Genomic DNA, 288,358 nt, shown 5'->3' on the forward strand with positions numbered 1-288,358 from the left:
ATATTTAGATAAATTTAGTTTACCTACAGCTTTTTAAAAGAATAAACACAACCCAAATCTTTAAGAATTTTTTTTTTCTAAAGTTATCAAGACTGTAATGTTGTCTCAGAAAGATGCAGAACCAGTTTTGGACTAATTGGATGTATTTCCCCAGAAACAAAATTTGAAGTTGTGTGACTAAACAGGTCCATTGAAATGGGCAGGCAGCTGCTAACAGCCCCAGAGTGTATAATTCCTCAAGGGCCCAGAGAAGTACCCATGGGGTCTAGCCTTCCCATCTACTGACAGCTGCCCTGGGCAGGCCCTACCATTTTCCATCGGTTAACTGCAGTGTGGGTCTCACCAGACTCTTGTCCCTTGAACTTCTCATTGGCTTTCACATCGGGTCCTAAGATGATGCAATACAGTGTTGCCAAGTGACCGTGACATCATAGAATGGCCAACAGTGTGGTCTCAAGATGTTTCACTCACACCTAAACAATTTGAATGAGGAAGATTTGGAGGACACGTACTGCAGTATTGAAATCCAAGCAGCCTTTATTCTCTCCTCCTGCGTGACTTTCTTCGGGGGACTCATCATCTTAGTCTTTTTCAGAATCATCTTGAAAATCGCAAAAAAATGGCAAAGCATCAAGCATTCAGGAGCCGTCTTGGTCAGTTCCCTTGCTTGGGACATCTGTGTGTGAAGACTGGGGCTAAGTTTGGCACATGTCTATGTTTAGCAAGCAGTTCAGGCCTTCCTTGATTTTTCAGGCTAATGAGCCTGATGCGTCATAAAGGGCAGGAAGCAGGGCCCAAGGCCACCAGTGCAAAACTTGGTGAGCATGGATGACGATGGACGCACCAGAGTCTCTGTTCTGAGAAAACTTCCGTAAACATTGCCAGTTAAGGCCAAATGTGGTACTTTGTGGGTTAGTCACTTGAGGCAGGAAGATTGCTGTGTGTTTGAGAGAGAGAGAGAGAGAGAGAGAGAGAGAGAAAAAAAAAAAAAAAAAAAGAGAGAGAGAGAGAGAGAGAGAGAGAGAATATATATAAATTTTAAAGAAGAACATAAAGGTCTACATAGCGAGTTCCAGGCCAGCCAAAGCTACGAAGACTATGTCCGATGTAGGCTTGAGATCAGCCTAGGCTCCATGAGACCTGTTTCAGAGAGTTTTGTTAACTACTGAAGGGAGTCACAGAGGCACAGTCAGCAACTCACTCTTTCTTTTGAATAGTCTTCGCGCATGATTCCTATGTGTCTGTATGTATATGTGCTTTATGTGTTTTTATGTGTTACCTACACCAGCCACAAATGCCTGGGCATTTACTGGAGCTTAACTCACTTTGCAAAGGTTGATGCGATTTAACTGCTGGCAAATGATGACAACAGGAACAAATGATGACAATAGGAACCAATGATTGGAACAAATGATAACAATAGGAACCAATGATTGGAACAAATGATGACAATAGGAACAAATGATGACAATAGGAACAAATGATGACAATGGGAACAAATGATGACAATAGGAACCAATGATTGGAACAAATGATGACAGTGGGAACAAATGATGACAATAGGAACAAATGATGACAATAGGAACCAATGATTGGAACAAATGATGACAACAGGAACAAATGATGACAATAAGAACCAATGATTGGAACAAATGATGACAATAGGAACCAATGATTGGAACAAATGATGACAGCGGGAACAAATGATGACAATAGGAACCAATGATGACAATGGGAACAAATGATGACAATAGGAACAAATGATGACAATGGGAACAAATGATGCTCTATGAAGATGACATTGTTTGAAATTCCTCTCTTCCTTTTTTATTTATTTTTTTTTTTTTTGGTTGACCTGGAACTAACTCTGTATGTAGATCAGGCTGGCCTCGAACTCACAGCGATCCGCCGGCCTCTGCCTCCTGAGTGCTGGGATTAAAGGCGTGCGCCACCACAATCAGCTTAATGGAAGAATTGCATCAAGCCCTCTGTAGTTTGTTATCATTTTCACTTCTTAAACTTTTGTTTCTTCCTGGAAGAGATTATAGTAGATTTTTTGTAATGGAATACATTTTTATATATATTATGTATATATATATTAGTGTATCATAATTAATATTGCAAATTTTGCTTAAATATATCTCAGTGTTAAGGTGGTATAAAGTAGCATAGTTTGAAATAAGAATAAAAAGTTAAGGTTATTAGTAGTACGGATTTTATATTTTTATATTTGAGAATATCTAGTATTGAAGTTCATAGATTTTATTGATAAGACAGTTTACTCTGCAGTTGTTTCTACTTTAAAGACTTTAAACAGGGCTGGAGGGATGGCTCAGGGTTAAGAGCACTGGGTGCTCTTCCAGAGGTCCTGAGTTCAATTCCCAGCACCTACGCGGAGACTCACAACTGTCTATACTTCTAGTTCCAAAGGATCTGATGCCCTCTTCTGGCTACCCTGGGCACCAGGCATATGCTTGGTGGACAGAAATTACATTCAGGCAAAACACCCAGATACATAAATAAAAATAAAGAAAACCTTTGAAGACAGGACTTTAAACAATGTTATAAAATTATTGGGGAAAGAATTCTGATACTCTGCAGATTAATGTGTATGGTGAACATATGCTGTGTGTGTGTGTGTGTGTGTGTGTGTGTGTATGTGTGTGTGTGTGTGGTGTGTTTGTGTAGTTTGTAGCATTTAGAAATCTCTTTAGTTGACTGCTCTAGGAAATGTTTAGTGGTCACAATGTTCGTTTCCTGGGTTGGGGAAGGTAGAATTATTTCTGACTAATACCATGACAAGACCCTCCCCAGTCTAAAGAGGGATCCTTCCTCTCGAGCTGCAGCTCACTGGCCATTCCTTTTTCTCGCTCACAGAAACTGTTCTCATCAGGGAGAAGTGGCCTTAACCCTTTAAGAAGATTTTACTTTTATAGAGTATTTCATGACCGCATAGAATTGTTGCTTTCTGCACAGACCTTCGTGGGGCAAGTGTTGGTGAGTTTCCCTTACACTGTTCTCATGCCAATGAACCGTAGCCTTGGACCCGATCATAGTCCCCTCTGGACTTTGGTCGCACAGGTAGGCGTCTTCTTTCCTGTGGTGGTTTTAGCTGTGTTTAAGCACTGTGTGTAGGGCGTTCTGGTCATCAATCTGCTTTATTTTTCTCTAAGTGAGCAAAATTACTTAGATTTTATGCTTATTGTTTGCCCCTCTGCAAGTTTCATTAGTAAAGTCGTGTGCACTTTGTGCTTTTCATAGAGATGTGTCTAGAACATAAATACTAGAAAAACATCTGTTTGGAAAGTGTTGTATGCTTTGACTTTCCTGTAGAGGCGAAGGGGCTTAGATTAGGTGGCTAATTTTTCTAGTTTCTAAGAAGGAAAGTGTAGCATGAATTCTGATTGGTCTTAATAATAAAAACCTGGAGTCAGATACCAAGGATGAAAGCTGAAAGATCAGAGAAGCAGAGCAGCCAGCCACCAGACTTCTTACCTCTGCTAAATCCTCAGACCACAAGGGGGTCAAGATCCTGTCTCCACCCTGCCCTATCACTTCCTCTCTCTCTGCCCAGCCATATCATGTCCTGTTTCTTCCTCCCAAGTACTAGGATTAAAGGTGTTTGCCTCCCAAGTACTGGGATCAAAGGCATGAGATCCCAAGTGCTGGGATTAAAGGTGTGTGCCACCACTGCCTGGCCTCTATTGGCTAGCTCAGCACTCTTTTTTTTTTTTTTTTTTAAGATTTATTTATTATGTACACAGTATATATGACTGCAGGCCAGAAGAGGGCATCAAATTTCGTTACAGATGGTTGTGAGCCACCATGTGGGTGCTGGGAATTGAACTCAGGACCTCTGGAAGAACAGCCAGTGCTCTTAACCTCTGAGCCATCTCTCCAGTCCCTAGCTCAGCACTCTTATCTCCAGGCAAGCTTTATTTGTTTGCGCACAAACAAAATATCACCACAAGAAAGTTATGATCCAAGGATGACTGTTTTTAACCACTGCTATTTTGTAGAATATATGAGAAATGCTTCATTGCCTAGTACACAATCAACATCTTCTACCATTTAATGGATTGTGAAAGAATATGTATTGTCTGATATTCATGCAGTACTTTTCAGTGTCCCTAATTATTTGCTGAATGATTGAAAGGGGCATGTCAAAGCCTTCATTTTTTTTTATTGGATGTCTTCCATTTCCAGCAGAATTTGAATGGTATAGTCATACTTGCCAAGAGTCACCTATTAAACCGTCTTGTTAGTGTTCTTAGCCAATGGGGAATATCTGCTTTCTTCTGGCATATCTTACAATACAGTATCAGCATAATATAAATTCTACGTTTGTTCCCTTTCAACCCTCTCGTCCTATTTCCTCTGACCTGTGTCTCTTGCAGGTGTCAGAGAGCTGGATTTTTGTTCTTGCCTTTTTTAGACAACGTACTTTGTTTTTAGTTCACCAGGGGGATTTTTCAGTGGATGCTCACAGGCCCAGTGGACACCCAGGAGGGCCACAGGCCACTCTTGGTCAATCCATGGCAGCTAACTGCAGCCATTTCTTGTTCCTTGGTGCGCACAGTCTTCTCAGCTGCCCTCGGTGCCACTGCTTGTGGGAGCTGGTCTGCTCCAGGCTCTTTTGGGCTAAACCTGGCCTGGCAGATGAGTGTTCTCAGGCTTTGGAGGGGGACAGGGCTGGGGAGCCAGCTTGAGCCAGAAAATGTCAGCTCAGCACTGGTCACAGACAGGCAGGGGTTTTCCTGCTCTGGCCTTGAGGACGGCAGTCTGGCCTTGGGGGCCACTCTTCACATTCAGCTTACTGCTTGCTGACTTTTTATAAACTGATTTTTTTTTTCTTTTTAAAGATTTTTTTTTTTAACTTGTTATGTATACAGCATTCTGCCTGCATGTATGCCTACAGGCCAGAAGAGGGCACCAGATCTCATTACAGATGGTTGTGAGCCACCACGTGGTTGCTGGGAATTGAACTCAGGACACCTGGAAAAGCAGCCAGTGCTTTTAACCGCTGAGCTATCTCTCCAGCCCTTATAAACTGATTTTTATAAATTGGATTTCAGCTATATACAATGACTGTAAAGGAGATTTATAAGGCCTTCTTGGAGCATTATAGAGAATTAGATAATAATATGTGTAAACCACTTAGGGCATATTAAATATTAGCTGATATTTGCATTTTAATTATTATCTTTTTGGTACCTTCTATTATGGATAATTCTATTCTAACATAAATATATATAGCTGGATTTTTGTTTTGTTTTGTTTTGTTTTTGTTTTTTGAGACAGGGTTTCTCTGTCGGTTTGGAGCCTGTCCTGGACTGGCTCTGTAGACCAGGCTGGCCTCAAACTCACAGAGATCCACCTGCCTCTGCCTCCCGACTGCTGGGAATACAGGTGTGGGCCATCACCGCCCGGCTTATAGCTGGATTTTTATTCTTGTATTTATTTGAGAATATGCTTAGTCTGTGGGCATTTTCTTTTTCTTGTTTATTTTTAAGACTTTATTTTAATTACAGAATTCCTCCCTTCCCTTTCTTACCTCTGAGCCCTCCCATCTACCCCTCCCTGCTTTCCTTCAAATCCGCGGCCTCTCTTTTCATCAGTCATTAGCATTTTCCTGATTAGTGATTGATGTGAGAGTACCCGGCCCACTATGGGTGATACCACCCTGCACAGATAGTCCTGGGTGTGTAAGAAAGAGAGCTGATTTGGGGGGACAATTTAATGCATGTATACAATGTATTATAAACACACTCACCCCCATTACCCTCTTTGATGTACCCCTTCCTGCTGGGGGCTTGGCATAGGCAGCTTCCTGGCTCCGTTCCACCGGATGTGTGTGCCTCATATACCAGACTAACTGGCATGGTAAAAACATTCACTTTCTTCTCACATAACGTCTTCCCGAGGAGGGGAGTGTCCACAAGGACACATCACGGCAGTTCAAGTCCAAGACTGTTATTTATTAGCCCTCATTTCTGTCATGAAATGAAGCACGTGACACATGCCAAGCACCCAGGAAGCATTCACTGAACTCAAGTGTGTGAGAGTTAAAGTTAAGTAAAATGGGTACATGTTGAGTTAGTGTAAAGCTTCATCCACTTTTCTTCAGTGAACGGATGAATGAATGAATGAATGAATGAATGAATACTGGCATAAATGAATGTTGAACATAGTGCTACACACACATAGGTGAGGTCAGGGAAAACCAGTTTCCTCCTTCCCTGCACATAGTGATAAAAATACACTACAATATTTACTTCATTTAAAATAGAAAACACAATTTCATGGGCTTATTTAGTCCATGTCAATAAAAGAGCATCTTGTCCCTGTCCTTTTCTGTTTTTAGGTGATCCTTGTCTTTGTACTAAGCATCGGCTCTCTTATAATCTATTTCATCAATTCAACAGAGTGAGTAAAAACCCCGATTATTTTTGTTTGCTTTATCAGTAATTTAATTGCTTTAGAATCTCTCTTCCGGGATGTCAAATAGAGTTTTGCTTGCATGTGTGCAACCCCCACCCCCACCCCAGCCTGCCTCTCACCCCTCACAGAAGCGAAATCAAAATGGTAAAGCATGTAGCTACCCCTCGTGAGCACTGACTCCAGTTCTGTGGTAAGCGCCTGCGTCGGCCCTGCATTTTGCCCCCCCCCCCATTGCTAGTGTTGGGGTGGGCTGTACAGCAGTACTTCAGAGCTTCTGGGACTGGAAACTTCCAGCTGTCAGCTCCCTCACATGGGGCCGCTTTGAATTCCATACAAGTTGAAAAAGAAGTCCTGGGGTATCTCAGAGCCTCTGTTAGGCTTCAGAGACCTTTGTGTGGTTTGGAAATTGATTCAACCTTGGATCAATTCTTTGAAGTCCTCCCCTTCTTATTTATCTTAAGGCTAGGGCAATATTTTTAAAACACTAAACTTAGTCTAATTTAAACTTCATGCCAAACCTCTGAAAATTATATTAAATCCCAGCTGGGGTAAAATTAAGAATTGCAGCCACAAAAGCCACACTACTTGAGAAAACCCAGGGAAATGGTAGTCTTTGCTTTGTACATTCCTGACACATCTTTTAGGAGCTGCCTTTGAATTTGTTTCAGATCCAGTCATTTGGTCTAAAGTAGCCTTGTCTCAAAGGGTTAGAGAAGCTGAAAAATCCTGACTAGATAGATGGTTTCTCAACCGCAAAGGACCATAAAATTCTGGATCCGCGCTTAGGAAGTTGAAGTGGAACCCATAAGCTCTGTGATGGAGTCGTGGGCCATTCCCCCACTGTCCTAAGCTCCAGGGATGGTCTTGTGCCTTCACTTATTCATAGTTCCACTCCTCAAAGGAGGATAATTCCATTCAGATGTGAGCATGAGTCTTTCTTGAATGGAGCACTCATGGTGAATATGCGCATTGCCTGTCCCGCCCTTATGGCTCCACTGTAGACATAGGTTTTTAAATCTTCATCTTTGCGAAACGGTCCCGTTTCTTTCCAGCCTCACTGGAATGTGTTCTACATCTGAAGACAGAACCCTCACTGTTGATTTGAGTTTCAATGCTTTCTTCAGTTTCTATTTTGGGTTGAGGGTAAGTACCTAGGTAAAATGATAACAACTACACCCCCCCCCCCAGAAGCAATGTAAAGAGACCAGTTAGTTCCCCAGTTCTCCAGTCTCCCTTGGTTCTCGGGCTCTAAAGGTAGATCTGTACCCTAAGCTGTTAAATATTTAGTGAGACCTAAAACCCTCATCTGCTGTGCTTGAAAGTGTAAGCCAGGTCCAGAATTCCAGCACAACTGGAACAACCCCACTATTAAACTCCGTGTCCGCAGTCCTCACTGGCTTCTGGCCTTCCACTGGCGAAGTCTGACTGACAATCAGAAGCTTGCAAAACTTGAATGTCATTGCTATACTAATGGCGTGTGTGCCATCTTATATTTGTATCTTTGATTTGTTTTTCAAGTGTTTTTAAGTTCTACTTATTTTGTTTTAGGTGTATGGGTGTTATGTCTTCATGTATGTCTGGGCACCACTTGCCTGTGGTGCCCACAGAGGCCAGAAGAGGGCATGGAATTCCATGGAATTGGTCACAGATGGTTCTGAGTCACCATGTGGGTACTGGGACCTGAACCTGGGTCCTCTGCAAGAGCAGCAAGTGCTTTTAACCACTGAGCCATCTCTGCAGATCAAAACTTAGTGTTCTAAATCTAATTCAGAAGCTCAGAAAACACAATGGCCAGGCAAGCTTGCTGAAAGCTGTAGCTTCTTCATTGGACACTGTCCTAAATCATATGTCATCACTGATCCCAAATAATAAGCTCTATGTATATGACATACACATGCAGATCTATAAAATGAAATACGTACATATATAGAATTATATCCTCTATTAATGTACATAGTGTCTATATAGATATATCAGAAAGTTCTAGGGACAGTAGAAAGCTCACAGTGTTTAAATGTGAGAGTTAGGTAAAAGGACTATATGCTCATTAATAGAACACTCAGTAAAAGTGTGATTTCTCTCTTCCTCTCACTTTTCTTTTGTTCTGGTTGGTTGGTTTTTGAGACAAGTCACACTATATAGCCCTGGCTGTCCCGGAACTCTCTTTGTAGACCAGGGTGGCCTCAGACTCACAGAAACCCACCTGCCTCTGCCTCCCAAGTGCTGGGATTAAAGTTGTGTATCACCACACTCAGCCCAAGGTACAATCTCTTTATGTAATATATATGCATTTGCGTGTTTGCATAAATGTATTTGTATCTGTGTTAAATAGCATGAGATTAAAACTTCAGTTAATGAATGAAATATAGCTGAATAATAACTATCCTTCACAGTCCCTTTAAAATTCTCGATGGTAGGAAGGTAATGGAGAAATAGCTTTTCAGTTAAGAGCATCTGATGCTTTGTAGAGGACCTGCATTCAGTTCCCTGTTCCTACATGGCAGTTTACAACTGTCTGTAATTTCAGTTCCAAAGGTTCTGACGCCCTCTTCTGGCCTCTGTGGGCACCAGGCTTGCACATGGTGCACATACTAACATGCAGGCTTACATACATACAAACATACTTATGTACATAGAATAATTTTAAAATCTTAAAAAAAAAATCCCCAAGGTAATCTAATTGGGTGTGTTGTTTCCATTTCAGTTTTGGGCAGCTGATGACAAGATCAAGTTCTGGTTGGAGATGAATTCAATTGTAGACATTTTTACCGTACCACCAACCTTCATTTCTTATTATTTGAAGAGTAATTGGCTAGGTAAGTGTGCTGTGGCAATCACTAATTAGTATCAATGTTGTTTTAGCCCCAAACCACTCAACATTCATTTAGAATATTTATCTTTCTTTTTAAATACCTCACTGCCTTTTCAAAGAACCTCCTCTTGACTGTAGAGTTTTGTACTACATTTGCAGAAACAGTTTTTGTTTTGTTTTGTTGTTTTCTTTTGAGATAGGATCTCCCTCTGTAGCTCAGGCTGGCCTTGGACTCCCAGAGATCCACCTGCTTCTGCCTCACGGATGCTGGGCCGTGTCATCATCAGAATGATCAGAAATCATTTCTTGATCTCAGCATGTAGCAGTACACCTGGCACACAGCAAGTGCCCAGTAGTTTTTGATGGGATAATGGTGTCTACATCCGGAGGGGCAGGGCTCCAGCACCCATGGACCCTTATGTTGAGATCTCATTTGGACTCCAAGAATGACCTCCCCTGCCTTCTCAAGGTCAATTATCATAGTCAGATATGCTGTAACATGTCTTTAGTTGTTGTTGTTTTGTCTTTAAGGTGGGTATATTGATGATGCATGGGCTTTTAACAGTCGTTTTTTATAAAATTTTATGTTTTATTTATTGTTTATAAAATACACACCAATTAGGCCAGGCAGTAGTGGCGCACGCCTTTAATCCCAGCACTCGGGAGGCAGAGACAGGCGGATTTCTGTGAGTTCGAGGCCAGCCTGGGCTACCAAGTGAGTTCCAGGAAAGGCGCAAAGCTACACAGAGAAACCCTGTCTCAAAAAAAAAAAAAAAAAAAAAAAAAGAGTTTCAGGGAAGGAGAGTGCATGGAGTGCATGCACATCCCAATCACGGTATATTTCAGGCTGCTCTCTTCCGGTTGCTTTGTAGGTTTCAGATTTCTAAGAGCTCTGCGGCTGCTCGAACTCCCGAAAATCTTACAGATCCTCCATGTCATCAAGTCCAGGTAAGTGCAGCCCAGCCTGGCGAGCCAGCTCGGCAGTTTGGGTTGGGAAATGAAAACATGTACTGGTCCGCAAGCTCCCCGTGTCCCAGCAGAATTCCAGTGTGAAAACTGGGACGTCCCTCAGCATCTGTGTGCTCCCTCCCCCACTCACTGCCTCCACGTAGCATGGAGCACCCTGGCTGGAAACTTGGCAGTCCTTGTAAAGAGATGGCCCGTTCCTTGTTTTGCAAAATTACCAGAAGTCGATCTGCTTTGATTTTCATTCCAGGTCTCTCTCCCCAAAACAAAAATAGTCAGCCAACACAGAGGTTTGGGTCTCATGCATGTGTTATTAAGAATAACCTCTCAGCATCGTGAGGAAGTCAAGGCTGGAGAGACTGTTTTTACATGACAGATGGCCAGGCCTGGAACTGCAGCTGTTTCAGCTGAACTCTAGGCTCTCCGTGACAGACTTAAGCCTCTCGGGTACTTTTTCCTCAACGCTCCTGGTCTGAGTCCAGCGTGTGTCCCTACATTCCTGTAATCTAGATTACAGGTCCATGCCTGGACTGCGGCCGTTTTTGTTCCTGTAACCTTATACATTTGCTGAGTACTGATCCCATGTGTGCCTTTAAAACACCAGACTGATGGACGGAAACAGTAAAATCTATAACGTTTGAAGAAATGCATAACACTGGATGTGTTTCCAACAGTGTTTCTTAGACTCTTTTTTTTTTTTTAAGATTTATTTTATTTATTATGTAAAGAGTGTTCTTTCTGCAAGTTTGCCATATGCCAGAAGGGGGCACCAGATCTCATTACTGATGGTTGTGAGCCACCATGTGATTGCTGGGAATTGAACTTAGGACCTCTGGAAGAGCAGACAGTGCTCTTAACCGCTGAGCCATCTCTCCAGCCCAGTCTCTTAGACTCTTAATACATACATGAATGATACAGAGACCCTGTGACCGTGCAGACTGACAGGTGAGGGCAGAGCCCCAGGTGCTGCTGTACCTTCCAGTCTGTGGGCCACGCTGTGAGCAGAAAGCTGGGCTTTTGAAGAACAATGTGTTGGTGCTGATTGAGAACCTGCCTGCAGAGACCTAACAGTTCTTTGTCTTTGTCCTTTTAGTAATTCAGTGAAGCTTTCCAAACTCATGTCAATAGTTCTCAGTACCTGGTTCACAGCTGCAGGATTCCTTCACCTGGTAAGCAGATCACCGCAGTCCCCAATGGCATCTGCCAGTGTGAGCATCCTTGTAGTCCTCAATGGCATCCGCCAGTGTGAGCATCCTTGCAGTCCCCAATGACATCCACCGGTGTGGGCATCCTTGCAGTCCCCAATGGCATCCGCCGGTGTGGGCATCCTTGCAGTCCCCAATGGCATCCGCCGGTGTGGGCATCCTTGTAGTCCTCAATGGCATCCGCCGGTGTGGGCATCCTTGCAGTCCCCAATGGCATCCGCCGGTGTGGCATCCTTGCAGTCCCCTCCGCCGTGTGGCATCCTTGCAGTCCCCAATGGCATCCGCCAGTGTGGGCATCCTTGCAGTCCCCAATGGCATCCACCAGTGTGGGCATCCTTGCAGTCCCCAATGGCATCCGCCAGTGTGAGCATCCTTGCAGTCCCCAATGGCATCCGCCAGTGTGGGCATCCTTGTAGTCCCCAATGGCATCCGCCAGTGTGAGCATTTTTTCTTTGAAACTGGAGAAGGACTAGACCAGAGGTTTATCTTTTTACTTTCACCTTTTTGGTTTTACTTTTTATTTCCCATCATTATTTATCATAATTTTCGCATCTCCCACCATCAAGATAGCTTTGTTTCCTCTTCCGATATTTCAAAATCTGGTCTTAGTAAAAAAAAATCTCATTAGGGCTAAAGTTATAACACATAGGTAAGTGTTAATCCTGAGATTCATGAAAGAAAAACCAGTTCCACAATTCTGAGCCAAATTTGAAGTAAGCTTTCATTAAGTACTGACTAGAAAAATGGACTCTGATCAGGTTCACCCCTGGGTTCCCAGTGAGTGTCAACAAGACGTGTGTCGTAGGGGCTTTCTAAGGACAAAATCACACAGTCACCATTATTTCTCATGCGGCTTTGTCATTTTCTAAGAACTACAACTCCCAGCATTCCAGGAAGTTACCTGGTCTTTGGGCAGGTGGGGCTCACAGGTTGACTTTGGCTTTTACATAAGGTTTATTGATAAATCTTCATGAAGTTTGGGGTTCTTAAATTTTAAATAAATAGGTAAAAGTGAAGGAATGAAGCTAGGGCTAGGGTTTATTTTAGTTCAGTAGTAGAGCACTTTCCGTACAAGGCCCTAGGTTTTATTGGGAAAAAAGACAATGAAAGAATTCCAGTATTATTAAAACTGGGTAGCTGTTGTGAGGGGTTGAGTTTCCTGTTGCAAAAGAGAGCTTTGTGACAACCCTGTAGGGATATTTCTGTTCTTCTGGAACTATCCACAGGGTAGAAAGGCTTGTTTCTGCCCTGCAGAATGAGACACTGTAGGTTTCCTCACTAGAAAAGGTTCCTGACTTCAGTGCTCCAGGACAGGTGAGTTATGAGAGGATGGGAAAATTGAAATGCAGTGCCAAAAGTCTTCAGAATGTTTTCTGAACAGCAAAAATAAAACAGCGGAAGTCTTTTTGACTTGAGGCGCTCTCTTGAAATTAATTTAAACAATGACTATAAAAAGATCCACAGCATAGCTTCTTAAGAAAAGAGTCAGACATTAAGCGCAGTCTCTGACAGAACCTTGGGATCTGAAACTAGGCACAGCACTCCTCAGTGGTCAGCCGGGAGGGAGGTGTTTTTGAAGAGTCAGAGCAGAAAGGGTAGATTTTCTTCACAGTGATAGTGTTGGACCAAGAGTTACATTCTTTCCAGGGCAGAAGCAACTATTGTTGTCCCAGAATTCTACAGGAGACGCCACTCAGACATCCTGTGCCTTTGCTTCCAGTGAGATGGTCTCAGGCTCAATGTGGCCTAAAAGGCATGTTTTATTTGACTAATTCTTTCATTAATTTTTGTCTTTGTTTTTCTTTTTTTCCCCTTTCTTTTCTTTTCTTTTCTTTCCTTTCCTTTTCTTTTCTTTTCTATTCCCTTCCTTCCTTCCTTCCTTCCTTCCTTCCTTCCTTCCTTCCTTCCTTTCTTTTTTGTGGTTAGTTGCTAACTCTTATGGAGCATTCATGTGAATGTGGATTTCTGGATTCCTTGGCGTATACAGGAGTCTGGACACCCTGTTCTCTCAAGGTCACCAGAGGTCATGGCAGAAAAGCTGCTGCCTGGACCGGACATGGCTGTGAGTCTTTGAAGTCTCTGCTTCAGCCCTCTAAGCATGGGAGCATGCTGGACATGCAGGGCCTCGAGGCGAGGACGTCTCCAGCAGGGGATCATTCAGAAAAAAAGGAAAAGCCATCAGAGGATTGGGGAACAAGAGGGTTCCATTTTGAACCACACTGATTTTGAGAATGTAAGCAACAACAAAAGAAAAGTTAAAAAAAAAAAAACAAAAAACAAAAAAAAAAAAACAAACCTAAACTAAAAGAGCACAATCCAAGAGCACAGAAAATAGATTTTGTGGAGAGGATGTTAGAGATGACAGCCCTAAATCAAAGTTATGATTGTCCCACTGCCTTGCCATCCTGTACTGACACTATCCTTCAGCTAAAAAGTGATTACCACTCCATTTTCTTTAGGGTTCAAGACAGTAGACCGGGCTGGCCTTGAACTCAGAGATCCACCTACCTCTGCCTCCCAAGAACTGGGATGAAAAGCATGCACCCCTCCATTCCCCCCACCCCCCCCCACCCCACCCCCACCCCCACCCCCGCTGATACCATTCAAATTTGAGTATTAACTAGATAGAAATTTGTATGATGCCTAAGCTTAAATTTCACAAAAATAATAAAAGGTAGTTACAGAATACAATGGTTATAAGCTACTTAATGTGATTTGCCAAGTGGAACAATAGAAAAATTAAGAAAAATACCTCCTTGTTTGAACAAGTGCAGATGAGCCTATAAAAGTCTAACTTGATCATTTACACAAGGGCATGAACTCTTTTGACTATCAGTGCAATCGCCAGGGGTAACTTGCCCATGGCAGTAAATACCTCCTCACTCTCCTTCATGAAAGCAACCCTGATTGAACTCAGAGAGTCATACCCAAAACCTCCCAGACAACACTAACAACAACATAAAGTCACAAAAGCAGGAGCAGATCTTGTTGGACAGAGAAAGGATTCAGTGGGAGAAATCATAATGGGGGCAGATGAAAACCACCAATGTACATGTATATATATGTATGAAATTGTCAAAAAATAAAACACTTCCTAAAAACCTTGACTGAAAAATATGTGACTAACGGATTACTAAACAATAGAATTGAAGAGTAGACTCAAAGAGGTCAGAAGAATAGACTGTCCTATGGAACAGAAGCCATGTGCAAAAAAAGAGGGAACCAGATGCAAAAGAAAAAAACGTGACAGAACAGATTGAGAGGCCAGGACAGCACTGTGGGGAACACACAGGCATGAGAACAGACAGATCCACCTGAGGAGAAAAACTTAAATCCGTGAAGCAGAACCATCAAAGAGACTTAACGCACTAGACACATCCCGAGTGTTCCCAAAGGAATGCTTGAAATGAAGTCTGGCATCTGTAGATGAAAAGCCATACTGCGCACTAGGGGAAATGACTCTCAGTTAATAAAGTTATTAGAACAAACAAAGCATGCCTGTGCGTTGCATTGAGCCTGAGAATTTCTCATTGGCATTCAGGAAAGATCCCTGATGACGCGTCTGGTAGCATTCGGGCACAGTAATGGTTGCTTCTTCCCTGGTAGGCACATGATTCTCAGTCCAGTTCTGTCAAATGCAGGGATGGATCTACCCTCTCTGCTGTGTGTGGAGCAGTTCCTGATCTTTAAGGATAAGAAGAGAGGACAAGCTGAAGAAGGAAAGACTGTTAGAAGGAAGCAAAAGAAAGTAGCATCAGATTGCTTGGTAGCATTGATCAATGTCAGATGATGATATGAGGCCTGTATGAAAGTAAACATATCTTGGCATCATAAGTTTGCAGAGGAAGGCAACACCCCTTTCAGAAATGTGTGCTGATTAAAAAAATCAAACCACAGAGGGAGTGAATTAAACTAAGAAGTTGGGAATGGAGAGTCATGGTGAAAATGTAGTGATTAATGAATTTAAAGACAAATGTCATAGCCAGGGAAATGATAGTGGCGTGCTGGTATGTGCACCTACTGTCTTAGAAAGGGTTTGTTTGGCTTGCACTTCCATATCATGTTCATTGTTGTGCCCAGATCGTAACCCCCAGAGAGACCACCAAGGACAAGCATACCAGAATGCAAAAGCAAGGTTTATCTGTTACAAGTCATGACAGGGAACTCATCTCAAGCCATCTCAAGTGAGGCAGAGAAGAGTTACTCTTTCTTGGGGAAGTTAGTTTTTATAGGCAAAACCCATAAAATTTCTTAGAGGGGAGGGGGTTAGTACGGGTCCATCCTTGATTGGTCCAGTTTTTCCAGGCCTGGACTTTATCTTATTCTAGCTTATCTGTTTGTCCTGGCAGGAGTTTTACAACTCCTCTCCAGGGTCTGGTCATGTTATCTCCGAGAGGGGCATCTCGTGGTTAATTGGTTACCATCAGACATCCTGACTCTGTTCTTTTGAGTTCCTGGGGCTGGCGCCATCATTTCTGGGGACTTGAAACTGGCCTGGGTGTATCTATATTGAGATATCTTTGTCTAAGGTCCCCTTTTTGAGACAATAGAGTGAGGATCTTGTGCCTAGATCGCGTCCCCAAAGCTGCCACTGGAGACTTTAGGTACAGAATGCAAAAGTAAGGTGTTTTCTAAGTTTACAAGTCTCCAGGGAGGCTCTTCTAAATCTCTCACTCACAGCAGGGAGGTTGGAAGGAGCACTCCCCTTTCTTTGTGAGGCTAGTTCTTAAAGGCACAGACCATATAATTTATTTTAACCCGCCTCCCTTTTTAGTGTTTTGGACGAATATCCTGACTCTGTGTTTTCCAAAGTCCCTGTAGCAAATACAGCCACCTGGGGAAAAGGGGTCTACACTTTCTTATCTACACTTAGGAATCCTGGTTTAAGCTTTTCTTTGTCTGTAGGGGATAGAGTGGGGGGTTTTACTGAGGTATCACATTCATCATCGAAGGAAGTCAGGACAGGAACTCAAGCAGAGCAGGAACCTGGAGGCAGGAGCTGATGCAGAGGCCATAGAGGGGCGCTTCCTACTGCCTTGCTCTCACAGTTGCTCAGCCTGCTTTCTTGTAGAACCCAGGACCACCAGCCCAGGGGTGGCACCACCCACAATGGGCTGGGCCCTTCCCCATTGTTAAGAAAATGCCCCACAGGCTTGTCTACAACCCAGTCTTATAGAGGCATTTTCTCAATTGAGGTTCCCTTCTCTCAGATAACTCTAGCTTGTTAGTTGACATAAAGTAGCCAATACAACTGATCCCTTGTCAACTTGACACACAAACATACCACTCTTCAATTAGAAGTTTTCCTTTCCCCAAGATGGCATGTTAATGTTGATATCATAATACAAAACATAAATAACTTTAAAAGTACTACAGTCCTCACAAATTCAAACACATTAAAACTTAAGTCTCCTTAAAATATCCAGTCTCTAAAAATCCAAAATCTCTTTTTAAAGATCGAAGTCTTTCAGCTGTAGACTCCTATAAAATTCAAAATTAAGGGCTGGAGAGATGGCTCAGAGGTTAAGAGCACTGCTGCTTCAGAGGTCCTGAGTTCAATTCCCAGCACCACATGGTGGCTCACAACCATCTGTAATGAGATCTGGTGCCCTCTTCTGTGTACATAATAAATAAATAAATCTTTAAAAAAAAAATCAAAATTAAATGCCTCCTCACTTCAAGAGGGAAGAACCAGGGCCCAGTCACAATCTGAACGAAGCAAAACCAAATTCCAACAGTGTAAATAGCTAGCATCCAATTATCTGGGATTCACTCACCATCTTCTGGACTCTTCCAAAGGACTTGGGTCGCTTCTCCAACTTGCCCTCTGCAATACACACAGTTGTCTTCTAAGCTAGGGCAGGCTCCACTCCACCTCTGCTGCTGTTCTTGGTGGTCATCCCATGGTCCTGGCATCTCCAAAGTGCTGGGTCTTCTGCTGGAACTGGGCTGCATTTTCACCAACAGCCTCTCCTAGGCTCTCTTCATCATGCCAAACCTAAGCTGTTCTCCACGACCCCTTCATGCTTTCAAAACCAGTGACTCTTACACTACCAAGTTCAGCTGCCAGGCAGAGAGGTCCAACCTTGGCTATCTCTGGAACACAGTTTCTGTGTGCTCACTCTCAAAAAACACTTCCCAGAAGGTTTCACCTCAATGATGTTGGTCTGTTGATCACTGCTAACTTCCCAGCATCCACTGTCCCAGTATAGCAAAGGTTTTGCTTTAGTGGTCCTGGTCTCTTGTTAATCACTGCTGATTCTTCAGCCCCGGCTGACCAGAACCACAGATTCGGCACACAAAGGGCCTGGTAGAGTCTGCTTCCCTCTGAAAAGTCACAAGCCAGGTCTCCATTGTCTGCACTGCTCTCAACATTCTTATCTCCTAAGCTTTGACAGAACAGTGAGCTCTCAACACTCAATGGGTTTCTAGCCCACAGGTCCAAAGCCCTTCCATAATCCTCCCCCAAAACAACATGGTCAGGTCTGTCACAGCTGTCCTGGTACCAACTTGTCTTAGGGTTTCCATTGCTGTGATGAAACACCATGACCAAAAGCAAATTGGTGCCACCTCATTCCAATCAACCTGGGAACGTTTGCCTCTCCTTAGACGTTAAGGCCATGTGCTTAATTAAGCTCACTGAAACCCAGGCTCAGCTTCCTTACCGATTTTCCCCATCATCTTCAAAAACGGGAATGAATGGTGACTGCCAGAGACCCCTGGCTCCAGGATGCTCCGGGCCTCAAGGGAAGCAGGCAGCCAGCCCTGTGGGGTGTTCCGGATCTGAGTGCGTGCCCCACGCCCCCGCCGGATATCAGTGGAAGCAAGGCCTCCTGATCAGCACCCACAGTTAGGAGGGCCCTCAGCAGCTGCAGTCTGCCGTTTGCTCTTGTCTCTGGCCTGAATCAGGGAAACTGATGGAGTGTTTGCCTTTTCCCTCCCGTCTCTTCTATTCACAGACCTTTCCTTTGCCATCTCTCTTTGGACAGGTGGAAAATTCTGGTGATCCCTGGCTCAAGGGTAGAAATTCACAGTCTATGTCCTACTTCGAGTCCATTTATCTGGTGACGGCAACCATGTCAACTGTTGGCTTTGGGGATGTGGTGGCCAAGACCTCCCTAGGACGGACTTTCATCGTTTTCTTCACCCTCGGAAGTTTGGTGAGGAGTATTTTTTATTATCTCTTGACTATACAAATAAAAGCATTCGGTTAATGGGGAGGAGACAATATAGATTTGAAAGTGAATGTTGCTTTTTTCAGTGTATGTGAAAATGAAAAGATACACAGATTCCACCTTTTCCAAACCGTGTACCCTGGAACCTGGAGTGCAGCTCCTTGGTTTCCGGGGGTGAAAGGAAGTAGAGTCTACATTGAATCAAGCAAGTCCATTTTCTTCCATTTTTCCCCCATCAAAACTAAAATCTTCTCCTGAAGAGGAAGATCTCTCTCAAGTGACAACCGCTTACTACACCAGTAATTAGTTCCAGGGAATGTCCAGATACACTAGTATTTATGCTTGGTTCAAGGGAGTGGTGAGGGCCTAAGAAGCCTCATTTCTTACTTCTTATTTCGGTCTCTTAAAAAACCATAACCGTGTGCTTCGCTCCACCATTTTTATATTGCCATGACCAGGGCCACCTTCCGATGCTTCAGTCATCGTCTCTGGTCCCTCCAGTGTCATATATGAAGTTTTGGGGTCTTTTTAGATTTATTTACTTATGTACGCTATGTTCTGCCTGCATGTATGCCTGCAAGCCAGAAGAGGGCGCCAGATCTCATTACAGATGGTTGTGGGTGCTGGGAATTAAACTCGGGGCCCTTGGAAGATCAACCCCTTCTCTTAACTGCTGAGCCAGCTCTCCAGTCCTTGTTTTGTTTTGTTTTTAACAGTCCAGTGTGAAATCAGAATAAGAATGAAGCTAGAAACCATCAAGGGACAAATTTGTAGAGAAGTTGTCTAATATTTGTGTTTATCATTTTGAAACAATATCAATTTGTTAATTTTAATCAAAATCCTAATTCTCAAAAAACTGGGGGAAATATAATCTCTCTTTTAAATTCAGCTCACTGTTATAGCCTTCTGCTAAATCAGTGGTTCTCAACCTGTGGGTTATGACCCCTTTGACAAATCTCTAGCTCCAAAAATACTTAGGTACATTACCATTCATCACAGTGACAAAAATGACAGTTAGGAAGTCGCAGGGAAAATAATCTTACGGTTGGGGTCACCACAACATGAACTGTATTAAAGGGTTAGCAGTGTTAGGAAGGTTGAGATCCACTGTGCTAGACGAAAGCCATTCATGTGTTCTGGTCTTTTTCTTTATAGCCTTGTAATTTGGGAATGTCTGTCCAAGTAAGGAGCCCTGAGGAACTTTTCTTCTTACTTGTTATTTTAGATACTATTTGCCAACTACATCCCGGAAATGGTGGAGCTCTTTACCAACAGGAGGAAATACACCAAGCCCTATGAAGCCATTAAAGGAAAGAAGTAATTAGCTCTTCCTACAGTTCCTACAGTCTACGGTGTCCCGTTTGCAACGTGTATTGTTCTAGACGCACACTGCCTGTCAAGGCTACAGACCCGAGGGCCCGCCCTGCCAAAGGTTTTCATTCACCGAAGAGAGTCGTGTTAGAACGAATGCCATATAAACAGGATGTTCACTACATTGTTACAAATTGCTGAGAGATCTATTCATAAGAGTGTTTAATCAACTTCTGTCAATCTGGATAAGAGAGAGAGGGGAGAGAGACAGACAGACAGAGAGTCCCCCAAAATAATGACACTTGTGAATAGCAGAGTTTTGCAAGTATAGGAGGTAGTAAGTCTATTTTGTGATAAATAATTGTGACAATTATAACCATAATGGTAGCTTTCCCAGAAATCTTTGTATAATGCAGCTGTTTGGAGACATGCACTTTTTTTTTTGTTGTTGTTGTTTGTTTGTTTGTTTGTTTTTTGTTCGTTTTGGTTTTTGGTTTTTTTTGAGACAGGGTTTCTCTGTGTTGTTTTGGTGCCTGTCCTGGATCTCGCTCTGTAGACCAGGCTGGCCCTGAACTCACAGAGATCCACCTCCCGAGTGCTGGGATTAAAGGTGTGGGTCACCACCGCCTGGAATACATGCATGTTTTGAGTTGAGGCAAAAGCCCATAGAACTGGAGGCTTCCAGTGCTTTGAACTCCTTCGTGTTTATGTTGCTAAATTCTAAAGGATTCATAGACAAAACTTACTGAAAACAATTTAAGCTAATTGCCCTTCTATCATCTTGACAGGAAGATACAGTCAGATCTATCAGATTCTGGGGGTTCAATCAGCCTCAGATAGACAATATTTAAAAACAATTTGCATCAGTACTGAACTTGCATTGATTGCTTTCCTTTTCATTACTCCATGAACAACACACCGTGACAACTATTCATATAACATTTACATTGCATTTGATTTTACAAGTAACCTAGAGATGACTTCAGGTAGGCCAGGGGACGTGTGTAGGTCACACGCACGTTTATTCATTTTAAATGAGGACATGGAGCATCTATAGATTTCGACCATTTGTGTGTGGGTGGGGGGCGCGGTTCTTGGAGTCCATTCCCTCAGATACCATGGGAGAGCGGTCCTTCTGTTCTTCAGATGCTCCTCTTCCCCTTTCTTGTTGCTTAGGTTCATCGTGGTCTGCGGAAACATCACGATTGACAGTGTGACTGCCTTTCTGAGGAATTTCCTCCGCCATAGGTCGGGAGAAATCAACACTGAGATTGTGTTCCTTGGAGAGTAAGTGCATCAGCGTGGCTCAGTCTGTTCTAAATGAATAGTTGGAATGTGTCTACATTTGTTGTTGCTGTTGTTTGTTTTTTGCTTTTCAAGACAGGGTTTCTGTGTGCAGCTTTGGAGCCTGTCCTGGAACTCGCTCTGTAGACCAAGCTGGCCTCGAACTCACAGAGATCCACCTGCCTCTGCCTCCCGAGTGCTGGGATTAAAGATGTGTGCCACGACTGCCCAGCTATGTGTGTGTGTCTGTGTTTGTAATGGAAGGAAATTACACTTGTAACATTTATAGAAATTTTAGGAAGCAATAGTAAACAAAAATAGAAAAAATAATTACTTCTCAGCCTTTCTGGAAAGATGAAGTGTAGAAAAAGAAAAGTAACTTCATGTCTAGACCTAACCAGTGCAAAAATTTTGGAGTCTATCTTTCCAGATGTTTTTCTGAAATCTGGTCTTCCCTAAGAGCAGTCAGTGCCTTTAACCACTGTGCCATCTTTCCAGCTCTGAAATGCTGTATCCCTCTGAGTAATTGAATTGTTTGCATTATTTGATTCATGGTCTCTCTATTGTTTCGGTTTTGTGCTCTAGGGTTGCTCAGGCCTCATCTACAGACACATTTGTGGACTGGGTTAGTTGTGCCAACGTCCTCTAGCTATATGGATGTATAATGGAATACAGATGGCTTCTGATGGAATTAGGGATTTAGTAAATGTACTAAGTCAGATAACCACCAAGCAGAGCCACGCTCTGGGTTTATCTTTGCCACTCAACTCTTTCATCTAGGGAGCCTCCGTCCTTGGAACTGGAGACCTTACTCAAGTGCAATTTGTCCTTCACGACATTCGTATGTGGCTCCGCACTGAAGTTCGAGGATCTGAAGCGAGTTTCAGTAAGATCTAACTCTCTCTGTTTGTCCCTTCCGTAAGCCGGGAATGAGAGCCATGGGCTGGGCTGCTGCTTCAGAAGCTAGCAGTCCAAGTCTTTTGACGGGAGGAAAGCACAGCGTCCACGGTTTTGAACATTGATCAGAAAAGAACACAACTGACTTCCAAATCCTCCTTGACTCACAGCAAGTGGACCTCAGTGTTGATCTATACCACTTTTAAATTCTTCTTCCATCACACTCGCTATGAGATTTTATTCTGTTACTTAAGGGGTCTGGGAAAAGTTGTAGATAATAAGAGTGTGTGTTCTCTTATGTCTTTTGTTTTTAAAAATATTTAAATCAGGTCTGGAGAGATGGCTCAGAGGTTAAGAGCATTGGCTGCTCTTCCAGAGGTCCTGAGTTCAATTCCCAGCAACCACATAATGGCTCACAGCCATCCGTAATGAGATCTGGCGCCCTCTTGAGACCTGCAGGCATACATGCAGACAGAAAACTGTATACATAATAAATAAATAAATCTTTAAAAAAATCTTTAAATCAGAAACATTTATTTGCACAGTGTATGATGTCCTCTTCCCACGCCCTTTATTTTTATTTACTCCTGGAGAATTTTGTATATACATACTACTTGTTTTACCTATATCTGCTTCTCTTCCCATCTAGCTCCTTCTGGATTCCCACCCAACTTAACATTCTCTCTCTCTCTCTCTCTCTCTCTCTCTCTCTCTCTCTCTCTCTCTCTCTCTCTCTTGCTTTATTGTTTATAACTCACTGAGTCCAGTTAGTGCTGCCCATATACACATGGGTGTGAGACTCTTTACTGGAGTGTGGTCAGCCTCCCAGGAACCACACTCCTAAGAAAAACCAATTCCCTCCTCCACTAGTAGCCGTGAACTGTCCACAGCTCCTCAGCTGGTGGCTGTACCCATCCCCAGTCCCTGCGGGGATGTTGACTGGCTTGATCTTGTTCAGGTCTCACACAGGCAAACACAGCTACTGTGCATTCATAGGTACAGCAGGCCTGGCACGGCCAGAATACACTGCTTTCTCCCCAGACTTCTCAGCCTTTGGCTCTACAGATCTTTCCACCACACAATTTGACTATGTTCTCAGAACCTTGGAGGGGAGGGCGTGGCACAGATGTCCACTTTGTGGCTGATCACTTAACAGACACTTAACCTCTGCACTTTGACCAGTTGTTCGGCTCTGTTTTGACTGCTGTCCACTATGTAAAGAAGCTTCTCTAGTGAGAAGCTATACTTACCTATGGGTTTAGAGATAATGTATGTAGAAGGTGGTTTGATAGTATGCCCATTTATCAAAGTAATATTAGTAGGTTCTCTCCTAGAGTCTATGAACTTCTCAGGCCCGAGTTTCTTTCTACTCCCAGGCCCTAAAGCTCATCAGAGTTGGTTACTCCTGTAGCATTCATACCACTACTACATACGTGGCCATAGCTTGCTAGGCCAGTTATTATTGTAGCTTGCAAGGTTCACAGCTGGGTGAGATTTCTGCTGATGACTTTTCTTCCTCAGCAGGCTGCATAGCCAAATATGGTCTTCATTGGTTCTCATCAACTTCCCTTCTTAGATATTAGTATATTGACCTTTGATAAGATACACATTAAGAAAAATAGTGGAAATTCCAGCAAGGCCAAGGCTAAAAATAATGAACAGTGGCCAAGTGAATACTAAAGTTTGGTGTTGGATCAAAACTGGCTTCCTGGTATCTAAGTAACAAACCTGAATAATTCAGTTCAAAGCAAAAGTCTATAGCAGTGGTTCTCAGCCTGTGGGTCATGACCCCTTTGGGGGTCAAATAACCCTTTCTTTTTTTTTTAATTAAGAGATTTTCTATTCATTTTACATACCAACCACAGATTCCCCTCTCCTCCCTCCTCCCGCCCCTCAGTCTTCCCCCTCACCCTCCCACCCATTCCTACCTCCTCCAAGGCAAGGTCTCCCATGGGGAGTCAGCAGAGCCTGGTACATTCAGTTAAAGCAGGTCCAAGCCCCTCCTCCCTGCACCAAGGCTAAGCAAAGTGTCCCACCATAGGCACTAGGCTCCAAAAAGCCGGCTCGTGCACCAGGGACAGGTCCCTGTCCCACTGCCTGGGGGACCCCTAAGCAATTCAAGCTAAACAACTGTCTTGCTTATCCAGAGGGCCTAGTCCAGTACCAGATATTTACATTGTGACTCATAACATTAGCAAAATTACAGTTATGAAATAGCAATGAAAATAATTTTATTGTTGGAGGTCACCACACCATGAGGAACTGTATTAAAGGGTCGCAGCATTAGGAAAGTTGAGAACCACTGGTCTATAGAGCTAATGCAAAGACTCCCAAGCAGAAAATGACAGACTCAGCATAATCTTTTTGTCTTATAATTTGTTACTGTAGGAGTAATTTCAATAATTTTCTGGCACTTTAAAATTTAGATCCCAAATGTTGAGTGACTCTTCATTGTGAACAATTCTGCCATTGTTTGGTGTCCTTAAGGTGGATAAATGTGCGGGCAGTTGCTGGAAAAGGTCTTTTTTTTTTTTTCTTTTTAAATTTATTTATTTATTATGTATACAGTGTTCTGCCTGCACATCACCCTGCAGGCCAGAAGAGGGCACCAGATCTCATTACAGATGGTTGTGAGCCACCATGTGGTTGCTGGGAATTGAACTCAGGACCTTTGAAAGAACAAGCAGTGCTCTTAACCTCTGAGCCATCTCTCCAGCCCTGGAAAAGGTCTTATTGCTCGTCAGCAGACATGAATAATGGTGATATATAGTATAGGAAAGTACAGCTTGAAACCATACCCATCGTAAAGCAATTTTCAATTTCTGTAAGGGACCCTGTGCCCTCGTCCATCAGCTGCAGCCCTCAGGGCCTCGGCAGCATTTGCAGGACAGTGGTCTTGATATGAAGACATGTGGTTCACGACTCCTTCCTACATGTGCTCTTTGTGTTGGCAGTAGTTTGAGGAAACCGTAAAACAGTTTCAAAGAGGGGATAATAGAGTATTGCCCTTGTCGTTAAGCTGACGGCCGCTGTTTGATCTGAAGAACAGGTGGAGTCTGCAGAAGCCTGCCTGATTCTAGCCAACTCTCTGTGCAGCGACTTGCATGCCGAAGACATTTCAAACATCATGAGGTGAGAAGCGGGCGTGCCTCTGTTTTGTTCTTGTGTGCTCCGAGGACGGTATTCTTCTCTATACACTAAAACCAAGCCTATCACACAGGACTGAATGAGGGGAGATGGCATCTCTAATTCACTAGGTTCACCATATGCCAGGTTCCTGCCTGCTTTTTGTCCCACATGCACCCCAAAACACTGAATGCGAAGGGAAGTGGAAGTAGAACATCCTAATGGGTATGACCTTCTCCATCATGTCCCCCGATGTTTCCTATGGATAAGAAAACATTTTAAAAGCAAGCATACCAACACCCTCTCCCCCTTTTTATGGTGGTAAGGATCAAACCCAGGACATCATGTGCTAACTCTACCAACTGAGCTACATGCCCAGCTGTAACTCCAGATTAGTATTTAGATAGTGCCATTCTGAGTAAGATCCTCCTCAGTTCAAAAACAAAGATGCCGTTTGTGAATCCTTGTAGTCACACAGAAACATTAATTATAAATGCGCTGCCAATAACTCAGGCTTGTTGCTAGCTAACTCTTACATTTTAAATTAACCCATATTCCTTATCTACGCTCTACCTGATGGCTTGGTACCATTTCTCAGTACAGCAAGTTTCTCTCCTCCTCTCCGCATCTCTTCGCAGTTCTCTGACCCCTCTCCTTATTCTTCTCGCTCTCTTTTTGTCTGTAAGTCCCGCCTAACCTCTCCTGTCCAGCTATTGGCCAGTCAGCTTCTTTATTAACCCACTCACAGTGACACATATTCACACGGTATAAAGAAATATTCCACAAATCCTAGTTGTAGTCTTTATTTATTGGAATTTCTCTTCGGTAGCTCTAGGAAAAGAGGACACATGGCTGAGTGTGATGCATTTGTGCACACTGGCAAGGGTTCTCAAGGTGAAGGGAGTTAGTATTCCCGACTTCAACTGTCGAGTATCTGTGAGCAGGAACTTGCCTTGTGACAGAAACTCAAAATAGGATTTTGGTGGCTCTGTTCCTAGAGCAAAATAAATATGTGTGGTTGAAGATGACTCTACACAGAGCAAGAAATAGTTGAGAAATGACATCATGTATGTTACATTGAACAGAAGATAAATTTTAGGCTCTTAACCTATAAAATGAAACATTCTATTGGCCACTTCAAGCCATCAGGTGCAAGGCTAAGGTAGGTGAAACTGTTCATTTCTTCCTGTCAATGGAGTCCAGTTTTCGAATACTAAATCCTGACCTTCCCATGGATTTGGTTACTTGGACTCCTAAGCAGTGTTGCCCTTCTGGTCACATCATTGTCAATACGTTTCAGAAAACAGTATGGTGGGTCACTGCTCTTTCACAGGACTCAGGTTCAGTTCCTGCACCTCCCATTCCAGGGATTCAGACACCTTCTTCTGGCCCTGTGGCACACGTACATACGTTTGAGTGGAACACTCATATACATAAAATGAAAATATGTATATGAAAAATAACTATTGACATAGGACGTAGAAACAAGCTAACAATTTTTAATGTACTGAGTCCCTCCCGAACTTATTCACAGGAAATTTAACTCTGAATTGGATTATATTACAAAGCCAATATGACCTGTGACTGTTGAGCGTATTGCTGTTTTTTCAGGGTACTTTCTATCAAGAACTACAATTCACAGACCAGAGTCATCATTCAGATCCTGCAGTCCCACAACAAGGTATCGTGGCCCTTGAGTGAGCACACTTGGTTTTCTCATCTTTAGGTATCCTCATGGATCTACAGGTTTAAACAAAATGTCAGCAATAGATGAGATTTGGACTCTCTTTCAAATGGCGGCTCACTTAGGGACAGAATTAGTGAGTTTGGCCTTTTGACCCGACCTTTACAACTTCAGCTTGTTTGTTTGTTTGTTTGTTTGGAAAGTAGCAGCACTGGAGGCAGACAGACACTTTCAGAGCAGATTGTGGTCTGTTGTGTCCATGGACCTTGGTGCTACCTTTATTCTCAAGAGTGAAGAGAAAACTACTTAAAGAAAGCATGCGCCCAGGAGAGGTTTCTTGTGGTGTCTGCATTCTTAACACCCGGCTTCCTTTCTCCCGTGAAACAGGCTTTCCTGTCAAAAATCCCCACCTGGAACTGCAGTGCCGGAGACAATATCATCTGCTTCGCAGAACTCAAGCTTGGATTTATCGCCCAAGGCTGCTTGGTGCCAGGCCTGTGCACCTTTCTTACGACTCTGTTTATTGAACAGAACCAAAAGGTAACTTTACAAAGTGATAGTCAGTCTTGGCTCTTTCTCCACATCCCACACAGTAGGATCCGAAGTCGAGAAAATTAAAAAAATTGAAGAATGCAAGAAGTCTCCAAGAAATGGGATTTGCCTCTTGGGAAGGGAAGGATCGAAAGATCTGGATTCAAGTTCCAGATATTTCCCTGACCTTGAAGAAGTCATTGTTAAAACATTTACAGCATCGAGCTGCAAAACAGAGACTATTAGTCTGCTTCCTACCTACATCCCAGGATGCTGTAAATGTAAATATTTTCATAAATTCAGAAGTACTTTCAGTTATTGAGAGTCAAAATGTAAACAGCTTTAGTCTTAACAGAGAAATAATATTTAAATGTAAATAAAATACAAAATGATTAGTATAATAATTATTATAGTAACCAAATAGAAATGATGTGAGTAATAACTAAAATCTAAATAATTTCTAGATTACTTCAGGGCAGATCCACCCAGTAACAGGAATAGTGATCATAAATCAAATAGTGGTCACCCGCTGCCTCTCAGTGGTGTTTTCAGGAAGTAACCAGGATGTGGAAGAGCTAAGGAACCAGGTTGTACGGAGAGTCAGCCGGTGATCAGCACACCAGGAGTCAGAGCCGTCTGGTTCAGTCTTCCCGGCTCTGACGTTGGGTATCCACCCACCACTTCCCACCTTAGACCGTAGATCCTTCGTGTGGGACAAAATAAGGGACAAAAGGGGACTGCTGTTTTGTACCCACTGGTGGCCGTCCAGTGGCTTCCCTGAGATGTCCCTGGGGTTCCGGGGCAGGCGCTGTGGTCCTTTCCCAAATATCTTGCAAAGAACGGCCTCACTGCCCATCTCATTCTCACCCCACGTTTACTGCTTCACGTGCTGATGCTCCTCTTGGCCTCTCAGGACTGCATTTGCTTCTTCTGCATCTTTTCTTCCGCGGTGTTATTAAGGAAAAGCAAGAGTGTAGAGAGATGCTCAGATTTCCAGAACGCTAACTCCAGCAGAAACACAGTTCTTCAGTAATTCTTTCTGAGAATAAGAAGATGTGAGCCTGGGTATGACCAGGATCGTATTACCGTCACTTGGCGGTGACCGTGTATGGCTTGGATGACTTGTGTCGTGTGTAGAGAAAGGGACAGGCTTTCAGTGTCTTCTTTGATTGTTGTGACTTCAACATCCATGACTGGAGAACATAAGTGACATGAAATCCTCTACAGACTTTGTTCCTTTATGGGGGCCTAGTACAGATGTGAGACCAACCCTACCTGGGATAGTACAGATGTGAGACCAACCCTACCTGGACGTTTCTTTGCTGTTTGGCAGGGACTTGTTAATCCCCAATAAACATGATCTCATGTCAGTGTGCACCACAAAGTGACTTTGAGAATGTAAGAGATATTTGTGGTTTCCATATTTTAAAAGCATGAAATCTGAAACCACCTCTGAGGAACCCTAAACTGGGCAGAATCAGGGCAGGCCTTGTCGGTCCTGTGTGTGCTGCATTTTGTTTTATAGAAGATTTTGGTTCACATACTCGCATAGAGGCCAGCGTGCAGAGCTGTAGGCCTCTAATTAGTTGCTTGCTTTCCCTGATCCCATTTCCTCATCGGTAAACTGAAAGTCATTAACCTCACAACCAGATTTCTCCAGGTATTGCATGACTATGTGTAAAACACCTGAGTGCTCATCCCAGAGGGTCTTGAATCAGTGCCACTTGGTTTAGTTATATTAATTGTATTGTGAGACGTTGTAGCCGGAAGAATATTTCCTGTCGCCTCTAGGCCTAGAGGGTTGGTTACCTTATGCTTCAATCTTGATTAAATTCACCCATCTGGATCGTGTGAGTCCCCAGATTGTTCTGGCCTAAATGCATTTTGTCCTCTTACTGTCTTTTCTGAGCTCTAAGGAACGCATCTCCATCAACAGGTGTATCATTTTAAAACCTAAAAAATTCAGGCTGGAAACACTTGGTCAGTTTCTTTAGTAGTTGAGGCATCGATGGCTGTATGCCCTCCTTGTGACAGTCTGAGACTGAGAACGAACAAGAGATTCATTTGATCTCAGTATGGGGGAAAGGACTAGGAAAGGGTGCCAAATTATCAGGAATAGGTAACCAGTTTTAGCGGGGCACTTTTCAAACCACAAAATGGTTTGAGGAGAATATCTGAGGTCACCGTTTATCTCCATAGCAAGAGTTGTTCTAGAGACTAGAAATTTCCATCTTCATCCATGGTTCTGGCATATGTTCTCCTTTGTGGAGGAGGTACTGTAAGGTTCACTGTAGGAATGAACTATAGGAATGAAGGAGATGAGGAGCTGCCTTATACAAAATCCCAAGAGAAGTTTCCAGTGACCTCCCCTAGGTGGCATTCAGCCTTGTTAGAATATTTATTCTAGAGCTGGGATGTATCTTAGGGGCAGGATGTTGCGTGTGCAAGGTCCTGGGTTCCATTGTAACACCAGAGAAAAGCCATCTTTCATCTGTCTTATTTCTCTAGAGACCTTCTGCTGGCCTTAGGCTTTGCATTATTATCAATCCTGATCAACATCATCTTGGATTTCTATGAACCTGTGAAGGGTTCTCATTTTCAATAGAAGCCACAGATATTCTTTTCTTTGCGGTATGCGATTTTTCAGTCAAAAGTAAGATTAATCAGGACTGGAGAGATGGCTCAGAAGTTAAGAGCACTGGCTGTTCTTCCAAAGGTCCTGAGTTCAATTCCCAAGCAACCACATGGTGGCTCACAACCATCTGTAATGAGATCTGGCGCCCTCTTTTGGCCTGAAGGGATACAGGCAAGCAGAACACTGTACACATAAATAAATAAATAAATCTTTTTTAAAAAAGTAAGATTAATCAAAGTCGGTCCTAAGACATCAATCATATCCAGAGAATGACAGCTTAGATTCCACATTGTCCCTCCCGTGTTACTGTTAGTGTCTCAAAAAACAGTAAGGCTGCTCTGCTAAAGTTCGCAGTGAGCCAGAGAAAATGATTCCAATCCTGACAAGGAAACTTGATTCTGTTTTAACTTAAAAAATGTAGCCCTTACCTCAAAGGGAACAAGCTAGCTTATTCTGGAGCCAAATTTGAGTAACTATGGATTAGGAACACAGATTTATTTTACCTCAAATCTCATGTTCCCATGTGGAAGTGGTTTTATGGAGTTTTCATAGTAATAGAACAAAGAAAGTCATAAATCAAGACATTTTAAAAACACTTCAGTAGACACACCTGAAGGCGGTTACAGCCAGGCAGAGAAATCTCAGCTACAGCACTCAGCTTCTGACTGCGTTCTGAGTCCTTTGATTGGTGGAGAATTTATTAAGGAGGGCTTTATTAAGTTAATATATTCCAAAGGTTCTTATTTATTTATCAGGAAGTTAGATCTGACAGAGGTAGGTAAGGCATAGCTCTTTAGGAGGCGTGTGAAAAATTGTAAGTAGGCTCTGGACCTGCATCCTTCCAAACTCTGCACGGGCACTGAAGTTTGAATTAGTCAAGCCAGCCTTTGCAGACACAGCTTCTTTCCCGGAAGGAACTGATGTTGAGGGCCCACATCATCTTGGACTCCACTGGAAACAGATGAGTCTCAGCTCCTGCTTTAACATTGTTCCACCTGAACACACTAGGCTGCGGCTCCTCTCTCTGTGATGTACATGCAGCGGAGACTGATTGGGTACTCAGCGGTCCATGCAGCCTGTTAGAGCATCAGTTTCCCTTATTAATATACTGTACATGTTAATGCATGAATATGTATGTGTCTGTATGTAACTCTCTATATGGTATGATTGTATTTTCTAGGTTTTCCTAAACATTCCTGGCAAAAATATTTCTTGAATAGCTTGAAGAACAAAATTCTGACCCAACGCCTCTCGGATGCCTTCACCGGGATGACATTTCCTGAGGTCTGCCGGTATGTTCCGCGAAGCCCCTCCCCGATTCTCCTGCGGGCCCTCATCCCACACTGTGGATGGAGGAAGGCTCCGGCACAGACTCAGGAGACGTCAGAGCCCCTAGATCAGCGGTCCTCACCCTTCCTAACACTGCGTGCGGCCCTTTAACACAGTTCCTCATGTGTGCTCACCCGCAGCCATAAAATTGTTTTCATTGCTGCTTCATAACTGTCATTTTGCTACTGCTATGACTCATAATATAGATATCTGATATACAGGATATCTGATATTTGACTCCTAAAGGGGTCGTGACCCACAGAGTGAGAACTGCGGCTTTACAGTGCACGTGGGACAGGCTCACCTCCAGCCCCGTGGGCATCTTGCTAAAGTTTATGGTGGGTGGATTCAGTTTTACGCGTTGACCTATAGTTGGGCGTTTCTTTCTCTGTTGAGTGGCGTTCATCTTCTCAGCACAGAGCATAAAGGATCGGTTCTGTGCATGCAGACCAGCCTCCTGCTTGTCTCTCCTCCTGACTCCATCGCTTTCTTCCCCAGGCTTTGCTTTGTGAAGCTGCATCTCATGCTGATAGCCATCCAGCACAAGTCCGGCTTCCACAATTGTCGGTACTGATACAGTTTTTCACGGACCCCAGGGTGTTGGTGGGTGTTGTTGAGGAGTTAGACTGGTGTGGATAGAGTAGATGAAGGAGAGGGGGGATCTGATCAGGTCACTGGCATTTCTCAAGAGCTTGTAAGTTATCAGTTTATAACTAGATATGGTAGCATTGACTTGTAACCTCAACACCCGAGAGGTTGAGGCAGGAGGATCACTGATAGTTTGAGGTCAGGCCGGGCTACATAGCAAGATTCCACCCCAAATTAAAAAGAAAAAAGAAAAAGCAACAAGACAAAATAAGTTTATAAGTTCTTACAAGTACAATCAGGTGTATTATTGTTATTATTGTGCCTCTTCTCAATTTTTCAGACCAAGTACCTATATATTTTGTGACAGTATCTCGAGACAGGGTTTCTCTGTGTAGCTTTGCGCCTTTCCTGGACTCATTGTAAGCTGAACTAGAGATCGTTCTTTATAAAACTAAATTGAAGTATCTATAACTAGATATTTACACTTGACCTTTGCCAAAAGATCAAGAAGAGATAAGTAGATGTTTCACATGAACTCAGAGATCCTCTCTTCCTCACAAAAGGAGCTGTTCAACAATCTGTACATGCGTTAGACATGTGCTTGTTAATGATGATATTTAGGGGCCACAAATCCATATTATTTGAGAGTCAAAACTAATCACACCCCTCATTACTATTCTCAGTTAAATATTCACCAAATGCCCTACATTGTCTACCAAAACAGTGTGCTTTTGTTTAGAAGCCCATGTCTATTCATAAGGATTCTCTCACACTCCCAATGTACTCTATCTTAACAACAGAGTAAGCCAGAATCAGGACTTCACTTCATCCCAAAGTTAACAAAAGAAAAGTAAATTTGTTTATGTATTTATTTCTTTTCATTGTTTGAAGTAAACCCCTACTTGCCTGGTCTGGAATTTGCTTTGTAGACCCCTTGAGCTCAGAGAGATCCACCTGCCTCTGCCTCCCAAGTGCCAGGATTAAAGGCGTGTGCCACCATGCCTGGCCAAAAGTAACTTTTAGAGAAGGAAAGGAGGACAGTATCAGAAATGAAAGAACTGAGGGGCATTAGGAGGTCAAGGGCTTCATCATCCTGGATGTACGCATCAAAGAAACTAAAGACAGGACATTCTGATAACAGGAGCAGTGAGGGAAACTGAGGACCAGGGTAACCTGTGGCACAGTGCTGCATCAAGGAAGACCTGGGTAAATTTCATGACAGTTTTTGAGCACATAAGCCACTGGAAAAGAAAAGGAACATTGGAATCCACCTCGATAACTCGTTACACTGCTGTGACAGTTTAATTTTTTTTTTTACTTTGGTTTTTGTTTGATCGTGGCCCCAGAGACCCAGCTGCTCCATTGCCACCAGAGAATGTTCATCTAGAATATTTTTATTTTCTGAAGACCCAACCCTGGGCCTAGTGTGTGCGGGGGGGCAATGCTACTCCACTGAGCTACATCCCAGACCTAATCAGATGTAGTTTCATTTTCTTAGGGGTCCAGAGATGAGCACCACCAGCATTTCCATAAGGCTGCCCACTGTGTGGCCATGCCTCCTTTGTCAGGGTTGCCTCAGGCCGCGAGGCAGCAAGCGTGTGGAGTAGCCAGTCCATCTCAGAGTCATGATCGTTCCACGGGAGGAGCGTCCTCTCTGCTCGGTCGTCAAGCGCTTCTCTGCCTCCCTTAGTAGCAATCCCACAACAGATTAAATGTAGGCAAATTCACTTCCCCCACTGTGTTTAGCAGTAACTAAAATAGACTTAATTCTTTTTTTTTTTTTTTTTTTTTTTTTTTTTTTTTTTTTTGTTTTTCGAGACAGGGTTTCTCTGTGTAGCTTTGCGCCTTTTCCTGGAACTCACTTGGTAGACCAGGCTGGCTCGAACTCACAGAGATCCTCCTGCTCTGCTCCGAGTGCTGGATTAAAGCGTGCGCACCACGCCGCGACTTAATTCTTTAATACGTCAACTTAGAGAATCCCTTGTTAAGGACAGCATGAAATATCAAATATCAAATATTGCTACAGATAATAGCGGAAAACTTACGACCTTTCTTCTTCCATTTCCAGTAGTCTTATACTAAATCCCCCGGCACAGGTGAAGCTGGATAAGGACACCCTTGGGTTCTTTATTGCCGAATCCTCACAAGCTGTCAAAAGGTACTTCACTTTGCAATTCATTACGAAGAGGACACAGTAAAGCAAACAGAACCCAGCGGGAGACAGACTTAGTTGTCTCTTAAATCATTCTCCATTTATTCTCCTTGTCCAGGGCCTTCTTTTACTGTTCCCACTGTCACAAAGATGTTCACAATCCTGAGCTAATTGAAAAATGTGACTGCAAAACCGGGAGCCGGGAAGAACTCACAGGTAATCACATATTATCTCTGTCCTCAGCCCATTTGCCGGGGGTCAGGTCAAGGAGAGGAAAGAGGCTTCCATCACTGAGAAGATGAGGACCATTTGAGCTTGGCCAAGCTAAGGCATCCAAGGCCGGATAAGTGGTCTTTTAAAGCTGAAAAACAACCATACCTTTGTGGTTGCCCAGCTCGACTCCCTTTACAGGCCAGGAGAATGAACTCCGAAGAGATCTGGTAATGGGTCACACGGCCACTAAGTAGCGCCCTCAAACTCCACCTCGGCCACGCTGACTCGCAGCCACTGCTCTTTCCCCACAGCACCCCGCTTTTCCCAACCTGGGCCTGAAAATCCAGCCCGTGTTTGCCGGCTAGATTGTCCATGAAGTTACTGCCTTCTGACCGGCCTTGGAGCAAAGTTTTCCCCTTGTAAACAGTGGGGAATTTATTCTGACGCGGTGATGTGGGAAAGTCACTCTTGGAAGATGAAGATTTTTTTTTTTCAAAGTCTAAATTAAAGGCCTTCCTCAAAGGGAAGATCAAATGTAAACTAGTGACGACCCCTGATAACACTGAAGTGACACCTGCCCAGCATGTGCAGGAAGGCCGGGGTTTGTGTAGCTGGACTTGCCAGGTCCTCAGGGAACTCCAGCCTCTGCCCCTCGGAAGACATAAGAAGGTGCAGAAGTGACTCAGAGATAGATATTGCCAGGGGGATTTGCCGCCTGTGCACTCTGAGTCTACAGGGCGGTGGTCCTCAGTCTGTGGGTTGCGACCCCTTGGGTTGCATGTCAGATATCCTGCAAATCAGATATTTATGATTCATGACAGCAGCAAAATCACAGTTACAAAGTAGCAGCAAGAATAATTTTATGGTTGGGGGGGTCACCACAACGTGAGGAACTGTGTTAAAGGGTTGCAGGTTGAGAACCACTGGCATAAATGGAAACCAAAGACTTTTCTCTAACCATCTTTTCAGACTAGCAATAGCTAAGGGGCTCCAGATTCTTCCTAGGCAGGTGCCTGGAAGTGACTCAGTCAGTGGAAATGGTTAAAAAGACCCTGGTAAGGAGGTGAGAGATGACATGCTACTCACTGAGGTTTCTGTGTACGTGCAGGGCCAGCCATGGTAGTGGTGAAGAGCAGCACCTCCTGCCTTTCAGAATGTCAGGATTCGGCAAGAGAACAGGAGAGCTCGCTCTCCATCGCAAGCCTTAAGAACCGGTAAGAGCCACAGAATGGCGACATCTTAGGTCACTCAGCATTAAAAATTCGACTTAAGCCGGGGTGGTGGCGCACGCCTTTAATCCCAGCACTTGGGGCAGAGCCAGGCGGATCTCTGTGAGTTCGAGGCCAGCCTGGGCTACAGAGCGAGTTCTAGGACAGGCTCCCAAAACTACACAGAGAAACCCTGTCTTGGAAAAACAACAACTACAAAATAATTGACTTCGATTAAAACACTTGCTTTATTGGAACCTCTGTAGAACAATGGAATCGCTGTTTACAAAATATATTTATCCCTACTTTGGCCCCTCATCACATACTTTTTCCTACCACTGCTCAGATCTCTGTGCCACTAATAATTTTGTGCACCCCATTTTCTTTCAGGTCATCTTTCAGGTACTCTATAAGTGAAAGAGCTAATTTTTAGCTAGCCCCAAGTATCTTTTTAGTTATTAATCTACCCTCATACTTGTAACAAATTGATAATGAGATTGCCTAAGGTTTTTTGTTTTGTTTTGTTTGTTGTTGTTTGTTTTGTTTTTTTGAGACGAGGTCTCACTATGTAGCTCTGGTTGTCCTGGAACTCACTATGTAGACCAGGCTGGCCTTGAACTCTAGAGATCTGCCTGCCTCTGCCTCTCCAGTGCTGTGGTTAAGGTGTGTGCCACTATGCCCAGCTGAAATTGCTTAAGTTTTTAAATCTGCAAAATGGGACCAAAGACTTCTTCTCCTTCTGCAGCTCTTTCCTCTCCAGTTCTTAAAATGACTACCTGGGGATGAAGACATGGCCGAGTTGGTAGATTGCTCTAGCATACACAAAACCCTGGGTTTGTGACACCACATAAAACTGGACATGTCAGCAGATTCTTGTCCAGTGACTGGGGAAGATTGGGAGGTCAAGGTCATCCTTGCCTATACAGTGAGTGTGAGGCCATCCTGACTACGTGAGGAGACCCTGTCTCAAGAACAAAGAAAAAAATGTACCAACCAGAAAGCAAGGTGGAGAAAGATTTGTTTAGTTGATTCTAAAAAAACAAGTCATGCGGCAGTGTGCGCACGCCTAATCCAGCATCGGAGCAGAGCAGCAGATCTCTGTGAGTTCGAGCCAGCCTGCTACAAGTGAGTCCAGAAAGGCAAAGCTACAAGAGAAACTGTCTCGAAAAAAAAAAAAAAAAAAAAAAAAAAAAAAAAAAAAAAAAACAAGTCAACCTAAAATATTTGTCATTCCTAATTTTAATGAAAACAGCTCTGTAATGTGTAGGCAACATTTCAATTTAGTAAGAATAATAATCTAGGAGGATCCTAGATTGAGAATTGTGATTACCTAAAGGTAAATATATTATCAATGGGACATAAGCTATTATGATGACATTATATAATATGACCAACATGGCAGATTTTTAAATGATTGAATGACATTAACTGTACAGGTTCTTTGCTAGTATAACCTTTGTAGAAAATAGTATGAAAGTTTCTCAAAAAAATAAAATAAAATATACAAGTGTCTTAGTTAGGGTTTTTTTGTTTTTTGTTTTTGTTTTTCTTTATTGCTGTGAAGAGACACCATGACCATGGTAACTCTTACAAAGAAAACATTTAACTGAGGCAGTGGCTTTAGAGTTTCAGAAGTTCAGTCCCTTGTCATCATGATGGGGAGCATGGCAGCATGCAGCAGATGTGTTGCCGGCTACATCTTGACCAGAAGGCAGCAGGAAGTCAGCTGACTGTCACACTGAGTGAAGCTTGAGAAAAGAGACCTCAAAGCCCGCCCCCACCGTGACGCACTTCCTCCACCAGGGCCACGCCTCCTCATAGGGCCACTCCCTTTGGGGGCCATTTTCTTTCAAACCGCCACATGTGATCCAATAATCCAGTTTCTGAATATTTAGCCAAAGGGAATGAAATTAGTATCTCAAAAAGATTCCAAAACTGGCCCTGTGGTTGCAGGGCCTTCACAGTAGGCAAGCTGAGGGGCCCATGACAAAAGAAGGAAGGGTCAAGAAAATGTGACGTGTCTGTGTATATCCACACGGGAACAGAGTCACTCTTTCCTGTGGTTTTTTTGGTTTGGTTGGTTTTGGTTTTGGTTTTTCTGAGACGGTCTCACTGAATAGCTTTGACTCTTCTGGAAATCAGTTTGTAGACCAGAGTGGCCCTAAACTCATAGAGCTCTGCCCGCCTCTGCCTCCCAAGTGCTACAATTAAAGGTGTGCGTCACCACACCCAGGGAGATTCCACGTTTGATAAAGAAGGCAGTCCTGCCCTCTGGGAGAAAATGGATTTACCTCAAGGATGTGTGGATGGAAGGAAGTCAAGGACAGGGCAATGCATTGCTCTCACACACACATCAAATCTAAAGCAGATATCCCGGAAAACGGGAAGGTGTTTGCCAGCCATGGGGCTGTGGCAGGGTAGGGGGGTGGTATCAAGGTGTATAATAATAACAAGAAAACAACACACAAGTATACGTCTCACTAAATATTCCTTAGTGTTGTGTATGTGATGATTTTTGTGTCAACTTGACACAAGCTAGAGTCATCAGAGGAAGGAGCCTCGGCTGAGGAAATGCCTCCTTGGGATCCAGCTGTAAGGCATTTTTCTCATTCAATAATCAATAAGCAGAGGGCCCAGCCCATGATGGGTGGTTCTATCCCTAGGCCAGTGGTCCTGGTTCTATAAGAAAGCAGGCTGAACAAGCCATGAGGAGCAAGTCAGTAAGCAACATCCTCCATAGCTTCCCCATCAGCTCCTGCCTGCAGGTTCCCGCCCTGCCTGAGTTCCTGTCCTGACTTCCTTCAGTGATGAACAGCAATGTGGAAGCGTAAGCCAAACAAACCCTTTCCTCCCCACCTTGCTTTTTGGTCACGGGGTTTCATTGCAGCAATAGAAACCCCGACGAAGACATGTTGTAATACATTTTCTCCTTCGTGGCATCGGGGATAGAACCCAGGGTCTTGCATATGATAGACTAACGCTCTACCACTTAGCTCTATTCCTGGCCCCTTTAAAGGAATGTTTTCTTTGAGACAGCGTCTTACTAAATTCCCCCAGCTGGCCTTGGAATGGCAGTCCTACGCCTTAGCCTTCCAAGGAGCGGGATTACTGGCTGGTGTCCAGGCCTGGGGTAGTAATCACTTACACACTCGGGAAAATAAATGAAATGAGTCTGAATGGATAATATGGTGGGGCAGGTTTCCTATGTCTCAGATGCCAGAAGATGCCATCTCTAAGAGACATGCAAGGCCATGGGAACTTTCTTGCCTCCTAATCTAGGATTTTTCTGAAACTAGATGAGATCATCAGTGAGGAAGGTCCAAGGCTTAGATGAAGGAAAGGTACTGGGACGTGGCAGACATTCGGGTCTGTCTCACTATTTCCAACCACCCAACAGCTACAGAATACCACTGGGCTGTGGGTGTTTCACTCTTTAAAAACAGCTGGCAGACAGGTGTTTGCAGAGAGCGTCTGTGCCGCCCAGGCATTGTGCCTGATGCTTCCCTGGCTGTACACGACACACTGTCAGCAACCCCACTGGATAAACAGGATGTAGGATTACATCCAAGGCCAAGCGAGGAAGCATCTCCTCGGGTCCTACAGTGAAGGGTCCAGCAGAAAGTCACAGGAAGAGGTGATGCCGCAGGGACTTTTCCAGAAAGCCTCACGTGAGAGGAGGAGTTTGAAGGGCTGGGGAGAAGGCGATGTGGACAGGCCAAGGGGGAATGTGGTGCCTCTGTGCATCAGAGAGCCATCCCAGCCCGAGTGCTGTGAGGAACGACATCCCCGATCTCTCAAGAACACATGCTTGGCTTTTGGTATTATGCAGGCAAGGGCGTGAGTGTGTACACCATGGTTACACACCCGCTAGAAAGTTGCTAGAAGGCGTGATTTACACTGGAGAGCTGCGGTTACAGAGACAACCTGTGTGATCTGCATAATTAGAAGCAGCCATGACTGGGCCTTCATGGACTCTTTCCCAGGCCCTCTCTATGGTAAAGGGTTGTCTTGCTATGGGCAAAGCCAGAGCCACAAAAAAATCCCTAAGTGTGGTTTTAGACATTTTATTTCACTGGCTTTCCCCATTCTTTAATATGGCTGTGAAAACAAGTAACTCAGTGGTCGTTCTTCTGTTGTCCTTAATTTGTCTATTCTGTGTGAGGAACAAGGAAATGGTCCAAGGCACTGTAAGAGGAGGGTCTAGGTGTTCTTATCCATCCATCCTGTATCACACCGGGGTTTCCTGAATTTATCTCACTTGCTCAGATTTTTTTTTTGAACATTCTCTGACATCTAGCTGCCTACGCTGTAGACCAGGCTGGCCTTGAACTCACAGAGATCTGCCTGCTTCTGCCTCCCAAATGCTGGGATTAAAGGTGTGCACCACTATACCTGGCAGAGGACAGACGTCCTGAAAGTTGATACTTAGTTCATCTTTGTTTGTAAATTTTAAAGCAAGATATGTTCATATGAGGCCCAGAGCGTAAGAATACCAACCAGGTGTAGCTCTCCGGGCGTAGAAATGCCACTTCTGCTACCCCGCCGCAGGCTGCTGCGTCCCATGTGCCCCCATGCTCCTCCCTTGCTCCTGACTCCTCGTTCACCCTGCAGGTGGTGGGGTCAGGGAGGTAGTGAGCATTTCTGACCTCACAGCGTCAAGCGCCTGTACCCCTTTTCTGGTGTTGCTCCCCTTCGCCTTGCCTGTCACACTGAGTTCAGCCTCTGCCACAGTCAGCCTCCTCCGAGTCCTTCCTGTCCCTCTGCTTGGCTGGCAGTGGTGGAGGAGGGAAGGTGAGCGGCACAGTCGGTCTCTCCGGGTCAAGGTCCTGTACCCTTTTCGGTTCTAACGTCCGCAGCTTGCCGAGCACATTCTTCCCCCTGCCTCCTGAGTCGTCTCCGTGACTGTATCCAGTTCACTGTCGCGCTGTTCCCATGATCCTGGCCACTAGAGTAGTGGTGGGATCCGGGAGTGACAGCTTTACTGAGCTGCGGGTCTCAGACGTCCCGCCCAGCCTCCCCCGTGCCCGGGGCTGTATTCATGGCCTGCCCTGCTCTGCTCTCCTCTCCTGGCCCTGAATTCAGCCTTGCGTGTGGTTCCAGCAGTGCAGATTCCCACAGGGGCCTCCCTCTACCTCAGACCTCGTTCCTCACAGATCTGTGGCCCTAACTTGCTGTGTCCACCAGTCCATATATGGGAGGAAAGGAGAGCTGGGTCTTCTGAGTATGAGTGCCCTCAAGTAAGCCGTAGGTACAGGCTTTATAATTGGTTAGCTATTACCTTTCGTCCGTAAAACACAAGACAAAGTTCTTCAGGGTCCCTGGCAGAGATGGAAACGTTGGCTTTTGTACTTGAAGGGTTCTGTTGTTTGGTGGTGAACGTGTATCTCATTGGAAATGCATCAGTACTCCCCAGCTCCCTTCAGTGTTAGCAGGAGCCACGTGACTGACCCTGGCCAATGAGCTCCGGCTCTGCCCTGGTGGTGTTAGACTAGTTCTCTGAACTTTCTCAGGCTAACTCTCCCTTCTGTCTGCTCAGGGGCATCATGGTAAGCGACACACCGGAGGACTCTGACCAGCTGGACAGCAGTGGCATGTTTCACTGGTGCAGGTCAACGCCCTTGGACAAGGTGGTTCTGGTAGGTGACCACACCGCAAAGCTCAGGTAACAGAAATGGTCTGAAGCAGGAAGAAGTTCTTCTGGAAACCATGAGTTTGGAACAAAAGATACATTTTACACACACACACACACACACACACACACACACACACACACACACATGTCGAAGGCCATGAGCCATGTGGCTTGTAACAAAGACTGTGGGCAATGTGCTGGGATTTAAAACTCAGCTGACTTCCCCCATGAGGTCCTTCTTTGAACGGTTTATCTGAAATCATTATTTTCAACAATGCTTTCCTGGAACCCTAACAAATCAAAAGGTGTCAGATAAACATATTTACAAGAACTCTGCATTCTTTTGTTTTAAATTTTTAAAAAATGTCTTTAATTTATTAGTTAAAATTTGACTTTCCTATGCTTATATTTAACACATTAACTAAAAACAGTATCTGTTAACCAAGCCTTGTAGACACTATAGTTCTGTTCCCACCTCTGCTCTCCAGCAACTTCCCCACCTATGACGATTTAATAACTATAAATATTTTCTTGCTTTTCAAAAGCATTTTAGTGCAGATACCATTCATTCCTCCTGAACACCACCTTGTGTTTCAATGCCAGTATCAATGCCTGACAGAATATGTTCCAACCATTTATAAAACACGACCACTCCTGCGATCAGAATCATCCATTTCTCAGCGCTGTCATAGCAACTGGAAGACAGCTCAGCCGTCAAACAACTCTTCCCGCAGTTCTACCCGTGACAAGTAAATGTCACCACTGAGCAGGAGGCCAGATGTGTTTTCAGCTTTTCCAGTGGGAAGCAGGTCTTAAGAGAAGCTGGACCCAGATCCACACACCCAAGAGATGCAGGGAGGGCTGTGGAGAGAGGAGTTCTGTTAGATTATATTTGCTAAGCATGCAAACAAGTCTTTGTACTTCCCTTAAATACTAGTTGTAGAATGTATGTAGCTCAGAGCAAATGCTGAGTCATTTGTTGAGTTTAGTAGGTACTCTGGATTGTTTTTTTTTTTTTTTTTTTTTGTTTGTTTTTTTCAGAGCTGAGGACCGAACCCAGGGCCTTGCGCTTGCTAGGCAAGCGCTCTACCACTGAGCTAAATCCCCAACCCCAGTGCTCTGGTTTTTATCATGTTCAGGGTTTTGATTTTTTTTTGTCCCAGGAATGAAAAGTCCAGATTCCAGAAACTCAGAACCTTTGAACTTGGTTCTGCTTGCAGAGGGGTCAAGTTGACATGCTCCTTTGGGGTGACTTTGAACAAACGGCACCCTGTCAACCACCATCTCTCTCAACTACGAGACAGGTTTTGCCATAGTTGGTTGGAGACAATGGGTTCCCCAGCTGTGTTCATGGATGCAGTCTGCCATAGACATTGTTTCTAACTGTTCAGTTTGTCTCAGGCGAGCAACTACTAGACTTTCACATGTTACATGAGATTGACTCAGGGCCTCATTAGTCCGGTTAAAACTAATTAAACAGACAACCACTCACTAATTTAATTAGCATCCATATCAGTCTCTAGGCAGCTCTGCAGACAAGTAGTTTTCTATCCCCCAGAAGGCAAAACCTACAGAAAGAGAGTCTTCCCGAGTACGTAGTGATTTCATCCAGTAAGTGGATGTGTCAGGTGTTACTTCTTACTATTATGTATGTCCATTTGAAGTACTCTAATTTTTATGTGTGTAGGCTATAGAGATCACGCATGTGAAATTTAAATACATGTAACAGTCTCTACCAACACTCGAGTATCCTCCTTTTCTATTTTCAAAGCTTTGGGTGGGGTGTAGTGGTTACACATCTTTAACCCCAGCACTTAGGAGACAAAGGCAGGTGGGTCTCTGAACTGGAGGCCAGCTTGGTCTATATAATGAGTTCTAGAACAGCCAAGGCTACACCATGAGATCCTATCTCAACACACACACACACACACACACACACACACACACACACACACACACGTACACACACACAGGCTAGGAAAACAGTTCAGCAGTTAAGAACACTGGCTGCTCCTCCAGAGGACCCAAATTTGACTCCTGACACCCATATAATGTCTCATAACTGTCCATAACTCTAGTTCCAGGGGATCCAATACCCTTTTCCTGGCCTCTATGGGCATAAGGCACACATATAGTGCACAGTCATACATGGAGGCAATACACCCCCACACAAAATAATAAAATAAATTTATAATTTTTTAAAATAAGCAAAAAACAAAATTGAGAAATCACTCCCAAACAAACAAACAAAAACACAATCTCGAAGCTCGATACAAATGGAAGTTGATTGGCGATACAAATGGAAGTTGATTGGCACGTGTGGACCCGCACTCTGCTTCAAGGTTAGTCCATTTCCACATGACAGACTGACTGTCTTGTGCATTTAAACATAAAGCAATTGAAGACCCTAGAAGGTAAAACAGTTTGCTGATTTATCCAGCTAAGCTGGAGTCAGAGCACAAAACTGAGTCTCCCGGTGCCTCATCACCAAGTGCTCTGTCGCTCCCACGGCAGTTCTCGGAAGGAAATCACTCTGTGTTTTCAATATCTTTGTTGCTTTTATGTCTCTCTATGAATGTGGCAAAATCCTAATCTAATGTGTCTCTTACGTGCTGTTTAGTTTCCAATGTAGAGAACAGTGAACTTTCCTGATGATAATAGCATGAATATATTAAATGTTTGATATCAAATGGTGCTTTAAAATAAGAGTGTGTGTGTGTGTGTGTGTGTGTGTGTGTGTGTGTGTGTGTGTGTGTGTCCATGGAGGCCAGAAGAGGGCATCAGATGCCCTGGATCTGGATTTACAGGCAGTTGTGAGCCACCCAAAGTGGCTGGGACCCGAACTCTGATTCTCAGAGGAGCAGTGAGTGGTTTTAACTTCACTGTGAATTTCGTCAACTTGATAAAGAATTTGTCAAATCAGTTCAGTTTATTAGATGTAATCATATGAACCTGCCAATAATCAGCCATTCTTGATACATAAAAAGGCAATTTCACTGATTCCAACAACTGTAAGAGAACCCACTGAATACTAGAACATGATGTGCAACCTAATGTAATATTCAGGGCTCTCTTGAAGAGATAAATTTCAGTTTTTTACTTAATCATACCGTATAGTATTGGCAAAGCTAAAAACAATTTAAAAATTTCTTTTTTTTTTTTTTGTTGTTGTTTTGTTTTGTTTTTTTGTTTTTCGAGACAGGGTTTCTCTGTGTAGCTTTGCGCCTTTCCTGGAACTCACTTTGGAGACCAGGCTGGCCTCGAACTCACAGAGATCTGCCTGCCTCTGCCTCCCGAGTGCTGGGATTGAAGGCGTGCGCCACCACCGCCCGGCAATTTAAAAATTTCTATTTGACACATTTTTATATTCTGAATGATGATACCGACCTGAAGTTTAGTTGATTCAGTCCAGACTGAAAGAACATTAAAAAAAAGAAGAGTAAGAAGTACACACACATACAACCTCCACATGTGTGTATGTGTGTGTGTACTTCCTTCATGTATATGTATATATAGAATATATGCCCTAACTGTACCGGTTATATATAAGTTCCATTTTTGTATAAGCAGTTGAAAGATTTTATTGGCCTATAAAAATCCTACTCTGGAGACATCTAGAGAGTCAGGAGGGGAAAGAGGTGGGGCTCACCCCAGAACTCCTTCCTGTTCATGAAATTGACCTGAGTCTGGCACGTGTATCCATAGAAACGAACTGACAAGTCGAAACATGAGTTTCGGGACCACATTGTAGCGTGCGTGTTTGGGGATGCCCACTCAGCCCTGGTGGGGCTTCGGAACTTCGTGATGCCCCTGAGAGCCAGCAACTACACCCGGCAGGAGCTGAAGGACATTGTATTTATCGGGCCTCTGGAATACTTCCACAGGGAATGGCGATTTCTCCGGAACTTTCCCCAGATATACATTATGCCTGTAAGCATTACACAAGGACAATGATGATAATAGTACTAGCATTTGTAATAATAGTAGTGCTATTTATAGTTTGCAGTTATGTGGTACCCACTGTGTGACAGAGACCCAGCTAAACAGCTTGCCTGTGTTACTTCATTTAATCCTCTAAATAATCATCTGGGGTAGGATATAAAAATGCTGAACCTTAGGTGTGGGAACAGTAGGTTTCCAAGTAGACAGCTTGTCCGAGATCACAGAACAGCTGAGTGGAAAGAGTAGGCTTGAAATCCAGACCTTCTGGCTCCTGAGCTTGCATTCAGACCAGCATGTTTCATGGGCTGTGTACAAATGAGAATTTTTTCCATGTTTGCCAGTCTGCTTCTCCCTTTCTGGTTAAACCTAAGCTGGTGCTGGCTGGGCCTTTGGGCTCTGACTTTCTCGTCTTTTCTGGTCACATCTTACATGGAACACACAGCCACACGGGGGCCATCACAGGGAGGATACGGAGAGGAGGCTCCGTCGAAAGGGACCTGTGTTTGGAATGCCACTGTTCCATTGTGACTGTGCTGAGACCTGGGACCTAAAGGAAGTGATCAGGCATGAGGACTCTGCTCCCCTGCATGTGTTAATGCTGTCACCATGAGAACGGGGCTAGCTACTCTGGGGTGGGCTCCTGTGAAAGGGGAAGTTGGCCTCATGCTCTGTCCTGTGTGTGCACTCTTGCCGGGTGGTCCCAGTGCCCCCCACTCATAAGATGTGGGCCTTCACTCTTGGACTTCCTGGACTACGGAATTATGGGACATGAATTTCTTTTCTTCATAAATCACCCAGTCTGTGGCATTCTGTTACAGAAGCAGAAGAATGGGCTAAGACAGAAAACAGTGTGAGTGTGCAGCGTTCTAGTTGACATTCTGTTTGCATTTAACTTTCATAGGTTTCTACTCCAAGCTATACCACCATTTTCCTGGATGAAAAGCATGCACTCTGAAATGCACCAGAGCATTTGAATTTTTATGAAATAATCCTGACAGAGTAGATTTTCCTTTTTTGTGATTTTATTTTTATCTTTTGTTTCTTGTTCTTTGTTTTGTTCTTCGAGACAGGAGCCTTTCCTGGAACTCACTCTGTAGCCCAGGCTGGCCTCGAACTCACAGAGATCTGCCTGCCTCTGCCTCCCAAGTGCTGGGATTAAAGGCGTGCGCCATCACCGCCCAGCTGAGTATTGATTTTGTAAAAAGCAGATTGGATTTGCTGTCTTTTAAAAATCCACCACAAAGTCCCCTGTCCCTCCCCCCCTGCTCACTCTACACAACAGGAGAGAAAATACCTAGAACGCTCCAGCCTTAGCTGGTGTCAGGAGTGATTCATGTTAGGCCCTTTCCTGGGGTACTGCTGGGACAGAGCTGACGGTGTTTTGGCTAGGACTGTGGAAGGACCTTGGAACGTTGGGCTGGAGCAGCCGCCGAGTGTTGAGTTAATGAACTTTTGTTTGACCTTTGAAGATGATGTCGAGAGCGGTGCAGACAGTCGAGGCTCATGGGTTTCAGAAGGAAGTTGGAGAGTCCATCGAAGACTGTCAGTGCTGTTTCAATCTTGAGCTTTAAGAATCTGTGGTTCTGCTCAGCTGGGCTGAAGAATTGGCTGTGGTTAAGAAGGGACCAGAACCACTAAGGTGAAACATTTGCTTTATTACAACAATGGATGCTGATTTGCTGGAGGTGATTAAGAAAAGACCAGCATCATTGAGCATCATAAATCTGGGAGGATTTCCTCAGGCTCAGTCCATGGAAGCTGTGGGTCCTGAGGAGGCCAAGGCTGTACCTTATGCTGGCAGCTGAACTTGGTAATGTGTAAGAGTCCCCTTCCTGGCACTAATTTGGAGGCATCAAGGGGTCATGGAGAGCAGTTGAGACCTGACATTGTGAGAGGCCGGTAGAGGCCGTTGGTCAAGGTGAAGCCTCAGTTGAAAGCAGACGTCTCAGGATTAAAGGAGTCAGAGAAAGTTGAGGCTTCTCACCAAGTAGCAGGGGTGGAGTCCCCGAAGAGAGCCTGCGAGAGGCTGTTGGTGAAGTGGGAATTCCATTACCTGGGATGACTACCACGTACAGCGTCTCTATGGAGTGGAGCTGGCCTGGGACTGTGAGATGAGCTGTGTGTACTGTCGAGCCCTTGGGAGCCTGGGAGGTTGTGATTGAATCTTAGAAGGCCGTAGACTGTTGGACTTTGTTTTACTTTGATCTGATTCTATGTCCTGATTCTTCTTGGAGTAAGAGAATATTTAACTTATTTTTCTATATTATAGGATCCCATGGTTAAGAGACTTGGGATAGTTTAGAAAGACTTTTTTTATTTTGAAGAGGCTTTGAACATTGATAGAAATGATGGATGTTTTTAAAGAGACTGAATTTTTAAAGACTGTGAGACTTTAAAAATTATTTATGTTTTATGTTCTGATATTAATACTAATATGAGATTGTGGGGATGAACAAGAAAGGAAAGGTAATGGCTTACATAAGCCAGAGTCGTTTGGGAAGAGGGAACCTCAATTGAGAAAATGCCCCCACCAGTTTGGCCTGTGGTACATTTTCTTGATTGATAATTGATATGGGAAGGCCCAAGTCACTGTAGGTGGTGCCACTGCTGGGCTGGTGGCCCTGGGGACTGTAAAAAGCAGGTCACACAGCCTTGAGGAGTAAGCTAGTAGGAAACACTCCTCCATGGCCTCTGCTTCAGTTCTGCCTCTGGGTTCCTGCCCTACTTGAGTTCCTACGCTGACTTCCTTCTGTGGTGAACTGTGATGTGGAAGTGTAAGTCAAATAAACCCTTTCCTCCCCAAGTTGCTTTTGGTCCTGGTGTTTTATCACAGCAATAGAAATGCTAACTAAGACAGACCCCAAGCTTCCTAAAGGTGGGGCTCCATTCCTAGCTATTTGGAGAATGCAAGCGGGATGGCCAGCTAGCAAGGGTGAGAGGTATAGAATTGACCTCAGCTCCATGATGCCTCCTCTCTTTGACCTTTTCATCCCTGTGGTCCCCTTTTGCTCTCTTTTCTCTTACTTGGGTTGTCAAAATGGATTTTTTGCTCCCCATCATTCCCCTTTGTCTCATCCAAACTTGTCCTCTGACATCAGTTCATAGAAGATATTAACTATTGATCAGGACAGTGTATCAGACATCTGGAAACTTTAGCTGAAACACTGCATCACCCACAAAGACCCACCACCGTGAACCGTGACCCCCGAGATGCCCATCTGACCACGCCTTCACAACGTGGAATTCTCTCCTTAGGGATCCGCACTCTACACTGGAGATCTGCATGCTGTCAACATAGAGCAGTGCTCCATGTGTGCTGTCTTAGCCGCCCCATCCAAGCCACTGAGCAGCCAGATTCTGGTGGACACCGAGAACATCATGGCCACCCTCAATATCCAATCCCTGCGGGTCAGCGGCCCTACCCAGAGGCCTTCAGAGCCAGGTCAGAACGACTCCCGAGGGGAAGAGCCTAGGGAGGGTGGGGTAAGGAAAGATAATTAAATCCTCCCTGAGCAACTTTTCTATGAAGATGGAGGAGGAGGAGGAGGAGGTAGTTAATTGGGACAGAAGTCACAGATTTTTTTGACTCTGACAATATTATGGTAGGAGTAACCCAGTTATCTCCTCTGGAATTCTAAGTCATATGAAAACCCATATCCATCTTCAAGGTAGAATTCACATGTGCTTGGTTTCCTGTTTTAAGAAAAAAAAACACTAAAATGTAAGAGGCATTATTTTTGCTGTTAATCTAATATTGGAAAGCATAGCAACTAAGGATGTTATTCAGTTATTGTTTTAAAACCTTAACTTTCTTTATAGGATAGAAAGATTTAAAATTTTTTATTCTATTTTTTTTTTTTTTGAGACAGGGTCTCACTGTGTCCTGGAACATACTCTATAGACCAGGCTGGCCTTGAACTCACAGAGCTCTACCTACCTCTGCTTCCTGAGTGCTGAGGTTAAAGGTGTGCCCACCACACTCAGCTAAATGTTTTTTTTTAATAGCTAGTAATTTTCCACCTTTTATTAATTCAGCAAAAAAAGATGCCTATTTTCTGTGATGTATTAGTTTCTATATCAGGGCTGGAGGTTGGCCCATAATGCACCAGTTGATGGTCGACAGCCTCCTTTGGGTTTCGCCAGGTGACAGTTTTGGTTGTCGTAACTGGAGAGCTGCTACCATCTCTTGGTTAGGTCACCCATGCTGTTTGTTAAACTTTCAGTGCACAGGGCAGCCCCACACTAAAGGTCCACAGGACAAGATTGAGGAAGCTTGCGCCTCATGTCTGGTGAGCCTTTTATAGGGTCAGGAAATCTTCGGCATCTTGACATTCTGATAAACTCACATAGGAAGCCAGCCTAACCTTTCTGTAGAGATTCATCCCGGGAGGTTGGGGTTGTGGGGACGGAAGTGAGGACTCTCCAAAGGATCCGTAAGAGCACCAGACTTCCTGGACATGTCTGTGGGAAGCTTGAAGGGTCATGCTCTGATTACTACCCTGCCATATTGCGTGGGGAACAGGTTGACAAATCTAGACAGTGCAGGACTCTGATGGTTACCTCCTCCACATCAAAGACTAGTCTTTACAGAATTCCAAGGCATTCCTGGGAAAGGCAGGGTTCTCGGAGGCGGGTGCCGCTCGGCTCTGAGGAGCGGAAAGGAGACACGGCAGTATCCTCCAGAGGATCTTGAAGCGGCAGATAGTATTAGGGGCCAGAAGCCCATTGTGGGGTCTCCAGAAGCACGCCTGAAGTGACAGTGTCAACTCAGTAGTAGCTTCCTAGAAGTAATATAAGTATATTAATGTGGCTGAGATATTACTCAAACACTAATACCTTACTAGTCAGAGACTTTTGTCACATACACACATATACACATACACACACACACACACACACACACACACACACACACACCATGTACCATCCTTTTCAAAAAGAGTAGAGACTGAATACAGTTGACCCTCTGAACTGTGGGTTCTGCATCTGTGGATTTATCCCCAACCACAGACAGAAGGTATTCCAGGGAAAAGGCATCTATAGTAAACATCTAAACATTTACAGACCTTCCATCGCTATTGTGTAAACATTATTCTAGCCATTTACATTGTAGTAGGGGTTAGCGGCCATCTGAAGTTAGGTAGGGTATTTGAGAGAATGGGCACCAGAGATATGCACATAATTGGCATTTTCCAGGAAAAGGTCTTGAGCTTCCAAGGATTGGCACTTACAGGGACTCCACTCCCTGGAGATACCAAGGGACAATTATAGTCGACTTTTTTCTAAATACAGAGAGAATTTGGGCTTTGGACCAGAAAGTAACTTTGCTGAGCTAAAGCACTGGGTTACGTAGTGATACTGTATATCCAGCCAAGGTTTGCGAGCTGTTCATTTGTTCTTCTCCTCTCTCGGTTGTCTGCAGAAGCCAAGGCTGTACCCACCTTTAGTAAACATGAAGGGAAAAGAAGGTACCAGCAGATCCCCATTCTCACTGAACTGAGTAAGTTGCCTTAGAAGCGGAATATTCAAGGGAGAGATTTTTATGGCGCCTCAAGTTCTTTCTAGAATCCACAGTCAGAGGACCAGGGAACCAGAACGGGGCCCAGAAACCTTTTGGTGCTATCTGGATGCCCACTGGGCTTCTACCCAAATGGAGACATCGTCCACGGAAGTCTGTTCCAAGCAACTGAAGCGGCACCTGTCTACTCGCTTAGACGGCCGCAAACTTAATGCAGATCTTGTTTCTTCTCTTTAACCGTCTCTGACTCCCAGGATATAACAATTAAATATATAAATAGAAGGAATGGTACATTCAAGGGGTGGGGAGGTGATGAGGTATGTTCCACCACTCGGCAGGGACCACAGGCTTTGTTCAGCCAAAGACCTTCTGGAGACAGACACCCACTGCCACTTAACTAACAAGTCACCTGCTCAGTCTTTGCTCTTCTTTGCTGGAAAGGGTCAGGCTGAACTGGGAGCCTCGGTCTGGCTTTGGTAGAGCGTATGCACCCTGTGGGAGAGTCGGGAGGAATTTGGAGGCCTCTGGTTTGAATGACCCAGCAGAATTCAGACAAAGTCTTCTGGTGTGTGTATGGATAGGTTAGAGGACACCATGGGACAGGTGGTCCTCTCCTCTCACCACATGGGTCCCAGGGATCAAACCTGGATCATCAAGGTTGGCAGCAGGTGTCTTTACCCACTGGACCATCTCTCTAGACCCCACTTTGTTTTTTGAGACAGGGTCTCTCGTTGGCCTGGAGCTCACCAAATGAGCTAGTGCACCTGTCCAGAGAGCTCCAGGGGCCCGTCTGCCTCCATACCCCAGCACTGGGGCATAAGCATGGTTCGCCAGGCCCAGCTTCTCCTTGTTTTATTTGTTGTTATTATAGTAATTTATGTGTGTGGGTGTTTTGCCTGCATGTCTGTGTATCACATGCATGCCTGGTGTTCACAGAGGCCAAAAGAGAGTGTGGGATTCCCTGGAACTGGAATTCCAGACAGTTGTGAGCCACCATGTGGGTGCTGGAACATGAACCCGGGTACTCTGGAAGAACAGCCAGTGCTGTTAACCCCTGAGCCATCTCTGCAGCCCCATGGTGCCCTTTAAAAAAAAAAAAAAAAAAACCATAAATTCTAGGCTGAAATGGCTCTTCCCGAGTGTGGGGCAAGCACTGTACTGATTGAGTTACCACAGAACAGCACAAAGTCGCTGAGGCGTGCTCCGCCAGAGAGCTTCGCTGTGCCAGGGAGGATTGAGCTGAGGACGGCAGGCAGCCATCTCTCATCCTCCCGTGTGCGCTGGCCTTGCCTTTGCATCTTGTCTTACAGAGAATCCCTCCAACATCCACTTCATTGAGCAGATCGGAGGACTGGACGGGGCGCTCAAAGGGGCTAGCCTGCATCTCAGCACTTCCTTCTCCACGGGCACTGTCTTCTCAGGCAACTTCTTGGATTCTCTTCTGGCCACGGTAGGTGCAGCTGAGTCAGAGTCCCCTTGAGCAAGCCCCCTCACGGAGAGGCCACTGCTCACAGTTCTAACTTTTTTTTTTTTTCCTTTTTCGAGACAGGGTTTCTCCGTGTAGTTTTGGTGCCTGTCCTGGATCTCACTCTGTAGCCCAGGCTGGCCTCGAACTCACAGAGATCCGCCTGCCTCTGCCTCCCGAGTGCTGGGATTAAAGGCGTGCGCCACTGCCACCTGGCTCTAACCTCTTATTAATTTTCAAAAAGGCAACTTCACAGGCATTATTTCGTCTTTTCAAATTTTCCAGATTACAATCTTGCAGTCTTGCCTGGGGGGGGGTGAGGAGTCCTAGATGACTGGGAGGATGGGTACCAAACATGGATCTTGGAATTCATCTGGGCAGACCAAGTGTTAGAGCTCAGTAGGTCACCCCAAGAGTTCATGTAGAAATCACCATAAGGGGACCCAGGACTTCCAAGGGGAAAGGCTTGGCCTTGGGTAGGAGCATGAGGTTTGCTCAGCTCTAAGCCAAATCTCTCTCTGCATTGCTCTTCTCTTGGGATCCATTTGAAGTGCCCGGTGATGATGGTTCAGTAGTTCTTTAACCGTAAGTAGATCGTTGGCATCCATCACAGGATTCCCTGAAGGAGAATCCATTCTGAAATAGCGAACACCTGTACTGTGCTGGGCACTGTGCACGAGACAACAGAGCCCGACTTGAACATGGATCACAAGGTCAAGGGCTGGGGGAGAGGAAAATACGGGGCTTGGGGGAAGGGGTTCCAATTTATAAAAAACAAACAAACAAACAAACAAAACTAAGAATAAATATTCTAAAGCCCATGGTGAGGTCTATGGGAAAGAGACAAGGCCACAAAAGTGTGTCCTATAGAAGTGTTCAGCACATGAGGTCAAAAGCAACACTGGCCACCGACTAACCCCTAAGATCCCCTAGTACTACATGTTTAACTTAGGACTGTGTCTTGGCTAAATGGATGAGGGCGTGAGCAGTAATGGAGTATCAGTGCAGACAGCATCGTTATGCTAAGGAGCTGAGTTTGGATCTCGAACCACCAGACACCCACCTGGTGCCTTCTCTTCCAGCTGTTCAATCTTTTTTAAAATTTTATTTATTTTCCAGTGTGTGTGTGTGTGTGTGTGTGTGTGTGTGTGTGTGTGTGTGTGTGTATAAGTGCAGTCCCTCAGAAGGCACAAGAGGATGTTGGATCCCTTGGGACTGGAGTAACAGATGGCTGTGAGCCACCATGTGGGTGCTGGCTATTGAACCCGGGTCCTCTGCAAGAGCAGCCATTGTTCTTAACCGCCGCCGAGCCATCTCTCCAGCCCCATGGTGGAATTTTTGGAATACCTTTTGTATACTATCCTGTTATCTGCAAAGAGGGATAATTTGACGGTATTCTCCATTTGTATCCCTTTATTTTCCTTTTTTTTTTTTTTTTTTGTCTTATTACTCTAGCTTCTAGTCCAGGCGTTGTACTGAAAAGGAGTCTGGATACTGAACAGTCCCGTCTTGTTCTTGATTTTAATGGTATTGCTTTGTTTTTCTTCCATTCAGGATAATGTTGCCTGTGTTTGTCATATATATCCTTGATTAAGTTTAGGTAAGTTTCCTCCAATCCCATTCCCCAGGACGCTTTTTGTCATGAAGGCATGTTGAATTTTCTGCATCTATTGAAATTATCATGTGATTTTTGTCTTTCCTTTTTTTTTTTTTTTTTTTTTTTGAGCTGAGGACCGAACCCAGGGTCTTGCACTTGCTAGGCAAGCACTCTACCACTGAGCTAAATCCCCAACCCGTGATTTTTGTCTTTAGGGCCATTTATATGATTTATTATATTGATTGACTTGGGTGTGTTGACCTCCATCTCTGGGACAAAGCCAGCTCAGTGGTGGATGATCTTTCTATGCCTGTATTCAGTTTTTTAAAGTATTTTATTGAGAATTTTTGTATCTCTGTTCATCAGGGATATTGGCCTGTATTTTTCCTTTTTTTTTTTTTTTTTTTTTTTGTTGTTTGTTGTGTCTGTACCTGTTTTGGTATTAGGGTGTTAGGGTGATACTGCCTTCACAGAAGGGATTTAGGGGTGCTTTCTTCCTCTTCTCTTTTTAATAATTTAAGAAGTTGTAGCTCTCCTTTGAAGGTTTGGTAGAATCCTCCTGTGAATCCATCTGATCCTGGGCTTTTTCAGTTGGAAGGCTTTTTATTACTATTTCGGTCTTCTTACTGTTACAGGTTTCAGTCGTTCAACTACTTTCTCTCTTCTCTCTCTCTCTCTCTCTCTCTCTCTCTCTCTCTCTTTCTCTTTGGGCTAATGCTCTGTCAATCTTGTTTACCTTCTAAAAAGGAGCTTTTGCAGCCAGGTGTGATGGCACACACCTTTAATCCCAGCACTCGGGAGGCAGAGCCAGGCAGATCTCTGTGAGTTCGAGGCCAGCCTGGTCTGTCGAGTGATATCCAGGACAGGCACCAAAACTACACAGAGAAACTCTGTCTCCGGGGGAAAACAAAACAAACAAAAAATGTAGCTTTTGGATTAATTGATTCTTTGTATTGTCTATTTCTGTTTCATTAATAGCTGCTCTGGTTTTTATTATTTTTTTTCCTCATCTACTGGATTTGGGTTTGTTTTGTTCTTGTTTTTCCATATTCTTGAGTTGTACCATCAAATGATTTATTTGTACTCATTTTTATTTTTAATTGTACTATAGTAGTGTGAATGTAAGTGGCCCCCATAATCTCACAGGCAGTGGCACTATTAGGAGATAGAGCTTTGTTGGAGTGGATGTGGCCTTGTGAGAGGAAGCATGTCACTGTGGGGTGGGCTTTGAGGTTTCCTATGCTCAGGATACCGCCCAGTGTCTCAGTTGACTTCCTGTTGCCTGCAAGATGTAGGACTCTCAGCTACTTCTCCAGCACCATGTCTGTGTGCCCTGCTCCCCACCATGATGATAATGGACTGAACCTCTGAAACTGTGAGACCCTAAATGTTTTCCTTATGAGTTGCTGTGGCCATGATGTCTCTTCACAGCAATAAAAACCCTAACTCAGACATGTACTTAGAATTATAACTTTCACTCTTAGAACTACTTTTAATGTGTTCCAGAGGTATTGTTGTATTGTTTTCATTTACCAAGAATTTTTAATTTCTTAGTTTCTCCTTTGATCCATTCTTCAGTAGTGAATTGTTTAATCTCCATGAGTTTGTGTAGTTACAAGAGATTTGTTTGCTGTTGATATTAACATTTATTGTATTGTGGTCACATAGGGTATATGGAATTATTTCAGTCTTTATGTATTTATTGAGATTTTTTTGTGTCCCAGTATGTGGTCTATTTTAGAGAGGCTTCCATGGAGTACTGAGCAGATTGTATATTCTTTGGTGTTTTGGTAGAATACTATGTAACTGTTAGGCCCGTTTGATATGTTGTATAATTGAATTCTGATGTTTCCTTTTATTTGTTGTCCAGATGACTTATCTATGGGAGAATGTGGGGTACTGAAATCTACTACTACTAGGGTATTGGCTACTTCTGAGTTGGGATAAATTTGTGTCTTGAAATCCAGTAGTACACTTCTTATGAAATTGGGTATGCCAGAGTTTGGTGCATATATGTTTAAGATTATAATGCCTTCTTCATTGATTTTGTCCCTTGATTGGGATAAAGTGTCCTTTATTTCTTCAGACTGGTTTTGATTTGAATTCTATTTTGTCAGATGTGGGGATAATGATGCTTGCTCATTTTCTGGTCCTGTTGTTGGAAAACGTTTTTTCCATCTTTCCACTCTAAGGTGATGCCTATTCATGAAGATGAGGTTCCTGTAGACAACAAAATGATGGATTTTTTTTTTCTTAATTCATTCAACTAACCCGTGTCTTTTGACTGGGGATTGGGGCCATTAATATTGAAATATGTTTCTATTGTTTGCTGTCATTTTGTTGGTTTGGGGCTGTTAGTGTTCTGAGGGAGACCTGCTCCCTCTTTTTATCCCCAGGGTACTCTTGAGTAGGGAGAAATGAGGAATATGTAGATAGAAATGTAGAGGGAGAGAGGCAGAAACATAGGATAGCCTTGGGAGGGCCTGGGTCAAAACTCACGGCCCCTTCTGTCTCTACTAAAGGGCTTTTAAAGGAATGTCAAGGGGTGGAACAAAAGACCTCCCCCCAGCACAGCCGAGGGCAGACCATCCCAGACACCTGGTGACCAGGCCTGTGGTCAAGCCATCCCCTAATGCAGCCCTGCTGTGTAAAGCAAGCTGAGATCTCACGGAAGCTTTTGTAGGCTCCCACAGTGTTCTTAGGGGGTAGTTTATGTTTTAGTAATTATATCTTCATTTTCTTTCTGTAGCCTCTTGGCTAATGCGGAGTCCTCTCTTGGCTATAAAGTATTACACTAGGAAAGTAGCCCTACAGTTAGGGCTGGAAACAGATCTCACCAACTGAGAGCCCGGGACTTTTCGTAGTTATCAGCATGACGTCAGCAGGTGGATCAAATTCTGAAGCCATGTGCTTGTCCACTGCTGCCGAGCCCAAGAACTCTGAAGCGCCAAGAGCGTAGATGATACAGTACTATCCCTCCAGAAAGAGCCCTTGAAAGTACAGAGGCAGTATCTGCCTGTATCATTACCAGTGGCTGTCAGTGGTCTCCTGTGTCCGCAGCACACTTAGGAGACATGGCCAGCTAAAGCAGCTTGCCCAGATGATAATAAAATCTGGGTCAGGGACGTGAGAAACTGCCCAGCACACAGAATGCAAAGCAGAGTGCGGCCAGCAGAGGCCGCTGATAAGCAAAGGAGGGAAACCAGTCACAGGAAGACAGAGGAGCCGGACAGTAGATATGTAAGCAACACAGACCCAACCACAGCACAGACCCGAAAAGAAGGAAGCCACATGTTCACTGACCTCCCCATGCGTGGGAGTCTCCAGTGTTCAAGGACCCAGAACGTAACGGCCTCAGCACCTCATCTTTTTATCCCTCACACGAGTCCTTTGTTTTCCCACATGGTTAACACGAGTTTTACAGCACTGTTTTCAGTTATTAATTAATTAATTAATTTATATTTATTTATTTTGTGCTTTTTGAGACAGGGTTTCCCTGTGTAGTTTTGGTGCCTGTTCTGGATCTCGCTCTGTAGACCAGGCTGGCCTCGAACTCACAGAGATCTGCCTGACTCTGCCTCCCAAGTGCTGGGATTAAAGGCGTGCGCCACCACCGCCCAGCTCTATTTTTCATTTATTTATATTTTTGCTTTATGTATTCATCTAATCTTGTTTATGCAAGTTTCTATTTGGGGGACATTTATTATTTTCCTGAGTTTCCTTTTGTATTCTGTGACCTCCATATTTCTTCACTATATATATATATATATATATATATATATATATATATATATATATATATTTTTTTTTTTTTTTTCCTTTTTTTCAAGACGGGTTTCTTTGTGAAACAGTCCTGGCTGTTCTGGAACTCACTCTGTAACTCACTCTTTTTTTTTTTTTTTTTTTTTTTTTCTGAGCTGAACCGAACCCAGGCCTGTGCTTGCGAGCAACTCTACCACTGAGCTAAATCCCAAACCCTGTAACTCACTCTTAACAGGCCTGGCTGGCCTCAAACTCACAGAGATGCTGTCTACCACCCGACTCACTAACACTACCACCGCCGCCGCCGCCGCCGCCGCCGCCGCCGCTGCCACCACCGCCTGGCTTTCCTGTCTACATTTAAAAGTATCTTGACATCTTTGTCTTTTAAAGTACTCTGTTTCTAGTTTTTATCTCCTTATATTTATCTAGTTTTGTTTCTGAAACCTTTTTACTATTGAAAATTCTTTTTTTTCTTTTTATTTAGCTTTCTATTTTTCCCCAATCGCGTGTTCTTTCCTTTTTTTCTCCTTCATGCCATTCTCCTCCACTCTCCTTCTTCTTTTCCTTTTGTGTTTTTAATGTGGCTTTTCTTCTGCTTCGTTTACTATTTCTACACTTGCCCTGGATGCTTTCTAACTTCATACCACATTCTACAGCTGTTTTGCTTCTTTCGGGTGTGGTAATACACTAGCACACCATAAATGATCCAAGTGTGTGTCTGTCTTGTGGGAGCTGACGGAGTGCTGCAGGACTGGTCCCTTCCTGCTGCCCGTGCTGAAGCTGAGCTTTCCAGGGCAGGCTGTTCACTGAGAAGATCCACACTAATCGGAAAGGCATCGGAACCAAAAGATGTGCAAACGGCCACTCGACACAGGAGGGCAAAGCAGCATGGAGCCTTTGAAACGTCAGAATTCATCAACTGCTCAAACATTCAAATAGGTAACATCCCAGGTGAGGACCAGGTCAGTGACCCGAAGGAGGACACAAGCAGCAGATGGATCCAACCCCAGGCCCTTGACGGGGAAGAAGTGAGAATGGAGCCAGCAGGCTGGACAAGAGAGTCAGAAAGATGAACAAAGTCAGCCAGGTGAAAGCAAGTGTAGTAAGAAAAGTGACATTTTTGAAGAAAAACCAAAGGGTGGGAAATGAAAAAAAAAAATCAAACGGAAAATACAATGGAGAGCACCACCAACAATTCTAAAATCCTCCGCCATCAGGAAATGAAGATTCAACTGCTTTGGGCTTCTCTCGTCCCAGGCAGAATGGCCATCCAAACAAATGAGGCAAAGGCTGGCCAGGATGCAGGGAATGATGGACCCTACCCACAGCTGGTAGGAAAGTAAACTTTTGCAGACACCCTGGAAATCGGGGTGCAGACTCCCCCCAAATCTAAAACTCTGGCTGGGTAATGACTTGATGGTTTTGAGTACTTGTGCGAGTATATGGGGCCCAGAGCTTAGATTTCAGCATCTGCAGAACAGGCTGAGTGTGGACCCGTGCATGCCCCGTGGGGATGGATCTACAGAACAGGCTGAGTGTGCACCTGTGCACACCTGGTGGTGGTGCACAGAGTTGCTAGGTTTTGCTGGCTGCCAGCCTACCCAAAGTAATGTAAGCTCCAGGGGTGGTGAGAGATCCTGCCTTTAAAGTAGTAAAACCCAGAGTGACAGGAGGCACACACCCAGTTCCTCCCTTTAGCCTCCACGTTCCCACAATGGAGCATGGACCAGCACCCACGTGGGCATGCACTTTTTACACATATGTACACACAGAAAAAATTTAATGAATTTTCATTAAAAAACTTGCAAATGAAAACATCACACACCATTTCCAGACCCAAAGACTATACATCTTAAGGAACTTATATACAATTAGAATTGGCGTTCTTTTTTTTTTTTAATCAATTTTTAAGAAAAAAGTGGTAAATATTTTTTAAAAATTGACCCTCATCTAAAATTGGTATATTTAAGTAAAACAAAAATTAAACTAGAACTATTATGTGATCCAGCTAACTCCTAGGCATATATCCAAAGGGCTCCAAGCCATCGTACTTCAGAAGTTCTTATACATTGATATTTATAGCTGCACCATTCACTACAGTTGAGAATACAACCAACCAGAAATCCATCGACATATGAATGATGAATAAAATGTGGCACATAAGCACAATAGAATTGTTTGCAGCCATAGAAAAAATGAAGCCATGACAGTCACAGGACAAGGTATGCACCCATAAATCACTATGTTAAGCTGGGCGGCGTTGGCGCACGCTTTAATCAGCATCGGAGACAGAGCAGGCGATCTCTGTGAGTTCGAGGCCAGCCTGGACTACAAGTGAGTCCCAGGAAAGGCGCAAAGCTACACAGAGAAACCCTGTCTTGAAAAAAAAAAAAAAAAAAAAAAACACTATGTTAAATGGGATAAGGCAAATGCAGAAAGACAAACTCCATATTTCTTTTGTGTACAGAATCTAAAGTTTTATATACATATATGTGTGTAATATCTCTGTGTGTGTATTTGTGTGTGTACATTTGCATATTTGTGGAGGGGGTGTTTGTGTGTGTGTGTGTGTGTGTGTGTGTGTGTGTTTAGGTCATGAAACGAGGGGGTCATGAGAGGGGAGTGTGATATTAAGGGAGGTGGGAATATACAAGGCAATAGAATATATGTAATAGGAAAGTAAGGATTAACTGGGGGAGTAAAGGAAACCAGCTGGATGGCAGAGGAGCATGGGAGGACTGGGAAGAAAACATAAAGACACATATATACTCAGACGCCATCACGGAAGCCTTTCCTTTGTCATGTCAACCTGAAAAGTAAATAATAAATAAAACTCTTAGAAAAACATATGTTCTGTCAGCTTGAGAAAACCTACTACATAAGAAAGGTCATGGCCATCATTCTAGAGAGGGAGTTTGTGGAGACACCTCAGATTGTCTAGACTCCAGCTTGTTTCTGTGTGAGAACTTGTCGCCATTTCCTCTTTTGGTTTCATCTGGATGCCACCTGTCTGCTGTGACTAAGAATGGCTCTCACAGTCCCAAATGTTGGAATGTTTAGTCACCAGGGGGTGGCACTGTTTGAAAGGATTCAAAGGATTCGTAGGGTGTGGCCTTGTTGGAGGAAGTGTGTCACTTGGGGTGGGCTTTGAGGTTTCAAAAGCCCCTGCCAAGCCCAGAGTCTCTCTCTCTCTGCCTATGGCTCAGGATGTAGAACTCTGAGCAACTTCTCCAGCACCATGCCTGCCCGTGTATCACCATCCTCCCCGCCATGATGATAATGAACGAACCTCTGCAACTGTAAGCCAGCCCCCAATTGAGTGCTTTCTTTTATAAGAGTTGCCTTGGTCATGGGGTCTCATCACAGCAGCAGAACAGCGACTGAGACACCAAAGATTCCAAAACTCTGCTTGTTGATCTGACACCTGTCCTGCTACTGTGGTGAAAAAGAACCATGGGAACCCCATCTGTTTCTGTGTGACATCACTGCATGGCTATAAACAGGCTATTATTCAAAGGAACGTAAGTAAATTCACATCCCCATGATGAGACCTGCTCCCCCATGACCAAGGCAACTCTTAGAAAACTCAAGAATAAATGACAGAAATGTCAGTGTGACCTCAAGGAAAAATCGATCTCATTAATTATATATACATTTTAAAATGTACATTGAAGATCCTTGAGGACTGTGACCTGACACACTACTCTGCTCACTTATGGAGGGAGAGGGCTCTGGAGATCAGCACCGGTATTCACTTTTCAGCGTTGGCGCTGTAGGAACTAGACCCGCCTCACTGATTTTTTTCTCCTTGCTTTGACCAGCCCAGCTCTCTACCCAATCTGCCAACTTGCCCTCGATTTCCACAGTGACAATGAAAAGCCGTGTCCTGCACCATGAGGCCCATCGAATGGTGATGCCTACTAAATCTCCATGTCCCAACACCTCCACCATTCGTGTGCCGGCCCTTCTGATTCCACACCTGGCTTGCCTTTGCTTTTCAGGCCTTCTACAACTATCATGTCCTGGAATTACTTCAGATGCTGGTGACGGGAGGTATCAGCTCTCAGATGGAACAGTATCTGGTTAAAGAGAAGCACTATGGTTTCCATGAAGGCTGTGCCACAATCCTCTCTGGGAGGGCACGGTGTAAGCTGGGGCTTCTCTCTCTAGACAAAACCATTCTCTCAGACATTAAGGTGAGTCTACTTTATTTCCTACTTCCTTAACTCTCTGAGTCTTGATGGTCTAGACTGCTTGAATTCATAAGTCACTTAGCACAGAAATAATAATTAGTAAATGTTGAATACAATACAGTGTTATAGCTACAATGTCTACACACAGTATATTTTTATCGGTTGTGTTTATTCTTTGCAACAATCTCAAGAGGTAGAGGAAGAAATTCTTCTCTCCATTCTCCAACTAAAGCTCCACACACTGTCAGAGAGGCCCAACACTTTGTCCAAACGTGTCCCCTATAGATCCCCTATAGATCCTGTAGATTAGAAATTCAATCCTCAATGCAACAGTGTTGAAGGACGAGCCATTAAAAGATTGATGGGGTGTGATGGGCTAGCTGTCACTAGCGGAAGTGGGGGATCCGTAGAAGGATGGGCTTGGCTCCTCTCTTCTCTCTTACACGTGGCCTCTCTTGCCCATTGACCTTGTCATGAGACGATGCAGCAGCAAGGTTGTCGTCCTCTGGAGACCTCAGCCCCCTTTGACCGCAGCCTTCCCAGAAGCCCTAGATCTCCTCTGTATCTGCCTCCGTCTCTTGTGTTTAATCTGTCCAGGGATGACCTGAGTTGGTAACTAATTTCATTTAACAGATCATTTAAAGACACTGAGGCTTACTGAGGTCACCACAGTTTCAACCATGTCACAGTAGGGGTTCAGCTAAGGAGTGTGGACCAGGTTCTGATTATTGCCTCAATACCCGCAATGCTAAAGACTTCTGGTGAGGCTAGCTGCGGTCAGGCAGAACTCTGTGGCGGAGTCTAAGAATGTCACTGGTTCATAGAATACGCTGGCACTGTCTTGGCTCACGATACAGGCAGACTATAACAAGATAACACTGTGGGCAACTTTGGGGGGTGGCAGCTCTTCATTGAGGAACCAGAGTGCAGCCTGATCACAAACGGTCTACTTCTCAGTGCTATGCTTTTTGTTTTATTTTTGAGTGACGCTGCATCCACCTGTCCAGTGTTATTATCAGAATGCACACGAACATGGAGGCATCTTTTGTAGAGTCAGTGGATATCAGCGGGGCCCCTTCCAAGGAGCATGCTCTTTAGACCTCTGCACTCTCTGCACATGTCCCAGCATATACTGCCCAAATGAGCATGGCCTGCCTGTGCCTGCGAATTCCAGGTGCAAATACCATCTGCATTTATTCTCACCTGCACTTGCCTGGTGAGGGATAGGCCCAGAGGAAGCACAGAGCTGAGCAGTACTTTACCTTGCCGTTCCAGGTGCATCTAACCTGTCTGCCCCTGCCTTTGAACTATGACCTTGCTGAAGAGAGCTTTAGAGCAGGAATGCTTGAGACTCTCAGAAGGTTACCTTAAAACTGAGTTTTTGAACCTGTTGCTCATGATTCATTCTTAACGGCGGCCAAAGCTAGCAACAAGAAAAGAACACTCAAGAGCATGTGCCACACTACACCCACCAGAGGCTTCTGGGAAAGCCAGAGTGATAAAGGGATCACTAATCCCAAACTTCTGTGACTGCCCACTTCACACTGCCGCCACAGGCAGATGAATGGCTATTAGGTCTTCTAGATGTCTGCAGCAGAGAGCAGGTGAACCAAACTCAAAGAAGTTCTTGAAACTGTGTGATTAAAGTGTTCAGCAAACACCTGTTGTTCTGTTCTCTTCCCAGCCAAGAAAAACCTTTGGACAGCTGTTCTGTGGCTCATTAGATAATTATGGGATCCTATGTGTTGGCTTATACCGTGTGATGGATGACGGCGAACACAGCCTCGAAAACAAAAGGGGAGTATGCTGATTGGAAAAGTACTAGCCATCTTTTAAGCATGGGAACCAAGGCTCCTTTGTCTCAGTGAAAGCCAAGTCCAGAGCTCCAGACCAGCCTTTGCATGCCAGGATGCAGGGGCTAGATAATGACGTAAGAATATGGAAGACTGGGTCTAAACAACAGGAAGCATGTGATCCGAATCCTGTGAACCTCGTAAGGAGAGCAGATTCTGTCCCTATTGAAAACTAAAATATAGGCTCTAAATAAAAGTTCTTCTATGACCTACCTCCATCCACGAAGCCACTGTCTACATCAGAGAGATGCCCTCGCTTCCTGCTGGATTCATTGGGAAATGTTTAATGAATGCTTCCTTCTGGTCATGGTGGTTTGTATTATTAAATCGTCAGTGTACTGTCTTCAGACTCCAGTTTTGTTCAAAGGAGATCATTCTGCCAGCTGTGGGAAAGAGAAAACATCTGTCTGGATCAAAGAGGGAAAAGGGAAGAGAAAGGGAGAGGCACGCAGGCAGTCAAGAACAGCAGTTCCAGCCAGGACTGTCTGTCACCAGAGCGAAAGCAGGGAGTAGCCAGGGAGAAATGGAAAAATGAAAGAGTAGAAGTAGGTTGGTGGAACCATTCCAGGCAGAGGACAAGGAAAATTACTCAAAAGAGCGGGCTCAAGTGAGAAGAAGAAAGGGGGAGGAGAGGAAGAAGAGAAGGAAGAACATTATAGTAACAAGGGAAGGGACAAATGAACAACATAAGGGAAGGGTGGTTGTCTGTGGGGGTTCTTAGCATGAAGATTTCTTTGTGCAGACAGAGGAGATGGAGGGAAGGACACAGATTCGAGAAGAGGTAAAATTCAGATTGATTGCTGATTGATGTGAAATCAGGGTTGTCATGGATACGGGGAACGACAGCAGATTGTAGAGTCCAAGGATGAGGACTGGAAATCCTGATGAAGTAGAAATGGGATGTAGTCCGAGTAAGGGAGTAGGAGAGGAAGGATGGCGGGAGGCTGTGGGTGGAGACTCATTCACTGAACCTAAAGATGCCTGACATAGGACATAGTCAGGAAGTACCAGGAAAGTGGTTTGGAGTTGGAGACTCCGGGTAGCAGATGTCAGAGCCGTGAGCCTGGGTGACAGTTGTAGACCGCGTAGACACTGTGGGAATGAACAGTGTTGCTGGGGCGAGAGTTCGGAAGAGAAGGCTGCCCAAGTGCCGAAGACCCAAATAAACATGGCGGTCTGTAGATGGCACAGAAGGATTAGTAGGGAGGGGTAGGTGGCTTTGGCACTCCCCTTTAGGACGGTGGGAAGGAGCAATGCTCTGGATGCAGCAGAAAGTAGAAATGATTCCTATGTAAAATATGTTCCCCAGCCCCACACTCCCTCAGCTCTGAATCCTGCCCCCACAGGTCCGGAAATCTGTAGACTATGGTTTTCGGAAGAAGGCGCAGCTTATGTTTGAGAGGTCCTCAAGGAAGGAGATGGGAAATGATGAGTAGATTATCTGCTGAAGGGAGGTCGAGTCTGCATACTTAAGGAAGGGGGGGCCTTTGGGGAGAGCAGTGAAGGGCAGGTGAAAGTCACACAAGGTCAGCCTGCCTATATGGTGGTCATGAGTCCTGGGTACTAACTCATGCCTGCTGAGGTTGACTCCGAACCTGACATCTTGTTGAGGTGTCTGGCTCTCCTGAAAGTCTTCTCATGGAGGCCCAGGCTGTGGGTGTTCTCTCAGATTTCTTCCGAAAAGAAATTTGGGTTTTCAAATGCACTTATTCTTTGGTCAGGCTGCATTCTGTATAAAATTCGGTGACATCCACATCAGGTTAAGATAGATATAAATCTACATCGAAATATCCGGGACACCGGCATGTTGTAGCAAGCAAACCGTATTGTTTGGTTTCTCTGGTCAAAGGAGCTTTCCCCAGTCAAGTCCTGCACTTGCTTTTGTTTGTGTGTTTGCACTTCCAGGGGTGGAACCCAGAGCATTGTACCTGGGACCAAGTGTTCCCAGTCTTCCCGTCTTATACCCCAGTTTGCCTCAGCGCTCATACTTGTGCTAACGGAAAGTATTAGTGCATGTATACTGAAGGCAGATAAGTCAATAGAGATGGACCCTCCCAAGTACAGTCTTGTTTCTCATTCAAATGATGGGAACAACTGCTCTCAGAGAGCTGAGATCCCATGCCAAAGTGAGGGTGTTGCAGAGAGATGAAGAACGTCAACCTCTAGGACCCCTCCCGTTACGTTACGGTGTGCCAATGAAGGAGAAGGGGAACAATGTCATCTTTTGTTGGGGCACAGCTTGTAGCCACACTGTCCAATCGGCGGTCTCAGAATTTATCTCTGGCTTCCCTTACAGGTTTGTGATCACCAGGCCATCTAATGAGTTTCACCTGCTGCCCTCAGATCTCGTGTTCTGTGCCATCCCGTTTAGCACCACCTGTTACAAAACAGAAGCGATTCCTTACAAACTGGAAAATGTTCCTTCAGCCCAGACTCTCGATGACATTACAAATGTCATGGCCATGGCCCCCGAGAGCCCGGAACAGCTCCCCAAAGTCAGCACAGTGGCAGAGAAGACGTCTCAGCACCTCAGCTCCCGAGTCTACCCTTCATAACCGTTGGCTTCTAGTGGTCAAGAAAAGTTAAGAACGGAAGTATGCTGTTGTTGTGCCCGTGGCTCAGTGGCTGACACGCTGGCAAGCCCACGCTGCTGTGGGAGGGACCTTCTTGTCCCACTGGATCCGATGTGATGAATAAAGATGAACGTGATAGATGGTATTAAAGGATGGTCCATTGCCCCCTTTTCCTTGAACAAGAAATGGGTTCGTTTGAGCTGAATTAAGAAGCCGTCCTCCACATGGACAGATGCTGATTGGAACCGGAACGAATCAGTCTATGAATGAGATCTAGGTACCTGCCTGGGACGGGGCAGATGTTCATTAAAATGAATATTATGAATATTTGGGGATCACGCTGAAGCAGGGAATCGGCAGAATTTGGGCAACCTGGGTAAGTCCTTGCTTCTGGGCATTAGAGCTGTTACAGACTGCTAAGGGCAGGGAGACTATAAAAAGTCCTCTCGATTTTGTGTTGGCCAGCTACTCCTGGGCACGGAGCCTGCCCTGGAGTGCGGTTCATATACCCAGTGCGACTCCATTGGAGGAAACTGATTTTCCCTTGCTGGTGGGTATAAATGAGAGATAGTCTCTTCATTAGGGGTGGGAGCCCGAGGCCCCTCCCCTCTCAGCACTGGGACCCCACCCAGCTTGAACCCGGGCAGGCCTTCTGTGTGCTGCCACGGTCCCTGGGAGCCCACGACACTCAGTCCTGTCGTGTCTGGAAGACCCTTGTTTTGTTTGGGCATATTTTTTGTCTTACTGGATTTTTTTGGTTGTTTTGATTTTCATTTTTGTGTTTTATTTTATTGAAAGAAAGAGAAATAAAATAAATTTGGGTAAGGAGGTGGGAGGATTTGAGAGGGGGGAAACCATGATCAAAATATATTATATGAAAAAAATTTAGTAATAATATTAAAAAGTCCTACCCAGAGTCCAGGTGTACTCTCTCATCGCTGGCCTCTCATTCCCCTTGATGGAAGCCGTTTTTCTCTTCTAACGGCATAACTTTTGTTCTTTTTTTCTCTCTGTGGCTAGTGCATCTAAGTTCCTCCTCAGTCTTTACTTCCTTCCAATGTCAGCTGCCCTGGGCTCTGTGACTGTCATTTCTCTTAGGGATGCTCATGATTCTGCCTCAGTCTATACTTCCTTCCAATGTCAGTTGCCCTGGGCTCTGTGACTGTCCTTTCTCTTAGGGATGCTCATGATTGTGCACCTTTTACTCTCAGCAGCCGCAGCTTTCCTGTCCCCCACCACAGATCTCAAACTGTCTCTCTGTCACGGCTCTTCTCTGTCCTTCGCTCTCCTACGTAAATGGATCTTCTTTCTAGGATGGATAGTTCTTAGTCTGCCCCATAGATTGAGCTCAGCCGCACCCCAGGTGCCCGCCCCTCACTCTACATCCCATAACATCCTGATGAGGTTTCTACTGCTGTGATGAGCATCAGGACCAGAAGCCACTGGGGGAAGAAAAGATTTATTTCAGCTTATGGACTATGTTCATTATGAAGGGAAGTCAGAGCAGGAACTCAAGGCAGGAGGAACCTGGAGGCTGGAGCTGATGCAGGGGCCATGGAAGAGTGCTGCTCACTGGCTGTCTCCCCACAGCTCACTCTGATTGCTTTCTTATACCTCTCAGGACCATCTGGTCAGGAGCGGCATTGCTCATAGTGGGCTGGGCCGTCTCACAACAATCATTGATCAAGAAAATGCCCCATAGACTCACCTGCAGGCCAGTCTGATGGAGGCATCTTCTCAATTGAGGTTCTCTCTTCCCAGATGACTCTAGCTTATATCAAATTAACAAAACAACCCTCCCCTCCCCCGCCCCCACAAACCCTAATCAGGACACAAGGCTTCTGGGTGAAGTCCAGTAGCTTCAAGCAGGCAATGTTTCAACCCCCTAAATTAGAAGTCAAGATCATGAAGTTTTAAAACACGCCCCCCCCAGGACCCTTTGTTCCCTCTCTACCACTCCGGAGGCTCCAGGCCCAGACTTTCCACATCCTCATCTAGGGTCTAGCCTGGTGAGTGCTCCTACCACCCACCGCTTGTTTTCTACCCCCTGCTGGATCTAACCCAGCTCCCTTAGACAGTGCCCTGGCACAGCCTGGCCTCTAACCTCTGACACAGCCTACCTCCGCCACTTCCTCTCTTGAGGTAAACAATATCTAGGCTTCCACCAAGATCTACGCTCCCTGCAGCCACTCACAGGACACTTTGTGTCACCTCCTCCACCCTACTCCGTACCCACTACACATCCCATATCCTCCTCCTGAGTCTAGCCCTGGAGAACCCCTGACCTCTTCATCCAAGCATTTTCCAAAATCTACCACATTTAGCCTGAGTCCTACAATCAGTTCTTCATGCTGGTCTGGCCATTCCTGCCTTCCCTTTAGGGGCGCTCTAGGGTGGGTGTCTTAGTTAGGGTTTCTATTGTTGTGAAGAGGTAACATGACCGTGGCAATTCTTTGTTTGTTTGTTTGGTTTTTTTTTGTTTGTTTGTTTTTGTTTTTTTTGGTTTGGTTTTGGTTTTTCGAGACAGGGTTTCTCTGTGTAGCTTTGCGCCTTTCCTGGGACTCACTTGGTAGCCCAGGCTGTCCTCGAACTCACAGAGATCCGCCTGGCTCTGCCTCCCGAGTGCTGGGATTAAAGGCGTGCACCACCACGCGCGGCCGATCCACTGACTATTAGCTCAGAGCTAACAAAGCACGTCCACAGGCTCAGCGCTCACTGCAGAAATAACAACAACAGGAAAGGCCAAGCCAGCATCCGCTCTCTAAAACCCAGCAGCCATTCCTGCAGAAATGCTTGCCAATGAGAATGACCCGGATGACCTCTAGGACACAGACATTGAAAGAACAATTATAAAAGTCCTCAAAGACTTCAAGGAATCGAAAGAAGACCACAAACAGCTCAGTGAGATGAGAGGAAAGAGCCAAGGGAGAGTAACTTCCTGAGTGATGGCCAAGAACACGCACACAAGGCCGTGAAGATGACAACGAGAACCCAGTGCTCGACAACGGAATTCAACAGGGAAGTAGAAACACTGAAGTGGACTCAGTGTGAAATGAAGACAGAATTGAAAAACCCAATAGTCCAAACACAAAGGGAAGCCCTGCAAGTAGAATAGATGAAACAGAAGACAGAATATTAGGTCTCAGAGATAAAAGTGGAGATCTAGACCAAATAAACATGGAACATGTAAAAAACTCACAAGAAAGAAACACACAGGAGATGTGGGACAGAAAGAAAGAAAGAAAGAAAGAAAGAAAGAAAGAAAGAAAGAAAGAAAGAAAGAAAGAAAAGAAAAGAAAGAAAGAGGAAGGAAGGAAGGGAGAGAGAGAGAGAGGGAGAGAGAGAGGCCTTCAAATTATAGGCACAATGAGAGAGAAGAATCCCAAGTTAATGGCATTAAACATATCTTCTGCAAGATCATAGGAGAAAATGAGAAAGACACACCCATACAGATACAAGAAGCACACAAAATATCATATAGAGAATACCAGAAAAGAAAGTTCCCTTGGCATGTCATAGTTAAGAGACAAAGTATACATAACAAAGAAAGAGTACTGACAGCTACAAGAGAGAAAAATACAACATACATAGCAAAACACATCAGAGTAACAGTGGATTTTTCAGTGGAAACTTTGAAGGCCAGAAGAGCCTGGAACAATACATCCCATGTTCTAAAAGACTTGAAAGCTAACACAGAATAATATACCCAGCAAAACTATCTGACATGTTTGAAGGAGAAAGAAAAAACTTTCTATGATATAAACAGCCTAAAAAATTACATCCAACAAACCAAACCTAAGGAAAACATAGAAGGCATTATTTCTCGGTGAAGAGAGGAGTGAACATAGCAGAGACCATGGGAAGAAATATGGAATTTAATTATTAAAACACAAAGGACCACTGAGAACACACCACCACCAGAAATCAGCAGCATGAGGACCACAACTAACACTTTTCAGTAGTAACTTTAAATATCAGTGGACTCGATTCTCCAGCCAAAAGACACAGATTGGCTGAATGGATCAAGAAACAAAACCCACCTATCTGCTGCGTACAAGAAGCAGATCTTAGTTTTAAAGCTCAGGACTACAATAGAGGGAAAGGATAGACAAAAGTACTCCAATCAAATGGGTCCAAGAAGTAAGCAGATGCCTCTATGCTAATATCCAACCAAACAGACTTCAAAATAAAACCAATAAGAAGAGGTAAAGAGGGACACCATTCTACTCAAGAGAACAGTTAGCCAAGAAGACTATCTTTTTAAAATTGTTATACCTTTAAAAAGTTTTAATTTTAGATTTATTTATTTTATTTTTTATGTATATAAGTGTTTTACCTGCATGTATGTATGTGTACTGTGTATGTGCCTAGTGTCCTCTAAGGTCAGAAGAGGTCTTTAGATTCTCCTGGAACTGGAGTTACAGAGGGTTGTGATCCACCATGTGGGTGCTGGGAACTGAACCGAGGCCCTTTGTAAGAGCAACAAGTGCTCTTAACTGCTAAGCCACCTCTCCAGCCCCAACATTGCTATCTTAAATAAATGTGCACCAAACTTGGGGGCACCCAATTTCACGACAAACCTACTACTGAAATTAAAGACACAGATTAACACCAATCCACTAATAGTAGGTGACTTTTAAATACCCAACTTTCTTCAACAGACAAGTCACCTGGACAACAAATAGAGAAACACCAGAATTAACTGACACCATACATCAAGTGTACATTAGAGATAGCTCCAGAACATTCTATCCAAATGCCAAAGAATACACATTCTACTCCACAGCACTTGGGGGCTTTTCTAAAATAGACCACATCCTGAGACACAAAACAAATCTTTACAAATTCAAAAAGATTGAAATCCCTCCTATCCAATCTAATCACAATGCAATAAAACTTAAAATTTACAACAAACTTCTACTAAATACACATGCTCCTGGAGATGAAACAACTCATTACTAAATGTTGAATGGATCAGAGAAGAAATGAATAAAGAAATGAAAAAAAATTTCCTGGAGTTAGATGAAAATGAAAACACGAAACTTTTGGGGCATATTGAAAGCAGTCCTATGAGGAAAATTTATAGCTCTATGTACTTAGATTAAAAAAAAAATCAGAGCATGAATAAATGGCTTAATAATGCAACTAAAAAGTTGGAAAAACAAGAACAAACCAAATCCAAACCCAGTCAATGCTGAGAAATAATAAAAACCAGAGCAGAAATCAATGAAATGAAAACAAAAAACAATGCAAAGGCTCAACTAGTCTAAGAGCTGGTTCTTTGAGAAGATACTCAAGATTGACAGATTCTTGGCCCAACTAGCCAAAAGAAAGAAAAAGATGGCCCAAATAAACAGAACCAGAAACAGAGAAAGATCGCAACAGACACCAAAGAAACTCAGAATTTTACATGGGGTTATTTTTAAAACCTGTATTCCATGAAGCTGGAAAGTCTAAAAGAAATGGATGGTTTTCTAGTTTCAGTCAAACCACCAAAATTAAACCAAGGAGAGACCAACAACCTAAACAGACCCATAACAAATGAGGAAATTAAAACAATAATAAAAAGCCTTCAACTAAAAAAAAAAATGTTCAGGAACAGATGGAGTCACAGCAGAATTCTACCAAACATTCCAAGAAGATCTACAGCCAAAAGGAAGCAGAAGGAGCACTCCCAGGACCATTTTAATACCCAAGCCTCGTAAAGACACAATCAAAAAAAAAAAAAAAAAAAAAAGAAAGAAAGAAAGAAAAAAAGAAAACTATAGGCCAATATCCTGAAAGAACATAAACTCAAAAATAGTCAATAAAATACTTGCAAACAGAATACAAACAAACATACACCATGACCAAGTTGCAGGGATGGTTTAACTAATTCGTGTATATGGATCACTAAATGTAATAAACCACATAAGTGGATTTACAGACAAAATTGACATGATCATCTTAATAGAAAAAGCCTTTGACAGAATCAGCTCTTCAAAAGTAAATGGGTATTGGGACTCAGGATGAGAGGGATGCAGAAAACAACCTTTATTTTGTCTGTTTGTTTTTTATTTGCTTGACAGAATTGTTTATTATGGCCAGGTGGAGTAGTGCATGCCTCTAATCCCAGCACTCAGGAGGCAGAGGCAAGCGGATCTCTGTAAGTTCAAGGCTAGCCTGGTCTATATAGTGGATTCCAGGACAGCCAGAGCTATATTGAGAGACTGTATCTCAAAAAATATTTTATTATAACTACATTTTCAAATTCCTTAGAACAACCTGTCTGCCAGGAATACAACAGCTTTCTGTGGAGAGTGACAACATTTCTTTGTGCCTTACAACATTTTAATTAGCTTGATTATGGAACAAAACATGCATAATACTACTGAAGGAGTCTCCTGCACAATTGCCTTTTGCAAAGGATCATTTATATTTTCATAATTATCGCAATGCTTTTTTGTCCAGGGAATTCTCCACTCTAGCCAGCGACGCTTAGCAGCATTCCAATTCTCGGCACATTTCGCTAGCGACTCCCCGGTCAGGTTGCATGCTGGCTGTTTAGAAGGACGAATTTGCAGCTTCAATCTGTCAGACTTGAGTTACTTCTGAAGATTAATGGTCCTTTAATGTAGTATTCTGTTCTGAAAGGACAGCTAAGCTATGCTATTTTTTTAATGGAATATAAAATTTATTTATTTAAAACAAATATAAGATGAATCAAAGAACATTAAGTACAAAAGGTAATCAAAATGAATAATTTTTAAAAACAAAATTGGAAAATAAAAGTTATCTATATTAGAATGACCTTTGGAACATAAGAAAATTAGATCATGCACTTGACTGAGTACCTGAGGAAATTATAACAAATTAAGTTGATGTAATGAGTACAGGAACTAAGAACAAGTTAATGGCTCAGACAAAAGGAATAGCAGTGTGAGCTGGTTGTGTTTAAGGAAATAATGCCTGACAACTGAAAAAACAAACAAACAAACAAACCTACCACCAACAAATTTAAGTATGGTGGATTGAATGAGAATGGTCCCCATAGAACCATATATTGGAATGCTTGGTACTATTTGAAAGGATTAGGAGATGTGGCTTTGTTGGAGGAAGTGTGTCACTGGAGGTGGGCTTTGAGGTTTCAATGGCTCATGCCAGGCCTAGGCACTCATGCCCCCCCATCTCTCTCTCCCTCCTCCCTCCCTCCCCCTCCTCATCTCTCCATCAGGATGTAGCTCTTAGTTACTGCTCCAGCACCATGTCTACCTGTACGCCACCATGCTCTCTGCCATGATGATAACAGACTAACCCTCTGAAAACTGTAAATTAAGTGTGCTGGCTAATTCTGTGTCAACTTGACATGGGCTAGAATCATCTAAGAAGAAAAAAATTGAGAAAATGCCTCCATGAGACTGGGGTGTAGACAAGCAAGTCGGTAGAGCATTTTCTTAATTAGTGATTGATGGGGGAGGGCCCCGCCCATTGTGGGTGGTGCCATCCGGGACTGGTGGTCTTGGGTTCCATAAGAAAGCAGGCTGAGCAAGCCATGAGGAGCAAGTCAGTAAGCAGCACCCCTCCAAGGCCTCTGCATCAGCTCCTGCCTCCAGGTTCCTGCCCTGCTTGAGTTCCTGTCCTGACTTCCTTTGATGCTGTGGAAGCATAAGTTGAACAAACCCTTTCCTCCTCAAGTTTGCTGTGGTCAAGGTGTTTCATCATAGCAACAGTAACCCGAACTAAGACAGTAAGCACCAATTCAGTGCTTCCTTTTGTAAGTTGCCTTGGTCCTGGTATCTCTTCACAGCAACAGAACAGTGACTGAGACAGATATTGGTACCAGCAACTCGGGGATTGCCGTGGCAGGCCTGACCATGTTGTTTGTTGAAGGAACATGGAAGACTTTGGGACTGTGGACTAGGAAACCTTTAGAACACTTTAGGTGGGGCTTAATGGGCCATCCTTGTAGAAGCATAGAAGACAGTGATGAGGCCAATCTGAACTTTGGGGGCTCAACTCCAGAAGTTTCAGAGGGGAAGAATGTTAGTAAGTGGACTAGAGACCTTTCTTGTGACATTTTGATAAAGAATGTGGCTGCTTTTTGCCTTCAGTGTGGTGTCCAGGGGACTCTCTTCCTTGCTCGGGTGGTATCAGTGTCCATCATTGGTGATTGTGATGTGGGAATGTGGAAATGTATCACCTGTGATTTGCTTCAGTGGCAATTAAGTTGATGTCATGAGTACAGGAACTACTTCTTCCCCAAGCTCGGCCTGGGCACCAGTGTCACAGCAACCAAGTCACCAGACAAGTACCAAGAAAACACCCAAGTACAGCTGTGAAGGTGTGAACCCAAACATGATAAAATACAAGAACAGCTGGCTGAGAAACACAGGCAAGTGAGAAAAAGAACGCATGTCGGGGCTGGAGAGATGTCTCAGAGGTTAAGAGCACTGACTGCTCTTCCAGAGGTCCTGAGTTCAATTCCCAGCACCCACATGGTGGCTTGCAACCATCTGTAATGAGATCTGGTGCCCTCTTCTGGCCTGCAGTCATCCATGCTGTATACATAATAAATAAATAAATAAATAAATAAAATCATTTGTCCATTAAAAAAAAAAAAAAGAAGAACGCATGCCTATCGGACAGTCTCCAGTTACTAGACAGAAAGACACCAGAACCCTGGCGGTCATGAATTCTGTGGCTCCGTGCTCCACCAGCAGTGAGAAATGTTTACAGCTCACTTTTGGCTTATTTTGTCTTTTGTGCCTTTTGTTTTGTTTAGAGACAGGGTCTCACAATCTGGTCTCCAACTTTACTATGTAGTTGAGGCTGGTCTTTTTGTGATCTTGCCTCTGCCTCACGCGTTGGGACTACAGACATCTGCTAATGCGTCTGGCCTTGACAGTGTTTTGACATGTGCAACTAAAAACGGTTTATGAAGTCGGAGGCATTTTACGGTGTGATGCAAACATCTAGCATTTCCATCGGCCTTGAGTGTAGAAAAGGATGGCAGCTTGATGAATACTGTTTTGGACCTCGTGTCCAAAGGGCCGTAACTAGCAAAAGGAAACGTGGCTCACTAAACTTGGGAGAAAACTACATTATACAAATATATAATGAAAGACGAACATTGGCAATGTGCTTTCCTACCTTGCTTAAAAGTTTAACAAGGCCGGGTGGTGGTGGCTCACACCCTTAATCCCAGCACTCGGGAGGCAGAGGCAGACAGATCTCTGTGACTTCGAGGCCAGCCTGGGCTACCAAGTAAGTTCCAGGAAAGGCACAAAGCTACACAGAGAAACCCTGTCTCGAAAACAAAACAAAACAAAAAACAAAAAAAAAAAAAAAAGTTTAAAAGAAGTGTGTTAAAGACATTGAAGCTGCTGAAATCGTGTCTGATGCTTCGCTATTAATGGGTCATGGTTATGAGTGTACTGTTTAGCATCTGAACAGATCTGCCCCTTGTTTTAAAAACTAGATGAAGATCTCTTCCTGGAAGTCAATTGGTCTTCTCTTTAATTTAAAAAGTAAAATCACAATATGGGGGTGGGGGAATACCCAGTATGTTTAATTTCACTTAAGCCAATACCCTTAGACATGGATTACATACATACGTATTAATGAACATTATTTATAATTATTTATAATGAAACATTCCTTTATTAGTGAACATAAAAAGGTACAATTTATAAAAAAAAATTTTACTCAATTTTTCAGGAATTAGAAGTGCATATGTATGGTGGTATTTTATTTGTACTGAAATGTGATTTTCATTGTATGTTAATAAATAAAGTTGCCCAGGGGTCAGAGCTATTAGAGCCATAGCAAGAGCGTGGTGGTGGCAGCGCGCGCATGCCTTTAATCCCAGCACTTGGTAGAAGAGTTAGGTAGATCTCGGTGTGTTCAGGGATACAGCCAGCATTGGAGACATATGCCTTTAAGACCTGGAGGGCTGTACATTCAGACAGTGACGAGACAGTCACGTGTTTGGGTTTACAACCAATGAGAAGGCAGAACAGAAAGTCTATTTAAAGATAGACACACAGGAAGTAGCTCTCTTTCGGGGAGGTAGGAGCACTGCAGGAGGTAAGATTTTAGCTCTGAGCTCTGACCTCTCGGCTTTCTCTTTTACATTGGTTCTGTGTTTCTTATTTTAATAAGACGATTGGTTACATCTACACACGTTTTGAAAAAAATGGTTTAAATGTCAAACTTTGCCCCGGGAAGATGCAGCGCGGTCTCTAATTACGGTGGCCACCAGCGGTCATGCTATCCACAACCACTTCCCTGTCTGTCAGTCTCTCCAACACACCTTGTCTTCTTCTCTCACAGAAGGTACCCTGTACTCTCAGGTAGTCGTCATCTTGGGCACAACCTGGCCTGGCTTAATCCAAGCTCTCATCATTTTTTATTTTGAAAGAGCCAATCAAGGCATTTCTAGCCAATGGTCCTCAAGGACCAGCTTTTCTGGCTAATAAAATACACAGAGATGTCTCCCCAAGTACTTCGTGTGTGACAGCTGGGATCCTAGAGGCCATCTCTGCTGGCTGAGATGGGGTATAGCGTGCCTCTCCCAGGACTGCCTAGGTGGGTAAGTTTCCTAACAGTTCGGCTCTATCAGGATTCAGTGCTTTTGGCTCTAACCGAGGCACCCTAACCCTGACACACAACCCAGTTTGCCATTCGGTATCTCTGTGAAGCCGCCCAACCCAGGTTCCATGGTAGAGGTCCAGACAACACAGCTGTGACTATATTGGTGCATTAAAGAACAGGGTGGCAACAGGAGCCCTCAGAGTGGCCTGTTGCCATTAACAGCTGCATGAGCATTCCCAAGAGTCCCCCCATCAGACATGCGGATCATAACTAGCGGTCAAACCATTCAAAAGCAGACTGGAGAGATGCCTCGGCACTTTAGAGTGCTCACAGGTCTTGCAGGGGGCCTGGAGTTCCGTTCCCAGCACCCACATTGGGTGACTCACAGCGCCTGTAACTCCAGCCCCAGGGGATCCAGTGTCTTCTTCTAATCCTCTGCGGGCACCACATTCCTGTGCACACACACCCCCATACACATATGATTAAAAATTAAAGTCTTAAATAAAAACACCCAAACCACATTGTTTTGCTTTAATACATGTTTATTTAGCACTTGCTGAGCACAAGGCAGTGTGCATTTGGTGCCACAAAGATGCAGAAGAATGTGTCATTCTTGCCATTAATATCACGATAACACAGAAAAAAACCATCACACAGGCAGAAGCGATTAATGCCACGAGATGAATATCAATATTTGAGAACGCAGAAGAAGATACCAGCTCTGGATGAGGATGGGATCAGAGGTGCTGCTTCCACAATGGGGCATTTTAAATGATAGATCAAATCCAGGTTCGGAGAAACGAAGAGGAAGATGAAAATTGGGAGGGAGGGAGGGAGGACCAGAGGGCCGGTCACTGCTGGGTGACCGCAAGCAGGCTGTGAAGGAGGTGGGAAAACACCGCAGGGTGCTGGGATCAGATGAAGAGGTTGTACCAGGCAGAGATGGCCCAGGCACAGTCTACTGGACAAGCTGGTGTTTTGATCCAACTCCTGCTTTATCGAGTTTAATCTGGAGGCAGTGGACCAGTCACAGAGGAGGCAAGCTTCCAGACCAGACCAGCGGTCGTAACGGGGAGAATGAGGCAGGCAGAAGTGGAAGGGGAGACGGAACTGAGACTTGGCAATGATTAAATATGTATTTTTAAAATGGGAATGTATAATAAGGTGGGGAGACTCAAAAGCCACAAACGAATGAGCAATCCCTGAAATGTCCCCAGGTCACCACAGAAGAGTGGCCTAAAGTACAACCCCATCATGATCCTCCTCAAATATGAATACTCAGGGAAAATCCCCAAGAGGGAATTATATGGACAACACACAAGGGCTGTTTTCACAAATATCACCCTCGCTCCTAGGAAACGGGGATAGCCATTCCCTAAGATTCGCTCTGATGGAATGGTAAAAGGTTTTGCTATTATTCCTTTTCCAGGGTTTTCTGTAAGATTACAGTAGGGATTTCAGAGAAGCTACTGATGGTTCCCCCTTATCACATCTAAGCATGGGAGACCTGACCCCCCCTTATCACATCTAAGCATGGGAGACCTGACCCCCCCTTATCACATCTAAGCATGGGAGACCTGGCCCCCCTTAGCACATCTAAGCATGGGAGACCTGACCCCCCTTATCACATCTAAGCATGGGAGACCTGACCCCCCTTAGCACATCTAAGCATGGGAGACCTGACCCCCCTTATCACATCTAAGCATGGGAGACCTGACCCCCCCTTAGCACATCTAAGCATGGGAGACCTGCCCCCCCTTAGCACATCTAAGCATGGGAGACCTGACCCCCCCACTTATCACATCTAAGCATGGAGACCTGCCCCCCCCTTAGCACATCTAAGCATGGGAGACCTGACCCCCCCCCCAGCACATCTAAGCATGGGAGACCTGTCGGAGTACCCCATCTCTTTCCTTCCACAGATGACAGGCCATGGGACTGGCCCATACCTTCCACAGGAGGCAGTTCATAGGACCCACAGCAGAAGCAGATGCTCTTCCTTCCCTGGCTACATTTATGGGTGCCTGGAGATGCTGGGGTACCATCCGGAGACATGCCAGTACAGACAGACAGACAGCAGGAACTAGTAAGGTGGGTGGACCGGTAGAGCTACAAGAGTAGCTGACAATAATAAATCCATACTTCAGGTTTTTTTCCAGGTGGGGAAAGGAAGCCAGCAGCTTTGGAAAACACATTTTGTGGGCCCATCAAAGCCCTGAACATCGGAAAGAAAAATTACTTTGGCATTCTAGAAACATTAAAGTGCATGCTATAAAAAAAGAAAAGACAGCATTATGACACAGTCCACTAAAAAGCTTTATAGAAGTCTCACAACAGAAAGCGTGGCGTTTGTTGTCGGCACGCATAGACACATGGGAGGCAGGTTTCAGGAAATGAGAATCGGTCCCTCAATTATTTGGGAGTTTTCTTGTGTTCTTGTTGTTTGCTTGTTAGTGGTAGCAAGAACCAAACTGCCCAAGCTAGAAAGACATTCTACCTCTGAGTCAAACCAGCCCACCAACCTTGGCCTCCATTAGAGACAAAATGTCCATAGAAAGTCCCCTCTGGGAAGTCCAAGGAGATTTCTACACATGTTCCAAATGTATCAATTTCATAGAAAATGGAGGGCATAACATTTCAAATATGTAAGTAAAAATATATAGGCAGCTTTCTGATGTCTAAGCAAATCAGCTTGGGCACAGCATCCAGAAGCCCATCCCTTTTGTGAGGGAGGATCCCTTTAATAAAGGATGTTTCCATCTTCCTCTCAGGGCCGCTGGCTCCTCCAGCAACATGTTCCAGTGAGTGAATGCCATCAGATTTTCCAAAATATCTTCTTCTTATAGAGAACGTAGGCGATGAGCACCCAGAGAGCAGTAGCCACTATGTTCTGAATTAGATGTTCTTTGTGTGACTGGTCATCCTGCAGCTTCCACCGGAAAGGGAAGTAGTTCTCAAACACCTCGTGACCAATATACACCAGAATAGAATTCATCCCTTTGAGAGATCAGAACATGGTTTTTCCAGATCAATCATACAATTCTTGAGACGAGTTCAATAAAAAACATAAACACGCCCTGGCATTATCACTTACTGCCCCAAATGAGTGACGCACAGCTTAGACAGTGAAGTGCTCCGTGTATTTCTAAACTCTTAGGAATCAGGAGCATCGAGCCGGCTCAGCAGGGAATGGCATTTGCCGCCAAGCCTGATGACTCCGTTCTATCCTAGGAACCCTCATGGTGGAGAGAACCAACTCCTGCAAGTTGTACTCTGGCACACGTGCACCTGTACACACACACACACACACACACACACACACACACAGGACAATCCTATCTCTTATTAAAATCAGTACGTCCAAGCCGGGCGTTGGTGGCGCACGCCTTTAATCCCAGCACTCGGGAGGCAGAGCCAGGCGGATCTCTGTGAGTTCGAGGCCAGCCTGGGCTACCAAGTGAGTTCCAGGAAAGGCGCAAAGCTACACAGAGAAACCCTGTCTCGAAAAACCAAAAAAAAAAAAAAAAAAAAAAAAAAAAAATCAGTACGTCCTGGGTCGTATCCAGTACTGTGCCATTTTATACTGTCTGAAAATAAGCGGAGTTTATTTACTGACGCTAGAAACCGAATGTGTAAAAATGGGGTGGTGCTTTGGAACAGGCCAGTGACCTCCTGTGAGCTGGGCCAGCACAGCCCCTGCCGGCTTCTTCTTAGCTTGCTTCCTGAAATGTGTCCCCAGGACAGAGCCTTCAGCTCTGAGGCAGCTCAGCGGCTCTCTGAGCCGGTCTGCCTGGTCTCTCCCGCCCCGCTATGAACGGGTCCCAGCCGACTCACCGGGATAGAAGAAGGGGGTTCCCGTCCACAGCCCCTTCACATCCACAGCTGGGTAGAGGACGAGCAGGATGAAGAAGGCAAAGCAGCTCAGCGCGGTGACATAGGAAATGGACCTACAGGGAGATGAGTGAGGGAAGGTCGCCGCACCCCGGAAACACCTGCTTTCAACGTGACAGATACCCGGGACACCATAACCCCCACCCTGCTTACCAGAGATTTTTGTTTATTGGAATAAAGCCTTCATTTGCAGACACTTTTGTCAAGGCAACAGAAATAAGCCCCTGTGAAGAAAAGAGGATGTTAAAGATGTGTACTACAACCTTGAAACAGTCCACTGAAGATTTAAAAAAAAGATGAGTCACTTACCTGCTAGTGAGGACGGAAAATCACACCTTTTACTTTGCTCTTTTAACTGGAAACCTAGTGTAAGATGTGTAACTAAACTATTATGCAAAACCGTTTCTGGTGGTCTCCGAGTCACAGAAGGTAAGTGAGGAATCACACCGACTCTAAGAGAATGTGACTCCGCAAGGCTGGGGAAAGGAACAGCCTGTCGGCAGCGTACATTGTGTTCTTAACTGGGATGCTCCTGCTCTGAAAAACCATCACCTGTGTGCCTGCTTGTTTCCACTTTTATATTCTCTCTCTCTCTCTCTCTCTCTCTCTCTCTCTCTCTCTCTCTCTCTCTCCTCTCTCTCTCTCTCTCCTCTCTCTCTCTCCCGTCTGGTTTTTCAAGACAGGGTTTTTCTGTGTAGCCCTGGCTGTCCTGGATCTTTCTCTGTAGACCAGGCTGGCCTCAAACTCAGAGATCTATCTGGCTCTGCGTCCCGAGTGCTGGGATTAAAGGTGTGCACCACCACCACACAGTTAAATATCCATTTCTCTCTTTTATTTGTTTGTTTATTTATTTATTTATTTATTTATTTATTTATTTACTTACTTACTTATTTTTTACTTTTTATTTTATGTGTATTGGTGTTTTGCCTGCATGTATGTCTGTGTAAGGGTGTTGGACCCCTGGAACTGGAATTACAGATAGTTGTGAGCCGCCATGTAGGTACTGGGAATTGAACCCAGGTCCTCTGGAAGAGCAGCAAGTGCTCTTAACTACTGAACCATCTCTCTATCCCTTTATTTTCTCCTTTGAGACAGGGTCTCACGTATCCCAGACTGGCCTCAAACTCACTACGTAGCCAAGGATGTGATCTTGGGTCCTCTGCTTCCTCATGCTGGATTACAGACATGTGCCACCACACCCGGTCTTAGGGGGTGCTGGGGATGGGACCCAGGGCGTCATGCATGCTGAGCCTACCTTCTACTGAGCTACAACCCCACCCCTTGCCTGGTCTTCCTTCTGAGAAGGCTCCCCATGCAGAGCAGCCCTTACACGTTTCCCCCAGCAGCCTTCACTGGAGCGTGGATGGCGAGCGCTCTTATTTATTTATATGACACAGTTTTCTAAGAGAAGAAGCCTGAGAATTTAGTTGTGAAGACGTCTTCCTCCCTGTGACTAGGAGCATACCTCAGTGGTAGAGTGTGTACTGGGCATGCACTAGGCCCTGGGTTCCACACTCAGGAAAAAAATAAGAATGATTTTTTAAAGATGTTATTCTGTGAATGCTGTAATTCAAGTGAAATGCTCTCCATCATGCTGAGCCAGGGGCTGCTCAGCATTTCATTTCTTCTTAAATAAGTGTCAGTCTTAAGAACACAGTTGGGCCGGGTGGTGGTGGCGCACGCCTTTAATCCCAGCACTCGGGAGGCAGAGGCAGGCGGATCTCTGTGAGTTCGAGGTCAACCTGGTCTCCAAAGCGAGTTCCAGGAAAGGCACAAAGCTACACTGAGAAACCCTGTCTCAAAAAAACCAAAAAAAAAAAAAAAAAAAAAAGAACACAGTTGGCCCAGCACTCTGTGGGGGCCAGAGCCAGAGCCAGGCAGATCTCTGTGAGTTCAAGGCCATCCTGGTGTACAGAGTGAGATCCAGGACAGGCACCAAAGTTACACAGAGAAACCTTGTCTCGAAAAACAAACAAACAAAAAAGAACACAGCTGGAGCGGGAAGATGGGTTACTTACAAGGGTGAAGCACCAGGCGGCGAATCTCAGCAGGATGGCTTTCGTCCGGTCCTTGTAATACAGCAGTATTTTTCCTGCCTGGAGAAGACAACAGCATGACCAAGAGAACCAACCACCTAAGATGAAGTCTTGATTCTTCTTCATGCATCCACTTAACTATCCAGCACACGGAGTTATTTGCTAGGTACAGGTTCTAGACACTGGGGTTATAAGGAGGAATACGATGACCGCTATACCCTGTGGAGGCTGGGGAGGAGCGTGGGACCAACGAGAGAGGCGGACGCATGTGGGGAGTGTCGAGGCTACAAGTCGCAGAGGGTCAGAGCAGGCAGGACGTGCGGATGACGGGGATGGCACACACAGACCCCCACGTCCCAGCAGCTCTGCGTGCCGGGAGGTTGAGAGCGCAGTAACAGGAGCAAGCAGGTGGCCCAGCAGGGCTCACTCAGACCAGGCCTTTCTCCCAGAGGTGATGGGGAGCCCAGCAAAGTCACCCCTTGTCTTAGTTTTTATTGTCAACTTGACCCAACCTAAAACCACCTGGGAACTGACAAACTGGCCCGCAGATAGTCTGTGGGGATCGTCTGCATCGCTATTGACACAGAAGAGCTTGGCCCACTGTGGGCGGCACCACCCCTAGGCAGGTGGGCCTGGGCGCCTATGAAAGCGAGCTGAGCATGAGCCTGAAGTCGACGCAGCGGGCAGCATTCCTCCACGGTTTCTGCTTTAAGTCCCTGCCTGAGTTCCTACCCTGACTTCCCTATGGACTGAGACCTGTACGTGGAACAAACCCTTTCCTCCGTCCGTGGCTTTCTGACAGTGTTTGAGCACTGTAATAGAAAGGAAACTAGAACTAATGCCCACCAAAGTGACAGGAGACCAGCTCAGACTGGTTACGCTGTCTGGTCTGGTGGCACTACCCAAGATGGATAGGAGCAAAAGGGAACTGGATGCAGGGAAAACTGAAAACCTCAGACGGGACACTACGTGAAATCTCTCTGAAACCAGAGTCAAACTTGGAAAGGATCGAAGGATATACTGTTGATAGTTTATAATAATAGCTAAAATGTGCAAGTGCTGCCCGTGTGCCAGTTCTTGGGGTGTTCCTCACAGCACCCCTACGATGTGGGCGCTAGTGACACACCAAGGCGTCACCCAGTAAGTGCGAGTGCTGTGCGATGTTCTGTGTGGCAAATGTGTTGCTCTGATTGGTCAATAAATAAAGCACTCATTGGCCCGTGGCTAGGCAGCAAGTATAGGCGGGACTAACAGAGAGGAGAAAAGAAAGAACAGGAAGGCAGAAGGAGACACTGCCAGCCGCCATCATGACAAGCAGCATGTGAAGATGCCGGTAAGCCATGAGCCTCGTGGCAAGGTATAGATTTATGGAAATGGATTAATTTAAGCTATAAGAACAGTTAGCAAGAAGCCTGCCACAGCCATACAGTTTGTAAGCAATATAATTCTCTGTGTTTACTTGGTTGGGTCTGAGTGGCTGTGGGACAGGCAGGTGACAGAGATTTGTCCTGACTGTGGGCCAGGCAGGAAAACTCTAGCTACATGTGAGGGCCGGGGTCAAACGTAACAAAAGGAGATCAAGAGGATGCAAGTTGGAAAGGAAGAAGTCAAACATTCACTATTCGCAGATGATATGATAGAATACATAAGTGACCCCAAAAATTCTACCAGGGAACTCCTACAGCTGATAAACACCTTCAATAATGTGGTGGGATGCAAGATTGACTCAAAAAAATCAATAGCCCTCCTATATACAAATGATCAATGGGCCAAGAAAGAAATCAGAGAAACAACACCTTTTACCACGGCCACAAATAATATACCTTGGGGTAACTCTAACCAAACAAGTGAGAGGCCTGTATGACAAGAACTTTAAGTCTTTGAAGAAAGAAACTTAAGAAGATATCAGAAAATAGAAAGATCTCCCATGCTCATGGATAGGTAAGATCAACACAATAAAAATGGCAACCTTACCAAAAGCAATCTACAGATTCAATGCAATCCCCATCAAAAGCCCAACACAATTCTTCACAGATCTTGAAAGAATACTACTAAACTTCTCATGGAAAAACAAAAAACCCAGGATAGCTAAAAGAATCCTGTACAATAAAGCCACCTCTGGACTTAAAGTTACTGGTGGTGCACACCTTTGATCCCAGCACTCGAGAGGCAGAGGCAGGCCTATCCCTGAGGAGTTAGGTTAGAGGCCAGCCTGGGCAGCCAGGGCTACACAGAGAAACCAAAACAAACAAACAAACAAACAAACAAACAAACAATAAATAAATAAATAAATAAATAAATAAATAAATAAATAAATGTGGCCATCAGTGGAACTCATTATCCACAAACTCCTGGGCTAAAATACACCCACAACTAGTAAGAATTTAGTCGCCAGAATGTAAGGGTTCAGCCAGTCATCTGAATTGCTGAGGCATCCCACCCTAGTTTACACAATCTTGATCCTAACCAGAACTGACCAGACCCGGAGGGCAGCAGGGGACCTCCTTCAAGTATTACAGTGAGGTGGTTTCTAGTTACGTTAGAAGTCGTCACAAACTCGGAAAAGACAGCCGATGAGAGGAGCAGATACCTGAACTCCTAAAAATGCCATCACAATGGAGTTGATAGTCCCTAGGATTCCTTCTGGGTCATAGGCCACCTCGGTGTGATAGAGGACCTTAACGAAACAGAACACAACTCTCAGACAGAATGCAAACTTGAACACATTTCAATTGTTGGTGCTTTTTACCCCCTCCCTCCCTTCCTCCCTCTCTTCTTCCCTTCCTCCCTCCCTCCCTTTTTGCTTTGTTACAGCAGAAATTCATGGGCAATTTATAGGCATCATAGGCAAAGTAAGCCATGATCCTGCTCAGCCCCATTATCACATCTGGCCAAGCGTGTTGGACCACGTTTAACCAAATACAAATGCCTAACGGGACAGGAATTCCATGTTCATTCCGTTGTAGCCAACCCCACTGTAGCTTCAACAGCTCCTAACCTTCTTTCCAGGCAAATTAACATTTAATAAAACATCTGGGAAGAGGGAGTGGCCCAGTGGAAGAGTGTATGCTTAGCAATCAGAAGGCCCATGTTTTAATCTCTAACACTACAAATAATTAGTCAGTTAAAATAAAACATTTGTATTTTTAACACGAGATTCTAGAACTCTGGAAATGTACAGTGTATCCTCAACCACTGCAAGGCCTGAAAGACTCATCCCCAGCTACTAGAAATATTCATTGTTAAAAGGTCTCAGTCAAGACCCATGTCCAGGGTCCTTGACTAAAGAGAGCTGCAGGGTGAGGTTACAGTTTGCTGGGCCCTGAGTTCGATCCCAGCAACATAAAACAAGAAAAAAAGAAAGCATGGGAATTTGTCTTTCCAAACCGTTCCTGGGCTGCGGACAGTCCACATCCAACAAGGAACATGTGGGACCCGCCCCTCACCCTCAAATGCCACCTCAGCTGCAGAGAGAGTAACGGGAGCCCTGAGGAGACAGACACAGGCGGTTCAATCCCTCAGCTGCTTCCTCCCAGGGACTACCTAACCCAGTGGGGACGCCTCACACACATCCTGCATTCTAGTCCCTGTCTCCGGAGTCTGGGGCTGGAGACCTCAAGAGCTAAATAAAGTGCTACTTGTTTTATATGGTTCATTCTCTCTCCACAATCAAAAATACCCTCCCCACCAACAGAGTGAACATGTGAGGCAGGAAGGCAGCCAGTTTTCTAACAACCACGATTCCCACCACACTGTCCTTAAATGGTGTCAAACTGGCTAGGTCCTCCTACTTTCCTACTTTCCAGCTCCAAGAACAGGCAAGGCTCACTCACAGCAGAGGATGGGTGCTGGTACAGATGACTGTCTCCCAGAAGCAGGCGGTCGATGTAGCCAGCTGCTCCTCCAGTACAATGAGGGTACTTCCCCAAGTCCCCAATACCGCCAGGGCCAAGGTAGCCGCTAAGGAAGTGGAAGACATACTTAATTGAAAGGACTGCAGAAGGGACAGTGCTGAGCAGTGGCGGTCCCCACAGGACAGATCCAAACAGGCCCACGGCAGCCCCTGACCCCTCAACTCCTGTCCGGGATCTCTGACCAGACAGCAGCCGCCATCACTGGAAGGCAGGTCCGCTTTCTACTCAGGGTGATGCTGAGAGACTCAACCCTCTTCTCCATGTGAAGAGAGCCTCAAAGGAGGGGAAAGTGTGAGAGAATTCCTGTGACTAGAGACATTTCAATGCTGTAGAACCTTACTTCTGACTCGGCAGAGAGGGATTTACTGGAAGGAACTACCACAGCCGAGGGACAGCTCAGTCAGAAAAGTGCTTCCCTGTAAGCCTGAGGACCGAATCCCACATAAGGGGGGTGGGGGAAGGGGAGAGAGAGAGAGAGACAGAGACAGAGAGAGACAGAGACAGAGAGAGCGAGCCAGCCAAGCCATGCATTGGGGCTGGAGGGATGGCTCAGTGGTTAAGAACACAAGCTGCTCTTCCAGAGGACCTGGGTTTGATTCCCAGAACCCACATGGAGGTTCCAGTTCTGGGGATCCCATGCCTCCTTCTGGCCTCCTCGGGGCGCTGCATGCACATGGTATGCAGAGATACATGCAGGCAAAACACTCACACACATAAAGTAATTTTTTATTTAAAAAAATGAAAGCCATGCATGGTGGCACACACTTGTAACACCAGCCCTGGAGAGGTGGGGATAGGTGGATCCTTGGGACTCCCTGGCCAGCCTACCTGACAAACCCTGTGTATCAAAATAAAAAAAAAAAAAAAAAAGGAACGGCGACTGAGGAATAATACCCGTCCTCCAGCCTTCAGATGCATATACATGTACCCCCCGCCATATGCACTCACATGCACACACATGCACTCCCACACACAAACAGGAGCACACACACACACAGGGATTACCTGGCAAGGGGTCACTTACGTAGGGCACCCAGGGACAGGTAAAAAGAACGTCAAAGCCAGCCAAATGCTTTCCAGCATCAGAATGACAAGCCACTGGGGCCAGCTGGAAGTGACGTCGCGAAGAGAAAGGCAGCTTCTCTCCTGAGGGGCAAGAGCAGGGCATGTGAAGCAACAGTGGACCTGGGAAATGCCTAGTGATTGGTTTGGGGCCTTTATAGCAGAATGAATAAAAAAAAAAATCATCTGAGGCCGGGTGGTGGTGGCGCACGCCTTTAATCCCAGCACTCGGGAGGCAGAGGCAGGCGGATCTCTGTGAGTTCCAGGACAGGCTCCAAAAGCTACTCAGAGAAACCCTGTCTAGAAAAACAACAACAAAAAATCATCTGGCTTTGAGATTGTAAGGACCCCATCCAAGCCCAGAACAAACACAAAGGGCCGGTGTGTGGCCTGTAACCCTAGTGTAGAGGCCTCGGCTCGCTCGCCAGCAAGCCTAGACTACTCGGTTAGGTCCAGGCCAGTGAGAGACCCAATCTCAAAAAGAGAACACGTGGGCCCCAAGGGTGTTCTCTGGCCTGCACACACAATCTGATCTAACAGTGTGAGGCACAGTGGCTCCTGAGAGGTAGAGGCAGATGGATCAGGAGTTGAAGGTCAACCTTGAGCACCACAGTGAGTGTGAGGCCAGGGTAGACCACACAGGCCCTATCTAACACCAAGCCAAACCCCACCCAACAGGATCTAACATGTGTGATGACGTCTGATGTTCTTGCACTCTGAAATATCACAGTAAAACATTAGTTAGAAATACGTGGGCGGGAGGGTTAGCTCAGTGTAGAACACTTCCCCAGCACATGTGAGGCCCTGGCTTTAATCCCTAGTACTACATCAAGAAAAAAAAAATAGAGAGCATGGTGTTGGTGGCGCACACCTTTGATCCCAGGACTCAGGAGGCAGAGGCAGGAGGATCTCTGTGAGTTCGAAGCCCAGCTTGGTCTACAGAGTGAGATCCTGTCTCACTGTCGTAAAAACCAAACAAACAAAAGGAAACAATTAATGGAAACAGAAAAAGTACTTTCTTAGCAGAAGTTCAGTGGTACACTATGTACTATAAAAATTCAGAAAACTAAATGAGCTGGATTGGGTTGCATGGTGTATAATTCCCAAAGAATCAATTAAAAAAAAAAAAAAAAAGATAAAAGAAAATTCAGGAAACCATACCATGAATTTCCCCCTCATGTAAAGAATAGGATTTCTGGGGATAAGAAGGCAGGTGGGTCAGTAGGGGACCGTGGTTCCATCCCAGGAACCCATGTAAATGAGGATCCCTAGGGTTCACTGGCCAAGCAGCCAAGCCTACCCAAGGAGTTCCAGGCCAATGAAAGACCTGACTCAAAAAGAAGGTGAACAGTACCTGAAAAACGGCCTGCAAGGCTCCCCGCCTCCACCCCACACACAGGTAAGAGTCTCACCAAGGTACAAGTGTCAGGGACAGGCTTTGAGAAGATGAGCTCCAACACAGCAACCACAAAGTACGTCACTCCCAAGCGCTGCAGGACACCAGGGATCCGCACCTTATCCCAAGACACTGCCAAAGACACAAGCCACCGAAGGCTAAGCCAGCACAGGGCATCTTACCCCGAGACAGTACTGTCTCCGGCAGGGGAGCCATATCTATGTTATCTGTAAGTGAATTATCGTAGCTGGTGAATACATGTGCGCTGAGGACATGGCGTCCTCTGTAAACAAGGCGCCAGCCAACCTCACTCAGTAGGGGGATAAAGCAGGGCCGCCCTGGGCCACTGAATCCAGCTCCTAGCCCTTTCCTATTAGGAATATGGATAAACCCTCATGTCACCAGAAACATGCAGACCAAACCCAAGCCCGTGCTCACCCTGTACAACAGGTTACAGGCTGGGTCCGGGGACAGAGCCTACAGCAAACCCTATAATGGTTCCCCTGAGGTTGGGAAGAACACCACTTCATGTGGAATACAGCAAAATGAGCTCTCTCTCTAAGCCAGAGGTTCTCAAACTGGGGGTCGATCAACCCTTTCATAGGGGTCGCCTAAGACCATCGGAAAACACAGATATTTACATTATGATCATAACAGTAGCAAAATGACAGTTACGAAGTAGCAACGAAAATAATCTTATGGTTGGGGGTTACCACCATATGAGGAACTGTATAAAGGGTCCACAGCAAGAGGAAGGTGGAGAACCACTTAGGTTTCTAGGCACTTCCTGCCCGAGGGCTAGACTTGGTGCAAGTATCTGCTCTCCTTTGCCAGAGACGAGGCAAGCCCCCAGGACAGTAACTGCTGCTTTCCCTGTGTATCTGGTACAGAGCAAGGAGCTCGGATCCTCTGTCACTGCCTGGTGTCTCTGAAGAGCACAGAAGCGAGGAGAAGAGTCCCCTTCCCAGCAGCACAGCTGACACACAGACAAGGACAGAGTCTTTTTCCTTTTTTTTGTTTTGTTTTTTTGTTTTTTTTTTTTTGAGACAGGGTTTCTCTGTGTAGCCCTGGCTGTCCTGGAACTCACTTGGTAGCCCAGGCTGGCCTCAAACTCACAGAGATCCGCTGCCTCTGTCTCCCAAGTGCTGGGATTAAAGGCGTGTGCCACCACACCCAGCAAGGACAGATTCTTAAACTAAGAGTCCATGGGTCCAAAAGGGCCAGGAGACAGAGTCGGAGAGCAAAGTGACCTTGGTATTTCCTCCTCTGTCCCTTCATACATGGACATGACCCAGAAACAAGACTTCGACCTCACTCAGCCTGACTTTCCTTTCGCATCACAGGGATTGGAGTAGTTACAGAGGTGCCTCCCATTACTAAATTTCCAAGATAAGTGTAATAATGCCCAACGATATACAAGCAGTACACATACTCTCTAATAATCAGTCCTTTGGGAGGGATCCGGGATGGAAGAATTACGTTAGATTATGACACATGGGGCTCAGTGGCCAAAAGCTTGCCTAGCATGTACAAGGGCCTGGGTTTGATCCCAAACACTGAAAGTGTGTGTAGTGTACACACACACACACACACACACACACACACACACACACACACACGTATATAATATGCATGGACATATGTAAAACAAGTCTTTTCCATAGTCCAGCCTGACTATATATAAACAAAGGGGCAGAGATACTCACATGGACCAAGGCAATAATTGGGGTTGACAACAATAATTCCTATACAGATCAGCAGGAAACTTCTCCAGGCAATTTTCCCCAGCAGTCTGACTTTTGAAGATCCTCGTTGTAGGACAGAGGTCATTGACAAGAAAGTTGAAGTTCCCATAATAAATACAAACCTAAAAAGAAAGGCTATTGGTAGGTAGCCATTTCCAATTTTTATACATGTATCTGTAATATCTTATAGGAGAGAGGTGACATGCTATCCATCCACAGCAGCCAATCACAGAAACAGTGTCATAATATGGGGGGCGTGGGGGTGGGGAACCAGCTGGGAATTTTGACAGAACATCTTCAAGTCCTGCTGTAGAAGGGAAACTGGCTAATAGTGAGTGAGATTTCCATGGACAACCCTGCAAGCTTTATAAGAGAAGAAAGCTATGGACACTGGGATCCAAGGGGCTTGCGTTAACACGTCACCCAAGTCCTTCAGAAACAACACATTCCAATCTTTCCTTCTCCTCAAAGAAAAAAAGTTTGTTTCTCTCTCTCTGTCTCTGTCTCCGTCTCTGTCTCTCGCCATTTGGTAGGAAGGAGTCACGTGTTCAGTCGGTCCCCATTTGGTGGGGTTTTAGGAGATCACGGGTCCTTCTGGACACCAGGCCTACGGGTGGGACTAGAGGACCGGAGCAGCCCTCTTCCTGCCACGAGACCCGGCTTCCTGCTTGGTTCTCAAGTGTGAGAAAGCTGCCTCCTCCCATTTCCACGGCTACACAACCCTGAGCTAAAGGAACTTCTTCCTCTAAGTTGCTTTTGTGAGGTATTTCGTCCCACTGAGGAGAAAAGTAACCAATATAAAACCACAGTATATTCTTCTAGTTCTTGGCTCAGAGCTAGGGAAACGCAGCTTGCCCTGGCTGCCTCCCAGAGTCCCCTGGCTTCCCTTCCAGGGCTTAGCTGTCTCATAGAGCAGCATGCTGAAGTCATTACCAGATCTCAGGCAAACAATACTCCCTATCCAAATCCTCTAGAAAAACAACCCAAATATTTCTCCCACACCTGAGACATTCTCCTGGAACCGTCCCCGATGACAAAGCACCGAAGATGCTCAAAGCCTTGGGGTCAACACAAGTGCTGCACCATACAGGAAATACGCCTTGACAAGACCGGGAGTCCACTAGGGAGAGTGTTTTTCCTCTACTCCTGCACCGGTTGATAAATAATGACGCTTTTTGTCTGTGTCAGGCGGGATCAGCTGACGCCAGCGACTCAATCCCTTGTAGAACTCTACTAAAGATTTCTGTAAAGCATCCCATCCCTTCCCATTGGTGCTGTTCAAGAAACACGGAGTGGAGTCCTCTGTTAGGGGAGACACACAGCACCCACAGACAGAAATGGACAGTCACACAACAGTCAGACAGAGGGAAAGACACAGCCTTCCAGCAGGCACGGGTTCAGACTCCAGCAACAGACACAGGAGATGGCAGCCAACGAGGAGGAGATTTCAAGTCTGGGCTCGCTTGTGGTTAAATGACACCAAGGGGAAGGGGCAGTGCTGTTGTCTCTGTCTGTTATTATCAGTGTCGGCGCCTGGAGTTCATCATTAACACGTCTAACCCTCACAGTATAATGTCAGCTCACCATGGGAAGACGAGGTCGGCCACAGTCAGTCCTGCGAAATGACGCAAGAACAAGCAGTGAGAAAGAGATAAATACTTCCCAATTCCAGAACGTGTATGTTTCCCCGCGTATTTCCACAGAAAGTACAACCCACAGACAGGAGCCACATACAGTCCCTGGGCCTGGGGCCGGGGAGGGCTCCCTGATCATATAAACCATTCAACTAGACGTCTGTGGACGGGTTTGTGACCTCCCAGAAGTACTCGTCAAAACCTATTCCCTCCTTCCACCAGACACCCGTGTCTTCCGGCAGAATGTCCAGCAAGGCTCGTAACGGAAACCACTGAGTCACACAAGAGAGAAGCCGGTGTTTAGGGATGGGTGGGAGACAGGACTCTTGTTTTAAATGCTTGTGTTAACCTTATGTATTTATTTATGGATGGGGAAGCATGTGCAGAGAGAAGTCAGAGGACAACTTATAGGAATGTGGGTCCTGAGGACTGAACTCAAGTTGGCAGCCAGCACCAGAGTCTTGTTTTACACCTGACCTCAGCCAAAAGGCCACGTAATAACTCTTGTTTTCAGTAGATAACTTAAGCACAATCCAGGTTGTACAAGCATCTGGACTCTAGGTCTGAGTACTGATCTGCATCAGCTGCGCACTCCATCATCCATGCATGGAACCTGGGTACCAGTGGTCAATCATAATGAATATCTTTTAGAGGCTTCTTGGACTTTTACAGAACAAAAATATTCTGTAATTATATTGTAGAATTATATTGTAAAAAAACATTTATTTTTACAAAAGAAAATATTCTGTCTGGCCAGAATAAAGACAACTAAAAGTTCTCAAAAGTCCGTGTCTATAATGATCAGGTATTCTATGCCATTTTCCTGGTTCTAAAATACCCACTGTCCAGCAACTACCCACCCAGATTTATAGATATTATCAAGTGCCACTCAGACTCAGTGGCACCCCAAGAAGGACTCTAAGTCTTAGAAGAGGTAGACACCCCTAGAATACGGTAGCTCTGCTATCTACACTGTAACAATGATGATGTAAAACCAAGTCTTATATTTCCCACAGAGACCCGAAGTCTCACAGCAGAAAAATCCAGTCTTTGTGTTATTACAGAGGATCACTCTAGATCCACGGAAGAACAAAACCAAAGGGCTCTGAGTAAGCCCAGGGTGGTTCTACGTGGGCTGGGAGGGCCCTGGTGGGGCGCCCACAGGAATGTTGAGCCATCCTCTGGTCCAGTTCTGGGGGTGGGGGGGTGAGGCTGGGGGACTGGTAGCTTACCATTCCAACTTGAATGTTTGAAGTACCAATATTTTCCTCCTCCATAATTCACGAAGACCATGACAATGAGTGCTATCCTGTAAGGCAAACAAAGGAAGGGCCGTGTGACCACAACAAATCCGTAAGTGCAGACAGACACTTTCAGACAAGGGGCATCACATAACAGTGCGACTCTGCAGAGCAATCTGTGACACAAGCAGAGAATGTAAGATGATTATCTGGTGCTCACTATGAGGGACCACATGATGACGTTCTGTCACCAACATTTCTAACAATATCTCATGAAAAATGTACACTTGGGCTGGAAATATGGCGCAGCTAGTGAAGACCCTCACTACATGCCTAAAGACCACAGCCCCACATAGCAGAAGGGGAGAATTCAGTCTGGTAAGCTGTCTCTCACCTCCACAGATGCGCCATGACCAGGAATCCCCAACTAACACACACACACACACACACACTCTCTCTGTCTCTCTCTCTCTCTCTCTCTCTCTCTCTCTCTTCTCTCTCTCTCTCTTAAAAAAAAAACTTCACTGGGTGATGGTGGCACAGGCCTTTAATCCCAGCACTCGGGAGGCAGAGCCAGGCAGATCTCTGTGAGTTCGAGGCCAGCCTGTTCTACAAAGTGAGTCCCAGGAAAGGTGCAAAGCTACACAGAGAAACCCTGTCTCAAAAACAAAACAAAACAAAACAAAACAAAATTTTTTTTAAAAGATAGAGTTTCTCTGTATAACTGTCCTGTCTATCCTGGAACTCACTTTGTAGATCAGCTGGCCTCAAACTCACAGAGATCCACCTGCCTCGGCCTCCTGGGTGCTGGGATCAAAGGTGTACGCCACAACACCCTACCTATGCTACTGAATTTTATGATCTGAAAACAAAGGGATATGTTTCCAGTAATGCGACTTTTTAAATTATTTCGGTATCTCAGGCTGACTGTCACAGAAGGCAGAGAAGCCTGGGACTCAGAAAACGGAAGGTCCAAAGCTCGAGTCTTGCTTTCTTGTTAGGCACATCCTAGGCACTTAATGCTGGTTTCTGTCCTGCTATGAACCTCTTATCTCCAAGTGTCAATGAAGACAGACGGAAAAAGAGTACACTCAAATGGACTCTGAACAGGCTATCCTTTGTAGCTCTCCTGAGAAGGAACACACAGACATGCTGAGACATCTACCTGCCTGTGTGTGCCTTGTGCAGTGAATGAGAAAGTTATTTAACTCAGTGGTTCTATTTCTCCAGCTGTGAAACACACCTATGTGTGGAGGCCCACAGAGGTTTCCTAGTGAGATCGGAGCTTGCTTTACCCAGCAGGGCTGCATTAGAGGATTGCTTGACCACATGTGTGGTCACCAGGTTGAGTAGGGTCTGCACTTGGCTGTGCTAGGGGAGGTCTTTTGCTCCACCCCTTGGCGTTTCTATAAAAGGCCCTTTAGAAGAGACAGAAGGGGCCGGTGGATATTGGTCTAGGCCCTCCCGAGGCTATCCTGTGTTTCTGTTCCTCTCCCCTCTATATTTCTACCTAATACTCTTATCCCTCTCTCCTCAAGAGTACCCTGGGGAAGGAGTGGGGGTGGGTCCCCCCACACCTATGAAAAGCACGTGCGTCCGTGATGCCACGGGTGGGATGCGCCACACTGTTGTCGCGACAGCTCGGTAAAAATGCAGGTGCTGCCGGTGGTGATGCAGTCTTTGCTGTCCTTGAGTAGAGCCTGCTACGAATCCCAGCATGCCTCACTCTGCCCCAAAAGACACAAACAAACAAACAAACAACCCACAGGCACAGTAAAAGTCCTGTTTAAGGTCGCTTTCAGGCCATGCATGTGGGACACAGGAGAGAAAAGTAAATTTGTGCTTAGACCTGGGTCCCAGTCACAGGATTTCTCAGTGTTAACATTCAAACACTCGGAACTCTGAAACACTTCTGGCTCGAAGGATTCTGGATAGGGGCAGCTTATTCCAACACAGGACCTGGCACCCGTTTATCTAAGGGAGTCCTCGGGACTCGAGTCTGGGAAGGAAATGTGGGGCTACCGGCAGAAGCCAGTCCTTCTCAGATGGAAGAAATTGAAGAGTTGACACTGTGTATCTGGTTTGGGGCTGCAGTTATCTACTTTGTCAGAGTTTGGCCTCTGCCCTTCTACCAGAAGCACAGTGTGACGAGTTACGACATGACTGTGGATCTACCATCAGAGGGCTTGTTATTCAAGGCGCTCTAGTATTCAAGGGTGTGATGCAGCTGTGGGCTGGCATACCTTCCAGCTGCTTCTTCCTAGACACAGTGAGACAGGGTGGCCCGAACACAGCCACTTGCCCAGGCTACGAACCACACTAGGGGAGACTGTTCTGATATGTTCCTCCATTCTTCTCTCTTAACCTCAGGAGGACCTCGTCTTTGGTTTCACTTTTTCTGTTTGCTTTCTGTGGTGCTGGGGAATGACCTCCGAATGACTAAGTAAGTGGTTTGCCTATGCTCCAGCCCCTGATCACGACAAGTCCAAGGAAAGAGGCCGCAGACACGACTTTTCCTTTTTGGTTTTTGATAAAGGGTCTTGTTAGGTGTCCCAGGCTGGCTCTGGATGCTCAGCAATCCTTTGGCCTCAGCCCGAGTGCTGAGTGCAACACTCCGCCAGCTAAGCCGGAGTGCTCCCAGCACTCCGGTGCGGATCTCTGTGACACTACCAAGTGAGCTCCAGGAAAGGCGCAAAGTACACAGAGAAATTAAAAATATGCCAAATACCTTCAGCTAAGAACGGGCTTGTGTGGGACTACAAAATCTGACATGGACCCGTCCCCACCAGGTTGGGAGCCCCACTTACCCCCTAAATGTGTCCACACTTCGGAGACGGTGTGGCAAGCCAGATGTGCGGCGCGTCTCTGGTTGGCAGTCCCCACTGAGAGGGTCTGCTCTGCTGGGGGATCCTAGCTCCTTCCAAACAAAGAGATGGTACTTAATGAGGCTAAGGAACAGATATCATTATTTGACATTTCAGCAAAGAAACTAGAGCGGAAAAGCAAGGGGAACTTTGGGACAACAACTTGGTTTTGTAAGGATCCCATTCAGAGGTTTGATTCTCTGCTTTATTCGCATTTTTATGCCCTTTGCTGAGTTTGCTGGGAGTCACAGTTGCCAGTGAGCACAAAGAAATGGTCCTGGGGCCGAGGGTGGAACTCAGCGGCACAGTGCTTGCCTACCACGCGAGAGATCGCGTGTTCAGCCCCCTGCACCAAAAAAATAAGGTGCGAGCTGGTTCTTCGGTTGTCCAGAACCGACATGGACACAAGCGTCACAGTATATCTAGTCGTCGCAATGGCCCTTGGCATCTACACATTTAATACTGATGTTTCAGCTCATTTCCAACAGGGCTGGCTGCTTAGTGAAAAGTGTACATCTTAAGGCAGCCCAGGCTTCCACCCTCACTGAGAAAGAGACGGGTACAGGACCTCCACAGAAGCTGAGGGCAGGGCTACTCTTTATCAAGGACACATGTCGGGGGCTAGCAAGACGGCCAAGTGGCTGCTGTGCAGACCTCACAACAGAGCCCACCGTGGAAGGAGGAGGAGATCTACTTCCAAAGGTTGTCTTCGGAGCGCTACATGCAGGCATCGCACATGCATGCACACACTCACACCCATGGGTCTCTCTCATACACATGCATTAATAAATAAGTAATAAAATAGAGAATAGACGTGAGGGGGCTGGGACGCCTGGAAAGGTGCTTGCCTAGTATATTTGAGGCCTTGGGTTTGATTCCCCGTACCACATAATCAAACAAGATGACATATGCCTGTAACCTCATCCCTCAGGAGGTGGACAGAAGGAGGATCAGGAGTTCAAGGCTATCCTCAGTTATATACTACATAGAACATTAGAGGTCAGCCTAAGCTATGGGACCCTGTCTCCTCAGGAGAGAGAATGAAAAAGAAAAATGAAGCAGGTAAACAAGTAAGCAGGCACCAATTCTGGCTTACTCTGACAATCCCACACGCGGGGACTGCCAGACAGGAAGAGGAATCCAGGTCCCCATGAGGAATGGTGCTCCATGTGGAGTCTGGGCAGCATGCACAGGCCCGGGGTTAGGAACTCAGCACAGGGAAAACATTCAGGACACACAGTCTGGCTTTCCATGATATAATTAAAGTGTATTCAGCTGGCCGATGATGCTCACTAAAAGGGAAATTATCAATTCAAATCCAGAAAAACCTCCCAGACAACACATGTAAACTCAAATAACTCACAGAATTGATGAGGCGGTCAGTTTCTCGAGAAGTTATTGCCTTAGAAATCCAATTACTGAAGTCATCCAAACTGTATTTAAAAAAAAAAAAAAAAAAAAGCCGCCATTAGTTTTCTTTCTTGAATGGCAATATCTTCAAAGTGACTAGATATTAAAATAAAATTTAAGTTCCATAAACTTTATGCAAGTTTTTTTAGAAATGGCAGAATAGAGATCCAAGTTTGCAGGAGCCTCATGAGGTAATGAGAATAATGATGGAGACTCAAAGAGCTGTGAAAATCTCACCAGACAGTGCTCGCTGCCACCAGGGTGCTCTCTGTCACCAGGCGTTCTGACTGCTATTAAAATCAGAAGTGAAGCACACAGCAACAATTATGACCACGCAACCCAGGAATGACTCCACAGAACACACAAGAGATGGGTGATTACATACAAAAGCAAAAAGCACTGTCTATGTGACTGCAACTACATACAAATGCACACATGCACACTGCGGCTACATACAAATGCACACGTGCACACTGCAGCTACATACAATGCACACGTGCACACTACGACTACATACAAATGCACCCGTGCACACCGAGCAAGCTAGAGCGAGCATTCGCTGGCAATGATCCAATTCTTCTCTTTGCATGGTCAACCTAATTTAAAAATTAAATTCATTTGCACGGTTGGCAAAAGGGTAAATTCACTCATTGATTTTCTTTAAGGTGAGATTTCTACCTGGGCATACATCTTTCTAAAGATCTCAAGACACAAGACAGCTCACCAAGAAAAGAAGTTTACCACCAAATCTGACAACCGAGTTGCATCTCAGGAACCCATATGGTAGGAGAGAACTGACTCCCAAGAGGTGTCCTCTGACCCCCACACATGTGCATGCCCCTGCTACACACACACACATACATACACACACACACTTTTTTTTAAAAAACAGAATATTTGGCAGGGCATGGTATTGCATGCCTTTAGTCCCAGCCCTCAGGAGGCAGAAGAGGGCGCATCTCTGAGTTCAAGGACAGGCTGATCTACAGAGTGAGTTCCAGGACAGCCAGAGATACACAGAGAAACCCTGTCTTGAAAAAAAAAAAAAAAAACAAAAAAAAAAAACCAAAAAATACAACTCAGCTTGCTTTAAGACGAAGCCGCCCATATGTTTTAATAAATACAATGAGTCACTGAGCTTCAAATATCCACACAAGAGCAATTTAACTTCCCCTCCTGATTCACTGCCTTTTAGAATTTTCAGAAAGCCTGGGCATAAAATCACCTCATCCATAAACACTGAGGTATCTGTAAAAGGGAAAAACTGTTTTATTTCTAAACACAGTCATGATGTTACTATACTTTACAGTGATTTTCTTGAGTTTATTTAGTATGTGGGGGAGGTGCGCACATGCCATGGTGTGGGAATCAGAGGACAACTTGCTGGGGTTGGTTCTCTCCTCCATGTGGAACCGGAGTTGGTCAAGTCGCCAGGCTTGGTGGCCAGTGCCATGGAGCAGGCCTTTCTCATCACTGCATGTGAATGACAGCGGCATTCCTTACCACCGTCCCATGGCCGGCTCAGTTCCCTGGCTATAGGTGTTCTTCACACTCAAGTGTGCAGATGAGCCCCACACATCCTCCACATAGCGAACGCTTCCACTTGTGTCTCCCCTTACACAACAGGACCATTTCCGGTCCACACAGCACTGCTCACGTCACCATCACATGAGAACATTAAAATAGACACGGGCAAGGAAGCACCAAAATGGAGAAGTTGAAACACTTAAGACAAACAAACACTTGTCTTGACTGCCTCTTCTCCAAGTGGAAGGGGACATTCTTGAAACGTCCTTGAACTTACACAGGGATACTGGGAAACAATGGGCCAAGGGGTGGCCGTTAGCGTCCCTCCTGCCAGAGCATTCCGTCCACACCCCCACCCCAGGAGAGGCCAAGATTAGTCCAACTACACAGAGGGCAAGACAACACGACACACGTCTCCTCCTTACAAACAGCTCATTCCAGCTGTCTGTCACTATGGAGCGAAGGGGCGGATCCATTCACATGAAAAGCACCAAGAGAAAGCGCACTGCTATATTAAACCAGCAGGTCCATCTTACCAGAAGACTGACAAGCTAATAACTGACTCCAAAGAAATGAAACTGCGAGAAGTCTACTTTCTTCCTGGGAAGCTGCTGAGTCAAATGTTCACATCCAAGCAGCGCGTGATAAGGTCAGGTTTCTTAGACACGGGATGAAATTGATGTGAGTTTCCAACACTCACAGAGCTAGAAAGTTCAGAATACATAAGCTTCCTCAAGGCAGCCAAACTACGGTTATATTTTCATTCTCCCAATCTGAACACTGTTGAGGGGCATTTGTACTCTATGTGAAGATAGTTTCTGTGACTGGTTTAATAAAGAGCTGAACGGCCAATAGCTAGGCAGGAGGAAGAGATGAGATTTCTAGGGAAAGAAAGGAAGAGGAGAAAGAATCGAGGGGCAGGAGACACCAAGAGACACAGAGGGAAACAGGAGGTGCAAGATGGAAGAGAGGTAACGCCACATGATAGAATGTAGCTTAATATAAAGAGGTTAACTTAAGTTATAAGAGTTAGTTAGGGACAAGCCTAAGCTATAGGCCGAGCTTTTATAATAAGTCCTCATGTCATTACTTGGGAGCTTGCTGGCGGGCCAGAGAAAGACTCATTACAGAACACAGCTTACTAATGAAGTCTGTGGTCCTTCAGGAGACCCAAGACCCTAACGGGATGAACACGTGAAATGTAATGTTTCTTTCCTTCCGTCCTCCCTTCCTAAGGCCGAGTTTCACTCTGTAGCCAAGGCTGGCTTTGAACTCAAACTCAAGATCCTCCTTCCTCTACCCTCCAATTGTTGGGGTTACATGTGTGCGTACAATGACCATCCTGCTTGGCAATTAAGAATGTACTCTGTTCTTAAAGAAGACCTGAGTTTGGGTCCCAGCACCTACATTGGGTGGTTCACAACTGCCTTAACTCCAGCTTCAGGAGATCCAATGTCTCTGGCCTCTGTGGACACACACACACACACACACACACACACACACACACACACACACACACGAGTGCGTGAACAGATACACAGACAGACAGACAGGCACAGAGAGACAGACAGACACACAGAAAGACAAGACACACACACACAAACTACTTTTTAAAAATAAATTAATTAAATCTTCAAGTTGATTAAACCAGGATCTGGTTTGCTCCATTTTTCTTGTCTTGTCCATGGTTCACTCCTCAGGATCCCTGTTAACTAGGCAGAGAAGGCCAAATGTCCTCTCCACTCAGATGCTTCTGCCCACAGGAAAGGGAGTCCATGCTGAGGTCCTGAGCTACGTGCTGCCCTGGTGCTGCCCTCTGGCCCCCAGACCCCTGGGCTAATGGGGAGCAGAGAAAGATGGAGTGGAGGGGTCGTCAAGACTCAGAAGCAGAGAAGAGGAGGAGATTCCAGTGTGGCAGCCTTCTCCGAAAGATATTAGAAACCACCTCCACTAACCAAAACTCAATCCCGGAGGTTCTTTAGGAACTAAGTGATTCTCAGACATCTTCCTCTGCAGCCACGTTGGGAGAATGGAAGGCAAAAGCCCATCTGCACCTTCACGAGCATGCCTTACGGTCAGAGACTATAGAGTCTGCTCGGATGCCCAGGACCAGAACAGACCCGGCAGATGCACAAACGCTCATTAAACACAGAATAATGGTCAGCCATGTGTGTTTGCTTCTGGGGACTGGCCTGAGAGGGGAGACGGTGAGTCGAGGGCCAAGTTACCCTTTCTGGGTACATTATTCTGGGTCTATGATTCCTAGTCACGCTCTCCTCAACAACTTACCTCAGCAGGAGCCTCAGGAAAGATATCGCGATGATGAGTGCTAGACCAACAAGGAATGCGATACTTACAGCTATAAAGAAAAAAAAAAAACCTATTATTCTCAAAATGCCATCGTAGGTATCAGAGGCATTACACTACCTGTCAGTGACAGCTGGAACAAATATGAGCAGAAGCTTACATTCTTGTGTTAAAGCTTGAATCCCCAATTAAGAATGGAGCATGCAGGAGCATGTCATGACATACTCCCATCTATCACTCAGCTCCTGGATGATTTATTACTATCATCAAGAGACCGTCTCTCTTGGAGCTGGGGACACAACTCAGTAGTGGAGCACTGACCCTGCATTTTCTTTTTTCTTTTTCTCTTTCTTTTTCTCTTCCTTCTCTCTTCTTCTCTTCTCTTCCTTCCTCTCTCTCTCTCTTTCTTTCTTTCTTTTTTCTCGAGACAGGGCTTCTCTGTGCAGCTTTACACCTTTCCTGGATCTCGCTTTGTAGCCCAGGCTGGCCTCGAACTCACAGAGATCCTGCTGCCTCTGCCTCCAGAGTGCTGGGATTAAAGTTGTGCGCCACCACTGCCCGGCAGCTGACCCTGCATTTAAGGACTTGGGTTCTATCTTCAGAAAGAAAAAAAAAAAAAAAAAATGGTATTGCTAGGTCTCATGTATTAGGTCCCTTCTTCTTGTTTTGCTAACATATTTTGAAGCCCAGACATGATGTCATTTCAGCTTTATGTCCTCACTGTGTTCATAACACATATGGGTCCTGCAGAAGGTCTGGGGACCACAGATGTCTCCTGTCATTCCACACGGAGGAGAATACAACTCTCCTTGGGGAATTTTCTACCCCCTGATGGATAACCTCTACCTCCTCATGAGAAAACAGCCAACGGGGCCAGTCTATCAACAGCCAGTTCTCTTCAAAGCCAAAAGGGACAAGAAGACAAAGGACACTGCAGGGACAGAGCCGTTCTCACAGCTAAGGCAGCGTGGGGTCCTGGGTCAGATCCCGAGAAATGACACCAAGGAAAACGGCTCAGCAGTAAATGTCCTTACCACCACGCCTGACAACCCGAGTTCCGACCCCAGAACCCACGCGGTAGAAGAGAGCAAGAGCCCCAAAGCTGTCCTGTGATTGCACATGTGGACTGTGGCGCCCCAGCACAATCAATAAACAAACGTATGTTAAAAAAAGACAGCTTGGGAAGTCTAAAGGTCTACAGAGCGGTGCTGCATCAATGTTAAGTTTCTGGTCCCGATAATTATATACAGGGAAATTATGGTCTGATTATATAGTTTAAGGAACATACGCAGACCGAGATAAAGGGTATTCAGAAAGTTTTTCACAGACAATGTCATGCAAAGGTACCCATAACTCTTTCACACAGAGGAGACTTCGCCCACAACGGACCACGCGACACACGTACACCCTGAGGCGGCACCTCTTGCAGCTGACCACGTGACACAGGTTGGCTAAGCTGGCAAAGGCCTGTCTATTTGGTGTCACAGCAAACAGTGGGTGCCAGGTTCAGGCTTTGCAATAAGCGCCTTTACCTGCTGAGCCATCTCGCTGGCCCTCACCTGACCATTTTAAATTACTGTCCATATTAAGTGCCCGTTACTCCAAAGGCAACTTAAGCATTGCTTTTATTTTCGTCTTCTTTGTTCCATAGTAACCCTGTGTTTTCATACTTTCTACATGTTATTTTTCCATCAGTGACATTCATATTTATTGACTGTTTGGTATGTATGCATGAGTGCTGTGCTGTGCGTGTGTGGAGGTCGGAGGACAACTTGTAGGAGTCTGGTCTCTCCTACCATGTGAGATTCAGGGGACTGAACTTGGATCCTCAGGCTTTAACCTGCCGGACCCAGCATCTTGCTGGGCCTCATTCTTCTTTTAACTGCTTAAGCTGTCCCACACTGCCTTGGTACAGCTCTACATTTTTTTTTTTTTTTTTTTTTTTTTTTTTTTTCGAGACAGGGTTTCTCTGTGTAGCTTTGCGCTTTCTGAGCTACTTGCACCAGCTGTCCCACAGAGATCTGCCGCTCGAGTGCTGGGATTAAGGCGTGCGACCACGCTCTACATTCTTTTAAAATAACGTCACGCTTAGCTCTCTGTGAACAGAGCTTAATAATGATGCAAAGATTCCTTTCTGTCCCTTATAGAGCATCACACACATTAATAGATGTTCTGCAGTGGAGTTATAAGAAAATTCATTCTTCAGGATGTTCTTTACCGTAAGGGAACCTCAGCTAGCTGAGGTTGTCAAGGAAATCCCCAAACAGAAAGTTAACTGCTTCTTTCTAGCTTCTTTCTACTGTATGGACTCTTGAAAGCGTGTGCTCTGTAAAAATGCATGCGTAGACCTAGCAACATCAAAATAGGGTGCTACATCATCTCATTTTCTTAGTAAAAATTGGAGGTATAGGCCAACGGTAGAGCACATGCTCCAGTATGTCTGAGGTCCTGATTTTAATCCCCAGCACCAAAAAGAAACTACAACTGTACCATAAACAGATGGTAGAGGCAATACATAATCCATGTTTTAAATTAATGAACACATCATGAAGCCTCAGATGCAACAGGGCTGAAAACTTTGAAAACACAAATTAAGAAACTAACGAAGAAACATATACATACGAAGGTTACTGTCGACCGGATTCTCATTAACAACCAGGTCACAGGCAATTTCATTGGCTCCAGTGGAAGCATGCTGTACCAAAAGGGAATAGTTTCCAAATTCCCCAAATTTGTATTCCAGCCTAAAAAGAGCAGGTAAAATGAAGGCACAGGGTTACATTAGGAAGTAAGGAAGGAGCTCGACCGGTGGTTCTCAACCTGTGGGTCATGACCCTCATGGCATTGAATATCAGTTATTCTACATCTCAGATATTTACAGTGCAATTCATAACAGCAGCAAAAGTACAGTTATGAAGTAGCAACGAAATAATTTTATGCGGGGGGGGGGTCACCACTACATGAGGAACTGTATTAGGAAGGCTGGGAACCATGTAAGCTAGACTCCGCTAACACCATCAGTGAGGAGCAATGGGAATTCTTATGTTCAGATCGGGAAGATTAAGAAAACATGTTTGAAAGAGAGGAAGAACAAAAAGCGTGGAGGACTCAAGTTAGACCATGACGAGCAGGCACAGACCTGCAAGCCGCCGTCTCTCCCTTGGTATAATTAACTTGCAGGATGGACCCGTGCTGGGTGCTCACGGAGACGGCTGCCACGCTCGGCTTTGCAGGCTTGCCACTGTGAGAGACGTTCACCAGAGGCTGGAAGGCGCACTGTGGAGACAGGGACAACAGGCACAGTGTCGGGGTGTCCGCAGTGTTTGGCAGTGTTGGGGATCAGAGCCACGCCTTGCGTTGTTAGGTAGTCTTTCCCATTAACTACACCTCTTGTCCTGTTAGGGGTCTCGAAAGTTTCTCAGTGGTTGAGGGACACAATATCCAAGAGAAAAATCCTAACTGTTCTTTGTACTTTAAAAAACTTAAACTATAGTAATTCGGATAAAACTTACCCATTTTATATTAAGATGATGACTGCCAGGATGGAGTTGAACAGTCTTTATTCATAAGTAAACTTTTCACAAGTTAATAAATACTTTAAATCTTGCATCCTATTGTTTCCATGAGTATCATTTAACAATTACATTTACAGGATCCGATGTTACATATTTCTATTTAATACACATATGTCACCAACTATGATAACTGTGGGTACTTATATCTTCAAACCTTTTCTATTGCAGCCTTACATTTTTGTCATATAGATTGTTTTAAAATATCCGCACATGAGGTTCTTGTTCTTTTTAAATTCTTTCCGTAACGTAAATTTCCAAAAATGAAATTACTGGATAAGAATAATTATCTTAGTTGTTGTTGGTGGTGGCACACACCTATAATCCCAGCACTCAGGAGGCAGAGGCAGGTGGATCTCTGAGTTTGAGGCCAGCCTGGTCTACAGAGTGAGTTCCAGGACAGCCAGGGCTACACAGAGAAAAGCCTGTCTCAAAAAACAAGACAAAAATTTTAATTTTAATAAGAATTCCTGTTACATGTGGCCTAGCAGTAAGTACTCAAATAAATAATTTTTTTAAAGAAAGGAGAGGGAGCGATACTAATCACTGCCAACCATTCTCCGTACCTGTAAATCTGAAGGGAACAAGAAAAGGGCTCTGATGTGAGGACATCAGAAGAGTGTATCAAACAAGCCAATGGTGAGGATGCACACAAAACTTACTTGGTAACAGTATTCAGATTTCCAGTATACAGTGAGGCTTGTTCCCAACAGTTCATTGTGGATGAGAAGCAAAGCCTGATCCATCTTCAGCTCCACATTCCTCTTTTCATCTACATCTGATAAGGATCAGAAAGAAAATTTACAAACCCAAAAACCCAAAGCACCCGAGGGTGACAGACACACAGAACCCAGCAGCAGCGCTTCACAGATACCTACAGGCTGGAGCATTGGGGTCTCCAGCACACTGCCCCAAGTGTGCAGATGTACCTGTGTGCAACGCCACACAGATGCCCTTTGACACAGATGGTCAACTACAACCAAGGGTCCGTCAGCATCATTCACAATCAGTGTGTGTGAGGAGGTCACATTCACTGAACTGAGGTGTCTCCACACCATAAAGACATCACGAGCCAGGTTATTTTCTGTTTTGCTGGAGAACAAAGCTCACAGCTTTGCCTGTGCCCACAGCCACAGCCATTCAGTGAAATCACTGATCTGAACCCAGAGTCTATTATTCCCACGTCTAGACTTTACCACATTAGTTATGAGCTCAACCCCAACAGCTTGTTACAAATGCAGACTGCAGCTCTCTCTCTCCAAGGAGGCAACAGGAGACATCAAAGGCTGGAGAGATGGCTCAGCCATTAAGCGCTCGTCCAGAGGACACTAGTTCGACTCCCAGCACCCATACGACAACCTCACAACCACCTGTCACTGCAGTTCCAGGAGATCTGATATCCTCTTCCGGCAGAGACACACATGCAGACAAAACACCCATACACATAAACATCAAATGAGGAGACACCCAGATGCAGATGTATATGAAAACCCTGACAGGCAAGACCATCACCCAGTGACCTCACTGAGAAGGCGTACCAAGGTCAAGATCCAATCAGGGCGCCCAACCTGACCACCAGCACTTGATGCACGGCAACAAGCAGCCGGGGACATGGCCACACTCCTTTGGGCGACACCATCTAGAAACAGTCCTGCCTGAACTGCCTGCTGCACCTACGTGGAGGCGTCATCCAGCTCTCCCAGCATCATAGATGATAGGAGATGATCGGACCCCAAGTGCTACACCCTCCTGCACTTACCAGTTGTCTGCTGAAGCCACTCCAACAGCCTCCAACCCAAGGCTAAGCAAAGCCAAGGGCGGATGCCAGGCCTATAATCTTGGGATCCTAATAACTGCAACAAAATCCCACTTACACTGACTGGCGCAGTAAAAGAAACAAGAAATGCAGCCTGCCTATCTCCCTCCCAACTCACACATACAGGCGGGCAGGACTCCTGGGCCAGTCTGCCTCTTAATATTTTAAGACCTCCTGCGCCTCATCTTTCCGGTGGGGGATTCTGAATCTCCTCCCAGCTTTCCAGCACATTGGGAAGGGGTAAGAAGTCTGTGAGGAAGACTCAAGGGTAGAAAGACTCTCGGCTTCAGCATTCCTTCAAGGGGTCCAGGTCACAGCTGGCTGGCTAGGTGACATCCTGAGGGTAGCACAAAGATGATAATCATTGAGGGACTGGGGGTGTCTTCTCCCCTCACCATGTGGACTTCAGGCACTGAACTCAGCAGTTGGGCTTGACAACACGCTTTTTAGCGCCGAGACATCTTGTCAGCCTTGTATGTTATTTATTTATTTGTTTGTTTGTTTATTTATTTATTTATTTACAAAGGACCTAGAGAATGAACTTTCATGAGTGAAGGTCCCCCACCCAAGTAGTCTTTCATGAGTTTTAATACAACCTCTAAAGTACTGTGAAATTCCAGTCCTATTCAGTGGGGCTGGCAATGACTTTCTAACCATGTGCCACATCCCAAAAGTCTTATACAATATATTAGTGTCCTTTTTTTTTTTTTCTTCCAGCTGGCGTTTCTCTGCATTGCAATGATTGACCTTGAACTGTCGGGTTCAAGGGTTCCTTCTGCCTCAGTCTCCCAAACAGCTGGAGCTCCAGGCAGGCACCACTGTGAGGCCTAGAGAAATCAACCAACCAGTCAGGACCTGCTAGCAGGCAGGTCTAAGGGGAGGCCAGTCAGCTGTAGCAGCTAATGTCTAGCTTACCACACTCCAGAGAGGAACTGTATCTGCTTTGTAGCCTCTGGTTCTCAACTAGCCTTTGGATGTCTCCCTCACTTTGCAGTTGATAAAAAAAAAACCGAATTTGAACATGTCCTCCAAATGTTCCCGAGTGACTATTTTCCTATCCTGAGAGTTGTTGGAATGCTTATTTAATCCCTTTCCTAAACCCAGGTATTCTTAGGGGTTTTTTGTTTGTTTGTTTGTTTGTTTTATCTTTGTTGTAATTTTCTTTTTCATTTCTCCTGTTAATTTTTTTTTAAAGTGTATTTAGGTGCCTTGCCTGCATGCATGTATATATACCACATGAATGCCTGGTCCCCAAAGAGGCCAGAAGACAGCATCAGAACCCCTAGAAGTTGAGTCATATATAGTTGTGAGCTGCCGTATGGGTGCTGGGAATCGAACTCGGGTTGTCTGGAAGAGTAGCCAGTACACTTAACCTGGAGACATCTCTCCAGTCTATCGTGCGTTTCTGACGGTCTTCCTTTTCCAGTTTAGTATAACTCCCTGTGCACCTGTTCATCGTTTCTCTACACTTCAGCATCCCTTCGTGATTCCTTCATTAACTTTAAGGGTGCGTTTCATGCTTTGGTTTCCCTCGTGGGTTCTAGACTTGCAAAACTCTGGCCATTGTTACTATGTTACTCTGGACTATACCGAGTCCTAACTGAACATCAGAAGCTTCAAAAACAACAGCAACCAAAAGTTCAAAGACCCTGACCAGACTCCAAACTCCGCACGATTTTTTAAAACCTCTCCTCCCAACAAGACTCCTAAAGTCCTGAATTCTTACACCTTCCTTTGTACTTTTTTTTTTTTTTTTTTTTTTTTTTTGCATTATTTCAATATTTTTTTTTTAAAGTTTGGAAGGTGGAGGGGTGTGTTTCACACAGACACCGCATCCAAGTTCTGATCCGGAAAAGGGGGTGGATGGTGGGGAAGAGGCAGGCGACACAGCTCGCCGGATGACAGGCCCTATCCAAAACAATGCGCAAAGAGGGTTTGTCCCCTTGCCTCCGTCCTCCAGCCAAACTACCTCGGGGAGTTTGTGAAATGGTGCTGCACGACCCTGGGGTCCTGAGAAGCAGGGGTCGAGAATTCCCATTTCCCCCACCCTTCCCCTGGTGAATTCGGAGACGGACTGAGCACCCACCCCAGGCTCCCGCAACCGAACCTGGGAAGCCAGGCCGGCCCGGGCTGCCGGGATCGCAGCTCCCGCGGCGACGCCGCCGGCACTGCGGGCCACCCCAAGGCGGACCCGGCGCCTCGCTCAGGTCCTGTGCCCCGGGGGTCGTGGGGACGTCCCGGACAGGCCCACGCTCGGTCCCCGCTGCCCCGAGCCCGCGCGCGCGGTCGGTCGGTCGCTCACCTGCCTCCGCCCGGCGGCCGGGGGCCAGCAGCGCGGCGCTCAGCACCGAGCCGGCCAGCAGCAGCGCGGCCAGCACCGGGCCCGCGCCCATGCCGCCTGCCGCCTCCGTCGGGGAGCTGCGCCCCTCGGTTCCCGCGGCCGGGCTGCGCTCCTCGGTCCCCGCGGCCGGGCTGCGCTCCTCCGCCGGGCGCCTGCGCGAGCTCGACCCGCCCTTCATGGCCGCTCCGGTGTCGTCACCGCCGCGGTCCCGCAGGGGAGGGCGTGGCCGAGCCCCGTAGACCCCGCCCCTGTCTTCCCTAGCCCCGCCCCGCTCAGAGGGAGAGTGTGTGCCCAGCTCGTGCCATGCTTAGCGCCACAGAGTGCGTGCTGCCTGGCTGTTTTCTAGCCTTTGCGCAGTGTTTCCGTTCTGTGGGGAGAAACATCCAGAAGAGTGGCCTTTGCTTCCCTTCATTCCCCCTCACCACCTTCCTGAGCAGCATTCTAAATTCTTGCATCCTAGCCTTTCAATGTGCAAATGGGTGTTACAGGTCTCTGTCTACTTTCTAGGAGATTCCTGGGTATCAAACAAGAGCCTCCCCCGCACACGCACAAGCTCTAGGCGTTCACTAACTAGAGGGAAAGATACACCCCCTAAAAGGTCTCCTGTAGCTGACAGCCTGAAGAGGCTGCTGCTAATCTCCTGTGGGAGTTAGAGGTGCCCAGGGATGAGGACTCTGCAGATCCACACGGCTGTCTGTATTCCCAGAGAAACGATCACTTGTGAAAGAGAACAGGCACAATTTGTGATAAAAAAAAAATTGTTTCTAGTTGCAAAATTGCGTGAGCAATCCAAATGGCCATAGATGGGACGGGATCACACTGCTCAGTGCAAATGATCGGACCTTCACACAGCCGCTCCTGATGCTAAAAGAATGCTTACTGCTCTTGCCGAGGACCCACACCAGGGGGCTCACAACCACCTGTAACGCCAGTTCCAGGGGATCCGATGCATGTCACTTATACAGTCATGTGTGTCGTTACTTATTTTTAGGGTTTTTGGCTTCTCCCTTCCATACCCGAATTAATTATAAAAATAGATTTTTTTTTTTTTTTTTTTTTGGTTTTTCGAGACAGGGTTTCTCTGTGTAGCTTTGCGCCTTTCCTGGAGCTCACTTGGTAGCCCAGGCTGGCCTCGAACTCACAGAGATCCGCCTGGCTCTGCCTCCCAAGTGCTGGGATTAAAGGCGTGCGCCACCAACGCCCGGCAAAAAATAGATTTTTTTTTTTTTTTGGGTGGGAATTTAAAAAAAAAATCATGCCAAGACTTTTGGAGCATTTAAAGCCCATCCGCAGAAACATGTAGAGGCACACAGCACACATTTTTCCAGTTATAGCAATGTGGTTATCCCATTTCTCTTCCCTTCTGGTATTTCTTTTTCGAGTCTGTGTCAAGCGTCAGTTCCTCGTTAGGGTGCGGAAAGGTGTCTCTGAAGTAGGACAAGGAATTAGGATTTTGTGTTTTACATCCTCTCTTGTATTCAGTGTCCTCTCTGGACTCTGTACTTCCCGGATCACTCCATGGTAACTACCCCTGAGGTTGACCACAATTGCCCTCATCAAGGGAGAGGCCCAGAAACTTTCAGCCTCCTGGTCAATCTTTTCAGTTTTTCCCTTTGGAGACAACGCCTCGGGGAGTGCTGTAGTGTAAACAAACATCTCCCGTTGTGTGATCTCAGCGCACCGTCATCACTTCCAACAGAAGTCAGAAGTCAGTTCCCCTTCTTCCACCCTGCCCTGCTACCAGCCCTCCACACACACACACACACACACACACACACACACACACACACACACACACACTCATCTTCCTGTTACCATGGTTTTAGACCTGGATGGTCCAGGTAGAATTGTGTAACATGCCATCTTCTATGAGCAGATTCTTCCACGCAGTCTCTTTTCAAGGCTTGCTCACTGCAGCATGCGGAAAAAAAATGTCATTCTTGGCCGGGCAGCAGTGGCGCACGCCTTTAATCCCAGCACTTGGGAGGCAGAGCCAGGCCAATTTCAGTGAGTTTGAGGCCAGCCTGGTCTACAGAGTGAGATCCAGGACAGGCACCAAAACTACACAGAGAAACCCTGTCTCGAAAAACCAAAAAAAAAAAAAAAAAAAGTAATTCTTTAAGGCTGAATAATATTCTACTATATGGAGATATATAAAGTGACTGACGAACATTTGGGTTATTTTCTATTTGTCTACTATCAATAATTGTACCATCAGTGTTCATGGATAATGTAAACATGTTTTCATGATTTCAATCTTCCTGGGTATACATTTGGAAGGATTGCTGGGTCACGTGATAATTCTCTTTAACCATTCTGAGGAACTGCCTGACTTTTCCCCAACATGCCTCTGCACTGTTAAGTCCCCACTAGCAACACAGTGAGGGGTCCAATCACTCCACATCCTGGCCAACACTTGTTAATATCTTGAAGCCAGTGAGCTTTGGTGGAGTTTTTGTAAGACAAGCAATGCTAAGTGAATGGAGAACCCTATGCGCGTCTCAGTGACAGTTCAGATACAAGGGGTACGCTCACCCCCTAGTCAGCCACAGGCTACAGAAGACAGCACAGCATGATCCACCTACTTCCTTTGCCTGTGGTATCCCCTTCTCCAGGGGGAAATGTGTCTCGGATGGTGATCCCCGGAGGAGAAAGGAAATGAAACGTTAGGGCATGGGGAACCAGTCACAAATGAAAAATTCGTTCCGCTCTAGCCCCCGGGAAGCTAGAGACTCCGAGGTGGCCCCCATCTGTGACTCCACGTGACTCTGCTGCCTGCTCAGGTTCAGGGGAAGACAGGGGCACATCATAAGTGACCATGAATACACACCACATCTCTCATGTCTCCCCAAATAAGGATGTCAGCACCATGGGAGAGACCTTTTTTATTTGGGGGGTGGGGTGTTGGTTGTGTGGATGAGCAGGGTCATGGTACAGCCCATGATAGCCCTGAACTCTTAGTTCCTCCACTCCGTCTCCCAGCACTAGAATTACAGGTGTGTACCATCATTCCTGGCTCCAGGTTTTTTTTTGTTTTTTGTTTTGTTTTTTATATTCAGTTGTGCAAACCCAGGGAGATGCAACACCTTCTATTGAAGAGGGACAGTGGATATCAAACGTTCACACAGAAACCCCAGGTCAGCACCAACCAAGGCAGGCAAGAAGGTTCCCTCAACTTGCTGGTCCCAACATTCCTAGCCATTCACAATCTCAAGAGCCTGCTGCCACAGCACACTTGGCAAAGGGAAGGAGACAGCATGGGAGCTTCACAGAAAATCATTCCCCACACTGACAATGACCTCCCTGACAAGCGGTGCACTTCAGACACCCAAAATGGTCTTTGAGTATGTGTACGTGCATGTGACCGGTCAGATCCAGGGCTTTGCACAGAACCAGGCAGGTGCCCGGCCACTGAGCTATATATATCCAGCTTCCGACAGGACTTCTTCAATTAGGAGAAAATGTTCCCTGAAGAACTAGTGTATGTTTTTTCACACATGGTCATTAAAAGATTTCCACTTCCTACCAGTCTTAAACATGGTTACCAGGGTAGGCAATGTGTCTTCATGATTACTGGTCCATCACTCCCTTCAAACACTGTTAGATCCACAGATTCTCTGCATCTTCACCAGGAAGCATGGCAAAGCAAGGTTTTCCCCGCTTGGCAACTTCTATCCAGGTTGCCAGGAGACCAGTATACACTCTGATGTACAGGCAGACGCAGGGGAGAGTCTGCGTGGGCTGAACAACCAAAGTCAACAAGACGCGAAGTTCACGAAAGCGCTTCCATCGAGAGTAGAAGATCTGGGATGCCACTCAGGCGTCGAGTCCGTCACTCAGTGGCCTGTCTTTACAGCATCTCTTTTGACTGAGACGTCACCGTGTCTCTGAGTGAATGTAAAACCTTCCGGTAAGTGTCCAGCACATCCTGAGCCGTGGGTCTTTCTGCGGGGATCTGGCTCTTACATGCCTTGTGGATATCAAATAAATGAAATCGGACCATATCACTCCCTTCCACGTGCCCCAAAAGGAAACTGGAGACATCCGGAATCTTCCAGATGTCAATCTTCTCATCATAGGAGGGCATGAGATCATCTCGGAAGGGCGTGTCTTCTCCGTAAGGCCACAGCTGCTCGGGTGCCACAAAATCCCCACGGAGCTCCCTGTGGCCACACTTCACAAGTGTCCCAGAGTCGTGGTCCACCAGGGGCAGGGCATCCAGGTCGTTGGCCACGATGCTGAAGTTACTCGTGAGAAGATACTGGGACAATGTTTTGGGCAGGTCGTTGGAGTCGCACATGACCCTCGTGCCCAGGGGGCTGTGGTGCAGGTAGTTGATGATGCCCACGTACTCCACGGCCAGCTGGAGCCTATGCTGCCAGGTGTTCACCCCCTGGTACTTTGAAAGGTTTAGCGTTTCCTCCAGGTTGCTCAAGGAACCTAAGGGGTGATATTCAGTAAGAACGGTGCCGTCTTCCTCGCAGTAGCCGACCAGCGTGACCACGCGCTCACTCTGCAGAGACTTCAGCATCTGCAGCCCGTGGAGGAAGTCATCCTTCATCTCCAGCCTGGTGAGCCGCGAGAGGGCAACTTTGTGTTCCTTCCACTCGGACAGAAAGACCTGAAACAGAGCCGCGGAGAACGTCAGACCCGGGCTCGCACCAGAGCAAGCCGAGACACAGACACCTCCTAGGAGGCAGGCGCGGTGCGGGGGACATGGGAATGAGCCGGCTACTGGGTCCGGTCCCTGCCATCCCAGGACCGCGAAGACAGATGCGCACAACTCTCAGAAAGGTGGACCGCTAGCTGAGCCGGGGAAGGGGAAGAGCGGGCTCAGGGGGGAGACCTCAGGCTCTTCCAAAGGCTACACGGAACCCGCGGAGCCTTCATGTTCCACGGTGGGAAAGAGCCTGCTCTCGGCTCAGAGAGGAAGCAGGAGGGCTCAAGACCATTCCCAGGTGTACGGCTCAAGGAACCGGGTGGAAAGTGACGCCATCGACTCAGAGGGGGCACAGCGGGCCTCGGGGAAGACATGAGCAAGCATTCCACGCCGAGCCAGCTGCAGTGACACTTACTTGTAATCCCCAAACTCAAGAAGCTGAGGCAGGAGGATCATGAGTTTGAAGGCTCTATTCAAAAGGAAAAACAAGCCAACAAGAGAGGTCCACACAGGACACGGTGACATTCGGAGACCCTCCAGGGAGAGCTGCCACATAAACAGTTGATTGTACGGCTCTAGGACTCGGGGAGAGATGGGGACTAGAGAGAACCATCTGGGAATTGATTAGACATATAAAAGCAATAGAATTAGACTAGGTCGCCGCGTGGTGGCGCACGCCTTTAATCCCAGCCCTCGGGAGGCAGAGTCAGGCGGATCTCTGTGAGTTCGAGGCCAGCCTGGGCTACAGAGTGAGATCCAGCACAGGCACGAAAACTACACAGAGAAACCCTGTCTCAAAAAACCAAAAAAAAAAAAAAAAAAGAGAGAGAGAGAGAGAGAAATAGACTAGGTCTAAATACTAGATTACATCTAGAGACACAGGGAGATGTCTCCTCAGCCTCAGTACTGCTCCGTTCAGTCCAGACAGCTGTCTACAGAGGGACAGGCCTGTCCTGGGAGGTATAAGATGTTGGGCAGCTTCCCCGGCCTCCACCCCACTGAAGGCCAGAAACAGCTCCTCTCTCCAGCGGTGACAACCACAAGCGTCTGTACACTTTGCCATCTACTTGGGTACTGCTGCCGGCTGAGAAGCAGGCTTCAACCGGGACAAGGACAGAGAAGGCAGTAAAGGGGGGCCGAGGAAGACGAAAAAGCACGCGATTCTGGAAAACCAGAGTCTAAGGACAAGAAGCGACCGAGTCCACGGTTGCTGACGGGACTAAGAGGAAAGCAGTATTTAGTCGAGTTGCAGTTAGCTGGTGACTTAAAAAAAAAAAAAGTGGTTTCCTGGTGTGTGGAAGCCACAGCGGGGAAAGATGAAAGCGATGGAGAGCTCGGGAAGTTGGGGTAGTGAGTGAGTTTTCCCATCACAGAAACGGAGAAAGAGCGGCAGCTTCCGAGGACCGGGCAATCAAGAGAACGGAGCTGCTGCTGTAAAGTGTGCTTGGTTTTTTTACAGGGATGGCAATGCAGGATGGGGTGGGGAAGACTGGTGATCCCCGGGAGCGGGGCCACTCGAGAGGCACCGCTGTGGGAGTCAGGACGGTGCGGGCAGCGAGGTACACGCTTCCCAGAAAGGACGAGGGCGCTGTCTGCGGAGACTGCTCTCTTCCCAGCTCCTAACGTAAGACCGTTAGCCAAGACAAGGGTGGGTATCTGAAGACCCGTGGGTCTCGGAGCAGGCATGGATCACTAAGGCCTGTTGCTCGGTGCGGAGAGCTCAGGCTCCTCCTTAACTCTTGTCTATCATGTTCTTCATATCTTCTTACCTAACTGTGCAATTGAAGACTGTATACTCTACAACTAGGTAACACACTTTCCTTCTTACTTACTATCCTACGACTTTTCTTCCTGATACTAACTGGAGTTCCTATCTACGCCTAATGGCTACACAATTAACCATGCTTCTAAAAATATGTATGTATATATAGGTGTGTATATATAAATATACACTTTGTTTTTTTTGAGACAAGGTCTCATGTAGCACAGGCTGGCCCTGAATTCCCTACACAGCCGAGGATGGCCTTAAAGCAAGCACTCTTCTCACTGAGTAACATCCCCAGCCCCTCTCCCAAAGGTGTCGCCACCGCCCATTTTATAGTACTCTTTAGACACCTGTCTCCTCCGTTCCTCCAGAATTCACTATGATTCACTAATATTCCTCCATGATTTCACTATGTCAGAGTTCCCGATCTGAGACTCCTGGGCTCAAGGTCAGAAACACAGGCTCTTCACGGCTCTTTTCTCTCGTTTGTTTTTAAGCCAGTATTCCGTGATGTTGCCCAGGTTGGCTTCAAAGTCCCTGCCCTAAGCAATCTTCTCTCTCTCTCTCTCTCTCTCTCTCTCTCTCTCTCTCTCTCTCTCTCTCTCTCTCTCTTTTGAGATAGGGTCTCTTAGTGTAGCCCTGGCTGTCCTGGAACTTGCTCTGCAGACCAGGCTGGCCTCGAACTCAAGTGATCTGTCTTCCTCTGCCTCCCACGTGCTGGGATGAGAGGTATGCACCACCATCACCACCACTGCCCAGCTCCAGGCAATCTTCTTGCCTTAGACTCCCAGGTACATATAGCAGGCCCCATGGCAGCTGGTGCCAGACAAATTGCTCCCCCAGGGCTGCCGGTGACGACGGCCCCGGGGACAAGGCGGACACTTACTCTCTTCACGGCCCCTTCCCCCACACGCCTCAGCTGCCTGACGTCTGTCCTCAGCTCCTCACAGGACAACCAGGGCGAGCAGTTTCTCATCCGTCCCATCCGGAAGGAGCCGTGGGGACAGTGCCTGGGGTCCTCCGCGGATCGAGGGGAAACGACAAACTGGTCGAGGCAGAGGTAAAGGAGCACGTTCATGAGGGCCATGGCCAGCAACAGCCCAACGCCCCGGGGGACGTCTCTGTGGGGGAGACCTTTCCTGTTTCCAGGCTGCTGTCCCATGTCAGTTCCTACAACAGAACGGGAGACGGGGGCGGGGGTGGCACCATTGCCCACGTGGATTTCCACGGGGGGGGGGGTGTTCTGAGGCCACTCGTGGGCTCTGTCCGCCTCAGTGTCCCTTGAAGGCGAATACCAACTACCGCGGGAGCTGCTCTGATAAACACCGTTCTCCCTTACAAGCTAAAACGTGGATCCATCTAGCCTGGGTCTGGTCTTTTCCTCCCACAGGAGCTGACGCTACGTGGACGGCCTGGGTGTCCATGGGTGTTGTGGGCCTGGGACTGAAGATGGACAGAGACGCTTAGCTAGCGTAGGAAACAGGCCAGGGGCTCCTGAAGCTGAGAAGTTGGGGTGCTCCTTGGACGGTACCCTGAACGAGCTGGTGACACAGCTCAGGGAGCTTCCAGCATGCGCAAGACCCTGGGCTTGAACCCCAAACACAGCAACAACAAAATAGTTAGGCTTTCTATTTTGTGGCTCGGGGGACTGAACACAGGGCTAGCTGAGCACCCTGGCCCAGAGAAGAAGCCAAGATAACGCGTAGTGGGTGCATAAGGTGGCTCTGGGGTGGGAAGGCTGAGGTGCAGAAATTAGCTAACAGGCCCTGGCGATAATCCGGGACAAGAGTCGACACACTTGTGAGTGAGAATAACTGACAATATTTTCTGGAGGGGATGACTCGGGAGACACAGGCAGTAGGGACCCAAAGAATCCAGGACAGAGGCCACTGCAGGGCCATGGCGGAGGGACCTGGAAGGGGACAGGCCTGGGCTGGACCCTCGAGCAAAGGATGCTTGTCCCTCACAGCGCTGGACAGAGATGTTCCAAGGGGACTGTTAGACTGGGCGGCACGGGGGCCCAGAGTCACTATGGCCAAGGCTACCTTCAGGGGTCTCTTCCTTCTCCCAGCCGGGTCCCCATCCACGTGCCTGGGTCCCTCAGTGTGGCGCTGGGTCCCACATGGCAGCTCCCGACCTCTGTGATTCCATCCCAGGAGATCTTCTGGCCTGTGGAAGTACTGCATTCACACGGTGCACACACATACGTGCAGGCCAAACACCCACAGACACGAAACAAAAAAAGAATTCTATCTCAGCTTCAAGTCTTGTCCCCCAAAGCGATTTCTTGTACACAGTTCTTGTCAGTAAAGAAGGAACCTCCCCTTCCCGTTTCTAAGCCAATGAGGACAGGGCTGAAGTGTTGTCCCAGCAACACGACTACTTCTAATCCCCAAAAGCTAGAACCGACAGTTCAGTCACTTAAGACAACAGAATTCAAGGCTGGCATTGATTTCTGCTGTCACCAGGCCGTGCTCAGTAAACCCTGACTCTGTAGTCACCTTGGTTTCATTCAGAGGCCACCCGGAGGCTATCCTGCGCATTCACCCCACAGTCTCGGGTCAGCCTCAGCAGTATCCGGGTCACTTGTTCCTCTTTCCACAGGGACCCGAGGCCCTCATCTTCATGCCCAGGCCTCTCTCTCAGGCCATCTTCAGAGACTTAACAATAGCGGTGGCAACCGTTTCCACTCAGGCTGGGGCCGTTTCTCTTTCATCATACTTTTTTTTTTTTGGTTTTTTGAGACAGGGTTTCTCTGTGTAGCTTTGCACCTTTCCTGGAACTCACTTGGTAGCCCAGGCTGGCCTCGAACTCACAGAGATCCGCCTGGCTCTGCCTCCCGAGTGCTGGGATTAAAGGCGTGCGCCACCACCGCCCGGTCTCTTTCATCATACTTTTTAAAAAACGTTGTTAATTATTATCGTGTCTACCATGTGTGGGTACGGGTGGGCACACGTCATGGAGTGCAAATGTAGAGGTCAGAGGACAACTTTGTGGAGCTGATTCTCTCTTGTGTCTTTAAGGGGTTCTGGGAATGCAGCAGACTTGCATTGACAAGCACCTCTGCCCAGTGAATCATCTCTCCAGCTCACCTTTCATAATCCTTAGAGGGACCAGGGGTGTCGCAACTTAGACCTTAGGTCAAAGGGTTGCAACTGTTTTTTTTTTTTTTTTTTTTTGTTGTTGTTGTTGTTTTTCTAGGAGTCAGTGTCAAAGTCAAGGGAAAACCTTATCACTGATGTGAGTGGCAGAGAGATGACCTGATGTATCATCTCGTCTGTCACTCAACTCTGTTGCCAGGGTATGTAAGAACAGCCCCTACAGAGTACAAAAATAAGCATTTGGGAGGCAGAGCCAGGTGGATCTCTTGAGTTCGAGGCCAGCCTGGTCTACAGAGCAAGATCCAGGACAGGCACCAAAACTTCACAGAGAAACCCTGTCCCAAAAACAAACAAACAAACAAACAAACAAACAACAACAACAAAACCCCCTGTGCTTTCTCACAAAATATCTCTTACCCAACATTTACAAAGATAAAAGTGGTCAGGAGGGGCTAGGAAGGTGGCTCAATGGTTAAGAGACTGCTCTTCCTGAGTTCAATTCCCAGCACCCACATGGTGGCTCACAACCATCTGTAATGAGATCTGGTGCCCTCTTCTGGCCTGCAGGCATATGTGTAGACAGAACACTGTATATATACTAAATAAATCTTTTTAAAATTTTTGAGAAATAAAAAGATAAGCCAGGTGGCGGCGCATGCCTTTAATCCCAGCACTCAGGAGGCAGAGGCAGGTGGATCTCTGTGAGTTCGAGGCCAGCCTGGGCTACAGAGTGAGTTCCAGGACAGTCAGAGATACAAAGAGAAACCTTGTCTCAAAAAGAAAAGAAAAAGAAAAAAAGAAAAAGTGGCCGGGAATACAACTACCTGGTAAAGCGCTTGCTTAGTTCAGGAGTATTAAAAAAAAAAAAAAAAAAAAAAAAAAAAAAAAAAAATGGCAGTGGATTGTAGCTGGCCAAACCTGGCATTAGATGAGAATCTGTCTTCGAGGGTGTTGAGGCCGAGGTAACCTCCCCTCATGCAGTGCCTCTGGCAACCCTCCAAATGCTTACAATCTCTAAATCTATACAGTGGCCGAAATCTTTCTCCCAACACTCAGTAGGCTCAATGTCTGGGATGTCCACTGCTGACCTTCCTCCCTGGCACGTCCCTTCTCTGGGGCTCCCACTCTATTGTGGGGACACAACCCACTCATCATTCATATCACAAACCGAGGTGACTCAATGCCTCCCTCCCTTGACTCAGAATCAGCCCTACACATTGCCCTTTCCTAACTCCGCCATGGCACATGCCACCGGCACCCCTTACCTGGGCTTCTACATCGGATTCCTGCACGGCTTTTCTTTGTTCCAATCCATTCTCCACACAGCAAATTGGATCTTCCTTCTTCAACAAAATGTTTCAAGGGAAAATAAATAAATAAAATTATGACCATCTATTCATTTTTTTGTCAATTTGTACTTGTCCTGAATATATTTCAATTTAAAAAAATAACATTTTTTTGGGGGGTGGCATATTGGGGATCCAACCCAGGGTCTTGCACAGCATGACCTAGAAGGAGATACTGGGACCTCAGCCTGTGTCTCTCTGCTTCCAGGGTGCCATGAAGTAAGATCTCCTCCTCCACCGCTGCCTTCCCCCATCAGTGTCCCCTCCCACCATCGCCCTCTCCAGCCAGGATGTGCGGAATGACCACAGACCACAAGCAAAAGTCACCATTCATCGGCAAGCCATTAATGCATTTGTTTCACATGGACTGCATTTTATGCCTTTTAGCTAAATCCTCATAATTCTGAATCTCCCTAGAAAAAGGCAACCATCCTTAAACTCAACCCTTCACACGGTATCGCACAATATCAAAGTCAAAACAATTCTGAGGGGTAGATAGAACCGTTGATCTCATTTCCCGGAGAAGGGGACGGACTCAAAGGTGAAGGCACTCCGCCATGATCTACACCGTGTATGTGGAAAGGCTGCCTCAAATTCACCTTCTTCCTCAGTATCTTGCAAAGCCGTGAGAGGGGAGGCAAGCTTGAACCCAGCATGGTCACTGGAGGGGGCGGGCACCGCGGCTGGCTGCCTGGACCTTAAAGGAATATGCTCTGGCACTGTTTAAACACCAAGGCTGCTTGATAATGGTGAAAAAGGACCAACTGCTGTATGCTCACTGCTTTAGACAAAGAAAATAAGGCAACTAAATGAACTGCCAATATGCAGGCTATTTTACACGATTCCGGGTGTGGGCGTTAGCATACAATTCAGACTAAATCTCACTTTCCGGTAATTATTTTAAATATTCTGGATGCTATTTAGTTTATACTGGCAACGGGTGGGGATGTCAAAACTCCTAAACGTCTAAATACTGCTTTTTAACAAAAAAGGGGGGAAGGAGGGTGAGAAGGCGCGAGGGAGGGGGTGAGAAAGCGAGAGCACTTCGGACTGTCTCCGCTCACACAGTTGAGTAGCAGCGTCCGGTGCACAGAAAGACCCGGAAGAGGGTGCACGGAGAGCACCCGGCGGGGTGTGTACGGTAAGCACCCAGAGTGGGGAATGCACGGCGAGCACCCGGAGGTGGGTGCACGGTGAGCACCCGGAGGGGGAGTGCTCGGTGATCACCCGGAGGAGGAATGCACGGTGAGCACCCAGAGTGGGGAATGCACGGCGAGCACCCGGAGGGGGAGTGCTCGGTGATCACCCGGAGGGGGAATGCACGGTGAGCACCCGGAGGTGGGTGCACGGTGATCATCCGGAGGTGGGTGCTCGGTAAGTACCCGGAGGAGGGGTGCACGGTGAGGACCCGGAGGTGGGTGCTCGGTAAGTACCCGGAGGAGGGGTGCACGGTGAGCACCCGGAGGTGGGTGCACGGTAAGTACCCTGAGGAGGGGTGCACGGTGAGCATCTGGAGGAGCCGCAGCCACCACCTGCTTCACGGCAAGGCCCAGCTGAGCCCCGTGAGAGCCGCGTCATCCCACCCTGGGGCTGGGTCGGAGGGTCCAGGTTCGGAAGGGTCCCGCAGAACCCCGGCCTGCTTCACCATCCCCCGGAGCCTACCTGGCGACCACCAGACCCGGCGACCACCAAATCCGGCTCTCGGCCCACGACGCCTGCGCGGCCGGAAGCGGCCCGAGGCGAGCGCGAGGCTGCCCCCTGGTGGCCGCACAATGGACGCCCGCGGCAGCGCAGGCTCTCTCCACCCAGCCTCTGGCTCTGGCTTCCACTCTCCAAATGCATGAATGAATGCCAGGATGCAACAACCAGGTGGAGCCCGGGGCTGAGAACCTCGGAGGGTTGCTTCGTGATCTCCACTCTTTGCAAAGCGGTGGCTGCCAAAGGGTGGTCCTCAGAGCAGCAGCGTGAGCAAATGTCCGAAATGAAATTCTCAGCCCCCTGCAGACCGAGCCCTGCCGTGCTTCTAGATTTGAAAACTGCATGTAAAGATGATTTGGGGGCTTCGACCTGAGACAGAAAGCTAACTTCACAGATTTCAGGTCCAAACCTCAAGCTGGATATTTAAGTGATGTAAAAGGCTAGAAGATCCCAACGTGCCACACTAGTATCTGTACTTGATATGAAACGAGAGGGGTAGGGTTTCGAAACAGAAAATCAGACCTAACACTACCTAATTTGTTGTTTGTTTTGAGGGGGCCAGGCAAATATCATGACAGCCTGTCCTAATAACTCAATTAAGAACGAGACCTCCTCTCCAGGACCCTGTTTAAAATATACGTATTATCTATTTCTGATCTACTTTCCAGGTTTGAAATCAAATACGGCACACGGATTTTAAAAAATCCATCTGTGCTTATTATCCAAACAATGAGTGTTAACTCCAAGCATGCTGAAGGACCTGGGTTCCATAGATCTAGGAAGCACCAGAGGGGTGGAGCAAAACGAAAACACTCTGTAAGCCACTTTTGTCTCCCAGAATGACGTGGGACGGGGTGGGCGCGGGAGGGGGGAAGTATACAAAGGCCAGGGATAATAGCTACCCTTGGAGCTGGAATTAGAAGCAAGCTTGAGCCACCCAATATGCGTGCTAGGAACTAAATTCAGGTTCTCTGCAAGAGCAACTCATGTTCTTTACTGCGGAGCCATCTCTCCAGTACCAAGAATATTTATAGTAGAAAATATACCTGCATGTATAACAGTAAGAGTTTCAGAAGTAAATTATATGCATTATATCTTAAAGCCATTAAAAACACTTCTTAATGAATACAGGGTTTCTGCTGGAGACGATGAAAAAATTCTGGTGATTGGAGGTGATGGTTGCATAATAGTGTGAAATTTGCTGGATGCCACTGAAATATGCACTTGAAAATGACTAAAATAGGGGCTGGAGAGATGGCTCAGTGGTTAAGAGCATTGACTGCTCTTCCGGAGGACCTGGGTTCCCGTCACCCACGTGGCAGCTCCAACCATCTGTAACTCAGTTCCAGAGGATCTGACCTCTGAGGGCATTGCACACATGTGATACAGGCAAGGCGCCCATACACATAAAATTCAACACCTTCTACAAAATGACTAAGATCATAGGGTGTGTTATGTATAGTTTGCTATAATAAAAAAATGATGCTGTAGGGGCCTGTGAGATGGCCAGCAGGTAAGGGTGCTTGCCACCAAGCCTGACAATCTTAAGTTCAATCCCAAGGAGCCACATGATGTAAGGGGAGAAAGGATTCTCACAAGTTGTCCTTTGATCTCCATATGCACATGCATGGATACACACACACACACACACACACACACGTAATATTAAAAGTTGATTTTTATACATATGGGTGTAGTGGTTTTAATGTTAGGTATCTCCCGTAGGCTCCCATGTTTCAGTGGTCCTTTGGGGGTGAGACTGTTTTGGAAGTGGAGCCCCGATGGAGGATGCGAGGCTTTATGAAGAGGCCTCACTTCCTGTTCACTCTCTGCTCCCTGAGTACAGGTGTCTATCTCCTGTGCTCGCCACCATCCTCCCCCTGCCGGCTGCTGTATCGGCTGCTGGATCTTCTTGAAATGATGGCCTGGATCCCACCGGAAGAGTAAGCCAAAATAACACACCTTTCTCCCTTACTTTGTCAGGGTATGTTATCACAGCAACAGGAAAGTAACAAAGTAAACCAAGTTAAGGGTGGGGAAACAATCCCATGCTTTGAAAAATGTATTTAATGTGGTGGTGGAGGAGGGTTGAACCCAGGGCCTCATGTTATTCTTACCAAGTGGAAGCCAATAAACCAGAGATTTCAAGAAGAAAGGACTGGGGAGGGGACTTTCCAGAAAGATGGAGCTGACACTGGCAACTTCTCCTGCAAAGCGCAGCTTCAAGGTCAAAACAGAATCAATGCCACAGCTGTTGGTGGTGGATCAAGGAAGGCCAGAATTTGACACAGCACGAACCTGGTCAGGATATGTCTTTGTTCTGTTTTCTTCTGGCCTGAACTCCATATGGCTCTAAACCTGGAACTCTTCTGGCTAAGCATAGGGCAGAAGGGGGCTGGAGAGATGGCTCAGAGGTTAAGAGCACTGGCTGCTCTTCCAGAGGTCCTGAGTTCAATTTCCAGTAACCACATGAGAGCTGGCACAGCCACCTGTAATGAGATCTGGCGCCCTCTTCTGGCCTGCAGGCATACATGCAGGCAGAGCACTGTATCCATAATAAATTAAAAACAAAACAAAAAAAACTTTAAAAAAAGCATGGAGCAGGAAGGAGAATTCCTAAGTCAGAAGAGGGAGGGAACCCCACATTTGTTCTGTCTTTTCTCTGTTCCCTTACCAGCCACTCGCAGCCCCTCACATCACAGCAGCCAACAGAAAGCTGGAGCCAGAGCCACCAGCTGGAACCTTCCTTTCCACCCAGTGGAACTGGACTTCCAAGAAGCCCAAACCAGCCTCCCCACGCCCCTGCCCACCCTGCTGCATTGCCGTGGCACAACTGTGGAGATGTTCTCATGTTTGCTTTGAAGTGGGGATTTTTCTTTATTCTTGGGGACACATGTATACAGTGAATTAAGATCGCATCCTCCCCCATTTCCCTTCTCCACCCCTCCCACCTTCCCGACATGGCCCCTTCCCAACTCCAGGTCTTTCTCCTTCTCCTCCGTTTTCATAGGCCGCTGGCTTCGCCCTCAGAAAAGATTCTCCCTCCAACACAGCTATCAACTGGCGACTGCTCCTCGGTGAGGGGATGGGCCAAGAAAGCCCCCCGCCCCCAAATCCATGCTGGAATTTTAGTCGGCTTGGTCTTGTGCTGTGAGTTCACGAGGGCAACAGCTCTGGACAGCCTCCCACGGCACTCCCCATCCTCTGCACCCTTACATTCTTCCCGCCTCCTCCTCCTCCTCTGCCAGGGTGCACGTGTGCACAGTAAAGATGCCTCGTTTAGGGGTGAGCACTCAGTCTTCACTCAGCACTTCGTGCTGGGCTGGCTGCACTGACTGCTTCTTGATGGTGAAACTATCTGGGTCTCTGGCCCGAGAGCTGACATGGGTTCTCCGTGAAAACAAGAAGGACTGGGTATGCTGGGGTGGTGGTACTTGCCTTTAACCCCAGCACTCAGAGGCCGACTGACCTGCACATGAGACATCTGATTCCAGGCAGCATAAGCCACTTTGAGAGCTAGGCTAATGATGAGTGTTCTACTCATGTCCCAACTAATGCTGAATGAGGCACTCATGAAACTCTGGAAACAAACATTAAAATTCACATTACCAGTAAAGGGCTGGAAGGATGGCTCAGCAGTTACTGTTCTTGCAGAGGACCTGAGTTTGAGTCCCAACACATTTTCCTGGGTCACAATGCCTAGCTCTAGGGGAATCCCAGGCCTCTGTGGGTACCAGCACTCATGTGTACATACCCACACACATAATTAAAGATAAATCTTTTTAACAAATTCCCAGTAAAGAAAGGCAGGAAGTTGAGAGACAAACACAGATATAATAGCAGAGTGGAGAGGGCAGGAAAGTGATTATGAAGACTGACTAACAGAGGCAGTTCCTCTGCTCATGTGAGGCAGGGTCTGGCTGTCTCTTAGCCTCTGGAATGCTGGAACGACAGGCGTGTATCAAATGCCTGGCTGTTTTTGTCAAGGCAGAATCACACTTGGTTGCCTAGATTGGCAATGGATTTGTCGTAAACCCCTGCATTCAAATACAAAACTAGAGATTTGGGACATCTGCAAGTGACAAATACTGAAATAACATGTTAAAAAATTAAAATGTTAATAACACCGTAATGTATTTTAGGTGGAGAAAACTCTTCACGGTGATCTCATTAGCTGTGGTTGGGTGTTCTAACACTGAAATCCTTTAGTTCGAGCCACTCTAAGGCCTTTCCAGCAGGTGGCGTCAACGGCAGAGACAGAAATCTGAGGAAGTACGTTTTCAGAAGTTCATTTCTCCCTACACTGCACGTTCTCCCCTAAGTGTTAGCTCAGTCTCTGATTTGCTGCCACACAGCAGGTATGCTTCCGAAGAAGGTGGCATGACCTGGAGCCGGCAGCCTGCACTATGATTTCATTCCTCCTACGGCAGTTTCCCAGTTCCAGTTCAGGCAGCAGGAACTGTTGTTATTGTATAGCATGGATCTGGGTATACTTCTAGAAGATGAGGCAATGACGCTGTGAGCTATCTATGTTGAGTAAGTCCACAGTTTAAATTATCTTGAGTAGATTTTGTTGCTTACACTAAAAAATGGACCAAGTCCCATTTTAACAAGTTTACATTTCCCTCACCACGATCACCAATTTTATAGCAATATTTTCTTCCTGATTCTTTTTTTTTTTTTAAAAAAAAAAAAAATAATAAGGCCACACTCTGTTTTCTGAGCTGGCCTGAACCTCTCTATGCAGTCCAGGCTGGCCTCAAACTTGCAGCAATCCTCCTGACTCAGCCTCCCAAGCACGAGGCTCCTTGTTGGTTCTAAACTGCTAGAATGTCCCTTGTACACAGTCAAAACCAAGTGACCAGGGTGCTGTCGTTTATAGACCATGTGTTTTTATTATAAAACCCTTCTTTTGGCATTAGTTGGTTACAGTGATAGCAGGATACCGTGAGCGTGGTACAGCAGCTCTAGTCAACAGTCTCGGTCCCTGTTTATGCACCAGACTGAAGTCCCCGCAAACCAGTGACAGGTACCTTCAGTCACTACCAGCACAAAGCCTTGCACACACACCTTCCGGGAGGAGTTGATTCTACGGGACTGGATTAAATGTTGGGAAGACTACCAAAGCAGCAGTTCCTTTATGGGAAGGCCTTTACCCCCCCTCCAATGACCTTGCTTTACAAGAATTGACTTCTTAGAGCTAGTCTGAAGAGCATCAGCATACAGGAGTACCCTACTTAGTTCTTGTTAAAAACAGCACCTGGGCAACAACTTTAGCGCACAGGCAAGGGATGGTCGCTCAAGTTTGCACTCCTGTGTTAGAGGTCCTTAGAAAGAAAGCGGCGTCCACTTCGTCCGACGCTCGCACTGCTATACATTCGTTGGTATGTCCCTTTCTCTGCTGTGTTTACTCTGGAGAGATCTTCCAATATATCTCCAATATTCCTTTCTTATAGTGTCCTTTTCTTTAGCTAGGATCTCACATAACTGCAAAGGAAAAATAAAAATGCATTCAAGTCAACGTTACAGCTCAACCTCAAGGACCTATGGCGATTTAGCGTAGGTCCCGTGCAAATGAGACTCCGTACAAGGGTTACATTACCAACACAGTGCTGCCCCAAAGCAGAAACAACCCAGAAACTGTGAGGAGTGGGACCAACAGCAGTGCAGCGGCTGAGCCGATCCAGGACGCTGTTCCACACCACGACGACTCACCTCTAGTGCTTTATTAAGAATGTCCTCCTTGTTGTCACATTGGTTCTCTAGCATGTCTTCATAGATATCCACAAGGAAGGCAATTAGGTAGGGGGAACTGTGACTTGGTTGTAAATCAAGCAATTGATTTAACAGATTAGGGTATCTGGAAAGACCTCGGTCCTGCAAAATCCTACAACAAAACAGACTCCACTGTGAGAGAGCACACACGAACAGGAGAAGGAGAAAGAGAGCCGAGCGAGACAAAAGAAAGGGAAGACCTGTGAGGAACAAATCCACTGTAAGCTATGTGGGCTTGTCAAGGGCGATTTAAAGTTGAGCAAAATTAACTAAAAATACAATGAAGCTGGACTGAGGATGCAGATGTAGTTCAGTTGGCAGAGTGCCTGCCTAGCATGCACAAAGCCCTGAGCTCAATCTCCAGCATCACAGAAATGAGGCGTGGTGATGCATGCCTATAATCTCAGCATTTGGCAAGTGGAGGGAAAGAATACAGAGTTCAAGGTCACCTACAGCTTCATAGTTTGAGATCAGCCCGGTAGAAATGAGATCACTTTAAAAAGCTTTAACTATCATTTATAACTTAAACTGCGTGACATACACAAAGCAGAAAAGAACCCTTTTTTTGGGCAATGCTCAGAACTTTAATGAGTTTTACTTATCCAATGAGTGTCAATGATGTGATGGGAAAAACAAAAACAAGAGAACCTTGTTTCAGCCAAAAGGAAAGCGTCCTTGGCCCCAGTACAGAACAAGGTCCGGGCACCACTATGAGGAGAGGTCTCAGGATGCCGTATCTGGTGAAGGGAAGGGCTGAGCCTGGCACAGTGCTGGGAGAGGGGACTGGGCACAGCACCGGCCTCTCTTTGAACTTCCACTCTTGGTGAAGGGGGCAGTCACTGCCAAGCCCCTGACAGTCTGGACAGCAGCCACTAACCGCCATCCTGCAGATGCTGCAGTTTGGCTACCCAGAGCCAAGCGCCACACCATTCCAGCCCTTAATTTTCACCTTCATGGCAGCGGGGCCTGTGACCTCCAGCTAACCATGGGGCGCTCCGACCTTCCGTTGCTTCTGCTCAGGAAGGTATAAAAACAACCGTGCCTTGTCTGGCTCCTCAGAAACCAAGAACTCTTTCTTAAAGTTATAAAGAAAGAAAAGAGCAGGAGAGACGCCCCTACTTCTGTTTGAGACAGATCTTCAAACCTTCAGCTATCTGGGGGATCACAGGTCCTGGCGCATCTCCAGGTATGACTGGGCCCCATGCCATGCTCTGGGCACATCAAGGGCCAGGCCCGGGAAACCTTCTTATTTCAAGAGTAAGACTTGTCACTGGACACTGGCAGTAGAGAGCTTGGCCACCCATTGGAGTAACTTGTCAAGTTTACTCTGTCCCGCTGTACTGAGCTCACAGGAACACACGAGTGTGTATTCCATTCTTTGACATAAAGTCTAGAGGCTTCAGCACTCAGACAGTAAACGGCTAGAGGAGTTATAAAAACTATTAAAATGCATCAGCACTTCCTGCAGACTGCTCTAAACACTGTGTTGATGTGTGCCTAGAGGTGAAAAGGGGGAGGCAGAGGGCACGATGCCTGGGGATCACCACAACCGTGCTCTGCTTCTACTATTAGATGTACCAACACAGGCAATTCCTTAGCATTCTGCTAGAACCCGGCTATGAGCACATTCCGTGATGCGGCTGGCAGCCCCCGGCAGTTGTCTTATGCACAAGCAGTGAAGACAGCCTCTTACCCTTTCAGGTAGTTCCATGCACTTTCATTGTGTGGTACTAACTTGATCATTTCCAGGTATACCTGAGCGGAAAACAAACATTATTTTAGAAGACCAGATCAGAAGTAGATACGGTTTCAGCAACACTGGGATGGAACCGGACATGTGCTTTCCTGTTTCCCTCCTGCCAGGCATTCACTTGGGTCCCCAATGGCTCCTGGACCACTGGAGCTCCGCCGAGGTAAGAGAAGGCCGAGTACGCAGCTGTCAGCCTGTCTCCACATCGCCCTACCCCACAAACAAAGGAATGGGGTTAAGAGAGTGGCTGCTCTTCCAGCTTCCCAGCACCCACAGGGCAGATTGATCACAACCACCTCTAACTCCGGTCCCAGGGTCCACGGCCCTCCTTTGTCGGCTCCAAGCACTGCATGCGTGTGATGCCCAGACATACATGCAGACAAAACATGCACACACACAGAAGAAACAGGGTTTGTTTTGTTTTTCAATTATATGGCAGGGCTGGAGAGATGGCCTGGTGGTTAAGAGTGCTTCCTACTCTTCCTAAGAACCTGAGTTTGGTTCCTAGCACTCATGATGGAAAACTCACAAACATGCTATCACAGCTCCAGGAGACAGGAAGTCATTGGTCTCTGCAGACAGCTGCACACATGTGACACACATACACAAATAAAAACACAAGTCTTCAAAGATTTTACTTTGAAGCCGGGCGGTGGTGGCGCATGCCTTTAATCCCAGCACTCGGGAGGCAGAGGCAGGCGGATCTCTGTGAGTTCAAGGCCAGCCTGGGCTACAGAGTGAGATCCAGGACAGGCACCAAAATGACACAGAGAAACTCTGTCTCAAAAAACCAAAAAAAAAAAAGAAAAGAAAAGCTATGGAATTTACTGATAAAAGTGGTCATGAGTGTATAAGACAAGATTAATAATAAATTACAATGCAATGCAACTATTCCAAAATCTCAAGCAAGACTGGTCCCAAGTAATTTAGGTAAGGTACACTTAACCTATAATAGTAGACCATGCTTGCACAGAAATATGACTATGATATAGCAAATAAAAAACAAAAGAAAACAAGTGTGGTGGCACAGGCCTATAATTCCAGCACTCAGAGGTGGAGGCAGGAGGACTAGAAGCTCAAAAATCCTATCAGTCCATGTATTGAGTCTAAGCCCATCTGTGACAGGTGAAACGTGTCTCATAACTAAAAACAAACACAAGTCGGGCGGTGGTGGCGCACGCCTTTAATCCCAGCACTCCGGAGGCAGAGCCAGGTGGATCTCTGTGAGTTCGAGGCCAGCCTGGGCTACCAAGTGAGTCCCAGGAAAGGCGCAAAGCTACACAGAGAAACCTGCTTGAAAAACGAAAAAAAAAAAAAAAAAAAAAAAAAGGTAAAAACAAACACAAACAAAACCCCTGCATGCACACAAAAAACAATACCTGTAGAAAAATGTTGTGTGTAAATATTTGCAAATGTATTAACAAAGCTTGGAAAGATATACATAATTGTAGCTTATTCTAGAGAAAATTAAAATCTTTTTACAATTTTTCATTTAGTCTTTTTTTTGAGTAAGGTTGTAGACAGCAAAGGATGACCTGCAACTTCTGATGTTTCTGCCACATCCCCTAAGTGCAGAGGGTACAGGTGTGCACCGCCCCACCACACTTGGTCTCTTGCAGTGCGGGGATCAAATCCTCGGCTCTGCAATGCCAGGCAAGCGCTCTTCCAACTAAACTACATCCCACCTCAAGAATAGGAAATCTTATCTTAGCTGACCCGAGTTAGCGGGAGCTCATGGACTCTGGACTGACGGCTGGGGAGCCTGCATGGGACTGAACTAGGCCCTCTGAATGTGGGTGACAGTTGTGTGGCTTGGGCAGTCTGTGGGGTCCCTGTCAGCAGGACCAGGATTTATCCCTAGTGATGAACTGGCTTTTTGGAGCCCATTCCCTATGGAGGGACACCTTGCTCAGCCTTGATGCAGTGGGGAGGGGCTTGATCCTGCTTCAAGCTATGCCAGACTTTGTTGACTCCTCATGGGAGGCCTTACCATCTCTCAGGAATGGATCGGGTGGGAGTGTGGGGGGGGGAACAGGAGGCGTCGAAGGAGGGGGAACTGTGGTTGGTATGTAAAATGAAAAAAAAAAAAAAGCACTTTTAAATAAAAAAGAATCTTGTCCTTAAACTTATTTAACTCAGTATAATTTTCTCCCATAAACATACTACACTACTTTTATAATAAAAGGGGGAAAAGAGTAAAGAAACTATAATCAGATCTACATACTATAAATTCTTGATAAACACATCTATCACTAACATTTTAAATATCATTTTTGCCATCTTTAGGGAATTTGCCTTAATTAGGACAAATTCAGATTCTTGTTTATTTCTCTTTAACAGCAGAAGACCACTAATCCATTCCTAAAGGGCGAGGAGACAAGTATGTACTTTCCACACACTTAATATTCAGTATTTCAGTTCTTTTTTTTTTTTTTTTTTTTTTTTGGTTTTTTTCGAGACAGGGTTTCTCTGCGTAGCTTTGCGCCTTTCCTGGAGCTCACTTGGTAGCCCAGGCTGGCCTCGAACTCACAGAGATACGCCTGGCTCTGCCTCCCGAGTACTGGGATTAAAGGTGTGCGCCACCACTGCCCAGCAGTATTTCAGTTCTTTTAAAAGCTAACCCAAGGATGACATTTTCTCTTCTTACATCCACTATTTATTTGGGTCAAGAACAGACTCTTGAGTGTGGTTGGGCTTCCCTGGAATCCTAGCACTCGAAAGGCTGAGGCAGGAAACTCTCAAGTTCAAGACCAGCCTGCGCCTATTTTAAAAAGGGGTCGGGGAGGGTTGGCTCAGAGGTTAAGAGCAGTTGTTATTCCTGCAGAGGACCAGCGTCCACACTGTGGCTCACAACCTTCCATAACTCCAGTTCCAGGGGATCTGATGCCCTCTTCTGACCTCCATGGGCACCAAGCATACCCATCATAAAGAGACATACATTTGGGCAAAATACTCATACACATACAATAAAATAAATAAATCTAAAAAAAAAATTTTAAAGCCCAAACCAAAGCCAAGAATGCATGCTGAAAGTGTGAAATAGACACTGAAACCAAATGTACAAATAAGGTTATAAGGGTAGAGACTATTAACGTTGATCGACATTTGTGACTTTGCCACAAAAGACATTTGTCAACGTCTGGAGTCCTCCTTGTTTAAGGCCAGGAGTGTCGCTCCACACCTACAGTCAGTCAATGGACAATGCGACTTCACACTTGTCCGGTCAAAAATCTGACATGAGAATAACATGGCATTTGGGAACGACTATCTAAAATTCACAAGATTTAGTGAATATAGATCCAGAACGAAATTTCCTGGCATCATGAAGCTGGATTTCTTCATAATCTCTAGAAGCAACAAGTCAAGGAATTAAGGGACTGCAACACAGAGATGTACCATATCACAAGCAAACTCATCCTTGACATGCTGCTTCCCCAATCTGCCCTGTTTGAGTTCCCTAAGGCAGGACCCAGGGAAGTCTTGACCATGCAGCATCTGAGTGCCTGAGACATGACAGGCAAGCACATTTCTAGTGAAGGAATGAGTGAAGCATGATACTAACTGGACTTCTCTCTCCAACACAGCACGGTCACTGTAGCCAGTGGTATTAGAAATGACGAAGTGTCTTTGGTTCCAGACAGAGTTATTTCTCACATCCTCTTTGAGAAGCTGGTCTACATACTGTAGCTCATTATCCCAAAGTCGAAATTCCTAAAAGTTAAAAAAAAAAAACCTCTAGTTAGAAATGGTCTAGTACTTATAACAACAACAAAAACAACAAACAAAAAATAAGCCAAATGTCCGCAAAGCTAAGGAGGTAGGGCTGAAGACAGGGTTATCACACCTGAAGAGCAGCCTGTGGTCCCAGCACTCAGGGTGTGGAGGCAGAATTAGAAACTCAAGCTCATTCTCAGCTATGTAAGTTCAAGGCCAACCTGAGCTACATAAGACACAGTCTCAAACCCCCCCCCCCAAAAAAAAAATGAACATAGATCCCAAAGACACAAACTAAACAAACACAAGTCATCAAAGAAAATTCAGAGGGGAAACAAACACAACCAGCAATAACCAGATCCACTAGTAAAAGGCTAAGTAACTTTACGAGCACACAAATTAATGTAATTTGGTATTAACATCTAACAAATGAAGAGCAGCACTTCAAAATGTCTATGTAAGAGCACATAGACATTTTGAGCACATACCCATTATCCCAGTATTCAGGAAGCTGAGGCAGGAGGATCAAGAGTTCAGGGCTACCTTGGGCTACAGATTGAAACCTTGTCTCAAAAAGAAAACAAACAAAATACATAAGTAAGTTTTAAAAGTAAATACATGATAAAATTACCTTTAAATACATTTAGAGAAATACTCAAATTGTATTGAAGTTTTACTTTATGGTTAGGGCATTTTGAAAAACCTAATGTATTTTTATTTCTTACTTGACACTACTAAGAGTAAGGACTTCGGTAAGCTGGTTCCTGATTTTAAAAGTCACATTGAAAATAAGAAACTAAGAGACCATTTTGGTGACAAATTCTGTGCTGATGAATAATGGAGAGTGCTATTTTTGTGACCATAAACAGTAAGCACTCCCAAATATTGCTGATTATTCCCATGCACCACTGATTGAGAAACACTGGCTTACATAATTTATTGTTAATCATTTTTTTCTTCATTTTTAATCTTATGTGTACGATGTTTTGCCTGCAAGCACGTCTGTGTACCACATGCATGGAAGCCAGAAGGGGGGATCAGATCTGCTGGGACTGGAGTTACAGACAGCTGTGAGCTGCCATGTGGATGCTGGGAATCAAATTTAGGTCTCCGCAAGAGCAGCAAGTGCTCTTAACCACCGAGCCTTCTCTCCAGCCCCCGTCTTACATGATTTTAAGGATGTGTATGTCTCACTTTCAAACTGAAGACATGATCTTCTTTCTTTTTTTTCATTTTTTGTTTTTTGAGACAGGGTCTTATGTAGCCCAGGCTGGCCTTAAATTCTTGATCCTCCTGCTCCTATTTTCTATGTGCTGGAATTATAGGCATGTGCCACCACACCTGAGAGGACATAGTATTTCTTTCCATTTTATTTAGCATGAAAAATGTACAGATTTTCTTCAGTTCTCAGAATTCACTTATCTCTTACTATAGTTGAAAATAATCTTGCCTTCTAAAAATTGGATTGGAAACATGAAGCCATACATATCCAATGTAAAAGCAGAAGAAATTTTCATTAGAGGAACTTAAAAGCTACAATGTAACTGAAGGGTCTCTTGTACTCCCTTCATTTGGAACCTCTGACAATTCAGTAAAAACCATACTACATAAGTAGTTTTTCAAAGACAATGGTGATACTGTATTTAAGTTGTTATGGTACGTAGACAGACATGTGTGTCTATTTGTGGGTGACACATAGCCTTATGTAATTACAATTTTCTTTTCTATTTGCTTTTGTTTTTGACACAGGGTCACACTATGTCTCCCTGTCTGGCTGGAATTTGCTATGTAGACCAGGGTGGCCTCAAACTCAGAGATCTGCCTGCCTTTGTCTCCTTGAGTGCTAGGATTACAAGTATGAAACTACCATACCCAGCTGATTACAGTATTCAGTATAAAAATAAAAATACTAGGGCTTGGGGTACAGCTAAGCTGCTAGACTGCCTGGCATGCAGAAAGGACTGGGTTCAATCCTCGGTAGCACATAAAACTGAATATAGTGGTACGTTCCTGGAACCCCAGCACTTGGGAGCCAAAAGCAAGAAGGTCAAAAAGTCAAGACACTTTGAGCTACATAACAAGTTCAAGGCCATCCTGATCAACATGAGATTCTGTTTGCCCAAAAATGACTTTTTAAAATTAGAAAAAAAAAAAAAAAGAAAAAGAAAAAAGACACTGAATAGTTTCAGAAAATGTATCCCCCCCTCTAATTAAATATGAAGAAATTTAAATGTTTAAATAAGTTTTTAAAAGCTGTGACGGCATGGGGACACACGCCTTTAATCCTAACACTTAGGAGACAGAGTCAGGTAGATCTCCGAGTTTGAGGCTAACCTGGTCTATAGTGAGTTCCAGGACAGCCAGGGCTACATAATGAGACCCTGTCTGAAAAAAAGATAAAATGTAAATTTAATCTCGACTTTCTTTCAATTTACTATTACTATTCTTTAATATGAAGTTATTCGCTAACCTAGCCATAGAGATGATAAAACATGAAGGATGTCGGGTTTCAGGGATCTTAACAGGCTCTAACTGTACGTGCACAGTTCCCGTGCGAGCCCTGTCCAGATGCACCCTGGGACTTCAGAAGGGCAGTACCTGAATGACCCACTGCCGGTGCTGCCAGGCGTGGTAGTTCTTTGCGTCCTGGTTGAGGATGTCGGCGATGAACTCGAGCTCTTGAGAGGGGTCTCTGAGCCACTCCACCAGCACCCTCCTGTGGTGCCTGTCCAAAGAAGAGGGGGCTTAGGTTCGCTCAGAACCCACACATGGGCTCACTGGCCCCGCTAGGTGGTGCAGAGGGCATTCAAGAGGTACAGTCTCCAGACTGCCAGGAAGGGGTTAACCGGGACAGGGAATCCCAGCACACTGGAGTTGAGAGGTACAGTGACAGATGTACACAAGCAGGGATCTAGGACACAGGGGTGGCTCCTCGAAGGCCAGACTGCAAGTACAGTCATCTTCTCACAGCCTGAACTTTGGTCCAGGAATCCTAAAGCACTGCATACAGATGAATGGGAGATGGGATTCTAGTCCACCCAGGCTAACGATACTCTACTGAAAACCAGTCAGTTATCACAATGTTCACAATGTCACCATACAAGCGACTCTTCATTCTACCAGTGTGTAGCAGGATCACTTCTGCCCTAGAAAACATGTAACTAGGACAAGTTACAGCTCTGCCACAAGACAAATTTCTGTGTTAGAAAAGACTTGTGTTTTATACTGGGTCCCATTTTTAGTTTTCCTTACTCTAAGAAGTTGAACACACCCAAGATTCTAAAATGCACTGTGAGGCTTGGTAGTTAGCGCAACACTAGAGCATTTGCCTGGTAAGTGTGGCTCTGGGTTCCATCCCTACATGACTAGGAAAGAAGAGAATCACTGTGGTAACACATACCCATGAACAGTCTAGAAAGACCCCTGATCTCTACACATGAACTGCATGTGTGTGAAATGTACTGGAATAATACTGACCTTTAAACAAATCCATTATAGTATTTATTACACTAGTGAGCAGGAGTGACATGAAAAAGGGGAATCCAATGCCCGATTAAGAATCTACACCACTTGAGGGGCTGGAGAGATGGCTCAGAGGTTAAGAGCACTGACTGTTCTTCCAGAGGTCCTGAGTTCAATTCCCAGCAACCACATGGTGGCTCACAACCATCTGTAATGAGATCTGGTGCCCTCTTCTGGCCTGAAGTCATACATGCTGTATACATAATAAATAAATCTTTAAAAAAAAAAAAAAAGAATCTACACTACTTGGATGGAAAACTTAAAAATTCATCTCACATACTATGAAGGCAAGATACTATCAGTAAGAAAATCCTAGGAAGAAAGATTTCTAAATTTATTATTCGAACTCCCCAAGTCACTGACTACTACTAACATTTTCTTTCTCAGGTTTCTGTAAGTTTTACCAAACTGACTTCTCAGAACAAAACAATAAAACATTCTCCCGATATTCTGTGATCTAAAGACTAAAGAGAGGAACAGTTCACAGCATAGATTCACGGTGAGAACTTAAGTACTGGGTCATGCCTTAAACAAAGAGCTCTGACATGCGCAGTAGCATCCTGACCCAGAGGAGCCTGAAACTGGACCCCCAAGATGACAACTGCCGACGTAAGAACCAGAGCCAACAGGGAAACACCACGGAGCTGGGAGCAGAGCCCGCCCAAAACTACACACATACATACCTCAGTCCTTTGTTTAATAAACGAGATAGCTTACAACCTCCCAGAGCCTGTGCCGTCTATTCACCCCCTGCCCCCGGGGTCAGAGACAGTGGGATCCCAGCTACAGAGTCAGCAACATAGAAGCATCTTAACAGAGTGTCCTTACAGGAGGGTCTAGAATAGGTATCTTCAACCTCCCATGACAGCTACAAAATGGTGCCAACACATCTGTAATGACCACGTCAAGCTGGAATGTCCAAAGGGTGAACACTAGGTCTAAAATTTCTAGCTAATCTCTTTTCTGGCTTACACAAATTTTTTGAATTGTTCATCTTATTCCTGTTTTGTTTGTTCTTGTTTTGTTTGTTTAGACAGTCTTACTGTACCCAAGGCAGGGCTGGAACTACTTATCCTGCCTCAGCCTCCAGAATACTGGGGTCACAAGCATGTGTCACCATGCCTGGCTTAACCATTATTTTTTAACATAGTTTTCTTAGGAAGGCAACTACCTGGTTTCATGGGGTACAGTGGTAAAGCTGCTTGTCACAGTTTTTCTACAAAAGAAAATGTCTATAGTAACTGCATGATTTAGAAAATCATGCTGCATTATTTACTGTTAGGTCTTTTATGTTCCAATTCTTTGAAGATTTTACATTTATGTCAGTTACATACTAGTTCATGATAAAATTGGATTACAAAAGTCATTACCCAACTGGGCCAGATAGCAGCTCTTGCTTGCTCTTTACCTACATCTGGAATGAAGAGTCTCTCCTCTGGCTAACCTGTGCCCAAGACTCCTCCCCATTCCAATCTCTATCCCAACTGTGGTCCAAGTTCTCAGCTTCTTTCTTTGCACTAATCCATCCCTGGCCACAAACGTGCATGCGCTGGAGACTGAGCACGGGGTACTAGGATGCTAAGCACACACTAGCACACACTCCACCACTGGCTTCTACTGTGGCTCCCATCTATCTCCTGACCTTGACTCGTCGGTACCCTTCTGCCAGTCTGCTCCCCGAGTTCATTCTCCCTGCACACCCTCATCACAGCTGTGATTCCATTCCAGGGAGCAGACGGTGCCCCGTATCTAATCAGCAACTCATGCCGACCCCACAGAGAGCTTCTCAGGCCCCTTTAGACAGTTAGTTTTCCATATCCTGACCAAACCCTCTTGTCCAACACTGACTACGTCCTTCTTCCCAAAGTACAGCTTCTAGAATAACAGCACCGCTGTTCATTCACTCAGCTGTCACGCCAGCATGCAGATGCTCTGCTACTTCCTACGTTAGTCATTTCCTGTTGCTGTGACAGAACACCCACGACCAAGGCAACCTGTAGACAGGAAAGCCGGTGTATGTGGTCTGATGGTCTCAGAGAAGGAGAGACCATCACAGGGGAGGCACAGCACCAGGCGTGGCAGCCAGAGCAGTAAGCTGAGAGCCCCAGCACAAAGCAGACAGCAAACTGGAAATGCCGAGTCTTTAACTCTCCAAGTCCACCCCAGTGACACGCTTCCTCCAACACCACCACATCTAACCATTCCAAACAGTGCCACCTTATGGGGACCAAGTGTCCAAGTACACGAGCCTATGGGGACATTCTCATTCAAGCCACCACACTGCCGTCCCCAAGTCTATCATCCTTTCCCCCTGCAGCTGGACCACATCTGGTGAGCTGCCTCTTCAGCCTCCCCAAGTGCAGCCAGCTGAGCCTCCCAGACTGCAAACCTGTCAGTCCACCCTCCGCTGCCGCCGCCGCCGTCACCATAACCTGTTGGAGTTTGGATCCTGACTGATTGTGGGGAAGGCTCTGCCCCAGCCTGCTGAGCTGCTGGGAGATGGTGGCACCTTTAGGAGGCAGGGTCTGGTGAAAGTTAGGTCACTGGGAGTGTGCCCTCGCAGGGGATGTCTCTCTGTTTCAGCTGCTATAGGAAGCAATTTCCTTCTCCACAGATGCCCACCATAATGTAGGCCTCAAGATCAGCCCAACATCAACGGGCCAGCCAACCATGGTTTGGAGATCATGAGCCAAGTGAAAGCTTTTCTCCTTACAAATGATTACCTAAGTGTTAGCGTGACAAAAAGCTGACTAACACACCTTCTAAGACACAAATCTAATCACATCATCTCCTTAGTTAAAATGCATTACCAGGCGTAGTGGTACATGCCTATCTATAATCCCAGGATCATCACAAGTTCAAGGCCAGCCTGGTCCACATATTCAGTTTCAGGTCAGTCATGACTACACAAGGGCCTGTCTCAACCCCCACAACACCTGTCCCCATAAGGAAATTTCCACTATGGTCAGCCTAAATCCGTACCAATGTTCATGAGGTCTTTTATGATCAGACTCTGAAATGTCTTCTAGTCACATGGAATTACTGCACGTCCCTGAGCACATGGCGCCCTTTCATTCTTCTCTTGTTTTTCCCCACCACTCCCGCACCACCACACACACAGGCAGCGTGGCACGGAGTCTGCTCCTCAGGTCCAGTCTCTGCGAGCAGCACTATCCAAACTCCAGTCCTTTCCTTCCATTATCAGTGTCCCTGATATCAGTCTCCCCGGTGAGAGGAGTCTGGTCAACTTGGAGTGTGCCCTCGCCCGGGATGTCTGGACACGAGTGCCCTTCTCCCCACCATAAAGATCCCTACACTACAAACCATGCTATCTCATGGGATGAACTGCTACGCACGCACCCTATGAAAACCTTTACCATCACGCTTTTCACAATGCTCCTAAAAATAACTGGTTTTGTTACTCACTTTCACCTTAGACTGTTTCTAGTTTCTCTGTATCCACAAGACTAACACACATTTTCAGTCAAAAGAATGAAGCATCAAATAGACAAGTTTTGATACTGACTGGAAAACAATCTTCAGATTTCTCCCACTCCAGCAGTGCTGCTCCTGAGGTCACAACTTACAACCCCAGGAGGCAGGAAACAGTGTGATGTAAAGTACTAAGATGATAACGGAATCTCAGCTCCCAGGGACCAACGCTGTTAGCAGAGGGACAGACGTCCTTCCTGCTTTCCTCTTACCAAACTTGATAGTTTTTGGGCTGCTCCTCAATTATCGCGGTGATGTAGTTCATTTCCTCCTGCAGATCCTTTTGAAGCGACCGTAAGAGAACTCTCCGAAAATGCCTAGAGCAGAACAGCAAGCGTTCTAACTCAGTTACTCCACACAAGCTGCCTAGTAAGCAGACCAAACCAAGCTACAAGACACTAATACAACATACAGACAACAGTCTGGGACTTGTTTTACACAGCCAAAAAGTTAGCAATCTAAGGGCTTATAACTGTCCAAATTCCTGCATCTAGAACTAGAAGAAACAGCATCTCATGTATAAATAGAGAAGCACACGATAAATACAAAACAGAGAAAAAGTAAAGTTTTGAGTTTAAGGAATGGGAAGACTAAATGTGATTTTCAGGTAATATTCTGGACTCTGGCATTCTGTAATAAAAAAAATAAGACACATTCTTTTCTGAGGAATAGTTTGCATATATACACTATATAATAATTAATTAATTACAAACATTTGTGCACAGATTTTGATTGATAATAAATGGTAAAGTAATCTTTTGACAGCCTTTATCATACAACTATCCTGTAACTCCACTTCCAGGGGATCCCACGCCCTCCTCTGACCTCTGAGGGAAACAGGCATGCATGTGGTACACAGATATACATGCGAGCAAAACACTCATACACACTTAAAAAACAAAGGTTTAAAAGAGGAATAGAAATCTCAACAATAGCAGCAAAAAAAAAAAAAAAGGAAATTAATTGCAAAATTCTGAAGGAAAAAGGCTTCCAATGTAGAAATCTGTAAAGTTAAAGGCTTTAAGACAAAAAAATTTTAAATGAATCTCAAACTTAAAAAGATTTTTTTTAAATGTATTTAGGTGTTTTGTCTATACGTATATCCATGTACCGTATGTGTACACAGGCAGAAGAGGCATAAGACTCTCTGGAACTGGAGTTACAGATGGTTGTGAGCTCCCATGGTTGCTGGGAACCAAATCTAGGTCCTATGTGAGAACAACAGCACGTCTTTAATCCCAGCACTTGGGAGGCAGGGGCAGGCAGATCTCTGAGGCCAGCCTGGGCTACAGACAGGGTTCCAGGAAAGCCAGGGCTACATAGAGAAACCCTGTTTTCAAAAACCAAAACCAAAACCAAACAAACAAAAAGCACTCTTAACCACCGAGCCATCTCCCCAGCCCATGTCACACACTTAGATCCACACAATCTTTTCTAAGCTTCTCTCAAGGATGGACTCTATAGAATGAGAAAGTAAATTAAAAAAAAAAAAAATAGTTGAGTGTGGTAGTTTATACCTTTAATCCCAACACTGAGTGTGTGTGTGCAGACACAGGCAGATTTCTGTGTGTTTATGGGCAGCTTGATCTGCTTAGTGACATCTTGAGGGTTTTTTTTTTTTTTAATTAAAAATCAAAAAACAGGGGCTGGAGAGATGGCTCAGAGGTTAAGAGCACTGACTGCTTTTCCAGAGGTCTCGAGTTCAATTCCCAGCACCCACATGGTGGCTCACAACCATCTGTAATGAGATCTGGTGCCCTCTTCTGTATACACAATAAATAAATAAATCTTTAAAAAAAAAAAATCAAAAAACAGTAACAGTCAAAAGATTTAAATGGTAGAACAGATACCACAGTATGACATATTCAATAGTAAAGAAATATTTACATGTCACAGAGTCTGGGAGAGGAATTACTTACTGGCACCTAGGAAACTAAACCAAACAAAAACAGAAATCTCAGCTGGATATGCAGCTCAATAGACAGCATGTTTGCCTAGCATGCATGAAATGGGGCATGGGGGCAGCACATAGCTGAAATTCAGCACCCCAGAGTGGATACAGCAATATCACAAGTCATCCTCGGTGACCTGTGGAGCCAACCTGGGCTATATTAGACCTGTTTTGGAAAACAAAAACAGGGCTGGTGACACCAAGCCTAAAGACCCGAGTTCAATTCCTGAGACGCACTCAGTGGAAAGAACTGACTCCCAAGGGTGCTGTGATGTGTATGTGCATTGTGCACACACACAAGTAAATATAAGTTAAAACAGTAAAACAAAATCCTTCCTTCAGCAATCTATTAAAGAGCACGGATAGCAGGAAGCATAACTCACTTGCTGTACAAAGTGCACTGAACTCTGCAGCTTTCACAGAAAGAATTATGTCGACAATGCAAAACAACCAAACAGTAACACAGTGTTATCTGGTACACAGAAGTTAATTCAAGAAAATGGGAATGGGACTCTGGTGGCACAAAAGAATGGGGCAGAGATTGTTGGTTTTCATTCAACAGACTTGAAGACAAATATGTGAATTATTACTTTGATGAAAATTAAAATTCAGTTAAAAAAGGAGTCACTTGGACTCAAACATGAGCCCTGCTAGCAGTAAATATTAATTTACTGTAATAAACCTATTACTCACCACACTGTATAGTTGGCTGCGTTTAACTCAATAGCATCCCGGGTGAGCTTAAAGGCTCGCTCACTTCTTTCATCGCGCTGCAGGACAGCTCGGAAGTAATCATAAACATCTCTAACTGGAGACAGAGCACACAAGCACGTCAGGATCACTTCTGCTTAACACTAGCACCATAGTTTAAAACCCCACCACACTTACATGTGTGCATTACTTGCATGTGTATCATTTACACCAGGAAGTAAGTACAGCCAAAGAGTTGGCTGGTTGGGCTGTTTTATTACTGCATTAATTTTTTTGAGATAATGTCTCATGTATACCAGGCTGGACTCAAACTTGCTATATATAACCGGGGCTGGTTTAGAATTCCTAATCTTCCTGCTTCCCAAGAGCTAGGGTTACAGCAGAGGCAAATGACCGTGAGTGCCACTCAGACAATACTCAATGTCACAGACACAATGCGTGAGCTATGTAAGTCTAATCATGCTTACCACATGTATTATAGGTTAATGTCAAACTAAATCTCCCAAATACCTTACGTAAAGTTCATGTTATAACATCTAAATCTTCTTAGTGGTTATGTAGTTCATAAGTTTTATTTTTAATCTATTTCTCTCTGAGATATACAGGTGGTTTCCTTGATCTTGCTGTTTCAAAAACGGCTGCATATTTTAACAGCTGATATTCCTGGTGCTGACTATAAGCCAAATGCTGTGCTAGCGTGTGTGTAAGAATTCACTCTCTCTCTAAAACAGTGCCTTCACTGTCCTCATTTACATTTTCTATGGGTGCTGACTACAGAGGGGTTAAATGATGTGGTCATAGATAGAGGTCCAGCAAGATGAACACACCAGAATTTAAACCAGGTGACCAGGCTCTTAACCCTAGGCACACAGCTTTTTAAAAAGGACGGTTTTATTTTCATTTAGTGCGACTGTGTGTGCTCAGGTATCCATGAAGGCCAGAAGAGGGTGCCAGAGCTCTTAGAGCTGGAGTTAGAGGTGGTCATGAGCTGCCTCGGGTGGGTGCTGAGAAATGAACTCAGGTCCTTCCTTTGCTCTTGTCTACGCTCCATCTTTTTGGCACCTCCCTTATACCATATGATAGAGTGAGCCCAGAATGTGTATTAGCAGTAGCACTCGGGCTCAGCAGTTAAGAGCACTTGCTGCTCCCACAGAGGGCCTGGTTTGGTTCCCAGCACCCACATCAGAGCACACTACCCTCTGTAACTCCAGTTCTAGAGGTTTCTACACCATCTTCTGGATGCATGCAATGCACAGACACACATACAGACAAAAACAGTCATCTATATAAAAGTCAATCTTTTTTGTTTTTGTTTTTGTTTTTCTGGACAGGGTTTCTCTGTGTAGCTTTGGAGCCTGTTCTGGAACTCACTCTGTAGCCCAGGTTGGCCTCCAACTCACAGAGATCCACCTGCCTCTGCCTCCCGAGTATTGAGATTAACGGTGTGCGCCACCATCATCCGGCTTTTTTTTTTTTTTTTTTTTTTTTTTTTTTTTTTTTTTTTTTTGTTTTTCGAACTTTCTCTGTGTTTTGCTTTTGACTCTTGTACCATCTCGAATCACAGATCACCTGTCTGTCGATCTGGACTAGCGTGCGCCACCCCGCTATCTTTTTTTTCTTTTTCTTTTGGTTGCATTCAGTTTTAAGAACCGAGTACTTTCTATTTGTATAGCTATATCACACTGCTTTCCAAAAATGCTAGCCATTTAAAAACTACTAAGTGCCGTAATAATAGATAGAGCTTAAGACAATTTCAATTTTAGACATCACTTTATTCATAGGTCAGCATGAGTTTTTTCTTATTTTTCATATCTTTTATCCTTAATAATAACAGATTTCTTATTTAATGGCCAATGAACTTTCATTTTCTGTGGCTTTTCAGTTCATTTTTTTAAATGTGGTCTCCTTATTCTTGTCTAAGAGTTCCTTACCAAATTCTGATTATCAGTCCTGCTTTTTATAACACATCTTTTCCCATAATGTTGTTTGGTTTTTAGCTTACAGTTCTGCTACTGTGTAAGTTTTAAACTTCGGTATATTTGCCCTCCAATTTTTGACAGGTTTAATTTACTGTGCTCGTTACTCTTTTGTCAACTCGACACAGCTAGGGTTATCTAGGAAGTGGGAACTTCAACTAAGAAGATAGATAACCTCTGCCTAGCACTCAGGAGGCAGAGGCAGGGGGATCTCTGCGAATTCAAGGCCAGATCTTCACAGTGAGTTCTAGGCCAGCCAGAGCTAAAGTAAGACTCTGTCTCCCTCCTGCCCCAAGAAACCTTACAAATCTCAAAAAGTTGAGGTTTACATTTCTACCATCACTAGTGAGGTAAACATTTCTGTGTAAATATTTCTATTTCTTCTAAAAATATTATGTGAGATATTTCAGAAAACATTTTCATATAGTTATATACCCTGACATTTTCCTTAATAGAGTACTTTATATCTAATTCATAATGCCTTCATCACAATAAGAACTAAATGTTATTTTCTTTGCTTATCCTGTTTACAGATGGCAATCAAGTACAGGGGCCTAGCACACAGAAGGCAAAGTGCTCTATCAGAACTACATTCCTACCCAAAGATCACTCTCTCATACTTGCATATAGCTTATTTTTGTTTCAGAACACTAATTCATCTTTAACTTACCTTCATGTTCATTAAGATATGAGATAGTGATATAATTATGCTTTTATCTCAATACACAGCCAACAGAATTAAGCCACTGATGAAAACATGAAGCATGCTTTTTAATCACACATTAAGGCCTCATATATACTGATGACTTACCTTCAGTACTTATCCCTTCTTATTTCTACAGCAATCTGACATACTAGCGGTTTGGTACTACATTTTCATACTGATATATGGCAACCCCCATACCACTGTCCTTCATTTTCCAACATTTTTTACCATAACTTAATAATCAGCACATGAATAAATAAATGCTTTTTGCAAAAAGGAATGATCTTAGAAACTAAAGTATTAACTGAGAGAAAAATATATATATATACACATGTGAACATAAAAACACATAAAATTCCAAAAAGAGCATTTCATTTCATCTCTCTACCCTTTCCTAGAAGAACAATCAACATTTGTATGACCTCCCATTTACAAAACAGTTCACATTCATGGTAAGAAAAGGCTACTTTGTCAAAGAAAAGATCAGTACATACATTTCAACTGAGGCTAGCACTACATAGCTAAAGTACGTTTTAAAATGCTGGCACTTGAGCAACTAAAGCTTATTCTAAATAAAACAGTAACTCTTTGTTAAACTTTAAATGCAAATTAAAAGCACAATCATACAATAGCTATTATGTATTATAACGTAACATTCATTTCTTAAAATATCTCCATTCCTTGAACAAAATATTAAGACAATGACAGAGAAAATAACATTCCCTCACCAGAAGTAATTCAGATTCTCATTAAAGAAAAACCTCTCACTTTTCTTGCTATGTGGCTGTCAATTTCAACTTTGTTAGAAGTTTAACATACAGAGATTTTCCTAGTAAACATAAACTTACACTTTTCACTGTAGATGATCTGCACCACTGGATTAGGGCCGTCATTCTGTGGGACTGGGTCTATATCAGCCCATTCTGCCCTGTCCCTGAAAACACACATGTTCCCATAATTATACTCAAACACGTTAGAAGAAAAGCAATTCTAGCGGTAGTGGTGTTGTTTTTTAACGGCAACAATCACTCATTCAAACTAGTAACTTACTGAGATCTTAACGTAATGACTGGATTCTTCCAGGCCAACCTCTACCACTTTGTTTTACATCTTAAACTTTTAAAAATAAAATGAAAGCCATCTTTGAATTAAGAGAAGTAAGGGGCAGGAGAGATGGCTCAGCAGTTAGAAGCTGCTTGTTGCCTTTGCAGAGGGCCAGAGTTTAGTTTGAAGCACCCACACGAAGTTATAAAAGTTATGAAACGATGAAATTTCATAATGAAGTTATGAAATTATAATTCTAGTTCCAAGAATTCTGATGCCCTTTTTTGACCTCCAAAGACTCTTGCAGCTACATAAGCACAGACATACACCCAGGCACACAGGCATATACAAAATAAAATACATATTTTAAAAAAATCAATAAATCAACAATTTCAAATGTATGGTGTGGTAAAATGCAGTCTTCCAGAAAGTATCCAATTTTAACTTAAAAATCAGTCTTATTCATTTAGTAAGGTTCTGGAGTTAGTATTTTAAAAACTTGAATTTTACTAGAAACTAACATTTTAAACTCAAAGTAGGGCTGGGGATATATCTCAAGGGATAGAATGCACGTACAATGTCCTAGGTGTGATGTCCCAACACCAAAAAAATTTTAAAAAACCCAAACTACGTACTACTAGTTATTGTACGCCAGAGGGGGGCTCCAGTGGGCACCGGCAAAGTGAGAGGGCCTGGGGTGTGGGAAGATGCCTGCCTGGCATGCATGGGGTGTGTGTGAGAAGGCTCTGGAATCTGACAACCGCCTAAGTTGCAACATTAGCTTTACAACTTCCGTGTGACATTAAGAAACTTATTTAATCTCTCCAGATGTCCGTCTCTTCATCTATAAAATGAAGGTACTATCACCAGTCAACTTTAGAAGGCTGTTTTGAGGATGGGTAACAGACACTGAGTACTTAAAACACGTATAGCATACTTGGGCATTCAAACAATCCAGGGAGTCGTCTCCAAACACTACTACAATGGAGACAGACACTTAGGTGAGATTTCCACGAACTGCCCAGGGTGACCATCCTTCACTTACACTCTTTTCCTCTTCTCTATACTAAACAGCTACGGACAGCAGAGCTTTGTGGCATACAGCTAACCTTGAAACGGTATCCCTTATGTAAGCATACAGGGGAAAGGATGACCCATATGAAACCTATAACCTGGAGAGGGGCATGGAAAACACCGCCCGTTAGTCCTTCGGAAACCAGACACAGTCATCACCCGAAGAACACAATTCACAAATCAGAAAAGTTCTGAGAGTCAGGGAACCCCACAGCCAATTTGAAGTAACTCAGCTGCAGAAACCGCTGCAATAATGCCTTTCACTCATTCATAAAAGCACGGCAAATGAAGTCACCCGAAGGGTTCAGGTACAACTGCAGAAGACAGCAGTTTTTTTCGACAAGGAGCTAGGGGACAGAGAAAGGAAGGGACAGCAGGGAATGAGCACAGGCGGTGGCCGAGATGAGGCAAAGGCAAGAAAGTTCTCCCCGCTCAGCAGAAGCCACGGAGAGCCCCGGCAGCGTTTCTGCCCAGCCCGTCCGGCCTCCTTTTAACCTGCACGACCCCGCAAGCGAGCTACCCAAAAAGTGCACCTTCCCGACGATGCACGGCGGTGGGATCGGGACGGCACGGCGGGATCACGGAAGTGTCACCGCACCCTCGCTTCCCAAGGAGAGCGCTGCTGCCGCCGCCGCCGCCGCCGCCGGCCCGGCACCCGGGTGTGTGTGTCGGGGGTGGGGGGGCGGCTCAGCGGCCCCGGAGGGCGCCCCGTCCGCCCGGCAGCGGCGTGGCGCGCACCTCGGCCCCGGGGCAGCGCCGCTCGGCCCCGCGGGAGGGCGTTACCTGTACAAGACATAGGTGGGCGAGTCCAGGCTCAGAAACCCGTCGTCCATAGGCGACGCCGCCGCTTCCCCGGCCTCGGCCGCCATCTCTTCTTCCTGCGGCTGCTGCGCTGGCGGCGGCGGCGGCGGCGGCGGGGGCGGCGGCTGCTCCGACGATCCGGCCTCGCCGCCCGGCGCAGACTCCCCGACCCCCTCCGTGGCCGCCATCTCGCCTCCGTCCGCAGCAGAGGAGGTGGTGGCGGTGCTGGCGGAGGCCCCGCCCCCTCCGCGGCCCGCCCGCCCCCGGCGGGGCTTACTTCCGGTTCCTCGGGTTTTTCCTACCATAGAGGCGTGGGGGTAGAGGGCCCGGCCGGGAGGTCTGGCCTGGCCAGTCTAGCTACGGTACTCGCTGCCCGGGTCCCAGGGTCCCGTCCTGACTGCAGGGCTTCACGGAGGCCTTTAGGTGTGTCTTTTGAGAACCGGTGGTGTTGGCTGCTGTTTCCTTCTTCGGGGAACTTTTCTTTCTCTCTGCTTTTGTTTCTTTTTCAAGGCCCGGGACGGGACCCAAAGGCTTGCACATGCTAGGCAGGTGCTCTACCACCCAGCTACCTCTCCAGTCTGCAGCCGCTCCCTTCTTCGGGACTATCTTAGGAGTGTTGGGAACTGCAAAGGGTCCACAGCCAGCCACCTCCCTTTCCCTTCAGGGTTCCACTTTAACCTTGAAAGGGCCTTTATAGTCAGTCTTTTCACGCGTTACATGTTTTTCTATGCTAGGAGTTCATATAAAGCAGAATTTTACTAATCCAGGGGGTTTGGGTCTATAGAAATTAAGTTTGGGTTCTGTGCGAGTTATACTTATGTATGTTATAGGAACGGGAAGCACCTTTGTAAATGTCGTAGAGACTAGGTACATTCAATTAACGAATATTTACTGCCGATTAGGCACCATGTTCACTCACAGCAGTGCAAAAATCAACGTGCCTGGTCACAGCATCTCCTAGGGAGGACTCGTACATCAGGATTGATCGAAACAAAGTGGAAATAAAAGAAAGAGACTGGCGTCGTTAGAAGCAGATTGTCCTTTAATTAGAAAAATGAAGGGTGGCAGGGGGGCGTTTTATAGAACAAAAAAGGGAACTTTGGCGATAGAAGAGTCCATCTGCAGGTCCCGGATCCTAACAGCCCACAAGTGTTATCAGTCAGATCAACTTTCCTGTCCTGAGTTTCGGATTATTAGGCCTTCACTCTAGGCGTTGAATATACATTTAAAGGGTGGGGGGAGGGTGTGTGTCTCTCTCATTGGCTGCTTCCTGTGTGTTCCCAGAATCTAAGGGGTCATAAGTTGGGTTGACTTTATGATACAGGAGAGTTTTAACTTGATCTGCTGTGGTGGATCAGTTGAAAACAGTTGATGAGAAGGGGCTATACTGAAGATTAGGGGACCTAGGCAGGGTAGCCATTGTCCTAACGTGGACCCAGTGATGGCAGTGCCCTGATCCAGGAGGGATTTCTGTAAAACGTTTAAAAACAGGGTAGAAACATAGTGTGAGGATGATAAGAAGAAGCAATCAAGGGGAAGACCCAAAGTGAGGGAACATCCCATCCACAGGAGGAGGCTGATTGAGTTTTTTATCTGGTCTCCATCTCCCTTGTGCTCCATCTCGAATCAGTTTGATATGTTGATTTGTTAGTGTGGAAGCATCACTTTTCCCAGAGGAGGGTGCACATCCCATCCTCAGCAGTAGTCAGGAGATCTAGGCCTCTTTAGTTTTGGCACACTGCAGCAGCCAAAGAATTGAGTTGGTCCTGAAGGATGTTAAGCTGATCTGAAATTCTTAAAGGTTTTCTGACAGCTCATGACATGGGCTAACTGATGCAGAGGCCCTCAGTCTAGCAGTTGAGTACTGAAAAAAAAAAAAAAAAAAATGCCGAGTAGAAAGAAAAATGAGTTGTATGGCCCTTTTCAGAGGTTATCCGACTGCTGTTAGGGACTTGGGGACACAGACCACTTTAACTGCTTCATTACTGGCAAAAGGGATGATGTAGGAAGGGCAGCAATAAGAGTGCCTCAGAGGAGGGTCCGTCTAAGGAGCCATGCTAAAGCTTAACAGATGGCAAATATTCAGAACTTAAGCCATCCATTTGGTGATAACATGTATTCTCGGAGTGTGCTAAATGAGGGAGGGAGGATCTGGAACATAGAATGTGAGACTGTTAACACTACTGTAATCCCTACTGAGAGTGTAGTTAAGAAAATAGAACAGTTCTGCCCTTATTACATGAAGAGAACATGCAAGAAAAACAAAGAATACTTGGCAGGCTTTTTCCATAGATGTCAGAAAGATTGATGATTTTTCCTGCCACCCTTACAAGATGTAAGGTCATTGTGTAGCGGGCTACTGAAATATAGTTATCTTTTTATTTTTACTATTATTATTGGTTTTTTTGAGACAGGGCTTCTTTGTGTAACAGCTCTGGCTATTCTAGAACGCACCCTGTAGACCAGGCTAGCCTCAAACTCAGAGATCCACCTGCCTTTGCCTTCCAAGTTCTGGGATTAAAGGATATGAGTGCTCTGTCTTCATGCACACCAGAAGAAGGAATCTGATCTCATTACAGATGGTTGTGAGTTACCTTGTGGTTGCTGGGAATTGAACTCAGGACCTCTGGAAGAGCAGTCCAATGCTCTTAACTGCTGAGTCATCTCTCCAGCCCCCCACGAAACTATTCTTAAGAAAAAACTGAAATGCTAACATTATCTTGAGGAAAGTGGTCACTAGTCACAGAGACCACTCATAAATTTCTATACAATGGGTCCCTGACCTCAAGGCTCTGAGAACTTAACTGTCATCTTTCCCCTTCTGTAAACAATGCTTGCTTGCTTCCTGCAGATGTTCACAGCTTCCTTTCTTGTACATCACACAATTGCAGGGAGCCGGGACAATCGCCATTATAAGATGGCGCTGACTTCCTTGCATTCTGAAGATTTATTACTTCTAAGACAATGCTTTCGACGAAATACGCGCCTCGGCTTTGCACATGCGCAAGCTATATATTGGTCCCTAACCAATCCTGTGGTGCCTGGTGGCAAGCTAAGTTCAGCCAGCGATTCGCGCCTCTTTTCCCTATATAAAGCAGCCGCTTTTAGTGCTTGCCCCCTTGCTTCCAGCTCTCCCTTAACCAAAGGTGCTCCAATAAAGTGTGATCCGAGAAGAATCCTCATTGGCCGAGGAGCGCGCCGCACACAATTACTGTTTTTGCCTTGAAAAGCTCAAGCAATTTAGAGGTTGGTGCTGCTCCCCACTACTGTAAGTGGGCCAGACCTGCTGGCTGAGAATAAAGGTTCCTCACCATTTTACTTTTTTAGGCCTCTTGAGTGGTGTCTTTGGGTTTGAAGGAAGAGCTTTAGACTTGTGGGGTTTTTTGTTTGTTTGTTTGTTTTTGTTTTTTGCCAGTTTAACTTCAGAGTGAGCCTTTCGGTCTTCTCTGTGATTGAGGTGGTGGTAAATGTGAAATATAAAACAGGTAAGCAGGTTGAGGGGGATATAAATGTTTGTGCCACACCCTCCTCCCCAGGGGGAGTCTTGCTGTGTAGCACCAGTTGGCCTGCAACCAAATCCCCCATGCTAGCCTCCAGTCTCACCTCAAAAGATAGTTAATTCTGAAAGCAAGTATGAGTGCCCCTGGCCCTGGAGCACAAACTTAGGTTACCCTGAATTCCGTGGTCTAATGTGGTAACAGTTTCATGAAGCGTTTATAGTAATAGGACATAAATAGTCATAGGCCCAGGCACTTCTTAAGTACATTAATGGATGGGTTAGATAGATGGCTCAGTGGTTAAGAACATTTGATGCTTTCCCGGCAGACCTGGGTTGAGTGTATGTTGAGTGGCTGACAACCACCTCTAACTTCAGCTCCAAGAAATCCACCTCCTTCTAGACTCTGGTTACCTGCCCTCACATATAATTTAAAAATAATGAAAACGGATTTCTAAAAAAAGTACATTGGTGGAAACATTAATTTGGTAGTTAAGGCACAGTGGGGGACCTTTGCCCTAGACTGCAGAGGCTCTCTGATGTTATTCTTAGCCTTTGGTTGGTGGGAGGTATGTGTCTATTGTACATTCCAAAAGACTTAACCATTGGTCACAAAGATGTTAGGTACAAAGGACAGCAATGGCTATTAAAGAGTATAAAGATGGTCCAAGATGACTTGGCTCTGGACTTGTAGCATTCCAAACTCCACACAACCGCTGACAGTCTAACCAGTTGATTGGCCTTGAGGAAAGTTCTGTGGAAGATGTCAATTCTTTCTGGCAACGTCTAGTCATGCTCTCCATCTGCTTTGTAGGATTATAGGCTGGGTCACCACTTCTAGCTTCTTGGTGTCTTTTTTAGGGTAGAATGGTCAAGAAGGTTTTCTCAGGGGCTGTTTGAGCAAGGTGGAAAAGGGGGGGGGATGCATAGTTAGGATATTCTTGATTCACAGAGAATGCCAATATGGTTGAATCCTGTGAATGGAGGAAAAGAAGTGGCAGGTATCATGGTAAAGATTTGATTGTGTGTGTGTGTGTGTGTGTGTGTGTGTGTGTGTGTGTGTGTGTACCACAATTGAGAAAAATGCCTCCATTAGATCTGCCTGTAGGCAAGTCTGTTGGCAGATTTTTCCTGTCCCACAGCCCCTCTCAAATACTCAAATATCCACTCAGAGGCTTAATATGAATTACAAAGGCTTGGGCAGTAGCTCAGGCTTATTACTAACTCTTAAATTTTAAGTTAACCCATATTGCTTATTTACACTCTGCCATGTGGTGGTGTCTTTATTAACATGGCACATTCATCTCCTGCTCCCTCTGCATCTGACTGGCAACTCCAGACTCCACCCTTCTTCCTCCCAGCATTCTCCTAGTCTGGCTCTTCTTCCTAATCTCATTCTGTTCAGCTATTGGCCAGTCAGCTTTTTTATTAAACCAGTCACAGCAACATATATTCACACAGTGTAAAGGAATATTCCACAGCACAAGTCTATGAGGCATTTTCTTTTAGAAAAAAATATTTTTAAGTAGTTTTATGTTATATGTATGTGTTTTGCCTACATGTATGTATTTGCATCATGTGTGTGCCTGATGTCTACAGAGGTCAGAAGAGAACATTGGATCCTTTGGAGTCACAACCATTGTGAGCCACCATGTGGGTATTGCTAATTGAGTCTGGGTCCTCTGCAAGAACAAGACATGCTCTAAATTGCTGAGCCATCTCTCTAGTTCCTGTGAGGCATTTTCTTGATAATGATTGACATGAGAAAGCCTAGCCCACTGTGGGTGGTCCCATCCCTGGGCAGGTGTTCCTGGGAGGTATAGAAAAAAAAGTAGTTGACTGTGAGTAAGCAGCCTGTCTCCATGGCCTCTATTTCAGTTCCTGCCTCCAGGTTCCTGCCTTATGTTCCTGTCCCGTCTTCTCTTCATAGTGGACTGAAATCTGTAAGCTGAAATAAAACCTTTTCTCTCCAAGTTGCTTTTAGTCATAGTCTTAATTACAACAATTAAAAGCAAGCTGTGATAAAGACTTATGTCTGATGTTTTCTAAGACTTTTATGGTGGATGTGTGTGTGCTCATGCATGCATGCATGTGCATGCATGCATGTTCCAGCTGTGTTCCTCTAGTGAACCTGACTAATGCACATAGGAAGCACTTTATAGGCTGACCTATTTCCCTAACTCAGACTTTTATATTTTTTCTTGTATTTAGGTCTGCTGTATATTTGAAGTTAATTTTTATATATCGTACAACATAGGAGTCCAACTTTGTTTACATATTGGTATTAAATTGTTCCAACATCATTGTTAAAAAAATTCTTTCCTCACTGAATAGGGTTACTATTTTTGTCCAAAAAAGCAACTGATCATCAATGCAAGAGTTATCTCTTGACTTTCACTTCTATTCATTGACAATGTAGAATGAAAAAAACAAACAAACAAAAAACAAAACAGCCACTTTCAAGAACACTGTAGGACTATTCAGGATAAACAGAGAAAAGTCTGAAAAGGGATGAACAGAACATCTGTGATCTGATTAGAACTAGTCTTATAAGTGGAGAGAAACAGAGGCACAGAAAAAAAAATTGAAGCAATAATGGCTACATTGTTCCAAATTAGAAGAAAACTATAAACTTTGAATTTCAATGAACTCAAGGAAATGTAAAGAAAAGGCGTTAAATGGAACTCGATAGCTACAAAGCAGTGATAAAGAGAAACTCTATCAATGAGAATAGAATCATGGCACACCATGGCACAGGACAGATGGAAGATGCGAGCAGGTTTGCTCTCAAAGCTGCGGTAGACAGTCTCAAAGAGAGCTCCCAAGAGTCCTGCCTCTTGGTCTTCATATCCTTATACACTCTCTGTGACTGGAATGTGGGCTGGACTGTGTGACTAGTCAGATACAGCACAAGGCATGGGATGTCACAGCTGAGACCACAAGTCTGTGTTCCATCATGATTTCCCCGCCTGCCCTGACCAGTTATATCTCCTATAGCCTCATTATGACGGAAATAAACTCATTTTGTAAGTTGCGCTATGGAAAGCCTACGCAGCAAGGGCTTGATGTTTCCAGCAATAATAAGGGCCCAAAGCCATGTGAGCAAACCTGGAAGTAGATCTCTAGTCCAGCTCTTAAAGGGAGCCTTGAGAGATGCTCCAACCAGGGACCTGTGAGCTAAGAAGCGTGTTTGTGCTATGTGTGCCTGAGTTTGGTGGTAACTCATCATTCAACAGTAAATAGCCAATATTTTCATCTTGTACTCCTTTGTACACTGAAAACGCCAGAGAAATGAAAGACCAAATAAAGCACACAATACTAAGATATTCTAAAACACTAATTCTCCATAAAAGATTTATAGAATCAATCAATCCCAAACAAAATCCCAGCAGAGTTTTTGTTTAAAAAAATTGATGGGCTGAGAAGGCTCTGTGATTAAAGATCTGCCATGCTCTCAGGAAGTGTGAGGATCAGAGTTCCCATTGTGTTTTCCAGTGTAAATAAAAGTTCTGTTTATCTGAAATGTGATTGAGTCATGTCTCTATCAAAGGAGCTCTCTCCTCTCACCTACACCCTTATGCAACAGTACCCAGGAGGCACACAGGGTTCCAAGGGAAGAGTTGTGTTGTTTTTATATCTGCTACACCTAATCCTATTGTTACCTCAGTTGCTGACTTGAGTCTCTGAAGCTGCTGAAGCCGGGTGGGGGAGGGGTGGGGGAGGGTGGCCCTTCATATCCTACTAGCTCAGAGAGGCAGAGGAAGCAGTCAGCTGACCTTCCTCCTCTGCAGACACCCTGGAAAAAGAGCTTCTCTGCCACTGTCCCAAACCAAAAAGGACCACCCAACTCAAAGTCCCTCCCTATTACTTCCTGTGCATCTCTGTCTTCCTGACCCCTCTTACTTTCTATGGCTACTTCCTGTCAATTAGTTGCTTGCTCTGCCTCTTGACCTAGGGTTGATTTTATTTATTCCTGCTTACAATGAACAGAAAGCTCTTGGATTAAAGGTGTGTACTAGGGCTAGACCACACCACAGCTAGAGGCAGGTTTTTCCAATAAGTAATGCAATCTTGGACTTCACAGTGTGATCAAATATCCTGCAACAGAGTTGCACTTAAGGTCTCAGCAGTGGTGATTTTGAAATCACTAAGGTAACACTATCTTGTTCTGGCTCCATTTTTGTGTTTGCTTAGGCAGTTCTCAGTCATCTACCCTCCTCCCTCCAATGGTTATTTCTGCCTTGGCAACACATTTGAGAATTCCGTGGCCTTTACTATGGTCCAGATGTATTAATCAAAATAGTAAGCTAAAATAACTAGAAAAGATATGTCAAAAATCACTGACTTTATATCTAAAATAATGGCTATGATCTGCCAGGAATAACTGTTTCAAGGTTATTCTGACTCTCATCTAACGTTGATGTGAACTATGATATTTGTGGTTTGGCCTTTAAAAACTCTGCATCCCTGAGCTTGGGTACCAAGGGACTTCTCAGAGGCACAAGCCTGCTCTTGGTTTGGTCATCAATAAAATGGTCTTAAAACTTTAAACTGGCTAATCAGCACAGTAACTATCTTTCACAGGTCCTTACGGTTTGGATGAGAACGGACTCCGTAGGATCTTATGTTTGAATGCTTGGTCCCCGAAGAGGCCTGACTTCACATCAGTGCAGCCATGACAGGCTACAGACTGACCACACTGGGACCGGGCCCCACCGTTACAATAACCAGGAAAAGCCACAAACTGTACCCTGCGGGAGACCGGTCAGAATTAAACAAACAAGTACTAACTGCTCTAGAACATAAAGGATGGCTCACATCACTTATACATAGATTGCCAATTTCCTTGCAGCAATAGCAGGACCAATCACTGCTTGACAAAACTGTAGTTACTTCACTCCTGCCCAATCAGAAGTTCAACCCCCATCTGAATCTGGAATTCCCCTACACCCCCATCCTTTACTCTTTAAAAACCCTGCCATAACTGAGCTCAGTGTTCTCCCTGATCCAAATGCTGTGTCGGGACTGAGAACCCAAGCTTCAGCTTGCAATAAGGCTCTTTGCTTTTGCATACGAACTCGGACTCCTGGTGATCTCTGGGGGACTCATGACACAGACTAACAGTCCCCGGTTGTGGAATATTAGTTTAAGATGTGTTATATTTGTTTATGCTGTGGAAATTTTGTTTAATGATACAAAGATGTCTTGCATTCTTTTCTGTTGCATTTGTTTAACTCTGTGAAGCTGTTACTTTGCCTGCCTAAAACACCTGATTGGTCCAATCAAGAGCTGAATGGCCAATAGCTAAGAAGGAGAGGGATAGGTGGGGCTTCCAGGCAGAGAGAATTAATAGGAGGAGAACTCCAGGCGCAAGAGGAAGTGAGGAGCAATGAGAAAAGGAGGAGAGGGGGACGTCAGGGGCCAGGCACCCAGCTATACAGCCAGTCATGGAGAAAGAAAGAAAGATATATAGAACAAAAAAAGGCAAAAAGACCAGAGGGGAAATGTAGAAGAGAAACAGGATAATTTAAGTTAGAAAAGCTGGCTAGAAACAAGCCAAGCTTAGGCTGGGCATTTATAAATAAGAATAAGTCTCAGTATGTTAATTTGGGAGGTGGGTGTTGAAGCCCCAAAGAGTAAAGAAAAATCAACTACACCCAGTTAGTGAGTGGAGCTGTTTGGGAAGGATAAAGGAGGTCTGGCCTGGTTGGAGTAGGTGTGGCCTTGTTGGAGTTGTGTCACTGGGGATGGGCTTTGAGGTTTCAAAAAACACACATCAGGCCCACTGTGGTGGTTAGAATGACAATGGTCCCCATAGTCTCATAGGGAGGGGCTCTATTAGGAGGTGTGGCCTTGTTGGAGGAAGTGTGTCTCTGGGGTGGGCTTCAAGATTTCAAGTGATCAAGCCAGGTCCAGTGTCTCACTCTCTTCCTGCTGCCTGTGGATCCAGATGTAGAACTCTCAGCTGCTCCCCAGCACCATGTCTGCCATGACAATAATGAGCTGTATATCTGAAGTGTAAGTCAGCCCCAATTAAATGCTTCCCTTTATAGGAGTTGTCATGGTCACAGTGTCTCTTCACAGCAATAGGGCAGTCCAGCACCATGCCTGCCAGCCGCTGTGCTTCCTGCCATAATGGTCCTGGACTCACTCTCTGAAACTATAAGCCAGCCCCAGTTAAATGCTTCCTGTATAAACTGCCTTGGTCATGGTGTTTCCTCACAGCACTGTTGAAGGTAAGACAACATAGTTACCATTTTGGTGGCTCTCAAGGTACATTTCAAAGAGTTGCTAAGGACGATTTTTTTCATCTCTGATAAGTGAAATTAGAGGGCGTAGTAGAATATTATTTTAAGGTGTGTTACTTTTGTTTATGTTGCATTTGTTTAACTCTGTGAAGCTGCGTTACTGTGCCTGTCTAAAACACCTGATGGTCTAATAAAGAACTGGCCAATAGCAAGGCAGGAGACAGGACAGGTAGGGCTGGCAGGCAGAGAGTATATATAGAAGGAGAAATCTGGGAAGAGATTGGAGAGCTAGGAGCCAGAGAAAGAGGACTCGAGCGGCCAGCCACACTAAGAAGCCTTAAAGTAAGGGTTCAGATTTCCACAAGTAAGAGAACAGGAAAAGCCCAGAGGCAAAAGATAGAAGTGTTAATTTAAAGATAAGAAAAGCTGGCTAGAAGCTAAGTCAAGCTAAAGCCAGGCATTCATAAGCAAGAATAAGCCTGTGTGTGTGATTTATTTGAGAATCAGGTGGTGGGCCCCCCAAAAGACTTAAAAAAAAAAAAAAAAACTAAGAGGGTGGCTCCAAAGGTGCCTTTGAGGGGACAATATGCTAAAATCAAGAAAAACTAAATTTGCACAAGGGGGTTAAGACATGTCTTTATACAGTAAATGGGTTTTCTGATTAGATGCCTTGAAATTACAGATTTATGCTGGAAAGGGAGAAAAGTCTTTACATTTAGGTCTTAAGCATGCCTTGTTGCCATTTTAAGATTCTTTTTTTGTTTTGTTTTGTTTTAAAGATTTATTTATTATGTAGAGTCTACATGTATGCCTGCATGCCAGAAGAGGGCACCAGATCTCATTACAGATGGTTGTGAGTCACCATATGGTTGCTGAGAATTGAACTCAGGACCTCTGGGAGAGCAGTCAATGCTCTTAACTGCTGAGCCATCTCTCCAGCCCCATTTTAAGATTCTTATTGGAATCTCTCTACATAAAATGTTTTCTTTTTGGCCGGGCGGTGGTGGTGCATGCCTTTAATCCCAGCACTCGGGAGGCAGAGCCAGGCGGATCTCTGTGAGTTCGAGGCCAGCCTGGGCTACCAAGTGAGGTCCAGGAAAGGCACAAAGCTACACAGAGAAACCCTGTCTCGAAAAAAATAGATAAATAAATTAAAAAAAAAGAGCATCTGGTGCTCTTAACTATGGAGCCATCTCTCAAACCATGTTGGAACTCTTGATTCACAGCTGTCAAGATTTAATTAAACAAGACTTCGGCATGAGGGGCTCTTTCCCCTTCCTATGTCCCCACAATTTTCTCTGTCTCTCAATTCTGCCTCAATGTTAACATCACTCTAAAAAGGAAGAAGCCATGTTTAATTTTTGCTTCAAGAACTCTGGCCAGGGGCTGGATTTATGCCTCAGTGGTTAAAATCATGTACTTGCCTTTGCAGAGGATCTGAGTTTGGTTCCTAGCTCCTACAGGGCAGCTTGTAGTCTGCCACACCAATTCCAGTGTTGTCCGTGTGACATGAACAATTATGCCAATAATAGCGGATGGAAGATACGTGTCCCACGGGACTAAGCTCCCTGGAGGTCCCCGGCAGAGTGCCCGTGTTATGCCTCCTTCTCAAAGGAGATGTGCTTCACAGATCATGAGCTCTCTGGGCTATGGGTTCTGTATAATTGCTTTTCTGATAATGTTCTAATTAATCTATAAAACACAGTCAAAATTAATGAATGCTTGGGTTGTGAACTATGGAGAAAAGGGGAAGCTGGACATGGACCTTATTTAGATATAGCAGAATGAACTATTCCTTAAAGACCTCAAGCCTCAAGCTGCTAGATAATAGAAAGTATAATAGTTCAGGCACTTCTAGGGAATGAACACTCACCCACTAGAAATCCTTTAGGAATCCGAACTAAAGTGATTTATGGCAGAAAACATTATCTCATAGGAGGCAGATGGTGGGCCCCTCTGTTGAGGAAGTTCAGCATGGAAAACTTAAGGACTACAGCAGAACCCCTTCCCCTTACAGGTGTAAAAGTACAAGAGTCCATATTCCAGCAGGTAAAAAGGTTTTATATTAGAAGAGATATATGGTAAAGAACTGAAGAAAGACTTAGGAAGGATCTGCAGCATCCAAATTGGCTAAATGGGCCATGAGAACCAGAAAAGTAGAAGTGCATAATAAACTAGTGAGCGGCTGAGATAAAGATGAAGGACACAGCTGCAAGAAGCCTACACAAGTCTAGGAACTGTACTAAGTTTAAAAAACACAGACTGGGGGGCTGGAGAGATGGCTCAGAGGTTAAGAGCACCGACTGCTCTTCCAGAGGTCCTGAGTTCAATTCCCAGCAACCACATGGTGGCTCACAACCATCTGTAATGAGATCTGGCGCCCTCTTCTGGCCTGCAGGCAGAACACTGTATACATAATAAATAAATAAATCTTTTAAAAAAAAAACACAGACTGCTGTTTGGGTCATAAAGTTCTTGTGAGTGAAGGGATATGTCTACCGCCGATTAATAATTATATGCTTACTGTTTTTAAAGATGATGTAATTGAATTATTGCCAAGCTCTTGTTGTTCCCTGTATGACTTGATAGTTTTCTTTTCTGTATATAAACTACTGATATGCAGAAGTAAAATTGCAGCAGATTCAAACCACTTCTGAGTGTGTTGTCTGTCTGTCATTCGCCGAATCCTTTCCTTCCTGACTACCCAAGCCCTGATTCTCCTATGGTCGTGGTACTCCCGGTGGCCATTCCGTAGCAGTAATTCCTTCTAACTTCAGCTCCGTGGGATCCCGTGCCTTCTTTTGGACTCTGCAGATGTCTTCACACAAACACACACACACACACACACACACACACACACACACACACACCAAAAATTAAAAAATAATGAATCTTAAAAAATACCACATAAATTTAACTATGAATGAACAAGGATCAAGAGAGGACAGGACTCAAAAAGGAACAGGAAGACAGGTCATCCTTCAGGTGAGTGATTTATTAAGGGTTATTAACTGCAGACGGTATGACACCGGTTCAAAGGGAGAGAGGCTCACACACATAGTAACAGCTTAAATCACAAACTCTCACAGTGGGGAAACCGAAAGGATATCGACTTACAGCAAACAACTGGCAGAATTATATAGCTACTTAGACATCAATAGGCTTAACGTTTATTGAGGATGGACCCTCCCGCCCCCCAAAATCAGGCTCCCTCAGTGCCTCGATAAATTTCAAGGAAGGAGGAAAATACCACAATTCCACTCTCCTTAGGACTGGAAATACCATGTGACACAGATGCCCCTCCTTGATTTAAGATGCCAGCCTGCCTTGAGGACTGTTAGAAGGCTGTTTTCCTGGTAAAGCATCCCTGCTTTTACAGAATTTTAACATTTTATCTGCTCTGTTACATGACTTTCTTCTCACGTGTGTGGGACCAAGGACAGCTTTGGTAGGTGCTCCTCAGAAGTCATTTTCTTTTTTGAGAAGGTCTCCCATTGGCTTGGAACGCACTCAGGCTGGAGTGAGCTGTCTCTACCACCCCAGTACTAGCATTATGTCACCACACTGGGCTTTTTAAATTCAAAACTTCATGCTAATGTGGCGAGCATTTTACTGAGGTATTGTCCCAGAACTGTTATATTCTTTTCGGCCAAATGAATAAAATCTTGAGTTCTGTCTCTGGTCCTGGGTTGCGACTCAACAATCTGAACAGCCTAAACAATTAGATAGATCCCTTCCCTTAAGAGTCAGTGTACCTGAGAAGCTGTGAGACTTCTATGTAGGTCTGCACAATTGCCTGCGAGCTCTGCCACTGGCTACTCTCTAAGATGGTTTTTCTCTGCAGTAGTGCCTTTGGCCGTCGCTCGCTCCGATCCCTCTCTAACAAGCTTTGTTTCCTGCACTGTGCTCTGTCTCATCTGCATTTTTTAAAGAAGGTCTTTATTTGTGCATGTGTGTGGGTGCAGGTGCCAGCAGAGGCCCCAGGCATGGGATTCCCCTGCAGCAGCTGGAGGTGTAAGCGGTTATCAGCTGCCTGCCGGGAGTGATGGGACCCAAACTCAGGTCCTCTGCAAGAGCAAGTACTCCGTGCTCCTCACAGCGGGGCGGCCTCCTCAGCTCCCTCCTCCCAGTTCTTTGGACAGACAGCACAAGTTAAGTTTTACTAGGGAATATGTGGTCCCTTTTGCGAGTTCTTAGTTTTGTTGATAAAAGAATTTTTAGACTCAGAAGGTTGGGGTTCATTTTGTAAGTCTGAGAGAAAAACAACAGGGCAGGCCAGTCGTAAATCTCGGCAGCTACTGGGCAGAAGGCGATGGTTAAGAGGAAGGAGGTCCCGCCTTCTGGACTGGCTCCAAAAAGGCAAGCAGGCCCAGCAGTGGACATCTGCAAGCAGATACAGGGCCGGGGAGAAAGGGACAGTGTTTAGTGTCAGGGCAAGGGTAGTGGGGACCTTGGCCAATATCTGGAGAAAGACCAGAGGACAAGGAAAACTTTTGAGTTTGAACAGAATAGGTGGTAGGCCTAGCAGTGAAGATCTGCAGAAACTGTTCTGAGGGACAGTTTTCTGGGGTGAAATTAGAGTAACATTTCATTAAGGAAATGTTAGCCTTTTCATTGCTTTAACATGTTTTCAGGTGTATTATCTTACCTAGGCTAGGTGGTCTCATGGCCAAATAATTGATGAGCCCACTTGGATTAACTCTTTTTGTTTGTTTCTTTGAGACGGGACTCACTATGTAGCTCTGGTTGTCCTGGAATTCACTCTGTAAACCAGGCTGGTCTCAAACTCACAGAGGTCTGCCTGCCTCTGCCTCCCAGGAGGGATCAATGGCCTGCGCCACCACAACTGGCTTGGATTAACCCTTAAGGGATGGGAAATCATCACAATTTTAGACGCAGATCAAAATGCCATGTTTCCACCCAGGGGCAGGGGCAGAACTCAGATCTCATTCTTTTGAGGAAATAATTTTCCCTTAAGCCCAAAACTTTCCTCTTTCCCTCTTTCATTTTAAAATCTTAAGAAAGGTGTTAACTGTGATGCTTTCCTTTTCTTCAGTGTTGACTGGAAATGGGAGGCGGGCTAAGGCTGAATATGAGGGAGGGCCCATCCTCAATGGCTTCCAAGACGATTAACAGTCTACCTACTTAACACCACCACGTGTGAAATCAAGTGTAAATAATCAGACAATTGTCAAATGTCTGTCACAGAAAAGAGCAGAAAAAACAAGATCTAAGCTGGATTTTTATACAAGTCTTTATTTACAACTTGTTTAGCAACTGTACACTTTTTGCAGCCTTGAAAACATTTTTTTGTACTTGAATGGGAAAATATAGTTTGACCAAATCTTGACTTTTTTTCATATACATATATTATATGCATATATAAACACTCATATATAACAAGTTGGCAGTCGTAAAATCAAAATAAACTAAAAGGAAATGTAAGATTAAAAAAAAAAAAACCAAACCCTACCTTATGATGGTTTCTTAGAACTTTGTTGTTGTGACTTTAGTTAAAATTTCTAACTGAAGGAGACATCTCTAACAAGTCATTTACCCCAGCAAAACAGTGGGAAAACTGTCATTTTTAAGACAAAGTACATAACTGGAAAGTTGGTGAACAGAAGGAAAAATTCTTGACCACCATTATGTATATAATGTTGTTAAAAATGAGCTTAAAGTGGACATCATTTTTGGATTATGATGACAAAGAATAAAACTACTGTAAGTTCAATAGTCATCCAGAGTGGGACTATAACTAAAAGTCCCTCTTAGATGGTAGAATACAAGGATGCGGAAAATCACCCGCTACGTCAACAACATAAAGGGCAGTCAGTAATCCTCAAGACTTGAGAACAAGGCTTTACACATGGGGCTGTAGTCAGTACAACACCAACTTCAATATACTTAGGTGTTTTCCAGCTCATCTGAAAAGGTTAAAAAAAAACCCATAGGGAAACAAATGTCTTCCTAGCTTTATATTTTTGTATTTTGACTTTCTTCATCTAAATGAGGCAGATTATTAAGCATGTGTGACTTTTGCCACCCATTACATAATAAAAGACGGGGGTTATAATGGTAGGCGATCTCAGAATGAGAGAACGGTCACACATCTGGAAATTATTTCTCCGAGTACAAAGTGCTATGATTTACAGAATCTATAAATGCCAAAATCAGGGATGACAATATTTTAGTGGATTTCAATTGTAAGTAACTAAAGCCTTTAAAAAACAAAGTAAACTCTTATGAAAATTAAGTGCCAGATCTCTGTGTACAATCATTTCCTACATTTGTACTAAAATGTTACTTACTTAGAGCATACTGAAAATTATCCTTAACCAGTCAATCTTTGTAGAATACATATTCAATTAGGCTCCCATGAAAACAATAAACCAAATGCACACATATCATTTGCTCATCTGTACTTGAATCACAGTAATAATTTCATAACTTGTTTAGAAGTTAACAAGTACCTCATTATCAAAGTTTAAAACAGGAGGAGAGCACTGTGACCTCTTAGCAGGAAAGGTGTCACTAAGTGTTAGTCTGACTCAACAGAATCGCACCTCACATCAGGAGTGGTGGTGCGCACCTTTAACCCTAGCGCTCAGGAGGTGAGGCAGGGGAAACTCTGAAAAGTGAGACCCTGTCTCAAAAAAAAAAAAAAAAAGAAAAGTGTGATTACTGAAGTACTCTGATATGCAAGGCCTTAGGTTGGATCTCTATTACTGCCAACTCCAGAAAACAAAACAACAAAAACAAACCAACGCAGCCACATACATTTAAAAGAAGTCTCATAGTTTGAGTTGAAAAATTCAGATACAGCAACATAATCCTTTAAGTTAGATTAAGTACTTTAGTATAGGGAAGGAGAACAAGTACAGATTTCCCATGTTTTCATCATCTAGTCACAAGCAGGCAAGAGCAGGGAACCAGGGAGAAAACCAAATCATTCGGCCCTAACTGTACCTTTGAAGTGGAAGACAGTCAAACATGAATTTAAAGCGTGTAAGGCAGAAACAAAAGGTAACTTTCATGAAATACTGAGATATAGATTTAAATAATCTAAGGCTATGATGTTTGCTAATTTTGAGAATAAGTTAAACATTTATCAGTTTCTGCTTGATGAAAACTAATATAAGCAATTAAAAAAGTATAAAAGGGAGAAATGCCTCAAGATATTAAGAAATAATTTAATTATATCCATTGATAAAGCACTGACAATTTGTGTTGGGAAGAGCATATTAAAAAACTCAACAATATAGGGCTTTGATTTGTTCCAAGGCCAAAAAGGATGGCACAAAATCTAAGAAAGAAACACTTTTCGACTGTTAAACCCTTTAGCAACTGCTCCTTAGATGACTTGTAAGTTGACCGACTGCCTCTGTTTTCTTTCCTTTTTCTGGCATAGTTTTCCGCATTGGAGGAATGTTCTTCACCTGCGCTGTCCACTGCACATGTGTGAATACTGAACAACTGAAACATTATTAGAGGACTAAGGTTGAGACAGAATCTCACCATGCAGCCATGAATGGTCAGTCCTAACCTTGTGGGCATCCTCTTATCCCAGCCTTTCAAGTGCTAGAATTACAGGTATAAGTTACCTCTGAATTACAACTGCCACACATGGCAGGTGACTTGGTCTTATAATCTACTCTATGTACATTAACAAGAAGCTAGTAGATGTTAGGACACTTAGAAACTTATTCACTAAACACTTACACAGAATATATTCAAAACACTGTATACTGTTTTGTACTGGTGTAATTTTTGTTTTGTTTTGTTTTTTGAGACAGACTGGCTTTGCATTTTCTATGTTGCCTCATCTGATGTCAAACTTGTGATCTTGCTGCCTTAGGCTGGTGCTGGGATTATGGGTGTGTGCCACCATCCTGGCTCTCTGATTTTTTTACTCTGGAAAAGAAGAAAGGTTCCTATTTCCTTGAAGTTGAATGTAGACTTTTCCATTTCAGTGTTGCATTTTTCTAGGTGATTGACTTAAGTAAACTTCATCAATAGAAAGAAACTACAGCAATATGTGTGTCTGTCCATCTGTGACGGAGTGTATGTGTGTGTGTGTGTGAGAGAGAGAGACAGAGACAGACAGACAGACAGACAGAGACAGGCAGGCAGGCAGAATCTGGACTGAAGCCAGGCAGGGTCTTGTGCAGTTTAGCCCCATGTTCTGCTCCTGGAGCTAGGTCCAGTAGCAAACTGTTTACACTATTAAAATATGTGTATCCTTTAAAAAGTCTCTCACAGCACAACTAGTATTTCTGTAGCATCTGGCATTTCTAGTGCTCCCCTTTTTAAAAAAATCACCTTTCCTCCACTTTTTTAAAAGATGTTCTGACTTCCGTTTCTGGTGTGTGTGTGTGTGTGTGTGTGTCTCCGTGTGTCCTTTTGGGTATCTGCAATGGGAAAAATTAGTTAGAAGCAGTCTACAGGTTTTTATTTTAAGAGACGACTGCTCAAAGACAACCCCTCAAAAGGTAAGACGATCTCGTTAAACAGAAAAGTGTTTAGTTTTATTAATGAGAACAGTTTCAGACATGTTTGTACTCGGGAGGACTTGGTTTGCTGGGTGTGAAGTTCAGTGGTAGAGCACTTGCCCTGGAGTGAATAGGGCCCTCGGCTAAATTCCCAGCACAAAAAACCAAAAGCTGGCTTACAGTGTTGTTTTCAAATAGACTTCCTAGTGTGACCAGTGGCCCAAGCCAGACTTTGACTCATGACACTGAGGGGTCAACAGGAAATGTCAAAGTAAGCAGAAGAGGAAAGGCAGAAGATACTTAGTATCAGTCAAGTGCTGGATACTTTGTAGTGAAGTATGAACACTCTAGACTGAGAGGCGGGCAGATAACACTAAGAAGCTGTCTAAGACAACAGACTGTAGAAAGGACATCCGGTGATCACTGGGTACATCAAGAACGTGGGTTCTTCCCTCGGCTTTGACAACACAGCGGCTACACTTACCATCTGTCAGGTCAGCGCTCTCAGGGGAGTCTCAGCAGACAACCTGTCAGTGTGCTCAATGACCTCGGCATGTGTTGGGATTTGGCTTGCACTCACTCGCTTGCGCTTCTCACAATATTTAATTCCTTTAAGTTCCAAGCAGATACAATTCAGCTTTTAAGAGCCCTATAGGGAGAAGTTTTGGGATAACAGGCGCCTACAGTTTTGTCTTCAGTCAGAAACACCGGCCTGTGCCTGTGGTAATGCATCAGATACTTAGAATGTGTTCTTAAAAGCCTGCTTTTGTCTTCAGTCACAGACATTTTGTAGAGAGGTACCATGTATAATTAGGGGGCCATAAAATTAAGACAATGGCTTGTAAACTATATAAGGTAGGATATGGACACCTGTTGGGGAGTTGGTGATAATTTTAGCCATCATAGATTTTTTTTCTCATCTCATCAAAGTTTTCTTAACATCCTAATTCACTGTGTCAGACTTAGTAATAACTTCTTAATAGTTATAAAAAATGTTTTCCCTCCCACTAACATACAAGTTATATGCTTAGTTAATACTCACCAAAAGACAATTAGAAATTAGTTTGGTCTACTCTTTTATCAGATAAATGTGTAATAATGATAGAATATTTTGTTGGCTATACCTTAAGGGACTATCTAATAAGTATCTAATAAGATAGTTTGAGTATGTCTCTTTGCCTAAATATTTGTTAATTAGTCTCCTTTTTATGCCAATATTCACTCTACTCTTTATAATGGATTTGTCTTAATAGCCATCTATTACTTTCTTCAATTTCTATTTTCACTTACATACTACATTCAGACTTAACCTTACAGTATATTAGTAAAACTGTAAGAAAACAGAAAAATAATGTAAAGAGACATGTAAGGAAATGTTGGTATGTCTAGTTTTAAATATGTATGTATATATATATATATATACATATACACACAGAAATATATACATATGTAAGATTTATATACACACATATAAATCATATGCATTTATGGACCCCCAGTTTTCAAACTTCATATACAAGCCATAATTAGGTTCAGGCCTCTCATTTCTCAAACCAATGTCCTTGTTCTATTACTTTACTGTAATTGGAAGAGTCCACAAATATTCATATTTTAAAACATTAAATAAAGAATTTATGGTTTTCTACTCACAATGATAACATAAATAAGACTGATAAAAAGCTGTCTTTTTCTTTTATTTTTATTTATTTATTTATTTATTTTTTTGACGCAGGGTTTCTCTGTGTAACCCTGGCTGTCCTGGAACTCATTCTGTAGACCAGGCTGGCCTCAAACTCAGAAAGCCTCCTGCCTCTGCCTCCTGAGTGCTGGGATTAAGGGCATGCACCACTATATTGGCTTGAAAAGCTGTTTTTAAAATAATCAGAACACACTTGCCATGACATAATTAATGACTTAAAAGCAAGAAATGCCATTACATTTGGGTTGTCTTTCATTTTATAAACATTACACTAAACATAAGATTAATAATTCTAAGTGACAGAAAGTGAAGAAGTTATTCTGTTATTAGCAAGTGAGTTAGTTATTAGCAAAATTATTTTATGTTTTGTAGGCTTCTGAGAGCTGTATAGTATTAAAAAACTTAGAGTATTTTTGTGCTAAAGTTGGACAAATATTCAATGAAAAGCATACATCACTTAAATATTCATTACAAAAAGTAAAAAAACTGTGTGCAATGCATTGAGAGTAGCCTTCCTCCTATCTCCCCCCTCAAAAGAAAAAAAATCAGCATATTCAAATCAGTTTAAAAGAGTAAGTTCTGAAACCCCTTCCTAAATAAAGAAAATAAAATTTGCTATACACACACACACACACACACACACACACACACACAGAGCAAGGCATGATGGTGCACACCTTTAATCTCAGCACTCAGGAGGCAGAGGTGCTCTGTGAGTCCAAGGCTAGCCTGGTCTACAATAGTGAGTTCCAGGACAGCCAGGGCTATGTAGAAAGACCCTGTCTCAAAAAACAAGCAAACAAAAAGTGTTGGATCACTTTTAATTCTGACAGCACTATAGTTACTTTTATCAGATAGAAAACCCCTTTGAGTATGAAAAGAAAAACAGAACATGATAACATAATTTTTTATAGATCTAGATGTCCCACTTTATTTATGCATTTATATATTTAGTTCATTCATTCATCAGTACTAGGGACTGAATATATGGTCTCCAGTACGCTAGGTAACAGGCCTGGCTTCCCATTCTATTTTGTTGGGCACACTTTTTTTTTTTTTTTGAAACAAGGTCTCTTTGTATAGCCCAGGCTAGCTTCCAACTTGCATTTTTTTTTTTTTTCAGCCTCAGGTTCCCAAGTTCTGGGATTACCCTATGTTTCACTGTTAAATACAAAGCTGAATCAGGTTGATGGCAATTTAAAGGAGAAAAAAAAAATCTCTTCACAATATGAGGATAGAAAGTGCAAATATTTGGGGCTGGAAAGATGGCTCAGTGACTAAGAACGCTGGCTGCTCCTGCAGAGGACCGGAGCTCCACACAGGGCAGCTCACAACCACCCATAACTCCAGCTCCAGGACATCTGATGCTCTCTCTGGCCTCCATGGGCACTTGCACAGATCCCCAAATCCTCCCCACCCCAGTTAAAAATATTAAATCTTAAAAAAAAAAAAAAAAAGGTCCAAATATTCTTCCATGGTTTAATGAACAGAAAACCAAAGGCATCTGGTACTAAAGTGATTCTGCCTTAGCAAAACAAGATGCTACATATGTCTCTCTCACTGTGGGGTCCAATTATGTTCTTCACTCAAGTGGATGGAAACCAGGTTTCTATGAGATAAGGACTGTGGATGTTCAGGACCCCATCTCCCAACTGGACATAATTACAACATTTGTGTACCATGAGACCTGAACAAATGAAGAGGAAAGGTGGGGAGTAAAGACGACACTTTCAAATTTGTTTTTGATTAAAGATAACTCAACTGAAATATTTTAAAGCTTAAAATATGATTATTGTTAGAACAACAGATCAGTGCTTTTATGAGATCACGAGATTCTACAAAAGAACTATATACATTTTTTTCTTTTTCTTTTTTGAAGAAAGATAGAATCTCATGTAGCCCCAAGTGGCCTCAGACTCTCTACAGGTATATACACCCTTCTTATATGATGCTAGGGACTGAATCCAGCACTTCAAGTCTATTAAGCAAGTGCTATACCAAGTAAGCTGCACCCTAGTCCCCAAGAACATTCCCCTTTACTTAACAAGACTGGAGAACTGCTACTGAAAAGGTGAACAAAATTGCTCATTGAGTGCATCTTTCTTTTCAGTAAGACCTAACTTTTTTGTTTTTTTTTTAAAGATCTATTTATTTATTATATATACAATGTTCCGCCTGCATGTATGCCTGCAGGCCAGAAGAGGGCACCAGATCTCATTACAGATGGTTGTGAGCCACCATGTGGTTGCTGGGAATTTAACTCAGGACCTCTGGAAGAACAGTCCTGCTCTTAACCTCTGAGCCATCTCTCCAGCCAACCTAACTTATTTTAGACTTAATCCCTAACTTTTTTTTTTTTTTTCTTTCCCTAACTTTTATATATTTGTACAGCATGGGTCTGTAACAATTAATGAAATCAGACTGGTAGTTCTGACTAATTATATTTAGCTTGACTTGCCAGGCAGTGGTGGTGCACGCCTTTAATCCCAGCAATTAGGAGGCAGAGGTATGTGGATCTCTGAGTTCAAGGCCAATCTGGTCTACAGAGTGAGTTCCAGGACAGCCTGGGCTACACAGAGAAACCCTGTCTCAAAAACCGAAAGAACCAATTATCTTGACTGTGCAACTGGGCTCTAAATACATTAACCAAACTTCAAGAAAATTGGACAATATTATCCACATAATTTAATTATCACATTAAGCTAATTTTACCAAGATAAGAAATAATTCAATCCTGATTAAGTTTGAATATAAATCAATTATTTAGGGATTTATTTTTATATTGTTAGGTAATCACACAAAAGAAAACTATGACCCAGTTTAAATTTTCTTTTTATAGATTTGTTTTATGTGTATGAGTGTTTTGCCTGCATGCATGCTTGTACACACACGTGTGCCCAGTGCCTGTGGAGGTCAGAAGATGGCACACAAGTTCCTGAAATTGCAGTTACAGATGGTTGGTTATGGGCTTCTGTGTGGGAACTGAACCTGTGTTCTCTGGAAGAACAATAAATGTTATTAAATGCTGTGTCAACTCTCCAGTCCTAGTTTTTAAAAACTATTTTCAAATATGTGCAAGTGTATTAGCTATTTTTATTTCAGATGCAAGAAACTATTATATTTACGGGATTGTTTCCCTATTCTAATCTTCAGTGTATAATGTGGAACATAAATGGTCATTTTTTTAGTATTTGCTTTGCCTTTTCTTTTTGGTAAACCCTGGTGAGCTGGCACAGAAAATAAGCTTGTTATAAGAACCTGACACAATGACACTGCCCCACTGACCTCATTCTCTTGCTAATGCCAGGCCAAGCTACACTGAACAAGTCTAGGAGGCTTCGGGACAGTAGCATGAAAGAAGAGTGTGAAGACACAGCCCAGCATCACTGACCACACATGGTCATCAGAGTACCCAAAACATTCTTGATCACTATTGGAGAAACTGTGACCCCACCCCCAACTCCTGACCTAAACCACACAATGGAAAAGCTGCCACTGCTATATTTAGGTTTATTCTTGGCTTTATGATGCCTAAAGTCTATGCTCGGATGCTGTTTTGAAAATGAAAGCATGCTTTATTTTATTAGGAAATATCATGAGCTATTTCTTCCATTTACTGAATGAAATCCACCAAACATTAAAGATACAGCAAACAACAGTGAGGGTTATAAACACTGAAATTAACACACAGCAACGCTGAAGAAAGCCAGAAGCTAAACTTCCTTCCGAAAGCTTGCGGCATTTCCTAAACATGTAGAGAAAGAATGTGGGTAGGGGGGTATGCACACAGAGGGCAGGTAAATAGAAAATGAAAATCAAAACATTGCAAGGTTTTTACCTCATGGGTAAAATCTGGTTGAAGAGCAGCTTCCAGAGTCTCTTGTTTTCACAGTCACTTCATTCTACAAGTATAACATCTCAACAACCAGTATTTTATTAAGTGTAGGGATCATAGACTAACTTGTTTTAAAAAAATGTCCTTAGAAATTCTTATATATTCTGTGAACTAAAGGTGGAGTGAGACCTATTTTAAGCTCTTTTTAATCTTTTAAAACATATTTATTTGCCTGTGTGAGTGTGGAGGTCAGAGGACCTCCTGGGGAGGGGCTTGTTCCCTCACCATCTGGGCCCCAGGAATGCCATGAGCAGAGGTCCTCAGCCTTGGCAGCAAGTACTCTTTTCCAGCTGAGCCATTTTGCTGGCTCCAATTTTTAATCTTTTATTTTCAAACTTGAGACATCATGTAGGCGTGGCAGCACACACACCATAATCTCAGCCTCTTGGAAGGCAGAGGCAGGAGGATGGTTTTGAGTCAAAGGATTTGAGGCAGGTCTGGGTAACAAGGCTAGATTGTCTTGAACTTAAAACAAAAGCAGACCTAAAAGATGGGGTCTGTTTGCCCTGAAACCCCACAGTGCATTGCCCTCACACAGCTCTCCACTGCTTCTAATTCTCGCTGCTTTGCGGTCTTCCTAAGCAGATGCCTCCTGCTGTGCTCAGACACTGGTCAGAGGGTATTTTTTAAAGAAATGCTGCATAGCGCATGCTGTCATTTCTTTATGTTCTAATACCTTTCTTCAAGAATCGTTTCTCTGAGGGAAAAAACATTCTAAGAGCTGAGTATGGTGGTTCACGCCTATAATCCAAGAGGATCATGTGTTCAAGGCAGCCTGGGTTACATAAAGACTCCGTCTGACAAAACAAAACAAAACAAAACAAAACATGCAGGACAAATTTCTAGGTCAATTTTCTTATAAAAGAGAGGAGTTAAAATGAAGCACTTGCATATAGTTTCTGAAAATTCTTAATCTCATTCAACTTGAATTAAAGTTACTGCCTTTTATACAGAACTAAACAGCACCAGCACTTCTAAACAGTAAGTACATCAAATACATCTTCCACGTAGATGACTTACCTAAAGACAACAAATAAGCTCTGACCTCATTTCAGATTTCTTTTTCTTTTTTTAAATGTGATGATTTGAAACAAGAAAAAGGCTGGAGGAAACTTAAATATAATTTGAGATCAAATACATAAATCAATATGGAAAAAGACAAAAGGTATATTATTTGCAAATAAATGATAGTTTAAAACGATATAATACCTTATATAGACAAAGTGCTTCCCAGTGATTGCTTCACAGACATTCATCTATGTAAATAAATGTGGCATACAACGTAAGCAGTTTGAACAACCAAATACCCAAGAAAATCTCTCCAGTTAACCAATTCTTGGACTCGTAGGTAGAGTTAAACACTGTAAAGAGATCTGTCATAATATTACACACAGAAAGGCATGTACTGATCTTAATGAATGGTATTAAGATGTTAGCTATCAAGATTAATTGAGAAAAGGAAAGGCTCACAGAATATATAAAACATATGAGGCACAAGTCAAAGAACTGCCCCAAAGATAAGGCTACCTATATGAAAAATAAATCTTTTACATGTAGAGAGCAATTAAAAGTGCGTGGGTAGAATCTGATTCTCAACTATGAAGATATTCCAAAGGAAGAAAAAAATCCTGCCAAATTTTATCCTCCGTAATGTCTACCCAAACATCTTCATCAATTTCACTTCTGCCAGCAAGCATGAGAGCAGGAAATAGTGACATTTCACACATTCATGGTTTGAAAATGAAGTCTTAGAGTAAGTTTAATTTCTAGCAAGGTAACATGAAAACTCCTTTCTTCTCTCTGAGGGATCCTGCCAGGTGCCATGTGATCGGACCAGTGCCTCTGCCAATGTCCTTCTTTGCAAAAGTGCCCTCGACAGCACTTCATATAGTACAGTAAATATCTAAATGATCTGAAGTGCATTTGAAAAACAATTGAAAGCACAGATTACCACACCATAAAAAGATTAATTCCCTTTAAACAAAGACAGTCTTAGAAAGTATGGTAACACAGTAGGCACGATAAAGAATATAAATTGTGTATCAATTATTGGCAGAAAATCTGATTCTTTACAAAGCCCACACAAATGGGAAGAAGACATTTTCATACAAAGAAAAGTATTACACTATTATACAACATTTTTAATTGAACATTTACAAATTTTTGGCACATTAAAAGGAACTGAAAAGACCATAAAACAAAGGACAAAGAAACTGAAAGATATAAGAGAAAATCCTCATGTGAGAAACACTAAATCTTAACACAAGTAGAAATAAAATAAGCTGGCTGAATTTCCTGAAATGTTGTTATCTGTAACAGAAGCATGTTCTTTAAGAACCCCTCATGGCGAGAGCTCTCTACCTTGCCGTGGCTGGCTGGACATGGCCTGGGTAGGGTCTTCTTGTGCTGGTCGCTTGTCTTTGCCTCGCTAGAAATGACTGCCCTGAACCTGTGCTAGCTAGTCTGTCTTCAGCCGCCTTTTTATGTAGAGTCATTCCCTGGAACATTAAAAGAGAAGCAACATAGTCAGTGAAAACACGGGATAGTCTTACGAAAATAAATGGCATCATGCAGAATTTACCACACTGAATAGCAAAGTACAATTTATTAGGAATATTAATTCTACTTATTATGGCTTAAAATTTTATGAAATCCTTTTCATTCCAATAATTAAGTACAAATTTTCCTTTGGAAAAATTAAGGCTTAATTTTATGAATTTACCACAATCAAAACAAGAGATAATAGAGAATGATTTTTAGAATACTATACTTTCCTTTCAAATCAAACAGTGATTTTCCAAGAAAAGTGCAATTGATTGGTGGCAGCCGATTCACATAAAGTGTGGAAATCACAGAACTGATCAGAAAGGAGAAGCACAAATGCACCTGCTTCTTACGCCGGAAAGCCGTACTATGTACTATACATACCACGATGCTGTTTTTCTCCAAGGCAGACTTGTATTCTCAAATAAACTAAGCAAGCTCTGACAACCCACACAGAGGACACACCCCAGAAGGGGCTCTCTCTCCCTTGAAGGCAGAACAGTCCTCACTACCTTTGAAGAGGGCAAATGTCACCAGGCTACACCTAAACAGGAGGGAGGAAACCTGCAGGGTACTTTCTCAACCTGGAAAAACAGTGAGTGACAGTAACAGCCCCACTCTACTAAAATCAGAAGACTACACAAGGGGACGGGGATGGGGACGGGGACGGGGACGGGCCAGTTTTAGTATTCTTTTAATCAGACAATGAACAATCGAGCAAGAGGAACTGAGATTGCTGGTTAACCATACCAGTAACACAGTACAGGTAAACTGGTGCATAAAGCACAGAAGACAGGAGACTGGAAACTCAGTAAGTTTCTAGAAGAGACACTTGGCCATAGCTTTGCATTCTGAATATAATTTCAGCCTTTCCTATGTACCTAAGAACACAACCATTTTCCTCAATGGGAAATCCTAGAATATGTGCCCCCCCCACCCCCCCCACCCCCGTGTTTTGGAACAAGGTTTCTCTGTGTAGCCCTGGCTGTCCTGAAACTCACTTTGTAGATCAGGTGGGCCTTGACCTCACAGAGATCCACCTGCCTCTGTCTCCTGAGTGCTAGGATTAAAGGCGTACACTGCCACCAACACCACGCAACTGTTTTATTTTCTTTAAGGCGGACTTTTACTATGTAGCCCTGCTAGTCTAGGATAGGTCATTGCAGCAGACCTTGAACTGGGATTACTGTCTTGTGTCACCATGCCTGGCCTCAGGTATGTGCTCAGGGGTGGGGTGGTTGTGTGTGTGTGTGTGTATACAGTTATTATGCGTGTGCATCTGTATCCATGATGTACGCAGATGGGATGCCTGTATCACAGTTTAGGTGGAGGTCAAAGGACACTTTCATGGAGTTGGCTCTCTCCTTCCATTTTACATAGGTTCTAAGGATTGAACTCAGGGTGCCAGGCTTGAGCAGCAAGCACAATTACTTGATAAGTCATCCTGCCAACCCCCAGAATATATTTTTTAACTCAGCTCTAACTTAACAGATACATGTGAAGGTTTCAATAAAACTAGCAAATATCTACTGAAACGTTTTAGTACATATAATGAAATTACATTTTATTTAAAAAATTCTAATTTTTCAAGCAGTTGACTGTGCTCTGTTCTAGTGCTCTTTCACTGAGCTATACTTTTCACATACTTTTAAGACGTCAGTGGCCAATACAAAGATATTTGTTGAGAAACTTAATACCTTGCCTCAGCAGTCACCATCTTGACTCCTTTTAAATTGTCTGAGATGCAAAAGTTTTTGAATTTAAGTATAACGTTCCTACTGGTTACCTTCTGTGAGTAGAACTTGCATGTGTCTATTTGGAATTACCCCTTCCCTCTGCAAAGTTAAAAATGAGCACTATCCTTTAGTTCCGTGTCCCAGAATAAATCAGTCTGGCTCTGTAGGAAGCGATCTGTGAAACTGCTGACAGGGACTGAGGTACCGGGCTGTGAGACTGGGAACACTGAGCTTCCAGGAAGACAGGGTTAGAGTTAATGCCCTGAGAAATCCCTTGATGGGATTTATTTTCTCTACTTTTAAATTTAATTTTCAAGAAAATTTTATTTGTTAACAATATTCTCATTTAAAATTACTTCCCTTTTAAAAGAAAAATTATGATAAGATCTTAAACTTTAACCAACACACTGGTGTACTGTAGACACAACATGTCACGAAACATGAATTTTTAGTAACTATCAAATCACATTTTAAGGTTAGGGAACTAACCTTGAAGAACCAGTACCAGCGGTAACACGACAACAAAACCAGCACTTCTATGCCAAGAGGAGAGCTATTAGACAAAAGGGAAAACCCAACCAACAGCCCAAGTCCTGTTTCCAAGTCCTCACTTGGGGCTGGGGAGCGGGCTCTGGGAGTAAAGCCAGCCCAACGGCTTGTGTTCAGTCCCTGAAACCCACACAGCTTCCACAGGGGTCCACAGCACCACACCCCAGCATGCACACACATGCACAATAAATGATTTTAAAAAACCCTAACGTAGCCGGGCGGTGGTGGCGCACGCCTTGAATCCCAGCACTCGGGAGGCAGAGCCAGGCGGAGCTCTGTGAGTTCGAGGCCAGCCTGGGCTACCAAGTGAGTTCCAGGAAAGGCGCAAAGCTACACAGAGAAACCCTGTCTCGAAAAACCAAAAAAAAAAAAAAAAAAAAAAAAAAAACCCTAACGTTTCAAAGTGGTAGAAATGGTTCCACTGGAAAGAACACAAAGAAAAGGAGGACAAAAGGTCCAAGAGGGGCTGGAGAGATGGCTCAGCGGTTAAGAGCACTGGCTGCTCTTCCAGAGGACCCGGGTTCAATTCCCAGCACCCACATGGCAGTTCACACCTGTCTGTAACTCCAGTTCTAGGGGATCCGATACCATCACATAGACATGCATGTGGGCAAAACACCAATGTACATAAAAATAAAGAAAATATTTATTTTAAAAAACGTCTGAGAGAAGGCGCCTCATCCTATATAATTCACAACTGTGTATGAGCCAATGAGCTGAGCAGCTATCACCTTTCCTCACATACATTTAGTTTCTTTGCATGTGTACTGGAATATTCCATTTCAAAACTTCCAGTGGTCAAAGTCTGAAAGTAAACACTTCCAAATCCCACGAGACAGCTAAACTCCCTGTAAAGAAAGTCTCATCTTGCAAAGGTACTGAAACAGCCCACAGAGCAAGGGCTACTGCCTCTGTTTAGGTATTACCATGTCTGCTTTCCCTACAACAAATGGTTCCATGGAAAAAACTAAACTGGTCTTTTCTATCCTCTGGGCATGGTGGTTTCACAAGGCCTCAGCCTTCTGTGTGGTGATTTTCAGTTTTAAGGTCAACAAAAAGGCTTTGTTAGTATATGTTAGGAGAGAAATTACTTTCCGATTCTTCTGGTAAAATTATTTCTACAGTAAAGGCAATACAATGACATATAACTTTGCATTATACTGTGGAATACTTACCATATTGTACCAGGCACTGACAATGTATTTCTCCTCCATGTCTCTTTGACTCTTCGTTTTCTCATATTCTTTCTGAAGCACAACCACATACAAAGACACAAATGAATTCGATATAAGGAAAATGTCTACAGTTAACTGTCCAACCCAAGGTCACAATCGTATAATATAGTAAGGTTCTCTAAAAAAGCTAAAAACCTCAGGATTTTATTGCACAGTGCACTAACTGACCTCTAACGAGTGGAACAGTCGATCCCGTTCCTGCAGTTGGTTTTTAAGAGCTTGTATTTCTGGTGCTGCTCCTTGATTCTGTTTAGGGTCTAACGTACGAATAACCTGCAAAAATAAAAGAAAAACTTAAGCACACATAAAGGTTCACAGACATAACCTAAACAATACACCCCACCCAAACTCGAACCTCAACCTCTCAAACGTGAAGAATGCAGCATCTCAGAAGCAGTCTTAGATATGAAAACCAGGCTGAGGACACAACCCAGTGCTACAGCACATACCTAACACACATGGGCCCTGGGTTCAGTCCCAGTACCGTGGGCAGGGCTCAGGGAATCCAAAGGCTGAGCTGCACACAGAGCTATAGTTATCGCTGTCTTAACATGCATGAAGCTGGGTTTGGTTCCTAGCAAGCCCTACCCCAATCAAACACAGCAGAAAGGGAAAAATAACACACAAAAGCTCTTAAGGACACTTACAAAATCTAAATGTACGAAATAAAATTGCTAATCTTTTCAATGATATAGAGAGAAGAATTAACCTGGATTAGTGAGTATTGCTAAAGAGATGCTATTCACAGCTCTTTCCTTTTCTATTTCAACTAGCCCTGGACAGGTAATCAGTAAGGCACACAAGGGTGAACCCTAAACAGACCTGTTTCCGTTAGCAGTATGGCGGAGGTATGAACGTGGTATGCAATTCTGCCTGACTTACTACAGAATTTCTGGGAAAGAGGTCGTTTTGTTCTCCACCCTCAGTTTCCCTATCAAAATGTTCAAACACACAGACCCCCAAACAGTTCAAATCCATTTATTCTTTTTAACCTGGATTGAACAGTTGCTACTTTGCCGTATCTGATCTCCCCCAACGCTCTTCTGTGTTAGAAGTAATTCACAGTCTCAGTGACACACAACCTAAAATACTTCAGTGTGCATATCCCTAAGTTTTTTTTGTTTTTTTTTTTTTTTACTTCATAATCACAATGCTACCACTACCTCTAAGTAAATAACAATTCTGAAAATGGCCAGAATTTAGTCTATGTCTACATCTCCCACCTTTACAGTTAGGAGGGATTGGAGACTAGACCTGGGGCCTTGTGCATGCTAAAAAAGCACTCTATCTATGAGGCATATATCCCTAGATCTCGTTATACCTTTTATTTTGAGACAAGGGTCTCAGTAAATTGTTCAGGCTTGCTTTGAACTTTCAACCCTCCTGCTTTGGCCTTATGAAGTAGCTGGAATTACTTGGCCAAAGTGTCTCTTATAACTGATTCTCTGCCTCAATTTAAGACTCAAAGATTGATGCATTCCACCTGGCAAGCAGGACTCCTTTTAATGCAGAATAGCTTCCCATATTCTTCTTTATTCTACTCCCCATTCTTTTATATAATAGTGACATGAAAATTATCTTATTTTTAAAAAATTTGTGCATACATAGCTTTAGGGGCAGAGGATGCCCTGAGTGAATGAAGTCATGACTGGAAGTGTATTTTGACATGAGCCTGACCTATCAAGAACTCAGAGACTGACTGGCCCAGAGCTATTACCCACATGAGCCAGCTGGAAGAGGAATAGAAAAGCTTTCCTGGGGGTGTCCAAGTATGAGTGTGTATAAACGACTGATCAGTGAGTGCAAAGATTAGCAACTGCGTCTTCCCCTTTCTGGACACTTACAGCCTGAGACTGCTCACCTCCTACCGAGACTAGCTAACCCCCCATCCTGGGCTGCAATAAAAAGGATGAGGTTCTGGGTAGCAGCAGTCAGAAATTCCCACTTGCTCTCAACTTCACTGCGTGTGCGTCTGTGATTCTCTTGCCAATCCTAGCCAGGGTTCCTGGACCTAAGCAGCACACAATGAGATGCGGAGGCCAGGGGTCACTCTTGGGGGCCTTTGATCACTCTCCACCTTATTTTTGAAGATAGTGTCTCTTACTGAACCTGGACTTTACCATGCTGCAGACTGACTGGCTAGCAAGCCTGAGATCATCCTGTCTCTCACCTCTCAGAGCTGGGCTATAGAGGTGCGCAACCATGCCCAGTCTTATGTACCTGCTGAGGATCCGAAATGAGACCCCATGCTTGTGCATCAAGCACTTTATCCACTGAGCCATCTGCTCGGCTCTCCTAATACTGACTTCTATCCCCAATTCTAGATTATCTGAGTTTCCTAAAGGGTTATTTACTTTTAAACAGATTTACTTTATGTGAATAGGAGTTTTGTTTACATGTATATAGACACATCAGAAAAGGGGATCAGATATAATGGGAGTACGGATCCAGTGGGACTGCAGTTATAGACAGCTGCTGCTGAGCCATCTCTCCAGCCACCCCTCACAGAGAAACCCTGTCTTGAAAAACAAAACAAAACAAAAAAACCACCATAAACAAGGTTTATTTATTTTGAGGGGTTTGATTCCCAGCAGGCATATATGGCTATGTACCATGTGACTGTATGCACCATGTGACCATGGGGATGAGGAGGAGAGGTTGTCTGGGAACTGGAGTTATAGACAGTTGTGAGCCACCATGTGGGTCCTGAGAACTGAACCCGGGCTCTCTGCAGTAACAAGTGCTCTGACGCACTCAGCCATCTCTCCAGCCCTTACACTTTTGTAAAAATAAAGACGTGTTCATTCATACGAGTGCGAGGGTTCCTCCAGCATGTAGCATGTGTGTCACCTGGACACCTGGTGCCCACAGGGGCTAGAACTGCCAACGGAGCCCCTGGAATTGGAGTTACGTGGGTGCTGGGAACTGAACCTGGGTCCTCTGCATGAGCAGCAAACGCTCTTAACTGCCGAGTCACCTCTCCGACCCGTTATACACTTTAAAGTCATCTATAATTTATCGGTTTCTTTTTATCATGGCATTTCCATACATTTATGTCATTTATCACACTTTGTTCTTAGCCAAGTGAGATGCTAAACGCTGGCTGCCAGGCCGGACGAGAGAGACGGAAAGAGAGACCCAACTCTTGTACCTTGTCCTTCTTTGTTCCTGTCTGCTCATAAGCTCTCTTCTTCTTCTTCCATGTGTTGTTAACTGGAATTCCTGGCTACAGCGGTGGCTGTCACTTATCTCTTACATGCGGCACATTTTCTCCTTGCTGACCCATTTGTGGAGTGACCCATTTTGATCACTACTTTACTCAGGATCTTTTTCTGCTTAGAAGATTTCTTTGATTACTCTCTGTGTAAGAACATGATTTCATGTGGACCCTATACTTTCAGGCCGGAGAAAAGCCTCTCTGGACAGTACAGTGAGAGAGCTGTACGTTCACACTCACACTTTTGGCTTTCTCTAAGTACTTCTTATAGCGCTCTTCCATCTGCTTCATTTCTTCTTCCTTCTTCCGTAAAGCTTCTTGCAATTCTTCAATTCTTAAGGCTGCAAAAAGATGTCCGTGAAAAAATTAGATTTTAATAACATTGCATTTTAAATTATTTAAGAAATAATAAATAGTAGTCCTGAGAGATTGTTTGGTCTATTCTTATATATATAAATTTTCTTTTTAAAAATAATTCATATTTTTATTTTACCAAAAGCTTCTCTTAACGTAAAAAGCATCTATTGATGGGTGAATGAATAAACAAATATATACTCACACAGTATGATCTTTTTAAGTCTAAATTCTGATATATATTACAGTATTGAGACTTAATAAGTGAAAAAGAAAGACATTATGCTTAGTGAAATAAACTAGACAGCAAAGTACAACTATGACTCTACTTGTATGAGATTCCTAGCACAGTTCAGCTCAGGGACGGAGGGTAAAGTGGACTGGCAGAGGCAGGAACAGTTCCAGTTGAGAGGGATGAAAAGATTTCACAGATGAGGAGTGGTGAGGTTGCACAATGTACTTAATTCTACTCACTATTTTCTTAAAATGGTTACCCATTGCTGCGAGGATTTTGCTATGACTTACAAAGTCTGCCGTCTTACTTCCATAAAAACAAAGTTAGGCTAACTATATGTACAAATAGACATAACAGTGTATGTCTGGGGCTAACTTACATGCAATTACATTGAAAGTATCTAGCTTCACTTAATGTCCATTACAATCAGTACTTGAAGAAATAAGGCAGATTCTTTAAAAATGTATTATTTGTGTGTGGTGTGTGTGTGTGTGTGTGTGTGTGTGTCTGGTTGTCTCTGTGTATGTGCACTCGAGTGCAGGTCCCACAGGGCCAGAGGCGTGATGATCTCCTGAAGCTAGAATTACAGGCAGTTGTGAACCAACTGAGGTGGGTGTTGGGAACCAAACTTTCGTTCCCCTAAAGAGCAGCAAGAGCTCTTAGCTGCTGAACCATTTCTCTAACACCTGATAAGTTGTCAAAAAAAACAACACCAAAAATCGACTTTTTATTTTTATGTTTTTCTTTTTCTTTCTCCCCCCACCCCCCTCCTCTCTCTTTGATTTTTTGAGACAGGCTTTCTCTGTGTAGCTTTGCGCCTTTCCTGGAACTCACTCTGTAGCCCAAACTGGCCTCGAACTCACAGAGATCCGCCTGGCTCTGTCTCCCAAGTGCTGGGATTCAAGGCGTGTGCCACCAGTGCCTGGCTTTTATGTATTTCTTAAGTTATGCACACTTGTATGTGCCTGCGTAAGTATTTGTCAAATGTGTGTTGGGTCCCCTGAAGGTTGAGTTACAGGGGTTGTAAGCCAGAATGTAGGTTCTGGGATTCAAACTTATATCTTCTGGAAGAGCAGCAAGTGCTCTAACCACTAAGTCACCTTCTCCAGCCCCTAAGGGAAATTTTTAATTGCTAGAATAATTAAAAGTCTATTTAAAAAGGTGACCGTAATCTATAGAATAGTGTACAGCTAATGCTATCAGGAAAAACTCACAGCTGTTGTTAAATCTTGGCTCAAGGTCTTCAATAATGGCCCTCTTTTTCTGTAATTCATTGTTGGCTTCATGCAGCTTCTCTCTGCAACAAAATATATGACTACATCATCACTTCTGTTTTTCTTTCCTGGGCTGGAGATCCAGTTCAGAGCCTCATACATGCTACACAAGTTCTCCACCTCTGAGTCCATGCTCAGCCCTTGTTTCTGTATCCTCGTTTTCACTTTGAACTAAAAATTCATTATATTTGGAATATACTCACACTGTACACAAGTACTATGAAACAAAGGTAAATGGACTAAAGTTTAAAAATAGGCAAAACCCATTTCTTTTGGTTTGAAACAAAAATTTCTTTTACATAAGACATATATGAGGATCTTCATGTCTTTAGGAATAAGGATACTGTAAAAACTAAGTTTCAAACTCTGAAAAGCTTTCTCAATGCAAAAATCTTGTCACCAAAGGTAACCTAATAAAAACAAAGACTAACAGAAAGAACAGGCATTATAGAACATACAGATACACACAACCATATGAACAGACCGCACAAAATAGTGCAGAACGAGGAAGTCAGGAGTTTATGATCCCGTTTATGACACATAGCACCGAAACTAACAAAAGGTGATGAAGACTAGCACTGTGGCCAATACAGAGGTGTCCTCAATCAACTGGGAGGCAGAGGGATCAACTCTATTAAGTGTTGACTTAGCTTATCTGTATATGGAGGTAAACACTCACAACCTATGTTTAGGAATTTAAGATATGTACATTACTATATAAAAGTTATATTCCAATATAAAAGAGAATAAACAGAAAGTAACTTTTTCTCTTGTGAAAGTTTCATAATAATGTGATACATAATTTTTCCTTTAAATTGTTCAGTGTGGCATTATGTAATATGTGTAAGACAGATGGCTAAAACAAATAACCAATAATAACTGAGCATTTTGTTATGTCTACTTCTGATTTTTTTCAAAGCATGATACTGTAATAAATTCCTCCTTGTCTTTTTGGACATAGGGTCTTACTGTGTAACCCTGGTTGACCTGGAACTCACTCTGTAGACCAAGCTGGTCTTGAACTCAGAGACCCACCTACCACTGCCTTCCAAGTGCTGGGAATAACAGTGTATATTACCACTCCTGATTCCTTTTCTTTTTCAGTAAATTATTATTACTATTATTATTATTATTTTGGTTTTAGAGACAGGGTTTCTCTGTGTAGTTTTGGTGTCTGTCCTGAATCTCACTCTGTAGAACAGGTTGGCCTCGAACTCACAGATTTGCCTGGCTCTTCCTCCCGAGTGCTGGGATTAAAGGTGTGCGCCACCACTGCCCAGCAGTAAATTATTTTTGAAGGTCTAACTATCACACACTCACATACACACACACACACACACACACACACACACACACACACACACACACACACACGATACACATATCTAATACATATAAAAACATAATACATATCTAATGTATATATGTATCTTAAAGAATAAAATAACTAGGCACAGTGGCCTGTCAAAAGGTTAAAAACAAAAATCATCCCCAAAACCTTAGAAATCACACATCTTCTTCCTAGGGGTAAATAATCTCCACATTTTTAAGTGTTCTCCTGATTTATATGATGGTTGCTGCCTTTGTCTTAATTCTAATCAATACATTATTTATGTCTAGCATTTTACTTACTACATTTATCATTAGATATAGGTCTTCTAAAGGTTTCCTATATACATGGACAGTATTATCTCTAGGAATTTCAGGTATACACAGTAAAACTAATATATTATGGAGTATGTATTCTTTTCAATATGAAAAGGTACTGAGAAATACTATCAGCAGTCAATGAGAACTACTGTTGCTTAACAACTTCAGCAATAATTCTCACTACTGACTTAATTTTTAAGCCAAACATTGATGTGTTTAAAAATGTCTCTAGGTGCCAATAACGCCAAGGTCGCAGGTTCAATCCCACCGGCCAGTTCTACCTTGCTGGGCAGTGGTGGGGCACACCTTTAATACCAGCACTTGGGAGCCAGGTGGATCTCTGTGAGTTCGACACTATCCTGGTCTACAGAGTGAGAGATCCACGACTGGCACCAAAACTACACAGAAAATCCCTGTCTCGAAAAACAAAACACACACAAAACAAAAAAACAAACAAACAAACAAACAAAAAAGGTCTCTAGTGCAGTTTTAAATCTGTATGTGACTGCTGAGATGAGCAGAGGTCCTATGGTGAGTTGACTTGTCTTCCAAAAGGCAAGTTCTAATCTCTAGCACTGTGGAAACTGGACCTCTGTAGATACAGTTAACTCCCAGGAGGTTGTACTGGGCCAGGGCACATGCTGAGCCCATTTCTGCTGTCCTCAAGGGGAGGTCCACATTCCTCCTTAACAGTGCCTTGTGCTTCCCATGGTTCCAGCTGCTTATGCTCAACTGGAGTCAAACCATTACATGAAAGCCCCAGACAGAAGTAAGTGTTAAGTCATACGATGTCCCAAGTTGTGTAATAAACTTCCATGTGAATTATCCTTTTGTCCTACATATCCACACTGTGCAGGTTAGTCACCACTTGTCATAGTAACCAGTTGGTTATTAGGACAATGGCTTTAGGATGGTGTTATAATTGTTTTTTTAAATTAAACTATTATCAGAGGAATTTATCTACAGAAAAAAAAAAAAACAACAAAATGTAGAGTTCAGAACTGTCAGTGATTTCAGGCATTCACTGAACATCTTGGAAGAAATCCCTTGAGGATGAGGGAAACACTATACAGGAAGAACGTCAACTGGACACAGGCTACCAAAGGAACAATGAGGACTGCAAACCAATACCAGAACTAGGAAATGTGCTGGACACGCTACTGTTCATCCTCTAGGAATCCAATCTGTGGACAACTGGACCCCAAATTTGTTTGCTCTGTAACTGTGAGATAATAAATAATTTTTCTGTCCTCTTAGCCCCTTTATTTTGTGCTAATTTTTTTTCAACAGATATAATAAACAGGCTCCATCTTCACTAAAAGATCCTATCTGCTGAAGACTTTTAGTATGTAAACAACTGAACACATAATGGTTAAAGAGATTTATGATCTGAAGTATTCAGTTTTTGTCAGAGAGGAATGGAAAATAGAAAAGTACAAGATCTGGGGGGCTGGAGAGACGGCTCAATGGTTAAGAGCACTGGCTGTTCTTCCAGAGGACCTGGGTTCAATTCCCAGCACCCACGTGGCAGCTCACAACTGTCTGTAACTCCAGTTCCAAGAGATCCAACACTCTCACACAGACATACATGCAGGCAAAACACCAATGCACATTAGATAAATAAATAAATAAACAAACAATAAAAAAAGTACAAGATTTGGTACGATGTTCTCATTCTGGGTAACCTTATAGAGACTGGAAAGTAGCATTGTTCTAGAACATTAAGTCTGTCTATTATTAGACTTTCTAGAAATCTCAATGGCTAGAAGTCTATCACAGCCAACATATTAAAAAAATGGATAACACTTATCAAACTTTCAGAAACATGAATATCTTTCCAATCATGGAGGAAAAGTCAAAATTTTCTCTTTGGTGCTGAGAATGCTTATTTTAATGTAACATTTCAGCAGCTACTGATTCATAGCCACCCCACACTTAATCCCTGCAAGCAATTTTGCTGAAAAATGACAGATTAAGGTTGTTACTGGGCATGAGAAAAATTATTAAATATCCCTAACACAGTTAACCAGCTAAAGATGAAGATTTCTTCAAAAGAAATCAAGTTAATATTTAAAGTATTTATTTCACTTTTAAGTTAAAAAGTCTTACTTAAGATGACTGAAATTCAAAGGCTTATTTGAAAATATGCTATTGATAAGCACTCTACTTTAAAATGTTTCCTTGTTGATATAGCTATAACACATATACCTAAGGCTCAGGAACATGGAGAAATGCGGGTGGAAAGATCGTAAGAGCCAGAGGATCAGGATATCTGCTTCAAGATCGTGTCTTCTTAAAACCAACCAACCAACCAACCAACCAACCAACCAACTAAAAAACTAAAAACCACCACCACCACCACCAACAAAAGACAAAGTAGCGTGGGATAGGGAGAAGACATTAGGGGAAGGAGTGGGGGTTGTGAATATGATCAAAATACATCGTATGAAATTCTCAAAGAATTAATAAAACTGTATTTTTAAAAAGTTTACTTATAGAAGAGTCGATGCCTGGCAAACTGCAGCCTGTCAGGGGCAGGCAGTGGGGTGCCTGTTCCCATATGTGAAGTTCTACTGCAGCACAGTCCTAACTAGTTTTAATATTGTCTACAGCTGCTTTCAGAGCTGAGTGGCTGCACCAGAGGCCAGGACTCAGACAGCCTAAAACAATTACTGTCTGGCCTGTCACAGAAGAAGGCTGAGATTTTTGATCCAGCATCTCATACTCTTTTCTTTCTAAGGAGTCTCACGCTGTTGCCCAAGTTGGCCTGAAACCAGGAGTAATTCTCCTGCCTCAGTCCCTGGATTGCAGGTGTGAGTCACCATGGTTGGCTGACAATCACCGAATTGATGTGTGGGGTTTGGGTAGAAATGGTCCTCTAGACACTACTACCAAGTGGTACTTTCCTGTACCTTCAAGGACAACTTACGAATTTTGAATTATGTGATAACTGCCTACACCCTCTGCACCCACAACACAGACTGCTTTTGTTCTGCAATGTGAAGAGTCTCAACAAGTTGTCTACTTACAGATGTTCTTCAAGCTTCTTTTTCAGAAGAATTGACTGAAAATGGAAAATAAAAAATTAGCTCATTATTTAACATTTCAACTAACATTATTTTGTAATAATTAAAGAGTATATAGTAAATAACTTGGGAGTAAGCTCTCAGTAATTTCTTTGGTCAAAGAGCTCAAAACCCATGTAACCTCAATTTATTCTTCTTCAATAAAAGAAGAGAACAGCCGAGAAGTGAGAGCAGTCAGTACAAAACACATAGAAACTAGGTAAATTCTCAATTTACACACAGGGAAATGAATTTAAAAGCTCCTTATAGAGAGACCCAAATAATCCTGGACTCAGTATCCAAGGAGTACCCTAACAATAACAGATTTTTCTTACCCTGCTTTCTCTGAATTATGTTAAAGTCTCAGATTCATTGCCATATTTTAGCTGATGACAAGTAATGTATTTGATGGCATGAGAGATATAAAGGGGAAGATGTTGAGATGTTGAGAATGAAGGTTTGACCGGGTAATTTTGTTTTTAAAGGTTTTAAACTTCCTGAAAAGCAGGAAGTTAAAACTTGCATAAAATAAGAATAGACACATAGACCACCAGATCTCAGTTTAACACTTATAAGGGTAAATATTAACAATGAATTTTGAATTATGTGATAACTGACACTCAACAATAAACAAAAAAAAAAAAAAAAAAAACTTATTTAGATAATGAATCACTACATATATTAGCTCATGTCTACCTACTTCCTCCCATTTAGAAATGGCCGGGAACTCACCAGGTATGGAACCCAGTTTGCCCTTGAACTCATGACCCTCTTCCTAAATGCTGGAGGTCTGGGATTTCAGGTGTGTATCATCAGGCTTGAGTTCATTCCATCAATTCTAACACAGCTTTGGAATATTTCAAATTCACATCTTTCTCAGTATGGTAACTGTAATTAGAACAATGTCCTCTACTACTATTTTCCCTAAACCTACAGAAAGACAATATCCTTACTTTTAATAAGATATCTTATTAGAGATATTATTTATATCTTTAATATCTAAAAAAGATATTATTTATATCATATAACAGAAGTAAAAGACAGGCAATTTTTTTCAGAACTGTACATTTTTCCTTCTTCTATGGCCTCCTCATCCTGTCTTGTTCTCTGAAGTTTTATATACTGTGGCTAGCTCAAATTATCCATATGACTGGATATAACAATGCATTTCTGCTTCCATGCTAAAAACAAATAACATAAAAATAATAATAAAAATGTGCAAACCATCATGCTGACTTAAGGTTATAAGACTGTTTTGATAATAGAAAAGGCAGCAATTATGTGTTCTTCTTATAAGATATACAATACCTCTAATAAGATATCTTATTAAAAGTAAGGTCTATAAAAATAAGATATCTTATTAAAAGATAATAACCCTTTAATCTTTATTTGCTTTAAAATCATTATTATTGGTTCTCTTTCTGCTAAGGGGATGAAATGGAAATATTAAAAATTCTTAATTTTGTGTTTTGATTAGATATTAACAATTACTTTGAATTCTTACACATTATATAGTCAAATACTAACTACAAGTCTAATATGCCAGACACTGCACTAAAGCCTGCTAAGTACAGTGTGTAAACCTCATGACAGTAACATTAACCCTGCTGTACACCGGAGAGGCTGAGGCCCAAGCACCTTTAGTAACTGAAGGAACACACTGCAAATTAAAGTCCAGTGTGGTCGAGACCCCAACCCTCTGATCACCCCTTTCCACGAGTTCTATGCTGCAGTGCCTCTCCAAACTGAAGACTACGACTATAAAAATGTGTGCTTGGAGCAAACCATATTATAAAAGGAAGCCTACACTACAGCCACTTCTATCAATGAACTAATTCAAGGAGCAGAGCAGGAGGGAGACAAAGGGAAGGACCTCTCCATTAAGATTTAGATCGACTTTAAGATTTTAATTGTCAAGAGCATATACTTATAAAGCAACTATTAGCACATTCATTTTTCATGAGTCTTACTTTAAAATTTCAGTACCACTGACTATAATATCAGATAAAGTATAAACTTAAAAACTGCTAAGTATATGGAAATGAATAGGAAGCCATACTTACAATAGCCTTGAGCAGAAACCATGCCAAGAGACAGAGAGGACATATTAGTATGAAGCAAACACAGCAGCCAAGAGAAGGAACGAATGAACGATTTAGTAACTCATGAACAGAAGTAAAAGACAGGCAATTTTTTCAGAACTGTACATTTTTCTTTCTTCTATGGCCTCCTCATCCTGTCTTGTTCTCTGAAGTTTTATATACTGTGGCTAGCTCAAATTATCCATATGACTGGATATAACAATGCATTTCTGCTTCCATGCTAAAAACAAATAACATAAAAATAATAATAAAAATGTGCAAACCATCATCCTCTAACTTAAGGTTATAAGACTGTTTTGATAATAGAAAAGGCAGCAATTATGTTTGTTCTTCAGAGGGGATGAATCCAGTCTAGAGGTTGCTCTATGCATCACACTCCTGAGATACAACACTATAGATTATTGAGGAGAAAAATAAGAGAAAAATATCAAAAATCTGACGGGGTAGAAGAACTACATATCCTGAAGTAAACTAATTATTTCTCTAAGGAATCTGGAGTCTTCAAAACAGAAAATTTTCCACCTGAATTTTGTCTGCAGAGAAGAACACAGAAGGAAATTTTGCTTAGATTAGAGCTAGACATCTCATTACTACTTAGGCAGTTAAAAGGTGCCCAGTCTATGCAAGTATTTGATAGGGCTGGCATCTTACCTCTGAAATATAATCCTTACAGCAATTGCCCACAATATGTTTAATTAGATTTATCACAGTGATAACTAACTAGGCTGTCCCAAGTCACTTTAAACAACTCCTTAATGTGTTAATTTAAGCAAGAGAAGTACATACAATGGTCCTTACTGCACTACTACATTTAGCTAATTGAATCACTCACCATGCTTACCTGTGTGTAGTACCCTCTTTCCCCTTTTCTACCCAAATAAATCCACAACAGTCACCTCCCAATTTTTAAGACCCAAATGAACTTTATATTTCTTTTGGTAAAAGGGATCTAGAGATGCCAATGAAGTAAGAAACTACATCCTATGGCTCACCTCTAAGACATTGTTAAGTAGGCATTATTATTTCAGTGCACTAATTTCATCTCTTCGAGATTTACCATTTTAACATGTTTTGTTTGTTTGTTTGATTGTTTTTAAATCATGACACTGGGCTAGAGGCATGGCTCAGTGGTAGATTTGAATCCCAGAGCCACAAAATTTTTAAAAAGTAAAAAACAAAACAAACAAACAAACAAAAAAAGGCTTGGCATTTTAACTAGTTCCATTTTAATAAAGGTGTATGGTTGTTAAAAATAACAATAGTTGTGAACTGATTTGGGAAACTAAGACAATTATCAACTCATTAAGAAATAAACTAAATCATGAATTAGAGGGTCACACTGGCAATCTAAAGAAGATATATGTGTACAGAAACTTACAAAACTAAGTTTGAGGCCTCAAGGGCTTTTATATTTAATATTCCCAAACTTTGAAAGTAATTTACTCAACTCTCTTCTCTTTTCAGCTGTCCCTATGTTAATAAGGCTGGAGATTTCTCCAACTGACTGTGCCAATGAAAGCAATCTAGAAAGTTTAAACTCAAATGTCTGAGATTATAGAAAACTGCATTGGCAATAGAAAACAAAAGACTGATTATTTAACATTTATTTTCCCTATTCTTTACACTGTTCTTAAACATTTTTGTGCTTTTGTTTTATTGTGTATGCTTTATTCAATATAAAGGATTTACCAATTATAACCTGTTTCTTGTTGCCAGAGATGTCTACTAGGCATCCTAAGCACTGTGAAAGGTGGTTAGTGGACGGGGATGATGTAAGTCATCATCCTAAGCACTGTGAAAGGGGGTTAGTGGACGGGGATGATGTAAGTCATCATCCTTCGCTGAGCACAGGTACCATATTCCAGTGAGAATGTGCTAATAGCAGAGGAGAGCTAAGAGAGAGCTATGCAGAATGCTAAAAGAATATAAAAAGGTCAGCATGGATTCGGATGCTAGAGATAGCATTTTTTTCTTAAATACCAAGTTCATATTAAAATTTTCTTCTTGGGCATGTCTTTACATTTTTTGTTCTGGTTTGAGGGGGGGAAACCTTTTACTTCACTATGAATTGAACACACTTAAGATATAGCGTGCTTCAATGTAATGTCTTACCTGATAACACAAGTAAACTTAGCAGAGTCAATTAAACAGGGCTTTTAAATAAAGAATGCCAGCGAAAAGGAAAACAGTATTTCTCCCCTATAACAAGTATAATGCTAAATTCTTAGATATCATCAATAAAAAAAATTGGAGATGTGCCTGAGAGACGCTTCAATGGTAAAGACGTTTGTCACTAGTTCCTGGGACCCACATGGAGCAAGGACAGACACAGCCCCGCATGCTGTCCCTGACCGCTGCAGTGAGCTGTGGAGCGCACATGCACAGGAGCACCCTGCCCTACAACTCACACACATGAATTAATTTTACAAAGCATCGAAATCACAGGTTTTCTTAGTTGTGACACTTTCAGAGCATAGTTGGTACATATCAAAACTTACATCTTCTGCTTTTGAGCCTTGATCCTGCAAAGATTTCTGCAGTTCTTCTACTTGTGACTGTACTTCTAGAAGTCTTTGATTCACCAGCCTGCAAAGCAAGCACATATTAATTCTCCACATATACTTCTTCCCCTTGGGTTGTCATACTGATTTCACTGAAAGCGTCATTGGCAAACTTAGAATTCAGGTTGTAGTAGCATTGTATAATTGCAATAGCACACTCACAGTTTCAAAGTAAAGATTACTTTGCATAGTGTTTTTTTTTTTTTTTTTTTTTTAAAGATTTACTTGTTATGTATACAGTGTTCTGTCTGCAGGTATGCCTGCAGGCCAAAAGAGGGCGCCAGATCTCATTACAGATGGTTGTGAGTCATTATATGGTTGCTGGGAATTGAACACAGGTCCTCTGGAAGAACAGCCAGTGCTCTTAACTGCTGAGCCATCTCTCCAGTCCCCTTCATATTAGTTTTTATATTTAAAATTTCACTTTTGGACTGGAGATGTAGCTCAGTTGGTAGAGCGCTTGCCTAGATGCATGGCTCCACCCCCAGTACTGTATAAACCAGGCATAGTGGCACATGCCTGTGGTTCCCAAACTTAGGGAAGGAGGCAGGAAAGTCAGAAGCTTAAGGTCTTCCTAGTCATACAGTAAGCTTGAGGGCAGCCTGGTACACACATGAGCCTATGTCAAAAAAACAAAACAACCTCACTTTCGATTTCCCTCTCCCTGCTTTTTAAAAATCTACAACGCCACTGCAGATTTTGGGAGCTAAAAGACCTGGGCTTTAATATTTAAACCTGCTAACTGAAAACTACTAAACATTCTTTGGCTTCAGCTTCCTCGGTTTTAAGATGGAGCTAAAAATACTGTTCTAAGGGTTACGAAAGGCAATTTTAATATACTGTCTGGCAGATTAACGTAATTATTTGCTACATAATACTTCAGAGTTCCAAATAAGTTTGCTAGGAAAGGAGGGTAATTAATTACTTCTATTGACAAGATACCATACAAAGAAAATTCTAAAGATCTACCAAAAAACCTTTCTAAAACTGATAAAAAAAAAATCAGTTAGGTAGCAGGATACACAGTCAATATACAAAAATAGTAGCTTTCCTTTTGTTTTCTAAGACAGGGTCTCAGTATGTAGCCCTGACTTCCCTAGAACTCACCATGTAGACCACATGGGCTTGGACTCTGAGAGATGCACCTGCCTTTGCCTCCCGAGGAATGAGATTAAAGCTGTGAACCCCAAGCCCTGCCAATAGTAGTTCCTCTGTACACCAATAGTGAACTTCCTCAGAAAGAACCCAGAGAAGCAATTCCAACAACTGCCACAAAAACCTCACAAACCAAACAACCCCTCAAACCAAAACCAAAACATTTCTAGGAATAAACCTAACCAAAGCTGAGGCAGATCTCTAGAGTGAAAATCATTAGACAGGAGCTGAAAAGGATTAACAGAGGGCAGAAAGAGCTTCCATTGGTGGACTAGGGGAATTAATGTTGCTGAGGTTCCCAAACTCGCCAAAGCAACTGCAGATTCAATGCAATTCCCATCAAAATTCCAATGGCATTATCCATACAGATAAAATGGCTAATGCTGGTGGCATCACTCATTTGATTTTAAAACCATCACAAAGTCCTAACAACAAAAGTATAGTATTGAGGTAAAACCAGACCTAGCCAACAATGTATAAGAGGTTCCAGAAGTGTAAATATCTGCAAGTGGAAGAATGAAACAAGATTCACATCTCCCACCCTGTGCCAAAATCCATTCAAAAGGACTGAAGCTGTAAAACCTTGAAGCTATCATAGGAAACATGGTCAGATCATTAACACAGGCAATGATTTCCTCAACAGGAGTCCAGTAGTTCAGGAAACAAAGATAAAGAATTGACAAGTTTGAGTGTAGAATAGAGAACATACAGAATGGGAGAAACACTTTGCCAGCTATTCATATAAGAATTAATGTGCAGTGATCATAAAGAAATAAAACTTAACCAAAATTAATAACCAAAACTTTAAAAAAAAATACCAGAAAGTCCCCAACAAATGCTAACAAATAGTTTTTTTAAGTTAATTATTTATTAATTTTATTTTTATGGGTGTTCTGGCTGAATGTATGTACGTGCACCACATGTATACAGTGCCTGCAGAGGCCCAAAGAGGGTGTGAGATGCTCTGGGCCTGAGACTGAAGTTACAGACCACTGTGAGCCCCCAAGAGGGTTCTGAAATCAAACCCAAATCCTCTGGAAGAGCAGTCAGTGCATCTTTCTAGCCCAAATGCTGGCAAAGATATAAAAATCCAAATGAACTCTTCTACAATGTCAGGAGTAATATAAACTAGCAAAAACAGTAATGAAAATCGGTAAACTTAAAATAAAACAAACCATTCTTTATCAATCCTTCTATGCCATTCCTGGGTACACATACAAAAATCAGAGCCAGTATACAACTGAGACAGTTGCATACTTATGTTTATCACAGCACTATTCACAAAGCTAAGTAATGCTAACAGCTTGAGTGCCCATCAATAGATGAATGGATAAAGAAACCGTTGAATAAATACACATTTTACTCAGTCATGAAGAATAATGAAATTTTGTCATTTGTAGGATGAAATTGATGTACATCATGCTAAATGAAAAAAGATAACCATAGAAAGAAAAGTATGTTTTGCTGGGCAGTGGTGGCGCACACCTTTAATCCTAGCACTCAGGAGGCAGAGGCAGGTGGATTTCTGTGAGTTCATGGCCTGGTCTACAGAGTGAGTTCCAGGACAGCCAGAAACCTTGTCTTGAAAAACAAACAAAAAATGTTTTCCCTCATATTTGGAAACTAAGGAGTGTTGGGAAATATTATTTTAAGGTGTGTTACTTTTGTTATGTTGCATTTGTTTAACTCTTTGAAGCTGTGTTACGTTGCCTGTCTAAAACACCTGATGTCTAATAAAGAGCTCAACGGCCAATAGCAAGTCAGGAGACAGGATAGGCAGGGCTGGCAGGCAGAGAAGATATAAAAGGAGAAGTCTGAAAGGAGAAAAGAAGAAGTAGCCAGAGAAGGACGAAGAGTCCAGAGGCCAGCTACCCAGCAAGCCACGACGTAAGAGTAAGATACAGAAATAAGAGAACAGGAAAAGCCCAGAGGCAAAAGATAGATGGGATAATTTAAGTAAAGCTGGCTAATAATTTAATAATTTAAACCAAGCTAAGGCCGGACATTTATAAAACAAACTAGAAAGTAGAATGGAGACTTCTGTTAAGGACAAGAGAAGGTCCAAGGACATGCATGTGTGTGACAATGAGATGGGTAGTAGGGAATCTGAAAACAGGCATGGTAAAAACATGGTATTTCTAAGTATAAAAATGCCATAGTGAAACCCACAAATGTATGAATTAACATGTGTTAATAATTATAATAATACACAGAAACTAAGTTATTTGTTTTGTGAAAACTACCTGTTCTGTTTCCGAAGAGAAAAGAACAAGAATTAGGAGAAACAATATGAAAGAATTGTGGATGCTTTTTCTACTGGAATAAAATTTAGAGTAGGAAGAAGTAGACTAGATCAGAATGGTTATAATACAGAGAACAATGAATGCAGATCAAGATACGTCCATAGTCCTCTATGACTTTCCTTTCTCTACTTTCTACTTTTTTAAAGCTCCTATTGCTGAAGACACCACACACTTTGGGCACAGGACGTGAAGAATCAAGCTGGAACTGACCTGGAAAGTTCCCCACTGCAGACTAGCTCTCAGGATCAGAAGGTGCTGTGCAAGCTCCTGAGTGAGAGAAGCAATGGGTAGTCCTAGCCAACTGTGAAGCCTGTAAACCACACCAATGACATCCCCAAGGATGCAATACTGGCCCTTTGGCCTGGTGGTAATCAAGAGCTGTGCAATTGGATATAAGGTCTAGTCGGTATGAGGGAACTCATGCTGTAAAACCAGGCAATGACCACTGCTGGCGAGGTCACAGGCCCTAGAGGAGAACCCTTGACTGACATTTTCTAAACAAATTTCTACTCTGTTCTCAGTACATATCCTTACTCCTACAGCTAACTGCAGCTTTCACACCTTATTCAAGCAGCTCTGTTTTTGCTGTGGATGGACACTACACAGTGACCATGGGGTCCCAACCACAGCTGATACATCTACAAAGCACCCCTTAATTAGACTCAGGGAAAAAATCATTGTAAGTGCCAGAAGAACAGGATGCCTTCTGTGAAATAGTGTCTTCTAGATACTACATCCATAAAATCTTCTAGACACTGTACCCATACACATCTTAACAATATGGTTGCCTAAACAAGACATGCACAGTAATGCCACCAACTGATATGCCATATGGATGAGGGAATCTCATAAGGCCTCACCCCTAAAGGAAGAGTTACAGGTAGTCAATGGCTCCTGAGAGAGGGAGAATCAGTTTTCTTCAGGAATGCGCTCCTGCCCAGCTATCCAATCCCAAGTGGGAAGCCCTACATGTTTGTACATAAGAGCAATACTAAATGAACTCAATATGTGTGTGTGTGTGTGTGTGTGTGTGTGTGTGTGTGTGTGTGTGTGTGTGTGTGTATAGTAATTATAGAAGAAGAGGTCATGAATTTGAGAGGAGGGGCATGGTAGGAGTTAGAGACGGAAAAGGGCAGGTGGTAGGAAATGATGTAAACACAGTACTCATGTATGAAATTTTCAAAAAAGAAAACAAAGGGTGCTGGAGAGATGGCTCAGTGGTTAAGAGCATTGACTGTTTTTCCAGATGACCTGGGTTTAATTCACATGGTAGCTAATAACTATCTGTAATTCCAATCCCAGGATCAAATGCCCTCTCTATCCTCTGTGGGCAATGCATGCCCATATGGCACAGACACACATACAGGCAAAAGACTCACACATAAAATAAAAATAAGTAACTCTTAAAAAAAATTTTAAATTAAAATTTCATTTAAAAAAAAGCACTCACTCTGTGTTACTAAGTGATCACATACAATGCTACACAGAACATTGTATTTAACGATGTTCTTATAATCACAGTGATATTTCTATTCCTCTATAACGCTATCTACTCTGCCTCAGTACCTAGAGAACTTAGTATTACAAGTTAAGTAAGGCTAGGTAAAACCATCCCAACAATCTGACCCTGCCTGGGGAAATGCCACAGCACACAGGCATGCAGAGCATACAGTCACATGCAATAAGAATGTCAACTATTAAAAAAAAAAAAAGACAGCTTATCACAACAGTAAGAAAAGGGAAACACTGTCACTTTTGTTACTTAATAAACATTTACCGCTGGGCGGCGGTGGTGGCGCACACCTTTAATCCCAGCAATCAGGAGGCAGAGCCAGGCGGATCTCTGTGAGTTCGAGGCCAGCCTGGGCTACCAAGTAAGCTCCAGGAAAGGCGCAAAGCTACGCAGAGAAACCATGTCTCGGAAAAAAAAAAAAAAAAAAAAAAAAAAAAAAAAAAAAACATTTACCAAGCCGGGTGTGGTGGCATGTACCTTTAATCCCAGCACTTGGGAAACAGAGACAGGAGGATCTCTAAGTTTGAGGCCAGCCTGCTCTACAGAGTGAGTTCCTGGACAGCCAGGGCTACACAGAGAAATCCTGTCTTAAAAAACAAACAAACAGCCGGCCGGTGGTGGCGCATGCCTTTAATCCCAGCACTCGGAGGCAGAGCAGCAGATCTCTGTGAGTTGAGCCAGCCTGGGCTACCAAGTGAGCTCCAGGAAAGGCGCAAAACTACGCAGAGAAACCCTGTCTCGAAAAACCAAAAAACAAACAAACAAACAAACGAAAAGCAACAACAATAACAACATCCTAATTTTATAGCAAATGACTCTGAAAAACTGTATAACATTAAGACAAGGAAAATTTACAAGCAGAAATGGATTTTTTTTGTTAATGTAATAGTTTAAATTTTCAAAATAACTGAACTGCTCTTGGGAGGGAAAATTTTCTTTTAAGGTCATGACAAATAATAATTGAGGGAAAAAATACTTTATCAATTCAACTCCACACCAATAGATCCTTTCAAACATTAGCTTGTGAAAATCAACTATGAAGAGCAATTGCTATGAAAAGTGTGAATGCATCAGATATGTTTTTAAAAATGACTTATTTATTTTTATTTTATGTGCATTGGTGTTTGACCTGCATGTATGTCTGTGTGAGCATGTTGGATCCTCTGGAACTGGAACTACAGACAACTGCCATGTGGGTGCTGGGAATTGAACCCAGGTCCTCCGGAAGAACAGCCAGTGCTCTTAACCACCGGCCCATCTCTCCAACTCTGTATCAGCTATTTTTTAACCCTGTACATATCTGTTTTTGTTTTTTGTTTTGTTTTGTTTTAAAGCCAGGAATGGTAACACAGGCTTTAATACTAGTACAGGCAGGCAGATCTCTGAGTTCCGGGCCAGCCAAGACTATACAGTGAGACCCTGTGTCAAACATATTAAATAATCTTAAAAAGAAATATAAAAGCTGAACAAAGACAACACAAATGGACATGCCAAAGTGATGGGGAAAAGCCCACGGGGCCTCAACCGTACACAAAACACTATAGGCAACTAAGGAAAGCTGGGAACGGGAGAGGTGGCCCTTCAGGGAAGAGCACACCAACTAGCTGTACAGGGACAAATGGTCAGCCCTGAAAACACACACACAAGTGACATTACACAGACTGAGCAAGTTATATTTAGGAATATGTATGTACAAACATACATACATATATATGCATGCAATAACAATTAGTGAAAGAAGAGACCATGAATTTGAAGGAGAGTGGGGAGGAGATGATGTGGAGGGAAGAAAAAGAAGAAATGTAATTTAAAAAAAGCAAGAAATATACTAGCTTATAATCATTTTTCAAATACATCCCAAGCCTTTCTTTAAAAATAACAAAATCAAGGCACAGAGGGAGAAGCTGTAGCTGGCCACTGCACCCACACACGCTACCTGTTCTCCGTCTCCAGCTCATTCTTGCGCAGGTTTGCATCATCTAGAAGGCTCTGCAATAAGGCAATTTTCTCATTGTCTGAACCCTCTTGACTGATTTTTAACATCTTATTCTCATGCTGAAGACGAATAAGTTTCTCCCTGAGTGAGAAAAATAAAAGTTGATTATCTAATTCATTAAGCAAGACACTATATGAATCATGACCCAGCTATATAAAGTTGGAGTATCAATACACAGGATACATATGAAAAAGAGTGTCTGCAACTAGTACAGTGCCTTTACTCGTACAAAAGATATCACCTTTACAAACTAAACTCCTTCTAGAAAGAAATAGTTTCTGTGTCTCATGACAAAGGATGAAGACAATTCCAAATCCTATTTCCCTTCTTATGTAATATTTAAATTACGAACATGACTATAACCATATAGTACAAAGTGACTGTTGCTGAAACAACATTCTAATTCTGTGTATATATATATACATATAGACAAATATTTGCTTTTCAAAAGAAAAGGATCGAGTAGTACGTTTTATACTGGTACTTGCTCATTACCTTAGAATTCCACAATCTTTTAATATTTTATCTCAAAAATTTAAATGACACAGTACTAAAAGTTATAAATCAATCGTTACTTATTTAGGTGATACATTTTAAGCTTTTAATATTTTAATAATGAGCAGCTTTATAAAATACCTTTGTGTATATTGCTGACTATTTCCTTAAGATTATTTACCAGAAAAGCAAATTTTCAGTTAAAAGATGGGCACATTTCTACACAGAAGACATTCTTTAATTTGTTCTAAGGATATTTTCCCCCACTTTTTACTTTGTTTGAGGCTTCTAGTTCCTCCAAAACCCTAACCTGAGTGAAACATCAAATATTAACTCACTGTCTATGACATATGCTTAAAGTTTTCATCACTGTTTATAATTTCATTTTCTTGTTAGCTCTTTAGGATATAGAGCAGACTTAGGTTGTATCTAATCACACACAGAAAAACCAGTTGTGGATTATCCTTGCTCCTTTTTAGCTTAAAAAACCTTTACCAATAGGCTTCCTTAACTGCTTTTAGAGTAAAGGATATAGCCATTTATCTACAAATCCTTATGAAGAATAAGTATGCGTTCATTCTACTGATTTCGTTTGTTCCCAGATGGTGAAAAGAGAAAGGCACATAAGGGTTAGGGAGATGGCCGTCAGCCCAAGTCTGATTCCTCGATTCCAAGGCAGAAGGAGAGAACCACCTCCCAAGTTGTCCTCTAACCTCTACCCATGAGCCACGGCTGGAGAGAATGGGCGCGCGCAGCACACACACAGTGATGAGATGAGACCTGATGGACATTTAATAAAGACAACGACAAACAGGACCACAAGGTCAAGGCGATGTTCAGGATCCATCATTACCTTCTGCACAGTCATTTCCCTCCTCTATTTTTCATTCATACACATAATGAATGCTGCGAAATGTACCGAAGGACATGAAGTCTCTAAGCTGCTATGTCAGATAAACAGGCGAGGGATGCTGAGGGAGGAGTAGTTACAGATGGGAAGAGCTCCTCTCTCTGTAGCACTGGACCTGCAGACCACTCCCAGTGGCTAATACATAAATCTTAGTAATTGTTTATTAGGATGACAGCCAAGGACAACCTTTGTCTTGGGTATTTTCATGCTGTCTGCTGAGGCTCCAAAATGTGATATGTGAGTTTGATTTTGTACTGTGAAAGACTGTCTCACTCAAGGGAAAATAATTAGTTCTCTGGACAATTTAAAAAGCTTCTAAAATGCTGAAAACATAAAGCTGTAATACCGAGTTCAGGCTGAAATGCCCATCAAAAAGAGGAGCTGGTTCTTTTTACACTGGAGATAAGTTCTCTACAAGGACTTATGTAGAGTGACGGTCACTCTCCTTACCTGATTTCAGGTGTAATAATCTCTGCTGCGAGGCTGTCTGAAGATTCCTGGCTTCCCAGAGGCATTAACCCTATAAATACACAGAAAAGTATACAAAGTTAAGGAAGGACAACTATCTCCTTTACTTAAGAGACAGAATTTCTGCAGGAAAGCATTACCTTGAGTATGAATTTTAACAGCTAAAGATTTCACTGGTTCTTTTTCATTTCATTTCAGTTGTTGTTGTTTGTTTTGTGGTATTGGTACTTGAACCCAGCTCTGTGGATGCTAGGCAAAATCACCAATTTTCTCAAGTAAAAGTTATAGTAGCTTCACAAAAAATTTATTGTTCAAACAACTGTAAGGGTCCACTACATATCATTAAGTATATTTCAGTGTTGTCAAACCATTATCATTACCTGCTTTTTTTTTTTTTGGTTTTTCGAGACAGGGTTTCTCTGTGTAGCTTTGTGCCTTTTCTGGATCTCACTCCGTAGACCAGGCTGGCCTCGGACTCACAAAGATCTGCCTGCCTCTGCCTCCTGAGTGCTGGGATTAAAGGCATACGCCACCATCGCCCGGCTCCATTACCTGTTTTTAACTATTTAATAACTCAGTCAGAAATTCTCTAACCATTAGGCTATTGCACTCTTCTTGCCTGTAACTCCCTGGTAACCTCAGTTCTGTTTCCATCTGTCTGTGTCAGTGAGTTGCCTGTCTATAGATGTAAGCAGAATCATGTGTTGGTCTTTTTCACTTAGTTAACACAACACTTTGATGTGGTGATATATTGTATACCCTAATAAAATTTGTCTGAAGATCAGAGAACAGGTTAAACATAGATGCCAGGCAGTGGTGGCACACACCTTTAATCCCAGTACTTGGGAGCCACAGGCCTTTAATTCCAGCACTTGGGATCTCATGCCTTTGCTCCCAGTACTTGGGAGGCACACATGCCTTTAATCGTAGCACTAAGAAGGAAGTTATATGGCTGGGCAGAGAAAGGTATATAAGGCCTCAAAGGAGACAGGAACCAGGCCCTTTTGGCTAAAGGCTTTTTCAGGCTGGGGAGTTTTAGAGGTAGGACGTGGCAGTGGCTTGTTCTTTTGCCTTTCTGATCTTTCAGCATTTACCCCAAAATCTGGCTCCTGGGTTTTTATCAAAAGACTAAAGCAGATTTCGTGCTACATTTTGATGATCTGTTCACATTACAGCACTTTGCAGAACTTTCTTCCTTTTATTGATAAATAATATTCCATTGTGTGCATTTATTGTATCTAATCTGTAGACGGATGTGCATTATTTCTACTTTGTGGTGACTGTGAATAATGCTGTGTCTGTGTGTGTGTGTGTAAACGTTATATGTGTACAATTACCTGGTTGTACCCACTCAGTTCTTTCTTGAATCACATGTTATTTCATGTTTAAATATTTTAAAAAACTATCAAATTTATTTCCATAGCACTGCCCCATCCCACCAGAAGTGCATAATGGTTTCAATTTCTCCCAACCAATTCTAACCAACATTTATTTTCCTTTCTTTGGGGTCATGGTGGTAGTGGGAAGAGCTTTACCCTCACTAATTAGTTTGTGGTAACTCACTGATTGATTTGTCTTTTTCTAGTGATCACTGAACGATATTACTATTTCATGTGTTTATTGGCCATCTGTTTATCTTCTTTGGAGATAAATAATTCTTTCTATTCAAATCCTTTGTTCATGTGTGAAATGGGTTTTATTTTTATTATTGTTCAGTTTTATAAATTCTTCAAATAGCCTGGATGTTCTGTGCATATCATGTGTTCATGTACATGTGTGTGATCATATGCAGAAGACAGAAACTGACCTCAATTGTTTTCCTCAATCACCTTGCACTTTATGTAAGTATGTTTGCGTACCATGTGTGTTCTAAGCACCCGACATGGCCAGAAGAGGGCACTGGAACTGGAGTTACAGATGGGTATGAGCAGCCCCTGTGGTTGGTGGAAATTCAACCCAAGTCCTTTGGAAGAGCAGCCAGTTCTGTTAACCAGCGAGCCACCTCTCCAGCCCATCACTTTACATTTTGAGACAGGGTCTCTCACTGAGTAGCAAGCCAACTCAGGTACCCAGACTTCCACAGCAAGCACTTTTACCACTGAGCCATCTCCCCAGGCCATGAATATTAACTCATTTCAGAGATCTGCAGATCCTCTCTGCATTTTGTAGACTGCCTCTGCTCTAGTGTTTCTGTACGTGACCATTTTCAATAGTGACAAAGCCTCTTCATTCATCTTCTGTTTTGTTGCCTGTGCCTTTGGCTCCAATCGCAGGGATCACTGTCCAATTCAATATCATCCAAATGTTCCTCTACTAGATTAGCTCTTATATTTAGGTCTTTGGGTCAGTTTCATTCTTTTGCATTCGGATGTAAAATATGCAATCCATTTCCCCCTTCCTCCCTACTCCCTTTTTTCTAATTGCTCTGGCTAGAAATTTTAATACTATCCTGAAGAAAAGTGGTGATAGCTAACACCTTTGTTTTCTTCCTGGTCTTGGAGGAAAAATTTTCAGTCTCTCACCACTGAGTTTTTTCAAAATGTTTCTTTATCATGTTGAGGAAATCTTCTCTTTCTGGCATACTGAGTTTTTAAAATTATGAGTAGGTGTTGGAATTTGTCAAATGCCCTTTTCTGTACAACTGAAACAACGCTATTTTCCCTTCATTTTGTTCATGTGGCTGACCCCGAGCTCTGTGTCCATCCCTGGAGGAGTTCTACAGTAAAGTTCTAATCAGGAAAGGTGTGGACCTCCCCCACTCTTGTTCAATACACCACGGCAAGTCTTCCCCAGTGCAGTAAGACTCAAGAAGGCAGCAAGAGATACACACAGGAAGGGAACAAGCCCAAGTATCCTTATCTGCAGACGGTATTATTTCACATAAAAACAGATCTTAAAGTCCCCAACTTTAAGAGAACTCAAGACTTTCAGCATTGTGGGATGATACAAAATGAATACCAATACACACTGAGGGAAGAAACCAGGGTGATAACCCCTTCACTTTAGCCTCAAAACAAGCAAAGAAACAAAGAACGTCTTGGAATAAACATAACAAAGGAAGTGAAAAAGCTCTATAGTGAATACTCGGAAACACTGAAGAAAGACACTGAACAAAAAATTAGAATAGGAACTCTAGAAAATACAAGCTCAAGAAAGAAATCTCTGCAGTTGCTCAGGTTGTAATGCTTACAATCGACAAACAGGACCTTGGCTTTTGTATAATAAAGGAAACAGTTAACTGAGTAGAGACAGCAGAATGGGGGAAAATAATTGCCAGCTATATATCTGTCAAAGTTTACCATTTATATATATATATGTATATATATATATAAATATAAACTCTCTCTCTCTATATATATATATAGATATATATGTATAGATATATATATATATATATAGAGAGAGAGAGAGAGAGAGAGTGACTGTCAAGAAAACAGAGAACCTAATTTAAAAAAAAAAAAAACTTGACTGAAGAAAGTCAGGCAGTGGTGGTACACATCTTTAATCTCAGCACTCAGGAGACAGAGACAGGAGGATCTCTGTGAGTTTGAGGCCAGCCTGGTCTTCAGAGCAAGTTCCAGGACAGCCAAGGCTACACAGAGAAATCCTGTCTCAAAAAACAAAAAAATTGACTGAAGAATTGAACAAAAAATTCTCAAAACAGAAAGCACACACACACACACACACACACACACACACACACACACACACACACCAAAAACCCCAAGCCCAATGACAACAACAACAAAAACAGGCAGTAAATATTTTTTAAAGTGTGTACCAACATTAGCAACCAAAAATGGCAAAATAAAATGACTTTGATATTCTACCTCACGCCAGTCAGACTGGCTATCATTAGAAAAGATATGACAACAAATGCCGGTGAGGACATGCGGGGAGGGAAACCTTATTCACAGCTGGCGCAACTGCATACTGGTGCAGCCACTACGGAAATTAGTGTGAGGGTTCCTCAAAGAACCAAAAACACAAGTACCGTATGATCCAGCGTTGGCACTCCTGGGCATATACTCAAAGGATTCTATATCCTACCACAAATATGTGTGCACACCCATATTTACAGCTGCTCTGTAGATAATAGCAAAGAAATGAAATCACTGCCCATCAGTTGGTACATATACACAGTGGACTTTAAATCCGCTGTGAAGAAAACTGAGAGGCTTTAAGAGAGAGAGGGTAATAGAACACTTGGGAAATGAATACTGGGGATGGACAGTCATGGAGAGATATGGGTAGTGAGACGGTGATGGGAGGGGGGCATAAACTAAAACAAAGTTTGTATGAAAAAGCCAATAAAAACATCTGCTACTCTGTAAGGGTATTAAAAATAAAATAGGGGTGGAGAGATGGTCCACTGTGAGTTTGGGTGTCAGCACCAAAGCAACAAGCTGGTGGTTATCCTGTGTCTCTGAGGGGTCTGGCACTCTCTCTTGGCCTCCATGTACCCATAATTATGCATATTCTTACAAATATATATATATATTTATGTATGTATACACATAAAAACACACATACTTGCAAATCAAGAAATTTAAAAAAAAAAAACCCTACCACAAAACCTTGCCTATAAACTATTTGTCAGGGAGACCCAAGGCCCTTAAAACAGTATTTTTATTGGTTGCTCCCCAGAACTCCATTAATGGTAGGATCCTTCTGGTGAACACACCATATGCTTTGGATGCAGAGAATAGAGCAATCAAGCTATAACTGAGCTGGAAGTGTCTTCTCTGCTTAGCTGCACTCACAGTGCTATAGAGCGCCATGCAGGCTAGTGGGGGAAATGACCAGCCTTATCCAGCTGTGGACTTTACCTTGTGCACTATTTGACTGACCTGACAGGTGATATGGCCCACTGTGAGATAGTGGCATGGCTAAACCAGGGGCGAACAACTGCCTTCTGGTTGGATGTGAGGCCCTGATCATTAGCTCTGGTATGTAAACCTAGACAAAACCCAGGCCTTAGGAGGAAAGGGGTCATAGGTTCTAGTGGGAAGCTACTGCTATTGTTTTGCTAAATGGATATCATATGCCTGTCAAAATGCCTACTAATGTGCACATTAGTGCCATAGATTAGTACTTACTATTTTCAGCATTGGTCAGAAAAGTGCTTTCTTTTGTTGCTTTGATTTGCTTTATTATTATTTTTTCCTGCAGTGGTAGTGGTTACTTCAGGATTCCTAACTGGTCAAACTGCTGAGAATAAGTGACCGCTGAGTCCTCAGACCTCAGAGGGACATCTGTATCACATCATCTAAGCCTCAGACAATAGCACAAAAAACGGGAGGAAAGAATCCACAGCTGCAGGGAGGGTCCGTCTTCTTACCCTTCAGCAGCTATGGTTACCTGGACAGGATGAGGTCTGTCACAGCCACTCATGGAGTAGGGAGTCTCACAAGAAGGGAGGGAGTCAGCAGGAGTATGAGTGGTCATGAGAGGATGATGCGTGAAAATGACCAAAATACAAAATATACCTATGTAATGTTATAATGAAACTCAATGTTACAACAGTCACATAGCTTTTATTGTTACTTTTTGAGACAAGGTCTCACTGTGACTTCTGGTTCATCTGGAACTCACTCTGTAGACCAGGTGGATTTTGAACTCACAGAGATCTACCAGTCTCTGCCTCCTGAGTGCTGGGATTAAAGGTGTGCGCCACTACACCCAGCACATTCACATCTTCCTTGCTCTTTAATAACTTAGTTTACTGGTGAATAAAAATGTCACAGTTATATTGCTAAACATTCAGGTAGTTCTGCAATTTTGCTCTTAGGAACTATTCCTTACTCATTTGGGTACATTTCTAGAGGAATAACAAACAAAAAACACTCAACCATGTAGATTTTTGTATAGCAAATAATAAACATGAGAGTTTAAAAGAGATGAGCTGTCTTTTCTTGACAACATAGGAACTGAGAGTAAAGAGTGTCAGGTTCAAGCGAGATTCTGAAAATTCTGAAAAAAATTTAATGTAGACCTGATGAAAAAAAGTGAAAGAACTGCAGGGGTATAAAGAGGAACCAATTACAGTAAGAATACTGTCCATTTGGTGATGATGACCAGGACTGTATGTAGGTATGTATGTACGCACATATGTATGTATGAAGTACATATAGAGAGAACTTAGGCTGTCTGAATTAGGGCTGTACACAAACTAGGGTCTGGAAACGGTCAAGAGGAATGGAAATCGCGTGGTAAGATAACAATCCACAGTAGCTGACATTCACACTAGTGAAGCCAGAGGAGAGGGAACTGACAGAGACAACTGAGGACTTAGATAAATAAGTAGATAAAGAAGTTCTCAGAGGGAACACGCAGAGGAGAACCAGGCTAGTCACAGTAACTGAAAAGTCAGGGTTTGCTCAAGTGTGAAACTTGTACCAGTCATTTTCAGTCACCTACTGTGACTAAAGAGGGCAACTCTTGAGCTAAGCATTAATCCCTCATGTGAGAAAGAAGCCACACACGTGTCTTTTTCTCTCAGTTTTTCTTCTCAGAATCCCTAAGTCTTTTTCGAAAGGTCTGTTTTCTATTCTATGTGCACGCGTGTTTCACGTTCACAGACGTTAAATGTGCCATGTGCTTGCTGCGCTACAGAAGATGGTGGGTGCCCTGGGACTGGAGTCACATGCACTGCTATGTGGATGCTGGGAACTGAACCCAGGTCTTCTGCAAGAGTAGCCAGCGCTCTTAACCAAGGAGCCTCTCTAGGCCCAGATATAAGTTTCTTAATGATTTAAAATTCAATCCACTTTTTGCAGAAATCACCAACTTGGAAAAATTGACATACTTTTAAAGAAGCCATGACAGATTTTTTCATAATAAAAGTGTTTAGGTTAACAGATGATTTTGACTCACGAAACTCAAGAGATTACAAAATTGCTTTTAAGATGCTAAGTAAACCCAACCTCCAACCATAGCTGTTAAAATCTTGGTTAACAGTGCAAATATTTCATTCAATTTCTTTCATTTGAGCCATTTTTCACTTTCATCTGTTGGTGTAATCATCTTAAGTGAAGCCAACACCTTTGCTGATGTCCGAGCTAGACTCCTGGGTTACAGGGACTTTTACCTTGAGTGGTGAGCTGCCCCTCCTGAGCCTGGACACAACGGAGCTCTTCAATGGTTTCCTTCAGAGAATCCCTTTCTGTTCTTAACCTCTAAAGGAACATAAAAACAAAGGTCAGCTCTACAGATTTCCTAAGCAGTAGTCCAGACGTTATCTAGAAGATAGATAAATAATAAACATGGGCTTATTTTTAGTTTTGATCTTTTATGGAAAGATCATGGAACAGACACATGAAAATGACTGTCTTTTCTATTTTCTATTTTTACAGTACCAAGTGTCTGTTATTACATGGCAATATGCTATTCAGGCTTACGCATAAGACATGAAGCTATTTAGTCCTTTCTTAACTATTTTCTTAACATTCCTTTCATTAAACAAAGATCAGGATGAAGACTAAAATACTCATAAACTGTGAAAAGCAAAAATATGCTAAACAACAATGCACCAGTGTTTTCCATACTAGTCCCAGAAAATAGGAGGGCTACATAGGTAGGAAATGAAGAGAGACTAATGATAACAAATACATGCAGATTACAGAAATGAGAACTGAAGTAGAACTAGTCCTCCTATCTTTTACTTATTTCTGAGAAAAAGAGGAAAAATTTTGACTTAAAAGTAGAACAATTTAAAAAAAGGAGTTAATGCAAAGACATATGTTATTAGCACTTCTGAAATATAAAATGCTCATTACATACTCACATCTTTCTCTTTCTGAAGACCATCAACTTTTTCTTTTAGTCGCTTATATTCAAAATCTAATTTATCTGCTTTCTTTGATTCATCAGATAATCTATTTTGCAGCTCTACAACCTGATAAAAATATATAAATTATATAAAAATCTTAATTTTATAATTTGAAACATTAGAAATGATCAACAAGGTGGTGGAATATAGTTCAATGTTAGAGTCATGCTTATTATTCAATCCCCAGTGTGTCCCTCCCAATCAAACAAAATTAAAAAAAGAAAACAAAACATCATCTTCTTTTACAGGTTTATGAAAACTCTATCCCGACCATACTTAACTAAACTTATACAATCCATCAGTCTAATAGAAGGGAAAGAACTAGAAATTTAAATCTGTATAGGTAAGATAGGCTTCCTAAACTGGAGTCATCTAGAACAATGATATCAATTGTCGGAGAATCTATAGAGGCTTCTATTTCTAGCAAAAATATTGAGGAGGAGAGAAGCAGAAAGGAAAGCTACAGATTTCCTAAGCAGTAGTCCAGACGTTATCTAGAAGATAGATAAAGATAGAAGATAGATAGAAGAAATGACAGTGAGGGCAAAACTCAGTTACCTAGCTAATCTTATAAGAGGCTAAACCCCCAGTGGGAAGTTCATGCAGAAGCTGTGGCGATTGAGAGGTGGCAATTGCCAATAACAGGAGCCTAGAGCTTTGAGTTTAACAGGAATCAAGTGGTTAGTAAATAGTCCTGGCTGTAAAGAGTAAGGAGAAAAAATAACCACTCTGGGTATGGAGGCGCACACTTTTAATCTCAGCACTCAAGAGGCAGTGTTAGACAGGTCTCTGTAAGTTCCAGACACACCAGAGTTACATAGTGAACTCTGTCTCAGGAGGAAAGGAGGGAGAAAGGGAGGGAAGAAGACAGGAAGATCCATCAGCAGGCAAGACAAATGAGTGCTCTGGGTTTAAAAGGAAATACCTTGGAAATGTGTAACCCTGGCCAGTTGCTGTGTAGATGTGGGTTTTAATTTTACTACTTGTTTTGTCTGGGGAATGCAAACTCAGGCAACAGAAGTGGTTCTGCTGGCTAATGTTGAAAACTGTGGCTTGAGGAAACAAACATATTGACTGGAGAAAACCCCTGCAATTCAGCACCATTCCCAAATGAACTAATGAATGAGCAAGACTGAAATTACACAGACAACGAGAAAAAGCTGCAATTAATCAGGCACTATTACTAGCAATAATAATAATAATAATAATAATAATATAATAGTTTTATAAATTCACCAAGGATTTTAGGTTGAAATTGTCAAATATAACACATACATTAGATTTACTTCTTTAAAAAAATATGCATGCCTGTGATCTCAACAACATTAGGCAGTGGCAGGAGGACTCAAGTTCAAGTACAGGCTGTGGTACATGGCAAGTCTAAGGTACACAGTAAGACTCTCTCTCAAAAATACTGAAGGTGAGGGATATAGTTCAGTAGGAGAATGTTTACCCAGCACACACAAGGTCAGGGGAAGAACACATTTTATGAATGTGAGACCATGACCAGAGCACACACAGAGAACTTGCAGAAAGAAAAATGTCCATAAAAAAGAGTATTAAGAATTTGATCATGAATAGGCACAGAGAATTGGTGTTCTATGCAGCTTACTATAATATTTCTGGATATAAATTTTCTCTTAATTCTAAATTAGATATGCTTTATTAGTTCTAAAAATGTTCAGTAACTTTTCCTTTTAATAACATTCTCCATTTCTTTCTACTTTCTCCTCTAAATATATTACTGCTCATTTCATATTGCTTATATTTTAAGAACAAGTATAATTTTTTGGCTATACTTATTTTGAGTACATTTAATCCACATTCAAGTTCAGTATTTCAGGAAGTTCCTTAAGTCTGCCATATAATTGAAACTTATAGAGTACTGAGAAGAGAATATATCCACCCATGGGGGAAGGCACCCATGATGTGTGGGATTAAGGCATTTGCTGATGAGCCTGAGGAGCTGAGCTCACCCCAGAACACACATGGTGAAAGGAGAGAACAGATTCCTGCAGGTGGCCTTAAGACTTCCATATGCATGTTGAGACACACTTATGCTCCCTGCAACCAAATAAATAAATGTAATAAAAAGAAAATAAATATAAAACCAGTTACGAATCATGTGGTGGTTAAATAAGAACGGCCTCAACAGGCTCATATATTTGAATGCTTAGTCACCAAGGAGTGAACTTTTCAAAGTACTAGAAGGATTAAGAGGCGGCCTTGGAGTAGGTGTGGACTTGTAGGAGAAAGTGTGTCACTGGGGGGTGGCCTTCGGGGTTTCAGAAGCTCAAGCAAAGCCCGGTGGCTCACTATCTCTTCCTGCTGCCTGCAGATTAGGATGTGGAACTCTCAGCTACTTCTCCAACACCATGTCTACTTGTATGCGAACATGCTCCCCGCCACGATGATAATGGACTAACCCTCTGAAACTGCAAGCAAGCACCCAATTAAATGCTTTCTTTTATAAGAATTGCCTTGGTAATGGTGTCTCTTCACAGTGACTAAATCACAGAAACAAAACTTGGCAGAATATTCACTTGATTTTGGCCAAAAAGCCTAGAAGTGATTGGCAGTTTTAAAAAGCTATGTGTTGTGGTCCGGCCCTTGCAAGGCAGCACCAAGAAGTAGTCTGCTTACCTGTCTCTTGTATGTCTCAAGCTGACCTCGGGCTGCATTAGCCTTTCTTAATTCTTCCTCCAGACTGACAGTGTTCTGCATGTACATAGTATTCTTTTCTTCTAAGAGTTTAACTTGCCGCCTCAAATCCCCAAGGTCTTCCAGCTTCTTTTTATAAGATTCAACTTGACCTTCTAGTTTAGAGACTTTATCAGAAGAGTGTCTAAAATGAGATGGGAAATTAGTCAAAAACAATCCACAGCTGTAAATAATAATAATCCTGATATAGGAGACAATATCAGGACTTAATATGTATTAAATCATAAAACTTAAAAGTGAATCTAGGTTTTGTTAGATTTAGAAAAAAATCATAACCTAAATTACAGAAAAATATGTCATTAAGACTGTCTAAAACAACCAAAAAAAAAGAGAGCCGGGCAGTGGTGGCGCACGCCTTTAATCCCAGCACTCGGGAGGCAGAGCCAGGCGCATCTCTGTGAGTTCGAGGCCAGCCTGGGCTACCAAGTGAGTTCCAGGAAAAGCACAAAGCTACACAGAGAAACCCTGTCTCGAAAAACAAAAAAAAAAAAAAAAAAAAGAATGTCTAAAACATAAGGAAAGTCACAGGAGGGTAACCAGCAAAATCACACTTAGCTGAAAAGTAAAATAAATTGTGGAATCTTCAAATGATTTGACAACTACTATGTTATTTGTGAACCCCAGTTAAGATTTCAGTAGAGAAATGGATAAGAGAGTGGCAAAATTTAGGGGGTTGAGGAGAGTATAAATTTAACATATGCAGTCTTCAAAAAAATATTAAAGATACGTGTGTGTGTGTGTGTGTGTGTGTGTGTGTGTGTGAGAGAGAGAGAGAGAGAGAGAGAGAGAGAGAGAGAGAGAGAAAGAGAGAGAGAGAGGGAAATGAATACTTGATACAACACAATCCCTCTGTGGGCAAGAATGCTTGAGAATGTCAGCAGTGAAGGCCTTAGGACAGGACGGACAGAAGAAAGATGGGTGTGAATGCAAGGAGGCATGGAGAGTCAGCAGTGCACAGTGGCTTCCTTCTTGGCAGTAGGACAGACAGTCGGCTAGTGATGGGGTGTGGTGGGTAGCAGACCGATGAGAAGAGTTATAAAAACACTTAACAGCTATGAGAGAAATGGGAAACAGGGCTATGTACTAGTGAGTCGTAGGCCAGGGGAAAGAGAGCAAGACCCCTCATATGTAATAGGACTGAATTACAGAACTATGCCATTTTCTCTGTACACTTTAGTATTCTAAAAATAAAGCAGGGATCCCAAAGAGGATGAGACTGTGAAAGAAATAGAATAGTGAACAGTGAGGTACTTACACAGAGAATATGTGACAGGAAGGAAATGAAGCCAGTATTTAAGACAAAGACGAAGGCCTGGAGGGCTCAGAATTAAAGACGAGCAGCAAGAAGGAAAAGCCAGTGCTGGATGAGTGTGAAGTGACGGCCACGGGAATCTAACATTTATCTCACACTTACTTGCCATATCAATTTAAGTTCTCACAAAGCCACTTCGTTATTCACTGAAACTTTAAACATCAGAGATGCCGGGGTTTGTACCATCTGTGATGGAGCTGTTCTGGGTGGCAGTGAGTCTGACAGTCCAGTGAGGGAAACCGTTTACCTGAGAACGTCTATTTCATCCTTTAGAGACTGAGCTTCATCTGCCAAGGTGGTTAGTTCATCGTTCTGCTGCCGAAGCTCCGAGATTTCCTTTTCTAACTCCTCACAGCGTATTCGATAATCATCTTTCGCTGCTTCTAGTCTGTAACCAAAAGCAAACAGATAAAAAGAACTCACTATTCAGTGTCTCATAACTCTCCTTAGAAGAATAAAGAAAACTAAGGACAAGGCATGTGAATACGCTCTCTTGACACGCCTCCCAGCTCTGTAGCCACAAACCACCCACGTCACATCCGACACAGACAGGTTTAATCGACTGCATGACGTGCTCACAGCAGGAGACAGGAGTAAAGTTTCCCACATTTTTAACTGAGAATATACATCAAGAACAGAAAGGCCATACTTAAGTCCATATAAACTAATGTCACATTTTTGGTGCCTATCATCCAGTCTTATTTCTGTTCACACTATTTTCCCCAAATATGGGTTAATATTATTTCCCCATCTAATTAAACAGGTTTGTTTAGATGGTATACAACCTTCTTTTGATTTACAAGGTCCTTCCTGTCTCCTGTCCAAAGTATTTCATGAAGCTGACCAGTTTTTTTTTTGTTTGTTTGTTTGTTTTTGTTTTTCAAGACAGGATTTCTCTGTATAGCTTGGCACCTTTCCTGGACTCACTCTGTAGCCCAGGCTGGCCTCGAACTCACAGAGATCCACCTGCCTCTGCCTCCCAAGTGCTGGGATTAAAGGCGTGTGTCACTGCCGCCCAGCTGACTACTTACTTTTAATTTGTAAATTTTATATAGTTCAACTAAATCCTGTATGTCATAGTTTTCCGCTTCTAGTGAACACTTTAACATTTCTTTCTTTTAATCCTACACTTTCTGACAATATTATTAATGGTTTCAAATTTAACATTTAAGTTTCTTACTTCCCTGGATCCCTTGTTGATATGTGACAAAATGTTGAAACTTAAGTCCAACTTTATCCACTACAGTAATTTGTTGGTACTAAAAATGACTTTAGATTTGGGGGTCAATTTCATATTTTCTTTTTTTTTTTAAATTTAAAATTAAGAAAATAATCTTATGTGTATGGATGCTTTGCCTGCATGTATGTCTGAGTACCGCTTGTGTGGCTGGTGCCTGCGGAGGCCAGAAGAGGGCATCGGATCCCCAGGTCTGAAGTCAGATGGTTGTGAAGTGATGAGTAGGTGTGGAAATCAAACACAGGTCCTCTGTAACACCCGAAAGCGCTCTGGAGTGCGCAGCGTCTCTCCAGCCCTGCATTTCACATTTTCTCCTCATTTCAACTCACCTCCAGGACTCGACTAGCATTCTTCCTGCCCTTCTCTCAGGGCTCTGCCCTCCTCTGCCTCCCACAGAGCTCCTGGGCAGGCAGCGCAGGGCAGCTGGAGCATCTGTGCCTGCAGAGTACACAGCTGTGACGCAAGTTTCCTAGACGTGAAGGCATTTCATGATGTGTGCCAAGACTCTGGGAAGCTGTTTCATTAGACAGTCACCTGGGTCTGCAGTCACCCACAAACTCTATTCTTAACTGCACTGTGTGTGTGTACCTGTGTGTGTGTCTGTCTGTGTGTGTGTGAGAGAGAGAGAGACACACACACACACACACAGAGAAGATAAGCTTTTGTTGGGGCTGGCTCCCTTCCTCACCATGTGGGTTCTGTGGTGTGAACTCAGGCAGCAAGGCTTGGAAGCAAGCACCTTTACTGGCTGAGCCATCCTGGCTCCATTAGCTTTGAAAGTCTGGTTAAAATTTAAGCAGAGGCTGTAACGCGTGGTCTCTGACCTGAACGTCTCCTCTTGCAGCTGCTCTAACTGAGTCTGAAGTTGCAGGTGTCTTCTTCCTGCTGGACTGTTGGGATCTTCTATAGAATCAGACTGATTGAGTCGCTCCATCAGGATCTGATTTTCCGCCAGTAAACTACTCTTCTCCTCTTGCAGTGCTGCAACCTGTGGGGATCAGGAGGACAATGGTGATTCAACTCAAACTCTTGTGAATCAGCATTATGAATTAAAGCCCTGTCTGATATTTTATTTTTTGTAGAGGGTAGCTGTTCCAGCTTTAACCTGGAAGTACTTCCCCCAGTGAGGCTTCAGGTAACTGTCAGCCTACCTATGGCCTACCCCTGAGGCAGGGCCAAGAAGGGAGCCCTTAAGACCCGAGACCTGGATGTGTCAGCTCCCTTGGATCCTGGTGATCCTGGATGCTGGAGGTAGACCGAGCAGAGTTCTCCAGAGACCACTGCTGGACTGCGCTTCACCTCTCCCAGACCCTGTAACCAATCCCTTTACTTGCTGTAAGTTATCCCAAAATAAACCTCCCTTTTAACTATGTGGAGTTGTCTTAATAAATCCTCCAATAATTTTTGAGATAGGTTCTTACTATGTAGCCCTGGCTGACCTAGAACTCACTATGTAGACCAGGCTGGCCTCTGTCTACTGTGGATCTGTCTGCTGAGTGCTACCTCACTTGGACAATCAATCTCTATTGAAAACATCAACATTATTTTGAATGTTATACAAAGCAATATGTATGAGTAAGAATTTTAAAAATTGATTTCTATTTATTTTGAGATAGGATCTTGCTACATTGTTCAGGTACTTCAAATTCTTGGGCTCAAGTGATCCTTCTGCATCAGCCTCCAAAGTAGCCAGGATTACAGGTCTAGGCCACCATACCTGGCTTTACTTTGTATTTGGACAAAGACTTCACCAGTGATGTACAGATGGTAAATAAGCACACAGAAAGATAATAATCAACAGTCACCAGGTAAAAACAAATCGAAGGCACAAAATTATCAATTCAACTCTCAGGACAATGGGTAGAATTTAAAAAGACTGAACTACCTGTTGGCAATGATGAAAACGAAGTCTCAGGTACTTGTGCTAAGAATACAAACTACGAGCCAGTCTGGTCTACAGAGTGAGTTCTAGGGCAGCCGGGCTGTTACACAGAGAGCACAAAATACTTCCAACACTTGGAAGACATCGGTCTCCAGAACCCACAGGAAAGGTCAGATGTTGCCATACGTGCTTAAAGCTCCAATGTTGAGGGGCTATGACAGGCAGGTCCTGGAGCTTGCTGGCCAGCCAGCCTAGCTAAAACCATGGGCTTCAAGTTTGTTGAGAGGCCCTGTCTCAAGGGAATATGGTGGGCAGTGAGAGAGCGGAGCAGCAGGGCACTCAGAATTGTCCCTAGCTTCTGAAGGCACAGGTAAAGTACCCAGTGCCTGGCAACACACAGAAAGGAAAAGACTCCCACCCCCACTGAAAGTCCAAAAGCACTGACATCACTTCTCTTTTTTCTTCTGGAATTTTAATATTCGTTTATAATGAGTTTAATTAAATTACAAAAAAGACAGGTAACACTTTTATACAGCATACTCTTCTAAATCAGAACCCTATTTGCCTGTTGTTCTATTTTGTCTCATTAGGTTCTATTACAGTGGAACTGTACCATGTGACAGTCCCCAGTACATCTGATGGTGTTTGTGGTAGCAGACACACAGAACCTCTTACCTGCATATCCAATTCATGGCATCTTTGAGCAATTTCTTCCTTTGCTGACAAAGCTTCGTTTAGTTCCTCTGTAGTTTTCTTCAACTAGTTAGAAACAACAACAAAACAAACAAGCAAAAAAAGCATGAGAAAGTTTCAATATAAAATGAAGACATAGGTGTAACACAAAACCAAAACATCTTTATTTCTTGGAAGGTAGTGTAGGGGAAATCAAGATCTTCTTTGGTAAAGACTGAAAATAAGGCACTTTTATTTTTCTTTTATTTTTGGGCTTTTTGCTGAGGGTCTCACTGTGTAGCTCTGGCTGGCCTGAAATTCCCTACATGCCAGAAAGAATGGCCTCAAACTCAGAGAGCTATGCCTGGCCTGCCCCATGAGTGCAGAGATTGAACGTGTGCCACCACATCTGGATTATTCTGATTCTTAACATCAAACATTTCCATGTCTAGTCCTTTATTATAATAAACTTGAAGTTAGCAAATTATGAAAACAGATTAAAATTTTTGTCTCTTTATTTCATATATATAAACCTCTGTCTAATAAAGCTACAAAACCAAAAATGTACCCACAACAGCCAAGAAACAATACCACAAAGAGAAAGGCAAATTATAACTTGGATTAAAATTATACCATATCCAAATATAACATTTAGAAACCCTGAGCCAAAAATAAGAGAAAGCAAAAGATACAAAGTTCTGCTCATGCAGAATACTGTAAACCAAAAACTGACTATAACAGCATTTCATGCTTAAAAATACATTGCAAAGTTCTTTTTCAAATATAGCTGCTCCCAGCCAAGTGTGGAAGCACACTCCTTTAATCCCAACACTTAGGAGTCAGAGACAGGTTGATCCCTTTGAGTTTGAGGCCAGCCTGTTCTATACAGCAAGTTATGGAATAAAAAGAAAAGAATGACTAGAAAACAGGGATTATTGCAAATTAAAGGAATTTGTTTTAAAGTGGGCTATGCGATACTACCATATTTTTTCTGGCTACATTAATGCATCTCTCTGTGTGTGCATGTCTGCACACACAGGCTCACCAGGGTGTGCATACTGAAGTCAAGACAATCTGACGTATTGTGTCCTCTCCTTTTTACCAAGTAGGTCCTGGGGATTGAACTTTGTTCATCATACTTGCCAGCAAGTGCCCTTAACTGCTGAGCCACCTCACTGGCCCACACAGCACTACTTTTACTACAAAGTCTAAGCTTAATTACAATGTGTAATTATAATAAATATAATAACTGTTTCATGAATAAAGACAATTCTATACCTGGCGATCCAGATCAACATAGGCATCATTCCCAGCAGAGACAGGGGACTCTTTACTCATTAGCTGAAATGAGATTTAAATGATTATGAGGCAAAAAGACATTCTAGGTAATACAACAAAATGAGCACCCAGAAACTACTAAAATAACAACAAATTAAAACACAAAAGCAAGCAACTGTTTTCTGTAATTAATTCTTCTGACTGTTTTCCACTCCAAGTAATGTCCACACTTAAAATTGAACATGTGAAAGCTGGTGCTCATTTTCTCTGAGAGCCCCAGCTGTAAGAACCAAGCCTAACTTATTCTCATCACTATGTTAGGAGCATGGCTAGACATTTAAAAACAGTGACTTTTCAGTAGTAAGAGCACCAGCAAGTACTTCTTTCACTCTAAGTAACACACGGGGAGGGGAGTCGTGCTCTTCAGTGCTGTGCCCACTGCAGCTGGCCGTGCCCCCACACTCCTGCAAACAATGCTAATTATCCCAGTGGATAATCGCAAAACAGGCGGCAACAAAACCCCCAACATCATGAAAACAGGAAAGGGATTTGTTGGGAAGGAGTTCAGTGGGAGGAGAATGAGAGAGTGTAGTGGGAGGGGGTAATCAAAAGGACCAAAATGTACTCATGTATAGAGTCGCCAAAGGATAAGACTAAGAGAGACACTGTGAGGCTCGACAGGTCTCTTAGCGGCACAGTGCTTGCTGAGCCTATGCGAGGCCTGGGGCCACAGGCACAGAATTCTATCAACAGCAGCACAACAAAACCGGAAATTTCCTTTTATGAAAATGCCATAATGAAACTCATTGCTTTGTGTGTTAAAAGGGAATAAATATGAGCACCAGTGTTTCCCCAAATTAATGACAGTATATGTGTCCCTCCCCCTGTATCTTTGACTCAAAGAACACTAGAGAGGCTGAGAGGCAAGAGCAGAATTCTCATCATGAACACTGCCAGGAGCAACCTCAAATGCTCTAGGTCCGGGAGGAGGAGGGGGAGGGAGATGACAACAATTAGAAATATGCAGGTGTTACCTTTTGATTTCAGCTTTTACTCCACTCTTTTGAAAATACTAAAATTTACAAAAGATTTTTTTGAATTGAAAAAAAAAAAAAACAACTAGCACCCATGTAGAAGAAAAATTCCAAATAAAATAATAAATGTTATCCTATCACCAAGAAATAATCACTTTGAAAAATTTGAGGTATGTGGGAATTGGCTGTCTATACTAGCCGCGGCCCAAGCAGAGTTCAAGTGAAAAAAGGCAAATACGGTAATATATGAACAAATCTGTAGCAGAGTATTCAGAGAGCATCTGTCTAATTCAAGGGTGGGGAGAAGGGACCGTCTGGTTTTCTTCTTCTTCTTCTCCTATCTGCATCCTCATCGCAACCCAGAAGCTGCTGCTCTATGAAAAGCTGACACATCCATTCTACAAGCGCCCTTCTCTCCCTGCGGGATTCCATCTGATCTTATGCAGACCTGCTCCTTGGCTTCCCTGAGCTCCCAGTGCCATCCTGCTTTACTACTGCCAGCCTCCTCCCTTACATTCTTAGACTTTACAGTTTACGGATGAATTCTTTCCTCTGCTAACATCTGTGGGGATTTTTCCCTCCTTACATCAGGGCTCCAGAGCTCTTGTTCCTGAGTACATGTTTGTTTTCCCCTCTTTTCGTTAAGACATGGTTTCTTATGAACCAGACTGGCCTTGAATTCCCTATATAACAGAGGATGACTTTAGCTTCTTTTTAAAAGAATTATTTTATTCAAAAAAAAATAAAAGACTATTATTTATAGTGTATAGCATGTTTTGGTATACACACTGAGGAATGGTTAAATCAAGCTGATTAACATACCCATTTCCTTAAATACTTGTTTTTGAGAGAACACATTAAAATTATTGACACATTAGTTGTACCGATGGGCTTCACAGTTCTATTTCCATACATGCATAAATAAACTGTGCACTGACAGTTTCTATCTTCCTTCTCTCCTGCTCTCCTCCCTGCCTTCCCTGACACCCTGCTCACTGCTCCAACTCTTCTACTCTCAAGTGGTTTGGTTTTGGTTAAGAGAGGGTTTCGCAGCACAAGCTGGCTTTAAATTCACTATGCAGCCAAGGGGGACCTTAGACTCCTGCCCTGTCTCCTAAGTGCAGGAATTACAGGTATGTGCCATTTTATGCCTGGCTTCTTTTTAGTTTCCACATAGGAGAGAGAATGTGTGATATTTGTCTTTAGTTTATTTTCCTTAACATGATGTCCTCAAGTTCTACTCCTTCTGTCTCCACTTCCTGACTTCAGACATGCCTATGCTACCCAGCCTGGTTTATGTGCTAGGGGCAGAATCCAGGGTTTTGTGCATGGAAGACAAGCAATCCACCAACTGAGTGATCCCCAGTCCTACCATTCGTTTAACCAATTACCTTCTGTAGTTAACCTAGATCTCATAACTTATTCCTTCTCAGTGACTTTCATCAATGTTCTTCTGACCTCATCATTTTTAACTAGCAAAAATACCAATTCAAGATCAGTCCAACCAAAGATCAATCCAACTACCTATCTCTGCCCATATATCCTGACTAGTTAAAGTGCTGAGAGAGGGAAAACAAAACAAAATTAAAAAAATCCAAAACCAACAGAAAACAATCTAAACCAAAACCAACAAAAGTGGTATTCATTACTGTAAATGTTCCTAATCTCCACCAAACTTCAAATTTGCTTGAAAGTAAATAAATGCTTCCCAGCCAGGAAGCTGTTTATCCTTTTTAGGCTCTTTTAACTTTTTTCCCTACTACTTATTACTTGATGTATATGAGTGTCTGCACATAGGACTGTACATCACATGCATTCCTGGTACTGATGGAGGCCAGAAGAAAGCTGTTAGATCCCCATGGGACTAGAGTTACTGACAGTTTTGAGCCAACATAGGAGACCTGGGAATCAAACCCAGGTCCTGTGGAAGAGTAGTCAGTGCTCTTAACCAATAAGCTCTCCAGCCTCCTTTCAATTCTTTTCTATTTCTCATCGTGGTTAACTTTCTCACTCCATAAAATGCCACTCGCAGGTGAGAACTTTCCTATGGCCCAATCTACAAAACCAGCAGCTCCGCTTCCCCTTCCTCTTCCTGTTAATACACACAGGAAACCCTCCCATCCAAAGCCACTCTCGCTACCCTGCTCCTCATCCAGCCTCTTACAAGCTCCCCAACCCTGTTCAATTTATTACAGCTTCCTGCTTACTTTAAAAACCCCAGCCAGGCATTGGTGGCCACACCTTTAAAACCAGCACTTGAGAGGCAGAGAGGTAGGTGGATCTCTGAGTTCAAGGCCAGCCCGGACTACAGAGTGAGTTCCAGGACAGACAGTGCTACATGGAGAAACCCTGTCTCATAAAAAACACATAAACAAAAAAACAAAAACCATTAACCTTGATCTCCTTTCCTTGTGTGTTCTTCCTACTAACATCTAATTAGTAAAAAGACTCCTTGAATAGATGTTCTTGGGGCTGAGCTATAGTTTACTGGTAGATCATACTTGGGGGCATGGGTCTGACCTCTGGTACCATCTGCCACCATCCCACCGAGTCCCCCAAATCACTAAACTTCAAGTGATGCATTTCTAAAAGATGTAACAGAAATGGCCAACAAAGGCATAAAAGGATGCTCAGTAGCACCAGTCACTATGGAAATACAAAACAAAAAACAAACACAGTAAATATGAAGCACTACTTTATACTTACCAGGAAAGCTAGTCCAGAATTCCATATCTGATACTCTTTCAACTCACAATGGGGTCATACACTCAACCCCCAGTTTCATAAGTTAAAAATGCACTGAACACACCTAACCTACTGCATAAACAGATTAGCAACATGGCACACTCTTGACTACTGTTAATCTTTATGATCACGTAGCTGGATTCCAGAAAATGCAGCACACTGTTGCTGCTACAAAACATCACGCAGGTCTTTTTCTCTCCCTGGACTTCCTTCCCTCTCTGCAGGGTCTCACTTAGGCTGACCTTGAATTCCTGATCCTTTTATTTCTAGCTCTTGAGTGCTACAATTACAGACATTCACCACCACGACCAGCAGGTCTTGCTTTCCATTTGCTTGTTGGACTCTACACCATTTTACTCCTCCCGTATCTCTACTTTTCTCTTACCTCACCTCATCCTTCCAAGTTCAGTCTCACTCCTCTGAGTGGTCTTATTTAATGTCCCCATCCATAAAGCTGTTCCCTTCAGATGGTTCTGCACCCCCACCCCAACCCCCTTTATGGTACTTTTAAAACTATATGAATGTTTTTTGACCATTTTCTCTCTGAGACTCTGAGAGGAAGACACACACACTTTATCAGAGAGAATATCTTTTCACAACTGTATCCTTAGTAGTTGCTATAGTCTCCAGTGTACACTGGGTTCGAACTAAGTGTTTGCTAAATGAATAAAAGCAATATGTACACAACAGACACAATGTACTTAAAAACTTAATTAAGATATAGGGTACACACAATAAAAATAGATTTTTCCCCCCGAGACAGGGTCTCTCTGTGCAACAGTCCTGGCTGTCCTGGAACTCACTCTGTAGATCAGGCTGGCCTTGAACTCACAGAGATCCACCTGCCTCTGCCTCCCAAGGGCTGGGATTAAAGCGGTGCACCACCACCACCCAGCAAAAATGGAAATCTTTTTTCAAGTGGCTATTCATCCTGTCTGAACTCCTGTTCTTTTCTTTAATTGGCCACCAACTTGAGTGCCGAGCTCTAATCAACGTACCTCTTGAATGGCTGTCATGACGACATGCTGAACAGACTCCTCCATCATCATAATGGCTTGAATGTACTCTGCAAACAAGAATAACCTGGAATGTCACTGTTCAAGTTAACGGATGCTCAAGAGGTTGAAGGCTAGTACTCTATAAACCCGTACAAGCAGTTTTCTGTGGTTTCATTCTTTGTCAGATTCCCGTATTCGTGGCTACTCTGCCTCAAATATGTGACCAGGTAAGCAAAGACTGAACACCAAAATATTAACTTTTTTCCCCAAAGATATTTCGTTCTTGCTTCACATTTGTTTATTTGGTTGAGACTGGGTCTTGCTAGCTGTCCTCCACTCATTCTGAATCCTAGTTCGGCCTTGAACTTGTGGTCTTCCTGCCTTCTCTTGTGGAGTACTTGGATTATTGGGACATACTACCACAATCGGCTCCTCTCACCATGTCCTCTAAAGCTGATGCTGTAGGTAAAGGTCAGGGATGCAGCTTTGGCGGGAGTGCACATCAGAATAAAGCAGTGGCACAGTGAGACCCAAAGGCAGGGCAGAAAGAACGGCGCGTTTTCTCCACACACGCTGAAGGTTATCTTTTTTACTATTCTGCGTTACATGGTGAAAATACTCTGGCTTTATTCTTATGTGACATCAAAGCACTAAGTTATATCAGTTCTTACCTTCATTTTGTTTACTATAGAAAGAAATAACTAAAATGAATTTAAGATAAGACACTGACTCCGTAATTGAACCACTATATAATCCTAGGCTTTCAAATGCTAGCCTGCATTTTATATGGAAAACAGAAAGCACATCATTCTCATTCCCCCCCCCCCCCCCCGGCTCAAACCAGGAGGGGCTCAGTGCAGTCACTTAGAAGTAGTATTTCTTTCCTTGACAAAGCCTTGCAATAGTTTCCACTGTTTCCGGATCCCACAGTGGATGACAGAAGCAGCTTAAGCGTTAGACTCAATTAACACGACAGGTCCCCGTAAAGTTGTAGCACAGAGGCTCTGACTTCTGAAATGTCCAAACACTGTCATTACATCCATCTGCCGGAATGCTGGACACGATCCTCGCCCAGCAGGTAACTGGTTTTTGTTTTAAGTATTTTAACACCACCACTGTGACACTATGACATCAAACACAAGAACTAGCGCAACTCGGATGGTTGTCAGGGCCTCAAAATTAAAGACTATGAATGAACATGGAAGAGAAGACGCAGTGGCATCGGTATGGGGAAGGCAGGCTTAATGGCAACTACTGGAAATGAAGAAGTAACAGCAAAAAGAGGTCAGGACATTAGTAGGTATGAGAGGGGAAGCGTTAGTTAAGAAGCGGTGTTGCCACGTCAAGGCCCTTCCCCGCGAACACCGTAAAGAACTAAATGATATATGGTGATGACAGCTAAATTCATAGGCACTGCTTTAAAACCTTAAAGTTAAAAATGCAGTTATGTATGATTATTTGATAGAAACCCATGAGGCAATGTGGGAGAATGAGGCATACAATGTAAGGGAGCTCACTATCAATTTTATCAAATTTTTAGTACGATTTAATACAAAGAACAGAAAGCTTAAGGGCTGAAGAAATAAAAGTTTTCCCTACATCTACTACATTCATTACAAGTAAGAAACTTGACAAATCCTGTAATATTTGTAAGTCCCAACCGTATAATCTACAAAAAGTATTTTCTGTTCTGTTATTGCTTGGCAGAGGAGCCGATGGAAAGCAAACCCCCGGGCTGGCAAGAGGACTCAGTAAGTAAGGGTACTTGCCAACCAAGTCTGCTGCCTGGACTTTGATCCCACCACCCAGAGAAGAAAGAAAGAGAGAGAGAGAGAGAGAGAGAGAGAGAGAAAGAAAGAGGGAGGGAGGGAGGGAAAGACAGACAGAAAGAAAGAAAAAAAAGAAGAAGAAAGAAAGAAAGAAAGAAAGAAAGAAAGAGAAGGAAAGAAAGAAAGAAAGAAAGAAAGAAAGAAGAAAGAAAGAAAGAACTGACTTTCACAAATAGTCCACTGACCTTCACATGCACTCTGGCACATCTTATGCCGGCCCCCTCGGAAATAAATGTTAAAAAATCCTGCCACCCCCCAACAAACCCAAACAACACAAGGTTGATGTTGTTATCAGTGGGCCTTCTACTGCTAATCTCTGCTTTTAAAACTGACCACTATTTCATTTGCCCCGGTTAGAGGTCAGCAAATACAGCCAGGCTCCCACCGACTACTTTTCACTTTTCCAATTGGAAACAATGTCTTCTCAATACAAAGCAGATGCAGACACAGTTTCACTCAGTCTTCATAGCTAAGAGATTCTGGAGGTAAGGACACAGGCAGAGGATATCTCACCCACAGGTAGGTAGTAAATTACTGAAGCACTTCTGAGAGCCTCCTAGTCTATCTACCCACATTAGACATTCACAGTGATAATTAGTGATTAACAATTAAGAAACTCACTTACATGATTCTTAGCTCTCTACTGTATTCCTGAAACCAGAGAATACCGCAAATCTAGGTAAGTGAAAGATTAAAAACCCTGTTCAACTGGAACCTTCCTCCTTCCTTACTGGCTAGCTTTTATAATGCTGGAATGTGCTGTACAGAGCACTAAGGGATGTTTGAACCAGCTGTGAACTCTGCCAGACAAGCTCTGACCACTGGTGCAATGGTGGCCTGAGTGTTAGGGGAGGAGTCCAGCACTTTCTGCCTGGATTGGAGGCCTGCTCCACAGGAGGAAACCATATTTGGTATTGTAATTCTAGTCAAAAGCCCATGGCTGGGGGGGGGGGTAACTTACTACTGTTGTTTTGTTATATGGAAATGACATCATACAGTCACTAAATATTTATGCTTATACGTATAGATTAGTGCTGCTCTCACTCTTGGTCAGAAAAGCTTCTGTTTTCAATGGGCAATGATTCCTAACTGAGTAAGTGGCTGATGAGTGCTCAGTCCTAAAATGAGACCTCTGTATCATCCCTGCAAAGCTCCAGGAACACTGTGGAACAGGGAACAAGAAAGAATGTAAGCACCAGAGGACGGGAAGCAGTGCTGGGCATCGCTGTCCTCTGGACACGACACAGCTGGTGCACCCGTCAACCAGGTAGTAATGGCTACCTGGATTAGACTGGGGCCATCAATGTGTCATCGTTAAAGTCTTCTTTAAAGAAATACAATTTAAAGCAATCCTGAGAATGGGAGTCGGCTAGAGAACTGAGGGAAAAGCCCCGACCATGCTGACTATTAAACTAATTCACTACTGGAATATAAAAAAAAGTATAAAAAACGAGTAAGTACAAACTTGTTTTGCATTATCAGGTGTGGAGAAAAAAGAGTGAATGGGGCAGAGGAGCTTTGAACTACAAACAAAAAACAGATAAAAAGAAACCCCTCAGTTTCAATTTAAAGTAATTGCAAAATACTATTTACCATTTTGAACAGTTCCTGACCCCTGGCTCTCCAGCAACACTTCTCTCAATTCTTTCTTTACTATACAATTAGTTGTGTGGGGTTTTTAAGGTTCTAAAAGTTAACGAGTATTTCTTACTTTGAGTTACTCTTAACCAACCATCCTTCAGAGCTTTACTCAAATAACCTCCCTCACTCCATGTCTAGACTCTCCCATTACATTTTACCTTCAGATCACTTTTCATTACTCTGTACGTACTTGTGCTATGATTTTTTTCTCCACTCAAGTTCTATGAAGGAACCCGAGCCTGTTTTGTTTGGTGCTGAGTCCTCTTCCATAATGTTAGTTAAGGAACTACTGGTGACATAAATTAAATCTACTTTGGACCTGGGAAGACGGTCCCTGTGCCAGCATTAGGACCCAAGTTAGAATCTCTGGTACCCAAATAAAAGATGGGGACAGCCATACATGCCAGTAACCCCAGAACTGGGAGCAGACAGGCAGAGTTTAGGAACTCTCTAGCCAGCCAGCCTAGCCAAAACAGGGAACTTCGCCTCTGTACACAAATGCATGAGAGGCACACACCATGTGCATGCACCACACACACACACACACACACACACACACACACACACACACACACACACACACAGATACAGAAACACCATCCCCCCAAAAAGGCAAAAGTAATGCTTTTTACTTTATGTATGGTAAATTTGAATGTATTTTAAACAAGTGATCCCCATATAAACAAGTCACATTTTACAAAGGGATAAAATAAAAAAAAAAACCTAAAAATAAAAAAATTACATTATTATCTATGTATCAAAGCTGGTCTTCAAGTAATTTCAACAATGTCACAAATAGGAATTACCATACACATAAAAATACTGTACTTTTTCTAATATCTGCAATCTGAACTTAACCTACTAAGAACTCACTAACTTCTCTAATTCTAATTAGTGGTATTACTAATTTACAGCCCATATATTTATAGAATAAGCATGACTCATCACATAAATGTCACCTAGTAAGTGACATTTTAAAAATTCACTTACAATGGGAAATTAGTTTTCTCCAATGGGTCTCACTGGGTAATTAAACCACACTGAAGAATAGGCTCCATGCCCAGCACTAAATGGCCAACACAAAATGAACTCAATGGTACTACTTTTTGCCTCTTATTGCTTTGATTGGGCAAAATATTTTTTCTCACTCATCTTTTGTCTGAGTATAATGGTTGGTCATTTTGTGTTTTTATGGATTTTAGTCGTGTGTGTGTGTGTGTGTGTGTGTGTGTGTGTGTGTGTGTGTGGTTTTTGTTTTCCTTTAAAGAGACAGAGAAAGGAGCTGCATGACTGTGGAGATGGGAAAGATATAGGAGTTGGGGGAGGGGAGTCATGATCAGAATATATTGTATGAAAAAGTTTTTCAAGAAAATAAATTGTGATGATGGCAGGTATGGTGGCCACGCCTATAATCCCAGCTCTCCTCCCTATAATCCCAGCACTCCTCCCTATAATCCCAGCACTCCTCCCTATATCCAGCCTCCCCCTAATCCAGCCTCCTCCTATAATCCCAGCACTCCTCCCTATAATCCCAGCACTCCTCCCTATAATCCCAGCACTCCTCCCTATAATCCCAGCTCTCCTCCCTATAATCCCAGCACTCCTCCCACGCTTTATAATCACTAGGCACTCCTCCCAACATGGTTACATAGCAAGTTCCAGGCCAGCCATGGCTACACAGTGAGACACTGTCTCAAAAAAATAAAACTGTGCCTATCAGAACTTACATAAGTGAAATGGAATTATTGTTTCAAAATACTATATAAACATATATACTTTAAAAAAAATCACATTTCCATGAAATTAATATTGTTTGAAACATTACTATGTGCAAGATATTACGTTGTTTTATGTTTTGTTACTTAGACCCCCAAATGATCTTGTGAGGTAGGTACTAAATGTTCATTTACTAAGAAAATAAAATGAAGATTAGATTTGCCCAGTATCTCTCCATAGACTGTAAGAGTGCACCTACATTTGAACATAGGGTGATTGGACATTATAGTCTGTGCTCTTATTCTGAAGCATAGAAATGTTTCCTAAGCTATCATTTTGCTAAATAAATAAGTAAATAAATAAATATTTTAATAATAACAATAAATGTCACCATATCCAATGTAGTTAAAATGCATTAAGAAGAATGTATTCAGGCTGGGGATATAATTTAAATAATATAATACATGCTTAGTATAAACAAAGCACCAGGTTCCACAGCCAGCATAAAAAAAATAAACATAACAACAATATAAAAACTATTCAATTATACAATCTTACAGAAAGGGAAGGAATATGACCATAATCAAAATTAGACTACCATTCAGAATTCATTTAAACTTGAAGGCAAATTACCAGCAAAGCTGCAGGAGATTGGAAGCCATGGAAAGATGCTACTTATCCTGGTGCTTTATATATGAAGTACACAATATATATTACTTTCATTAGTTACCTTGCTTCTGTTCACAGTTCACAGCACAGCCTAGAATGAGCTGGAGCATCCTTCCGAGCTCTGCTGCATCAGAATGCTCCCCAATAAGGTTCACATCAGGAAGGGTAAAATCATTAATCTGCTGTCCTAAAATCTGAATGGAGACAAAGAGATTATAATTACATTCACATTTATAGCACCAAATAAAATATTTAATAGAGATTGATTTGTTAATCACCAGAAATTCACTGTCAAGGCCAGAGTTGTTATGTCAACTTGCCGACCTCACTCCCGATTTCTATTCTTTTTTCCCACACCTAAATTACAACTATTATGTATCCTAGTAACTTAGTCCCTAATCTGGTAAGTGGTATGTATGTATGTACACTGAACAAAAATCCATATTCTATTGATCCTTCTGCTGTTCTAAGAAAGCTTAGATGTTTGCTCTCTGATGAATTATAACCAGAAAGATCTAAACTAAAGGACATCCAAAACACGTGGGATTAAAGAATTCACACTACCAAAAGTGAGATTCTCCCTTGCTACCTTCACTTTGTCTCTAAAACTGTTGGTAGTGAGACACTCTTAACAGGAATGAGAACGGAAGATCCTTTTAATGGAGAATTTAGTTCCAAATGAAATAACTTATGCAAAGAAATGGGAATTTCTCTGCTGGATAACCTGTCAGTGAAAGCCCTGTAGTGGGTAGGGAGGTAGACCAGTTGGTAGAGCACCAGCCTACTTCCAATCTTGGCACTACATAAACTAGGCATGGTAGTGCATGGGTATAATTCCAGCACTCAGAAGAGACAGATAAACCAGAAGTTCAAGGTTACCCTTGGCTATACAGGAATGTACCGTCAATGCAATTTAATTCCTTCTCTGCATTGGTAAATCACTCTCCAGCAGTAATTAAAAACAGGAAAAAGAAACTGTGTGCAGCTCATGAAGACCTCAAAAACCAGCAGTCCTGTTTCTTGTCCTTGAGCCAGGGCTATCCTTGGTTCCATCACAATTCTGTCTTGACCAGAGGCCCGAAATGCCAAAAATGTTCAGAGGCACTGGCTTGTGTTCTGGTTTCTTGCTATCATTCTTCTGGGTTTACACAGCAACCTAATGAGCACAGCTGCCTGGAAGCCAGTGCGTGACCAGGTGCTTCTCTGATCCTTGAAGGTGTGCCAAATTTCCAGTCTAGCCAGCAGGTTGGGAACGTGTTAATGAATACCTTGTGTGGGACAACTGGCTGAGAAGCTCCCTCCCATGCCTCAACCCAGCAAAGCCTTATTAACTCTGAAACAGGGGTCATTAGTGGCAACCCTTTCTCGTTTCCCTCCTCTTAAGCTATCTTCTATAATAAAACTCCTTTCTAGAGCTGGCCGGTGGTGGCACACGCCTTTAATCCCAGCACTCAGGAGGCAGAGGCAGGTAGATCTCTGTGAGTTGAGCCAGCCTGGCTACCAAGTGAGTTCAGAAAGCGCAAAGCTACACAGAGAAACCTGTCTCGGAAAACAAAACAAAAAAAAACAAAACAAACAAACAAAAAACCCTTTCTAAAACTTAACCTTCTGTTGTTTGTGAAATTCATCTTTGAGTTCACAACACAAAGGACACAGAAGCCACTAACCTGGGGTAGCTTTAGTGGCCAGGGACCCTAGTCCCTTAAGTAATGTCACCGAGTGAGAAAGGACTCTCATATTTAAGGCCTCCCCGCCCCTGCTTTTCTCCATTTCAAAAGGAGATATATATTAATTGTAACTGAGATGTCTACTGGGAAGAAACTGAACAAAAGGGTTGGAAAAAGAATAAAATAAAGATGTACTCATGGGAATAGAAAATATAATAGGAAGTTTCAATGGGCAAGCAAGAAAGGTGTGCAGTTATCTCAGGAGTAGATAAGAAATATAAGCAGTAAAAAGAAAATTTGACTGAGTAATTAAAAAAATCTGAGTAATTAAAAGATCAATCCAGGAGGCTTAAATTCTCACTGGGAGTTCTGAAGAATAAACAGAAAAAATGAAGTAAAATTTCCTAAAACTAGTAGATATTCAGTTTTTAAGGACTTGTGAGTGTTGGCCAAGCATAATAAACAAAACCCATGCTCAAAATGCACCTTGCATCAAAGCACATTTTCATGAGCCCTTAGAGATAAATAAAAACAAATCAATCCTCAACAAAGAAGTCGCCAAAAGGGAATGGGAATCCATGTGAGAGATTTCAGCAGCAAATCTAGAGGAAGCTGGTGAACAAGGCCGCAATGGCTTCCACTCACAGCCAACCTAATTCTCAAGGAAGAAGAAATAAAGGTCAAGGCCTAAACTTCAGCATGTACTTCTGAAGATGGCACTGTTAAAACATGCTCATCAATATAAAAGTAAACCAGAAGCTGGACATTGTGGGGATGCCTTTAACACCAGCACTCAGAAGGCAGAGGCAGGTGAGTTCAAGGTCAGCCTGGTCTACAAAGTGCATGAGACCTTGTCTCACAAAGTAAACCAGTAAAGAGAAATGCAAGTACACAAGAGTCAATAAAAGGAATGTGATAGAAACAGGGAGAGGAATTCTCAGACTGCATATGAAAGGTAGTGACAGAACATAAGCTTATTTACTATTCTTGTTGATTCTAGTTAAGAATGAGCACCCTTAAGCTTTATTGCAGGAATCTCAATACAACAGGTCCTAACCCAGAGGATACAGGTATCACGTTACTTTTCTAGAGTTTGAAAAAAACCCTGAATTTTAAAATGAACCTCATCTAAAAGATTTGAGTCAGACTATGGACCTTCATAAATGTTTCTGTAGGTACACTTATGTAGATGTCTACAAAAGTGCTACCATATTGCATATACAAAAGTAATAAAAACATTTTTTATGGTCGAATACTACTTGCCTAATAAGTATTTCATAATTTCCATGTTGCAAGACATGTGGCTTATTTTCAATTTTGCATCCTATAAAATAATAAAATAATATGGAGGTGGACAGCGCTAAGTAGTTTTATTTTATTCTACTTTTTTTTTTTTTTTTTTTTTTGGTTTTTCGAGACAGGGTTTCTTTGTGTAGCTTTGCACCTTTCCTGGAACTTGCTTTGGAGACTAGGCTGGCCTCAAACTCACAGAGATCTGCCTGCCTCCACTCCTGAGTGCTGGGATTAAAGGCGTGTGCTACTACCATCTAGATTTTTTTTTTTTTTTTTTTTGAGCCCTAAGCCACTATGTTGCCCAGGTTGGCTTCAAACTCCTAGGATCAAGAAATTCTCCTGCCTTACCCTCCTGAGTAGCTACATAGTTTAGAAAAATTCTGAATATAAAGTTACTGTGTCAAGGTTGAAGTGGCTCAGCCTCAGGAGGTGTTGTCAGGAGGATGGTATCATTGGCTACATACAGAGGTAGAGGCCAGTCTGTCTACAGGAGATCCTGGGTTTGTTTTTCTGTTTTTTAAATACTGTTTCAAAAGACGTATATTTTACAAAACATTTAAACAAGTATCCTCCCTTCATGAAGTATATGGAGCGACTAAAAAACATATAAAGCAAATAAAGTAATTGTAGAAAAAAAAACAAATAATTACAAATTACAGCCAGTGATTAAAAAGGAAAAGAACACTGGTTAAAAGGTTAAAAGGGGAGGTTGGCAGTGAATCACATACTAGAGACTCACTATGTGTAGTTGCAAAACAGTAACAATACTGAACACTTTAGTCCTGCTCGCCAGCACTTGGTATACACCTAGGCTTTCAAAAGCACATCAGGAAAGCTCCAAAGCCGCAGAGACTAGACTCATCTCCTCTCTAAGCACAATGAGCATAGTCAGGTCACGCTGACTGGAACACAGAATGGTGCTGCAGACTGAAGTCCAAAGCATCGTCAAGGAAGATTTTGTGGAATACGGTGGAGCAAGAGGGTGAGAAAAACAGATAACAGAGAAAGAGAAGAGGTATGTACAGAGAGCCTGGGTCTCTCACTGTGAAATACTGACGGTAGCACTCCATGTGGTCAGCATACAGCAGCCAAACTACAATGACATACAGCAAAGTAGTTCCTAAGATATCACCACCATCTTTTCTGACATACATTTTCTATTTCCTTTCCACTGTGATACTTTTCTGAGAAAATTATAATTTTTAATTTTCAAATTAAGCAAATATGGTGCTCAGGGTAAAAACAATTACTTCTCATAATTGCCAAAGATCTAGTAAATATCACTTCTTAGTACCCTTACAAATAACTTCTGGCCAAAGAACAAACAAAAGAAAGCCACCCCAACAGTTATGGTCTTCTGCACATTTGTTCAAGATTTCTAATACTTACCCCAAGTGCTCTTTTATATATAACAATTTTCTAGAAAATAAATACTGATTTTTAAGTTATTTGAGATAATTACGAATTAACTCCTCACTACAACACAGCATTGCTGGTGGCTGGAACTGAAAAGGACTATGTCAGGTCTGCACCCAGCCTTGTTTCATGACTATAAGGGGTGAGGTAACCAAATAAATCTGCATAAGACAAGAATGTAAAATAATCCTCAATGTAAGAGTAAACCATTTGAGCCGGTCAGTGGTGGCACAGGCCTTTAATCCCAGCACTTGGGAGGCAAAGGCAGTTGGATCTCTGTGAGTTCAAGGCCAGCCTGGTGGTCTACAAAGTGAGTTCCAAGACAGGCTCCAAAGCTACACAGAGAAACACTGTCTCAAATAAAAAAAAAAAAAAAAAAAAAAAGAGTAAACTATGTCATGCAAGTTTGGTCTGGTGGCACAGGCCTTTAATGCCAGCTGCTTGAGAGACTGATGCAGAAGCGTATTATGTTCAAAGCCTGCCTGGGCAAACGGGGCAAATTAATGAAACCCTTCTGATCTAAAAAGAAACAGGGCTAGGGGTACAGCCCAGTGTGAGACCATCTCTTCCTAGCAGGACTGCACAAACAACCCAAAGAAACACAGAAGACTTAAACTGGAAATTAACGGACTCTCCGTTTTGCTTCTTTACAATCGTCCTGGCTGGAGAGAACTACAGAACAGGGAGAAGTCAAACTGCCCCAGCTACTACTTCAGCAGTCTAAGTACAAACTAAGGACAGCTTGGTTCTGGGTGGTAGAGCAGAGATTTTGCTGATGATATTAAAAGAAAGACACCCCAGCACTCAGAAGGTGGAGGCAGAAAAGTCAGAAGTTCAAGGTCACCTTCAGCTATATACTGAGCTTAAGGCTAGCCTGGCCTACATGAAACTCTGTCTCAAAAAAATAACAAACAGGAAAACAAACAAATCATCAGGCGGGACATGATGGCCCATACTAGTATACTGGCACAAGACCAGGGGAGGCAGAAGGACTGTCCCTGAGGTGGAGGCCAGACTGGGTGCAGTAAGAGATTGTCCCCTAAGCTAAGAACAGCCATCTTGGAGCACTCAGCTGCACCTCATGCAAAAGATCATCCAGCTAAGCTTGCTGATGATTTATACCTCAGAACAGAGGAGCAAGAAGGCACAAGATTCTCACCTGAGTATCCAGCTGTTTCCACCTACTATATGCATCTCTACCTTAACTGCACATGACCTGGGAGAGGGGTAAGTATATATAGGCCAACAAAGACCTTATCTATCCCTTCTGGGTAAAGGCTGTTCAGGTGTGGCCTTTTTAGCAGCGGGAAGAGAAGCACCCACATCCCTTTAGTAATCCCTCGCCTATGCTCTGCAAGGAAGCCCAATAAACACATTTGTTTTTAAAGAGTGAACTTTGGTGGAATTGTGCCTCCATTTGTCATTGGGACTTGAAGAGAAGGGGTAGATGTTGCTTACATCTCTCCCTGGGAAGGAATTTTAGTAACACTGGGCTACAAAATGAGTTTCTGGACAACCTGTATTCTAGCGTAAGCCTGTCTGAAAACCATGGGAAGGACTATAGAATGATACCAAGGCTTGAGACTTGCATTTTAGGTTGGGTGTGATGGAAGAGTAGTTCTCAACCTTCCTGATGATGTGACCCTTTAATATAGTTTCTCATGCTGTAGTGACCCCCAATCATCAAATTATTTCATTGCTACTTCATGTGTACTTTTGTTATTGTTATGAATTATAATACAAATCTCTGATATGCAGAGTATCTGATATGCGAGCCCTGTGGGGTCTCAACCCACAAGTTGAGAACCACTGTGATAAAGTCACTTACTAAGATGGAGAAGATGGATGCAATAGATATAAACGTGGGTATCTTGCTTGCAGGGGGGAAAATGCCAAGAAAATAACACACGTTTTTAGGCAATTTTATGTCCCATTGGCATCTGTGATCATGAAATTAATTAGTTCTGCTGCGTGAATATCTCCCCATGCCTATGTTCTGATATATATGATCTCAGATGATGAGGAGAGTTCACCTACGATCCAGGAGCTTGCTGAAGAATAAAACACAAGCTGCAGGGCCAATCACCACAGTCCAAACGAGCGCTAAACTACCTTCACAAGTACAGAAAGAAAAGAGTATAGTATAAACAAAATTTAACATATTTTAATAACCATGCACAAGTTACTCATAACAATGAAAATTACTGGTGTGTTCACCATCTAAGAGACGACTGGTTATTTGAACCAATGCTATATAGGGGAAGATAGAAACTATTAATTTTGAAATGGTTTTTCTTAAGCTTGAAACTATAAAAAGCTTAAATTATTCTGTAATATTTCCAAGCAGAATGAGAAAAAAAAAATTTTACCTCATGATTGTAATCCAAGATTCCTTTTAAAATTTTCTTTAAGTTACTAATCTGTTTAGAGAGAGAAGAACTGGGTGAGAGGCAAGCACAGACCTTAGTACAGAGTAACATTAAAAACTCCAGTGAATCATAGAGCAAGTACAAGCTGAGTATTCCCAGACCACAACTCGAAGTCTAAAGTGTGCCAGACTCCAAAATTTTTGGAACAGCATGTTGGTACTTTAAAACATTTGGACTTTGGAGCATTTCAGATTTCAGATCTTGAGATTAGGGATGCTCAACTGGTCAAGTTTATGCAACTTTCTAAACAAACAAACAAACAAACAAACCCTAAATCTCCCCAAAAATCTCTTCTAAAATCTGAAACACTTCTGGCCCAATTCACATAATGGATATTTAAACTGTGTAAAAAATAAAACTTAATAGGATATTTGAAGTAACAACATCATGAAAAGACTATTACTTCGTGATAACACTATGGGGAAATGAATAAAACCTAACAGATTATACAGACTTTTGATAAGTAAAGGAAATAAAATGTATTATTCTTAAAGACCTGAACTTAAATTCGTACTATTTTCTCTAACTTCAGAGTATCAAACAGAAACTATTGTGAAACTTATCCTTGGAAATCTTTTTAAAAAATTTAAAAATTAATTTACATATATGGGTGTTTTGCTTGCATGCATGTTGGATCCCCTGGAACTGGAGTTACATAAGGTTGTGGTCTGCTGTGGAAGTTGGGGAATTGAACCTAGGTCCTCTGGAAGAGCAGCTCTTAACTGCTGAGACATCTCTCCAGCCCCTTGTTGTCTTACTCCAGGAAATACATGTCCAAATTCCTCCACTGTCGAGAAAAGGTTGCCCTTTAGCTGAATACCAAACAAAGTAAATAATTATAACCCTGGTGGCACATGCCTTTAATCCCTGCACTCGGGAGGAAGAGGCAGGCAGATTGCTGAGTTCGAGGCCAGCCTGAGTGAGTTCTAAGATAGCCAAGGGTACACATAGAATTCCTGTTTCAACTCCTCCCCAACAACAACAACAACAACAACAAAATTACTATTGCATCCTGAAATACTAAAACAGACTAACATTAAGCACTGCATAAGTTTTGCTAGTGCTTTAAGGAGGACCATAAATGAGATAAGAGGAGGAGTCTTACAGTGTCTCAGTGTATTAACTCACTCCAGAACTTAAGTTCACTGGCCATTTTTATCTCGTGAGATGACAGGCAGATTCACTGCATTATTTGATTAAAAACTCGTACGTTCTCATCTGCTTTTGACCCTTCTCATATAGTCAAATTTGTATTGGGTTAAATGTGCCATATTCTGCCAATCATCCTTGTGATCTAGCTGAAAATGTTCAGTGTTAGTACTTATATGTTAGTTATGATGCTTCCTTATATGAAATGCTTGGGATCAGATGCGTTTTGGATTTAGGACTGATGATGCTCAACCTGTAACTGGGTGTGTCCTAGAAAAATATATCCTAGAACAAAAGACAATATAGCCTGAGCTTATCAAATAAAAGAGGCTGCAACCTTCTGGTGTAAAGCATTTAAAAAAGTATCTATTTTATGTGTCTGAGTGTTCTGCCTGTTTGCATGTACGTGCACCATGTGTGTGCCTGGTGCTCTCCAAAGTCAGAAAAGGATACCGGAGTTTGGGAATGGGAGCTACAGATGATTTGGAGCCACCGTGTGGATTGCTGACTACCTAACATAGGTCCTTGCAAGAGTAACAAGTGTAACAAGTGCTCTAAACTGCTGAGCAATCTCTCCAGCCCCTGGAAACATTTATTTTAAAGAGAGAAATAAACCAAAACGTTGGGTATTTATTAAAAGCAACAAAATAAGCATAGGGTGCTTGCTTATGTCTGTTAATTCAAGAGGTGAGGGCAGGAAACTGTGAATTCAAGGCAGATGTAGGCTGTATAGCACTATCTAAAAAACAAAAACAAAACCCAGTATCATAAATAAAATTAACATTTTGTATTTCTGGAAACATTTGGATTTGGAAAATACATCATTTATTATTTACTTTTTTATTCTTCTAAGATGTTTATTTTTCATACTTCCAACATCTGAAAGTAGAACACCTTAAAACTGATACAGTCATTTAAAATCAGTGGTTTTCCCCATGGCAAAATGCTACATTATCTTATTTTAACCAATGGCATCATACAATTGAAAAAGCGCTCCATAGCAAGTTTATACCACTTGCCATAGAGAGTAAATGGTAGAGCCAGGCCCAGTTGAATGTTTTCCTTTGTAAGATTTGCTGTGGTCATGGTGTCTCTTCGCAGCAATAGAAACCCTAAGTAAGACAATATACAACACAAATATTTAAAGATTTAACAGCCGTAAAAGCAAAAAGAAATACCTTTAATCTCCAGTTGTCTCCCACTTCAGTTTTGATTCTGTTTAGCCAATTATCATCGAAATATGCAGGATCTCTGCAAGTAAAGAAAAGTTGGATTAAGGCCCGTGGCTGTCATGCTTACACCCAATCCCATCTCATATCATTTCAGGGAGCCACAAAAATATGTATATGCCGCTATTAAATAATAATAATTATTTATTATCAAATAAATTAATTATTAAATAATCTATGAGACCAGATATAGTAGCACATTTTCTAAAATCAGTTTGAATAGTTTTGGTAATAAATTAGTTATAGAAGATTAATAGATAGTTAATATATTCTAAAAGTGAGTTATAGTTGAGTAAACAAGAGTTGTTGATAGCATAAAACTATCTAAAACAAGTAAAAAACAACAACAACCTTTTTAAAAAGACACACAATCTCAAGAAAGTAAAAATGAAGTTATATAGGCAAATATAGTCAAACAAGGGTAGACCTTAAATATACACATCCTTATTTTTCCTAGGAAATCCTCCTATATTTATATTTGGAAGAAAAACCAACCAACCAACAAAACATAAAACATACCCAAACTTGTCAAACTCAGCATGAATATTTAAGTTTTTCAAACTGAAGCTCTAAGAAATGGTTTGTCCAAGACCACAATGGAACATCTGTTTGTCCTGGTCTAGCTAGTATTAAGTCCAAGATCTTTCCATAACATAACTATCTATTCAACCAAATTACAGAAGAGTATTGGGACAGGAATGTTAGTGAGGGGGAGGGGAGTGATTTACATTTCAATTTTTACTGTAATTGAAATTCAATTAGCAATAAGTTTTATTTCAGTTAATTTTTTTTTTTTTTTTTTTTTTTTGGTTTTTCGAGACAGGGTTTCTCTGTGTAGCTTTGTGCCTTTCCTGGAACTCACTCTGTAGCCCAGGCTGGCCTTGAACTCACGGAGATCCACCTGGCTCTGCCTCCCGAGTGCTGGGATTAAAGGCGTGCGCCACCAACGCCCGGCTTCAGCTAATTTTAAAACAAGCAATTGGCTACTTGGGATTAAAAATTTTGTTATGGGCTGGAGAGATGGCTCAGAGGTTCAGAGCACCGACTATTCTTCCAGAGGTCCTGAGTTCAATTCCCAGCACCCACACCCACATGGTGGCTCACAACCATCTATAATGAGATCTGTAATGAGAACCCTCTTCTGTGTACATAATAAATAAATAAATCTTTAAAAAAATTTTGTTACAAAAATAAATGTACTTATTTCGATAATAAGTATATATAAAAAGGTTATAAATTATATCTATCAAAATCATTTTAAACCTATATTTAACCACTATATAACATAGACAAGATAACTTGTCTACTCATCTTTTTAAAATTTATTTTTATTATTTTAACAATGGGTATGTGTATGTGAATGAGTGTGCACAAAGAGGTAAGAGGAGGGCAGTAGATCCTCTGGAGCTAGGGTTACAGACAATTGTGACCCATCTGATGTGGTGCTGGGAACTGTACTTGGTCCTTTGGAAGAACAGGAAGCACACTTAACTGCTGAGCCATCTCTCCAGCCTCCTAATTCATCTACCTTAAAACCAAAACCAAAACAGTCTCACTGTGTAGTCTTGGCTGGCCTGGAACTCTCTACGCAGACCAAGCTATTCTCTAACTCAGAGAGGTTCATCTGCCTCTGCCTCTCGAGTGCTGGGATTAAAGCCATGCACCACTCCACGGTCCATTTATCTACTTTTAAAAATCGACTAAGATACAGTTCACATATCATCCATTTATTCATTTAGACCATACAAATCACTTCAGAATACAATACTGACAGAACTGCACAACCATCACCAGCATGTTAAAGCTTCTGTGTCTTCACAGAAAAGGAAGTGTAGGTGACGGAGATGGCTCAGGGGGTAAAAGCCGTACAGCAGTGACGGCCTGAGTTTGGATCCTCAGTACCCATGTAAAAGCCAGGAGCAGAGGCATGTGTCTAAGCCGAGTATAGAGGGAGCAGGGTCCATGGGGGAAGGGGCTTGGGGGTGGTGGTGGAGACAGGTGGATCCCTTGGTTGAAACAGTGAGATCAGAATAAAAATTTATGAGAGTCCCTGTCTCAAAAACCAAGGTATGAAAGTTATCCAGGTCAGACATCCAATGTCAAGTTTTGGAGACATCTATATGTACATTCAAGAGCACCTGCACACACAAGAGAAAGGGGAAAAAAGGAGAAAATAAGATAAACCTTGTGTCCATTAGTCGTCTTTCTCATTTTTTTATTTTCTCACCTCTGGAGAAATTACTAATCTAATTTCTTTCTTTGTTCTCTGCCCTGAACATTTTAATGAAAACAATAAACCATATGATCATTTACGTCTGACTTCTCTCAGTTAGTATGATTCTAAGGTTTTCATGTAATGTAGCATGTACCAGAACTTGACTGCTTTAGGGATAATGGCCAAGCCCCACATAGCATGTCCATCCACGGTCAACTACAATGAACCCACAATATTGTATGGCCTTCTTTGTGTTTGCACAAGATGTATTTCTCACAAATGATCTCTATGATAAATGACTACTACATTATGTTTATTCATTCATTAGGTGATGAATATTTGGGTTGTTTTTACTTTTGAGCTATTATAAATAACGATGCTTCATGTAGCATGTTTTTGTATGGACATGGTTCATCTGGGGTGGAATTGCTGGGTCAGATAATTCTGTTTAACATAAAACTTGCCTGTGGTGGTTGATGCCTTCTTTTCACTTTACAAACTTTGTATTTGTGTACATATGTGTGAAGGTGCCCATGGAAGCCAGAGGAGGAACTGGATCCTCAGGTGGTGGATGCAGGTAACAGTTTTACACTGCTCAACAGCGGTTTTAGGAACCAAACGCTGGTCCTCCACTAGAACAGCAAGCACTGTAAACCAATGAGCCATCCCACGAGTCGCCCTTTCACTCTCTTTTTAAATTTATTTTTTATTTTATTACGTATGGGGGTCCTCTTTCCCTCTTGGCCTATCAGCCGCTAGGGCAAGAGGCAGTAGTGGGCAACAGAAAGCTTAGTAGGTAGCCCATGAGCATGAACAGAGGGAGGCCTCCAGGAGACAGACCAGTGAATCAGCTCAGCTTTACTCCAGAGCACAAAGAATATATAGGATTGGGGAGCCTGGGGACAAACCCTAATTTGCATGAAGTGGCACACTCCTATCATAAGGCTCCTAGCACAAGTCTTAGTTATCATCTGTGCAGCAAGGGAGCCTTCTAACAGGGATCTATGTCAGGGTTCAAGCTAAAGATAAGTCAGGCGTCTGATTTAGATAAGGTCAGTCCTTCAGGCCCAGGGACATTCTCCAGATAAGGGGGGTTAGAGGCGGAAGTTCTGCTGGAGGGAGGGAGCCCTATGTTGTCAAGATACTGAGATAAACTGCCAGGCCATCAGGAGACTGTCACCTCTATCAGTCAGCAAAAATCTTCTAACATTTTATGTGTATGAATATTTACCATGTGGATACCTGGTGCCCTGAGAAGCTATAAGAGGGTATTAAACCCCTGGAACTGGGGTTACAGATGGTTTTGAGCCATCATGTAGGTTCTGGAAACTGAACCCCCCAGGTACTCTTCAAGAGCAGTGGATGCTCTTAACCCTTAAGCCACCTCTCCAGCCCCTCCTTTTCACTTTCTTTCTTTCTTTTTTTTTTTTTTTTTTTTCTTTTCTTTTATTTTAATTTTTCGAGACAAGGTTTCTCTGTGTAGCTTTGCGCCTTTCCTGGAACTTGCTTTGGAGACCAGGCTGGGCTCGAACTCACAGAGATCCGCCTGGCTCTGCCTCCTGAATGCTGGGATTAAAGGCATGAGCCACCACCGCCCGGCCCTTTTTACTTTCTTGATGGCGGATTGTACGTACAAAGGTTTCTAAGTTTGACAAAGTTCAATTTATCTACCTTGTACTTACGGCATTTTTATCTAGGACACTTCTGCCAAGGTTACAAAGACTTACTACTTTAATTATTTTTCCTTTTTGTATTTTTAGCTCTTATATTTGGGTATCTGATACATTTATATGTAGTAAAAGAGAGCTAACTTCATTAACTGGCATGTGGACAGTCATACTCATCTATTTTTGTTTTTAAGTTTAATTTAGAGTTTCTAGGTAAGATTTTCTACACCAAGAGAAAACAATTTTGCTGTGGGATGGTCTGTATGTCAAATTGTTCTGTTTGGTCAATAAATAAAACACTGATTGGCCAGTGGCCAGGTAGGAATTAGGTGGCCAGGCAGGAAGTAGGTGGGACAAGGAGAGAGGAGAATTCTGGGAAGCAGAAGGCTGAGGCAGAGAGACACTGCCAGCCGCCGCCATGACCAGCAGCAAGTGAAGACGCTGGTAAGCCACCAGCCACGTGGCAAGGTATAGATTTATGGAAATGGATTAATTTAAGCTATAAGAACAGTTAGCAAGAAGCCAGCCACGGCCATACAGTTTGTATGCAATATAAGTCTCTGTGTTTACTTGGTTGGGTCTGAGGGGCTGTGAAACTGGCGGGTGACAGAGATTTGCCCTGACTGTGGGCAAGGCAGGTAAACTCTAGCTACACAATTTAGGTAATCTGATGCAAAAAAGAAAAAAAAAGGAAGAAGAAGAAGAAGTGTGTACTAGTACTTAAAAGATGGCTGGGCCTCACAAATACTGGAATAAGCATCTTAGACTGCTTTCTTCTATGTTTATTTTCCATCTATACCATTTTGTCTCTGTGGACCAACCTCTTCCTGTTTCTCCCAATACAAAGCTGGAAATGGCTATAGATATGTTCGTTTTTTTTTTTAAATTAATTTTATTTATTAAGCACGTAGAATTCTGCCTGCATGCCAGAAGAGGGTGCCAGATATCATTATAGATGGTTATTAGCCACCATGTGGTTGCTGGGAATTGAAAACAGGTCCTCTGGAAGAACAGTCAGTGCTCTTAACCTCTGAGCCATCTCTCCAGCCCCTAGATATGTTCTAAGTCTTTACAACTTCTAAATAAGACTGGCTGTTACTGACTCATTATAAAACCCCAGTGAGCTTGGGCCAAAGTCTATTTTCATCCTTGATCCTATTACATGTGGTTAAAAAGAGGGACGGACGGCTGCAAGTAGGACACACACATCATCGGGGAAAGAAGCACGGCCCTTGTCAGAGCTGAGAATGCCTCCTGTGGGCACTCTCTTTGCTTAAAATCTCTTACAAAACAGACAATGCAAAGAAAACAAAGGGGATTCTACTATAACAGCAAAAAGTGATTTTAAAGATTAGTTCAGATGTTAGAAAATTTTAAATGTTATTTTTGACGGTTAAATCACCTGAAAGGTACAATCACTGGCAGTAAAGTATTAATCTTTCATAGTCTGGTGCTATGTGGTTGATTGCTAAAAGCCATAGGCACTGAACCAAAAAGTCCCTTTAAAAATGCTTTAAAACACTGCTTTGGTTTAGATGAAGTAGTTTCCAGAAAGGTTTGTGTGAAGGCTTGGAGTTCATAATACTGTGACATCAGCAGCTTTGATCACCCATATCCTCCTGCACTCAAGATATTTTTCCTTACTGCAAGTTCATAGCAGGAACAAGCAGACCATGAACTAAAAGCTCTGAAAATGTGAGCCAAAATAGTCTTTCTCCTTTTATTTTACTTATTCATTCATTTATTGATTCAGGCTTTCTTTTTGAGACAGGGTCTCATGTAGCCCAGGATGGCTTCAAACACACGGAGCTTGAGGCCTGCCTTGAACTTGTAATCCTCTCTCTGTCTGCCTCCTAAATACTGCAACTGTCCTGGGATTAAATGCCCTACCCCTGAGCCATGCTGGAGGTCAAACCCAGGACCTTGTGCATTCTGGGCAAGTACTTTACCACTGGACTGTATTATATCTCAACCCTTCCTCCATTAAAATTGCTTCTCTCGGGTATCTGTCCCTTCATCCAACAGAAAGCTAACTTTAAAATGTTACAGGTAAGAACTATCAGAAGCAATTTCCCCAAATTCAATTGCAGTTAAGTAGCAGAGTTGAGAGCATACACTTTTTGTTAAAACAAATAAGCAGAACTCAACACAAATGGGAGGTTCAGTGGCTAATCATCTCACTAAACTGTTACAAGTGGGAAAAAAGAAAACCACCATTTATAGTACCCTCTATTTAATTAAATCCTGGCACTTGTTATTCACTGTTATTCCACCCAATACCTCACGTCTGCCACAAGGAGTTTCCCAATACATTTTAGCAAAGTAGTTAGCACGTATTTAGTAAGCTTCTAATCTACTACCTCAGCAGAACATACCAAGAACAGGAGTCTGAACATTAGGCATGGTGGCACACAGCTACAATCCTAGCCTTTAGGAGGCAGAGGCTGGGGCAGAAGGAAGGGGAGTTTGAGGTCAACCTGGGCTACATAGTCAATTCCAGGTAAATGTGAGCCATGAAGCAAGACCCTGTCTCAAAACAGATACTCACCTGCAACTTTCTTTCTTTCCTACTATTTTTTCTTTCCCCAGTGGGGCTTATAAATAGCAATAAACTTTGACTCTATATGCAGGCTTCTGTGAGAGCCAGAGTTACATTTTAAGTTTTAATTACCCTACCATAGAGATCCATGAAAGAAAAATGCCTCTGATCTGCAAGCCCCTTGCCCAAGGACACTTAATTCCTGAAATGCTGGAGGCTATGGTTTATGGGAGATACCAGGCCACATATTTTTTCACCACTATCACACAAGTTTGTGTGACTCATCTGCACTGATGTGCTTGATCACATGTGGGCGGGAGGTCCACAGGTGAAAATATGTCAGGATGTATGCTTGCCCCTGATTGGATGTAGGCTGGAGGTACATCAAGTTGTACGCTTGCTCCTGACTGAACCTGACGGGAAATATTTAAGGCGATCTAAACCCTGATTTGGGGCCCTTTCCCGGGAATCTGAGTTTGGACCTGGCCAGAGCCCATCCACCTGGCTAGTTAAAGCTTGCTTCAAATCTGGCTTTAAACTGTAGAAGTGGTCTAACTCTTGATCCGGTGAGATTAACATCTCTAGCTGTGACTTTTGCTTAAACAGTTTGTAATTCCAGAAAATTTCTAAATATTCTCTATTGAAGGTCTTGGACTAGACTCCCACAGTATAAAGGCAATTTTCTCACAACTCTTTAGAGATGGCTTTATATTGATATGAAAATAACAACTAAATAATCTCATTGGGAATGTTTTTCACAAGTAACAAATTATCCACCGATGCCCTGACACCTGTTAAAAACTATCTCCTTAACCAGCAGTGCACTTATTTGCCTGCACTTATGCTTGTAACAGCTTAGATGAAAGAAAAACACATTAATTTTAATCCTTAATATAATTCCAGAATATATTGTTTTCTTATAGTCAAATGCTTTCAATAACAAAAACAACCAAAAGAAATTAAGTTTTATTTCTACTGCTAGAAATAAGTAACATAGTATTCTTTACAACCCCCTACACATTAATATGGGCTTCAACATGAATATATTTTGATTCTACTTCCTTAAAAAGATGGATTTTGTTTGTTTGTTTGTTTGTTTGTTTAAGACAGGGTCTTGGCTGGCCTCGAACTCCCAGAGATCCCTTACATCTGCCTTCAGAGTACTGGGATTAAAGGCGTTGTATCACAATGCCCAGCCTAGTCTGGTTAAGCAAGCATTTTCATCAGCAAACTTTTAGTGTTTTTCAGAAAGATCCTTAGTGCTAGATAAAATTTTTTATCAGGTCATTGGTCTGGACTGAGTTTATATTAGGCCCAGCAGAACAAACCAAAATCTAGTCACACATCAGTTAGCCAAAGGTAAGCTATTAAACTGTCTAAGAATTCGTGAGAATGAGAGATAATCTCTAGTTCTAGCTGGCATGGTAAGTTAAAGGCCCCCTGCTTTAACCTTCAGAAAAGATGTAACTAATGTTTTTTGTCTAGTTTCTACACTCTGGTCTTCAGTCTATGAAGCCAATCTCTATGTCCAGAATCACTGGAGCACTTATTATAAAATGTGGTATTGCCAATTCTGGAATCGGCTATTAAAGCCAGGTTAGACCTTTAAGCCTATTGTGATTTTTGTCTTTTATCCTAGGTATGACTATTTCCTAATGGTCTTTCTGAAGTTTTGTGCTTGGTTTTTTGAGATGGGGTCTTGATATGTTTCCTAGTGGCTTTTTGAACACCCAAGATGTGTATTAGACAATACACTATTGTAATTAGATTTCATAGCCGTAATGACAAGAGAAACAGAAATTCTACTTAGCCCCCACTGTGTCAGAATTCTGAAGTAAGCAGCACAGGCATGTGAAGAATCCTTACTAAAGCACAGGTGAACAACTTAGGCTACTGTCTTACTCCTGTTAACTATTTCTATTTCTGTGAGAAAACACCATGCCACTTGGGGAAGAGAAGGTTTCTTTCAGCTTACTGCTCTCTGGTCACAGCATCATCTGGGGGAAGCCCCGGCAGGAGCCTGGAGGGAACTAGAGCAGAGACCATGAAGGTAGGCTTCTTACTGGCTTGTTTCTCATGGCTTATAGCACAGTATTTATACAATGCAGGATCACCCAGGGGTGGCACAGACCACAGTGAGCTGGGGCCTCCCACATCAATTACTAATCAAAAATTGCATCACAGGTTTACCCACAGGACAATCTGGGAGGGGCATGGTCTCAATTAAGGTTCCCTTTTCAAATGACTCTAACTTGTGTTAAGTTGACAAACAAAAAACAAACAAAATAAAACAAAAACCTAACCAGGGAAGGTACAAGAAAAGTACTGATTTATAAGGCATCCCACAATTGCCCACACTTTATAGCTTTTGGTCTTATCTATTTTTCCCACTAATTTCTTAAGGTTTACACTGAGCAACAGAATGCCCAATTGGTACCTGATATGGAAAATAAGAATGGAAACACTTTGAAATAAAGGTTAAAAGGAGATAAAAGTTTTCTTTTAGAGGCAATGTTATATTCACATGTTCAACAAATGTTTTCTGAAAATCCATAGAGCAAGATGGAGACGTGGAATATAAAGGCATTAGAAAATATTAAAGAGGGCCTGGACTAGGTTATGCTGAGAAAAAGGTAAACACCACAAAGGCTGAGGGTAAGTCCCGAAGTAGATGATGCCTGAGGATCAAGGGAGACACTGCAAAAGAATACTAGTGAACACTGTCAGAGGGTACGAAGAGCCACGATCATTAGGGTCATATATACCGCTGTAAGCGATGCAGCTCTTACCGTAAGTGAAATGGAGAAAAGCAACTAATAGGACTACAAGCCAAATTTAAAGTGTTGCGAACAGAAAAGCACTAAGGTGAAGAAAAATAAAGAACGGGAGGGAAATCTTTGCCAACTATTCACCAGATGGGATTAATATCTACAATCTTTAAAAATTAAGGGCTGGAGAGATGGCTTACTTCAGAGTATTGCCTGCTTTTCCAGAGGATTTGGGTTAGGTTCCCAGCAAACACATGATGCATTTCACTCCAGTTCCAGGTGATCTGACACCCTTTTCTGGCCTCAGAAAGCACTGTGTGTACATGGTGCACAGACACATACAGACAAAACACCTATACACATAATAAAATAAAAACATTTAAGATCTTTCAAAAGTTTAGTTAAAAACACTCAAAAAATGAGGGACTGGAGAGATGGCTCAGTGGGTGGAGGTGCCTATCACCAAGTCTGGTGACCTGAGTTCAACCCCAGGGACCGTATGCGGCAGAGCCAAAGAACCAAGCTGATCTACACATATATATGGTGGTATGCTCATGAGCATGTGCACACACACTAAATAAATCCAAAAAAAATTCTCAAATTTAAACAACAAAATAACAAACCATCTAATTGACAAAAAAAGCCACAGAACTAAATAAATAAATTTTTCAAAAGAAGAAATACAAACAGCCAATAAATATTTTTAAAACTGGTCACACACTATTAGAAAACAGAGAAATGGAAAAAAAAAACATTTTCAATAATAAAGGGGCAAAGTATCCTTATTTTAGATGATGTGATTCTATACACAATACACTAAAGATTCTAAGAGAAAAAAGATCTGATAAACACTTCCAGGAAAGTGGCAGACAATATAATCAACACAAAAATAGTAGCCTTCCTATCTGACACAGCAAATGGTGAGGGAAAACAAAGGTGATTCTCCAACAGATATCATAAGAAACTTGAAGGAAAGCAAGGTTGTTTTAGAAGAGACATTGGGGGTAGGGAGACAGAAAAGGCTACAGAAGTTTCCAAAACTTTTGTTCCAATGTAAGAAATTTTGTATGGTATAAAACAAAAAACTAAACCCGGGGGCTCCCCTTTTGGACCTCCTCCCTCCTCAGGAGTCCCTCTAGCTTGTTTTTACACATGCCTGCTCTGTTCCAGAGGAAGAAAGGCAGAATAAGAACCACAGCAGAAGCAGGAGCTCCACTTCCTTAAGAGCTGTGGAGCATCCTCCTCCTCAACATCCACCTCAGCATCCTCCTCCTCAACATCCTCCTCCTCCTCAGTATCCTCCTCCCCAGCATCCTCCTCCTCCTCAACATCCTCCTCCCCAGCATCCTCCTCCTCAGCAGCATGGCAGCTCATGAACTTAGCTGGCAAAAAGGCTAGGGTCAATTTCTTTCAGAAGATAAAATGGTAAAAGAAACCCTACTGTTGAATAATCTGTCCCCATGAGAGCACTTTGTTCATGGTACTGAAAGGGCAAATAATCTCCACAAAAGCTCTAAATTGTAGGATAAGAAAATACAGTTAGAACAGTTCTGATTTTTTCAGATATACTGAAATGCCAACATTTGACATAACTTTGGATGTGTTTGTTACATTCAAAGATTTACTAAGACACATTTCTTAGTACTTTTGGGACAGCAATATGATAGAGTTTTCAGTGAATATGAGAAATTATTTCATTTATAAAATTATGTGTCAAAGCCAAGAGTCACTGAAGCTTCTTGGTGGATATAAGACACAACTTCAAAACTGGACGACATTTAGTAGTAAATCTGAGAACCTCAAATCAATGACAAACCTATAACACAAAAGTTGTAACATCTAGTTTGAGGTATTTTGTATTTTCAAAGTATTTATGGCCAACCTCAAAAAGATGCAGTCCATCTTGGACATCCTCAAGACCCAAACCTCCACCTAGTTCTTTGGTAAACTTCAGACAGGACCATGGAAAAGCAGTTCATGGGGGGTGGGGGTGGGGACCTACTTAAACAGATCAGGAATTTGAAGGGACCAGTTCAGCAAAATGCCACACATACAATAAACATCTAGAAGTCTGACTCCAAACTCGGCATTTACTGCTAGCTATTGAACAGCAGGCACTCTGTTTCAGGAGACATCACTGCTCATCTGCTGAGTCAGTGGTTTTTCAGTCCAGGTCAGACTGCAGGTGTTGGTGCTTGTACCCTAGAGCACTTGTGGGCTTTCTCTGCCCTTTGCATCATTTCAGAATACAAAGACTCCATTAGTTTCAGGAATTCTGAACACAGCTGGCAGAATGAAGGCAAAGGGATGGCTGGGAGTAATGTAGAGCAGAGGGCATTGACCACAGCAGGCAACACCTAGATACATGTGGTCCTCTTTGGTGAAGACACCACACAATATGGCATGCAGCACACTCCTAACATCTTAAAGGGACAGTGCCTGTTTTGGCTGAGGGAAAATGGTGTGTATAGAGCTCTGTTGGAGATCTGAGGGGAACTCTGTCCACAGCATGAGTTTTTGGAGCAGATAAAACTGATGTGAAAATTACTTGATACTGAAACTTAACAACTTCCTCAAAATGTGGTTTCACAAGGCCCTAAAGAAAATATGCATTTGCTTTTCACAGCTTTCTAGAACTTTTTGACATATGATTTTTCTTGAGATTGTGAAACTGGATATGTTGAAGTTAATTTTACTTTTTTTTTTCCTCCCCGAGGCAGGGATTCTCTATGTAGTTCTGGCTGTCCTGGAACTTGCTCTGCAGGTCAGACTGACTTCAAACTCAAAGAGATCCTCCTGCCTCTGCCTGCCAAGTGCTGGGATTAAAGGTGTGCACCACCACTGCCTGGTTAATTTTACTTTCTAAAGGTACTGTAAAACAGTAGAGCTGGCAGTGATACTTTGCATTTTATTTTAACTCTGCTTACAGGTTTTCTTTTCTGAGTCTTCTAATATCCATTTCTTTCAAATGGTTTAATGTATACAAAAGAGGAATGTTACTGTAGTGGTCCCTAACTATTACCTAAAGCTGAGTTTTTGAAAAAACAAAAAACCAGAATGCTTACATGTAATTAAAATGCTTCCAATTACATGAAAATGCTGGGCTTAACATTTAAGGGTCACAGAATTAAAAGACAAAGTAAACCACTCCTTTGCATTCGATTATCTAATAGGTGCCACTGGGAGATGGAACTACTGGAGCTTCATCTTTTATGATTTCCTGCATAATACTGATCATATTCATTAAAAAATGACCCATGTTTGGCAGGTCTATGAATGATATACATTATGATAAACCCATGTTGATTATTTGTGGAAAGGGCTTTGTAGGGGTTCTTTCTTAAGTAATCCAGTACAATAGGCATGAAATGGAATAATTAAAACTTTGGCCTTTCTTAGGGAGAGGTCTAACCATAAGTCTTCAATGTGGAAATTTAAAAAAAAAAGTTCTTGTGGTGGTTTGAATGAGAATGGCCCCCATAAGGCTCATTTATTTGAGTGCTTAGTCCCAGCTGGTGAATGGTTTGGGAAGGATTAAGAGGTGTGGCCTTGTTGGAGGAGTGTGTCAGTGAGGATGGGCTTTGAGGTTTCAAAAGCCTACATCAGGCCCAGTCTCTCCCTCCAACTTGCAGACAAGATGTAAGCTCTCAGCTACTGCTCCAAAGCCATGTCTGCCTGCCTGCTGCCAGTGCTCCCCACCAAGATGGTCACGGATTCACCTTCTGAAATTGTAGCAAGCTCCCAATTAAATGATATACACACACACACACACACACACACACACACACACACACACACACACTGCTTTGGCCATGGTGTGTCTTCACAGCAAAAGAAAAATAACCAAAGGAGTCCTGTGCAAATTATTATACAGCAAATTCTTAGTATTCAGAAGTCACTGAGCTGGTAGTATGGCTCACAGGGTAAAGATGACTACTGTAAAAACCTGATGACCTGAACTTGATCCTAAGAACCCACTGCAGAAGGAAAGAACTGACTTCTAAAATTGTCCTCTGACTTCTAAAATTGTCCTCTGACTTCACATGCACACACATTGTGGTATGTATGCACCCATACAAACAGTAATAAATAAAATAATTTTAATATATTTTTAAAAAGGTAACCAATTTTTATCAATTTTTTGGGGGTGACCTTAGCAAGCAACATCTCCAAAACTGTATCTACATTAAGTTATTAGAATGGTATCTGTCCATTTTGGTGACATGAAGATCATAAGTAACAACTCATCCGAGTATGCTAGTGCCAATTCAACATAGCAATTAAGACATCTATATAATTATTCTTTGCGATCCTGTCTAATTAAATACTCACTGGCCGATAAAACAAGCCTTCCAAGAGATGTTTTGCAAGACTTGAGGACTTCTTCAAGGAGCACAAGTCAGACAACCTACTCTAGAAAATATAGACATATTTCATTTTGTTTAATTTAAATGAAGTCTATAAATTTTTTTTAGGCCATCTTTACTGGAATCTGTATAAAATAACTCATGATTCTAATAAAATAGAAAAATTATTCTGATCTTGAAATAATCCCTTAGGTAGGCTGGGCAGAGCTAAGCATTCTGAACTTTGTGGTCAAGTGCTGTGTGTCCGGATTTAGTGTGAAAACAGTTATTACAACGAACTGGAAGGAAAACCTCCTTGTCAAGCTAGTTCTTAGGATGTCAAACAACAAAACAGCTTCCACCTTGGCAACCATAGGGTAGCATTAAAGACGTTCATAAGGAAGATGTGGGCGTGTGATGTGCCAAAGAAAACACTAACATAGGAGAGGCGGAAGACAGGTAAGACTTTCTGGTTTTGTCTTTAAACAAACCAAAGTAAACACAAAGTTCAAAAGCTGCATTTTAGGTACGATCATTTAATACACTCAAATTATTACACTGGAAGTAGTTTCTTCTTATATTATAATGGTTTAATTTTACTTAGGACAGCTATCTGATTTTTTTTAACCCTTTAAACATGTGGGAGAGCCAGTGAGCTGGCTCAGTGAGTAAAGTATTTGCTATAGAAGCCTGATAACCAGAGTTCAATCCCCAGACTCCAAGACAGAGGAGAGAACAGACTCCCCAAAATTGTCCTCTGACCTCCACATGTGCACTATGTCACATATGCGCGCACACACACACACACACACACACACACACACACACACACACTGAATTATTAAAAATGTGAGAGAGGTATACAGTTGTTAATTTATTAGTGCCATATTATTCTCCTGAGGAAAAATGAATTTATTAGAATACCTAGCAGACTTTGTAATTTAAGTTAAAATAAAATTTTGTTGAGAAAATTTTAAAAAGAAAACAGGCCTGGTGAAATGGTTCAGCGGCTCAGAGCACTTACTGCCTCATCAGAGCTTGCATCCCAGCATCGCTATCAGGCGATGAGAAGTTCAACCTGTTACTCCAGCTCCAAAGGGCCTGATACTGTTTCTAGCTTCCTTTGGTGTACACACACACACACACACACACACACACACACACACACACACAGAGAACAAATGCTGGCAAAGATATGGACAAAAGGAACCTTTACACGTTGCTGGTGGGTAAATTGGTAGAGTCACTGTTAAAATCAGCACACAAGTTTCTCAAAAAACTAAAAATAGATCTCCCATATCACCCAGCTGTTCTACCCTAGGGATTTACCTAAAGAATTCATATCAACACATCACAGAGATAATTCTACATCAATGCTTATTACAGCACTATTCCAAACATGTAAGTTATAGAACCAACCTTGGGTAAAGAAAATGGCTATGCATAAATTGGTTATGCACTATCAAATGGTTAGCCCTAAAAACATATATACAAGTTACATTATATAGACTGAGCAAGTTATATTTATGAATATAGATGTGTGTATATATGTATATGTGTGTGTGAATGTAACAACATTAATAAAAAGGCTATTTATTTGAAAAAGAACAAGGAGGCATATGTGGGGTTTGGAGGGAGGAAATGGAAGGGAAAATGATTTAATTATATTATGACATCAAAAATAAAAAAACATACTTATAACATCTACAAAAAAAGCAAGCGTGGTATATATACACAATGAAATTGGTTTTCAGCATAAAGAATAATGAAGTCATACCCTTTGTAGGAAAAAGGCTGCAACTAGAGAAAATGAATTAAGTCAATATCAGACAGACAAATATTTTCCTCTCTTTGGTTCCTAAACTTTACATTGATACATAAAATCATGTATGTAGTGACATGGAGTAAAACTGTCTAGGGAATTAATGGGAGGGAAAGTGATGAGAAATCATAGGACAGGAAGGAATGAGGGGAGAAATATGTTCAATATGTATATAACACGGTACTATAGACAAGGCATATGTACAGCGAAAATTAAAAAGCAAAAGTAAATAAAAGGCAGAAGGAACTTAAACTTAGATCTGTGCAATGTATTAACTGTTCCTAAGCATCTGCACTGCAGGCACATCAAACCACAGGTTTGGCCAGGTGTGGTGGCACAGTTTGAATTCCAGCACTCAGGAAGCAGAGGCCGGTAGAGCTCTGGGGTTCAAGGCCAGCCTAATCTGTATACTGAGTTCCAGGACTGCCAGGGCTATAAACAGAAAGAAATCCTATTTCACACAAAACAAAACAAACAAGTAAACAAACAAATCACAGGTTTCACAGCATGAACCATCAATTACGGTCTCATAAGAAATGCTATACTTTTTAGGGAATTAGATGCAAGGCTGTCCAGGTTTCAAATGAACCTTTCTCAGTGAGTTCGAGGCTAGCTTAGCCTACAAAGCCAGTTCCAGGATAGCCAGGACTGTTACACAGAGAAACTCTGTCTCAAACCCCTCCCCCACAAAAAAAGAAAGAAAGGTGTGCCTATGGCCTGAAAAAGGTTGCATGCATGCTAAATTATAGAAGAAAGTAAAAACTATAGTTTTCAAACATGTGTCCCCATTCTAAACACACAAAAAAGGTTTTCTAAAACATTTTAGCTACTCCTCACATGTACAAATCATTTAAGTAACTGGAAGGTAATAATATCAAGCATTCATTTAAAGCTGATACTGATTTTCAACAGAACTAGAGAAAAATCCCACAGTCATATATATAAATCTTTTAATATCAGCTGGTAAGTACTTAAGGCTTCAAAGTATAAAATCATCTAAAAATCATGCCAAACCCAATTCACACATAATGCTTTAAATTAAAAAAAAAAAAAAAAAAAAAAAAAAAAAAATCCCTGGGCCAGGCACACAGGGTACATCTTTATTCCCAGCATTCAGGAAGCAGAGACAAGGCAGATCTCTGTGAATTCCAGGCAACCTGGTCTACATAGCAAGTTCCAGGCCAACCAGGGCTACATAGCGAGATACTGAATTTGATATCATTATGTTTTCAAAGTATGTAGCAAAGAAGAATCAGATATGTTGCATACACCTCAAATAACATTTCATTCTTTTAGTCATGAGCACTCACAACAACAGTTGAATTAGAGAAAGTTACTAATATCTGACTCTTTGAAACTGCAAAGAATGGGCCAGGCAGTGGTGGTGCACACCTTTAATCCCAGTACTTGGGAGACAGAGGCAGGCAGATCTCTGAGTTTGAGGTCAGCAAGGTCTACAGAGTGAGTTCCAGGAAAGCCAGGGCTACACAGAGAAACCCTTCTCAAAAAGCAAAGCAAAGCAAAACAAACAAAAGAAACTGCAAAGAATGGTAATTTCATATGGTTCAAAAAATTATGTATTTTCTTAGTTGTTAGGATGCAAGAAAGAAAACAAGGTTCCTGGCTCTTTCTTCATAGATCTTAACAAACTTAGACTGAGTGTTTCCAGGACAGAGAAGGTCATAAACAATCAAATACATACACATAAGATATTACATAATTCAGAGAATAATACACGAAGTTAAGGGAACAGAGAATATATGACAATTGCTGTATCACACTGGTGGTCAGGGAAGATCTCAGTGCTAAGGTTAGAGTGATGTTCTACAAGAGACAGCATTCTCAGTTTGTCCTATAATGACAAAATCTGGTTATCAACCTAAGTTGGAATAACAATCATAGTCCCAACTAAACTTATAACCAATCTATACCTAAGTACATGCCATCAGAACTCTCATTCCACATGCAACCCAAGTTTACACACACATTTTGTTATAGTTTAGATCTGAAAGATCTCCAAAGTTGCATGTAAAGTTTTGGTCCCTGGCTTGTGACTGCTGAGATGGTGGACCCTTCATGAAGTAAGGCATATGGAATAGGAAGCTAGATTACTGGAGGGCTCACCCTGGAAGGAACTTCGTAGGAACTCTACAACATCCTATTTTGCTTCTTCTTTTAAAATGTACTTTATTTCATCATATGAATGTTTGGTTTGAATTTATGTATGTGCACCATATGCATGCCTGGTGCCCAGGAGGCCAGAAGAGGGCACTGGATCCCCTGGGCCTGGAGTTACCAATGGCTGTGAGCCACCACGTGGGAGCTGGGAACCAAAGCTGCGTCCTGGGCAGGAACAAGTGCTCCTTGCCACTAAGCCATCTCTCCGGCTCCCGATTAGCTTCTTGACTGCTGGGAGGAAAGCTGCTGCTTCTGCCCATGCCCCCACCATGGTGCTGCCTGTCAGAGGCCCAAGAGCACTGGGACAACTGATCAAGGGATGGAATACCCCAAACTGTAGACCAAAAATAAACCTTTCTTTCATATGAATTGATCCCCTTAGGTATTTTGTCAATGAGAGAAAAGCAACTCTCACACTTCAACTTTTTTAATCCTTTTCAGTCCAAGAAAGGTTTCTATGTAAGACCACACATAAATACAAGTAACTTATTCTTACATCTTTTGAAGAACCTGGGACATCACAACCCCATTCGTTAAATCTTCCACGGTCTGGCATGGTGTATCCACATTAAAGGTCTGGATCTGAAGAAAAAAAAAAAGATCCAATGGTTAACTATATTAAGATTTCTTAGGGTGTATGTGCGTGTGTGTGTGTGTGTGTGTGTGTGTGTGTGTGTGTGTGTGTTTTATATTATCTTATCTCGGAGGTTGAAATAAAAATTTTAATAATCATGAATTTCTTCCCACATAGGCAAAAGAGAAATTGTGGTAGATATTGGCTGACTTTTCATCATACTACTCACAGATGACAGTCTAAGATGATGGTGCTGGGCGGTGGTGGCGCACGCCTTTAATCCAACACTCGGGAGGCAGAGCCAGGCAGATCTCTGAGTTCGAGGCCAGCCTGGGCTACAGAGTGAGATCCAGGAAAGGCGCAAAGCTACACAGAGAAACCCTGTCTTGAAAGACAAACAAACAAAAGAAGATGATGGTAACTTCAGCCCCTCTAACAGTGATGACTGACTCAAGAATAATGAGGGCAAAAACAGTATGGACCAAAGAGATACTTGTTGGAGAGCAGAGTCAATTTCTTATTAATGTGAACTTTTGTGCTTCATCAATTACTGTAGTAAACATAACTACTTCAGGGAATAATTTCTTTAAATTTTTGTTTATTATTATTATTATTATTATTATTATTATTATTATTATGTGCATGTGTGAGTACCACAGTATACATGTGGCGGTCAGAGGACAACTTGTGGAAGCTGGTTCTTTCCTTCTGTCAGTGGTCCAAGGGATTGAATGCAGATCATGAGGCTTGGTGACAGACAACTTTATCTGAGATCTCGTACTCAAAGGCAAAAATCTTTTTATATAGATATAGAATTCATATTTATCATCATTAGTTAGATACTCAATTCATTTCAATTTCAAATATATACTGAATTACAACTAACTTTGTATTGGTTAAGAGAAATTTAAGAAATGAACCCAAGAAGGGTCTAAGGGCATGCACCTGTAATTCCAAGACTTGCAAAGTGGAGGCAGAAATTCAGGGGTTCAAGGCCACCTGATACCAGAAAGGAAGTAAGCCAACAGTTATCAGCCAACTAATAACCAGCACTCCAAGCCAGATTTAAAAGGAAATAAATCACTGAGGATAACAAATGAAGGGTGTCCTGATACAGGTCTTTTAATTTGGTGGAAGTATTGTGGGATATACAGACAAAGATTCCATTAAGAAGACATGTGGCAGAATGAAAAGGAGCCTGGTATAGAGAGGTGGAAATCATAGGAAGAAATGGAACAGAGAGGCGTATAAAACACGTGAAAGAACTAAAAGAAGTATCATTAGGCAAGACTCGATAGGCCACATCTGGAATTTATCTTAAGAATAATGGTAGTTTGTAAATAAAGGTTTTCAAGCAAGAAAGTGATCTGAACTGTACAAACCAAACTGGATGCAATATGAAGGAAATACTGGAAGGAAAGAGCAGACAAGTCTGCTGTGGCAGTCTGTAACACTGAGGAGGCTAAATCAGATCGCAACAATGGAAATACTGAGATAACACTCAGGTGACCACCTTTCTTTTTTATTTATTGGATTAGGAAAAAACTGCCAGGTTAAATGTATATTCATTTTTAAGTTTTTTAAAAAATACCTGTTGCCAAATAAACCATGAAACAATAAACTGCTACTGAAAAATGTGTGAATATCTGTTTCTCTGTATCATACTATTCATAAAAGTTGGCGTCTCATGTAGCCCAGGCTGCCCTCCAACTCATTATGTATCAGAGGTCATGATGACTTGAGCTCCTGATTCTCCTGCCTCCACTCCCAAGCGCTGAGAGAAGTTATAGTTATAACTTCCCGGTTTATATAGGGCAGGAGTCTTTCAGGTAATGATGATTATGGTAGCAGAAGCTAAGGGATTTATGTCACAGGTTCTTATAGAAAGCAGTTTTTAGTCAGACAAGAATTTGGGAGATAAGATGGTCCTAACTTAAATACACACAGAGTCTTGACTTAAAAAAAAAAAAAGTTGCCAGCCGGTGGTGGCGCACGCCTTTAGTCCCAGCACTCGGGAGGCAGAGGCGGCGATCTCTGTGAGTTCGAGCCAGCCTGGCTACCAGTGAGTTCAGAAAGGCGCAAAGCACACAGAGAAACCCTGTCTCGAAAAAAAAAAAAAAAAAAAAAAAAAAAAAAGTTACAATAAGCCAGGCAAGGTAGCATACACTTTTAGTTCCAGTTACTGAGGAGACTGAGGGAAGAGGATCGATTTTAGTTCAATGCCAGCCCCGAAATATAGTGAGACTCCATGGGGGGATGGGGGTGGGGGACCAGAAAATGAGTAAAAGGCACAAATGAAACAAGTGAAGATCATCTCAGTCTGATTTTAAACTTTATTCTATCTGCAACTGCCTCCACACTAGTAAATTAAAAAAAAAAAAAAAAAAGCACCCGTTTTCATTTTATAGGTACTAACTTAATGACCCATTTAAAAGCTATCTCTTTTTGTGGGTTTATACATGGAAAAAAGAGATGAAACAGCAACAATCACATATTACATTTTTTTTTTTTTGGTTTTTCGAGACAGGGTTTCTCTGCGTAGCTTTGCGCCTTTCCTGGAGCTTACTTGGTAGCCCAGGCTGGCCTCGAACTCACAGAGATCCGCCTGGCTCTGCCTCCCGAGTGCTGGGACTAAAGGTGTGCGCCACCACCGCCCAGCCACATATTACATCTTAATCATTTGGTGCACACCCCAAAATAAGGGGCTTACCGATTAAGCTCAGTGAACACTGCCTGGAATGTAACACATCAATTCTAATCCTTAGTTTTACTATTAATTTATCACATAACCTGGGATATTTTACCTCATCTCTTCTAATACCAGCTTTTTCCATATAAAAATTGGGGGTATTAATATTAGCAGTTTCCAAACCTAGGTGTGCATGATAGTCATCTGGAAAGTTTTCATTTTGGAAACATTTCTTAGATCCACAAAATGAATCATAATCCCTGTACGATGTGTTTAGGATGCTACAATCCCCCACCCTACCCTCATGTGTGGTGCATGTTGCTGGAGGAGTGAACTCAGAGCCTTGCACATGCTAGGTAAACACTCCACTACTGAGCTATCACCCTACCTCTTTTAGAATTCTGAGCTTGCTTGCTTTCTTTTAATGTGTAGGGGTGTTTTGCACACATGTAAGTCTATGCACTGTGCATGCAGTGCCCTCAGAGGCCATCCTATCTCCTAGAACTGGAGTTACAGACAGCTGTAAACTGCCATGTAGGTGCTAGAAATTGAACTAGGTCCTCTGGAAGAACAGCCATTACTCTTAACTGCTGAGTCATCTCTTTTGCCCGCTTGTAAGTTTCCAAAACAGAATCTTGCTAATAGCCTTGAACTCACTCTGTAGTTTCTACAGACTTTCAACCTGCAATCCTCCTGCCTCAGCCTCCTGAGTAGCTGAGATTATAGATCTGTGCAAACAAGTTAATCTCTGTTAATCTACTTTAATAAATGAATCAAATAATCCTATGTACCTGGGCAGTAGTTTTAGCATCTGGAAACCTTTAAAGCAGGATGAAGGTTAAGGAATCAAGCCCTTATCCCTCCTACCTTAAGCTGGGAATGGAACTCAAGTCTTGTCATGCAAGGCGAGTGTTCTAGTATTGAGTTACATTCCTACTCAGGGTTACAAAATTGCTCCTGGTCAGTCAGAAGAAACAACTCAATAAATCAAATAGTTTTTTTTTTCCCCCTGAGACAGAGTTTCATGTATCTGAGGCTGGCCTAGAACTCACTATCAAAGACAGGATGACCATTAAACTCCTCGATCCTCCTGCCTCCACCTCCTGATGGAGAGAATTAGAGGTGGACTGCTGAGATTATGGGTGTGCACCACCACATCTGGTTACACAGGCTTTGTGCAAGTCCTCTACAAACTGGAGTACGAGCTCAGCCCAAAGGAAGGAATTTTAAAGAGTAATTTAACACAGTATGTGCCCCCACCTTTGATTTTTAAGATGGAGCTTCTAAACAATTGTTTTCTGTTTTAGCCCTTCAGGTGCATAGCTACTTAGAAGAGTTTAACAATGTTCACCTCTGCTTTCAGTACTGACAGATCTCAATTAAGAAATAAACTTATCATCCTATGAGGTCTGAGTTGTGACATTTCAGGATAGTTATACAGTAAAACAGAAAGATAATTGCACTTAACTGTGTTAAAGCACAAATTCTACCTGAAGGGTCACAACCTTTCTTGTAATTTCAAGAAGCTCTGAGAACACATTCCAACCCTCCCTCGCCCGCAAAAGCATCAGGAAAGCATGAGATCATGTGGAATCAGCAACTTTAGGGCAGTGGTTCTCTACCAGGAGTGATGTTCTGCTCCCTAGGAGAGCCTGGAATAGCAAGGTAAGTACTATTATTTTGTAAACAGCAATGCTTCTACTAAATACCCTACAGTGCACATGACATTGCCCCTAACAATTACTCAGTCCAAAAATATCAAACAGCAGTGAGCTTAAAACCTGCTCTAGAGCAATAGTTCTCAAATGTCGTCTTGAGTACTAACTACCCATCACCTGGGAAAATGACAGAACTGCAACTCTCAGCTCCAATCCCAGACCTAGAAACTCTAGCCCCAGGGCCTAGTAAACTGGTTTGATAAAGGTTCCAGGTGATGTTGATCAATGATAATGGATGAAAACCACTGCCATGGAGGAGCCAGCAACCACCATGCTACTCAACATTTTCCCTCAAGGGCTTTAAACCTTTGTACATCAGAGATTCTTTATTCTCCCATCAGAGGGTCAAATTTGTTGGTAAGGATGGAGTTAGGCAAAAGGAAGGAAAACAGAATGGGAGAGATTCTAAACGTTAGTTGCTTTTCATAGGTTCCCAAATAAGTAAGATAGTATGAAAACAAGGACACACAAGGATTGTGGCGTTTCACAGAAGTGAACACAACTAGGATTCTTTTCCCATTAGTCTCATGTCATTATCTGACAGCATTCTAGATTCTTTTTAAATATGCGTTTAGACTAAGTATAAGTTCTGCCTGAATATATGTGCACCATGTGCATGCCTGGTGCCTGTGGAGGTCAGAAGAGGTCATCGGATCCCTGAACTGGGGTGGTGGATGGTTGTGAACCATGTGGGTTCTGGGAACCAAATCAGGGTCCTCTGTGAGGGCAACACAATCTCTTAACTGTGGAGCTATCTCTCCAGCCCCTCTGGAGTCTTGTGTTCCAGTTTCTTGGGTAACTGGATGGAATTATATAACTCAGTTGTATGGTACACCCACAAGGTTTAATCCTCAGCACCATAAAACAAACAATCAACTAAGACCTGAGAGAGTGCAGTCTTTTCATCATGATTCATGCAGAGTTCAAGAAGCTGGGCCTGGGCAGTGCCAGATTTGGTCACCCCTCTTTAAGCTGGTAGTCATAGGGGGTCCTATGGATCCATAAAACAATAAAGGCTATTGTCACTGCTCTTAGTTACCCACCAGAACTTGGAAGAAAGACCCTATTGCTAAAGACACTACATTATTGAGCCACAGGACATGGAGAAATCAAACTGGTATTGACCTTGAAGCTTAATCCCTACGGGCTAGCTTTCATAGTGCTACATGGTGCTATGCAGGCTACTGGAGAAAAATAATCAACATCTTACCCAGCTGTGAACCCTGAAAGCTACAATGACAAACGGGTTGATAAAAATATGTCCACTGGTGCAATCGTGGCATCAGTGTTATGGGAGTAAGCAATTGCTTTCTGGTTGGATATAAGGCTCACTTCACAAACCAGAGTTCATGCTTTATGATGTTAACTGGGCCAAGAACACATGACTGGGCAGGTCACAGACTCCAGGAGAGAACTTACTATTATTTTGCCAAATGGACAAGGTATCAAACTGCCCTCTAAACACTTATCTTTATACCCACTGAATAGTGCAGCTCCCAACTCTCATCAGAGAAGCTTATTTCTGCAGTAGAGGGCAATTAATATGGAGACTCACAAATGATCAGAGTACAGAAACTAAGAAACTGTCCAGTGCTCAACTCTAAATGGGACACCTCGATCACAGACCCTCCTCTTAAGACTCAAGAGATCATTGCAGAAGAGGGGGCAGAAAGACTCTAAGACCAGAAATTGTAGACAACTGCTGCAAAAACGTGTTTTCTGGATATGAAGGGGATGGTGCGCATAAGAATCTACAATGGCTGTGCTGTGGCTGTATGCCCAAGACCTGCACAAGCTCCAGTTAGCCAAAATTCTAGAATGAATGGAGAGGAGGTCATGTTGCTGAGAAGCTACTGGCAACTGACAGCTGCTGGAGGAGGAAGAGTCAGTCTGTTTTCTTCAGAGTGCAGTCCCTAAGTTACTCAAGCTCCAGCAAACCGTCCTACACCCACATACACACTGTCAACACTAAATGGATTCAATAGGTTAAAAAAGAAAAAAGAGCATATGAACTCGAGAGGGACAAGTGGTGGTGAAACAGAGTTGGAGGGGAGGAGTCAATCTGACCAAAACACATTAATCCATAGATAAAATTCTCAAAAGTCCAAATAATAAGAAAGAACTGACTAAATAAGCCAATGCCTTCCACAAAGGGCTGTGATACGTGTGTGTGTGTGTGTGTGTGTGTGTGTGTGTGCACCCCCCCAAATAAATACTAAAAATTTTAAAAATAAAATGATCGTTGTTTAAAAAAAAACAACAGGCTATGGAAATGGCTCAGTGGGTGAGGGTGCTTACCACAGCAGGCTGGCTGGTGACTTGCAACCTGAGTTTGTTGCTTGGCAAACCATGGAAGGGCACCAACTCCAAAAAGCTGACTCTTGACCTCCACGTGCATGTGGCGGCAACTAGGCCTATACGTGCACATCACAACCACACACATGACAATACCTTCTTAAAAGAGACTGGCAGGCATAACAGCACAGGGGTACGCTGTAAGCACACTCTGCGGAATGTGCTTGCTATATACCGACTGCGTATAAAACATTTTCCATCTTTTTCGTGCCGGCCAGTGGTGGTGGTGCACACCTTTAATCGAAGCACTCAAGAGGCAGAGGCAGGCAGATCTCTGTGAGTTCAAGGCCAGCCTCGTCTACAAAGCAAGTTCTAGGACAGTCAGGGCTACAAAGAAAACCTTGTCTCAAACAAACAAAAAGCAAACAAACAAACAAAAACCATTTCCCATCTTTTCAAAAGTCCTCCTGGTTTAAATAATAGTCTGAAAAGTTGACGGAGGCTTAGCTACGTTACACAACCTATCACCACCATCCTACTTGATGCACAGCAGTGAAGCTTATCTTCTTGCTTGAAGTTAGAACTTAAGAGTATGTTAACTATGCATCATTTCAAACAACCTGAAATTACAGGAATGATCTAATGCAAAACCAAACCATAGAGCTCTGCATTGTATAAAGTTTATGTTTCAAAGGACGATACCGGATTATTAAAAAAAAACTCAAGCTGGGTGTAGTGATGCAAGTTTATAATCCTAGGACCCAGGAAGCTGAGGCAGGAAGATTGCTACAAATTCAAGATCACAGTTTGAGGCCAAAAATGGGCTACACAGCAAGACCCTACCGCAAACGCAGGCACATCTTTGGATTCTACCTTTGTTACATTTATTACAGCCAAGCTAAGTTTTAACAGTTCTCGAACTTCTCAGCAGTGCCCCTGCACAAAACAGTGATGGCTAGCTTCCAGAGACCGGATCCTCTAACCCAAGACACTGTTCAACAGAATTTCCTTTTATGTTTGCATTTTACCTTTAAAGTGAATTGGGGGTGGGGGTGGAGAGCTTAGTGTTAAAGCCTTCACTCAGCACGCAGGAGGTCCAATCACCACCATCTCCCCCAGTAAGCAGACAAAATTAACACTGGTCATAGTAACCTCCGTAAATATATCTGTGTTCTTCTAAAAAGACGGTTAACAATTTTTAGCCATAAGTAAAACGAATGTTCTCAGGGGGATACTTGGTTTATCCCATGGCTCTGCATATGCCTGTACCCACTTCCAACCAGCCTGCTAAAAACAGAAACAAACACGGGTTAACTGCCCAGCTAATGAAAACGGCTGCTTAAGCCATGACTATTGACATTAAAATCCAACGTCTTTACTTTAAAATTTGATAACCTTAACCCTTATCAATTCCAAATTAGAATCTCACGTTGCTTTAAAAAAAAAAAGTGTTCCATTTCCATTACTAATTCCCTAAATCCTCCCAGCTTAAAAAAAAAAAATTTTTTTTTAAATCCTTGATTCCTTTATAAGTACCATCACATCCTTTACTTTATAACAGTCAAAATGCATCTCGCATTTCAAATGTTCTGCCTCTGGGTGATTCTTCATGTTTTGTCTACCCACCCTCCAATGTACGATTTTTCCAATGGGCAGGGCTTCATCCCTCAAGGGGCTACGCTCCATCCTGGCTGAACGCTACAACAAAGGCGAGCAGCGTCGTAACTAGGGGTCCCGAGTGCCTCTACCGGGCGCCCAGGCAGAACCGACGCTTTGGATCACGGGGAGCTGGGGAGCGAAGCGCCAGCGCCTCATCCCTGCACGCAGTCCTAATTACAGTGTCGCCTGCACCCCATCATTAGCCCCCACCGGGCAGGTTTCCTCTCGGACAGCAGCCAACCTCTCAGGCCGGACAAGTTCCTCCTGGACCCTGCTGGGCCCAGCCTGCCTGAGCCCGGCCGCTCCCTTGCTGACCCTGACCCGGCCCGCGGGTGTAGACGCGGCCCGCACCGGCTCCTCAGCTCCGCCCGTCGCAAGCCCCGGATGTGACGGCAGGTCGCCCGGGGTGCTCGCCCCTCGGGACGAGCCCCGGTGTTCGGGGGGAAGGTTGGCGGAGTTTTCCCCACCGGCCCGCTGCCGCCCCAACCACGTACCCAAGTGAGCAGGCTCTCGCACAGCTCCACCCGCTCCACTGACTCCACGTTAAACATCTTCCTTGAGGTGGCCGCAGCGCCTCCCCCGACCAACCAGAAGCCGCGGCGGCCGGCCGTTCAGCTCGGGGTTGGGTCCGAAGCGTCGGGCAGCCGACCGGCGTCTGGCGGACCTTCTCTTCCGTCCGGCCGCTCCCGAGGCGCGGACGCTGGCAGGAGCTCCGCACTGTCACCGGCCCCTCCCTCCTTTCCCTCCCGGGCTCGGGGCCGCGCGCCCTCCGCGCGCGCGCGCGCCCGCCCACGCCCTCCTGCGCGGGCGCAGCCCTGCGCGAACCGAAGCCCAGGCGCCACTGCGCACGCGCGCGCGCGCCCGCCCGCCCGCCCCTGGGGCGCGCTCCCGACGCCGTCCGCCGCGCGTGGGCGCGCGCCCAGCCCGGCCCTGCTGCTGCTGCGGCGGCGGCGGCGGCGGCTGGTGTGTCTCTCCAGACGTCTGTCTGGCTCTCCCTGGCGCTCCGCACTGCGCGTGCGCCGACGCCGGCGCTGTGGCTTAAAGAAGCGGCTCGGTGGTTTGCCCGAGAGGAGTAAGCGAGGCAATTCCCCGGAAATGAACTCTGGTCCGTCCCGCGGACTGGCACGGTAGTTCCTCCGCCGCCGCCGCGCCGCCGCCGCCGCCGCCGCGAGGTACGCGCCCCCTTCTCCCCCCCGGGCCGCGAGCGTGTGCCAGGCCACGCCCCCGCATAGGCCCGCCTGGGGGCGGGGGTGGGAGAGGTGGGGGCGCGCACGGCGGGGCTCGGCGCCGCCTGGGGCTGCGGGGCCGCGCGCCCCCGCGCCAGGGTGGGCTTCGCGCGCCGCCTGCCCCCGGAAGCCTGCGCTCCAGCCCGGGATCGCCCGAGCCGGCCCCCCCCAGGCACAGGGCGAAGGTGGAGCGGCTGACGTGGGCGCGTTTCGGTGGCTGTGGGGGCGGGTTTGGCCCGGCTGAGGAGAGCCAGCCAGCCAGCCGTGCCTCCTTTGGAGCAAAACTTTCCTCGAAGTGAGAGAGGGTGGACGCCAGTTCACCAGTGCGTAAGGAACACCCCACCCCCCCCCGGACTGTCCCTAAGGCCTGTTTTTCGTCGTGTTGGGAATTGGCTCCATTGAGGTGCATCCTTGTCCAGCTTTCGTTTTTTTTTGTTTTTGTTTTTTTTTGACAGGCGTTGTAGGGTTTCATAGACGTTTTTAATGTGGCGTGCAGGAGAGTGCATAGGACGTCCGTGTTTGAGGGATATTAATAAAATGAATTGCCAGGTTCTCAAGAGTTCCTCCGCCCATACCATTTCTAGTCCGATCTTTGTGACAGGCATTCATTGCTTTCCCTTTTAGCTTTCCCAGATGAGCATGCATGTAGTAGAGTTTTCCTCTGTCGGAGCTTGAACTTTTATGAATGGACCCATGTTGTGGGTTTTGACTTTTAAATGATATTAAATTATCTGCAAATTCCCACGATTGTCTAGTATTCCATTGTGTGACGACAGCCTTATATCCTTATATCCTGTTGATGTGCACTTCGTTCCAGTTTAGGGCGTCTCAGAACAATGCTATAATAAACATTCTTCTACCTGGACCTTGATGCAAAGGCATTGGCGTTTTCAAGACCCCAAGACACAAGATACATGCTTTGGAGTCGTAGGAGAATTGTGCATTCAAAAGGTATGCCCAATTACCAAGTCGTGTAAATTTAACTTCAGAAGTTAGCTTCCCAGGAACACCTTCACTTTGTTTTGCAGTTCCTGGAGCCTCCCCCTTGCCCATTAGAAGTTGGTTTTCTCACTGAGCGCTTAGAACTACTGAACAGCATTGAATTTTTTAATGGTAACTTTTAGCGACTACTGCTTAATGATCACATGTAATCGATCATTTTATAGATGGGAAAAAATCTTGGGCTGAGGATACCCAAGTTCATAGTGCTAGTTCATTACCCAAGCAAACATCAGGGCTTGAGTTCAATGCTTGGTACCAAAACAAACAAACAAACAAACAAACAAATAAATAAATAAATAATAAATCTTAGCTGAAGCCTTCTCAAAGGTTTTTCTTGCACACATTCTTCGTGTAGGAGCAGAAATACCTTTAGAAATCCTAACTTTGACTCTCCCCTATGTGGGTGCCCCTGAATCTTTGTCAGACTAGTGTTCCCACATTCCATACTAAACTGTTTCTGTAGAACCTGTGACACCTTTCATTGACTAAATCTTGTTGGGTAAGTAAATAGTAAGTATATGTTACATTGACTTGGGCCTTGCCGAAGGGACTGTGGGATTTATAAAGTAACCACATGTTACCAACGGATAAAGACCATAGGTGTCAGCCTTGCTGAAGAGACGGTGGTATCTATAGAAACCACCTTTTCTCCAGCTGCTCAGGCGTCAGGGCTTTGATACAATTGATTTAAAGTGTGTCTTTTCAAGTCTTTGAGTCCAAGGTGCTTTCATGCCTGATGTATCCTTACTGGTGTTTACTTTGTGCTTCTAATTACTTTTCAGGACAGAATTTACATTAAAAGCTTGAAAGTAACCGCAGAAGCCACATGATCATCAAGTTACTACATGAACCTGGGGGTTGGGGAATGACCAAATTTCCTTTGTTATGGGAAATTCTAGAATTTCTTCCTTTTCCTGTTTTTTTTTTCTCCTCCTCCTTTGGCCCATCACCCTAACCCTTTTCTCCAACAGTGTTAGGAAAAGACTCAAGATAGGTGTGTGGAGACTTTTCTGAGCTGTCTTTGTAGGCCTTACTCAGGTGCAGGCTAGTTCTCAACCACAGCAGTCTACGAGCTCAGGGGAAGGCATTGTCATTCCATACGACAAAGTTTGGATTTGGTTGTGAGCACCCATGTCAGATGAATGTGTTCGTGTCTTTCCACAATTAAACTCTCGAATGACAATAAATACACAAGGTTCGGTGACATCAGCTTGCCATATAGTCCCACCTGCTTTGGTAATCTGGCTGCGGCAAAAGTGGGTTCTTTCTTCCAGTCTTCACTAGTAGCCTTAACTCATATCACAGCTCACAAGGCACCAGTAACTATATCTATAGGTCTCTGTATGGTTTACAGTTGAAGAGTCTGCAGCAGAGCTCTGAAGATTTCAGAAAAGGGCTGAGAGAAGCTGCATCGATAGGTCATGAACCAGACCAGTGCCAGGAGGGTGCTGCTGGAGTCAGGTTTTCAGAGTGAGGCTGGAGTCCAGCTGCAAGGTGAAAAGCCAGACTGGGTGCTCAGGAAATGGGGGTTCCTGCCTACGTTCAGGTGGGAGAGCAGGCTGTGTATTCTGTGTCGATAACGGACCAAGCCAAGCCGGAACTCCAGGGCATTAGGGAGTCCCCTGCTTGTTGCTCTTGGATGTGTACATCAATTATGAGACCATAGGTGGTTGTAAGGCCCTGTCATCCTAGTGTTAGAAGTACTGGCTGATTGTGTGCGTCAACTTGACGAAAGCTAGAGTCATGAGAGGAAGGAGGTTCAGCTAAGGAAATGTCTCAGTGAGATCCAGCTGTAAAGAATTTTCTCGTTTAGTGATCATTGGTGGGAGGGCCCAGCCCATAGTGGTTCCATCCCTGGGCTGCTGGTCCTGAATTCTATAAGAAAGCAGGGTGAGCAAGCCATGGAAAACAAGCCTGTAAGCAGCTTCCTCTCCATGGCCTCTGCATCAGCTCCTGCTCCCAGGATCCTTCCCAGTTCAAGTCCCCGTCCTGACTTCATTCAGTGATGAACAGCCGTGTTGAAGTATAAGCCAAATAAACCCTTTCCTCCCCAATCGCTTTTGGTCATGGTGTTTCGTCTCGGCAATAGAAACCTTAACCAAGGTCTATTACTTTATTGGGTCCAGGTGAGAGAGTTACATATTCTGTAATCTGCCATGTTGGATAAGTTCTTGTTCCTGGTTTCCCTGACATGTTTTTAATGTGCCCTTGTGCCCTTACACTTTAAATTTATTCCAATTCAGTAATAGTATGTCTCCCTTTCTACTTCCAGGAATAATTCATTTGTTAGTCTGTGCTGGGTGGGTGGGGCCTGACAGATGGTGCTGTTAATGGGTCTACCCAGTGGCTTCAGTTATCCAATTTTCTCAAAATGGACTGCTTAAGGTATAACATAGGAGAGATGTGAATATGATAACAACTGTAATGACTCAACTGATGTGCTTGGCTTGCAAAACACTGCTTTCTCTGATTTTTTTTTTAAACAGGGTTTCTCTACATAGCCATGAATGTTCTGGCGCTCACTATTTAGACCCACTGGCCCCCAAGTCACAGAGTTCCACCTGCCTCTACCTCCTTAGTGCTGGGACTAAAGGCATGTGCCACCACAACCGACCTACAAATACATATTTTTTTGAGACAGGTCTCACGTAGCCCAAGCTGGCCTCCAATTTCCTACACAGCTAAGGATAACCTTGAACTTCTGAACCTCCTGTCTGTACCTCCTCAGTATGTTTATGTGGTGCTAGTAATGGAACCCAGAGCTTTATGCATGCAGAGTTGCACTCTACCACCTAAACTACATTCCCAGCCTTGACTTTAATCATAGCCAGGGCACTTCTGATTTAAAGAGAGAATACCTAGGAAAGAACAAGTCTTAACTGGTGACCTGACCTGTCCTTAGATTATCTCAAATGCCTGCTTCCCCCAGCCTCAGTCAGCAGTTCATTTGGCTGTTTTCAAGTGAAAATACTAAAAGTAGAGTTCTCTCTCTCTCTCTCTCTCTCTCTCTCTCTCTCTCTCTCTCTCTCTCTTTCTCTCTTTCTCATTTCCTTGTATGTAGCTTCACAATGGGAATTTGAAACTTGTCTTTAAAAAGCTCCTGGTATATGAGTGTAAAGTTGAGGAAACCCACCCTTGATGCATTTCTTTACTCAGGTTTCTTCCGCAGGAGGTAATTAACTAGCAGCTAATTCAGATCCATTTCAAGGATATTGGTTTTTCACACTTAGTATTTTCTTTTAAGAGAGATTTAGTAGTTTCTTCTTAAGACAGAGTCACCAGATTAATGATTTTGGATAAAACTTTTTTTGAGACGGGCTTCTGTACCCTAAGCTAGCATCGGTTGTGTCTTGCTGTTGCCAAATATGAGATCTTGAACTTCTTGATTCTCCCATCTCTGAGCTGGGGATCCTCCCTAAGTGCTGGGATTTCAGATGAAGGTCGGTTTATTTTGTGGTAGGGATTGAAACCGGGTTCATGAATGCTAGGCAAGCACTCCATCCTCAGCCCTGGATCAAACTTTTCAGTGCACTATTTTATATAAATGCAGAACTTTGTTTATACTGTTACATATTTAATTGACTATCCCCATCGTTCCTCTTTAGTTGTCATAGAAGTTTGAACATTACAGTTTTGTTCACTGGGGCCCTGGGGAGAATTACCCGTGACTGGCCTACAGTGTAGTTGGGCTGTCTCCCATCATCCTTGTAGTATCGGGTGCTATCGTTTTTCCCTAGACTTTGGGAAGGGGTTTGATGTCCTCCCTCTTGACTGCAGAGAAGCTTGGGGAGTCCGTTTTACTAAGTTCTTTGTGCACAGCATGTGCTGGGTAACACAGTACTGTAGAGGACTATGTTTCCTCCTTACGGGCTAAGACAGGGCGATTAGGTCTACTTGAAGACTTTATTTGATAACCAGGACTTAGAAAAGAGCAATAAGGGTAGGAGAATGTCTTTCCTTAAAGGAACTAAACCTAAACTGAGAAAATGTCTCAATTTATTTTTGGCTTTGTTTCAATTTTTTTTCCACCTTTGAGACTGAGGTTTTACTTTGTAGCCCAGGCTAGCCTGGAACTCATCATGTAACCCAAACTGGCTTTGAACCTGCAGTGAACCTCCTGCCTTGGTCTCCATGTACTATTACACTCCATTTTATAAAGTCCTGGAGATCCAATCCAGAACTTTGTGTATGGTAGGCAAGTAGTCTACCAACTGAGCTACCTCTCCAGCTCTTCATTTTATTTAAAATCCTTAAAAATACATATATGGGTGATAAAAAGTAGTTCCTTAAAGAAAATAGCATTTCATCTTAGCCAAATAATGATTCTGGCAAATTAAAAAAAAAAAATCATTAGTAGGGGAATCTTAACTGAAGTTATAATTAATGATACCTTCATTGAAAGAGCATGCTGTAATTATTAGAGATGTTAGAAGTAAGCCGTACTTCTATTGTTTTCATTGATATATTTCATTTTCGCTTCTTATTTTAGACCTGTAATGGCCAAACACTACAGTGAAGTTCCAAGTTTGCAACAAGATGATTCAGTTATAGAAGGAGTAAGTGACCAAGTGCTTGTGGCGGTGGTGGTCAGCTTTGCTTTGATTGCTACTCTCCTGTATGCGCTTTTCAGGTGAGAGTAAAAGAAAGTGATTTGAGGAATGTGTCTTCCTAAAGGTCAATGACTCTTTGATTCTTCCTAGTAATAGCTGGTCTCAGTGACTCCATATATCGTTCTAAAGCATTTTATTTTCTATTAAGCTTTGAATGCTACCATATTTTTTCCTTACTTACCTGGGAATATTTAAATTCATAGTTTCTATTTTGATTAAAATATTAATATTTCCTATGAATGTATCCTAGTTAAAAAATTTTTTTTTTTTTTTTTTTTTTTTTTTTTTTTTTTTTTTTTTTTTTGAGACAGGGTTTCTCTGTGTAGTTTTGCGCCTTTCCTAGAACTCGCTTTGGAGACCAGGCTGGCCTTGAACTCACAGAGATCCGCCTGCCTCAGCCTCCCAAGTGCTGGGATTAAAGGCATGCGCCACCACCACCTGGCCTTTCTCCCTCCCCCCCCCAATGCCATTTATTGAAGAAGGGAGGAGGTTTTTTTTGTTTTTTTTTTTTTTAAACTAGCCAGGCGGTGAAGGTGCACACCTTTATTCCCAGCATTCAGGAGGCAGAGCCAGGCGGATCTCTGTGAGTTCGAGACCAGCCTGGTCTACAGAGTGAAATCCAGGACAGGGACCAAAACTACACAGAGAAACCCTGTCTCGAAAAACCAAAAAAATAAAAATAAAAATTTAAAAAAATGTTAATAATTGAATCCATCTAGCCAGTGGTATGGATAATTCTTGCAAAATAGTTAGAAAAAGTGAACCAAACCAAACCAAAGACAAAAAACCCACCTCATTACTGATAGTAGTGCTCTCCTGGCCTAATCCCATTCTTTTATATTAGCTGCCAACTTCTTGCTTCTGATTTTCCATTATACTTGCTAAGATGTTAGTGGTATGCTCATGTCTTAGTTTGCTGTGATAAAGACCATGACCAAAAGCAAGTTGAGGAGGGAAGGGTCTCTTTCTTTGTGGAGCTGTCAGGTCACACTCCATTACTGAGAGAAATCAGGATAGGAACTTGGCAGGAATGAAACAGAGACCATGGAAGAGTACTGCTTACTGGCTTGCTCCTCATGGCTCGCTTAGTTGCCTTTCTTACACCATCCAGGCTGAGAGATCAGAGAGACAAATGAACAAGCCACTGCCTTGTCTCACCTTGCCAACTCCATGAATCCTCTGACTGAACGCCTGAGTCCTCAGCCAAAAGCTTTCCAGTCAAAAACCTTTAGTTCCTGTCTCCTTGTGCCTTATATACCTTTCCCCCACCCAGCCATCACTTCCTTCCTAGTGCTGGGATTGAAGGGGTGTGTGTGTGTGTGTGTGTGTGTGCGCGCGCGCGCGCGCTTCCCAAATACTGCCATTAAAGGTGTGAGATCTCAAGTGCTGGGATTGAAGGTGTGTGCCACCACTGCCTGGCTCTGTTTCTCTCATAGACTGAGTCAATCTCATGTAGTCCAGGGTGGCTTTGAACTCTCAGAGATCCAGATGGATTTCTGCCTCCCAAGTGCTAGGATTAAAGGTGTGTGCCATCACTGCCTGGTATCTATATTTAATCTAGTGGCTTGTTCTGTTCTCTGATCTTCAGGCAAATTTTATTAAGGTACATAATATGTCACCACATTTGTGTCAAGCTGACAAAAACCAACCAGCACAGTTAGTTTTGGCGGGTTTTTTTGCATTATATAACTTTAATTTCTGCTGTCTTCCCTTCTCCTTAAATGTGAAAAAACAAGAGAAAGACCTTGTTAGGTATGGAAAAGTGTTCAGATGTATAATATGTAGAACTATCTAACTGCTTATTTTAAAGAAACTTCACAAAAGAAATGTGTTAATTGTTCTATACATTACTAGGTTGCAATAAATTCCCAACATACTGGGCATCTGGATTTTATCATTTATCATTTAAATCGTAGATTTGGGAGGAAGTTGTCACAGAGTAGCCTAGAATACACAATCCTGGAATTGGAGTACGGCTGTATATCATCAGTTACACTTGTTACATTAAGTTTTTAAGATTTTTAAGAAAAATTATATATTTTATGTATATGAGTGCTCTGTCTGTATATGTCTGCAGGCCAGAAGAGGGCATCAGATCCATAATAGATGGTTGTGAGCCACCATGGTTGCTGGGAACTGAACTCAGTACCTCTGACAGAGGAGCCAGTGCTCTTAACCACTGAACCATCTCTCCAGCCCCCATATAGTTCTTTTTCTAAAATTAAAAAAACAATATATTTTGGGCCCTGGATGATGGGTCAGTGGGCAGATACATTTGCCATGGCTGATGACTTGAGTTCAGTCCCAGAACTTACACAGTAAAAGAGAAGCAACGCCTGTAAGTTATACTCTGGTCTACACACGTGTGCCATAGCACACACACCCATACACAGACACATATGTACGCCACGCACAAAGTAAATGAGTTTTAAAATTATTAATTGTTATTCATGGGTTTGGAGCATACTTGCCATGGTGCACATGTGAAAGTCCGAGGGTAACATTGTAGTTAGTTCTCTGCTTTCACCTTGGCATGGGTTCTGGAGACCCAACTCAGGTCATTAGGCGTGCACAACAAGCGTCTGTGTCCACGAAGCCATCTCATCAGCTTGTGGTCAAAAATTAGACTAATAACGCAGATGGATTAATCTGATAGTTTTTTTTTTTCAAAATTTACTGCATTCTATCCAACAGAAATGTACAGCACAACATTCATCCAGAAAACCAAGAACTAGTCAGGGTGCTTCGAGAGCAACTTCAAACAGAACAGGTATGGTTATGTAGTATGTATGTTTATGTAAGGGGATGTTATAACTTCCTTTTATATGCATTGGTGAGGAGTCATTAGAAAATAACTTCTGAGGACTATCAACGTCTTTACTCCTTACATTACAGTATATTGTTTTTCAGGTTATATAGTTTCACATTAAGCCTTTTTTTTTTTTTTTTTTTTTTTTTTTTTTTCCAGACAGGGTTTCTCTGTGTAGCCCTGGCTGTCCTGGAACTCACTCTGTAGACCAGGTGACCTCAAACTCACAGAAATTCACCTGCCTCTGCCTTCTGAGTGCTGGGTTTAAAGGCATGTACCACCACTGTCCATCTGACATTTTCTTTTGTGGGTATTGGAGGGACAATAAGGCAGTCTCATGTATTCCTGTCTGGCCTGGAATGTGATCGGTAGTTGAGGATGCTCTTAAACTCCTAATCTTCCTGTCTCCACCTGTGTCTCAGTTACTTTTCTATTATTGTGAAGAGACCAAGGCAACTTATTAAAAAAAAGGCATTTAATTAGGAGCTTGCTTTCTGTTTCAGAGGATTAGTTCATTATCATCATGGTGGGGAGCACTGGCAGCAGGCAGGCAGACATAACTCTGGAGCAGTAGCTGAGAGCTTACATCTTATCCATAAATTGGAGGCCGAGTGGGAGAGACTGGGCCTGTGGTGGACTTTTGAAACCTCAAAGCCTACCCTCAGTGATATACCTCATCCAACAAGGCCACGCCTCCTAATCCTTCCCAAACAGCTCACCAGCTAGAGACCTAGCATCAAATTCTACATGAGCCTATTGGGAGTCATTCTCATTCAAACCATCAGAACCTCCCAAGTGCCACCAAACCCAGCATTAAATTGACTAGTCTTGATCTATACAGATACATGCATGGTTTTTATTAACTTGCTCTAAAAAGAGAATAATTTTTGTATTTGTTGTTGTGTAGAAATAACATTGGCCTTGACTGAAATGAAGTAGAACCTTTTGTTTGTTTGTTTGTTTGAGACAGAATCACATACTCCTGGCTAGCTTAGAACTTGCTGTGTAGACCAAGCTGGACTCAAACTCAGAGAGACATACTTGCCTCTGCTTCCTAATCCTGGGATTACAGGTATAAGCTACCATATTAGGCTTTTGTTGTTAGATTCCTCCTTTTTTTAATTTTTTCATTTATTTTTACATCCTGACCACAGTTTCCCCTCCCTTCTCTCCTCCCATCCCCCCCATCTCCACTCTGACCCCCATCTGCTCTTCCTTTGTTTCTGTTCAGAAAGGGGCAGGACATTCTTAAAAGGTAGAATTTTTTAGTTTAATATTTAAATATTTTAATATTTTCTTTTTGTAACATTAAGACTACTGTGACTATATCACCTTGGGTTATTTTAGTAATTTGGTGCTGTCTTAAGAAATATGAAAGTCTAATTATAATTTCTAAACATTTTATCAAAGTTTTTAATTCAATTTGTAGTTAAGTTTATATTTACTAAATTTGATTTTTTGTGATAATTTTTTCATTTAAAAAATTTTAATACCTATTTATTGTATGTATATAAATGTTTTGCCTCATGTATGTATGTGCACCATGTGTGTGCCTGTGTCCATGGAATTCAGAAGAGAGTGTTAGATCCTCTGGAACTTGATTACAGATGGCTGTGAGCCATCATGTGGGGTCTGGGAACCGAACATGCATACTGTAAGAAGAGTTGATGCCTTTCACTGCTGAGCCAGCTCTCCAGTCCCTTGAAGAAGCTGTACACTTTGTGTTGGTGCTGGGTAGTTTTCCAGGTCCTTAGGACTGCAGTCGATCCTGTCAGTGGGGTCTTGGCACTTATATTTCAGAATGATCTTGGATGTGTGCTCTTGTACGGGTCATTTCTCTTCATACTGCTGTCTGATCACAACAGTGATGAGACCAAGGCACATGCGTATATGTCTGTATTTGATTGCTTTGTGGTGTTTTGACCACAAGGTCTCCTGTCGCCCAAGGCTGGAACTTGTTAGGTAGGGTCACTTGAGTAACTTGGACTTCTCATCTTCCTGCCCCCACATCCTTGCTGTTGGGATTGCAAACATGTGCACCCGAAAAGCATATTAACATTTACTATCATGACTGTGTGAAGGACCAAGTTAAGTTACCAACAGGGTTCATTTTTTTCTACCTCTGACAGTAGCGAGTCTTCACCGGAAGTTTAATTCTGTGCTTGTAGAAGGTAGAGCAGGTATGCGACACTTATCCAAGGGCAGCTGTTAGGTGAGGCTGTAGTAAACGAAGCAGACACACACCTGCAGTCCCAGCGTTTGAGAGGCTGGGGTAGAACTGCTGTATTCCAGGTCTGCCAAGGCTACGTAGCAAAACACTGCCTCAAAAATATTTTTTTAATGAATACTAAGAATAATAGTTTGATATTCCTCTTTTGATGGTATTGAGGGCCTCATGCATGCTAAGTGGGTGCTCTCCCACTGAGTTACACTGAAGCCTGATGTTTCTTTATTTTTCTTATTTTTATTCTCTCATATATTGTGGCTGTAGTTTCCCATTCCGCCCCTCCCCCAGTCTTTCCCCCAGATCTGTCCCCCACTGTACCTCCACCTCCCTCAGAGAGGAGCAGGCCTCCCGGGACATCGGCCTAACATGGCGTAACAAGCTACAGTAAGACCAGGCTTGAGGAGGCAACCCAGTAGGAGGAAAAGAGTCCCACAAGCAGGCAGAAGAGTCAGAGACAGCCCCCTGCTCCCACTGTTAGGCATCCCACAAGAACACCAAGATACTCAGCCGTAACATCTATGCAGAGGACCTACATCAGACCCCTTCCCTGATCTCTGCGAACTGAGTCTGGTCCGTTGATTCTGTGGGCTGTGTTCTTGTGGTGTCCCTGACCCCTCTGGTTCATCCTATCCATCCTCCCCTCCTCCTCAGGACTTCCCAAGCTCCAACTAATGTTTGGCTGTGGGACTCTGCATCTGCTCCCATCAGTTGCTGGATGAAATCTCTTTGGTCTCTTGATGACGATTCTGCTATAAAGCCTGGTGTTTCTTATTCTCTAGTTTATATATGAGCTTGTGGAACTCAAAATAACATATGCATTGTAATAAAGTAAAAGACAAACTCTGGGTTAATCTATATTTTGTTTTCAAATTGTGTTTAGGAAGGAAGGTGGAGGCCAAGCAGTTTAAATAAAACAGTGTAACTTTGTAAGCTTCTCAGTCTTGCAAGACCTTAAACTACTGTGCATGTGTAATTTCTGTTCTGAGAGGTGTGTCTGTGTCCTCTCACCAGGATGTCCCTGCTCCTGCTCGACAGCAGTTCTACACTGAAATGTACTGTCCAATCTGCTTACATCAGGCCTCCTTTCCTGTTGAAACCAACTGTGGACATCTTTTTTGTGGTAAGCAAGCAATATCACACTTGGTTAAAGTGACTAGCCAAGACCTATGTGTGTACATAGGCTGGACTGATAGCTTTCTTTTGATCACATCTTCTATTTCCTGAGAAAAGCAGGTTGCTTCTGATGTCCTGCTATAGTTGCTGTCCAAATGATAGTATATTATTTAGATGGTAAATATACTAAGGTCTGAGGATGTAAATCCATTGGTAGAGCGCCTGCATATCACGCACTGGATCATTCGGACTGTATAAACCAGGCATGGTGGTGCATGCCTGAATCCTAGTACTCAGTGGAGGAAGGAGGGTCAGAAGTCAAAGTCATCCTCTGCTAGAGAGCAAGTTCAAGACCAGCTTGGGTTACATCAATGTAGTAGAATATTAATGTGTGATACTTTTGTTTATGCTCTGGAATTTGTTTAATGATGCAAAAAAGTGTGTTATATTTGTTTGATTAAATAAAATTCACCTGCGGTCGGGAGGCTGCATCAGCAACTAGTTGACAGGAAGTGGTAGGGCAGAGCCAGGGGGAGAGGGGCTTTTAAGGGGGGGGGCTGGGAGAAGGACAAGGGTTTTTTGGGAGATTTGAGCAAGGAGAGGAGGAGTGACTTGCCATTCAGCCTCTCTGAGGGGCAGAATTCTCCCTTAACCTTTGAATCTTGAGTTGTTTAGAGGGACAGAGATCTAGATAAATTCCTTAGGAAGCTCTGAAAGAGTCAGTGCCTGAGGGAAGAGAATCCCCTCAGGCTGCGGCCTTTGGAGTCAAACAGCTGCAGCCGAGGAGTTGCAGTGGCTGATTAGGACAGACATGGCTTAAAGAAAGACGACACATGAGAAAAACAAAGTATATGCCCATGCATGTGTGATAGTATACACACAGACAGACAGGAGCTAAGTCATTATTTTCTATTTAGTGTGTTAGCACTTGGGTGCCAAGCTTTAGGAAAAAAGCAAAACTCATTAAGCTTCTATATCATGAATACTATGTTTCTTGGAAGAATAGTTCAAGTTTCTTAGTAACATCATAGGCCCACTGAATCCTCCAAGTTTTGTCAATTTTATATGTCATTCAAACTTGCCATGGCAAGATTGTACTCTCAAGAACTAAGCCACAAACTTCTACTGCCTGTCTTTATTCTTTCTGTGTGACCTTAAGGAGTTGGAGATAGAGAATGAGAAACCTATAACACATAAAGAGGGAGTATTTTCACATTCATTATCAATGAGAGGTACCTTCTATCTCTCATTGGCGTTCCTGGTTCCCAGAAGACTTCATAGAGAGTATCAAGATACCATTATTTCTTATTATGTCCACACAAGGCTGGGAGGTGCCCACTGTGACTGGAAGCATAACACACTTAATCTCATCCAGACTCACAAATCAGAAACTGAGGCTGAGAGAAGGCAAGAAATTCTGTAATGGGTAACCCAGCCATCAAACAACCTAGATCTGTCTTTAAGCTCTGTGCTGAACTCTGCTTTGATTGGTGGCTTACAGAAGGGCACTCTTAGGAGCTGCCCCCAAGTTAGAGATGTCCAGTCATTAGGCCTATTTTTCAGTAATAGTATTCCTTTCTGTTAGTTGTAACTTGAATAACAGTGTTTTTATGTTTTACCCTTTGAACCTACAGACACTACATAAAAATGTCCGAGTAGGATATTAGAAGCAGTCTATATACAACATATACTGTATATATAATTAAGATACATCTTGATTATTCCCGTATGCTCTGAATTTTTCCTTAAAGACAACACTGTAGCATATCCTGGTCCTTTATTAGTACCCTCCCTTTTGTGTCTTCTGTTTGACATCATCATAGAAGTCTTACCGTTTTATTATTGATATTGCTGTGTTTGATAGGAATATTTGAAATCCCTACCATGCAGTGCAGTTTTCCATACATTGTGCTTATTATACTGAATCTAGTTCTGTGTTCCCTCAGCCATTAATTTCAAACTCCCCAAAATTTTGTTGTTAAATCTTGTAGCCCTGGCTGGCCTAGAACTTGCTATGTGACTGGACTTGCTTCAAACCCAGAGATTCACCTCCCTCTGCCTTCTAAATACTGAGACTAAAAGCATATGCCCCCAGACCCAGCTGTGGTTTTAGTTTGGATTTTTTTTTTTTTTTTTTGAGACAATATATTGCTTTGTACACCAGCCAGGCACTGAACCAACTGGCATTTCTACCTCAGCCTCCAAAATGTTGGGATATAGGTGTGCACCACCTTGTCCTACTTCACTAAGGGTTTTAGCCCAAGTCCCTAACATATGATAAAACACTGAATTATCTGTGGAATGTATTATTCACCTTTGCCAAGGGAGGACGGTTCTCTCAGAACTTTGCCCAGCCCTTCTCTGAGCTCTACTCAGGATCTTTCAGCTTTTCTTTGTTTGGTTTAAGACTTTCTGTGTTTGTGTGCATCAGTTCAGGTATCCTGGTGTGTGTAAAGACGTTAAAGGACAATCCTGATGAGTCCTTGCTTTTCTACCTTGAGAGAGGGTTTCTTGTTCACTTCTGCAGATGTCAAGCTAGCTGGCCTACAAGCTTCTGCCTGTTCTCCCGTCTCCACATCCCATCTCTAGAGCACCGAGATTACAGACATGTGCCACTGCATCCAGCCTTGCATGGGTTCTAGGGATCTGAACGCAGGTCCTCAAACTTAGAGAGCAAGTGCTCTGTTGACTGTCGCATCTGCCCAGCCTGGTGTCAGTCTTTTAACTGTTTTGGGAATGCTGAAGAGTAGCAGGATAAGAAGGATCAGCTGGGGGAGGGAAGCTCATGGCCATCAGGAGAGACAGCTTGCTGCTCTCAGACCTGTGGTAGGTATTCCTGATCCACCTGACCTGCCTTCTGAATCTAGACAGGACCTTGATCACCCTCCCGGCAGGTGTTAGCAGTCTGTGAGGCTTGGCAGGCAAAATGAACTTATTTGCCAACTCAGGCGTAGCCGATTCACTGAGTGGATAATCCTGGCAATTGAAAGATGGCTGTATTGTGTTCTTGCTTTTACCTCTGGGTCTGAGGTAATAGGGTAGATTGCTTCTGATATCCTGCTCTACTTGTTAGGTACGTTTTTCTTTTGAGATGGGTCTCGTGGATCCTAGATTGGCCTCAAATGGGCTGTGTAGCCCAGGATGACCTTAAACTTCTAATCTGCATTACCTCCCAGGTGCTGAGATTTCAGGCCTGCACTACCATGCCTAGTTTCTGTGCTGAGGGGGATTGATAACCCAAGGCCTTGTGCAAGCCAAGCTACCACTCCTCCAGCTGAGCCATGTTACACACATTTACTTAGTAAATTCAAAAGTAAAAAACTTGTTATGCAATTTCTCAAAATTCTTTGGACAGTAGTTCAAGTATGTTAATACCACATGTGTCCAGAGCTCTAAGGTCAGTGATTCTATTATGTAGCAGAACACCTCTGCTCCATTGCAGTAAGTTAGAAGAGCAATAGCAACAGAACCATCTTATTGGCATCTATAATCTGCATTACTTAACTCTGTCAGGCCTCTGAGATTTTGTTCTCATTTTGCAATTAAGTAGATCCAGAGAGATTGTGACCCAGATGACAGTTCAATCATTTCTTGCACCAGATGATACTTAAGTATCTTTTTCTGTGGAGGGAGAAATGTGAATAAAAAACATCAAGCATCTAATAGCAGATGAACTGAAGCATTTAATCTGCTGACTCATAGTTCTTCAGTGAAGCCAAATGGTGTTACATAATTGGCAAAATAAGGACACCCACACCCTAGCTTCAGGAAAAGATACTCGAGATTAAATGCGTGTAATGTCTGTCAAAGTAGGTTGAATTCTGGGGTGAAAAGGTCATAGATAAAGCTAAAACATAGTATCAGATGAAAATAATATCACTAATAGATTAATTTCTGTTTTCTTTTTGTGTATATATGCACCTGTGTACATATTTGTATGTGTACAGGTTCATGTGTTTGTGTACAAAGACATCTGTGTGTGCCTGTGTGTGTATACACATACTTACACATGTATGTGTTGAGGTCAGAGATTGGTGCTGGTATTGTTGCCAATCTTGTTGTTGTTTTTGTTGTTGTTTGTTGTTTGTTGTTTGAGACAGGGTCTCTCTGTTAATGTAGCTTTGACTCTCCTGGAACTCACTTTGTAGACCAGTCTGGCTTCAAATTCATAGAGATCCACTTTCCTTGGCCACCTTAGTGTGCTAAGATTAAAGGTCTGTGCTACCACATCTGGCTTATCTTAGTTTATACAGTCCCTCCCCCAACCCGGAGTGTAGTGATTAGGTTAGACTAGCTGGCCATCAAGCCCCGATGATCTGTCTCTCTTATGCTGGGGTTACAAACCTGGCCACTGTACCTGGTTTTTATGTTGACGCTGCAGAGCCAAACTTGGGGACTAATGCAGCTCCCTAACTTCCTGGTCTTCCTTTGTTTCCCATGGACGCTGGGGACAAGCCCTTCAGCAACTGAGCTATCTGTATAGCCCCAAGTTTTGCTTTCCTACAGGTTTTGTGTGAAATTAGAATGCCCAATGTATTTAATAAACTCTGTAATTAACACAGAGCTCCATGAAGGTATAGGCGTGAGATGATAGTTGAGCTTTTAAATTCCTCTTGAAGTTGGTAAATTGGCTGTTCCCTAACTTGGTCAGCTTCTGCTAATGCGAGTGGTGACTCACCAGTGTTCTCACAACCTTCCTCTCTGCTCTAACTCTTGTGTATAAAGAACACACAAGTGCTGGACCCAGGTTGCTCTGTACAGATCCAGTCCTTTTCATTTCACATTGCACAGTTGAAGACTAGCTGTCTTCTGATTTGAGTATGTCACTTTGTTTTCCACAATTGGATTGCTGTTGCTTCTTCTAAATTCTGACTTAGAGAGGTCAGAGTAAGGACCATGGGCTGGGAATGTAGCTCAGTTAGTAGAGTACTTGCCTAGCATACATGAAGCCTTCTGTTTGGCCCTTTAAAAGCATCAGACAGTAAAAATCTTCATGTGACTGGGTTGAAGTTAAGTGTTTATTTACTGAGTGCCCTTACTCACTTTTGAGGTCTTCTTTGAGGCAGGTTGCTATCTTTGGTTGTTTTGTTGCCCATGAATGTGTGAGTGTGTGTGTGTGTGTGTGTGTGTGTGTGTTCATATGAGTATACATGCGTGGGGGTGCTTGTGGAGGCCCATGTTAACCTCAGGTGTTGGTCCTCAGGATACTGTCTTCTTTTTGGTTTGTGTGTGGGAGTGTGGAGGTGGCTGGGTGTGCATGCATGTGGTGGTGTCTTCTTCAGTCACTCTCTACCTTATTCTTGAGATAGAGATTTGCACTCAACCTGGAGCATGCTCATTTGGCTAGGCTGCCTGGCCGGCAAGGCTCAGGAATGTTCATATGGCCACCTTTTCTGCTTTGGCATCTCAGGCACAAACTACAGAACCTGGATTTAAACAGTAATGCAAAATGAACATGAGTACTGGCATCAGAGTTCTCATACTTACTCTGACTTGACACACTCAGCCACCTCCCCAGACCTGACCTTTTCTCTTTTTTGAGGTGAGAGCTGGTCGGTCCTCTTACTGTCATGGAGCTTACTAGGTAGGCTAGGCTGGTTGGCCAGTGAACCCCAGGGATCCACCTGTTGTTGCCTCCCTAGTACTGGGATCCCATGTGTGTGCTACAATGTCCAAATATTTTACCTTGGCTCTTGGGAGCTCACTGAGGTCTTCATGTTTGTACAGCAAAGACTTGACTGACTAAGCCATCTCCCCTCCTCATGAATATCACCTAGTACAGTAAGTACTTCAGATATTGAACTAGGATATACATTTTATCAAGGAAGCCTAGTATTTCAGTGATTTGGTTCTCACTTTTTGGAGTGGCAGGAGGAAAGGTTTCATGTAGCCTAGGCTGGTCTTGAACTTGCTGTGTAGTTGAAGTTGATCTTAAACTCCGGACCTTCTCACCTCAACCTTGTAAGTGAAGGGATTATAGCTACCACATCTCACTTAATTTGTCTTTCTAAACCCTTGTTATTGTTGAGACAAGGTTTCACTGGGTAACCCAATGTAGCCTCTAACTTGAAATCAGCTGTCTGTGCTTTCCCAAGTACTGGGATTATAGGTATGTGTCACAAAACCCTGCTGGTTCAGTGAACTCCTAAAAAAAAAAGTATTTTTCAGCTACATTAAATTTGGAACAAAAAGTATCTGACAGTTTATCATATATAATACCATGATTATTCTACATAGGAAACTATTTTCTATGAGGCCTCAGTAACTGAGGGGGTTAATATTTGCTTTTCATTGTATAAAAATGTCTGTTGCTTAATTAGTAGCTGAAATAAAAATGTTTTTTAATAGTTGGAAATGATTGCCAGATTTTAATTTACCTGAAGATTTGGTTGGATGAAATAAAAATGTTTTCTAGGAATATTTAATAAACAATATAGATGAACAATGTACTAAAACAATGTTTTAAGGAAGGCAATGCTGTTAAGTCGTTGAAACTTGACCAGCCTGTATGGACTTGGAAGCTGCAGTGTTGATATTTTCTTATTCCACTAGGTTCCTGCATCATCGCATACTGGCGCTATGGGTCCTGGCTCGGTGCGATCAGTTGTCCAATCTGTAGACAAACGGTAGTGTTCTTCTATATAAAGCGTCACTTATGTTATTCATTTCATAAATATTAGCAGGTGTTTTGTTTTAAAGTGTTTTATGTGTATGTGCCTGAGTGTCTGTATGTGCAGCCTGTGTGTTCAAGAGCCCACAGAGGTCAGAAGAAGGTATTGGGTCCTCTCACACTGAAGTTATAGTGACTATGAGCTACCATATTGGTGCTGAGAACTGAACCCATCTGCAGGAGCTAAGCTTTCTTAACCACTGAGCCATCTCTCCTGCCCAATATTAGCAGTTTTAAAAATTTAAATTGAGCTACATTTTCAGCCAAACTACATTTTTACTAACTGTGTCTGTGACTTCACTAATTTTTTAAAAAATACATTTAAAATCATTATGGTATCATAAAGAAAGGAATTATATTTGAAATCCTATAGTTTTAGTGGAAAGCAAGTGATAAATGAGTTTGTCCCAATTCCTAAGCCTTTGTTGTATGACCAGCAAAGGAATAAATGAACCAGATAATCACATGATAGCATGATATCTCCTGCATACTCTTCTCTTTTGGAAAAATATGTTCTTCCTTTCAAAAATATTTAAATACGTGTGCCATTTTCTTTGAACTTTAGTAGCGAAACTACACAGGTATTCTTACAATGTGCGCATCCTTTGTTCTAGCTATCATTTTCCCATTACTGTTAGAGCAGGAGAGCCAGATTTTCTCTTGTTTCCTTTTTATTTCTGTAGTCACACACTTGACCTCATTCACTTTTTCCTTTTTCTCACATGGCTAGAAGTAAAGTTGATTTCCCCCCCTCACATTGTTTCTGTGACTAATTTGATGTGTGACATAGGCAATTTGCCATAAGCTAACTGCCAGTAGCTCTTACCTTTTGCCAGAAACATGGAGGCCAGATAGTGTATCTTGAACTGAGTTCCACCATGTCTTAGCCAGTGTTCTGTTGCTGTGAAGAGACACTCTGACCGTGGCCACTCTTATAAAGGACAGCAGTTAATTGGGACTTACAGTTGAGAGGTTTGTCATCATGGCGGGAAGCATGGTAGGTAGCACGCAGGTAGACACGGTGCTGGAGAGGAGCTGAGAGTGCTACATCCAGATTCGAAGGCAGCCGGAAAGAGAGACACTGGGCCTGGCTTGAACATTTAGAACCCCAAAGCCCACCTTCAGTGACACACTTCCTCTAACAAGGCCACGCCCCCAATCCTGTCAAGTCGTGCCACTCTGATGGCCAAGCGTGGAAATGTCTGAGTCTGTGAGAGGCATGCCTATTCTAAGCGCCACACACAGCACCACACATGGTTCTGCCCCTCTTTTTGACTTCACCCATGGCCTTCCTAGGTTGTGGGCATGCTGCACTGAACACTGTGGAGGGACGAGTAAGGTGATGACGCTGTCTTGTCGGATAGCCATTGCTTCCGTAACCCTAGTCCTTCCGCCTGCAGGCACGACAGGAAGTGCTGCCATGCCTCTTGTTTCACCAGACAAAAGGCTGCGGAAATGAGGTGCAGGCTCCTGTCCCCGACTAGAGTACACCTATTGCTCCTCTCTGTCCGTGAACTTGAAAACGCTTCCTTACTCCTCACGTTTACTGGACATCCAAAAGTTTATTTTTGTGGTAAAACCGCCTGCAGTACCACATAACAGGCGGTGTAACAGGCTGGCCTCCCTGATTCTCTTGTAAATGTTGAAGTCATTCATGGTGAAGCTATGTCCTCTCTTTTCCCATGCGTACATAGCACTAACACAGTGCCTAGCTCACAGGAGATGCTCAGTTAATGTTTACTGAAGGATTACATTCATTCATTCATTCATTCATTCATTTTGAGACAGGGTCTCACTATGCAGCCCTGGCTGTCCTGGAACTCACTATGTAGATCAGGATGGCCTTGAACTCACAGAGATCTGCCTGCTTCTGCCCCCTAGTGCTGGGGTATAAAGCATGTGCTACCACTCCTGACAAGACTGCATTTTTTTTTAAAAAAAAAAACAATTCAGGCTTTTAGAAAAGAACAGTTGTAAGAAGAAAACACCATGAGGGTTAAATCTCTAAAGATTTGATTTTTTTTAAGATTTTTTTTTTTTTATAGAAGGTGCAATTATTAAGATTTGTAGCCACATGTTTGCTGGAATTAATCAGACTCTGAAGAGCAGTGTGCTTTAACTTGAGCATCTTCGCTAAAGATTTGATTTTTAAGGGTTAAAATATCTTGACATTTAGGGGTTAATCATGCTAGAGACTTAAATTTATTGCTTTATAGCAGAGACTACATTTTTACTAACAAATCCGTTAAGGAATGGATGACTGTGTCTGCTGTTGATAACATTCGCTCACTCCTTCATTTAACTGTTTGGAAAATATCCCATCAGTGGTTTTCTTAACCTGAGGAAGGATAAAAACATCTAGAATGATTCAAAACTAAGCCTATTCTTTTTTTTTTTTTTTTTTTTAAAAAAAAGATTTATTTCTTTATATACTATGTATATGAGTGCGCTGTCTACATGTACATCTTGTAAATCAGAAGAGGGCATTGGATCCCATCATAGATGGTTGTGAGCCACCATGTAGTTGCTGGGAAATGAACTCAGGACCTCTGGAAGAGTAGCCAGCTCTTACTCAATGGGCCATCTCTCCAGCCCACTAAACCTGTTTTGAGTCCCTTCCATTTTATCTCATTATATTTCAGCGATTATTCTTTATATATTGTTATGTTCTTAACTATACTTACTTTTCAAGGTCCCTGTATTGTCCTGAGGCAACAGTCTGCTGTCTTTACCATGGCCATGAAATAGCAAAACTAATCTTTGTTAGTGGTAGTACCAACACTTATATCTGCTTATTACAAAAGGAATTGGTGTTTTAGAGTCAAGCCATACAGTACTGTAATTTCTGTATTATAAGAGCACTCAAAAATATGTCAAATGTGAGTAAAAATGAGTCATTCAGAAATGCTTAATCTTTTCTCTGAAAATGATAGGTTTATATTTTTTATTTTTTAATATTTTTAACTTTGTTACTGAAGGTTTTCCTATCACCCTTTTATCTCCAAGTGTATGTTTTCCAGAGAACTATGAGTTTTAGCCCCTGATATGGGTGGGAAAATTAATATTAGAGTAAGTGTTTAGATGTGGAACTCATTTTTATCTTGGGGAATTAAAATTTACATTTTGTGTTACATTTTACAGTAAGGCAGTAATTATTTACTTGTTCCCCCATGTTGCCTTTATTCAAAGGAATGAATGAAATGCACATTCAGAAGCTTTTCACAAAGTGAAAAAGTAATAATAATGGGGCAGCAGGTGTAACGGCTTTTTCCTGTAATACACAGGTAACGCTGCTCCTAACAGTATTCGGTGAAGACGATCAATCTCAGGATGTTGTAAGATTGCGTCAAGATGTTAATGATTATAACCGGCGATTCTCAGGGCAGCCTAGATCTGTAAGTAATGGTACAGCAGGTGCCAAGTCAGAGAGCCTTTATGCTTCGTTTTGTAAAGTCAGATTTACAACCGCTCTTGGACAATACAACGTCTTATGCATTTTGGACCAAGTTTGAACCATCATCACCAGTTCCTGAGTTAGAGCTTTTTATTTTTGAGACAGAGCCTCACTATGTCTGGAATTTGATATATATCTAGTCTGGCCTTGAAATCACACAGGTCTACTCGCCTCTGCCTCTCAAGTGCTGGGATTAAAAGCATGTGCCACCATGCTCAGTCCTTTCCTGGTTTTGACCTAGCATTAAAAAGTTTTATTTTTGTATATGTATGCGTGCTTGCATATGTGTGTGTGCACCACTTGCATGTAGGTGTCCGTGGAGGCCTAAGAG

General features: G+C 43.1%; 6 protein-coding genes and 1 long non-coding RNA gene across 19 annotated transcripts in view; 3 read left to right on the forward strand and 4 right to left on the reverse strand.

Annotated features, from left to right (window-relative positions):
- Nucleotides 1-412: 412 nt before the first annotated feature.
- Nucleotides 413-66,242, forward strand: Kcnu1 (potassium calcium-activated channel subfamily U member 1). Its single transcript, XM_037211663.1, has 27 exons — nucleotides 413-653; nucleotides 2,878-2,997; nucleotides 6,365-6,426; nucleotides 7,494-7,584; nucleotides 9,146-9,257; nucleotides 10,126-10,201; nucleotides 11,313-11,388; nucleotides 18,414-18,584; nucleotides 19,825-19,916; nucleotides 21,087-21,197; nucleotides 21,975-22,080; nucleotides 25,141-25,223; nucleotides 26,829-26,898; nucleotides 27,289-27,443; nucleotides 31,249-31,359; nucleotides 31,895-31,963; nucleotides 34,053-34,142; nucleotides 34,255-34,352; nucleotides 35,458-35,563; nucleotides 41,094-41,193; nucleotides 44,895-45,119; nucleotides 48,387-48,573; nucleotides 50,554-50,631; nucleotides 51,960-52,099; nucleotides 61,475-61,669; nucleotides 63,351-63,463; nucleotides 65,816-66,242. The coding sequence occupies exons 1-27, from the start codon at nucleotides 459-461 to the stop codon at nucleotides 66,072-66,074; spliced, it is 3,291 nt and encodes a 1,096-aa protein (XP_037067558.1). The 5' UTR covers nucleotides 413-458; the 3' UTR covers nucleotides 66,075-66,242.
- A 12,714-nt stretch (nucleotides 66,243-78,956) lies between these two features.
- Nucleotides 78,957-109,608, reverse strand: Hgsnat (heparan-alpha-glucosaminide N-acetyltransferase). 2 transcript variants are annotated; one of them, XM_028854822.2, is made up of 18 exons: nucleotides 109,382-109,608; nucleotides 105,926-106,041; nucleotides 104,831-104,967; nucleotides 104,314-104,435; nucleotides 101,674-101,743; nucleotides 97,811-97,880; nucleotides 96,391-96,500; nucleotides 93,575-93,651; nucleotides 92,293-92,323; nucleotides 90,670-90,830; nucleotides 88,980-89,095; nucleotides 87,530-87,651; nucleotides 86,425-86,551; nucleotides 85,182-85,268; nucleotides 82,574-82,651; nucleotides 80,709-80,779; nucleotides 80,499-80,611; nucleotides 78,957-79,661 (listed from the first exon to the last, which is right to left on the reverse strand). In XM_028854822.2, the coding sequence occupies exons 1-18, from the start codon at nucleotides 109,596-109,598 to the stop codon at nucleotides 79,480-79,482; spliced, it is 2,007 nt and encodes a 668-aa protein (XP_028710655.1). In that variant the 5' UTR covers nucleotides 109,599-109,608; the 3' UTR covers nucleotides 78,957-79,479. The 2 variants fall into 2 exon arrangements, with proteins under 2 accessions (XP_028710655.1, XP_028710656.1); XM_028854823.2 differs by lacking the exon at nucleotides 104,831-104,967 and having other exon boundaries at nucleotides 109,382-109,587.
- Nucleotides 109,609-112,288: 2,680 nt separating this feature from the next.
- Nucleotides 112,289-122,062, reverse strand: Pomk (protein O-mannose kinase). Of its 4 annotated transcripts, none has more exons than XM_037211666.1 (5): nucleotides 121,955-122,062; nucleotides 120,212-120,289; nucleotides 117,891-118,014; nucleotides 116,732-116,890; nucleotides 112,289-114,041 (listed from the first exon to the last, which is right to left on the reverse strand). In XM_037211666.1, exons 4-5 carry the CDS (start codon nucleotides 116,828-116,830, stop codon nucleotides 113,271-113,273), a joined length of 870 nt encoding a protein of 289 aa, XP_037067561.1. In that variant the 5' UTR covers nucleotides 116,831-116,890; nucleotides 117,891-118,014; nucleotides 120,212-120,289; nucleotides 121,955-122,062; the 3' UTR covers nucleotides 112,289-113,270. The 4 variants fall into 4 exon arrangements, with proteins under 4 accessions (XP_037067561.1, XP_028710672.1, XP_037067559.1 ...); XM_028854839.2 differs by having other exon boundaries at nucleotides 116,732-117,015; XM_037211664.1 differs by having other exon boundaries at nucleotides 116,732-117,015; nucleotides 117,891-118,025.
- LOC119089212 lies at nucleotides 121,960-125,615 on the forward strand. The gene is made up of 3 exons (XR_005093081.1): nucleotides 121,960-122,806; nucleotides 123,837-123,933; nucleotides 124,668-125,615. It is a non-coding gene; the product is annotated as an uncharacterized LOC119089212 (long non-coding RNA).
- A 1,242-nt stretch (nucleotides 125,616-126,857) lies between these two features.
- Fnta (farnesyltransferase, CAAX box, alpha) lies at nucleotides 126,858-148,712 on the reverse strand. Its single transcript, XM_028854834.2, has 9 exons — nucleotides 148,489-148,712; nucleotides 146,436-146,521; nucleotides 142,888-143,002; nucleotides 140,456-140,560; nucleotides 135,828-135,954; nucleotides 133,074-133,226; nucleotides 129,459-129,520; nucleotides 127,706-127,877; nucleotides 126,858-127,477 (listed from the first exon to the last, which is right to left on the reverse strand). Exons 1-9 carry the CDS (start codon nucleotides 148,692-148,694, stop codon nucleotides 127,361-127,363), a joined length of 1,143 nt encoding a protein of 380 aa, XP_028710667.1. The 5' UTR covers nucleotides 148,695-148,712; the 3' UTR covers nucleotides 126,858-127,360.
- Nucleotides 148,713-171,992: 23,280 nt separating this feature from the next.
- Hook3 (hook microtubule tethering protein 3) lies at nucleotides 171,993-265,667 on the reverse strand. Of its 4 annotated transcripts, none has more exons than XM_028854845.2 (23): nucleotides 265,411-265,667; nucleotides 256,478-256,563; nucleotides 238,396-238,468; nucleotides 236,009-236,059; nucleotides 229,325-229,457; nucleotides 223,409-223,476; nucleotides 218,632-218,694; nucleotides 217,357-217,440; nucleotides 215,624-215,787; nucleotides 213,810-213,950; nucleotides 212,173-212,374; nucleotides 209,485-209,595; nucleotides 208,789-208,876; nucleotides 201,681-201,750; nucleotides 199,766-199,906; nucleotides 192,796-192,883; nucleotides 190,259-190,264; nucleotides 188,160-188,194; nucleotides 183,421-183,503; nucleotides 181,858-181,958; nucleotides 178,569-178,673; nucleotides 178,341-178,412; nucleotides 171,993-174,834 (listed from the first exon to the last, which is right to left on the reverse strand). In XM_028854845.2, exons 1-23 carry the CDS (start codon nucleotides 265,465-265,467, stop codon nucleotides 174,694-174,696), a joined length of 2,163 nt encoding a protein of 720 aa, XP_028710678.1. In that variant the 5' UTR covers nucleotides 265,468-265,667; the 3' UTR covers nucleotides 171,993-174,693. The 4 variants fall into 4 exon arrangements, with proteins under 4 accessions (XP_028710678.1, XP_028710677.1, XP_028710680.1 ...); XM_028854844.2 differs by lacking the exon at nucleotides 265,411-265,667 and adding an exon at nucleotides 264,884-265,364; XM_028854847.2 differs by lacking the exon at nucleotides 190,259-190,264.
- Nucleotides 265,668-265,848: 181 nt separating this feature from the next.
- Nucleotides 265,849-288,358, forward strand: part of Rnf170 (ring finger protein 170) — a 26,924-nt gene continuing 4,414 nt past the window's right edge. Inside the window, exons 1-7 of one of the 6 annotated variants that reach the window (XM_028854817.2) lie at nucleotides 265,849-266,088; nucleotides 266,960-267,093; nucleotides 271,634-271,774; nucleotides 274,449-274,524; nucleotides 277,802-277,910; nucleotides 284,456-284,529; nucleotides 287,858-287,968. In XM_028854817.2, coding sequence (XP_028710650.1) covers nucleotides 271,641-271,774; nucleotides 274,449-274,524; nucleotides 277,802-277,910; nucleotides 284,456-284,529; nucleotides 287,858-287,968 — 504 coding nt within the window. In that variant the 5' untranslated portion in view covers nucleotides 265,849-266,088; nucleotides 266,960-267,093; nucleotides 271,634-271,640. Of the gene's footprint in view, nucleotides 266,089-266,372; nucleotides 266,470-266,959; nucleotides 267,094-271,633; nucleotides 271,775-274,448; nucleotides 274,525-277,801; nucleotides 277,911-284,455; nucleotides 284,530-287,857; nucleotides 287,969-288,358 lie in introns of those variants that run through there. The other 5 variants (XM_028854820.2, XM_028854816.2, XM_037211669.1 and 2 more) reach the window with 5 other exon arrangements.

This window comes from Peromyscus leucopus, chromosome 17 (genome assembly GCF_004664715.2).
Source record: "Peromyscus leucopus breed LL Stock chromosome 17, UCI_PerLeu_2.1, whole genome shotgun sequence".
Classification (NCBI taxonomy): Eukaryota; Metazoa; Chordata; class Mammalia; order Rodentia; family Cricetidae; genus Peromyscus; species Peromyscus leucopus.

What these genes read in the sequence shown, in the direction of transcription:
- Kcnu1 (XM_037211663.1), top strand. Translation starts at nt 459, where the DNA reads ATGTTTCACTCACACCTAAACAATTTGAATGAGGAAGATTTGGAGGAC. An exon ending in CTGCAGGATTCCTTCACCTG is followed by an intron (nt 11,389 to 18,413) that starts GTAAGCAGATCA and finishes CTCTTTGGACAG; the next exon opens with GTGGAAAATTCTGGTGATCC. An exon ending in CACAGCCTCGAAAACAAAAG is followed by an intron (nt 63,464 to 65,815) that starts GGGAGTATGCTG and finishes CTTCCCTTACAG; the next exon opens with GTTTGTGATCACCAGGCCAT.
- Hgsnat (XM_028854822.2), bottom strand. Translation starts at nt 109,598, where the DNA reads ATGAAGGGCGGGTCGAGCTCGCGCAGGCGCCCGGCGGAGGAGCGCAGC. An exon ending in GCCGACCTCGTCTTCCCATG is followed by an intron (nt 90,831 to 92,292) that starts GTGAGCTGACAT and finishes CTTTCTTTTTAG; the next exon opens with GTTTGTATTTATTATGGGAA. An exon ending in AACCCCCTTCTTCTATCCCG is followed by an intron (nt 79,662 to 80,498) that starts GTGAGTCGGCTG and finishes GATCTCTCAAAG; the next exon opens with GGATGAATTCTATTCTGGTG.
- Pomk (XM_037211665.1), bottom strand. Translation starts at nt 117,007, where the DNA reads ATGGGACAGCAGCCTGGAAACAGGAAAGGTCTCCCCCACAGAGACGTC. An exon ending in GGGAAGGGGCCGTGAAGAGA is followed by an intron (nt 114,042 to 116,731) that starts GTAAGTGTCCGC and finishes GCTCTGTTTCAG; the next exon opens with GTCTTTCTGTCCGAGTGGAA.
- Fnta (XM_028854834.2), bottom strand. Translation starts at nt 148,694, where the DNA reads ATGGCGGCCACGGAGGGGGTCGGGGAGTCTGCGCCGGGCGGCGAGGCC. An exon ending in TGGAGAGAGAAGTCCAGTTA is followed by an intron (nt 129,521 to 133,073) that starts GTATCATGCTTC and finishes TTTTCCGCTCAG; the next exon opens with GTATACCTGGAAATGATCAA. An exon ending in GCATGGAACTACCTGAAAGG is followed by an intron (nt 127,878 to 129,458) that starts GTAAGAGGCTGT and finishes GTTTTGTTGTAG; the next exon opens with GATTTTGCAGGACCGAGGTC.
- Hook3 (XM_028854844.2), bottom strand. Translation starts at nt 264,943, where the DNA reads ATGGAGCGTAGCCCCTTGAGGGATGAAGCCCTGCCCATTGGAAAAATC. An exon ending in GAGACAACTGGAGATTAAAG is followed by an intron (nt 236,060 to 238,395) that starts GTATTTCTTTTT and finishes CTCTCTAAACAG; the next exon opens with ATTAGTAACTTAAAGAAAAT. An exon ending in TCTTGGATTACAATCATGAG is followed by an intron (nt 229,458 to 236,008) that starts GTAAAATTTTTT and finishes GTCTCCATTCAG; the next exon opens with ATTTTAGGACAGCAGATTAA.